The 288,358-nt window shown below is 46.2% G+C and overlaps 1 protein-coding gene across 26 annotated transcripts; it reads right to left on the bottom strand.

The window, feature by feature from the left end:
* Positions 1–19,966: 19,966 nt before the first annotated feature.
* Positions 19,967–242,791, bottom strand: LOC138736376 (sorbin and SH3 domain-containing protein 1). 26 transcript variants are annotated; one of them, XM_069885797.1, is made up of 34 exons: positions 242,252–242,791; positions 157,264–157,319; positions 145,496–145,564; positions 140,075–140,203; positions 137,645–137,868; positions 132,502–132,840; positions 129,809–129,953; positions 124,057–124,086; positions 122,281–122,441; positions 122,120–122,183; positions 120,756–120,830; positions 118,871–118,960; positions 115,896–115,958; positions 114,568–114,615; positions 105,474–105,603; positions 102,516–102,630; positions 99,669–99,797; positions 92,891–92,974; positions 90,535–90,600; positions 88,441–88,542; positions 86,959–87,008; positions 72,619–72,797; positions 66,005–66,090; positions 61,797–61,964; positions 57,973–58,019; positions 52,666–52,780; positions 52,456–52,581; positions 46,866–47,060; positions 43,000–43,611; positions 37,359–37,457; positions 33,564–33,620; positions 32,902–32,951; positions 28,022–28,128; positions 19,967–21,314 (listed from the first exon to the last, which is right to left on the bottom strand). In XM_069885797.1, exons 2-34 carry the CDS (start codon positions 157,271–157,273, stop codon positions 21,247–21,249), a joined length of 4,032 nt encoding a protein of 1,343 aa, XP_069741898.1. In that variant the 5' UTR covers positions 157,274–157,319; positions 242,252–242,791; the 3' UTR covers positions 19,967–21,246. The 26 variants fall into 26 exon arrangements, with proteins under 26 accessions (XP_069741898.1, XP_069741894.1, XP_069741902.1 ...); XM_069885793.1 differs by lacking the exon at positions 242,252–242,791 and adding an exon at positions 169,160–169,287 and having other exon boundaries at positions 140,075–140,200; XM_069885801.1 differs by lacking the exon at positions 242,252–242,791 and adding an exon at positions 169,160–169,287 and having other exon boundaries at positions 137,645–137,766.
* Positions 242,792–288,358: the final 45,567 nt, after the last annotated feature.

Raw genomic sequence — 288,358 nt, forward strand, 5'->3', positions numbered from 1 at the left:
AACAGCTTTTAACAGCCTTCGTCCAGTCTGCGGGCTGAGTTCTGTGGAAGCTCAACTTTCAAGGAAGAGATTGATAGATTTCTGGTGACATGGGAATCGATGGATGTGTGGTCAGTGGAGGAAAGCTGCACTGAGATAAGAGATCAGACAGGATTAAATGGCAGGCCAGCATAAGGGAGACTAAAGGGTCATCCAAAAATTGCTCTGAAAATATTCACAGGCTCCACTTACGTTGCCCTTCGAGGAAGAGAGATGGAATATGATACTGTTGTCATTACAGAGAGAGAAAGGTAGGGCAAGCAGATCAACATTCCAGAGTGTAGAATCTTCAATCACGTTCGGGCATTGGGGGGATGGGAGGGAGGGGAGGTTGATGTAAAAGAGATGGTAGGTCAACATTGATTAGGGAGTCTCTCGTGGCAATTCTAAGAGAGGAATGAGGGTTCAAGGGGAGAGATTAGGAACTAAGAGTGGGAGAATAGGTGGGGATGGGGGGGTAGGAGAGGCCCTTCAGCCCACAATGTTGTGCTGACCTATGTAAACCTATTCATCTAAACCAATGGTTCTCAACCTTTTTCTTTCGACTCACACCCCTCCTTAAATAATCCCTATGCCATCGGTGCTCTGTGATTAGTAAGGGATTGCTTAAGGTGGGATGTGGGTGGGAAGAGAAAGTTTGAAAACCACTGTTTTAATCGTACCTCATTGACTCGTTATGTGCAGGGTTTCAGAACTCCAAAGGAAATGGACAGTTTTTCTCAAGCAAAATATTTCAGTAACAATTGGGTCGAGAGCAGTGATTCTCAACCTTCCCTTCTCACTCACATCCCATCTTAAGCAATCCCTTACTAATCACAGAGCACTGTGCAGTGAACCAGGATTTATGGGTAGGGTGTTGTGACCCCGCCTTCTTGCTCCGCCCCCATATGCTCATATAAATCACCTTGGTTTCCCACCTAAACTTTGAACCCTTCCAAAGATGACTGTGAGACCCTACCCTTAATTATGCTAATAAAAGCGTTTCTTCTCCCTCCAGTCGTGAGAGCTTTTATTCAAGCTACAATTTTATTAGCTTATTCCCTAAATGATGGAAGTGCTACTCAAGCCAGGTTTGCTGCTGTCCCCCGAAGTGGCTGAGGAGTTCACATACTGGCTAGACTGCTTCCAGGCCTACCTGAGCGCGACCAGAGATGTCTTCCACACTGATGAACTCAGGAGGTCCGCACTTGTTTCAAGGGTAGGAACAAAAGGGTATTCAGTCATCAGGGACTGCACTACACATGATGCTGCCATTTTTGAGGCATAGAAGGCTCGGTATCTGAAGTTGCAAATCGATGTCCTAGCGAGGCACCGACTTGCTCTACGTTGCCAACAGCCAGGAGAGACCATCGAGGACTACCTGCTGGATCTGTGGACACTCGCCAAGAAGTGCAGGTACGGGCCGCGTTCATAAGGAAGAACAGATCCAGGACACTCTAGTCGCGGGGGTCCGCTAGAGGTACATGAGGCAGCGACTACTCGAGTCGGGTAAGAAGGACTTGGCTAGTCACATTGAACTGGCCAAAGAGTTGTAACAGACCAAGCTCAAGAATGACAATCTCGAAGCCAGCAAACTCGCTCACCCAGGTGACCCCATCCAAGGACCGGCTGCTCCCGCTACCCCAGCCCTAATGGCTGCCGCTTCCCGTGCTAGGGAGTGCGTTTTCTGCGACAAGAGCCAGCATCCCCAACCTCGTTGCCCGGCAAAAGACTCAGTGTGTTCCAGCTGTGGCAAGAAATGGCTTTGGCAAGGGTTTGCCACATGAGGGGAAGCCCGGGGAAGTCCACAGCCTGCACCATTCCCAGATCAGATTCCATCCCCAAGCCATCTGCCCCGAATTTACCCGAACCCACTTGCGCTACACGCTGATGAAGGGTGGCAGTGGCAGTGAGTAAATGGCATGAAAATACTTGATGGCCATCTTGCTATAACCCAAATTCAAACAGCGCTATCATCGTCAGAAGAGGAAGGAGGGCGGCCATCTTGCCACACCACAAGGTCGACGTCATCTTACCAACATAGGGTAACCCAGGACGGTGGGGGCCACTCAAGTGAGGAGTATGGAGTTCCTGAGGTCCTAGCCTCAATGGTCCTAGATCAGGACAGACCTCATCAGCTCAGCAACTCCATAGTGACTGATCGACAAGGGCTCTACTGAAACCTAAAGATGTATCCTTCCAATTATCACGTATTCCTTGCATCTCATTCGCATTCTACGCGCATTCAACAACATTGTATAGTACATCTGTCATTTGAAGGGGGGATATTCTGTAAATTTCACCAGTATATACTTGATGAATCGTGTGCTCCGGTGATATTGGGTCTAGACTTCCTGTGTCACCTGAAAAGCGTGACCTCTGAGTATTCTAGTCCCCTTCCCCCTGTAATGGTTCAGAATGGAGGGCCCCTAAAATCAGAATTCACATGCACCCTCTCCACACTAAATATCGACCCCCCCAACTCTCCTCCTGAATCTGTCCTCAGACTGCAAACCCATTGCTACCAAGAGCAGGAAGTACAGCACTGCAGATCAAGATTTTATCAAGTCTGAGACAACATCTGCTCGACAAACCAAGCACCAGCCCGTGGAGAGCGCATGGTAGTGGTAAAAGGGGGAAACAAGTCCAGGCTAGTAATTGACTATAGCCAAACTATTAATTGGTACACACGCCTGGACACATACCCACTCCCTTGAATTTCAGACATGGTTAATGATATTGCACTGTATCAGGTCTATTCGACCATCGATCTGAAAGCTGCTTATCCCCAGCTGCCAATCCGTTCTGAGGACCGTCCATATACGGCTTTTGAGGCAAACGGTCGTCTCTATCAATTCTGGAGGCACCTTTTGGTATCGCTAATGGGGTTTCTATCTTCCAGAGGCAGATGAACAGAATTGTGGATGAGTATAGGTTGAAGGCTACTTCCCCTACCTTGGAAAGATCATGACGCCAACCTCCAGTTTTCTCCACGTGGCAAAAGCCCTGAACCTCATTTATAACTCTAACAAGTGTGTGTTCAGGACTAAACGTCTGGCTATCCTTGGCTACAGGGTGAAGAATGGCATCATAACCATATAACCATATAACCACTTACAGCACAGAACAGGCCAGTTCGGCCCTACTAGTCCATGCCGTAACAAATTCCCACCCTCCTAGTCCCACTGACCAGCACCCGGTCCATACCCCTCCGGTCCTCTCCTCTCCATGTAATTATCCACTCTATCCTTAAATATAACCAATGATCCCGCCTCAACTACGTCTGCCGAAAGCTCATTCCACATCCCTACCACCCTTTGCGTAAAGACATTTCCCCTCATTTTCCCCCTTCAATCTTAAACCATGCCCTCTAGTTTGAACCTCCCCCACTCTTAATTGAAAAAGCCTATCCACATTTACTCTGTCTGTCCCTTTTAAAATCAAGTCCCCCCTCAATCTTCTACGCTCCAGAGAAAAAAGCCCTAGTCTGCACAACCTTTCCCTGTAACTCAAACCTTGAAATCCTGTCAACATTCTTGTGAACCTTCTCTGTACTCTCTCTATTTTGTTTATATCTTTCCTATAATTTGGTGACCAAAACTATATACAGTACTCCAAATTTGGCCTCACCAATGCCTTGTACAATTTCATCATAACCTCCCTACTCTTGAATTCAATACTCCGATTTATGAAGGCCAACATTCCAAATGCCTTCTTCACCACACCATCTACCTGAGTATCAGCCTTGAGGGTACTATTTACCATAACTCCTAAATCCCTTTGTTGCTCTGCACATCTCAATAGCCTACCATTTAATGCATATGACCTATTTAGATTTGCCTTTCCAAAATGTAAAACCTCACACTTACCTGTATTAAATTCCATCAGCCATTTCTCAGCCCACACCTTCAGCCTTCCTAAATCACCTTTTAATCTACAGTAATCTTCCTCACTGTCCACAACACCACCAATCTTTGTATATTCCGCAAACTTGCTTATCCAATTTTCCACCCCTACTTCCAGATCGTTAATATATATAACAAACAATAATGGACCCAGGACCGATCCCTGAGGAACTCCACTAGTCACCGGCCTCCAACTGGACAAACAATTTTCCACCACTACTCTCTGACACCTCCCATCCAACCATTGCTTGAATCCATTTCACTACCTCCTTATTTATACCTAATGCCTCCACCTTTTTTCCTAACCTCCTGTGGGGAACTTTGTCAAAAGTTTTACTAAAGTCTAAATAGACAACATCCAAAGCCTTCCCTTCATCAACCTTTTTTGTAACCCCCTCGAAAAACTCAATCAGGTTTGTCAAGCATGATCTACCCCTGACAAAACCATGCTGATTACACCTTATCAATCCCTGTACCTCCAAATATTTGTAAATACCATCATCAGAAAACTTTCCATCAACTTACCCACCACAGACGTCAGACTTACGGGCCTATAATTCCCAGGTTTAGATTTGGACCCTTTCTTAAACAGCGGAACCACATGCTCCACCCTCCATTCCTTTGCCACTACCCCCGTGGCCAGTGACATCCTAAATATCTCTGTTAATGGCCCCACTATCTGTCCACAAACCTCCCTGAGTGTCCTTGGGAATATTTTGTCCGGTCCCGGAGATTTATCCACCTTTATCTTTTTAAACACAGCCATCACTACCTCCTCAGTTATCCTTATATGCTTCATGACCTCCTCACTATTTTTCTTTACTTCAACTGGTTCAATATTTTTTTCCCTAGTGAATACCGAGGCAAAGAAATCATTCAAAATTTCCCCCATCTCCTCTGACTTCTCACTCAGCCTACCCTCGCTATCTACAAGGGGTCCAATTTTATCTCTCACTAATCTTTTACTTTTAATGTACCTATAGAAACCCCTTGGATTTATTTTTACTCTGTCTGCCAAAGCCTCTTCGTGCCTTTTTTTGGCTTTTCTAATTTCTTTCTTAAGATTCCTTCTACACTCCTTGTAGTCCTCCTACAAACTCTCAGCTCCCTGCTCTTTATACCTCTTGTACACCTCCCTTTTTCTCCTAACCAAATTTCCAATATTCCTCGAACACCAAGCCTCCCTATGACTTCCAGCCTTTCATTTGATCCTCACTGGGACATATCTATTCTGTACCCGCAAAATTTCTTTTTTGAATATCCTCCATTTTTCATTTACATCCTTACCTGAAAATATCCTGTCCCACTCAATACTCCCCAAATCCCTTCTTATTCCTTCGAAATTTGCTCATCTCCAATCCAACTTTAGACCCCTCCTTGCTCTTCCCTAAAACTACCCGAAAACTAACAGAGTTATGATCACTAGACCCAATTTGTTCTCCAACATTAATGTCTGATACCTGACCTAGCTCATTCCCTAACAGGAGATCTAGTATTACACCGTCCCGAGTCGGTTCTTCTACTAATTGATTTAGAAAACAATCTTGAACACATTTAACGAACTCTAGCCCATCCAGCCCTCTAACTGTATGGGTATCCCAATCAATGTGAGGGATGTTAAAATCTCCCATGATCTTTATGATTCTCACACATATACGTTATCTCCCTACAAATTTGTTCCTCTAATTTTCTTGGCCCATTGGTGGTCTGTAATACACCCCTATTAGCACCCTCATTCCTCCTTCACCCCTCAATTCCACCCAAACAGCCTCACTGGACGATCCCTCCAGACCATCCTGCCCCCTCACGGCAATAATGCCCTCCTTAACAAGCAGAGCAACTCCTCCCCCTTTTTTTACCCCCTGCTCTATCACATCTAAAACTAATGTATCCTGGAATATTAAGTTGCCAATCTTGCCCCTCCTGTAGCCAGGTCTCACTAATTGCCACAATATCATAACCCCAAGTATCTGTCCATGCTCTAAGGTAATCTACCTTCTTCACTATGCTTCTTGCATTAAAATATATGCATTTCAGAGAATGACCCTCATATATATTCTCTTTTCTACCTTTTACCCTAATCTCCATCCTACCTTTGTTATCGTTATTATTCCTATCTAGGTGGCCATGCTCCCTTGACACTGCACTCACACTCTGTTCCCCACCCCCCTGCCAAACTAGTTTAAACCTTCCCCCACAGCTCTAGCAAATCTGCTTGCCAGCACATTGGTCCCCCTCCAGTTCAAGTAGAGTCCGTCCCTTTTGTACAGGTCCGACCTTCCCCAGAAGAGATCCCAATGATCCAGAAATCTTATCCCTTGCCCCCTGCACCATCTCTTTAGCCACGCATTCATCCTCCACATCCTCCTATTTCTACCCTCACTAGCGCGTGGCACCGGCAGCAATCCAGAGATTACTACCTTGGAGGTCCTGTTTTTTAACTTCCTACCATTTCCAGATAATCCTATTTCAGGACCTCATCCCCAGTTCTAACTAAGTCATTGGTCCCCACATGGACCACGACTTCTGGCTGTTCTCCTTCCCCTTGCAGAATGCTATGAACTCGATCAGAGATATCCCTGACCAGGGAGGCAACAGACCAACCTGGATCCCCGATCTCGTCCCACAAACCTTCTATCTGTCACTCTGACTAATGAGTCCCCAACTACGTATCCTTTTCTTATCTCTCCTTCTGAACCTCAGGGGCAGCCCCTGTGCCAGAGACCTGACCCCCACGACTCATCCCTGGTAGGCTGTTCCCTCCAGCAGTATTCAATGCCGAATACATGTTGCTGATTGGAACTTCCACAGGGGTACTCTGCACAGGCACTCTCTCTCCTTTCCTTACAGTCACCCAATTCCCTGACTCCTGCCTTCTAGGGGTGACTGTCTCCCTGTAACTCTTCTCTATCACTGCCTCTGCTTCCCTTATGATCCTCAGTTCATCCAATTGCAGCTCAAGCTCCCTAACAAGGTCACTCATTATATGCAATTGGATTTAACTCCAATCCTGATAGAATGCGCCCCCTGTTAGAGTTCCTCTTTCCCAGGACCACAAAGACTTTGAGGAGATGCCTGGGGTTTTTCTCATATTATGCCCAGTGGGTCCCTCAATACAATGATAAGGTTCATCCCCTCTTAAAAGCCACTAAATCCCCCCTCTCGGCTGAAGCCCAAACGGCTTTTAACTCCCTCCAGAACCACATATGAGAATCTACCTTTCCAAGTGAAAAGCGACACTTCTGACGTAGCCCTGGCCGCTGCCCTCAACCAGGCAGGCAGGCCGGTTGCATTTTTTTCTCAGACATTACAAGGCCATAAGCTCTGGAACCCATCTGTGGAAAAGGAGGCTCAAGCCATTGTAGAAACTGTGAGGAACTGGACACACTACCTGGCTGGTAGGAAATTTATGCTCCTCACTGACCAGCGCTCGGTCGCATTCATGTTTAACAATGTCAAGGGGGAAAAATCAAGAATGGTACGATTGCTGGGTGGAGGATCGAGCTCTTAACCCACAATTATGACATTGCCTATCAGCCAGGAGCCCTTATGACCCTCCAGATGCCTTATCCAGAGGAAGCTGTGCCTCTGCACACACCGGCCAACTGTGGTCTCTGCATAATGAGCTCTGCCATCCAGGGGTTACCCACATGGCTCATTTTGTCAAGGCACGCAATCTGCCCTACTCCACGGAAGATGTCAGAGAAATGACCAGGTCTTGCCAGGTCTACGTGGAGTGCAAGCTGCAATTCTACCGCCCCACAAAGCTGCCCCTGATCAAGTCATCCAGGCCCTTCTAACAGCTCAGAGTCTATTTTAAGGGACCTCTCCCCTCCACGAATGGGAACAATTTCTTCCTCTCTATCATTGATGAGGACTCCCGCTTCCTGTTAGCCATCCCATGTCCAGACACGTCCACTTTGTCAGTCATAAAGGCCCTAGACTCCATTTCCGTCCTGTTTGGGTATGCCAGCTTTATTCATAGCAACTGGGACTCATCCTTAATGAGTGATGAGCTACGTCAGTACCTGCTGGTGAAGGGCATCACGCCCAGCAGGACGACTAGCTACAACCCCCAGGGGAACGGGCAGGTTGAAAAAGAGAACACCTAGGAGAAGGAGAAGTCAAAATGCCTTCCAGATTCACGCTGGCAGGAAGTCCTCTCCCTATGGCACTCCATTCCATCGGGTCGCTACGATGTACCGCGACCAATGCTACTCCTCATAAGCTCCTATTCACTTTCGAAAGAAGGTCGGCATCGGAAACTACACCCCCAACCTGGCTCACCACTCCTGGTCCAGTCCTTCTCAGGAAGCACGTGAGGCGAAGCAAGACTGACCCCCGGTGGAAAGGGTGAAACTGCTCCACGCCAACCCCACATATGTCTACGTGGAGTAACCGGATAGCAGGGAGGACACTGTCTCCATCAAGGACCTGGCACCCGCCGGAACAGAGGGTCTGTTGCCTCAGCTGCCCTTCGAGCCATGGAGCTCACCACCCCCAGTCAGGGCCTCGGGGGATCCAGTTCAGGGGGAAAGTGCACCCCCCTCCACTGTTGAGCCGAAGACCCAGCCCACCTCTCCTCCCTCACAAGGGGACCAGGAGACCCAAAGAGTCCAAAGCCCCCTGGTGCTAAAGCACTCCACCAGGATCTCCAGACCCCTGGAACACTTAAATATGTAAATTTGTAAATAACAGTATATTTTTCAACCATTTGTTTCTGAACCCATGTCTTCATTCACAGACCCTAAATTCTGCAGGAAGGTGTGAATGCTGTGAACTGGGATTCATTGGTAGGGGTGGTGCTGTTGGCTGGCCCGGCCTCCTGCCTCCACCATAACCCTGGTTTCCCGCCTAAACCCAGAACCCTTCTGAAGATGACTGGGAAACCCTACCCATAGTTATAAGCTAATAAGCATTTGTTCTCCCTCCAGTCGTGAGAGCTTTTATTCACACTACACACCGATGGCATCAGGATTACTTAAAGTGGTATGTGAGTGGAAAGTAAAAGGTTGAGATCCACTGGTATAACCTTTCCCTACCTTCACACCCATAACCCTCCATTTTTTTTAGACTTGTGTCTATTTTAAACTCTTTTGTATGTACCTATTGTACCAGTCTCCCCCAGCAATGTATTCCAGGCACACTAGAACTTTCACTGTAAAATCTTACCTCTGACGCTTTCCCTAAACATCCCTCCACTCACTTTAAACAGATGTCTGATTTTTGCTGCTGTCGTCCCAGGAGGAGAGTGCTGGCTGCCCACCCTATCTATGCCCCTCATAATCTTATCTTAAATCTTAATTCTAAGTCACACTCTCGAGGTCATGTCTGTCCACGGCCTTTCACTCTACCCCACCCAGACCACCCGCAGATTGGAGGAACAACTCCTCATTTTTTGTCTGGGCACTCTCCAACCCCAGGGCATGAATGTTGAGTTCGCTGCAATCCACTAATCAGCTTGCATTCCCCCCCCCCCCCACCCCTCCCCATCCTTAACTAGTTATTCCAGTTCCTACTTCCTTTCTCTCTCCACCCAGCCTAGACTCCCCCCCTCCAGCTATTCCCACCCTCACCACCCCCCTTTCCCCCTTTTGTTCAGACATGTTCCCCCACACCTTGATGAAGGGCTCAAGCCCGAAATGCTGGTGATGCATTTTCACCTTTGCTACATACAAGCACAGTTTGACCTGGTGAGTTTCTCCAGCATGTGTTTTTTTTAGCACTTAACCATGGTGTCAGCAGAATCCTGTGTTTTACCCCTCATTCTTCATCTCACTAAAGAGCCCCAGCTCTGTCAATCTTGCTTAATAAGGCATTACCTTTTTAAATTAAAGTTAAATTTAAATTTTAAAATTTAGACCAACACCACAGTAACAGGCTTTTTCAGCACATGAACCTGTACCGCCCAGTTACACCCAACCCCCGGTATGTTTTGGAGGGTGGAAGGAATCAAACTCCTTACAGACAGTACGGGATTCGAACCACAGTCCCAATTGTTGGCGCTGTAACAGAGTTGTGTTAACTGCCAGGCTAACGATGCTGCTGTGTTTCCAATCCAGTCAACATCCTGGTAAATCTCCTCTGCACCTCTCCAAAGCCTCTACATCCTTCCTGCAATGGGGCGACCAGAACTGAACATGATCGAACCAGAGTTTTATTGAGACTTGAATCGAGGTCAGCCACACACCTACGAACCGTCAGCTGGAGATGTAGATACTGTTGTGTGTGGAGGAAACGTGGCCTCCCTGCCTGTCTGGAATGTGTGTATTGTGGGTGGTCACGTGTTCCTCCCCATCTGAAACTTATTCAGAAGTCACATCACCTATCAATCAAGGTTGGATTTCAGCCGCCCATTAGTGCACACCTTACCGTCAGCTAATTTAAATCACCTTGGGCCATTATTGACCGGAACCACAGATTAGCACTGATGCACAGCACATTCTTTCTCTCTACCTTGTGGTTCAAGCCCCGGACTTCGCTCCACGCCAGGTTGCTAATGTGGACATCACTGGAAGTGTCGCGGGTAAGGTATGCACTACACTGAAGCTGAGCTGTAATATTGCAATAGATCAATATTTGCAGGTGGCCTCAACAGCCTCCAGTATATCGATGACTACATCAGGGCTGTCTCATGCACCTACAATGAACTTGTCAACTTCATCCACTTGGCAGCCAACTTCCACCCCTCTCTTAAACCCACCTGGTCCATCTCTGACAACATTCTCCCCATCCTGGATCTCTCTGTCTCCAAATCAGGAGACAAGCTTTCCACCGACATATATTACAAACTCACTAACACTCCCACAATTACCTGACTACACGTCCTCACACCCTGTCCCCGGAAGAATTCTATCCCCTTTTCTCAATCTCTCCGCCTCCACCGCATCTGTTCCCAAGATGAGGTCTTCTAGTCCAGATTTTCCGTAATGCCTGTCTTCTTCCACAAACGTGGCTTACCCTCCATCACCATCAACTCAGGCCTCACCCGCATCTCCCCCATGTCCTGCTCATCTGCCCCCAGATGAAACAAACATAGAATCCCCTTCATCCTCACCTACCACTCCACCAGGTTCTGAATCCAAATTCCTCTGGAATTTCTGGCATTTACAACAGGATCCCACTATGAGACATACCTTCCCCTCTCTGCCTTCCGTAGGGACCACTCCTTCCATGACTCCCTCAAGCACTCACCCTCCCCACCAATCACTCCCCCAACCCCCCCCCCCCAGCACTAACCCCTGTGCCAGCAGAAGGTGCCACACTTGCACCCACACCTCCTCTCTCACCACGGTCTGATTTGCTGCATCCAGTGCTCCCTTTGTGGCCTTTTCTGCATCGAAGAGACTGGTGCAGATTGGGAGATCACTTCGCTGAGCACCTTTGTTCCGTCCACACCAGAGACCTCCCAGTAGCCGACCATTTTGTTCTGTGTCACACTCCCACAATCACATGTCTGTCCATGGCCTCATGTACTATCCCACCCAGACCACCCACAAATTGGAGAAACAGCACCTGATTTTCGGCCTGGGCCCCCTCCAGCTGGATGGCACTAACGTCAACCTTTCTGGTTTCTGCTCTTCCTCTTCCCTCCCCTTTCCATCCTGTTACCAGTTCCCTCCCTTCCCCCTCTATTCAACCAGCCATCTCTCCTCCCCTTAATCACTGCTGACACCTCCCTCCCTTCTCCACCCATCACCTGCTGCCTTTGCAACCACAGCATCCCTGCCCCCCCCCCCCCACCCCCAGTCTTTTGTTTGGATGCCTCCCGACATTCTTCCAGACCTTGATGAAGGGCTGAAGCCTGAAACCTCGGTCTTTGCACTGTAAAGGACCGGCTGTGTGTAAGAGTTCTTGTTTTTAGTGTGTGTACTCAAGTATGTGAGCACATCGAGTATAGGTTCACTATTGTCAGAGTCAAACCTAGGTCTGAGGTCTACATTGTGCTTGAGTGAAGTAGTAATCGGGTACCATTTAATGTTCTCCTGTGTTAATTAAAGTTGCATGTGATTGTAACACTTGTGTCCAGACCAGTCTCTCTGTGAACCCACCGAACCTGATACTTCCCAAAGACGACAGATACCTCTCAGGGAAGTGTATGAATGTTATCTGTAGGAGCAGATAGAAAATTCCACTTGGGATTTATGTTCGAAATGAAGGGTGATTTATTAAAACTGATGCGCATCAGGAGACTAGTCAAAGCTGATGTACTTAGTTTCATTCTGGTTCAGATATTATACTCTCAATGGACATAATTACAGAAATCTGATTAACTTAGTTTTACAGATTTGGTTATAGAATGGGAATTACAAAGATCTATTTACTGGCAAGATAAAGGTTGAATACAGGATACTCATTTGTTTATAAGCTTAACAATGGGTCTAAGTTTCTGATGACAATAATGTATGTTCTGATTGTAACATATTTAACAATATATCCAAGTCCAGTGAAGGGTGCGTGCTACATAATTAAAGGGGTTCTTCAAACTGTGGGTCGTCACAGCTCCACTCTTCGGTGCCCCGTAACCATATTAGCTCCATCTTTATGGGTTAGGGTCCTCATTATTCCTTCCCCTACAACATTATCCAAGAGGATTTCAAATTCTGGATTCTTAACATAACATAACATAACAATTACAGCACAGAAACAGGCCATTAGGCCCTTCTAGTCCGCACCGAACCAAACACCCCTTTCTAGTCCCACCTCCCTGCACAATGCCCATAACCCTCCATCTTCTTCTCATCCATATACCTGTCCAACCTTTTCTTAAATAATACAATTGACTCCGCTGCCACTATTTCTCCCGGAAGCTCATTCCACACGGCTACCACTCTCTGAGTAAAGAAGTTCCCCCTCATGTTACCTCTAAACCTCTGCCCCTTAATTCTTAACTCATGTCCTCTTGTTTTAATCTTTCCTCCTCTTAATGGAAATAGTCTATCCACATCCACTCTGTCTATCCCTTTCATAATCTTAAATACTTCTATCAAATCCCCTCTCAACCTTCTACGCTCCAAAGAATAAAGACCTAATCTGTCCAATCTCTCTCTATACTCTAGATGCTTAAACCCAGGTAACATTCTGGTAAACCTTCTCTGCACTCTCTCCACTCTGTTTATATCCTTCCTATAATTAGGCGACCAGAACTGCACACAGAACTCCAAATTAGGCCGCACCAACGTCTTATACAATCTCAACATCACCTCCCAACTCCTATATTCCATGCAATGATTGATAAAGGCCAGCATACTAAAAGCCTTCTTTACCACCCTATTCACGTGAGTTTCTACCTTCAGGGAATGATGTACCGTTACTCTTAAATCTTTCTGCTCTTCTGTATTCATCGAACCAAGTTTGTGTGAAAGGCACAGAGTAGGTGAAATTTTTAAATTGCGTCCTGAGACAGTACTTTGAGGAGGTTTGGAAAGATTGTTAAAGCAGGTTGCACGCAAACATTTTAAAACACAGAATTTTTGCAGGACTTTTCAAAGGAGAAGATGAGCTGTCTGAAAGGTGACCTGAAAGAAAGAGGATTATCTGGAGAACCTTGAAGGGGGCAAGTTTCGTCAGCAAGACTGATTGAGAAGGAATCAGTTGCGGATGTCCTGGAAAACCAGCCACAACGCCCCTGAGTGGTAACCATTTACCTGTTAAGCACCAAAGCCTGGTGAACTTTATTAATCCTAACTTCTCTGCACAGTACAAGAATTGCCTGCAACCTGTGAGATTGGTCTGTGATCCAAAGAACATTACACACAACCTGCACTTAGTATTAGAGGGGGGATTAAGTAGGTTAAGTAAGTTGATAGTAATAAGTTTAATTCTGTTTTCATGTTCAAATATAATTAAAAATTACTTTTGTTTAAGTACCCCTTTGTGTTGTGGTGCATATCTTTTGCTGCTGGTTTTTGGGGTCCTCAGGACTCTGTAACAGTCCTTTGAGCCCCCATCGATGTAGGTTGCAGCATTTCGTTAACTGCAAGAGACAATGGGTGGTGCTGCTACCGCACAGCTGCAGATACCCAGTTCAACGCCAATCTCTGCCTGTTCATACAGAGTGTGCACATTCTCTCAGTGACTGTCAGAATCATCGAGCTACACAGCACAGCCACAAGGTCTTTGGTCTAATTCATCCATATCCAACCCAACACTCTGTATCCAATCAAACAAGAAATTCTGCAGATGGTGTGATGGTAGTTTAGACAAACCTGCTGGAGAAACTTAGTGTTTGTCATGTAGCAAAGCCTGAGCCCTTCGTCAAGCTGTGAGCAAAAACCAGGCAGGAGCCTGAATAAAATGGTGGGGGAGGGGCAGGGGAGGAGCCCAGGGTCACAGGCAGGTATGGGTGGGACAGTACAAGATGAGAAGGGACAAGAGGAGGGAATAGGTCTCTGAATAGAGAGGGAAGAGATGGAGTGCTAGAGGATAGGAGAGAGAGGGATGAGGAGAGAGGAAGATGATGTTAATGCCTCCATATTCATGAACCCATCCAAAGCCGCCACAGCTTCCTCCAGCAGCGATTTCCACATACTAACCATCCAGTGTGAAAACGTTGCCACTCAGTTCCCTCTTAAATCAAATTAAAGGAGTAGCCATGGGTGCCCGTATGGGTCCCAGCAATGCCTGCCTGTTTGTGGGCTTTGTGGAGCAATCCATGCTGTAAGCCTACACAGGCAAGACCCCTCACCCTCCAGTATATCGACGACTACATCAGGACTGCCTCATGCACCTACAATTAATTTGTCAACTTCATCCACTTGGCAGCCAACTTCTACCCCGCTCTCAAACCCATCTGGTCCACATATGACAACACTCTCCCCATCCTGGATCTGTCTCCAAATCAGGAGACAAGCTTTCTTCCACCGACATATATTACAAACTCACTAACCCCCCACAACTACCTGACTACACGTCCTCACACCCTGTCCCCGGAAGAAATCGATCCCCTTTTCTCAATCTCTGTCTCCACCACATCTGTTCCCAAGATGAGGTCTTCCAGTCCAGATCTTCCGTAATGTCTGTCTTCCACAAACGTGGTTTCTACCACGATCAATTCAGGCCTCACCTGCATTTCCCCCATATCCTGCTCATCTACCCCCAGATGAAACATAGAATCCCCTTCATCCTCACCTACCACTCCACCAGCCTCTGAATCCAAATTCCTCTGGAATTTCTGGCATTTACAACAGGATCCCACTATGAGACATACCTTCCCCTCTCTGCCTTCCGTAGGGACCACTCCTTCCATGACTCCCTCAAGCACTCACCCTCCCCACCAATCATTCCCCCAACCCCCCCCTCCCAGCACTATCCCCTGTGCCAGCAGAAGGTGGCACCCACACCTCCTCTCTCACCACGGTCTGATTTGCTGCATCCAGTGCTCCCTTTGTGGCCTTTTCTGCATCGAAGAGACTGGTGCAGATTGGGAGATCACTTCGCTGAGCACCTTTGTTCCGTCCGCACCAGAGACCTCCCAGTAGCCGACCATTTTGTTCTGTGTCACACTCCCACAATCACATGTCTATCCATGGCCTCAAGTACTATCCCACCCAGACCACCTGCAAATTGGAGGAACAGCACCTGATTTTCGGCCTGGGCTCCCTCCAGCTGGATGGCACTAATGTCAACCTTTCTGGTTTCTGCTAACCTGCTCTCCTCTTCCCTCCCTCCCCTTTCCATCCTGTTACCAGTTCCCTCTATTCCCCTCTATTCAACCAACCATCTCTCCTCCCCTTGATCACTGCTGACCCCTCCTTCCCTTCTCCACCCATCACCTCTTGCCTTTGCGACCAAAGCAACTCTGCGCCACCACCCCCCCTTTTGTTTGGACGCCTCCCGATATTCTTCCAGACCTTGATGAAAGGCTGAAGCCAGAAACCTCAGTCTTTGCTCTGTAAAGGACACTGTTTGACCAAAGTTTCTCCAGCCTTATGTTTATACTATAAACAATTGCTTGTTGAGCAGCAAGCTGTTAAGTGGTAGAATACACAGCTTTCAAATGAGTGGACAGTGATTTTCAAATGGGAGTTTGATAAATATGGACTTGGGGAAAAGGAAAGGGTTTACAAGATCACAAAATACAGGATAAGGTGTAGGCCCATTGGCTCATCGAGTCGGCTCCGCCATTCTAATCATGAGCTGATCCATCCTCCCACTCAGCCCCACTCTCCATCTTTCTCCCCGTAACCTTCGATGCCCTGACTAATCAAATACTTGTCGATCTCTGCCTTAAATACCCAACAGCCTCGCTTCCACAGCCCACTGCGGTAACATATTCTACTAACTAACAACCCTCTACCAAAGGAAATTTCTCGGCTTCTTTGTTTTAAATTGATGCTCTTTTATCCCGAAGTTGTGCCCTCTTGTCCATATAACCGTATAACCACTTACAGCACAGAACAGGCCAATTCGGCCCTACTAGTCCATGCCGTAACAAATCCCCACCCTCCTAGTCCCACTGACCAGCACCCGGTCCATACCCCTCTAGTCCTCTCCTCTCGATGTAACTATCCAGTCTTTCCTTAAATGTAACCATTGATCCTGCCAGAAGCTCATTCCACATCCCTACCACCCTTTGCGTAGACATTTCCCCTCATTTTCCCCCTTCAATCTTAAACCATGCCCTCTCGTTTGAACCTCCCCCACTCTTAATTGAAAAAGCCTATCCACATTTACCCTGTCTGTCCCTTTTATAATCTTAAACACCTCTATCAAGTCCCCCCTCAATCTTCTACGCTCCAGATAAAAAAGCCCCAGTCTGCACAACCTTTCCCTGTAACTCAAACCTTGAAATCCTGTCAACATTCTTGTGAACCTTCTCTGTACTCTTTCTATTTTGTTTATATCTTTCCTATAATTTGGTGACCAAAACTATACACAGTACTCCAAATTTGGCCTCACCAATGCCTTGTACAATTTCATCATAACCTCCCTACTCTTGAATTCAATACTCCGATTTATGAAGACCAACATTCCAAATGCCTTCTTCACCACACCATCTACCTGAGTATCAGCCTTGAGGGTACTATTTACCATAACTCCTAAATCCCTTTGTTGCTCTGCACATCTCAATAGCCTACCATTTAATGCATATGACCTACTTTCCAAAATTTAACACCTCATACTTATCTGTATTAAATTCCATCAGCCATTTCTCAGCCCACACCTCCAGCCTTCCTAAATCACCTTTTAATCTACAGTAATCTTCCTCACTGTCCACAACACCATCAATCTTTGTATCATCCACAAACTTGCTTATCCAATTCTCCACCCCTACTTCCAGATAGTTAATATATATAACAAACAATAGTGGACCTAGGACCGATCCCTGAGGAACTCCACTAGTCACTGGCCTCCAATTGGACAAACAATTTTTTACCACTACTCTCTGACACCTCCCATCCAACCATTGCTGAATCCATTTCACTACCTCCTTATTTATACCTAATGCCTCCACCTTTTTTCCTAACCTCCTGTGGGGAACTTTGTCAAAAGCTTTACTAACATCTAAATAGACAACATCCAGAGCTTTCCCTTCATCAACCTTTTCTGTAATCCTCTCGAAAAATTCAATCAGGTTTGTCAAGCATGATCTACACCTGACAAAACCATGCTGATTACTCCCTATCAATCCCTGTACCTCCAAATATTTGTAAATATCATCCCTCAGAACACTTTCCATCAACTTGCCCACCATAGACGTCAGACTCACGGGCCTATAATTCCCAGGTTTACATTTGGACCCTTTCTTAAAACAGCGGAACCACATGCGCCACCCTCCAATCCTTTGCCATTACCCCCGTGGCCAGTGACATCCTAAATATCTCTGTTAATGGCCCCACTATCGGTCCACAAGCCTCCCTGAGTGTCCTTGGGAATATTTTGTCCGGTCCCAGAGATTTATCAACTTTTATCTTTTTCAACACAGCCATCACCACCTCCTCGGTTATCCTTATATGCTTCATGACCTCCCCACTATTTTTCTTTACTTCAACTGGTTCAATATATTTTTCCCTAGTGAATACCAAGGCAAAGAAATCATTCAAAATTTCCACATTTCCTCTGACTTCTCACTCAGCCTACCCTCGCTATCTACAAGTGGTCCAATTTTATCTCTCACTAATCTTTTACTTTTAATGTACCTATAGAAACCCTTTGGATTTATTTTTACTCTGTCTGCCAAAGCCTCTTCGTGCCTTTTTTTGGCTTTTCTAATTTCTTTCTTAAGATTCCTTCTACACTCCTTGTAGTCCTCCTTCAAACTCTAAGCTCCCTGCTCTTTATACCTCTTGTACACCTCCCTTTTTCTCCTAACCAAATTTCCAATATTCCTCAAAAACCAAGCCTCCCTATGACTTCCAGCCTTTCATTTGATCCTCACTGGGACATATCTATTCTGTACCCGCAAAATTTCTTTTTTGAATATCCTCCATTTTTCATTTACATCCTTACCTGAAAATATCCTTTCCCACTCAATACTCCACAAATCCCTTCTTATTCCTTCGAAATTTGCTCATCTCCAATCCAGAACCTCAACTTTAGGCCCCTCCTTGCTCTTCCCTAAAACTACCCGAAAACTAACAGAGTTATGATCACTAGACCCAATTTGTTCTCCAACATTAATGTCCGATACCTGACCTAGCTCATTCCCTAACAGGAGATCTAGTATTACACCGTCCCGAGTCGGTTCTTCTACTAATTGATTTAGGAAACAATCTTGAACACATTTAACGAACTCTAGCCCATCCAGCCCTCTAACTGTATGGGTATCCCAATCAATGTGATTGATTAACAAAAGAAATCTTTCACTTTCACTTTCAGGTGCTCGGACGCAGCTGGTGGAGTGCAGCTGGGACATTCAGGTGGCTGCAGACAAGATGCCTTTCTGTCACCTAAATGTGCCGGCTGAAGGAGAGCCGCGTCCGAGCGAATGCTGGCTCCTGTGGACTGTGGCCGTCGTCCCACTGCTGCTTTCAGATGCAACGGGGGATTCTTAGAGCCGGAGAATATACCTACAGGAGGAAGGTTAGGTAAGTGCTGGCTGGGTTCTCCACTATCAGGTGGCCACCCAATAGCCACTTTGTGGTACAATAGGCAGCTTTACAGTTGGGTATTCTGGTTGCCTGAAAGAGGCTCTAGACTCCCTTATCATGGGAAACATCCTTGCCACATCTACTGTGTCTAGGCCTTTCAGCATGTGAGAGATGGGAAAATTGACCTAAAATTATGAACATGGAAGAAACTAAAGTTCATCAGTAAAATGGCTGAAACCAGTTCAAACAGGATAAGTTTGGGGCTTAGGATGCAGGAAAGCAGAGTCAGCACGATTAACATAAGAATCTTCTATCCTTTGTGACAAGACCATAGGACTAAGATAAGGAATGGTAAGGTACAATAGAATGTAGGAAGTTGAGGTAGTCTGGATCAGATAAGGGTCTCCTAGCCCTGGACAGAAGTACCAAGTCATACATTTCTAATTAGCTAACCATACACAGATTTATACATATGAAATTAGCCAACCCTAGATAGAATGAGTCAACTCTGCATATTAAGAGACTGTAGCCCAGAGAATCAGGAAGGTGTGAATAAGGACAATGACATGATGGGGCACCCACAGGATACCCCCTGGTCCTCCAAGTGTACTGAAACTGCACGTAGGCAGGAAGAATTACCTATGCCAAACCCATCCAGGGGGCAGAAGAATGTAAGGGGGAGGGCATTCTGATACTGAAATTGACTGTATAAAAGTTGGGTGAGCCCCAGTATGTGTGTGTATTCCCAGGGTAAGGGGAAGCACCCAACTTTGCATTGTTGTAGTAATAAATGTTCTTTGTTCTCAATTTTTGTCTCGAGCAATTTCTTTAAAGGTACTTTAATTCCTAACAAGCATTTGAAATGCCTCCATGAGGTCCTTTGGTGCTCCAATGTCCCTGAGTTGGCATTTAATAAATGGCTGCGCCCCAGCTATCCCGCACACTGCCCCTAGAAATGTCATCACACTTTAGAGAGAGAGAGAGAGACAGACAGAAATTAAGGTAAACAAGTGGTTTGAATAAAGTTTATTAAATTTATGCATCTACAGCAGTAAATAAAAGCATGAAGCACTTCAAAAAGAAAATAGCTCAACACAAGATGTCTGGTTATAAAGACCAATTGCTCACTAAAGAATAGTAAGTAAAAAGCATGATCGTGTTTGATTACAGACTGTCCAGGCTATTGCAATCCCAACGACTTATCACTGTGTTTCAGGATTTGAAACAAAACAAAACACAAAGAGAGTTTGAACTTCCTGAACACAGACTCGGTGGGGGGGGGGAATTTCCCCAGTGACCATTGTTGTTTTAAACTTATAATTCTCATGGGCTGTGTCTTGCCAAGTCTTCACTTGAGCTCTTTGAATTGACATCTTTCACTTTCAGAAAAAAAACTGCAAAATTAAAGGGCTCTGCAGAATGTTCCAATTCGCCATGTAGATTTCTTTTGTTAAATTATTCTCTATACAGGATAAGTTTTTTTTTTATACAAAAGTCAATGTACATATTTACACAAAGCTTTATCCCAGCAATGGGTTAATTCCCTTTGACGAGGACAGAAGTGTGCTTTTTTTTAAAAAATATATATATTTATATATTTATATTTATAGATTGTGAAGCTGACAATATTAGGAAGTGTTGTTGCTCAAAGGAAATGTCAGCAACTGAACAAATATGTTAAAATCCAAGCATCAGGCCAAAAATATAGATGCGGTCATTTTAGAGCAAGGGGCCAGGGGTGACATATAACCAAGCTGGGAAATGGGGGTGAGTCATGTGTGTGTTAGGTTCCTCAGTAAAGCATATGGACTGAGTGGAGAGGGGTAGGTTATAGATGGTGATCAGAGGATAAAGTGAATCAGGCAATAAATGCTTGTAAACTGTTCTGGTTTGCGTTGCCATCATTATTGAAGTCAGAGACCGGTGAACATCGGACTCACTTCTAACCACACCCTTCCCCATCAGTCTTTTGGCTGCTCACCTTTGCTCGCCTCCACTAAACCTCTGATCATTAACGGTAGCTGCAGTGCTTTTAATGTGTAGGCGGGGGATCATTCCCTTTGAACAGAGAGTGCCTGACCCGCCCTGCCCACACAGCCAGCGGACATTCCCATTCAGCGACCTCACACCCTACTCACATGCTGCTCACTTCTTCTCCCTTGCTTAGTGCCTCTCAGATCTGTCCAGTGAACTAATGACACTTTACATTACGTCAGGCTGCGGACTCTGATGCATTGCTCAGTCCTTTCACCCCCACCAGGGTTGTCAAAAGTTCACTGTGAAGCCCAGCTTTACAAATTCAACGGCTTTACGTAGTTGCCTGGAAACGTCCCAAACTGCCTGGATCTTCTGGATGTTCCTGTTTGGAAAGGAAAAGAAAAGCAGAGGATGAAGATTCTGAGACCCAGACTTGAATCTGCCACTGTCTGGAAGGAGTGTGCGCGTTCTCCCCATGTCTGCATGGGTTTCCTCTGGGTACTCCAGCTTTCTCCCGCATTTCAAAGACAGATGCGATTAGTAGATTTAATTAGTCACTTGGGTGAATTTAAGGCAAGGCCTATTTCAACATGATTAGGCAGGACTTAGCAATATTAGAGAATAAAAAGCATGACTAGCAAATAGGAGGGGATTTAAGACTGATGAGGAAGGTTTCCAGTTGGGTAAAGGGCAGGAATAGGAAGGTAAAATAACACTGGTCAACAAGCGATACAGAGGCACAGTTCAGAAAGGAGACGGCGACTTTGATCAGATACAAATTTGAGGGATTCCCTTGAGGAGTTAAAAAAAAAAGGTAGGAACACAGTGAAGAAGGAAACAAGGAGGACTGCAAAGTCAGGAGTTGGCAGAGGTTTGGTACGACACCAGAAACCTTGGCAAATTTCTAGAGGTGTGGTAGAAAGTGTGCTGACTGGCTGCATCACAGTCTAGTATGGGGACACCAATACCCCATGTGCATAAAGCCCCACAAAGGATCCACAGCCCAGAGCATCACAGGCAAAACCCTCCCCACTACTGAGCACATCTAGTGGGAGAGCAGCAGCAATCATCAAAGACCCACACCACCCAGCACACGCTCTGTTCTCACTGCTGCCATTAGGAAAGAGGTGTAGGTGCCACAAGACTCACATTATCAGGTTCGGGAACAGCTGCCACCCCTCCACCACCAGACTCCTCAACAACAAACTCAATCAGAGACTCAGTTAAGGACCCTTACTTGTGCACTTTATTGACTTTGTTTTTGTTCTCTCTGTATTGCACAGTTTGTTTAGAGTTCTTTATTTGTTGACATGTTTTATGTGGTGTACAGTTCATTTGTTGCACTACAATTAGTGGCAATTCTGCCGCGTCCACAGGAAGAAGGAATCTCAGGGTTGTATGTGATGTCATTTATGTTCGCTGACAATAAATCTGAAATCTATTGACTAAAGTTAACTTCAGTGTAAGGGAGAATCAAAAATATTTTATTGGTATATTAAGAACAAAACGTCACAAGGAAAAGGTCCTCATAAGATTCAGAAGAGGCATTAATGGGTGGAGCCAGAGGAGGTGGGCAAGATTATTAATGAATTCATTGCGAATATGGAGTGAGATAAGCAGGAGTGGAAGGTGAGGGAGGTAACTAAAGCATGTCTGTTACAGTGGTGGACACATGCCAGCAGTCTCACATTGTATCAAGGTGGATAAATCTCCAGGTCCAGGTCAGGTACGTCCTAGAATACGGTGGGAAGGCAGGAAGGAAATTGTTGGGGCTATGATGGACATTGCTGAGGATAGGAGAAGTTCCAGAGGGCTGGAAGATGGTAAATGTGGTGATTAAGGTAAAGAGAGGCCAAGAGCCCCACCTGCTAGTTAATTCACCGGAACCGGGACTGGCCATGCAACGCCGCGGGTTCCTGATTTATAATCAAGGATCGCAACAAGTGTGGGCAGAAGGCAAATGGCAAGTCGCCCTCCCGATTACGATCTACCACCCGGACCTCGTGGACGGGTTGCTGCCCTTGAGACACCCCCAACCCTGAACCCCTAGAGGGCGCACACACTTCCCCAGGACCGAGTGGCCACGTGGGGAAGGGTATGCGCCCCCCAGCCACTGAATCAGAGGCTTAGGTTCAGCCTCAGGCTGAAAATGGACCCCAGAACCCCCGGAGCAAGCAGGCACTTCGGCCTATGGCAGAGGTGCTTTTTAAATTATGTGGGGGGTGATGGGGCGTTAGAGGAAGAGATGTTAATGTTACTGCTAGCGCAGCTGGGGGAAATCACCTGTACTCCCTTATACAGGATGCTAAGTCCTACCAAGAGGCTAAGAGCACCTTACAGAGACATTATAATAAAGGGCACTGCGAGCTCCACTCCAGACACAGGCTAACAGCAAGTGGGAGAGTCTGTTAGATATTTCATTCTCCCTGAAAGACCTAGCAAGGGCGTGTACTTTTAAAGTCCAAAAGTATGCAGATGACGTCGTAAGGGACAAGATTGTAGCGGGCATTAGATCTACCAAGATCAGACAAAGGCTGCTGGAAAAAGGGGATAGTCAGGCTGGAAGAGGCAGAGACTATTGCGGAGGCTCTGAAGGACTCGAGGAGAGAACTGGAAGAGTATACACTGCTGGACTCGTTAACACCTCACAAGGAGAGGAATACGAGTGCTCAAGGCAGCACATAACAGCAGCAGCCCCACTGGAGCACTCCAAGTACCTTCTTTGTGGGCAGCGCAAGCACCCCAGAGCTCTCTGCCCCGGCTAAAGAAAAGGAATGTTCAAAATGTGGTGATATGCCATTACAGCACTAGGCCACCAGGGGCCACCACCTGTCAACCTTGTATATAAAGCCGACTGGAGCAAGGCTCCTCCATTCTGACCTAGGCTTGCACAGACGCAAGACCTAGCTGTATCTATTAGACTATTAAAACTAGCGTTTAATGTACTCTGTCTCTTGTAGTTGATGTTAGTCACAATACAGTTATATTTAAACAGGATAATCCGGGTAACTATAAACTTGTTAGTCTGACGTCAGGGGTTGGGAAACTGCTGGAGAGGATTCAAGTCTATCAACAGGGGAAAATTAGGGATTTGTATGTGATAAATTATAGCTCATGAACTTGATGGAATATTTTAAAGCAGTGACGAAGTGGAATTTGATTAATATGGATATTAATCAAATGTTCAATAAGTTCCCACATGGTATAGAAGGTTAGAATACATAGGACAGGAGGCCAAGAAGCCAATTAGATTAAAAAATGGGCTCAGAGAGTGAATATAGAGGGCAGTTTTACAGACTAGAGGACTGTGTTGTGTGGAGTGCCTCAGTGTTCAATTCTGGGAGCCCTGCTTTTTATAATATACATAAACAATTTGGACAAGGATGTTTGTGTCAAGGTGACTACATTTTCTGGTGACATGAAAACATGTGCTACAGTGGTCAGTGAGGAAGATTTACCGGGGTGGGGGGGGGGGCCTTGCAACAGGATCTAGATCAGCTGTGGAATTGGGCTTAGGAACGGCAGGATGCAGTTCAACTCAGACAAACGCAAAGTGTTGCGTTCGGGTAAATCGAACCAGGGCAGGACTTATTCTGCCAAAAGCAGTGCCCTAAAGAGTGTAGGGGGACCTTGGGATGCAGGTACAGTGCTCATTAAAGATGGCAGCAATGGTGGATGAAGTGGGGAAGACAGCATTTGGGATACTGGACTTCATCAGTCAAGGCACTGAATACAAGCGTTGGGACCTCTTTATACTGAAGCTGCACTTGGAATATTGTTAAACAGGAACATCTGCAGCTGCTGTGATTGTAGTACAATACACAAAAGTACTGGAGAAACTCAGTTTTGTGTATTGCCCTTGAAATATTGTGTGCGGTTTGGTCACCTAGCTATAAGAATGATATTATGACATTGGAAAGGGCACAGGAGAAGTTTACAAAGTTGCTGCCAGGATTAGGGAAGTTGAGATATTTGTGAGAGAGTGGAAATGTAATGCCTGTTTTCCTTTTAACATAGAAGGTCGAGACAGGATCTTTTGAGGTCCATGAAATCTTGAGGGACATTGGTGAATAGGGACAGTATGTCTCCTAGCGTGGGAGAATTTAAGACAAGAGCAAAACTGGAAGTGGGATTTAGAAGGGAGGTGAGAGAACAGTTCTTCACTTTAACAGGGAATGAGCTGCCAGACAAAAAGGTACATCAGCTTTCTTTCAGAAACACTTGGATAACCCCATAGATGGGTGTGCAAATGGGCCCAAAGCAGGAGGGAACATTGTTCGGCATGGTCAAACTGTGCCAGTTTCCATACTGTAGGGATCTAGCTCTATCTCAAGCTTAAGCAGTGACGCTGCCTCTATAACAATGGGGAAACAGTTCTGGAAAAGAAACGGGCAAGCCTTCATTCTCACTCCATTTTCCCTGGTTTTTGATGGCCCTGGAGGGGAATTGTCCTCTCTGCATCTATCATGTCCTTATATCATACAGTAATCTTTATGATTTCAGTGATTGGAAATCCAGATTCACCACATCCATTGGTTGCCCTTTTTCATCCTACATATGACTTAATTAAAGAATCCCAGAAAATTTGTCAACCATTTCTAACAATCAACGGTGGGTTTCTGTGGAGTGTAGGAGAGCAGAGAGATCCATGAGTCCAGGTACATTGTACTTTGAATGTGGTGTCATAGCCCTTTGGCCCATGATGTTAGGTCGACCAATGTAAACCTACTCCCCAACTGTATAATCCTTCACTCCCCTCACACCCTCTTTTTTTCTTACCTCCATGTCCCTATTTAAGAGACCTTTAACTGTCCCTATTGCACCAGCCTCAACTAACACCCCTGGAAATGCACTCCAAGTTGACAGACTGGTCAAGCAGACTTTTAGCACATTGGCCTCCATAAGAATCGATATAGAAATTGGGAGATCATGTTGTTGGCGAGACTCCATTTGGAGTATTGTCTTCAGGTTTGGTCAGGAAAGACACGGTCAATCAGAAAGTGCAGAAAAGATTTACGAGGCTGTTGCCAGGACTCAGGGAAAGGTTGAGCAGATTGGGGCTTTATTCCTTGGAGTGCAGGAGGGTGAGAGATGATCTCATAGAGATGACAAACAGAGATACTAGGGTAGGGGAATCAGTAATCAGAGAACTAGGTTTAAGGTGAGGGAGGAGAGATTTAACAGGAGCCTGAGGGGTAACTTTTTCATACAGGGGCCAGTGAGTGTATGGAACGGGGTGCTAGAGGAGGTGGTTGAGGCAGATTCTATTGCAATGTTTAAAAAAAATTGAGAGGGATACCTGGATAAGATGGATTTAGAGGGATGTGGGCAGGTGGGACTAGTGTCAGTGGGGCATTTTGGTCGGCATGGGCAAAGTGGACTGAAGGGTCCACAATCCACAACTCTATAATTTCCCTTTTATAAAATCTTCTTGAATTTGTTCGATATTCTTCTGATTTTCTAAACATCATGTTCAGATCTCCATCATTTAGATTCCATCATTTTTCCCAATGACAGTGTTTCCACAACATGGGTTTAGTAGGGACAGGAACTGGATGTGGAGGGAAAGGGCCTGGTTCTGAATTCAGCAGGGCCAAGCAGCATTCAGGGAAAGCAATAAGCACTCGATGTTTCCAGCCAGAATCCTTCTTCGGGGAGGGGGGGGGGGGCGGGTGAAGAGAGCACAGGTTAGCAGGTGAAAAGTGGATGTAGGTGGGAGGGAGACAGGAGGTGAGAGGTAATGGGGAGAGATAAAGGGCTGAGAAAGGGGAAGGAAATGGGGAGGGAGGGAGCACAGGTTAGCAGTCATGAGGTGATACAGGTGGGAGAGGGACAAGAGCTAAGAGGTGATGGGGAGGGGCAGAGGGCCGAGAAAGGTGCTCTCCGAATGGAAGGCAGGAAGGTTGAGGGAAAGGGAGTTTACAGAATTTTAAAATTTAGACATACAGCACAGTAACAGGCCCTTTTGGCCCACGAGCCTGTGCCGCCCAATTGCATTCAATTGGCCTACAACCCCCAGTACATATTTGAATGGTGGGAGAAAACCCATGCAGACTCGGGGAGAATGTACCAACTCCTTACAGACAGAGCTGGCTCGAACCCCAGTCACTGACGCTGGAACAGCGTGGCGCTAATCGCTAGGTTAACCTGTTAGGATATTAGGCAAAACTGCTTATGGGGTTGCAGCTTCCTTCCTTTCTCAAAGAGTGGTATTATATTTCTGATTTCAAATCCTTAGGGACCTCTCCAGTATCCAGGACTGGACAGAGGACTGAGCACTGCCAGAGATACAATTTTTGCACAAGATGCTCTGTGTCTGCCCTCGTGGGTTAGCCTATGAGGAGAGATCGAGTCGTCTGCACTGGATTCCCTTGAATTTAGAATGGGAGGAATCTTATAGAAAAATATAAAATTATGTAAGGCATTCATAAGATAGAGGTATGTAAGTTGAATCCATTGGTGTAGGAGACCCGAACATGGGGACATAGCCTCAAGATTCATGGGAGTAGATTTAGGATGGAGATGAGGAGGAACTGCTTTTCCCAGAGGGTGGCAAACCTGTGGAATTTGCTACCCATTGAAGCAGTGGAGTTGACTTCAGTAAATATATTTAAGGTTGGATAGATATTTACATAGTAGGGGAGTTACGGGATATGGGGAAAAGGCAGATAGGTGGAGATGAGCCCATCATCAGATCCGCCATGATCACATTGAATGGGGGAATAGGCTTGACAGGCCAGATGGCCAACTCCTGCTCTTATATGCCGTGGTACATCTCCAGCCAACACCACTGACATGGGGCTCATCTGTGCAATCACTGGCTACTGTCTCTCCATTGTACAACAGTCACCACACTTCAGGAATGCACAGTAACTGTGAAAGGCTTTGCAACAGAGGGACTGGCCCCTTCATCCTCTACAATACACAACAAACGCGTCGTAGAAATTTACCAAGTCACACAGCGTCCATGGGAAGTAATGGGGGAAACCAGCATTTCAGGCCTGAGCCCTTCATCAGGAATTCATCCCTGACCACATGTTCTGGAGGTCTCCAGTGTGAATCTCTATTCCTTGTCAGTCCTGTGCTTACCAACAAACCAGCCATCATCACACTTCTCCATCACGTCGACAACATCGCCTTCTCGCAGTTCCAGCTCATCTTCGTTCTGGGGGATGTAGCTGTAGAGCGCTTGGAATCTTGGGTTGGGGGGGGGGAACATTCCAAAGAAGTGTTAAAATCAGGTATTTATCATCTCCACTGAGGACGACACGCTGGATTACATGATAACCGTGGTTTCAGTTGTCTGCCGTGGGACACCACCAAGAATTGGGAGGGTTGCGCCTCCAACATCCTAGCTCCCCATGGGGCTGCACTATCTGACATTCTGTCCCACCTGGAGCTACCCCACCACTCCACATTTTTCAGCCCCCAAAATCCCTTCTGATAATTAGGTGAGTTTCCTGAAAGAAATCCCCTCCCCGCCCCCATCATCCCACAATTAGACAGCTCCTAACTTTGATTTCCAGCGGTCGGAATTATTTGCCTTACTCATGGCAAGTCGACAGCTTCACTGTGTCACAAACGGCATCACAGAGAATGGGTGGTGGAGGCGGAGAGGGGATGGGGAAGGGAGGGGGTAGAGGAGGGAGTTAAGGAGAAGGGGGTGGAGAGAAAGTGGGGAGGAGAAGGAGGAAGAAGGGGCAGGGAGGGGGAGGAGAGACAGCGGTTAGCAGGGTGCTGTTAAAGCACCAGTGACTGGCGCTGTCTGTAAGGAGTTTGTGTAGGTTTCCTCCCACCTGTCTAAATATACAGGGGTTATAGGTCAATTAGGTGGCACTGACGTGGGCCGAAACGGCCTGTTACTGTGCTGTATGCCTTAATTTAAAATTAAAATCTCAGAAATCTGGGATTGAGGCCTCAGTCTGTCATGGGACGTATGGCGCTGGGGTGCATGTTTATGGAAGTCTGACATGATTCAAGATTAATTTATTATCATGTAATAGTACAGAACATAAAATTACACAAAACTGCCTTCTGCCTGCCATGGCAGACAAAAAGTCATCATTTGTGTCACTTGACGCCCTTTACATAAGAAAGAAAGAGAAGCAGGAGAGCCTCTTCAGAGTCCGTGTCCGTGGATTCACCTTCAGCCCTCCCGCAGCCTCTGCAGCCACTCAGACACCATCAGCAACCCAGGTTCCAGATCCCAACCTTCGATATGATCAGGAAGCCTTCAGCGCCCGAGGGCCTTTGTGTGCCCTTCATGCCCTCAGCATCCTTTGGAATCTGGTTCCGATACTTGGTTCCCATGAGCCAGTCTCCAGCAACCCAAGGGGCAAATCGCCCGCAGTGTGGGTCCCTCAGATGCCAAACCCCTTTCTGGTCATCATCCTGTAGGGTCATCTCCGCTTCTCCTCAACTGGGGAGAGTTCTTCTAGCTTCTAGTTTCCTGCGCCAGTCGACTGCTCCCTCAGGGTCTGCAACACCTCGCGGCTGCTCTGCCATCTTGGTCACACACCTCCATGGTTACCACAGGCCTCCTCAGCATTTTATTTACAAACAGCAGCAGCTCCTTTAATAGGCCATTTGAAGCCTGCGAGGAGCCGCCATCATTAGGGCCGGGGAATTGAAGCCTTTGGAGCAGCGCTGTGTCTCCGCTCTCCCGGGTCCGCCTCAGCGGCAGTGCTACCGTCACAGCTGCACCAATTTTTTGTTGCTCACTGAACAAACTGGACCGTTGCCTTTTAACAACACACAAAGTGCTGGGGGGAACTCAGTGAGTCTCGCAGCATCCATGGAAGGCAATAGACAATTTATGTTTTGAGGTGGTGCCCCTCATCAAGAATACTTTGTTTTTGTTTTCCATGGACCATTTATTTGTACTTGCCTTCTCCATGAATTTCCTCCCACCATTTTAACCCACTGACATGACCCTCAACTCATTCTTCCTCTGAGTTTCCCAGTTTCATCCTACAGCCCACATTCAAGTTTGCCACCGCTGCCCAGAGCTGCTCCCTGGATGTACCACAGGTGAGGATTTAGGATTGACCTCCCCCTTCTTCTCCTTCCCATCCGCTCCTCTCCCCCTCCCCCACTTTGCCAAGGGTTTGAAGGGGTAAAGGCCCCTGAGGACCATCACCTTCCTGCAAAAAGCTGCACAATTATGAAATAAAGTTTCTTCTTGTAGAGTCCTGGAGTGTGGAACCGTTCCTTCGACCCAACTTGCTGATGCTGATCAAGTTGGCATTCTGGGCTCGTCCCATTTGCTTGCATTTGGCCCATAGTCATCGAAACATTTCCTACCCATAAATCTGTCCAAATATCCTGGGAGTGCTGTACCCACTTCTACAGCAGGTTCCGCATACAGATTACCCTTGGAGAGAAACAAGTTAGAACATAGCGCAGTCCAGGTCCTTTGACCACAGAGTTGTGGTGACCTAATAATCTACTCAAAGAACTGCCGAGAATTTCCCTGCTGCATAACTTGCCATTTTTCTCTAGTCCATGTATTTATTGAATAGCTTTAAATTATCCTCACAGTTCCCAGGGTCCTTTTCTCGAGTAAATACGAAAGCAAAGTATTTCCATTAAGGATCTCCACTACCTCCTCTGACTCCACGCTCACATTTCTTCTATCTCCCTAATATCCTTATATCCTCAGGTTCCTCTTCAATTCACAATGTATGGGGTTGGGAGATTGATTGGGTCTAACTTGGCGGTGTGGGTTTCATAGCCTCCTCCTACCATGCTGTATCATTAAAATCTCTCACCTCTCACTTTGAACCCATGCCCTCTAGTTCTTGAGTTATGTACCTTGGGGAAAAAAAAACAGTGAGCATTCACTTGATCCATGTGTATGATGTTATAAACCTGGATAAGATTATCCCTCATCCTTCTACATTCCAGGGAATGATGTCCTAATCTAGCCAACCTATCCCTCTAACCAAAACTCACCAGTCCCCGCAACATTCTGGCAAATCTGCATCTTTTCTAACTTAACGACATCTTTTCACAATGGTGTTTTATTTCCCCTGCCTAATTTCCCATTGTCCTTAATCTTACCTTCTCTCACAGACATAACCCCTCAATTTACTTTACTTCCATGTGCCTATTTAAGATTCTTTTGAATTTTGTACCAGCCTCCACCACCACCCCTGGCAATTCATTCCAGGCCCCCACAACTCTCTGTGTGCAAAAAATTGCCTTGACCTCCCCTAGACTTTGCTCCACTCCCTTAAACCGATGCCCTCTGATATTTGTTATTGTCTCCCCATAAAAATATTGGGAGCTGTCCACCCTATCTACATCCCTTATAATTTAATAAATCTGCATTAAGTCTCCTCTATCACTCCAAAGAGAAAAGCCCTATCTCTGTCAACCTTGATACTTTGTTCAACTCAAGCCACATCCTGGTAAATCTCCCCTGCAATCTCTCCAAAGCATCTACATCCTTTTCCTGTAATGATGTGACCAGAACTGAATGTAATCATTTAGTGTAGAAGAATAAAGAGGTGTTGATGAGACTCTATGGGACACTGGTGAGACCCCATTTGGAGTACTGTGTGCAGTTTTGGGCCCCCTATCTTAGAAAGGATGTGATGTTGTAGGAGAGGGTGCAGAGGAGATTTACTAGGATGATTCCCGGAATGCAAGGGCTAACGTACGAGGAGCATTTGGCAGCTCTTGGGTTGTATTCATTGGAGTATAGGAATATGAGAGGAGATCTCATAGAGGTTTTTTGTATTTTGAAAGGTGGATGTGGGTAAGATGTTTCCCTTGGTGGGTGAATCGAGGACAAGGGGTCATCGTCTGAAAATTAGAGGTTATCCATATCAAACAGAGATGAGGAAGAACTTCTTTAGCCAGAGGATCGGCAGAAGGATGGGTCAATAAGTTTGTCAATTACAAGAAAGTTGGAGGAGTTGTGGATGGAGTCAAAAGGTTGTCGAAGGTTACAAAGTGGCCGATGTTGTTCAATCTGGATAAGTGTGAGGTGATGCATTTGGGAAGGACAAACCAGAAGTGTGAGTACAAGGTTAATGGTCGGCTGCTTAAGAGTGTGAATGAACAGAGGGATCTTGGGAGTCCAAATCCATACATCCCTCAAGGTCACCGCAAAGATTGATAGGATAGTTAAGTAGGATGCTGGGCTCCATTAATAGGGGAATTGAATCCAAGAGAAAAGAGGTCATGTTGCAACTCTACAAATCTCTGGAGAGACCACACTTAGAGTTTTATGTTCACCTCATTACAGGAAGGATGTTGAAGCTATGGAGATGGTGCAGAAATTTACCAGGATGTTGGAAAATAAGATTCATGAGCCAAAGTTAGCAGAGCTGGGACTTTTTTCTTTGGAATGTAGAAGGATGAGAGGAGACTTGATTGAGGTCTACAAGATTATGAGAGGCTAGGGTAGGGTGGACAGCCAGCACCTGTATCCCACGGCAAGAGCAGCAAACACCAGAGGAAAAGTGAAGGGAGGGAAGTTTAGAGGCAAGTTTTTTTTTATACACAGAGATTTGTGGGTGCCTGGAATAACTTGCCAGGGATGTTGATAGAAGCTGAAATATTGAGGGCATTTAAGAGGCTCCCAGACAGGCTCATGGATGGAAGAAAAATAGAGGGTTACAGGGTACGGAGGGTTTAGTACTTTTTTTAAGGAATATACAAGTCGGCACAACATTGACGGCTAAAAAGCCTGTACTGAGCTTCAGTATTCTATGTTGTTCTGAGACCATCGGATCATCATCTAATCTCACATCTGCATACTTCACTTTCCACTGAGAATCATAATCTGGATTAAGCCCATTACCATAGTTTATTCTCCCACCTGGCCAAATCTCCAGTAGCCCATCACATCACCCCAGCCTGAAGTAGCAATTAAAGATGTGCACAATGGATGGCCTTGCGGTGGCTTGCTTTGTTATGGGAGAGAATATGGGTTGAAACCTCGGTGTGAGGATACTTACAGGGTAGTTGGAGTGTGGCTCTGCTCAAGGCTGTTTCCTCGCTGCTGCCCCTGAGGTTGGTGAGAAATGATGAAAGACTGTTTACTGTCATGGGAAGAAACCTTGTGCCAAGTGTGAAGTGGGTGAGAAAGGTTACTGCAGTAATGGACAGACTTCTCTGCGATGTTCATGATCTCATTGCATACCGTCTCCTGTCAGTTGGGTCGTCCGAGAGCATCAAGAGTCAAGTGAACAAGAGGAAAGAGACAGGAAGGGTGGGGGAGCATTCCAAACACATCGTGGGATCCCAGCGAGTTACAGGAGGTCAGAGATCCGGGAGATCACAGTGGTAATCCAGAAGTAAGCATGAAAAAAACAGGCAAGACATCAAAGAAGCACGGAATTAATTCCAGGATTAAAAAGTACAGCCCCAAGATGCAGTCGTTAGTTAAAACAAAAACTATTAATAACCATGCATGCTATCAGTCAAATATTTACTTTTAAGCCAAATCCATGCTCTCGTTAAACACAAATCAATAATTCAGTCAGCATCTCAACACAAACATCTTCCATTGAACGCCCATCGCCATTGTCCAGATACAGTCTTTATGCAATTACTGGTGTTAGTTCAGTACAGTGGCTTGGAAGCCTTGAAAAGCTCTGCCATGTGATTTGGATCTTACCACGTAGCTCTTTTCAGACTCGGTGAGATCCGGCCCTCGCAGTGAATGGTGGGAAGGCTGAGGTCGTCAGGCAAATGAGAAGGGAAAAATTGCAGCAGGTGTTATTGGCTTCACACAGGCGATATGAAGGCGAGCAGCATTACGCAACACAGTGGCATATATCACCAGCTCAACAGCAGTGGGGGGGTAGGGGAGGAGTTGGAGGTAGAGATGGCACAGGGAGGGATTAACAGCAAATCTTAGCACTCAATAACCTGACAATACTAGACACAAATTAAGACGACAAGCCAAGTGACAAGATGGCGTGAAAATGAAGAGCTTGGAAGAAAGTGATGAGCACTTTGTGGAAGACTCAATTCCTTTCAGAAATATTTCAGAAACTTCAATGCAAAACATTTCACACTCATTATCGGTCTGATGTTCGTTCACTTTCATTCCCTGCATTCTAGACCTTACCTTCCCCCCAGACTCTAACTGAAGGACACAAGCTTGCTTCCCGTTACCCATTCTCTCCTTATATTGGCTTGGAAGCAGAAGGAAGTGCTGTGGAATCTATTGGAATATTGTTCTGAGTTTTGGGCACCCCATTACAGTAAAGGCATTAGAGAGAGACCAAGAAAGATCGTGGGATGGGGAGCCACTGTTATAAAACTGGATTAGAGAGGATGAGACTTGTAGAGAAGGCTGAAGTTATGTTGGCCGATTGTGGCCACTGACAAGGGCAAAAGGTCACAGCATTAAACTAAAAGGGATATGAATCAAGTGCAAGGTGAGGACGTCATTTTGAGATTTACTGTGATGATCCAGATCAACCCACAACCAGGAGGCAGGTTCTGATATGGGAAACTGGACGAGTATCTAGTGAGGGGAAGTGCGCAAGGCTGTAGGAGAAAGGGCAGATGGGTTGGCATGGTGGAGCAGCTCTGGTACAGTGCTGCCATGGACAAGATGGGCAGAATGGCCATTCGCTGAGCTGTACGTATTCTTCTACTGCGCCACCACCACTCCATCTAATATTGTTGAGAACAATTCCCAGGGTTCCACATTTAGCTTTTAACTGATTTACCTGACGAACAGATAATCTGCTCTTGATCGCATTGCTGTTTGTGGGATCTGCCTGTGCACAAATTGGGGGAGATTATTTTCTCCATTACAATGCTGCAAGTGTGTTTTAGTATTTATAAAACCCTTTGGGACATGTTTAGCCATTTCCCATTTAACCATTCTGGAACCACAGAACACTACAGAGAAGAAACAGGCCCTTTGGTCCATCTATACTGTCCTGCTTAGTCCCAATGGCCTTTTCCGAGACCATTTTCCCTCATACCCTTCCCTATCCATGTACCTGTCCAAATTTTACTTCTACTTTACTTAGGACGGTTAGCATAGGGTTTAGAGCAACGCTGTTACTGTGCCTGGGTTCAAATCCGGTGCTGTCTGTAAGGAGTTTGTATGTTCTCACTACAACCAGGTGCCTCAGTTTCCTCCCACCCTTTATAATATACAGGGGCTAACTGGGTATCTGGGTGGCACAGGCTCTTGGGCCGGAAGGGCCTGTTACCGTGCTGTATGTCTACATTTTAAAAAAATGAAATGTCAAAATCGAATCCGCATTCAGCTGGCAGCTCATTCCACACTCATCATTCTTTAGGTGAGGACATTATCCCCAGTATTCTCTTGAAACGTTTCCCTTTCACCCTTAACCCACGTCCTCTAGTTCTTGTCTCTGTGGAAAAATCCTGCTTGCATTTGTTCCATCTATCCAGGTACACGATCCTTTATCCGGACATCTAAAATCCGGAAAGCTCCAAAATCCGGCAAGTGGGGACCGACGGTCGGGGCAGGCAGCCAAGGAACTGGTGGTCTGGGGAGACTGCTGGGCGGCTGGAGGTTGGGGGAGACTGACAAGCGGCCGGCAGCTGAGGGACTGGTGGTCGGGGAGGCAGCTGGGGGATTCTGCCGGGTGGCCGAGGGAAACTGCCGTGCGGCCGGGGGACCAGCTGTCAGGGGAGGCAGCCGAGGGACCGCGGTTGGGGGAGACATCCGGGCTGCCGAGGGACTGGTGGTTGGGGGAGATGGCCGAGCGACTGGAAGAGGGTGGGGGGTGGATCCGGCAGCACAATTCGGGTGGGCTTTCCGAAATCCAGAAAAATCCGAAATTCAGAACACACTGTCCCCCAAGGGTTTTGGATAAAAGATTGTGTACCTGTACCAGGAGTTCTCAACCTTTTTATTACAAGCACATATCAGCTTAAGTAATGCTTTACTAACTACAGATTACCTATGGCACAAGGAAAAAAAGGTTGAGAACCAGTGATCCTTACCCTTCATAATTTTGTAAACCTCCATCAAACTCCCCTCATTCTTCTACGCTCCAGGGAATAAAGTCTTAACCTTTCCCTGTAACTCTGTTCCTCAAGTCTCAGAAACATCCTAGTATATCTTCTCTGCACTCTTTCAATCTTATTGATATCTTTTCTTTTCTGTAGGTCGGCAACCAAAACTGCACACAATATTCCAAATTTGGACTTATACAACATCACCATTAACATCCCAACTCCTGTCCTCAAAATTTAAACCTGTTGTAAACCACATTAATTCTTGCCGGTGCTTCTAGCTGAGGTCACCAGGGGAATAGGGGTGATCATGATTCAGAACCTCCCTGAGGAAGGCATTAGCACCGTCCTGTCGTTGCCTGGGCTTTGCTGAAGACAGTTGGGATCATGAGTTGAACGATGGATGAATGAATGAATGAATGAAGGGCTAGTTGTTATTTACGTAAGTACAATGGACAGATGCAATTAAATTCTTTTTCTTGTTGCAGTACCCAAAAATGCAGGAAGAACTTTGCAGATGGTGTAGCGTTCATGGGAAGCAATAGATCGCCGATATTTTTGGTCTGTATTATCCAAAGGAGGGCTCAGACCCAATACATTGATGGCCTTATTGCTTTCTATGAATGCTTTGTGACCTGCTGAGTTCCCTTGGCCCTTTTGTGCACTACCTCTAGTTCTCTAGACTTCCTGTTTATCTCTTACTTGCTGTAGCTTACCAGGTACGTAAAACACACTAACAATTTAAAAAAATATAATTAACACAAAAGAGGAGAAAAAATATAAATAATAAATACATCCAATTGGACCATAGTACAAAAATGTTCTGTCTCAGTATAGACTGGTGATTTTGGAGTGGTTTGGGTTACACAGGGAGGTTCAAGAGCCTGATGGCTGTCGGGGGCTGGGGTTGAGGTGGGGGGGGGGGGTAAATAAAACTGTTCGTGAGGTGCTGGTCTTCAGGTTTCAAAACCTTCTGCCCAAAGGTTGCCAATCTACCAAACCTCAAGGGAAGTTTGACTGGAGTTGCTGAGTGGTTTATTTGTAGCTCGGGGAAATCTGCCAACTTCCTCGCTCTCCTCTCCTAAACTGTGACCACACTTAGAATCAGAATCAGGTTGAATCTCGCAAACATGAGTCATGAAATTTGTTGTTTTGCAGCAATGGTATTACGAGTGCACAATTGCTATAAATCACAGTTCCATGAATACAATATTTACAGAAAAAAGTGGAGTCATGTCTATAGGTTAATTGTCCATTCATTCATTCAGAAATCAGATGGCAGAGGGAAGAAGCTGTTTTTGTATTGTTGGGAGTAGGACTTGATGAAGCTGGGATGTCCCAAGGCAGAACTGAAATGCAGGAGATAACAGTGAAGTCTCCGACACCAGACACTCTCCCTACTGAGGGACTGTACCATTCACAACCCATGCAACAACTGGATGATGTAACAGGGACTCACCGATGTGGCAGAATTCAGAGTGCTAACCGGAGAATCGGAAAAGACAATCGGACTCCTGGCAAATCTTCCTCCAACTCCACTATCACTTCTTGAGTTTGGCTAATGACATAAAAGACACAAAGTCATTCAGTATTTCTCAAGAGAGGGGCAGTGCAAGCTTGAGAGAGTGAGTGAGTGTGGGGGGGAGTTAACAAAAACATGAGGAAAAAAGGCAAGTGAGAGAAGGTGCAGAGTCAACAATGTAAAACCGGGAGAGGGACTTGGGGAAGATGAGGGAGGCAAGCGGAGCAGAGGCAAGAGGGTGCCAAGTCAGCGATAGTAAGAGACATGCAAGGAGGAAGCAAGGAGTGAACATAAACTGAGAGTGCTGGAGAGTTGATGACACATGGAGACAGGAACCAGAGGTGGAAGCATCTGAAGAGTGAAAACATGAGGGTGAGTAGAGTTAGGTTGTGGCGGTAACTACCTCAGAACAGAAACCACTCGTGCCAAGTGATTATTTCTAATCCATTGAATTTTTTTTTGGGGGGTGGCTTTTTTTAAATTCAATTTGGCATTCTACTGTAATTGTTTCTCTTAATTTTTAAAATTTAGATATACAGCTCAGTAACAGGCCTTTACAGTCTATGAGCCTGTGCCACCTCCACAGGGAAAAGGTACAAACTCCTTACAGACAGAGCGGGATTCAAACTTTCATCCTGATCACTGGGGTTGTAACAGCGTTGCACTGACCATCAGTGGTTTTTATAGATGCTTTATTTTTAACTATGTACCTGTTCAGCTGCAGCAAGAATTTGGGTACAATATGTACCTTGTACAACATACAGGACAATAAACTTACTATCAATGTCTGTATGGGGACTCCATTTTGCTTCTCTCTCTCTGACTGTAAGAGGCGCTTAGGCTGGTAGCGAATCTGTCTGCCTTGCTGCAGGCAAAAAGAAATTTCATGCAATATGACAATAAATTGAATCTCGAATCTAGAAGCCACCTTCGGGTAGCACAGGTAGCGTAGCGGTCAGTGCAATGCTGTTACGGCACCAGCGATCAGGACCGGGGTTCAAATCCTGTGCTGTCTGTATGGAGATTGCACATTTTCCCCGTGTCTGCATGGGCTTTCCTGGGGGGAGGGGGTCTGGTTGCCTCCCACCCTTCAAAACGTACCAGGGTTTATGTTAATTGGTGTATGATCAGCATCTCCAGATTCAAGAACAGTTTTGCATCAGGCTCTTGAACCTCCCCATCAGGGACGGCTCCATAATCACAAAACAACTGTCTGCACTGTTGCAAGTTACTTTTTGTAGAAGAATTACTGTGAATATTTATCATCTCTTTGAATTTAATTCAATTATTTTCTGATTATAGTATTTCTTCGTAAGGTACCTTCTCAGCTACAGAAAGCAAGAATTTCAGTGGTTAAGTACATGTGTATGACAATAAACCCATTATCATTAAGTTTTCCAGACACCAGCTCTAGAACAGGCTCCAGAGCCCGGGAGCATTCCTGCAGACATCTCCAGGAGAGTGGGAATCCTCAATGACTGGAGAATAAGTCAGGACAGAGGGCAGCAAGCAATGTAGACATGAGAAGCTGTAAAAAGGCAGCCTTCTCTGCACAGGCCCATTCTCTCATTCATTCGTCATTTATTCGTATATGCATCGCTCCAGTACTGCACACGGTGGGTCACAAATATTCCAACATTACCCTGCAGATTCAGAGGCTGTCTGGGCAACTCCAGCAAATCAAGTTGAATCCATGGGAATTAAATTGTTCTGGTTGAAAACAATTTTTTTCAATGGTATAGGTATTGGTGGAGCACTATTAAAAGGTAAAGTTGGTTCAGAGGGGCAGATGGAGGCCACAAGATGCCTCCACTGTGTGAAAATCCAACGCAATGGCAGTCTTAGCAGAAGAATCAATGGTAAACGAGTTGGGAAAGGGAACAGACAGAAAGGAGGAGTGGGATGGGGGGGAGAAAGGGATGTTAAAGGAGTGGTTAGAGGGTGGAGGGGGAAAGGAGGGGGAAGAACAGGGAGGAAGGAGGGAGAGGAACGAGGGTGGATGTGAGGGGGAATGAGACAGGGAGGGGGAGAAGGGGGGAGGAAGGAAGGAGTGAAAGGGGTGAAGAGGGGGAAGGGGAAGTAGAGGAGGGGAAGGAAAGGGACAGGAGGGGGAAGGGGGAAGATGGGAGGGCAAGGAGTGGGGGAAGAAAGGGGAAGAGGGGGAAGGTGCGGGAAAGAGGGAGAGGTTGAAAAGAGAGGAGGGGAGGAGGAAGGAGTGGAAGGGAAATGAGGGGAAGGAGAGGGGAAAGAGAGGGCAAGAGGAGGAGGAAAGGGAGGAGGGAGAAGGAGGGGGAAGGGGAAAGGGGAAAAAAGGGGGAAGAGGAGGAAGGTGGGGTAGGAGAAGGAGGGGAAGGAGGGAGAGGGGGAAGGAGGGCAAATGAGGGGGAAGGAGGGCAAATGAGGGGGAAGGAGGGCAAATGAGGGGGAAAGAGGGGAAGGCAGAGGGAAGGAGAGGGGAGGGAAGGAGAGAAGGAGGGGGATCTGATCAGGTGTTGAGGGGAAGGAGGGTTGGAGGGAGTAGGGGGAGATGGAATAACCATAAAAAAAACAATGTCTCTGTAACATTGCCAGTGTCACTGATACTGGGCCACCAATGGTTGTGGTGCCAAAGGTGGGCCAGCATTTATTTCCCATCCAGAACACTTCAGAGGGCAGAAAGGAGTCAGCCACTCTGCTGGGTCTGCACTCACACACCAGAACAGAGAACAGGATAGCACAGTAACAGACCCTTCTGCTGCCTGGTTGGACTGGACAGCAGATTCCTTCCCTGTCAGGGAATCCCTGAACTCGAGGGTGCAAATGGTCTTCATGCAAGTTCCACAGCTGCAGTAGTGGGATCCAAAATTCCCATTGACCACAGCTTCAGAAATCTTTTCCTGTCAAAGAAGCAAAGTTTCCTTGGCGTTAAACAGGAAAGTTTGCAGCTGCTGCGGTCAAGTCCAAACACACAAAAGCACTGGAGAAACACAGCAGGCCACACAGCATCCTGTGGAAGCAAAGGGTAACCAATGTTTCAGGCCTGAGCCCTTCGCCTGAATAAACAGGTGAGGGGATGGGGGAAGAGGAGGGAGGAAGGGCAGGGGTGGAGTACTGGCTAACAGGTAGGAGGTCATAGGTGGATGTGAGTGGGAGTGTTTGAGGTAAAACTTTGAGATGTGATGGGTGAGGGGGTAGCTCTCTGCAAATGGAGAGGGGGTTTAAAGGAAACTAGTGAAGTCAATGTTAATGCTATCTGGTGCGAAAGCTCTCAGATGGAATATTTACAGGCAGCATCAGTTTGGCAGTGCATGGGTCAAAGGATAGACATGTCGATGAGGGAATGGGATGTGGAATTAAAATATTTGGGAACTGGGAGTGTGGTGGAACACTGCATTGCAGTCATGGACCACCCTCAATACTGTAACTCCTCCCACCAGGATCTCTAATGAAGGCGGTATCGCCCAATCCCCCTCCCTTGGAATAAGGCCAACTGTAAGTTTATAGTGATTAAAACCTATTAATCTTGACTTCTGGTCTGTCGGGTCTAATTGATAGCGCTACAATACAACTGGTGCCGATGGTGGGGCCAGATCCTCGGCCATGTCTCTGCTAGTCACGGGGAAGGGGAGGGGTGCTGGACGATCGACCATGGTTGGTTCAGTGAACACCTCAGTTTTAAGGGTCCCTACAAAAGCCAGGTCCCGGACAGAGACAGTGTCTCTCCACCCATCCTGGGACTGCACATAGACATACTGAAGGTTCACACGGAGGAGGTGGACCTTCTTGACCAGGGGGTCTGCTTTGTGGGTTCTGGTGTGTCTCTGAAGTAGCACAGGTCTTGGGGTCACCAGCCAGACAGGTAACGCTTTTCCCAATATCGACCTCCTGGGGAAGGAGAATTTTTCATGTGGGGTTGCATTTGTCACCGAACAGGGGAAGGTCCTGGTGGCATGGAGTGCCTCTGGTAGGACCTCTTGCCACTGGAAGATGGGCAGCCCTTTTTGACTTGAGTGCCAGGAGGACTGCCCTCCAAATGGTGCTGTTCTCCCTTTTCACCTGGCCATTCCCTCGGGGTGGGGGGGGGGGGCTAAAGCTGATGGTCCTACTTGTGGCTATGCCTTTGGCCAGCAGGTACTGGCGCAACTCCTCGCTCCTAATGAAAACCTCCCAGTCACTGTGAATGAAACTAGGGTATCTGAAGAGTGTGAAGAGGTTATGCAGGGACTTAATGACAGTGACCATAGTCATATCTGGGCAGGGGATGGGAAACGGGAATCGTGAGTATTTGTCAACAATGTTGAGGAACAATGAGAGGGGGGCCTTGAAGTCCATACTTAGACATTTGAAGGGCCAGGTAGCCTTAATTAGGTGAGCATTTTCCAGCCGGTAGAAGAGCAGCTTGCACTCCACGCAGACTGGGCAGCTGTGGGTCAGCTCCCTGACCTCCTCAACCAAGTACGGGAGATTGCGGGCTCTCATAGAGTGATAGAGCCTAGTGACCCCGCGGTGGCAGAGGCTGTTGTGTAGGGTTTGAAGGTGATCTGCTTGTGTGTTGGTGCAGGTACCCCAGGACAGGGCATTGAAAGGCTTGTTGAGCTTCCTGGGCTGGTACAAGATCTTGTAGTTGGAGGTGGACAGTTCAATTCTCCACCTCAGGATCTTCTCATCAGGAATTTTTCCCCGCTGTTTGTCGTTAAACATAAATGCTGCTGCACATTGGTCAATCTGCAGGGTGAACAGTTTGCTGGCTAGGTAATGCCTCCAGTGGTGCACATTAAGGCCTGGGCCTTTTTATCAATGGTTGAGTGTTGGAGTTCGGGGCCCTGGAGGGTATGGGAGAAAAATGTCACCAGCCTGTCCACCTAGTTCAGCATGGCAGTCAGAGCGGTCAGATGCATCGCTCTCCACGTTGGGTCTAATTGATAGCGCTACCGTGAGGTCCCCACTATTGCAGAAGACAGAGTGAAGGTGCTCAACGACTTGATGTCCCAGTCTCCCCGATGTAGAGGAGACTGTAAAGGGAGCACCAGATGCATTAGATGCACAAGAGAAGTGTTGCTCCACTTGGAAGGACTGTTTGTGGAGATGTGGGTGCAAACATCATATTTCCTGTGGTCACAGGGATAGGTACCCAGGGAGTGATTGGTAAGAAGGAAGAGGGAGTGGTCTGTGCTGAGAACATTGGTGATGGGATCACATTGTAGATGGCAGAAATTGCAGAGGAGAATATGTTAAATGCGGAGGCTGGTTGAGTGGTAGGTGAGGACCTTGTCCTTGTGGCATCTCAGGCCGGAGGGGGAAATGTGCTGGAGATAATACACCTTACCTGTTATTCTGTGCTCCTCCCAGCACCCATTCCTCCCTCTTCTCTACCATTTAAGGCATTTTACTCAGACCTCAACAAAGGGCACAGGCTGAAACGTTAGTTCCCCTTTACTTCTACTGATGCTGTGTAACCTGCTGACTTTCTCCAGCACTTTGGTGTATGGAAAGGTCTCCTTCGGACTAGGTGAAGTTGTTGGGTGTTGCCACGTGCTGGGGTCACTCCCAGGATTAAAGGGGAGATGTGGTCCACCACACACCAGCATGCTGCATGTACCTTCTCTGTCAGATCGTGTGGCTGGCTGCTTGCACCCTGCACAATCCTCAGGAGTTCTTCGTTCAGCACGCACTCTTCAGTCGCTGAGGCAGGGAGCTTTGCCCCTCTTGCCTTCCCGTGCCTGGATAGGTGAGGACCTCCAGGACTTCTCTCCCTGATCATCAGAGGATCCTCTGCCTCTCGCCCACATCTCTTGCCCTTTGCGGGCATGGTAGTATTGATTAATCTCGAGCCAGAGAGAGGAAGTGAGGTCAGTGGAGGGGATGAGGTGGGACAGGGGACCTTCCCAAACTGCTCCTGAGCTCTTGGAGCAGATTGCCAGGATCGGGGCGGGGGCTGGGGCCTGGTGTCTCCAGCAGGGCTGCCCAGGAGCATGGGGTTTTCCCCCTGCGAGGTGCCAAGGTGGTTTCCATCAGTGGAGAAGCCTTGGGGAAGAGGAGGGGGCAGAGGAGGGTTGAGAGGGGTGGGGCTGGGCGACACCCCCACGGTTAGTGAAATCCAGTCAGAAGTGACAGCCTGCAAGTCTGGAGAGATCATTCTCCAGTGGTGGGATGGAGGAGGAGGAGGAGGAGGAGGAGGAGATGGGGTGGGGTGAGCAGAGTTACCAGAGAACTTCAAACAAAAGAGAAAAGACAGGAATCATTAAAGAGGAAATAGCAACAAAAGTTCAATAAAAAAGACACAAACAGGTAAAGTAAAGCAAACAGAAAAATGGAACTTGAGAGGCTGGAAATTCATTCCTGAGGTATTGACTTAAGCTCGGACAGAGGGAAACTAAATGACCTCCATTTCCTTTTAAGTCTCTCTAGAAACTTGACCAGGCATTTCACGAGGGCTAAAGGAACATAAACCACCCCTCTCCTCTCCCCACCCTGCTGACTGCTAGTTTGAGGGAGATTCCCCCAAACCCACCATAGAACTATGAAACACTACAGCAAAGGAACAGGCCCTTCAGCCCATCTAGTTTGTCCCAACCTATTACTCTGCTGAGACCCACTGACCTGTACCCAGACAATAGCCCTCTGAACCTATCTGAATTTTTCATCAATATCAAAATTGGGCCATATTCACAACTTCAGCTGGCAGCTCATTCCACACACTCTCTGTGGGGTGAAGTTCCCCCTCAGGTTTTCTTTAAACATTCCACCTGTCATCCTTAATCCATGTCCTTTAGTTCCTGTCTCACCCAGCCTTACTGGAAACAGCCTGCTTGTGTTTATCTATACCCCTCAAAATTTTTTATACCTCTAGCAAATCCTCCCTCATTCTTCTCTGCTCTAGGGAATAGAGTTCATTTTGGTAGGTCAAATGCGATGGCAGAATATAGTATTAATGGTAAGACACTTGGCCATGTGGAGGATCAGAGGGATCTTGGGGTTCGAGTCAAGGGCGCTCAAAACAGCTGCGCAGGTTAATCCCATGGTTAAGAAGGCCTACAGTGGATTGGCCTTCATTAATGGTGGAATTGAGTTTAGGAGCCGAGGGGTCATGTGGCAGCTCTATAGGACCCTGATCAGTTCTGGTCACCTCTGGTACCGGAAGGATGTGAAGCCATAGAAAGGGTGCAGAGGAGATTTACAAGGATGCTGCCTGGTTTACGGAGCATGTCTTATGAAAACAGGTTGAGTGAACTCGGCCTTTTCTCTTTGGAGCGACAGAGGTAACCTGATAGAGGTGTATGAGATGATGAGAGACATTGATCATGTGGTTAGTCAGATGCTTTTTCCCAGGGCTGAAATGGTTGCCAAAGGAGGACACGGGTTTAAGGTGCTGGGGAGTAGGTACAGAGGAAATGTCAGGGGTAGGATTTTTATGCAAAGCGTGGAATGGCTGCTGGTAGCGGCAGTGGAAACGATAGGGTCTTTTAAGAAACTTTTGGATAGGTACATGGAAATTTAAAAAATAGGTGGAATGTTTAAAGAAAACATTAGGGGAAACTTCACCATGCAGAGAGTGTTGAGAGTGTGGAATGAGTTATGAGTAGGCCTAGTAATTTCTAAGGTAGGGATATGTTTGGCACAACTGAAGGGCCTGTATTGTGCTGTAGGTTTTTCTATGTTTAACCTTTCCCTGTAACTCAGTTCCAGCAACATCCTTATAACTCCAACATGAAGAGTTGAATTTTTTGGATGCCAGTCCCTACCCTGGCAGATTGAGTTGGATCTCATTGGTGGCCACAACTAACCCCTGACACACATAGGGAGAAATCCAACTCTTACCCTCCAGCATCCTGCCCACCGTTCATTGCCATAAGGAAATTATCACCCTCTGATTTCCCTGACCTGGCCTCACCAAAACCCACACCTCTCCAACACCCTGGCTCTCTGATGAAGAGCCCTGCTGTACTCAGTCCAGATCCCCTTCCTGCCCCCAGAGACCATCAGGTCGGTCTTCCATCCCTAGTCTTACACCCACACCCTGAGTCCCTGACCCCCAGCCATCTCCCTCCCAGTGGCCTGCCTTTGGTTCCTGACCATACACTGCCCTCTGCACACACGGGTCAGGCTGAGTTTGGGAGAAGGATTTGGTGAGCTCCGTGCTCCCCATGCACTGCATGGCTGTGGTGGATCGACCAATGCTCCCTCCAGCAGAGACACAGGCCCTGCATACCTCAAGCACCAATTGATTCCAATCCTCCACTCATCCCATTTGATTCCTCACCAACTCTAACCCCGCTCCCACACCCTCCCCCCCATCTCCCAAAAAACCATCAATGTTTTTAGGATGTGGGAATAAGCTGGTGCATCCAGAAGAAACAAAATCAGTCAAATCCCACACAGACAGCATCCAAAGTGAAGAATGAACCCAGGACTCTGGTGCTATAATGCATCAGCTCTGCTTGCTGCCCAGTGCTCCAGGTGAGATATTTGTTTCAAAGTATGATTTCTCTTCCATTGCAAAGAGAATAATGAGCTCTCACTGTTTCAAGAGCATCCACATTGTCAATTGGGTTAAATCTCTCCTCTCCTGAGAGGGCTGGTCATTGCTCTGTATGCAGGCAGCAACTGGCCATTCTTATTAGGTCAGCCCAGACAGGTAATGATATCAGAATGCTTGACCACAAAGGCATCATGGAGAATCGCCAGATGGTATGGCAATAATCCTCCAGCCTTTACTCAGAGGCCGCAGTTGCTTTCAGTTAACCTGTTAATGGACATTTCAACAATCCAGCACATCCCAGAATACACAGAGAAGGATTGTATGTGCAGGAACCAGGGCTCAGGGCCTAATTTTCTGCTCAAAAGCCGACTTTAAGCTTCACAGTGGTGACCAGAGCCTGGTCCCCTCACTGTCTTTCACCATTATATTGGCCAACCCCTGCTGTCAATAAACCATTTCTCTGGTTCTTGCTGCACTGGCACTGGGCAAAGAGCACAGAAGCAGGCTGAGCTGAGCATGGACTATGTGCGATCATCAGATGATTCCACTCTCTGTTCAAGTACCAGTTAAAACACTTTAGAAGCATCATATTGTCTCCACCCTGTGTGCAGCAAGCTTATTCCTTTAGATTTCTTCCCTCTCATTTGTGTCCTCCAGTTCTACGTTCTTCTGCCTTGAGCTAACGATTCTATCTACCCCATCTATTCCCCTCATAAATCCCCTGTCAATGAGAAGAAACTAATCTCAGTGCTACATCTCTTTCACATAGGCGGTGGGAGGGGGGAGTGATCAAAAGCATAACCTGGGGTTGATAACAGAGAGGGTGGGGGTGTCAGTGACTTGGTCCTGTGTACAGAAACTGAGGTACGGAAGGTCAAGGGACAGACAGTTCAGAACCAGTGTCTTGGCCACATACTTTACACTGGGTGCAATACACATATCGAACAACAGGTGGTGCCGAGAGCTCGGGGAAAGGGGAGGGCTACCTGTGGGGAGCTGGTTGAGCTGTGGCCGGATGAGAACGATCCTGGAGCGTCTGGGTAGTCGACGGCGTTCTTCACACGGGGTCTTCGGATCACCTCCACATACGAGACAGGGAAGATACCTTGCCGGTTTGTGCCTGAAATTCTGCCCTCGAACCAGTTTTCATCAACTCTTCTCACAAGTGTGATTCGCTCTCCCTGTGAATAATGATGATGACTTCACTGTTATACACATTTAGAACAATCCAACACAGTCTAACAACCCCCTGCTGTCCAATTACACACAATTAACCTACAACCACTGTACATTTTGAAGGATGGGAAGGAAACCAAAGCACCTGGAGGAAACCCATGCCTTTCTATCTATCAAAGGGTCTTTTGAATGACTCTATTGTACCAGCTTCCACCACCACACCCAACAATGCATTCCAGGCACCCACACTCTCTGTGTTCAAAACAGTCTCCCCTAAACTTTCCTTCCACTCACCTCATACAGATATCCTCTGGTATTTGCTATTGTCGTCCCAGTAAAAAGGTGCTGGCTGTCCACCCTATCTAAGCCCCGCATAATCTTGCAGATCTTAATTAAGTCACCTCTCATCCTTCACTCCAAAGCGGAAAGCCATAGCTTTTACCTGCTGCAGCCAAACAGGTACTTGTGAAGAAAAACTCTTCATAGTAATAAAAAAAATTTTTTAGACATACAGTACAGTAACAGGCCATTTCGGCCAATGAGTCTCTGCCACCCAATTTACACCCAATTAATCTGCACCCCTGGTACATTTTGAACAGTGTTAGGACACCGGAACCCCCAGCGAAAACCCATGCAGAATGTACCAACTCCTTACAGACAGTGTAGGATTCAAACCTTGGTCTCGAACACTGGTGCTGTCAAGGCGTTGTGCTAACTGTTATTAAAGGGACAGTAAATACAGAAGATCAATGGACTTGTGGGCCGAAAAGGCCTGTATGTCTAAATTTAATTTAACATTTTTTTTGGGGGGGGGGTGAATCTCATCCCCTGTAGCTTTATAAAAAGGTACAGTCGAGGTTTACCACACAGAGACAGGCCCTTTGGTCCAACTTGTTCATGCCGACCAAGTTGTCTAACTGAGCCAGTCCACTCACCTGTATTCAGTCCATATCCCCTCCAAACGTTTTTTTACCCACATGCCTGTCCAAAAGTATTTTAAATGTTACATTTATCCCCACCTCTTCCACATTCTCCGGCAGCTCATCCCATCTCCTCTCCTCTCCTCTCAAATTTATCCCATCACCTTAAACATATGCCCTCTAGATTTAGACTTAACTATCCTGGGGAAAGGCTATAATTACCTCTGCCCATCATGATATTTTGCACCGTTTACATCTGAATGATAGCTTTCCTAGATTTGAGGCACGACAGAAGAAATCCAGTGGAATGTTTGTGAAATGCTCTGAGCTTTGGACATGAATGAAAAAGGGAACTTTCTCTACCTTGGGACACAGACAGAGCAGGAGCCAATTTTTCACCTCAGTCAAATCCATCCTGAGCTCTCAACATTGCACCAGCAGGATTTCTCTCTCGTACAGTGCACAGAGGTGCTGGAGAAACTCAACAGGTCACGCGGTACCCACAGGAAAAAAAGCCGTTGACGTTTCAGGCCTGAGCATTTCTTCAGGAGTGCTGAGAATGAGTGGGGGCAGAGGAGTCGGGATGTAGCAGGAGACTTTTACATCCTATGAATGCTGTGTGACCTGCTGAGTTTCTCTGGCACGTTCGTGTACTTGACCCCAGCTCCTGCCGATTTCTTGTTTAACTCCATTCAGTGGCTCAATTGTGAAGTTTCTCCAAGGGATGCCTACCCTGAACAAGCTCCTCTCCTGTCTTCGAAGGGAGTTTCGTGAGGGTGGTCCCTCGCTGCTGATCTCCACAGGTCTCAGTGTGATCAACCAGACTGTCCCCTCCCCTATCAGTTCCCTTCTTTTCTACCCCCTCCCCCCAATCAGCTCCCTTCTTTTCCACCCCCCCCCCCCAACCAATCACCTGCCAGCCTGTCTTCCTCCCCTTCACCATTTTTGTTCGGGCATCTGCAGATTTTCATTGCTCCTGAACAAGGGCTCAGGCCCAAATCATCGACAACATTTTACTTCCCGTGGATGCTGCATGACCTGCTGAGTTTCTCAGCATGGTTGCATTCTGTAGAAGGCCCCAATCATTTGCAGATCTCATGCCAACCTGTAACCTGCCTGACCGAGATTGGCAAAGAACACTTCCAAGCCTCTAGACTTAATAGAAAACATTGGGGAGTGAATCAGTTGGTTCCTGGATCAGGATTAAGGATGACTGCGTTCCACTCCAATCTAGTTTCTGAGGCCAATGTGAGAACCAAAGGCTCTTCCTCAGATGGGTCAGGAGGTACCTGAGGGGAGGGGTGGATGGGGAGTATGGGAGATGCTGTCCTCCTTTGGAACCACAGCTTCCAATGGGACCCAGTCAGAGGTCAGAGCTGTTAAAGGAGGTTTTGAGAACATCCTTGAATCTGATCTGCTGCTATACCCATGGATTTTTTTCTCATGATCGAGTCTACCTTGGGAGTATGGATCACACCCTATGGTATGGATGCCTGTGACATCCCCTTGTATGGATGGGTGGTGGATCTGGGCTCCTGAAACCCACAGCCTGCTGGTGAGTGGAATGAGAGCCCCATCCTGCCAGCTGGGTGGTGGGTCAGGGGGACGACATGTTAGGTGACACGTTAGCCAGTATGGGGCCTTGGTTTAACACCCAAACTGCGAGAGTCAACTCTGAAGGTGAAGTGTGCTCTCAGCACTGCCCGTGCCGTGAAGCAATGACTGGTTGTCACTTCCAAGTTCAGAGTGAACTGCCTGACCCTGCAGGAGACCTGGATGTACCCTCCTCTGCTCGTCCCCCTGACCCACCACCCAGCTGGCAGGATGGGGCTCTCATTCCACTCACCACCAGGCTGTGGGATTCAGGAGCCCAGACACGCAAACCAGTTGGTGTCATAGAGTTCCATACAAAGGGGTGTCACAGGCATCTGTACCATAGGGTGTGATCCATACTCCCAAAGTAGACTTGATCATGAGAAAAAATCCATGGGTGTAGCAGCAGATCAGATTCAAGGATGTTCTCAAAACCTCCTTTAACAGCTCTGACCTCCGACTGGGTCCCACTGGAAGCGGGAGTTCCATCCCAAGCAGCAGAGTTTATACAGGTCAAGAACCCCTTATCTGAAGATCCAAAAAGATCCAAAAGCTGAAATTCTTTTAGTGCCACATGATGCCACAAGTAGAAAAAGAATTCAACACCTGACTTGTCTGTGTAGGGCTCTGACTCTCTGTTGGCACCAGTTTGATTACAATAACAGTTTTTAAAAAATGAAATCTTTGCTTCTGGCCGGGAATATGCCAAACAGAGCTGGGTCCAATTCTTCAGCGTCAGCTGCAGCTTCAGTGGGTGATGGCAACTCCATTCTGGATGTGGTACCATATGTCTCGCAAAAGTCACCTCCAGTCCCAGGCAGGAGTGGGGACCTCAGGCTCCTGGGCAGTACGGGGACCAAAGTCATGGACCATGGCAGCAGTAGGGAGGTGTTGGGAACTGGCAGTGGCTGCAGTGGGGAGGTGGTCAGGGACCAGCGGCAGCAGTGGGTTGGTGTCGGGACCAGCAGTGGCTGTGGGTAGGTGTCGGGGACCGGCAGTGGGGAGGAGGTCGGGGACCGGCAGCAGTGATGGGGAGGTGTCGGGGACCGGCGGTGGTGGTGGGGAGGTGTTTGGGTCAGGCAGCAGAGGTGGGGAGGTGTCAGGGATCGGCGGTGATGGTGAGGAGGTATCGGGGACTGGTTCAGTGGAAGAGGTGGGGTGGTGGTTGGGGATTGGCAGTGATGGTGGGGAGGTGGTCTTCTTTTGCAAGCAGTTATTGTTTTTTTTTTGGTAAGTACTAAACAACTTCATTTGAATTTTCCACTTGTGGCCCACGTCGGCGCTCAAAAAGCCGGCTGCTGTTAGTTGATGCTGTTTAACTGTTGATACGGGCCTTCTGCTGATGCTTAGTTCCATCGTTCAGAAAACCCAAAAACGTTTGGTCCCCAGCATTTTGGATAAGGGGCACTCGACCTATATTGAAAAGGTGCTGCAAACACTTAGCAGGTGAAGGCAGTGTCTGTGGAGAGAGAACCAGCAGTGACATTTCAAGTGAATGCAAGTTGAGAGAAGTTCCCAGCATTCTGGTTTTTATTCTGATTTCCACCCTCTGCAGCCTTACGATTTTCCATTTCTGTGTGAGGAGACTATCTGGTCATTATGACAACTGGGACAGGTTAGCTGCTTCTTTTACCCCTGTTGCTCCAGTGCCTATATAGTCAAAACCCCTGCATTTCTCCTGATCCATGAGCTGACTACATTCAGGGACATAAAACACAAAAGTCTCTAGACACTGTGGTTGAAGTAAAATCACAATGCTGGAGAAACTCAGCAGGTCAGTGTACTTTATATAGGAAAGATACATAACCAACGCTTCGGCCTTGAGCCCTTAATGGGGCGCCTGCTGACATTTTTCCATACCTTGATGAAGGGCTCAAGCCCGAAATGTTGGTTACGTATCTTTGCTACATAAAGTACACTATTTGATCTGCTGAGTGTCTCCTGTGACAGAGTATTTGGAGGTGGTTTGGAAGGAAATATTACAGCAGGTTGCCCACGAACATTTTAAAACACAGGACTTTTGCATTTTTGCAAACAGAGCAACAAAGTTGCAGCTTGCAACTTGCCTGGGAGAGCATGTGATTTTTGCAGGCAGACAGAACAGTTTTGCTCTCAGAGAGGGAGGGTACAAAACAGAGAGAGAGGAAACAGAAATCAATTCCTGAAGGACAAAGTAGGCAAACCTTTGGAAAACTGACTGGTCATAGAAGAAGACGGACTGTCTGAAAAGTGACCTGAAAGAAGGAGGATCATCTGGAGAACCCTGAAGGGGGCGAGTTTCGTCAGCAAGACTGATTAAACAGGAATCGGGTGCGGATGTCCTGAAACAAAAAGGAATCTCTCTCTGAAGGCCAACAAGAACCCTTCTGAGTGGTAACCATTTGCCTGTTAAGCACCAAAGCCTGGTGAACTTTGTTAATGCTAACTTCTGTGCACAGTACAAGAATTGCCTGCAACCAGTGAGATCGGACTGTGATCCGAAGAACTTTTCTAAGCTTATATACACATGACACACACCTGCGCTTAGTATTAGAGGGGGGATTGAATAAGTTAAAGTTTAATTCTATTTTCTTGTTCAAATATAATTAAAAACAACTTTTGTTTAAGTACCCCTGTGCTTGTGGTGCATATCTATTGCTGCTGGTTTTTGGGGTCCTCTGGACTCCGTAACACTCCAGAATTGTGTTTTCACATTCTGGGGAGGATTACTATGACAGTTCCACATCTATTGCTAGTATTGGTGACTTTCACATTTGCTTTAATGGGATCCTAACAACCGGAGGAGCCCACTCGGGCCATTGAGCCATGCCAGCTCTCTCAGAGAAAACCCATAAAGCATTTTGTCCACTGACATAACCCAAAGGGACTGGACTGCATCTTTTCCTACCTTTCTAAATGACATCTCCACGTGCGTGTCACCGGTGAAATTGAAGCGGCCCACAGCTTCTCCGTACTCCAGCACCTGAAGGGGCGGGGACTTTTTTGGCTGAGCGCGCTCCGTAGGAGGAAGCAACTGCAAGGAGGAGATGAGAGATCAACGTGGGCCGACAGAGACTCAGGCAGCAATGGGTTCCAATGCCAGCAGAAGCCGCTTTACCTCAATGTATGACCTGGGGAAGATGCCAACTCGCCCGTGGTGCTCGCCTTCGTCCCAGTTCTGATCTATTTGCCTGTAGATGTAGACAATGTCACCCTTCTGGAATGGTAGCTCCCTGCCGGCAAACAAGGCTGCAGTTAGTGTGGAGGATGACTACACTAAGAGCCAAAGTCTGAAAGGGAAAACCTCCAGTAATAGACCTGCACTGATGAGTGTGTGGCTCAGTGTAACAACACCGTCTACAAATTCGCTGACGATACCACGGTAGTGTGTTGCATAAAAAGGGCCATACAGGAGGGAGATTGAAAACTTGGTCGAATGGTGCACCAACAACAACCTCAATATCATCAAAACCAAGGAGCTGATTGTTGACCAGGAAGGGAAAACCAGAGGTCCAGTGATCATTGGGAGATCAGAGGTGGAGAGGGTGAGCAAATTTAAGTTCTTGGGAGTCACTACCTCAGAGGATCTTTTCTGGACCCAACACACTAATGGCATTGGGAAGAATGCATTTCACCACCTCTACTTTTCTCACGAGTGTGCGGAGGCTTGGTATGACGTCAGAAACCCTGGCAAATTTCTATAGAGGTGTGTGGGAAAGGGTGCTGACCGGCTGCATCACAGTCTGGTATGGGGACACCAATACCCCTGAGTGTAAAACCCTGCCAAAGATAGTGAAGGGAGCAAAACCCTCTCCACCAACGAGAACATCTACAGAGAAGGCTGCCGTCGGAGGGCAGCAGCAATCCTCAAGGATCCACACCACCCAGTACACTGTTCTCTCTGCTGCCATCAGGAAAGAAGTATAGGTGCCTCAAGACTCACACCACCAGGTTCAGGAACAGCTGCTCCTCCTCCACCATCAGACTCCTCACCAACAAACTCAACCGGGGCTCATTTAAGCACTTTTTCACTTTATTGCTTTTTTTCTCTATGTGTTGTGCAGTCAGTCGGTTTACATTTCTTTGTTTATATGTGTTGAGTACATTGTTTTTGCACTACCCATAAGTGGTGGTTCTGCCTTGCTTACAGGAAGAGGGTTGTATGTGCTCTGATAATAAATCTGAAATCTGCACCTGGGAAAGGTTCCCTGTTGGGTGATGCACTGCCTGGTGGAACAGGAAAGCCTCCCAGACTCATGGCTGGTGCAAAAAAGGGCTGGGAGGACACCCTAACTTCCCTTCATGTGAACAGAGAGCTCCAGTCTCTGCTCTGAGAACAGAGCCATCCAACAATGCACAAGGAGACCTGGCTGGTTAAAACGGCAGCTGGCGTAAAAGCTTTCATATCATTCCAATTTAATGAGGAGCAGTGAAACATGGGACTGTGTGCTGACAGCAGGCCAGCAACAAAGGAGGATGTGGTTGGTGTGAGTGGGTTGAGACACGGCTGATGAACACATGGGCTGTCATTCATAACTGGGTTGAATCAGCCAAGAGGTTTTGAGCAGAGGCATTAATAAACCACATATTTTGTGGCTGGAGGCAGCGCAGCAAGGAGGTGAGCAAAGAAAGGGTAAGATGCTGTGACAGACGAGGAGATAGGACAGTGCTCAGAGTCTCAGTAGGCAGGGTTTTCAAACTGACAAAAAAGTTCATGGATCTGATCGTAAAACAGCTAGAATCTGGTGCAGACTGTCCGGCAAAATTTTTAAATTTAAGCTTAGATATACATCCAGCACAGTAACAGGCCCTTCTGGTCCACTAGCCCGTGCTCCCCCTTACAACCCCTGCAGGATTTGAAAGGTGGGAGGAAACCAGAGCATCTGGAGACATGGAGGGTGGGGGGAGAAATCGAACAAACTCTTTACAGTGCAGGATTTGAAGCCCAGTCCCTGGTGCTATAAAAGCTTTGCATTAACCACCTTGCTGACCGGGCTGCCCATGATGCAGATTTTGGAAGAAAGAGAACGCCGGAGTGATCCAATTAAAGATATAGGCATCGTTACATCAATTGACAGTGAGAGAGAGATCATGAGGGAAGAGAGAAAATACGAGAATGGAAGACAAATTATGTGTAAGAGAGAATACTAGACAGAGAACAAGAATGATGGAGCTTTCCAGAGAGAGAGAATAAAAGAGAAAGCATGAGAATGGGAGAAATAAAAATGAGAGGCAGATAATGAGAGAGGAGTTAGAGAGAAAGAGAGCACGAGCAAGTGAAAGACTGGTGGATGAAGGGCGAAGGTTTATGTCCACAAGAGTTGCAGGTCAGAATGTCAGAGCTTGGATGAGTTGCAGTGGGAGACAGAGAGGAGGACCAACCCTGGTCCTCGTGCCCCATCCACATTGGTGCTAGACACAGTCCAAGACCAACTGGTGGACCAGATCAGCACACTGGTTCAATCAGCAGCTTTCACTCCCCTCCCCCACCAATCCATTATACCACTGACCTGTGGGAGCATCACCAAGCTTTCTGAGCATGAGCAGAGAATGACGTCATTGGCAAACTCTCAGAAGGTCATGTGAGAGGGATATTCCTGCAATAAATGTGGTCCTGACCTCTGCCCTCTCAGGGAATAATGCAGGGCACTCATTGATGGCAAACGTGAGCTGTGTTCTGTCTTAATTAGGTTGAGTGTGTTATCCAGGAAATAGCTCTGACTGTGAGGCCTGAGAGGTTTGCTTCAACAGCACATTGTTTGGAAACTATTTTTAGGCTTGGCACGTTAGGTAACAAAGGAGTCTGCTGAGGATGGAAAAACAAAACGTTGGACAAACACAGCAGGTCAGGCAGCATCCATGAAAAAAATTTTAAAAAGCACCTTATATTCCATTGTAAGACCACAAGACATAGGAGCAGAAATAGTCTATTCAGCTCATCGAGTCTGTCTTGATATTCGATCATGAACTAATCCATTTTCCCACTCAGCCCCACTACCTCGCCCTCTCCCCATAACTTTTAATGTCCTGGCTAATCAAGAACCTATTAATCTCTTCCATAAATGTACCCATTGACCTGACCTCCACATCCGTCTGTGGCAAAAAATTCCACAGATTCACCACCCTCTGGCTGAAAAAATTCCTACACATCTATGTTCTAAGCAGATGCCCTTCAATCTTGAAATTGTGCATTTTTATCCTATACTTTCCCACCATGGGAAACAACCTTTCAACATCTACTCTGTCCACACCTTTCAACATTCATCATGTTTCAATAAGATCAGATTTCAGATTTATTGTCAAAGCATCACATACCACCCTGAGATTCCTTTTTCTGCAAGTGTGGCAGAATTACCACTTATTGGTAGTGCAAAATTAAACAAATAAAGAACTATAAACAGATAATGAATGTAAACAATCTGACTGTGCAATACAGAGAGAATAAAAAAATTAAATAAAATGCATAAGAGTCTTTAAATGAGTCTCCTGATTGAGTTTGTTGTTGAGGAGTCTGATGGTGAAGGGGTAGCAGCTGTTCCTGAACCTGGTGGGGTGAGTCTTGTGGCATCTGTACCTCTTTCCTGATGGCAGCAGCGAGAACAGAGCGTGTGCTGGGTGGTGATGTTTGCTGCTGCTCTCCAACCCCAGAGTTCCCTGTATATGTACTCAATAGCGTAGAAGGTTTTGCCTGTGATGTCCTGGGCGGTGTCCACTACTTTTTGCAGGGCTTTGCGCTCAGGGGCATTGGGGTTTCCATACCAGACCGTGATGCAGCAAGTCAGCACACTTTCCACCTCACCTCTGTGGAAACTTGCCAGGGTTTCTATTTTCACATCACAGCTCCAAAAACTCCAAGTCAAGCTGCTGATGTGCTTCTTCATGATGCTTTTAGTGTGTTCGGTCCAGGAAAGATCCACCGAGAGAATGACTCCCAAGAACTTAAAATGTGCTCACCCTCTCCACCTGATTCCCCCAATGATCACTGGATTGAACACCTCAGGCTTTCCCTTCCTGAAATCAAGAATTAGCCCCTAGTTTTGATGATATTGAGTGCGAGGTTGTTGTTGGTGACCATTCACCCAAGTTTTCAGTCTCCCTCCTATACGCTGACTCATCCCCTTTCTTTATACAACCCACCACCGTGGGATCATCAGCAAGTCTGTAGATGGGGTTATTGTCGAACCGACCCACACAGTCGTAGGTGTAATGTGAGTAGAGAAATGGGCTAAGAACGCAGCCCTGTGGTGCTCCGGCACTGACGGAGGTTGTGGAGGAGATGTTCTTGCCAATCCTCACAGATTGTGGTCTGCAGGTGAGGAAATCCAGCATCGCAGTGGGGTGTTGAGTCCCTGATCTTAGAGTTTGCTGATCAGTTTTATGGCGAAGATGGTGTTAAATGCCGAACTGCAGTCGATAAAGAGCACCCTGATGAACGCGACTTTTCTGCCCAGGTGTTCCAGGGCTTTGTGTGGGGCCAGTGAGATGACCTGTTGCTACGATAGGCTCCTAAATTCACTCATTTTCCTAAATTCCAACAAATGCAGGCCAAGAGCTTTCAGCCCCGGAATCATCCTCGTGCACTTCCTTTGAACCATCTACATTCTTTTCTTGAACCTGGAGCCCAAATCTGCTCACAATATTCCAAGTGGGGTCTCTCCTGGCCCTTCTAAAGCCTCAACACCATATCTCTGCTCTTATACTCTTATCCTCTTGAAATGAATGCCAATATTGCATTTGCCTTCTTAACCACCATCTCACATGCAAGTTTACCTTCAGGCTATCCTGCACGAGGTTTTCCGGGTCCCTTTGTGTCTGGGTAATTTCATTTTTCTCCCCATGGCACTCTTCAACCAGACTTCTGCTTCAATTTTTAGTAATCTTCCCCACACCCCCCACTCCCCTTGTTCTCTCAATCAACCACTTTATCTACTTGCCCATCCCCCCCACCTGCCTCCAGCTCCCCACTTTATTTCGCCTATCGGAGTGCATCTTCCTCAGCCCTCTGCCTCTTCTTCCAATCATCTCTCAGCTTCTTGTTCCTTTTCTATTTCTTGCCCCCACCCTCCTTCCCACCCATCACCTGCCAGCCCCTATATTCAGGCATCTGCTCTTCCCAATGAAGGGGATTTGACCCGATCCGTCAATGGTCTCTTGCATTCCATGGAAGTTGCCTGACCTGCTGAGTTCTTCCAGAACTTTGTGTGTTGCTTAAGCTGAGTACTGTGTTGAATACTGTACACAGACTCCATTTGTAATATGTACATAACCATAATATAGTGATCCAAGAAGAGTGAGTTCCAACCCTTCCTGATCTCTGATCCATGCATGCAAGTGTACACATATGCATACATCTGGCTCTACAATCCTCTGGCAGAGCATTTGCTGGAGGTGCACGGTTAATCAAAGGTAAAACTTTGGAACTCACTTCAGAGTCTGGGCCTTGAAGTCGAACTTGGCTCTGGCTGGTACCATCTGGATGGGAGCAACATGACACAGATTAACCTCAGAACCACGGCACAGCTGGATAGTTCAACCTTGCTCACCCTTTGAGTGACACGGTTAATGAAATGGTTAGTGCAATGGGTTTCAAAACAATTGCAAAAAAATAAGGAAGCTGGCAGCATTTCACAGGCCAAAGCCACAGTCTCGAGCACTGTCCTTGTCACAGCAAGCAGGTGGACGATAATCTTAATTAGTTCAAGCCCGCAATGGGACACCTAATCTCAAACTTCATCGATTTGTTCCTTTAGGTGCTCGAGATGTGGGGACTTTGAATCCAGGTTTAGCTTGCATAGATCCTGCGAGGTCTGAAGTTAGAGCAAGGTGGTTGACTTGTCAATGGGTCTGGTCACCTGCCTTGGCTCCACTTGCATTTGCCCTCGGGGCTTCAATCTCCATGATGATTCACCTCTAGGTAGACCTGGGTAGGCAAGTCTGAAGACTCGCATGCTTGAGTGAAGACACTTCTCTCTCCCCCACATCTAACTACTCTGGACGAGACCTCTTGGTCCTGGAATCTCCAAGCTGCACAAGCAACTACTTTATCCACATCAATCCTTCTCCAACCCGTTCTGTGGGTCAAAACCTTACTGAGGCATGCTGCAGGCAGGCGAACGGAAGCTGGGAATTGAGCTCAGCGAGACGGGATTGGGGAAAGAGATGGCTGGGGAAATCACAAGATTGGTCAGAGGAGGAAGAACGTTGCTTTTCACACACCTACTATGAAACGGAAGCTGCTGTAAGAATCCCCAGCTATCAACCGTGCACAGGGGATGGAGCTCACAGTGTCATCCCTGTGTCCATCGTGGAATGCCCTGGCACTAGTCCAAGAGGGATGAGTTCCAACCATTCTTAACCTCTGGTCCATGCATGCAAATGTACACGTGCATACAACACACATGTGCATGCCACGCCACCCATGAATACCCCTGAAATGTCAACTTGGATCCTCTCTCCACAGATGCTTCCTGTCCTGCTGAGTATCTCCAGCATTTTTGCTTGTTTAAATGCACACTTCATATGCACAAATGCTGCTTTATTTCCACACTTGGGTACTTCAGAGATCCAGTTTCCATGCTGATCTGTGGAGTATGTGTGCACTCTCCGTGGCCACGGGCATTGCTGTAGGTGTTCTGCTTTCTTCCAGTGTCCCCGAGACGTGTGCATTGATGTTAGTTACCCCTAATGTGTCCAGGAATGGGAGCATCTGTGGGGAGCTGATGGAAATATTGGGATTAGTACAGGATTGATGCAAGTGGGTGCCTGAATGCTGGCATAGACTGGATGGGCCATAGGGCCTGCTTCTCTGCTGTACAGCAGTGATACACATGCGGAGATTCATGCATTCCTGGTCACACTTGCTGTCTCAAGGGAATGACCAGAGGAGTTCTGATGAAGGACCCATCCCCTGTATGTAACCCGACTGCAGTGTAACAACTGCTGCCCTGGCTGAGATCAAGGTGGAAATCCAACAGAGCTCCAGAAACCTCATCTTGCCATCACTTCACTGGGCAGAGAAGCTATAGACTGAACAAATATCAGCGGTGCTCTTCTCCTTCTGTCTGTGAAAGGTAACAGCTGTCTCGCAGAATCAAACCCCCCCCCACCACAGGTTGTAAAATTGTGACATTTTGGGGAAATTCAGTTCAGGTTTATTCGTCAATAAAACATCTTTCACGATGAGAAAGGTTCTGAATTGACAGATTTCCCTGTGAAAACTCAGGGCAACCCCCTGTACTTTGTGTCATTGCTTTTCTCGCTCATATACCATTTTATAGGCTGCAGCTGGCACTTGTAGTCACAGACAAATGTGCTGGAGAATCGCAGCACATCACAAAGGATCTACAGGAAATAAAGGGCAACCGATGTTTCAGGCCTGGGCCCTTCATCGGGAAACCCGGAATTTACATTTTTTTAGATATACAGACCACTTCAGTCTACGAGTCCGTGCCACCCAATTTACCTACACCCCCAGTACGTTTCGAATGGTAGGAGGAAACCGGAGCCCCTGTGGGAAACCCACGCAGGACACGGGGAGAATGTACAAACACCTTACAGACAGTGCCAGATTCAAACCCCAGTCCCAAACGCTGGCACTGTAAAGGCGTTGCGCTGACCGCTATTCCAATCGTGCTGTCCTGATGAAATGATGGTCACCCTTTACTTCCTGCTGAGGCTGCACGACCTGCAGAGTTTCTCCAGCATGTTTGTATATTGCACTCAGCCCCAGTGTCTGCAGACTTTATTGATCAACTCCAGCTGGCACTTGTAAACTTTCAAATTATTGGGATTGATTCTGTCTAAACAACTGGAAAACATTAGTAAGTATAAATCCAAACCATGCAGCAGCTTAAACAAGAAGCAAATGTACAAAATGTAGTAAATATCACAAATGAATGGATTTTAGTGAATGCCTTGTTGTCAACAATTGAGATTTCAGCTGAGCTGGTGGGTATTAAGTGAGATTATCTCCAAATCCAATTCTAGAATTGGAGTTTGAAGCACCAAGACTATTTCAACCTGAGTTCAGGGTTTCGAGCAGAGGAAGGAATTCAATCCTGGAGAGTCTTGCAGCCACGTCATGTGGTAGTACACGTGATGAAGAGTGACTGACACCCAGACCCCAGCACCTCTCCCAGTGACAGACACCAGATCCCAGCCCCTCTCACAGTGACAGACTCTGGATCCCAGTCCCTCTCCCAGTGACAGACCCCCGACCCTGGCTCCATTAGGGGTGATAGATTCCTGACCTAAGCACCTCAGTGGGTGACAATAAACTGACTGGCAAAGAGACCACCAGTAATGGCCCCCTGACCTCTATCAGTCTGGGAGCTCAGGGAGTGGAGGAGGGGAGGCAGTGGGGCACACCATTCTCTGGTCCCACTTTCCTTTCAGTGGCCGTACTGATCAATGAGCGTCTCATTTTGCTTCTCACAGACGAAGATCCTCAGCTCCATCACCACCCTGTATTGTCCAATTCCACTGGGGTTGGCTGATCCAAAGGGCCTTGGCACTGACCGTCCAGGTCGAATGCAAGAGGGGAAGACTCTTGTCCCTCTCTCGTCAGGCCCGCACTCTGATTAGACGTCTTGGGGGTTACCCAGTTAAATGAAACAAACAGCACTGGCCCAGAATACCAACCCGAACAGCATGGATGAGTTGGGCTGAAGGGCTTGTGCTATTGCAAATCTCTAACCCAAATCCCCAGCCTACCCAAGGTTTCAGGGTGAGCTCAGAAAAGGGAAAAATGCAAGAGGGCAAGATAGTCGACCGTCATCGGGGGGGGGGGGGGGGGGGGGAGAGAGACGTTGCTGTTTTTTGCATGATTTCTAAACCAGTCACTCAAATCCTTTGACTTTATAAAACCTGGTGACAGCACATTCCTCCTCCAACCCATTTTCCCATGCACAGACCGCTGAGCAAGTCAATGCAACTGGCAAGGTGGACAGATAAATCTGCAGACCAACCAATCAAGAGCACGAAAGGGTGTGCCAGCATGGGAGCGGGGGATTGCAAAGTTCACACGGCGTATACACACACACACACCATTCAGCCACAAGGGTGAACTGCAAGGCAATTTTAATCATGCTGGTCTCCCAACTACAAAGCGCAAGCCATCACAGCAAGGCTATTATTGCAGGGTTAGTTCTCATATGCCATAGAGAAGCAAGACATTGAATAGCACAGCAGAGAGAAGGCGGAAGATGCTGCTTTTGGGTCAAGTCGAGCACTAAGGGAAGTGGAACCGACCTCTGACCCTGATCTCCTTCTTGCTGCCTCGTCTATGTCAAGGAGGTCCCCAAAACGCTCATTAGTGATAAACTGATGATGTGTGAGAGCGATCTCCGTGTGCCTCCTTGCTGCAATATCCGCTTCCTCCTGTTCTCGTTTAAGCCGCCTCTGCTCTTCTAACAGTCTCTGGTAGAAAATTGCACAAAATGGGATCATAAAAAAATCTGCTTCTGCTGATTTGAAAGAGAGGAAAAAAAATACACCAAATGTTCTTGTCAAAATGTTCAAACACATTTAAAATGTTGGGACGGTGCAGCTGTGCAGACGCTGGCTTCAATAATGGATATGAAATGTTCCATTGAGACCCATGAACTGTTGTAATGTTCTGGTTGATTGGAGGTTTGTGAGAAACAGAAGTAATGAACCTCTTTAACGAGAGCATAATCTGGCATAACAGACATTTATATTGGAGCAGAGGACAGACTGGACAACTCTCCCATAGAGCCTAGGGCCTGATCTTAAAGCACAGCCACCAGCTTCAACCTCAGAAAGCAGGAACCCCAAGAAATATCAGTGACAAGGTCTTCTAAAGGTGAAAGAGTCAGCTTGACATGGCCAATTCCAGAACATTTAACATACGGCTAAGGGCAATGGCATGCAGTTATGGTGGCAGTGAGGTGAGTGTGCAGAACGACAGTGTGATACAATGCAAGCCCATTCATATTATTTTGAAGTTTCCTGTTGACCAAAAATGGTCACTGTGTAGTTCACAGATTCTGGTTGACAAAGACCTCTCCTGTCCTGGTGGACACACAATAATTCAAAATGGAGTGAATCAAATTTCTTGACACATGTTCATGACAGTAAACCTGATTCTGATCGCAATCACTCCATAACACAAGAATAACACAAGGTCATCGGATCTGAGTGCATAGCTTGCCTGAAATTATTCGCTCCAGTCTGCTTTTGAATGACTTGGAGTGAACATCTTGGGCAAAAGATCCTGAACAAAGAGCTTGGCCAGGCAAAACCTGGTGCTGTTGGAGAGACCTCAGGAGCTTTGGCTGGCACTGATGGTTTCAGATAACAAGGACTTAGGATGGGAAGCACAAGTGCCTGGAGACAAGGAGCAAAAATCGGACAGGTCAATCCGCCGAGACTGGAGCTGTACAGGGATTTGTGCAGCACGGAAACAGGGCTTTCAGCCCACCAACTCACGCTAACCCTTTTGCCTGCTCTTCCATTTCTTGCCTGATGAAATGTCTTTTAAACATTGTGATTTTGTCTGACTCCCCAACCTACTCTGGCAGCAAATTCCAGATATCAACCACTCTGTGTGTTTTTTTAAAAAAAACCCTTCCTTTCAAATTCCTCATAACCCCTTCCTCTCACCTTCAACTTGCTATAAGGGAGGCACAGTTAGCGTAGCAATTAGTGCAATGCCATAACAGATTCAGTGACCTTGGTTCGAATCTGGCGCTGCCCGTAAGGAGTTTGTACATCTTTCCCGTGTCTGTGTGGATTTCCTCCAGTTTTTGCCATCCCGCCAAAACGTATGGGGGTTGCAAGTTAATTGGAATATTTGGGTGGCACGGCTTTGAGGGCCAGGAGGGGCTATTACCATGCTGTATGCCTAAATATTTTTTTAATTAAAGATGCTACATGGCCTACCAAATTTCTCCAGCAATGCATTCAACCAATGCCCACATGGTTTTGATAAATCTACAAAAGGAACAAGACACTCCATCTCCACTTTATTCAAAGGGCCTTGGCACTGATGGTCCAGGTCGAATGCAAGAGGGGAAGACTCTTGTCCCTGTCTTGTCAGACTTGCACTCTGACTGGACGTCTTGGGGCTTGTCAGGAAACCCCTCAACCTCCTTTTCTCAAGGAAAAACACATCCAGCCTTGCCATAACCAAAGTCCTCCAATCCAGGCAATGTTCTGTTGTCAGTAAAACATGAAAGCCTGCAGACACCGTGGTTGAAGTAAAACACAATGCTGGAGAAACTCAGCAGATCAAACAGTGTACTTTATATAGCAAAGATAAAGATATCTAACCGATGATTTGTGGTTTAGCCCTTTGCTCAGGTATGAGGAAAATGAAAGGGGAGGGGCAGGGGGTGGAGCACAGTCCCACAGGCGGGAGGTGGATAAAGGAGGGAGGGCACAAGTAAACAGGGGAGGGAGGAGAGGTGGCTCAGTGAACAGAGAGTTGGAAGAAAGACAGAGGGTTGGGGGAAGAGAGGGAGAATGGGGAGTAGTCTAACGTAAACCGGAGATGTCAACGTTAATGCCATTTGGCTGGGAAAATCAGGTGTGGGTCCTCCAATTTATGAATGGTCTGGTTTTGACAGTACACGAGGCCATTGACGAGTATGTCAGTGTGGGCACAGAATTGAAAAGGTGGGGGGCCATTGGGAGATCCCTGTCATTGATGCAGACAGAGCGAAGGTGCTCAGTGAAGAGATCGCCCATTCTGCGTCTAGTCTCTCTGATGTAGAGGAGGCTACAGCAGGAACACTGGATGCAGGTGAATCCAGCAGATTCACAAGTGAAATGTTGCTTCACTTGGAAGAACTGTTTGGGGCCCTGATCGAAGGTGAGTGAGGAGGTGTGGGTGCAAGTATGGTTCTTCTTGCAGCTGCAGGGGAAGGTGCCAAGAGGGTGATTAATCAGAAGAGATGAGTGAATGAGGGAATCATGAAGAGAGTGGTCTCTATGGAATGCGGAGAGGGGAAGATGTGGGATCATGTTGTAGGTGATTAAAATTATGGAGTCAGAAGTAGATGGAGTGGTGGGTGAGGACAAGAGAAATCCTATTTTTGGGGCAGAGGGGCCAGGACAGACGAGCGGGAAATGAAGGAGGGGCGGGTGAGAGCTGAGATGATGATGGTGGAATGGAAGCTTTTGGAAGAAGGAAGACATTTCAGATGATCTGGTCTGAGAAACCTTATCATGGGGACAGAGCACGTGGGTGAATTTGCAGAAGTTCGCCCATCAAATCAATCAATCTGGAACATTACAAAGAGCTTCAAGAAAAGGTGCAATGTGACCGGGGTGGAGCCTGTCATGTTACAACGGTGGAATTCAGAAACTTCAGTGAGAAACAAAAGCTGAGTTCCATATCATGTGTAGGAGCTGCCCAGCTCAGTTCGTTTCCCTCCAGCAAAATAGGACCAGAGAACTGAACCTGGGTTCCCTTACCATGACTGAGAAGCAAGACATTTCTGCACAACTAACACTGGGAACTGCTAGTGACAAGTAAACCAAGAAGTAACCTCAGGTAGCAGGGTGATCCAGAAGGTGTTTGAGAAATAGCATCTATCTGAGAAACCTAATGCATCTGAAGAAATTCCCGAAGAGTAATGGAAGTGGGTCAAGGAGAGTCTCTAGGAATAAATCCCTGGACAATTCCACAAAGATGACCATGTTGGACTGAATATGTTCCCCAAGTTCTAATGAGATAAAGCTCGGAATCAGGCATAGAGATGACGAAGGGGGCAAATGTTGGCAAAGTTAAAATTGAGAACACTCTAAGCCCCTCATGTCTGTTAAGTCACCTCTCAACCTTCATTGCTCCACAGAGAAAAGCCCTAGCAACTAAAAGCCAACCTTGCTTCACGTGACGTGACCTCCAAACCAGGCCAACATCCTGGTTAATCTCCTCTGCCCTCTTTCCAAACCACCGGCATCCTTCCTGATTAAAGATTAATTCAGATTAATGAACTGAATTCTGAAAGACTTAGGCATTAAAAGATTTTGAGTGGATCCCAGGATTAAAGAGAGAGCCTTTACTCCTAGCTGACACATTAACAGCAGTCGGCACTCATTGAGGAATAGATTGAACAAACATTCTGTCATCACAAGGATCTGCAGCAGGGAACCAGGTGCCTTTGGAACACTCAGGACAGATTCAATGTCACATGACTCTGTAAACATGTACAAGTGCCATCACACATGACCAATAACATGTGGCCAACCTGTCTTACTATGTTCATAAACATGATATGGAACCATTCTAATCAGTTAACAGACAGGTGAAACAGAGGAATGGCTTACCCACAAGTTGAGCTGAAATGAAAGAAACATCCTCCCTTTTCAAACACATCACGACAAGATCACTTTCACGAAGAACACACATTCGTAATGATTCTTACGACTCATTATTTCTTGGCCACACTCACTTGATCTCACACCAGAAAATTCCGTGATCGGGGACCCACCTCCTTATCCTCGTGACGGCGACGGCAGATTTCTTCAGGGGTCTCCATGCGCTCGATCGGTGTGGACAGTCTCAGAGAGTCTGACTCTACTCGAAGACAACACAAAGCACAGTTAATCCACTCACGTCACAAACTTTACGGCAGCTTAAGTTTCAGAGACAGGAAATTTCAAAAGTGCAGTCACAAACTTCATCCTGCTGTGAGCAGATTGAAAAGGCGAAGTGGTTTTAGGAGTCTACCAAACAGAATGAAATATTAATATTTGAGAAGGCAGATGCTGGAAATTATTAGGCTCATGCTGGCTTGAAAAGTGCACCTATTTGAAAACTGTCAAAGGCCAATGTAATTCCTCTCTGATTTGCACAAATATTAGGCTCACTGGCAATGTCAGCCATCAACACAAGCCTTGGGAACTCTCAGCCCCAATCTGCCTACCCAGAAGTGGTGGCTTTTGCTGACAGGTCTCGAACTGTGACAATGTGTTCTCACAGGACCCGTGCCTTTGACCAGTGGGAGATCAGAGGGAAATGGGGGTGCTGAAGCCCCACCCTGGAAGACTGCTTTGGACACCTACATCACCCCTCCCCCACACCTGTATTGCTCACCTACACCATCCCACGAGCATCCCACAAGCTACATTCAGGGATCAGATTAAAACTGGGTTAACTGGAAAATGTGGCAAAAAGGCAATAACCAGGAACTGCAACTTCTCTGAGCTCTTCTTATTCCCCTGTAGTCTCGTTCTCCTTTCTGATGCAATGATCTCCAACTTCCTGGATCTGTGCTCCTCCAATCCTGGACTCTGGATATTCCCAGGTTCCTTTTGACAACTTTCTGCAGGTATGGATTCAACCACCTATGTCCAACCTGGAATTCCTTCCTTAAGCTTTTTCTGCATCTCTACTGCTCTTAAGACGGCTGTTCAGTGAAACTCTGCTTTGGACCAAGCGTTTAAAACGCCAAACCTAATTTGTGGCTTAGTGGCAACCTTCCAACCGCCAATAATTACTGGCTGACTTTGGGAAGACAAGCTACTAAATGGTGAACCCCAATAATCTTTGTGGCTGTTCATTGTGTCAGTGTGAAAGTCTACATCAGCTGGCCTGCATTGTGTTTGCGTGCCACAGCACAGATAGATGACCAATGAGAATGTGAAGGTGCAATTCATGACTTCCAATAACTTCAGCATGAACTGACAAGAGGGAGGGAGAGATTCAGTCTGCAGAGGTGTGTGAGAGACAGTAAGATTTTAACTGAAACCCTTCTATGACTATAGGCCCCTGCTAAGCAATTCTGAATCAACAGTTTCATAACAACACACTAGTTCCACTAAGTTTTCAACCTTGAGATAGTATCCTTCTTGGAAAAACTGGCCACAGGCAGTCAAAAACCAATGTTCTGGGGCTAACAGTGAAATGCAAAATGAGGAAGGAAAGCACAGACGGCGGGGAGGACTATCGCCACTGACTATAGAAATTAAGAGCACAGGTGGGGAAGGGGAGGGTGTTGGAGTGGAAACATAGTGAGAGAGTGCAACAGACAAAGTGTTGGCGAATTACTGGAAAGTCCACCTTTCGGATACATCCCAAGTTCACTGTGCCGACTGTTGTTTGGATCAACCCCCTCGAGTAGACACAAATATTCCCGGCTCCCAGCAGCAGATCCCTTTGAGAGATCATGCTGTGAGTTGCCATTATCTTGGCATAGTCCAGTTATAGCCGAGTGTCTCAGCATTTCCACGATGTGAAAGGAAGTTGTGCGTGTGGGATGTGATGGTTTGGGACTGGGCAACACCCCCTGTGCGAGTGGGTTATCGAGCAAGCTTCTTGTCTTGTCTTCTACCTCGGTCTGGATAGACGAGACCACGGATGCTAAAGGGTTCCTGAGTCTGTGCCCAGAGGGTTTTTTCAGTCCAAATGGCCTCGGGCTCAGGAGGTAGAGGTTTCTGGAGAGAGGGGCTGAGCGATGCTGTGTGGCTGGTGGGGGTTCTGCAGGAACGTGGAGGGCAGTGGAGCTGGAGGCAGTGACAAGGCAGGCTCCTTTGCACTGGTGGGCTGTGTGGTTGCTCCACCCGTCTGCTGATTGGGTCGAAAGGCAGTCACGGGGAGACGGGGTCTCGGTGACCACTTCACTCAGCTCTGATGCCACTTCCTCCACCTCGCTGCCAGAGGCTGAAGGTCTATGGATGGTAATCTGTACGTCAGCTTCGGGGTTCTTGAACTGGAAAGGCGGGAGATCCAAGAGGGATTCGACCGATTGTGCCAACTGGGTGAATGGCGTGGAGAGGGATGGCACCGGGCTCTTGCACAACGTGGAGCCGCTGCTCATATCCAGTGAAGGCATTGACCTGGACCTCTGGATGATCTGCTCAAAATGACTGACTCTGGAGGACACGGAACATCTCGAGAAACTGTCCAACTCCTCGTGGCTTATGTTCCACTCATCCTGGGCTGTCTTACTGCACCCCAATGGAAACACTGTCCCTCTCACAGAAGAGCTGGCATCAGCTGCCTGGGGTCTCGACTGATTGCCGTGGTGTGTTTTGATAAAGCGGGCCGCATTGTCAACAAACTCAATTGGAACCGGGCATCTCCTGGCAACGGAAGCTGGCATATGCGGTATTCTGTCACTACTCAAAGGAAGATCAGGCTCTTGCATCTCCTTGAGCAGGAGAGACTCCACGCTTCCCCCAGTCTCCTTCACCACCACTGCTCTGTTGGTGAGCAGCCCATTCTCACTCAGTAGGCTCTCACAACTCTGGGCCTTCTGTGGAGAGGTACCCCCTCTCTCCCAAGTGGCACTGCAGTTTACAAGTTGCTTGGGTTTGAATTTTGAGGGCAGGATCTCAGAAATGTAGACTTTTGCTGCTGATAGGGGCTTCTTGGATTTATACTTACAGCCTAGCAAGTTACTAGAGTTAACTGCGGAACTATTAATTGAAGTAGTTGAAATGCTTTGGCCATTCGCACCTTTAAAATCCACTGGCAGGCATGCAGAGCAACAGAACAGACACAAGTGTTAGAACAAAACATGTTAGTAAACCACTTCATACACATCCACACCATGCCATCATCTGCAACAGAGCAAGGTCAGCAGAACGAGTTCATGCTTTGACTGTTGGTCATTGACGCTGAAGGTGGTCTGTTTCCAATGCCCCGTGTACACACTGGGTGGCCACCCTGACACTGGCGTTTGGTGCGACAATCAACGTCGTCTCTCAGGATTCACCTCCTGCTGCCTCTGACCTCAGACTCCACCATCTCACCGAAACAGCAGCTGTTGACTGCAGGCCAAGCCAACATCAGCAGATTAGTTAACGGGATTGTCTAAGGAACAAAAGCCTTTCCACCCTACTTAACCTAGCACCAATCTACAATGGGCCAATAACACTGCTGGCTAGAATCACTTCTAAGCTCAGTCCCAACCCCACTGGACTTTGTTCAATAATCCAATGAAGACCATCAGACATAGGAGTAAAAATAGGCCAATCAGCCCATCAAGTCTGCTCCACCATTTCATCATGAGCTAATCCATTTCCCCACTCAGCTCCACTGCCCAGCCTTCACCCCCCTAACCTCTGATGTCCTAGCTCATCAATAACCTATTAATCTCTGTCTTAAATACACCCAATGACCTGGCCTCCACAACCACCTGTGGCGATAAATTCCACAAATTTACCACCCTCTGGCTGAAGAGATTTCAACGCACTTCTGTTCTAAATGGACCCCGCTGTGTCCTCTTGCACTGGAATCTCCCGCAATGGGAATCAGCCTTTGCAACCTAACAGTGCAACTTAGCAGTAGGACAATGGTAATTTGGAATGGCCAGGATGGTGGATGCGTCCAGAGTTGTACAGCACAGAAACTGATCCTTCAGTACCACCAAATCGACGCCAATCCCAAGTCCCAATTGATTGCTTTAGATCTTTCTGCACCTGCCAGGTCAAATGTTAGTCTCAGGTTGCTTTCATAGAGTGGTACAACACAGAAACAGGCCCTTCAGCCCATCTACACTGATCCTCCATCGCCTGCATTAGCTCCTTTTCAAATGTCTGTCCAATACCTTGTAGATGCAGTGACTAAATCTGATTCCAGCACCTCCTCTGGTAGCAAGCTCCAGGTATCAACCACTCTGCGTTACAAAAAAAAACTTTCAAGTCTTCTTTCAAACTCCTTCCTCTCACCTTAAACCTTTCCCCTCTTGTTTTGATACCCGGATCCAAAAGATTCCATCATTCTTATCTATGCATTTAATAATTTTATCTACCTCTATCAGGTCACCCCCACAGCTTCCTGAGCTCAAAAGCAAGTCTAGCTGATCTGAAATCTCCCATTCATTAAAGTCGTCCAATCCAGGCAAAAACCTGCACTCTCTCCAGTGCAGTCACATCCTCCCTACACTGTTGCAGCCAGGAACTGCACACAATACTCCAAATGCTGTCTCACCACTGAGGCTGTGAAGTCGCAAAGTTGTACAATAGCACCCTGACCGTTGTATTCCCTGTGCTAAGTTCGCAGGTCAAGCTCGGCATGTGCTTTTCCCAACCTATCCAGCCACTTCCATGCAACTGTGGTCTTGAACTTCAGTTCTACTCGAGATTCCTCCCATTTACTGTACATGACCTTCCCTTGAATAGTTTTCTGAGATTCATCATCTCACAATTTTAGGGATTAAATTACATTTTCTGCTTCCCTTACTGTAAAGGGGACCAGGTGATACTAATGACAACTCTTTGCCTGCCTTCTGGCAGACTAAAGGACTTGTGGTGCAATATTACTTTTTCTGTTTTATTACCTGACAATAAAGAATCTTGAATTTGCCAAAATGCCACCAAACTTTCTCTGATCTATATCCTCAAATAATGTTCCTAACTATCCACAACACCATTATTGTTGTCTACCAACTCACTCATCACATCTCATGCATACAAATCATCGACTTGTATCACAAACAACCAAGGTCCCAACACCCATCCTTGCAGAGCACTCGTGGTCACAGGCTTGTAGTTAGAAACCTTTTCACCATTCCCCTTTGCCTTCTATCAGCAAGCTTGATTTGGATCTAGTTTGGCTGCTCACATTGGATCCCATGAGCTTTGGGTTCAGCCATGTGGTACCTCGTCAAAAGCCTTCATAAGGTACATTGAAACAACGGTATCTGCTCTGCCTTCATTATTCTCAAAACACTCGATCAAATTAGTGAGGAAGGACTCTTCCCTCACAAACCTGTGCTGTTATCCTCAATCAGCTCCTGCCTTCCGAAATGTACTGAAATCCGATGCCTTATGGTTTTCCTCAATATTTCCCTTATCACTGACGGAAGGCTCAACAGCCTGCAGTTACCTAATTTATCCCTGCTGCCTTTCCAAAGAAACACCATCTTCAGAATATGGATAATGCTTGAAATGACAATAGTTAGTATCTGCACAAGAGCCTCAGTGGCCGGATGAAGTTCATGTGTCCAGTGCAGTATTTAGTCAGTGGGTAGTTATTATCAACAGGGGGGGGGGGGAAATAACCTGCACTCTGTTGCAGCCACATTTGAAGCATTGTCCTCATGGGAGAAGGTAGACCTGCACATCTTGGCCTGTCCGCAACTTTTCAGTCAGGTCCGTTGAGGACATGGGCGATTGCTGGATCATGAAGAAAACTTGTCTAGCTGTGATGTCAAACCCCAATTTTTGGCCCTGCATTAGTGCCCAGACCAGGGAAGGAAAATTCGCCTTTGCTCTGCCCGCTGAGACAGCAAGAATTTTCCCCATGGCCAATCATTTTAATTCCACACCATTGCCACAGCAACGTATCTGTCCATGACCTCATGCACTGCCAAACCAAGGCTATTGCAAATTGGACGAACACCAGATCTCCAACCAGATTTCAATAACATTGACTTCTCCGGTATTCATTAACCCCCCCCTCCCTGAGCCCCGCTATTTCCCTATCCTTCTGTCCCCTTTCCTCCAGCACCCCGCCCCCTTCCCCTCCCTCTCCATTCAAAGAGCTTCTCCCTCCTCTCATCACTTCTCAGCATTTTTTCTTCGATCCTCCCATCCTCATCCAAATGACCTCTTGCCGGTACTCCTCCCCTGCCCTTTCCTCCCTCCTCCTCCCCCCCCCCCCCACTACCTGCATTTTCATTCATGCACCTGCCTGAGTTTGCTTATACCTTGACAAAGGGCCCAAAAATGTTGATGACCCATTTACTGCGTGACCTGCTGCATTTTCCAAGCACATTTGTGGCCCATTTTCAACAACCCAGACGTGGCCTATCCCAAGCTTTTACACCATTGGGGTTGCATACAAAATCTTAACATGGAGAGTCTGCTAGCTCTGTGAGGTTTTATCCAAACCAAAAGAGAGCCCAAGCTGGAAATGTGACCTCCAATGAGCACCCACACTAGTGGTTCTCAACCTTTTTTAAAATTTCCACTCACATACCAACTTAAGTAATCCCTGATGAACACAAAGCACCTATGGCATGTCACTGATCTACACGGTTGTCCTTGCAGAAATTGAGAGTGCCCTTGGGTCAGAGGATTTGACTTTAGTTTCTCCCTCTGTCAGAAGAGGGTGCTTCGGGAATCCCGAAGAATTGGGTGCTTTGACCATGGTCACCTTTGCTTGAAGAGGTGCTGGATGTTCTCTTGTTCAAGCCGCTCAATCCCTGGAAGGGTATATCTCCACCTTCCAGGACTGTCTTGTAGATCTGCCTTTCGTTCTCCTGGGTGATATGCTCTCCCGCCCCCAGCTCCGACAGTCGGCTCACTGGATGGTAGCTGGGTGAAAATGCCGAACTGGAAAATAAAACGGAAGTTCCAGTCATTGTCCATTTCCTGTCCAAATGGCAAAAAACAGAATGAATTTATGCACTGCACAATGTTCAAGGTCATTGCCATTGACTGCATATAATCATCACAGATATACATACAGATATGATTTAAAATAAATACAGTATTTGGAATAATTTATTCGGTTATAGGATATCATTCATCAATCTCACAGCCTGTGGGAAGAAATTATTTCCCAGCCTGGCAGTCCTGATTTTGATGCCTCCTTTCCAATGTTAGTGGGTCAAAGATTCTATATGCTGCTTGGTAGGGATCCTCAATGATTCTTTGAGGGCTATTTAAGCAATGCTTCCAGAGAAAGGTCAATACGGGAGATCCCAGTGATCTTCTTCCTTTTTTAATTAACCTCTGCATTGAATTCTGGTCCGATGCTTTACAGCTACCGTCCCTCACAATGACGCGGCCAGACAGGACTCTCGCAACTGAGCTCCTGTAAAAGGTCATCAAGGTGGGGACTGGTAGCCTTACCCTCCTGAACGTCCTTTGGAAGCGTAGGCCCTTCTGACTAATGAGAAGATGTTATGGGTGCATTACAGGTTGGTCATTAAATGAACACCAAGGAATTCCGTGTTCCCCACTCTCTCCACAATGGAGCTATTGATGTGTAATGTACAAATACAGTATTGTTACAAACCCAAAGGACCCCAAAACCCAGCAGCAATAGATATTCACCACAACAAGTAGTTACTTAAACAAAAAGTTAGTTTTAATTATCTTTAAACATGAAAACAGAAACAAATGTTAAATTATCACTATTAACTTAACGAACCCAACTTAACCCCCTTCTAAATCTAAGCACACGTGTATGTGATGTGTGTGTAAATGTTAGAAAAGATCTTAGGTTCACAGTTCAATCTCACTTCTCATTCTTCCAAGTTCTCTGGTTGCAGGCAATTCTTGTACTGTCCACTCAGGAAGGTTCTTGTAGGTTTGCAGAGAGAGATGTGTTGTTCTAGGATTTCCACAACTGAGGTACCACCATTAGTCACCTCAATGTCTCACTGATGAAACTTTCCCCATCAGGGTTATCCAGATGATAACCTCTTTCTTTCAGGCTACAACAGAATTCCTTTTTGTTCCGCTTATCCCAAGAGAAACTGATATTAGACAGATTGCACTTCCAGCCATTCGCCACTCTGGAGCTTCAGTTTCAGTACCAACAAGCTTCTCCTGGCTTGTTATAGCTTTGTGTCACACACACAGTCCAAGACTCCCTTCTGTCTCTCTCTCTGTCTGAGATTTAAACTCCCAGCAGCATGTCCTTTTCTCTCTCACTGGAAAACCCCCACCTTCTCCAGCAAATAATAGGAGTTAGTCTTCTGCTCTCATCTGTTGTTTTAGGTAAACAAGAACCTCTCAATGACCTTTGAGTGAGCACTTTGCAGAGAGGTCAAAAACCTTGCAAAAAGATCCAAAACAGACAACTTGACTCCAGTTGTGCTTCCAAGACAATAGTCTATTCATTTCATGACATCATTTCAATTAGCACCTACTTGTGAAATGTGCATAGAATTCTCCATAGTTTCTGTAAAGTCACTGAATATGAATTCTTCAGTATTTCAAATAAGATTGGTTTTAAAGTGTGTGTAGTAACCTACTCTAATTATACCAATTTATCTCCCAAAAACATTTCCAAATATTCCATCATAGTATAACCCCTGGTATCAGGTACCTACAAGGGGGATTGGTAGATGCCGAATAAGTGTAGTTTTCGGTTGTTGAAACTTACTCTTACAAAGTCTAACTAATACACCTGCATTAAGAATAAATAGCTTAAAAGAAAAAAAGAGATAGAAATATTATACTATATATAATGGAACAAACTTCACTTGCATGAATATATAAAGTTGAATGTATTTTACTTTATTTTCATTCTTTTTAAACATTGAACCATTGCTGCATCTGCAGGTTCCTCCCCCTCCACGGAGCCGTCTGAAAGGTGAATAATAACGCCTGCAAGCTCACACCAAGACACAAGAGAAACTTGTCCGTGAACTACTCTTTGCAGATGATGCCGCTTTAGTTGCCCATTCAGAGCCAGCTCTTCAGCGCTTGACGTCCTGCTTTGCGGAAACTGCCAAAATGTTTGGCCTGGAAGTCAGCCTGAAGAAAACTGAGGTCCTCCATCAGCCAGCTCCCCACCATGACTACCAGCCCCCCCACATTTCCATCGGGCACACAAAACTCAAAACGGTCAACCAGTTTACCTATCTCGGCTGCACCATTTCATCAGATGCAAGGATCGACAATGAGATAGACAACAGACTCGCCAAGGCAAATAGCGCCTTTGGAAGACAACACAAAAGAGTCTGGAAAAACAACCAACTGAAAAACCTCACAAAGATAAGCGTATACAGAGCCGTTGTCATACCCACACTCCTGTTCGGCTCCGAATCATGGGTCCTCTACCGGCACCACCTACGGCTCCTAGAACGCTTCCACCAGCGTTGTCTCCGCTCCATCCTCAACATCCATTGGAGCGCTCACACCCCTAACGTCGAGGTACTCGAGATGGCAGAGGTCGACAGCATCGAGTCCACGCTGCTGAAGATCCAGCTGCGCTGGATGGGTCACGTCTCCAGAATGGAGGACCATCGCCTTCCCAAGATCGTATTATATGGCGAGCTCTCCACTGGCCACCGTGACAGAGGTGCACCAAAGAAAAGGTACAAGGACTGCCTAAAGAAATCTCTTGGTGCCTGCCACATTGACCACCGCCAGTGGGCTGATAACGCCTCAAACCGTGCATCTTGGCGCCTCACAGTTTGGCGGGCAGCAGCCTCCTTTGAAGAAGACCGCAGAGCCCACCTCACTGACAAAAGGCAAAGGAGGAAAAACCCAACACCCAACCCCAACCAACCAATTTTCCCTTGCAACCGCTGCAATCGTGTCTGCCTGTCCCGCATCGGACTGGTCAGCCACAAACGAGCCTGCAGCTGACGTGGACTTTTTACCCCCTCCATAAATCTTCGTCCGCGAAGCCAAGCCAAAGAAGAAAAAAAAAGAAAGAAAGAAGATAATTAACTCACCTCCCCCAAGTTTCCAGATAAAACCTCTGACCGGGGAAAATCTTACTAAGCAGGGATAAGGAGACACTTGAAGGGAGTCACCCCATTGGCGAGCAGTATCAACCAGCTCTTCGTCCTGGGTGACGCCATTGCTGTTTCACACAACTTTATTCAAAAGTTACTACGAGCAAAACCCGGCCAAGGCTGAATATATGGGCTCACCAAAACATGTGTTTACTTTTACAATTTGAAACTTACAGATTTTTTTTTAACCTACTCTTATTTATTTTAATTTTTAAAATTATTTTCCTCAATATTTTTTTGCCGGTTATTTGAGGCTGCCAGATGCTTGAATTATGGATACCGGGGTTTTACTGTACACTGAAATTCTGACTTGCAACCACAAGTAATTGTTAAAAAAAACCTATTAGAGAACATTTAATTGAATCAAAGCCAATAAATAATTAAGATAAATAATAAATATTCACAGTAAACCCAGTGATTTGCAATTGTGCAGAGTGGTGTTAAATGTCCCTGATTAGTGTAAGAAGGGGCAGATCAAGAGAGCGACACACACACACACACACACACACACACACACACACACACACACACACACACACTCAAAGACTTAGCAGGAATGCTAATGGCCTTTGTCAGTCAGTGGTCTCATTGTGCAGCTCTGCTAAGGGCACGCTGACTCATTGGATAAACTGCTAATTATTTTGAAGATTAAGTTCAGCTCATGGGAGGTGCAGCAACTCATGCTGAAACATTGCATTCCACACAGCATGGACGTTGACCTTTCAGCTTGGAAGAGCTGCAAGATCTTCCCTATCCAACTTGGTGATGCAACGTGACCTTCAGAATCCTTTCTCCTCCGTGCTTACATTTAATAGAACTGTGCCTGTTTCATCAGAAGACTGAAATTATTCCCGAAGGGTGATTTTACCCACGGACGGTTCTCAAGTTCAAGCAGAAAAGAGCGTGTCTCATGTGAAGCTTCACGAAGTGGAACATAATCCCAGTGTGCACCACATTTGAGGAGAGACTGAAGTTAAACACGAAAATCTGCAGATGTTGGGGCTATGTAATATACAAACACGGTGGAGAAATTCAGCAAGTCCCATGGGAAATAAAGGGTAACTAACATTTCGGGACGAGGTCCCAGAACTAATGGTTTCCCTTTACTTCCTATAGATGCTGCAGAACCTGCTGAATTTCTCTAGCACCTTCACATATTGAGACCAGTGACCAGGAGGATTCAAGATGCCTTTTGCTGTCATGTACATAAACAAACAAAATATTTTCTTCTTTAAGCCTGCTGTAAAGCCTCACAAAGAGGTACCACTAGCCCATCCCTCCATCAATAAGAGAAAGAGAAGTAAATAAGAGTCCCTTCAGACACTCAGAGTCCGTAGCCTCCTGCTTTCCCACTGCCTCTTCAGCAGCCATGCTAGTGGTGACTCCGAGCTCCCAGTTCCAAACCCTCAATACGATTAGGAAGCTGTCAGCGCCCAAGGCTCGTTGGGAGCCCCTGCTCAATGTCGACACCCTCACGAGCCAGTCTACAGCAGTCCCAGCCTGGTGTGACTCCTTCAGCCCTCTGAGCCCCTCACTGGTCCAAGGGCTTGTTTCTATGCCATCTGACTCTACGAGTGTAGGTTGTGCCCCATCCAGATCAGGCATCAATAAAATTAAATATCACTCCCACCAAAACAGATGCAGGTGCCTTTGCTCTGGTTCTGAGGTCACAGCCAATGACAAAGATCAGGGGACGCGAAGTGTGGATGCAGAAATCCGGTTTGTCCATGAGGATTTACAACTAAGGGCTCACATTTGTGGCGAGAGAAATCATGCAACCTAACTGCCGTTCAATGATCGCCCTGCCTCGCACATGGCTGAAGGACGGAAGGGCCGGTGTTTAACACCTACCGGAAGCTGGTGCAGGACAGTCTCGCTGCAGCCCAGAGCAACGGAGACTTCCAGATGACTTTAACAAAGCTCCTCTCTCCCTGCAGCAAGTGGCTCAAACTGGAGCAGTGAATCCTTCCGCGCAACCCTCAGCCCCAGCCAACCCCGTAAAATTGAATCTTGCTGTGCTCACGTACTGCATTGGAATTTCGGAAAGTCCGGAATCCGTGTTGAGAGCATGTCTACTTCCTTTGTAACACTGTCAGATGCCTGCTCTTTCTCAGCATTCAAGGGTGATGGCTCAAATGACAGGAACAATTTAAAAGAGCTTCTGTTCCAGGGTCCAAAGAGACCAGAGCTTATTTTGGAAAGGATGTGTAATCAGCACAAAGATTAGTGCAGCAATTAGTCAGCAAACGAGCGAGGGGGCGGCGTTTACTGCCGATGAAACTGGCCACTCTCAGCAGCTCAAGGACAGACTCTGGTTTCAAAGCCGAGCTACTGATGTGTTGAAACAGATGGGGTCCCAATTACAGAGGACATCAGCATCACACGACTTAAATCACGGATACCAGTTCAAGCTCATCCATTTCAATGAGTTGCACTTTCAAGCAAAAATTAACGTTTTGACTCCCAGCTTCGAAATATGGCCCATTGAGTCTGTGCCAAACTATTATTCTGCCTAGTCCCAGTGAAGTCCACCCAAATCTTAGTCCTCCATACCACTCCCATCCATGTACCTGTCCAAATTTTTCTTAAATGTCAAAATTGAGCCTGCCTTCGCCACTCAAGCTGGCACTCTCACCATTCTCTGTATGAAGAAGGTCTTCCTCATGTTCCCTTTAAACGTCTTATCTTTCATCATTAACCTATGTCCTTCAGTTCTTCTCTCACCTAACCTCAGTGGGAAAAGCCTACTTTCATTTACCCTCATAATTTTGTATACCTCTATCAAATCTCTCCTCATTGCCCAACACTCTAGGGAATAAAATTTTAACCTTTCTTTGTATCTCAGTTACTCAAGTCCTGGCATCATCCTTATAAATCTTCTCTGTACTCTTTCAATCTTATTCAATATCTTTCCAGTAGTTATGTGAATAAAACTGTACACAATACTCCAAATTTGGCCTCACAAATGCCTTATACAACCTCACCGATAACACCCCAACTGCGATACTCAAAGCTTTGATTTATGAAAGGGAATGTGCCAAAAGCTCTCCATCTACCTGTCATGCACTTTCAGGGAATTATGTATCTCCATGCTCAGATCCCTCTGTTCTACTGCACTCCTCAGTGCTCTACCATTTACCATACCTTGATTAGTCCTTCCAAAGTGCAACAGCTCACATTTGTCTGCATTAAATTCCATCTGACATTTTGCAGCCCTTTTTTCCAGCTGATCCCAGATCATCAAGCTTAATGTGAATATAATCAAGTTTGATTTTCACTGACTGATAAAACAAAATAATTTATTATGGATAAATATCCCAATGCTCTTTTGTTGGGGACTCCGCTGTCTCAGTTTCCTGACTCCAACATCCCAGATCCTGCAGACTTCATCAGTCTCCCGAGGCAGAAGCCTGCTTCACAGTTTGATCCCAGATGAAAAATAATCGAATCTTGCATCATTCCCCAACCATCTGATGCCATATTGTGTTTCGTGTTTGTTCAATTGAGAACCTTGAATATCTCCAGATTCCTTACAGCCTTGGAACCTCATAAATTAATCATTATCACTTACGCCATGTTCTGTGCAAAGTCCAAATATATAGCTTAGCTGAAAATATAGGTACCAGGTAGTCTATTTCATAAGTCTCAGACAACATAAAAATTGCAGAGTTGTGAATAATTATTTTTTAAAAATTTAGAGATACAACACAGTAACAGGACCTTGAGCTCGAGCCACTCATGTGACCAATTACTTTACTTTGGAATGCAGGAAGAAACTGGAGCACCCGGAGGAAACCCACATAGATACGGGGAGAACGTCCAAACTCCTTACATAGAGCAACGTATTTGATCTGGGTCGCTGGCTTTGTAACAGTATTGCACTAACTGCCCCGCTAACCACGCTGCCCTTAAGTAGTGTGAAGCTTTATCAAAAGATAGAGCAGAATACAGACAAGTTGGAAAGTTTGGCAGGGATAGGATAATCCATACAAGTGGAAGGCATTGCACAGTGAGGTGTTGGAAGAACAGTGGGTCAGGCAGCTTCCATGAAACGGTCAGTTGACATTTTCAGGACAGGACTCTTCAACAAGAGATTGCAATTTGGGAGATTAAATGCCAAAGGGATGCATTCTCTAAATAGCAGGACCCAAGTAGCATTGATGTACAGAGGGGTCTTGGGGTGCGAATCCCTAGTTCCTTGAAAGTGGCAACACAAGAGGGAATGAAGGCTCATCGATTGGAGCATGAAAGTCAGAAAGTCATGTTGCAGCCATATAAAACTTTGGTTAATTTGCACTTGCCATCTGGCCACCACTTTACAAGAAGGATGTGGAGGCTTTGGAGAGGGGCCAGAAGAGGTTCACCAGATGTTGCCTTGACTGGAATGTAAGGAGAGGTTGGACAAAGTTGGATTGTTTTCTCTAGAACATCAGTGGCTGATAGAAGTTTAAGAATTTATGAAAGGCTTGAATAAGATACCTTTTTTTTAGACATATAGCACACTGGCCCACAAGCACCCCCCCCCCCCCATACACCCTGTGACCAATTAACCTATTCACGTGGGAGGAAACTGGAGCACCCGGAAGAAGCCCACGCAGACACAAGGTGAACATACAAATTTCTTACAGACAGTGGCGGATTCGAATCTGGGTCGTTGGCGCCATAACAACAGTCTTTGCCCCAGAACGGAAATGTCAAATACGCACTTAAGATGAAAGGGGGTGAATTTAAAGGAGATTCATGAGGCAAGAATTTTTTTTAACGCAACAGTTGTTTGGTGGCTGGAACCTGCCAGGGGAAGTGAGAGAATCAGATATGATAACAATATTTAAGGAGTATTTCATAGACATGTGAATAGGCAGGGAGAATGGGGGATATGAACATCGTGCTGAGAAATGGAATTGTTGACAATGTCAGGACACACTTGACAGGCAGAGCACCTGTTCCTGTACTATACTATCTTCTTTCTACCCAGACACCATTCAACCTAACTCACAGAGGAAGTTCTCAATAGATCTGCCCTGCATCCAATGGACTCTAGCTTTGACTGTGCCTTTTTTAAAGTACATTTTTTGTACAACAAAATACCCTGAAGTAAATCTGCTGAAGCAATTCAAAAGAAATCTCATCTCAAAGGAACTGAGTGCATCCGCCCAGTCTAATTGGCATCCCCGAAAGTCACAAAACAAACACTCCTTAGCACCACAGGAAGAGTCCTGGGGTGCATCAGTAAAAAATAATCCTAAGATCTGACAACAGATCTGTTCTCTTAAGGAAATGACTGTAGTCAGAGTCTGGATGAATGAGGAGGAGGAACTTTGATCACCACTTTCTCCAGGTCATTGACGCCCAGAGTTCACCTTAGACTGACCTGCATGTCAATGGCCTCGTGCACTGCCAAATTACGGCCACATGCAAATTGGCAGAACAACATCTAATAGTCAGACAGGGGGCGCTCTCCAACCAGACTGCATTAACAGCAACTTTTCTAGTTTCTGTTGAACCCCTCTCCTGAGTCTCTCTCTTTCCCTATCCCTTTCCTTCAGCTCCCCATCTCCTTTCCCTCGCCACTCAGAGAGCTACCCCCTCCCCATTACCTGCTTTCTCTTCTACATTCCCCATGAGCTCTTGCATGTTAGCCTGCACTCTTCCACCATGCCCCTTTCTCCTCTCATTTCCCCACCTTCTAACTCCGATGCTTGCCTGCTTTTTGTTCCTTTCTTGATGACGGGTTCATGCCCAAAATATTCATTAATTCCTGAAGATGCTGCTGAGTTTCTCCAGCATTTTTATGTTTTGCACGAGTTCACCCACTGATGCTCATGGAACTCAAAGACTTTGCACAACAAAAACCTTCTGCTAACTGAAGAATTTGCCATCTATATTTTTGGAATGTACTCAGGAATCCTTCCAGATTTTTCTTATACTTCCAAGAATTCTTTGCAACATGAACCAGCTTAAAACTCTCTCCAATTAAGCTCATAGCATTTAAGTCCAGGGATCAAGAACACTACAAAAGTGCAGGTGTAACTTTAAAAACCATCTCCTGGGTGAATCCAGACTAAAATGGCATCAACAAAGGATATACCTGACACCAGTGGCAAGGTTTAAATGACAAAACCTAGTTAAGTCCCCTGACATAGGCAGCAGCAAAGCTTTACTCCCAGATGAGCCCAATGCCTTCCAAGCCTGATCTAACCACCAGACCGGGCAGGAATTATCGTACACCTCCATGCCTCCTGATGATGCTTTATGGTCAGTGTTTAAAGATGACCTTCGGGAGTGAATCCAACAAAAGCATCTGGTGTGGATGAAGTGTGTGGTCATGAACTCAAAACCTGTGGCAACCAACCAGCTCGTGTATTCACAGAAATTCACAGACCAGGACGACATCAAGAGAACACAATCCAGAACTCATCGAGGGGTCAGTGGTGGAGAAGTTCAAGAACTTCAAATTCCGGGATGTCAACATCTCCGAGGATCTGTCCTGGAGCCTCTATGACAGTGCAATCACAAAGAAGCAGCTATACTTTGTGAAGTGTTTGAGGAGATTCAGTATGTCACTGAAGACACTTGAAAACTTCCACAGGTGTACCGTGAAGACTTGATTGCATCCCTGCCTGATACAGAGATGCCAATGCTCAAGACAAGAATAAACTCCAGAGGGTTGTTAACTCGGCCTGCAACATCACAGACATTAGACTTCACTCCATCGAGGACATCGACACGAGGCGGTGTCTTAAGAAAGCAGCCTCTATCCTCAAGAACCCCCACCACCCAGGCCATGCCCTCTTCACTCTGCTATCATCAGGGAAAAGGTAAAGGGGCCTAAAAACGAGCACTCAGCAGCACAAGGACAGCTTCCCCGCTGCCATCAGATTCTTGAATGACCAGTAATCCAAAGACACTGCCTTACTTTGACTTTTCGTGCATTATTTTTATTTATTTTTGTAAGGTGGTTTATATGAATGTTTGCAATGTGATGTTGTCACAAAACAATGTATTTCGATACTTGTTCATGACAATAAATTCTGATTATGGTACCTTCAACCTCTCTCTGACTGGGTGTGGCTCCCACCTGTTTCAAACACGTCGCAATGGTACTGGTGTCCGAGAAGAGTGTGGTAACCTGCCAATATGACTATTGACCAGTGGCACTTACATCCACAGTACAGGCAGTCCGTGGGTTTAAAACATCCGATTTACAAACAACTCGCTTACGAACCGACAAGATGGCCGGAGGTAGAATGCCATCAACCTCCAATTCGAGCATTGTTGAGGCAGCATAATGAGAGAGTAGTGTACCACACATCGCAAATGTGGGAACAGATTGAAAAGTACGGGTTGGAACGTCGGACCTGTACAATACTGTATACTTTTATTTCATCTGGTTTACAAGGGACTCGTGAACCAACAGTCTTTACTGCCTCCTTGGGTTAAAGGCAGCCGGAAATGAACGGACACTTCTTTGCCACTGATTCCACCTCCCAAGTTTCACGTGGCAAAAATACTAATACACCTGCACTTATTTGTATTGTACCAAATCTACCAGGGGATTTAAGGCCACTTATGACAAGAAACAAAAAGCTCTCTATACACCTCTCTTGATGCCCACTTCAAGAAATTGACTTCAGTAGTAACTCCCCCCCCCCCCCCCTCTCCAGCAGCAGAATCAAACCCTGACTCTCCAGCAACAATTCCATCCTCCCCACCTCTCCATCATCCCCTACATCAGGGGTGTCAAACTCAAATTCACGGAGGGCCAAAATTAAAAACTTGGACTAAGTCGAGGGCCGAACTAAATATTTATTGAAAATTTTCAACAACATCTGCATGTTTTCTCTTCTTTCAACATATGTAATGTTAAACTTTTTCTTATTAAAATAAATGTTTAATAATAGTTTTGGATAAACTCTTTCCAGAAGCATTAACAATTGAGAAATAAAATATTCAATAAATAATATTTCTCTATAGAGGATTTGTCAAATGTTGCTAGTGTGCTGTCGAATAGTAAAATCTGAGGGCTATTGAGAATGTGGGAGAATAACATGATTCCTGAAACAATCAAATGGGTGACTGATTGTGGGCATGAACTCTAGCAGGGTTATTTGCCATGCCCTTTTTCCATTGGTACAGATATCCTTTGATTTACACACTTTTCAAGTTTTATGCCTAATGAACTTGTATCCAGGTGCAGGACCATTTTTAACCAGGAATATATTTATCACTGTGACATGAAACTATTGGAAGATTGTTTTATCCTGAGATTAAAGTTCATAATACTTACTCAGGCCTGTGTGCGGGAGGGCGGGGTTTGTGGGCGATCGGGTTGGACAACGACAGTGCGGGGGCATTGGCTCTCGCTGCAGGGTGGCATCTCGGCGGATCAGCGGCCCCGTCACCGTGAGTCGCGGATCGGCCTGCGGCAGGGAGGGGGAGTGGGCAATGGTCCTGGCGAGGACAGGCCCGAGGCCTTCGGTTCCGGGTGCTGGGAAGTGGCCTTGGCTTCCCCTAACACCGGCCAGGCCCAAAAACCAGAGTCCACGGTGAGACCCTGCAACGTAAAGAGAGGAGGTGGGGGCGATTAGCAGGCTGACGCCAATGCATTCTGGGATGTGTTGTATTACTGTGCATGCGCTATACTGGCGCAGCGGCCAGCAGGCCATCTCTAATACATTTTTGAAATGATCTTGCGGGCCAAATATAATTATATCGCAAGCCAAATTTGGCCTGCGGGCCAGAGTTTGACATGTGTGCCCTACATCATCCAATATTATTACGTTTAAGATATTGTAGTGTATTTAGAAGTGTTTTTTTAAGTGTTTTACATGCATAGAAAGGTAAGATATATATTATATATTAAGATAAACATTTGACTAACTGACACTAAATAAGAACCGCATTAACTTGTTCTGACTTAAATACAAATTCTAGGTAATGGAACTAATTTTAATGGGTTAGGTCAGGTCACTCGTCTGAGTGCCTCTGGTACCTTGTAACTCAGTCTACCTGTTGCATGGTCAGATGGTCAGTGACTAATCTGGCTCCCCCACTGGACTTGCCTGGTGCGGAGAATGGCTAGACACCCTGCAGGTGGAAAAACAAGACCTGTCAAAGGGCGGGTAGGGTCGTAGGGTCTAGCAAATACGTGCCACGTAACACGGAAAGGGCATCCCCTGGATCGAAGCTTGGTCTGGCCATTCACTGCAACAGAACTTCCCCCAGCTGTCTTGGACCTCACCATGCCGCTGGATCCAGGAGGGGATGTCGAGAGGGTGGGTCTGGACCTGTGCTAACCCCCTCCTCACCTAAATCCATTCATGCACACACTGTTCCTTTCTGAGGAGTGGGGTATCCTCATATCAAACCCCACAAACTGACTGAAAGGAAGCATCATCATCTTATGGGATGGATGGCCCGAGAGCCTGTAATAAAGTGCTTTGAGAGGCTGGTGTTGAAGCATATCAGCTCCTGTCTCAACGGTGACATGAATATGTTCCAATTTTCCTACCATAGCAACAGGTCCAAGGCAGATGCCATCTAATTGGCTCTTCACAAAACCTTGGCACATCTGGATAGCAAAGATGCATACATCAGGATGTTCTTTATTGATTACAGCTTGACATTCAATACCATCATCCCCTCAAAAGTGATTGGTAATCTGGACCTCAATATCCCTCTGTCAAAATGGATCCTGGATTTTCTCACCTCTAAACTTCAGCCAGTTCAGATTGGCAAGAATATCTCCTACACAATCTCCATCAGCACCAGAGCACTGCAGGTGTGCGTACTCAGGCTCCCCCACTCCCACTCCGATCTGCTCGCTTTATACCTATGACTGTGTGGCTAAGAGCAACAACAGCACCATATACAAGTAAAAACACGAGACTGGAGAAAATCATCAGGTCAAACAATGTACTTTATACAGCAAAGATAAAGATACATAACCAACGTTTCGAACTTGAGCCCTTCATCAAGGTAAGAGAAAAATATAGACAGGCACGCAAATAAAATGGTGTAGGGATGGGGAAGCAGCACAGGCCCACAGCAAGGGGTAACAGGTAAACAAGTTTGCTGACGACACCACAGTAGAGGGCTGCATAAAAGCGGGTGAAGAGTCAGCATATAGGAGGGTGTTTGAAATCTTAACAACATTGTCACCAAAACCAAGGAGTTGATTCTGTGCTTTAGAAAGGGAAGACCAGAAGTGTATGATCCAGTTAGAAGTGGAGAGGGTCAGTGACTTTAAATTCCTGGGTTGTCTAGGACCCAACATACAAATATTACTGTAAAGGAAGCAAGACAGCATTTTCTCCAGACCTGCAGAGGTTTGGTATGCCATGGGAAATCTTGGTGAACGTCTACCGAAATGTGGTGGAAGGTGTGCTGACCGGCTGCATTAAGGCCTGGTAGGGGAACACCAACACCTCTGGCCAAAACGCCCTGCAAAGGATGGTGAGCTCAGCCCAGCACATCATACGCATAACTCTCCCCACCGTCGAGAACATCTGCAGAGAACGCTGGCGTCGGAGAGCAGCAGCGATCATCAAGGATCCACACCACTGCTCTGTTCTCGCTGATGCCATCAGGAAAGAGGTTTAGACTCGCACCACCAGGTTCAGGAATAGCTGCTACCCCTCAACTATCAGACCATTCAGAGACTCATTTAAAGACACATATTTCTGTATATTTAGACCTTCATCTGCATTTGCACAGCCAGATTGTTTGCAGTCCCTGATGAGTACAATTTACAGTTACCGGTATAGAAATAACAAAGCCCGGCCCATAGTAAAAAGAACCTCAAGGTTGTATGTGATGTCATATACGTATTTTGACAATAAATTTGCATTTGAGCACTAATCAACAAGGAATTGCCTAATACAAACAAAAGATTTTAGGGTGAAAGGATTTGGTGCAATTAAAACAACACATTCAGCAGAATTTTGGAGGTTATCAGAGATAAACTGATATTTCAGACACAAGCGTTACAAGTTCCGAACACAGAGGGTACTTACTAAGTCGAACGCTCAGATGGGGTCTCTGAGGGAGAACTCAACGTTGGACTCTGAAGGAAGGAAGACAAAGAGGGTCATTGATAAATCTGAAAGAACCCACGCAAGAAAAGAAGGGCAAAAGATGAGAGTGGCAGCCCTAACGGAGTAAAGGGCGTAGACTAGCACCATCCCAAGATCTGGTCCTCAGTTTCAATTCCCACGCTACACTTACATTGCAGGACAGAATTCTTGCTTTATTGATTAAAGCTGGTGTTTTGAGAAGTTCCCTGAGGGCGGAGTTGGGTGGAGGGAATGTGCGCGCTTGTGTGGTTTTGTGTGTGTGTGTGTGTGTGTGTGTGTGTGTGTGTGTGTGTGTGTGTGTGTGTGTGTGTGTGTGTGTGTGTGTGTGTGTGTGTGAGTGAGTGAGTGAGTGAGAGAGAGAGACAGATTGTACCAGGAGATTAAAGAGAGCCAGTGTGCTGGTCCTTTTGTTTGTGAATGAGCCATTGTGTATTAAACCAGACACACAGAATATTTCCAGCTGCTTTTGGAGAGCTCACACATTTCTGACTTAATTACTGATTTTCAGAGATTTATCCCTTCCCTAATAATGGCATCCAATTTTGCTTTGCTTTAAAAACAAGTTGTGATGCTACTAATTTAGGAAAGATTTTATGAAACTGCCGTATTGCTTTCTCAACTTTCACCATCCCGTGCCGTTTCACAGAACTCACCAGATTTGGCCCTTTGTTCAAAAGCGTTTAAATTTGACAGCCAAAGCTTTGGAAAGCAAAGTGCGAACAGCTCTGTCCGCAGCCAGCCGGGGGTTCTACTGAGCGCACACTTGATTCAGGATCCATCAGGCTCACTAAACTGAACACAGTAATTAAAGGTGACTGGGACAGAAGGGAGCAGGAGAAAATTACCATCTGCTGCTCCATTTTGACAACCTCTCAATCTGAGGCTCCTTGCCTGGATTGCAAGCCACAGGAGACTCGAGTTATGATTGGGGCAATGATTTGACTGGGACTGGCTCACAAAATGTACAAAAACAGGAAGCAGTTTGAAACAAAAGCAAACAAACACATGCGATCACAAACGTACAAAACGGCAGCAGGTTGCAGGCAGGTTCTGGAAACTGAATCTTGCCCTGATGCATTACTAACAAGGGCCTTGGAGCAGATCTCTGAGGCAAGGCAACGCAGAGAAAGCAGTTTCAATACAAGAGGTGCAGGGCCAGAAAAGTCTCTAAAATAACAAACAACTAACAAGGTATAATTTTCTTCAAAACAAACATAGAGGGGTCTTCCAGCCCAGGTTCGGACGACCCAGCTGTCGTCATTCACATATTAAGCACTAATTGATTGCAAACATATTAGCTTTCATGATGGTCAGTGTCTGCAATGCTGCACTGATTAGTTGTATGTTGAGATGACATGTTTCTAGCAGTGAAGAAGTTAATGCATGCAGCGAACGATTTACACTGGAGAAAGTGAATTGTACCTTCCATGGTCGTGAGTCTTGGCTTCTAAAAAGCTTCTCCATATTTTCTAAATCTGTGTCTAGCTCAGCCTGGTAGAGAGAAAGGTCTTTCTCTAGCTGATCCTGATCAAAAAGGAGAAGAAACAGAAGAACAGAGATGGGCAGTTCGGTTAGAGCGAGTGGAAGCCCAGCAGGTTATAGAAGGCACACAAAGGAAAGGGGAAGCGCAGTGAGGCCGACTCAGGAGTTGCACGGAAACCCGAGGGCCCACTGTCAGGTAGGGGTTGGCCGACAGCTCTCCGCAAATCCGCTGCTGGTTAAGCCAAGCACCTTTAATTTTTAAGTAAGCTTGAATTAAAAGATGAAAGCCAACACCTTACCAGCACTCCCTCACATCACTCTCTCGACCCATGTATTGGAGATGAAAGTAACACCGTTAAGGTTGGAGGGGACATATCTGAGATAAAGTAATTCTCATGATGTCACACTCATTTTAGTTCAAGTTCATGATCACTTATCTGTACATGTACAGACGACCATAGTGCACGCACACACACACACACACACACACACTGTACGTACACACAATACACGGCACATATATATATCTGGGCTTCCCTTTTACCGATTATCAGTACTATCCATTCCCTCCCCTTCCAGTGTCAGTCATTTCCCAGGCTTCACCAGAGACCACTTCGGAATCTCTTGGATGGAAGATTTTTTGGGGAGTTGCGAGCTCTTTAGGCATTGAGCCGCTCCTTGGGTTCCAGCAACATTCACAAGGCCACCTCTCCTCATGTGGTAGAATGGAGATAGGAGATCAGAAGGGTAGTCCGATCCCTTCTCCCGGAAGCATACTTTAGAAAGGCATAGTTACCCCAAAGGCTTCCTCCTAATTCGAGTTTGAGAACTGGGGTGGGAACCTCACTCTCCTACCCTCCCTCACCTCACCCCACACAAACAGGAAGCTTCTATCCAGTGGTAGCACTTACTTAGCGCGCTGTCGGGTCCAAGTTAACCCCACGTCTCCACTCCTCCCCACCTGTAATTCTATTGCTGCCGGAACGCTCCCACGATCTCATCCTCACTTCCCATTATTCAGCTCCTCTCACCCACCACCCAGCCACAGCCACTGGCAGATCCTTCCCTCTCCCCTTCTCTTTTTCCCCTGCTTCCCAGCCACCTGACCTTCAGTAGATCCTTCACCCCCTCCCCCTCCCCAATCCACCTGGCCTGCTGACACCCAGTGAACCACTGGCCGACCACCTGGAAATTAAAGTCCCAATCCCTGATTTGCCCTGGGATTCTCCTGAGGCTTTGTGATGAAACACAAATTCCTGACGAATAATTTAGCTTGAATTCAGCTGGTTGTAAATGTGCAGTCAGATGATAATAAACTTGAACTTCATGAGAAGTGTAACAGTGCCTGCTACAGGAATCACTGAAAGTCTGATATAAAAAGGAAGCTGGGTCAGACCATTTCCATGGGCCCTCTCAAACTCAGCGATGTGGAGACATTATCGCTGTCTAAATCTGTTCTTGCGATTTAGGGCTAAATCCCTCAATTCCCACCCTCATAAAATCCTCAGGTAAACATGTGCCTGAGGAGACACCAAGTGGGTCTGCTATCTGGTGAGAGCTGGGAGAGGAGAGACCAATCAGTTGGTTCGCCCCTGGTTGGAGGCCACCTCAAGGGAACCGTCTCAGGGGGAGGTCAGCCGGATGTAACGCACCACAGGGAATAGGCCCTCTCCTGTGCAAGGCAGAGCTGGGCAAATGCTCAAGCGCTGCCGGTGCCTTTCGTGAGGACTGCTTTCTCCATGCACCATGATAGTCACACATCCACAGCATTCAATAATTCTCCAATGGTCTTGAAAGCATGGGGGGGGGGGGGGGTCAATGCTGAATGCAAATGTTAAAATAGGAATAAAACAAAATTTTGAAATGTAAACAGAAAAGCCTGGCAAATCAGCCTCTGAAAGAGAGGAATCCACCCCAACATGGGGCCTATATCTCCCTCTTCCCGAAACTGATGGGTTGCTGCATCTGAAGGGTTAATGCTCTCGGACAAGGGATGGCCACACAGCACATCAAGGAAACAGGTGCATAAGTTACCTTCCTGTCCTCTAAAGAAAGGATAGAGCACTCTCCCGGCGTATAATCCCAAATCTTTTTTGGAGGCTGATGAAGAGCAGAGGAGGAAATCAACAGAACAAGTCATCACAAGGAACAAGGAGGGCTGGGGGGTGAGGGAGGAGTTTGAAAATCCCAATGGCGCGCAGGATCTGCTTCCAGGATCACAGTCAGGAAAGCAGCGGAGTCCGAGCTCAGGAGGCCGCCAAGTAAATGGTTCCTCACTCACTCACTGATGTCAGGCAAAGCGGGCTACAGGTGTGTTGACCCAGATAACGCAGAGTGCAGGACCTATTATATACGGCCTCTTCTCCAGCCATCGGCCCCTGACTCTTGTCGGGGTGCCAGGCAAGGGCCAGAACTCATAAGGGCCCTGCTCGGCTAAAGGACTCCCTGATATTTAAGTGGATACCCATTCTTCACTAGAGATGGAAGATTTTCTGGGAGCTGAGAACACTTTAGGCATTAAACCACTCCTTGGGTTCCAGCAAGTGGAGAATTTTGCCTTGACTTTAGATCCCAGTATGGGATCAGGGGAGGTGGAGATGAGGGGGGCAGAGCTGGAGGTCCCATCATGGCCACTGGCAATGCACTGTTACCTCATCCCAGTCCACCCACCATATCTAGTGGCACAGTTAGCACCATGCTATTACAATGCCAGCAACCCAGGTTCAAACCCGCCATTCTATGTTCTCCTCATGTCCGCATAGGTTTCCTCCGGGTGCTCTGGTTTCCACCCACATTCCAACGATCTGCAGGGTTAGTTGATTAATTGGACACAGGGGTGTTTAAGGATGGTGTGGGCTCTTGGGCTGGAAGGTTCTTGTTACTGGGGTGTATCTCTAATAAATCCATGTAATTCAATTTCAGCTCTAGCATTTAGCCTGGGTAGCATGCACTATGAACAGGGAACAAGGCTAGATTGGTTAGCAGGCCACAGCCAGGACTTATGAAGGCACTGCACTATGATTTTTGACTCCCTGGTCAATTGCGAACGGACAGAAGGAAACATTATAGTGGTGTCCAGGAGTGATGGCAGAGAGGATCAAGGTTCTTGTTAAGACAGCCAAGACAAAAGTTCCCTCCTGACCAATTCCTTTTGCAATAATCTCCTTTATTGCTATCTCCCGAAGCCGGTTTGCCTGAAGGGAAGATGCTTTTTGTGGGATTTGACAAAGAGCAGATTGGCTCCAGCATGTATCACGTTGATCTCTTGATTACAAAAAGGACAGAAGAATTAACTGTGATTTACCCTGGAAGTTCAATCACATTGACTTCAACTTTAAATACAGTACCTCTTCGAGGCTTCAAAAACACACTGGGTGCAGTCCCACAGCCATCAAATATCCACAGGATCCTGTCAATCCAAAGCTGTTAACTGTCCCTCACCCAAAGCCCACCCCACTCTCAGACCCAGGTATGAGCATACCCTCCTCCCAGCTCAGTCCACACAGACAGCCCAGGGCAGGATGACTTAGAACTTCACCATCGATCTGCAACTCCACAAAATCTCCAGGCTCAAGACGCTGCCCCTCACACTTACTGACCATCTATTGCCCAGTAATGCAGGACTGAGACAAGCCCAGTGTATGAACCCCTCACTTCTCCACTCAACAAAGACCCATTCATCCCTCCACTGACCCGCTGCCTTCAGTGCTACTCTGTTTCCATCCATAACGCTGGCTTGTTATTCAGGGACCTTGAAGCCAATGTTCCACCACTTCTACAGTCACATACTCTTGGTGTTCTAGCTGCAGAGGCAGTTATCAATGCCTTCAGTGGGAAGTTAGTGCACAATGTTGTTGTGGGAACACTCTCAGACCCATTGTCTCATCCCTTCAGATACAAGAAAACTTTCCCATTTTACAAGACACTCTTTCTGCATCAGACTCACTTTCTATTACATACCTCCTGGCCAAAAGACCTTGACTCTTTCTATTCCACCCCCCCCTACTCGCCCCCTGCTTTTCTTTGGGACATTGAGACTTAATTAGATGGGGTGGGGGGGGGCAGGAAGAAGACACAGTCGAGGAGGGTTAAGGCCTGGGGGTAAAGCAGGGATGGGGAGCGGACAAAAGGGAACAGTCATGGAAGAGAGGAAGGAGTGAGGAGGGCAATAGAAGTAAGGGGCAAGATGGTTGCTGTCAATGCCGGGCACCATGTTTGAGACTGGTACACCACAGGCTGCGAGAACAACACAGCTCCGCTATATTTGTTTGTGATATGGGTAAACAATTTAAACCATTTCAGAACACACCTTCAGCTCTGGAAAGATCACTCATCACTTCTCACTAAGGATAATTCCCCCAACCGATGCTCAGGTCAGCTACTGACTTACCGGTTTTCCGAATTCCAGTTCCGAAAAGAATTTATACCAAGGTTCATTCTTTAAATCTATTTCTTCTGGACTTATGTCCCGATTCTGAAGAAGTAACAGCATGGGAGTGGAGGAGAAAGGAGATGATTGAGTACAAGACGCAGAGCAGCACGCAGTAAACTATAGGAGACAGGAGCTGTGATATGCATGGAGAACCCACTGATCTTGTATCCACATCTGAACACACACAAAGCAGAACTGGGTAAAGTATCCCCAGAGAGGCTGGCCAATCTGAGCAGGGCATTGGAGGAAAGGCATGGGGGGCAAGATATAGGGGGAGAGGTACTGGGGGCAAGGCAATAGGGGCAAGAAAGGGCAATGGGCAAGATGTTGGGAGAAAGGCTGGCCAACCTGGGCAAGGTGTTCAGGCCAAGGTATTGGAGGCAAGGTTGGCCAAGCTAGGCAAGGCATTGGAGGGCAAGGTAACCCAGAGCTGGGCTAGACATTTAGGGCAAGGGTTCACCAGGGTTGGGCAAGGCATTTGAGGCAACATTAGCCAGGCATTGGGGGCAGTTTTTTGGCCAAGCTGGGCAAGGCAACCTGGAACTGGGCATGATACAATTATTTCTTACATGTGCATTTTGACCAAGGCTGGTTTTAACTGCACAAATGCTATTCCAACTGACCTCATGCGGTTGGCAAGGTGATGGGCAAAATTCCCCTTTCTGAGCTGGCCCTCAGAGCTCGTGGCCAGTGGAGTGGAAGCTTAACTCTCCATCTAATCCTTGCTTGTGGACATGAGGGGAGGAATTGATTATAATTCCATTCTCTCTCTAATGTCCATTACAAGCAAGTGTTAGGTTCACAGAGTAAATCCCACCTGCCTCCTGACCAATCGTTTTCAACATACTCAATATTCACAAAACCTAATTGGTGCAAACTAAATTTGAAAAATGCTGCCTTCATTAGTGGTGTGTTCAGTGAAGTCAGGTACAAGGTTCAGGATTGACTCCATACATATCATTAAAACAGACTCATAGAAAAAGGATTAACATACAAAGATTAAAGTTCAGAATGCAGACACAGACATTCTAGAAAACAAGAGGTTTGAAAGCACAAAAGTCTGCAGATGCTATGATTGTAGTAAAAAAATGTTGGATGGAGGTAAAGGTATATTACCGACGTTTTAAGCTTGAGTCCTTCTTCAAGAGGTTTTGAACGAGTTGAATCTGAGAAACTGTGAGCAATGGGTCAATGGGTCAGGGAGGGAACCTGGAACTCCATGGAGCTGAGTGTGTGTTTCCCTGACTTGCAGGGACTGCAACCTTTCACTGAAAACATGGAGGGAGAAATGGAGTTCCACTGAAGGTCCTGCAGCTATTAGCACTTTCACGGTGAGATGGAAAAGCCTTGAACTCAGGTGTTGGAACGTCTACTCTGCCAGGGCTTGTTCAAGTCACATCGCCTCTGAGTAAAATTCAACCACAACCGTCTCCTTGCATTATTTTAAATTTAGAGATACAGCACGGGTAACAGGTCCTTCCAGCCCATGAGCACGTGGTGCCCAAAATACACCAAAAGCTTTGGAAAGATGGGAGGAAACCGGAGCGCCCAGAGAAAACCCACGCGGTCATGGGAAGAACATATAAACACTACCAGATTCGAGAGATGGTGCTGCAGTAGCATTGTGCTAATTGAGATACTCTTTAGTTTTAATGAATCCACAGGAGGTCATAATAATACAGCCCCTGCATTCAACTGGACACCAAGAAATGTCTCTGCGAGGTACATTGCAAACAGATCTCCTGGTTGTAAATTACCATCCATTCCTGTTCACAGACACTAATATACTGTTTGTTGTCCCCGAAAGGCACCTTTGCTCTGCACTCAGCCCATCGCAGTATCTCATTTGAATTGGGGCACCATGATTAGGGCAATACTATTGCAGTGCCTGCAACACGGGTTGGAATCCCATGCTTCTCATGTTGCCTATGGGTGCTCCGATTTCCTCCCAATCTCCAAAAATATAGGGTTGATAGGTTAATTGGTCCCATTTGGGCAGAGTGGATCATGGGCTGGAAGGGCTGTAGTTCTATTAATCTATGTATAGGGTGTTGATCTCAGAGTTAAAGCTAAGCCCAGCCCATGCTGCTTCATAGAAAGATAATGACTCTTTCCTTTCAGTTGGTCGACCCAATTTTTGTCTGAGCTTTGGTTGTGACACAGCTCTTGGACCAGAAGAGTATTCAAGCACCATGACCTCAATGAATAGTTCAGCACAGACTAGACAGACTGAAGGTTGGAGACCAGAAGTAAATCACATAAATCTGAAGACACCATGAAGGTTAGAAATTCTGAAATCCTTGCATTTTTTATTATTTGATAATTTTAAAGGTCAAATTCCTTCAACCACAGTGTCTACAGACTTTTCGTGATTTATTTCACGACTTGATAGACTGAAGGGCCTGTTTCCATGCTCTGGTGTTCTACGGTTCTACGAAATGACAATGCAATGACAGCTCACACTCTACATCAGAGGCTAATACTGCTCACCACCTCTTGAAAGGGAGCTAGATGCAGAACAGCCAAACAAGGTATATGTAAAACCTGTGAGGTACATGATGGGATATTAGATGCACCAGGGCAAATCATCCAAAAATGATTCAGATTCAACCTCCAGAGTCATATAAAAAATCTGCCAAAACTACAGGTTGAATGCAACCTACAGCACTGACCAGAGTGGTCCTTAGGTGGGAGAACACTTCAGGCAGTGAAATACTCATGGGTATCAAGGTTCTTAACTCCTGGTCACAGTCTTGGAGCAGTAACTTCACCCACCCACCCAACCCCGACCAACCCCACTTAAATAATCCCATACCACACCGTGAGTCTGAAACTGAGGTTTTAAATCCCAGCCTTCGTTCAGGTGATGCTCTGGCCCTGAGCTCCAATTTATCCAAGGTCAGAAGTGGGTCATGGCCTGAAACGATTGCCCTGTTTTTCTCTCTGCTCAGATGCTGCCTGACCTGCTGAGCATTTCCAGTACTTTCTGCTTTATTTCATATTTCCAGATCCCTGCTTCATCCTGAACGCCATCAGATGGAACATTTTCCATTCTGAGGTCTCAGTCCGGGGGTTTGCTGAATCCTGGAGGTCAGTAGTGATGACAGTAAAACAGTCTGTAGACTCTGTGGTTGAAGTAAAAACACAACGCTGGAGAAACTCAGCAGGTCAAACCATGTACTTTAAATAGCAAAGATAAAGATATGCAAGCAACATTTCAGGCTTGAGCCCCTCAGCAAGCTATCTCATACCTGGTGAAGGGCTCAAGCCTGGAACCTATCTTTGCTACTGTTTGACCTGCTGAGTTTCTCCAACGTTGTGTTTTTAGGTCAGTGACAATGTCTGCTTCTTTAATGCTTTGGCAACAGCTGTACACAACCCATCCGAGCCCTGGATTCATTACCCTTGGTGTAAAAATGATCGATGATGAATTATAAGCAATGAAGTTCCAAGTCTTCTCTTTCCTTCTGAGTCCAGGCCTAGTTGCTAAGATAGCTCACCTCTCACTCCTCTCATTGGTGGCAGATAAGTCAAGTACGTCAGCCTCTCCCTCCAGATATATTCTCTCATCCCGCCATCCATGCATCTGGATGCTTCGTTAGCTCTAAAGCACATTAAAAGGTCCATCCTGTCTCTACAATGCATGATGTCATCAAGCCAGCAATCAGCAAGGAGGGGGCTTCAATGAAGCTTCCCACTGCCTGGTTCTCCAACCACACTTCACTACGACCGTGGTAATGTCATGAAATTTGTCTTCACATTAATCGTCAGATAACTGGAGCTATGCCATAAATGAGGCGAGAGAAGAATGGGGAAGCAGCTGCAAGTCAGAGAGCTCTACGACCAGGGTACATGTTAAACTGGTTCTCAGTTACAATTGGAAGATAAAGATACGATGAGAGGTGCCGCTATACAAGTTACCACAAATAGTGACTTCAAGCTAAATATCACAACCACTAGCATGGATAGAAACATAGAAGATAGGAGCAGGAGTAGGTCATTCGACCCTTCAAGCCTGCTCCACCATTCAACGAGATCATGGCTGATCTTAAAGTTCAGTACCCCATCCACGCCTTCTCTCCGTAACCTTTAATACCCTTATACTGAAGAAATAGATCTAATTCCCTCTTAAATAGATTTAATGAACTTGCCTCTACTGCCCTCTGTGGCAATGAATTCCACAGATTCACCACCCTCTGGGTAAAGAAATTCCTCCTCATCTCGGTCCTAAATGGTTTGCCTATTATCCTCAAACCATGGCCCCGGGTTCTGGATTTTCCCATCATTGGAAACATCCCATCTGCATCCATTCTGTCCAGTCCTGCCAGAATTTTATATGTCTCTATGAGATCCCCTCTCAATCTTCTAAACTCCAGCGAGTACAATCCCAATTTGCGCAATCTTTCCTCATAAGTCATTCCTGCCATTCCAGGTATCAGCCTGGTGAATCGCCTCTGCACTCCCTCCATTGCAAGAACATCCTTCCTTAGATAAGGTGACCAAAACTGCACACAATACTCCAGGTGTGGTCTCACCAAGGCCCTGTACAGCTGCAGTAAGGTATCCTTGTTCCTATACTCAAACCCTCTTGATATGAAGGCCAACATACCATTTGCCTTTTTAACCGCCTGCTGTACCTGCATGCTAGCCTTCAGAGACTGATGTACAAGTACCCCTAGGTCTCTCTGCACTTCCCCATCTCTTAATCTATTGCCATTCAAATAGTAATCTGCCCTCCGGTTTGTATTACCAAAGTGGATAACCTCACATTTATCCACATTGTAGTGCATTTGCCATGTATCTGCCCAGTCCCTCAATTTATCGAAATCACACTGGAGCTTCCTGACCCCCTCTTCCGTGCACACAACCCCTCCTAGCTTAGTGTCATCTGCAAATTTGGAGATATTACATCCAATCCCCTCATCCAGATCATTAATGTAAATTGTGAACAGCTGGGGTCCCAGTACAGATCCCTGTGGCACCCCACTGGTCACCGCCTGCCACTCAGAAAACGAGCCATTTATCCCAACTCTCTGTCTTCTACCTGCCAGCCAGTTCTCAATCCACATCAATACTTTGCCCCCAATCCCATGAGGCTTGATTTTGGAAGCCAGTCGTTTATGCGGGACCTTATCGAAGGCCTTTTGGAAGTCCAGGTATACCACATCCACTGGCTCTCCCCCATCTATTTTACCTGTCACCATCTCAAAGAATTCCAATAGATTTGTCAAGCACGATTTACCTTTTGTAAATCCATGTTGACTCTGACCGATCCCTTCTCTGCTAGTCATATGCTCCGCTATTATATCCTTAATAATGGATTCCATCATTTTGCCCACTACTGATGTAAGGCTCACCGGCCGATAATTCCCTGCTTTTTCTCTACCCCCCTTTTTAAATAGTGGGGTAACATTAGCTACCCTCCAATCCATGGGTACTGATCCTGAGTCTATCGAGTTCTGGAAAATAATTCTTAAAGCATCTGCTATCTGAATGGCCACTTCCTTGAGTACCCTAGGATGTAGATTATCAGGCCCTTGGGATTTATCTGCCTTCAATCCCATCAATTTCCCCAAGACCACGTCCTTAGAGATACTGATTTCTTTCAGTTCCTCCCTTGCATTAGTCTCTATGTTTCCCAACATCCTTGGGAGGTTATTTGCATCCTCTCTTGTAAAAACAGAACTAAAGTAAGAATTTAATTGGTCTGCCATTTCCTTATTCCCCATTATATATTCCCCTGATTCCGACTGCAAAGGACCTACTCTGGATTTCACCAATCTTTTCCTCTTGACATATTTATAAAAGCTTTTGCAGTCGGTTTTTATATTTGCCGCATGCTTACTTTCGTAATTTATTTTTGCTCTCTTGATTAATCCTTTTGTCCTCCTTTGCTGCATCTTGAACTGCTCCCAGTCTTCGGTTGCGGTACTTTTTTTTGGACCTAATACTGTCTCTAATTTCCCTTGTTATCCACGGTTGAGTCACCTTTTTTGGTTTATTTTTATGCCAAACCAGTATAAACGATTTTTGCAATTTCTCCATTAGATTTGTGAATGCTTTCCATTGTCTATCCACAGTCAACACCCCCATAAACACCACCCAATCAATCTTACTCAACTCCCATCTCATACTATCATAATTCCCTTTATTTAAATTCAGGACCTTAGTCTCGGTTTTAATTTCATCACTCTCCATGTCGAGTGAGAATTCGATCATATTGCGATCGCTCCTACCCAAAGGGCCTCGCACAACAAGATTGCTGATTAGCCCCTTATCATTGCATAATACCCAATCTAAAATGGCCTGCTCCCGAGTTGGTTTCTCGACATATTGGTCTAGATAACTGTCCTGTAAACATTCAAGGAATTCCTCCTCCTCTGTATTTTTACCAATTTGACTAGTCCAATCTATATGCAAATTAAAGTCTCCCATGCTGACAGCTGTTCCCTTATTGCACGCTTTTCTAATTTCTCTTTTAATGCCTTCCCTCACCTCTACACTACTATTTGGAGGCCTATATACCACCCCCACTAACGTTTTCCGCCCCTTGCTATTCCTCAGTTCTACCCATATAGATTCCGCATCTTCTGAGTTAATATCCTTCCTGTCAATCGTGTTGGTCCCTTCTCTCACCATCAATACTACCCCACCCCCTTTTCTTTCTTGCCGATCCCTGAAGAGCTGTTGACCGTTATGTGTACCCAAACACCACACGAGCTTCAATGACACTTACGTCTCTGCCCAAGTCCTCCCTGCGATGGAGTGAATGGTTTAACGGCTGCACCTGATCACACTTGCTGCTCAAGATGTTGTTCTTTGCGTGCGGCTGGGCCAGACATCTCTCGGCACCTTCTTCAGAATTCTGATGTGAAAAGCTCAGTGAGATATACCATTAACCCTTCAGACTTTCTAGTGCCATGCATCTGGAGTGAAAGTACATCACCAAAGAGGACATCCCAGCTTGTGGCAGCACAAAACAAACACCGTGCAGGGAGATGCAAGGCGACAGCAGTCTGGTTGGCAATCTGTCCCACTGTCAATTCTCACAGCAACCGGCCATTCTCCCTTTCAGTTCATAAATGCCCTTGTCTACCAGAGAGTAACACAAATATAATGCCGATGAAACTTTACCCCAGTGAGGGTCATTGTGTGGGACCCCTCCCCCAGTGAGAATCAGTGTGTGTGGAATCATCACCCAGTGAGGATCAATGTGTGTGGGACCCCTTCCCCAGTTAGGGTCAGTGTATGTGGGACCCCTTCCCCAGTGAAGGTCAGTGTATGTGGGATGGTTTCAAATGAGGGTCAGTGTGTGTGAAACAGTATTCCAGTGAGGGTAAGTGTGTGTGGGACCATTCTCCAGCCAGGATCAGTGCGTGTGGAACTGTCCCCCAGTGAGGGTCAGTGTGTGAATTCTATCCCCCAGTAGGGTCAGTGTATGTGGGACTGTGTCCTAATGAGGGTCAGTGTTTGCAGAACTAACTCTCAGTGAAGGTCAATGTGTGTGGGAGTCTGTACCCTAGTAAGGGTCAGAGGTGTGGGAGTCTGTACCCCAGTGAGGGTCAGTGTGTATGCGAGTCTGTACCCTAGTGAGGGTCAGTGTGTGTGCGAGTCTGTACCCCAGTGAGGGTCAGTGTGTGTGGGACTGTATCCCAAGGAGGGTCAGTGGGAGTGGAACCTTCCCCAGTGAGGGTCAGTTCTGGGCTGAACTCTAAATGAGGGTCTGTGTGTGTGGAAATGTCCCCCAGTGAGGGTCAATATGTGGGACTGCCCCCCACCATTGAGTGTCTTTGTGTGTGGGTATGTCTCCCAGTTACTGAATTATGGAATGGAATGCTGCTGAGATCCATACCACAATGAAGTGTAACCCGCACAAGACCCTGCCACTGAGTGCGTTACGTGCAGGACCTGCACTGTGAATACAGCCACTGTACGCAGAAAACCAATGGGTCTCATCTAGAATGAAAATCCCACCAACATCCAGCAAATGGTGATGCAAGCTCTAAACTTTCTAAGTCCCAAACCACTATCAACTCATTCATGAAAAGAGCAGCTCCAAATTTCTCGACCCAGTGGAACATGCGAGTCTCAGCTGTGAATCTCAAGTGGAATACAGAAGCATGCTGGAGAAACTCAGCAGGTCATGCAGCATCCACGGGGTCACCCACGTTTCAGGCCTGGTCAGGCAGTGGCCTGAATAACTGTTTAACTTGTCTATCTTCTTCTCAGATCGGACAGAGCCAAATTCATTAATTGTTTCGGGGGACACATTAGGGATTCAAAGTTAAGTTGGCAGAAATCTGCTGATTCGTTCCAAGCAACATTGACTCATTCAATATTAGGATCTGTGTTTGCTTATTTAAAAATGGAAATACCAAATGTGCTGAAATGTACTATCCATCTAGAATTATCATAAAGTATTTTTTATTGCATCTGGAAGTTTTTGAGTTTTCATTTCCCAGCCATTAAAGAGTGTAATTTGCTTCGAATATAAATTTAATGAAGTGCCAAGATGGCAAGGACATTGATAGCTCAAAGCCACCACAGCAAAAAATGAGGCTTTGGAAGCAGTGGCTTGGAGGTGGGTGAAGGGGGAATCTATTCAGTAGAGCATAATCACAATGAGTACGTCCAGCTCATTTGGTCTGGAATCCTTATAGAACTGTTTCTGAACACTTGCCCCATTCATATTTACACACACAATTCAGCTCTGTGAGAGTAAAATGACTGAGGGTGTGAAATCTGTCGGGGATGGAAGCTGCAAGTATGACAAAGAGAGGGGGCAAGTCCAAAATATTTGATAGGTTCTTGATTAACTGGGGCATCAAAGATTATGGGATTAAAGCCAGGCAGTGGGGCTGATCAGCTCATGATTAAATTGTGGGGTGCACTTGATGGGATGAATGGCCTAATTCTGCTCCTATATCTTATAGTCTAACTAGTGGGCAATTGTTCACAGGGGAAAGTTGCTTCAGAAATTCCAAGAGTGCTTGACATGCTTTGACTTTTTCCTCCCAGATTATTACATTTTAAACATAAAGTATTAAATTTAGTAAAATATTAAACCATTACAGAAAGGATATATTTTGTTCTCAGTTGATTGGCTGTTTTGAGAGAGCCAGCCATTCACTGTTAAGCCAAGAAACATTGAGATCTCTTGTAAATAAATCAGCCTCATTCTCTTTAAAGGTGGTGGGCTGTGTTTGGGATTAAAAGATAAACTTGCTGGAAATGTTTAGCAGGACGGGCAGTATCTGACAGAGTGCAAAATAAAGTCAGCATTTCATTTGATGAAAGATCATCAACCTGAAATGTTAACTCTTGCTTCTTCACTGACATTGCTCAACCTCCTCGACATTTTCAGCATTTTGCTTTGCATTCAGTTCAGAATTTCAGCATTTAATGAGTCGTGATTGGTTGTTTTCTTTTCAGATTTGGGAATTTGAACCCAGTCTGGATTTTATTCCCAGAGCCCTTCTTTCTTTGATTCTGCAGATATGCACAAAGTGAGTTAATTGGACAAAGGGAGATAAGTTAAAAAGCCAGCCACAGAAGCAAGGATCAGCCAAGCCCACCCCATTACCGTTTTCTCATGTGCCAACACTGAAGATTTTCCTGGTTCATAATCAAAAATGCTCTTTGGCTCAGCTCGATACCTCCGTGTGTCCACTTTCTTGTCCAGAGGACCCCAGTTGTTCCTGGAAGATGCAAAATATATTCATGGAATCAGAAAACCTCCTCAAAAGGTGGCCTGCCTAACCAAATCCCCTTCAGGGATGGAGGCCTTCGACCCCTCTCCCCCTTGTCATGGCAGCTTTTTTCTCCTCTACCCTCCCATTTGGCCTGTCCTCCCCTTTCCTCCCCCCTCCCCCCAATTCTTTTCTTCAGGTGCCAGGCCCAAAACATTGGTAACCCTTTACTTCCTGCAGATCCTGCATGACCTGCTGAATTTCTCTGCCACCTTTGTGTACCGCAGCTGTCATTGCGCTGTAATATCTTTAAACTGAAAGTAGTCAATATCTGGAACACACTGCCAGAAGAGGCAGAGGGATCAGATACAATCACTACATTTAAGAGGTATTTAGGCAGACATTTAAATAAGCAACGCATGAAAAGATATGTTCTATTGGGACTAACGTGGATAGGCAAAATGACCAGCACGTGTGTGATAACTGAAGGGACTATATGCATCAGCACCACTCCCTCCCCACCCCCCCCCCCTCCAATCTCTGGTGAGCTGTCTGTTCTACTCCCAAATCCATTACTCTGTGAAAATGTGAAAGTGGATTGCAGCTTTCGTGTTTGTAAACTGTCAAAGGAACATAATAATCGGTTGAATACCCCTTATCCGAAATGCATGGAGCCAGAAGAGTTTCGGATTTGCTTGGATTTTGGAATAATGTGTTTAATAAAGTGAATAATGCCCGCATCGGACTTGTCAGCCACAAACGAGCCTGCAGCTGACGTGGACTTTTACCCCCTCCATAAATCTTCGTCCGCGAAGCCAAGCCAAAGAAAAGAAAAAATGCTTTGTACTTAACAAACAAAAAACTTGATCTCTGCTTACAAAAGAAAATAAATACAGCACCAAATACTAGAAATTCTGATGGATGGCAAAAAAAAGCACTGTGAGTAATGAATGTAGGTCTGGCTGTGGCAATGGTTGGTAACAAATTGGTGCCCACTTGTACCATCATGTCAGCACTCAAAAAGTTTTGGATTTTGGATAAGTGGTACTCGACCTGTAATAGGTTAACAATGAGACCAACTCAACTCAGAGTTTGGACAGGACTCCCCTCCAGCATCAGGTTTCTGGAGCAGACACAATCTCACTTTTTCTGCACGAGTTATATTTTTTAAATCTTGTATTTATGGAATTGTAATTTATAGTTATTTTGCACTTTGTTCTGCACTTTACTGCTGCTGCAAAACAACAAATTTCAACACGCAATAGATCTAATTTTGATTCTGAAATTAGTACTCAGAAGTTACGCTGCAGAGACGGGCAACTCTGCACAGCTGATCTGATACGTTTAAAAAAATCGCAGCACAGGTCGAGAGAATTGGGGCTGCAGACCAAGTCAACTTTGAATTAAATGGTAAGAACAACGAGAATTTTTAAATCATGTAAACATTCGCACTTGGCACATGGCCAAGACCAGCGCCTATTGTAGATCCTGGATTCCCCTGTCAATAGAAAATGCAAGTTGGTGAGGTGAAGTTGGCGAACTCCAGGATTTAGATCATTGATCAAGGAATAGCAGGATGGTAAATAGCACATACCACAGCCGCTCTGAGCTGGGGTTTGTGGTAGAGGAAGGAAATATTCAGATTGGGGATACTGAACCTACTGTCATCCTGGCAAATCATCGAATTAAACAGAGAGGTCTGCAGATGCTTTAGAAGTTCTCTCCAGATTGGAAGAATGAGCAGATTTGTTAGAGGTATATCAAGTACGAGAGGTTATAGATAGAGTAAATCCAAGCAGGCTTTGGTTGAGACAAGAACTAGGACATGGATTAAGGGTGAAATGGGTTTAGGGGGAACTTCTTCACACAGAGAATGGTGGGAGTTTGGAACGAGCTGCCGGCCAAAGAGGTGAATGCAGGCTCAATGTTGACATGCAAGAAAAATTTGGACTGGTACGTGGATGGGAAGGGTACAGGGGGCTATGGTCTGGTGGCAGGTCAGTGTGACCAAGCACAGGCTAGATGGGCCAAACAATCAGTTGCTTGGGCCGAACAGTCAGTTACTGTGCTGCTGTGTTCTACGGTAGTAAGCCAGAGAAGAGTGCGGGTGGCAAATCATTGAACAGCTATGATGCAGAAGAAGGCTATTCAGCTCATCATCTTCTCACTGGTTGTCCCCGAGACCAAGCCTCCAGTCCCACCCATAGCCCTGCCTCTGTCGGTTCACAAACTTTTCCCAATGATGTATTCATCCAATTTCCTCTTGCAGCTCTTAACAAAACTGGCCTTTAACATATTAGCAGGCTGCACGTTCAACTTTCCCTCATGAATCCTTCTCCTTTTAATTATCCTAGAGACCACTAGGCCTCAAACCTTCCACCAACCATTCAGTACAAACCCCTCATTATTTTACATAAAATTGGCCAAAAAAAATCACAGAAAATAAATAGGTAAAAAATACGAACATTTAATATTGGAACCCCCACCCCCAGCGATTTGCCCATTAAGCAACACCAATCTCAAGCAACCAGAAAATCCACTTATCCAGCATCCTCCAATCCCCAGAGGTGCTGGATACTGGGTTTTACTGTACCTTTATCTAATCTCCCCAAAACCTTTGCCAAAGAGAATGCCTCTCTGATCTGCACAATAGTTCATGATGTATCAATCTGAGCCTTACAGATGGAGGACAAGGTTTGGAGTGCTTGGAGATGAGTCTCCTTCTGCAGGATTCCTGGCATCCAGCCTGTTTCTATGTGACTGGTCCTTAAGTTCCCTGTTGAAGGAGTTGGGTTATTGGTTCTGAGATATCGCGGAGAGAGTCACATTTGAAAGGAAAGCTGAAACTCAACCTCTCGGAAAGCGGTCTCAGTGAGGATGAACGGGTCGGTAGAGGCAGGGTAGCTGATCTGCACTCAATGCTCCCAGAGTTGATACTGTCCATCGCACTCTTGGAACGAGGCACAATAGTTTGGCTTTTCCCTGCAGGAAGTAGAAGGAACCAGTTAGTGGAAGTGCTACCCAACAACCCCAACTCTACTGAAGTCGACACACCAGGGTCATTCGAGGGTTTGTTTAAGGCAAGTTTATTGTCATCTGATTGTATAAGTACAACCCAACAAAACAGCATTCTCCAGTCCTCGGTGCAAAACATACAGACATATAACCAGACATAACACGCATACAAACATAAAAATAAATTTTAAAAAATTGCTTCTTAAATATGAGAGTCTCGGATGGTTAGTGTGTGGAGTACCTTTGGTCGTTCAGCATTGATACTGCCCGTGTGTGCAGGGTGGAAGGGGTCCTAAACAATTTTGCAGCAACTCCAGAACCTAACCTCAATGCTTTGCATTTCTGAAAACAAACCACAAAGCCTGGATTGGACATGTCTTATGAGGCAAGGTTGACAGAACTAGGGCATTTCTCTTTGGGGCAAAGAAGGATGAGTGGAAAGGGGTGATGGAAATAAGATAATGAGGTGCTTAGATAGATAGGATGGACAGCCAGTACCTTTATCCCAGGGTGACAGTAGCAAACATCTATAGAAAGTGAGGGGAGGAAAGTTTAAGGAACAAGTCTGGGATAAGTTTTTTTTAAACACCCAGATTAATGGGCACCTGGAAAGTAATCCCAGGGATGGTGATGGAGGCTGGAACAATAGGGACATTTAAAAGACACCATGTAAGAAAAAGAGTGTTCTGGGTGGGAGATAGGAAAGGTTTATATTGCGTGTGGCGGATGATGTTTGTTCTCATGTTGAAATGTTAGGAATACTTAGACCACACCTGAAGTTGTCAGCCACCGAAGAGTAGAAGCGTTTATAACGTGCTGTCAGCTTAATATAGACACACAACGTGTGACCTGGTGACATGACATCTGAAGTACAAATGACCTCATGAGTAGGCCAAGGCTTGTCAATAGACCTGCGGGTTCTATGCCTTTTGGCTGTAGTAACTGCCAGCAGATAGATGCTGTTGTGTCGAGCTGTCACAAGACAGGAGCTGTTAGCGTTGGTTCGGCCCACTCCCTCCAAGCCTACCGCTCCATGCAGATTATATTAGATTGTTGAGTATTGGCAGATTGGCACCACGTGGTGGCTGAAGGACCTGAAGTGTGCTATAATGTTCTTCCATATGACACAGGACTCTAATACTGAAGAACAATGCCATCATACTGGATAGTGGATTTCCGAATCTCGCCTCCCTGACAATATTTGTAGTGTTTTTCTGCACTATTCCAGCTGCCAACTGCCACATTTCACAGCGAGATTCATTCCCGTGGCTGCTTCATTGAACAAGATCCTCTCACAGCTATCTCGGTGTCGCTGGCATCAGCAGACTCTGTGCTCCGAGGTCAATGCTGCAACCCAGTCCCCGATGGAAACAGTGCAGGGTGGGGAATGTTCTCTGCCTGAGCTGCTCCCCTGACTAGGTTGATGAAATATTATCCAAAAACTATCTGATACAGCGGAGTTGGTCAGAAGGCCAAGCACACAGAGAAAGAGAGAAAACTTAGCCAAGTCCATCACAGGCTCTGGCCTCCCATCCATTGAAGGTGCTGCCTCAAGAAGGCAATCAACATCAGAAAGGACCCCCATCACACAGGTCACAACTTCGTCTCACTGCTGCGTCCAGGCAGAAGGTACTGAAGCCTAAAGAAGTAGCATCTCTCGTTTTCTATCGAGCAGCTATCAAGATGTTTGAACCTCCAGTAAAAAGCTAATTTTAAAAATGGCAGCATTGCCAGAAAGAGTGGGGAATGGGAGGAACAGTTCTCCCCGAAGGATCCTACTGCCTATCGCTCTGCACAGGCCTGTTAAAATTCTGCAACCACGGGGCCTTGGGCCTAGATGGCATTTCCTGCATACGACAGCAGCCATGAGGGGTTGCAGACTGCAGGGAAGCAGCAGACTGGCACAGGGCAGGAGTAAAGGAGGAAGAAGCCGATTATCACTATAAAAATGAAGGACTGTGCAGTGGGGCGGTCATTGTCGGAGTGGTAAGGCCTTGGTTCAACAGGCTTCAGGGAGGGATAAAAGTTAAAGACAGAAAGGAACAAAAAGGATTCAGCAGGTAGGCACAGGTCAGGGCAGGTTCTAGAGAGCATATATTTTATTACTCCAGTTATAAACAGTGGGAATGGCAGCCAAGGCAGGGGAATGCTCCTCTTGCAGAATACGGTACATCCAGCTGCAGCTCCTGACAATTTGAGTTAAGGAATTGGAACTGGTGTTGGATGATTCGGGAGGAAGGGGGAGGGGTGATAGACAGGAGTTACAGAGACACTAACACATCTAGGAGGCAGGAGGAGGAGAGGGAACGGGAACAGGATGCCCCTGTGGGCATTCTCAATAACAAGTATACCATTTTAGATACTGTTGGTGGAGGACGATTTACCAGGGACAAGCCACGGCAATCAGGACTCTGGCACGGAGTCTGGTTCTGTGGCTAAGAAGAGAAGGAAGAAAGGAAAAGAGATGAGCTGTACTGATGGAGTATTTCATAGTTAGGGGGACAGGTGAGTGGTTCTGTGGAAGAGATCAAGTATCCCGGGTGGAATGTTGCCTCCCTGGTGCCAGAGTCAGAGATATCTTAGATCAAGTTCACGGCATTCTCAGGAGGGAGGGGGAGCGGTCAGATGTCATCATCCATGTAGGGACCAATGACGTGGGTAGGAAGGGTGAGGAATTTCTACAAGGAGTGTTTAGGGAGATAGGCAGTAGCTTGAAGGACAGGACTCTCCAGCCTCCAGGGTTGTGATCTCAGGATTGCCACATACTGATGAGGTTAGAAACAGGAGGATAATGCTAAAGACTTGGTGCAAGAGGGAGGGCTTCAGGTTTCTAGATCATTGGGCTCTCTTCCGCTGAAGGAGGGACATGTTCCAACAGGACGGATGCAGCTGCACTGGAGGGAGACTAATATCCTTGCGGGAAGGTTCTCCAGTGGGTTTAAACTGGATTTGCAGGGGGATGGGAATCAGAATGCCAGAGAAGATAAAGGAGTGGAGAAGGAAAAAGATTATGTGAAAATCGCATGCTTCATTAGAAGTCAACGGGTTGTATGTGGTTCAAAAGTGCATCTATTTCAATGCAATTTTGGGAAAGGCAGATGAGCTTAGAGCATGGAATGGCACGTGAAATTATGATATTGTGACCATTATTTATACTTGGTTGGAGGAGGGGCAGGACTGGAGGCTTAATGTTCCAGGCTTTAGAATGGGGGGGGTGGGGAGTGGTATTGCTCATCAAGGAAAATATGAAAGCTGTGCTGAGGCAAGCCAACCAGAGGACTTGTCAACTGAGGTTGAGTGGAGCTGAGGAACGGGAAAGGTATGACTACACTCATGGGGCTGTGTTACAGACTGCTCAATAGTCAATGAGAATTGGAGGATCAAATCTGTCGAGACAGCAGACAGCTGCAGGAAACATAAGATTGTGATTTTCCACATATTGACTGGGACTCCTATACTGTAAAAAGGCTGGTTGGCTTGGAGTTTGTCAAATGTGTTCAGGAAAGTTTTGTAAATCAATATATCGAGGTACAATACTGGAGAGAGTGCAATACTGGACCTCCTCTTAGGGAATGAGACAGACAGAACAGGGGACAGAAATATGTGTAGAGGAACATAATGACATTAATTTCAAGTTAATTATGGAGAAGGATAGGTCTGGGCCTCGGACTGAGGTTCTAAATTGGAGAAAGGCCAATTTTAAGGAAATGAGAAAGGATCTAGAATGTGTGGATTGGGATGTTGTTTTCAGGCAAGGTAAGTGGAGGACCTTCAAAGATGAAATTTTGAGAGTAGAGAGTTTGTACATTCCTGTCAGAATTAAAGGCAAGCTTAGCAGGCAGAGGGAACCTTGGTTTTCCAAGGGATATTGGGGATCTATTTCAGAAGAAGAGAGAGGTGTATAGTAGAAATAGGCAACATGGAAAATCCTAAGGGTCTCTACAGGTATATTAAGAGCAAAAGGACAGTAAGGGACAAACTTGGTCCCCTTGAGAATCAGAGTGGTCGCCTTTGTATGGAGTGAAAAGAAATGGGGGAGACCTTAAATGTTATTTTTTCCATCAGTATTCACTCAAGAAAAGGGGACAGAGTCGTGGGAAGTCAGGAAAATAAGCAATGATGTCAGGGAACATACAGTTTAAAGAGGAGGAAGTGCTTGCTGCCTTAAAGCATATAAGGGTGGATAAATCCCCAGGGTCTATTCCCTCGCACCTTGAGGGAGGCTAGTGTAGAAATAACAGGGGCTCTGGCAGAAATATTTAAAATGTCCTTAACCACTGGTGAGGTGCTGGAGGATTGGAGGGTAGCTCATGTTGTTCTATTGTTTTAAAAAAGACTCCAAAAGTAACCCTCAAAGTTACATGATGTCAGTAGTAGGTAAATTATTGGAAGGTGTTCTAAGAGATTGGATATATAATTATTTGAATAGCCAGAAACTAACTAGCAGAAGTCAGCATGGCTTTGTGTGTGGTAGGCCGTGTTTAACCAATCCTATAATTTTTCAAGGAGGTTACCAGGAAAGTTGACGAAGGCTGAGGATGTTGTCAACATGGACTTTAGTAAGGCTTTACTGGAGGGTTAGTCAGGAAGATTTAGACACTAGGTATTTATGGTGAAGTAGTGAACTGGATTCGACAATGACTAGACAGGAGAAGCCAGAGAGTAGTGGTGGATGATTGCTTCTCAGTCCGGAGGTCTGTGACGAGTGGTGTGCCTTAGGGATTGGTTCTGGGACCATTATTGTTGGATTTGGATGATCATGTGGTAAATTGGATCAGCAAATTTGCAGATGACACTAAGATTGGAGGCGCTGTGGACACGAAGAAGGTTTTCAAAGCTTGCAGAGGGATCTGGACCAGCTGGAAAAATGGTAGATGGAATTTCATGCAGACAAGTGTGACATGTTTGCATTTTGGAAAGATAAACCAAGAAAGGACGAACACGGTAAATGGTCGGGCACTGAGGAGTGCGATAGAACAGAGGGATCTGGGAATAAAGATACATAATTCCCTTGAAAGTGGCATCACAGGTGGATAGGGTTGTAAAGAACTTTTGGCATATTGGCCTTCAAAAATCAAAATGTTGGGTATAAGAGTTGGGATGTTATGGTAAAGATGTAGGTGAAGCCACATTTGGAGGATTGCATTCAGTTTTGGTGTCCTAACTACAGGAAAGATATCAATAAGATAGAAAGAGTGCAGTGAAAATTTACTAAGATGTTGCCCAGGCTTCAGGAAATGAGTTAACAGGGAACGGTTAAACAGGTTAGGACTTTATTCCCTGGAGCATCGAAGAATATGAGAGGAAGTTTGATAGGTTTTTAAAATTATGAGGGGGATAGACAGAGTAAATTAGATGGGCTTTTTTTTCCACTGAGGGTAGGTGAGACAAACCAGAGGACATGGGTTGAGAATGAAAGGGGGAAAGTTTAGGGGGAACTTCTTCACAGAGAGTGGTGGGAGTGTGGAATGTGCTGCCAGCTAGGTGGTTAATGTGGGTTCAATTTTAATATTTAAGAAGAATTTAGACAGGAACATGGATGGGGGAGATATGGACTATCTAAGTAGGTCTGTGGGACCAGGCAAAATACATGGTTTAGTACAGTACTGAAGGGGCCTGTTTCTGCTATGGTGCTCTATGGTTCTAACACCCTACCACCCCCCACCCCGAGAAGGAGAAGCAGAGGAGATAACCCGAAGAACAGCAACCACAGTGTAAGATCAGCAAGGAGCTCTGTGACTGAAGGACACACATAAGCAGCGAGCTGCTGGTGACCTGTGAGCAGGAAACCTGCACAGGCTGTGAGCTGCTGATGACTTGAGGTCAAAGGAAGGACTCACACTAGACTACGGGCTGCTGGAGACAGGCTCACGAGAACCAGGGACTGGAACTGGGATTCAAGAGGGTGCTGTGGGCAAGAAGGGCCTCCAGGCACTGAAGGGTTTCCTCATCGTGTCAGAGGTTTGGATCTGGGTTGCCAATGGTTTGAACTGCGGCCGCAGAGGCTGCAGGAACGATGGAGGAAAAACCACATAGACTCAGTGTCTCTTTTGCATCTTTCTCTGATTGTAAGGGGCTCTGGATGATGCCAATGGCTAAACTTTAATTTATGTCAGACTAAAGGCTATTTCATATAATATTACATTTCTGTTTTATTACATGACAATAAATAGTATCTGATCTGATAACCAAGTCTGGGACCATCAAAAGATTGGTCTGCACCAGTGAAACATTTTTTTTGCACTAAGGACAAATGTGAATATATATCTCTCTTCTTAAATCTTTATTTATTTTTTCTGTCTTCGCATATTGCGGTAATTTAATGTATGCTTTTGTGCCTTGCAAAACTGTTTGACTGCAGCAAGAATTTCACTGTGCATCTGAACATTGTCATGAACTCTAATTACACAGACTGGAGCTCAGGTGGCCGATGGCTTGAATTGAACTGGAGTTTGCTTGGCTGCGGAGGCTGGAGGTGAATCCATGTAGACTCGGTGACTTTGGTGGGGGGGGCGAGGTGAGTAGGGGGAGGAAATGACTCTCTTTTGTTCCTCTTTCTCTGATGGTGAGACGCGTCGGGCAAGTTCTGCACATGACGAATCTGTCTGCCTTCTGGCAGACTAAAGCAAATTTCAAGTAATATTACATGACAATGAAGGAATCGTGAATCATTACATTACCCTGGGTCGGTGGCAATCCAACCGTGTTCATGTTTGAAGCAGATCTCAGCTCACACTACACCTCATTTAAGACTTTCATAAAGCAACTCTTTGTCTAAAACTCCTCAAATAATTCTGCAGAACTGACATCTTTTGTGATTTCTGCTGCTCATTTTTACCTGGACAAATGGTAAAACCTGAGTCTTAATGATCAGTAGAGGCAGGGCCGAAGGTGTCTTATTCTATGACAGAAAATGTGAGAGTAGTCTGTCATTCACCACTACCATTCAAATTTGCCCAGACTGCCTCCATTCCTGTATCTCCCAATGGAATGGATTTCCAGGAGTGGCCTGAAACACCATCTCTCAAGATACATCTCCTTTACCCACAGAAATCTATCTGCAAACTCTAAAAGAAACACTGGAACTATCAGGCAGGAGCGATTCAGAACCCCATTATCCAACATGAGGGCAAGTTGTTCTTCAGAATCAGTGTCTGGCGTCATTAAGTTTTTCCTTTGTGGTTTGAGTTCATTGACATTCGATTCTGGAGTTGAATCTTATTTGCAGAAGTTTTGTGATGTTTCAAAGTTTGTGGCTGTCACCAGGAAGGGTAGCCACGGAAACCACAGAGCGAGTGGAGGCAGCGATTGGAAGGTTTGGTGATGTTAGTTTGTCCGACCCCCCACACTTCTCCCCTTCTTTATCTGTGCCACAAACACAAGATGGGGCTGGAACCTTCAGATGAATTGACAGCAGTGAACAGATCAAACTGCGGTGTGGCTGGTTATGGCAATGAAAATCTTGACATAAGATTATTTTAAGTGAAACAAGAAAGCCTACAGATGCTGTGATTATAGTGAAAGCACACAAATGCTGGAGGACCTCAGCTGGTCTCGCAGCGTCCAATAGGAGGTAAGGATATATCACTGATGTTCTGGGCCCTGGGGAGAAGGAAAGAAAGGACACGAGGAGGAGCAGAGACCAACAGACGTAAGGTGTTAATTGGACAGGGATAGGACAAGTGAGGAAAGATGAGAATTGATCGGGGTCACCTCTCTTCTCTCTTGTCTGATCATTATCCAATTATTTCCTTTTTCACCTGTTGGTCCATTCCCCATCCCCCTGTACTTTCTTTTCCTCTCCCAGCCTTTTAATTTAGGCACCCGTCTGCTTTTCACTCGTACCTTGAAGAAGGGCTCAGGGTCAAAACATTGGTTATGTATCCTTACCTATGGACAGCACGAGGCCTGCTGAGTTCCCCAGCACTTCTGTGTTTTCACAAGACTTGATTTGAAAATTCAGAAAAATTTCAAAACAGTTCTTACAAAGTGTCATCAATCTGAAAGAGCAACAGTTTCTCTTTCCAAAGATACTGCCGAGTGTTTCCAGCATTTTCTGTTTTAAACTTGTTTATTTTCACCTTTCACTCATACCACTCAAACACAGGTCTTCTCACTTTTCTGGACGTGATGGGAATTCATTGCCCTGAAATATTAAGGTATTTCTCCAAAGATTCTGCTTTTCCTGATGAGTATACCAGCATTTTCTGTTTTTACCTCAGAGGTCCAGCACCTGTTACAACCTAACTTTGTTACAACCTGCTCATCCTTAATTCCACTGAGAGTAAAACCAGGTGAAGTGTGAAAGCAGCACTGGGTCTAACGTCATCGGTTGGAATGATTTTCATTCCCCGTACTGTGGCGATCTTCCACGGGGATGGTTAAGGAAGCATTGTTGCCATTATATAGCACTTGAAGTACTGATACAGTCTCGATCCACCAAAGAAAGAAATAGAGGAAATGCAACAGAGACTGGTTCCACGGTTGGTAAGTTTACTGTGCAAGAGATTAATTAACCTAGGCACATGTTCTCCAGAGTTTAGTAGGAGAGATCGCATCAAAACTGATGAAATTCTTGAAAGACTGGCTTCAAGGGAGGAGGGATCTCGGATCTGGTGATGTTGTCTGACACCAAGGGGTCAGCCATTTAAGACTGAGATAAAAAGATTTTTTTCTCTCTTGAGAATGGAGGTGGACTTTTAAAATCCCCCACTCTGGACAGTTGCGGCAGCTTTGTCACCGCACGCAATTAAATCAGAGCTGAATGGACATTAAGGGAATCAAGGGATGGTGGATCATTCGGGGAAGCAAGATCCACCGTGGAGTATAATCAGGGAGTCATGGAGCATAGATATTGTGAGAAGCAGGCGAGGGAGGTCAACGCCCAACTGCAAGGATGTTTCCATTTTATCACAAGGAAGCTGTACTCACCGTCCTCTGAATAACAGTATCGTTGGGGATAGTAATCCAGTTCGTCATCTGGAAGGAAAGGAAGCGATGAGTAAACCACCCTGAGTTTGTACCAGAATTCCATTTCACTGTGAGGATACACATATGGACCATTCCCGTTCTCCCATTTTATGGAGTCTGTGTAAAGTATCCTAACGCATAGCCAGGTGTACAAAAAGGCGTCTTCTCTGTGAATGAACATAATGCACACAATTCCAATTTGAACAGCTTTGGACTGTCCAGTATTGGGATACTGGTTAATTTTCGCATGGAGTTTCCAGAAAAGTGAAAATAGACCCGGATGGCATTAACCCCGGCTTCTCCAGTTTCTATTAGAGCTTTCAACCCCCCACCCACCCCCCCCCCCCAACATCTCTCTTTGTCTTCCATCCTCTAGCTCTGTCTCTCCCTCTTTCAGGTACTCGGACACAGATAATGCACTGGCAGACGTGGCTGGAGGAGTGTAGCTGGGATATTCAGGTGGCCGGGGAGAGGACACCTTTCGGTCACCTAAACCTGCCAGCTGAAGGAGAGCCGCATCCCATTAGTGCTTTCAGGTGCAACGGGGGATTCTCTGAGCCGGAGATTATACCTAAAGGAGGAGGGTTAGGTAAGTGCTCCTCCTGGCCGGGTTCTCCACTTTCAGGTGGCCACCCAACAGCTGCATTGGGGTAGAATAGGCGGCTTTACAGTCGAGTATTCTGGCCACCTGAAAACGGCTTCTCTCTCTCTCTCTCTCTCTCTCTCTCTCTCTCCCCTTTTCTCTCTATCTCCTTTCACAGAGCCAAAAACAGTCTCTCTCACCTTTCCTCTTTCCTGTCTTCTCATCAGATCCAATTAACACCTTTTGTCTGCTGGTCTATACTCTTCCCCCTCCCATTCTTCCTGTTTTCAGGCAGCCTTTGAATGCAGACGCTTGGCTCTCTATTTATGACTTATATGCTGTTGAAGGGCTCAGATCCGAAATGTCTTTACCACTGGACATTGTCAGACTGGATGAATTCCTACAGCATTTCTATGTGTTTAATAAAATAGCAACTCCTTATTAGGACTCTATCCTCGAGGAATACTCTTGCAAAATAGTTATTTTTATCTTTCATTGCTTCCTTCACTTTAGACCATCTCCTTTCGGGTTCTTAGCCCTTTTACAGAGCTACTGAATTCTGAGTTGCGCGGAAACAAACCTCTCACTGTCACCTCCGCTCCTCTGTGAAGGATCTGTTTACATTGCCACTACAGTTTCTGGTCACAGAGCAAAGGAAATTCTGCGTTAGAAATGCCAGAGTAGGCAGTTGAAAAACAAAGAGTACCTTCCAGAGTCTCTCTCTTAGCAACTTCTGAGAAGACATAGGTTGGGGTGTAAGTCTCACTTTCTAGAAAGAAATGGAAAGAAGCTAAAGTGGATGCAACTTGAAGAGGAAAGCAATTAGCCGGATAGGTCACACAGGAAAGCAGAAATAAATTGCTTTGAAGGGACTGGAGGTGGTTCAATACCAAGGCTGGAATGTTTCTCCCGGCCCTCTTCTGAATTCCAAAGATTTATCTGGAAACTGTCCCGAACAACATTCTTAACCCAAACCTTAGATGATTAATAGAAGACCCATCATCCAAGAGCAGCCATGCCCTCACCAATCACCCATCTGCACAGATCCAATCAAGGGACAGTTTTGGAATCCAGACAGTTTCCTTTCTCAGTCCATCAACAGAGCCCATGTGTGGGACATGTCCAGTAAAGCAGCCATGGACCAAGGGCCTGTACCACACAGGATGCTTCAAACTCTTAATCTACCTACCAATAAAATTATTGTAAGCCTCAGCCTTCACATACATGGTGGAATCTCATTTTATTTTAGTTTTAATTTCCAATGGACAAAAACTATTGCCATGAAAAGAAACACGAGTGATTTGACAACTCAAGCAGGGAATTCATATTTGGTGCCAGAGAAAATGGGCGAGGTACTAAATATCTACTATGCCAAGGAGAAGAAGAGTGACAGGGAGGATAATGTGGAAAATTCACGTTAGGGCATGTTGACATAAAAAATGAGGTGGTACCAGGTCATCGGAGGAACATTAAAGTAGATAAGCCCTCAGGCCCTCATGGGAAATATCTGTGGTTATTGAAAGAGGCAAGGGCTGGGGCCTTGACAAACACCTCTGCATCGTCACTAGCGACAGAGAGGTCCCAGAAGACCGTAGAGTTGTACCTTGGTTCAAGTAGGGAAGAATGGGAGGAAATTATGGACCGGTGACACTCACATCAGAAACAATTGGAAAGAATACCAAGGAATAGGATTTCTGCATATTCAGAAAGTCAGGGCCCGATTAGGGACAGTGAGGTGCATGTCTTCTTACCAATTTGCTTTGAGTTTATTTGGGGAGGTGACCAAAGGTGGTGACAAGGGTAGGACGGTGGCTGTTGTCTACATTAGTAAGACATTTGACAAGGTCCTTCATGGTAGGCTGAAACAGAAAATGGGGTCCACAGTGGGTTGATAGTTTGGATACAAAATTGGATGGTCATCTAAAACAGAGGTAGGTGGTGGAAGGGTGTTATTTAGGCTGGAGGCCTGTGAGCAGTGGTGTTCTGCAGGGATTGATGTGGTCACCCCTGTTGCTTGTGATAAAGCATGATACAAAGATACAAAGATCGGTGGAGTTGTGCACAGTGTAGAGGACAATCAATGGATATCAATTTGCTAAAGATATGGGCAGAGAACTAGCAGTTGGAGTTTTATGGGAATAAGTGTCAGTTGTTGCACTTTGGGAGGTCAAATATAAAGGGACTGTGTATAGATAATGGCAAGCTGTAAAGCATTGATGTGCAGATGGATTCAGCTCCACAGCTCCTGGAAAGTGGCCATGCAGGGTAGTAAAGAAGGGGTAGGTTGGCTTGGCTTCATTGGGCAGAACACTGAGTGTAAAAGTAAAGAGATCATGTTGCAGCAATGTAAAACTTTGGTGAGGCTGCACTTGGAGTACTGTGTTGCCCCCATTAAAGGAAGAATGTCGAGGCTTTGGAAAAGGTTCAGAAGAGGTTTAACAGGATGTTGTCTGGTTTAGAAGGTAAGACTTCAAGACAGAAGTCAGACAAACTTGGGTTATTTTCTCTGAAGTATCAGAGGCTGATGGAGGTTTATAAAATTATGATAGGCATTGATAGGGTGGACATTTAGAATCTTTTTCCCAGAGTGAAAGGGTCATATATTAGATAATGTGTTTTAAGTTGAGGGAAGGAAGTTTAAAGGGGATGCGTGTGCCAAATATTTTACACAGAGAAGGTGGGTGCCAGTAGTGATGGAAGCAGATGCAACAGTAGTGTTTGAGTACATGAATATGAAGGGGATATCTATCGGGTGCAGGCAAGAATTTTTAGTTTAATTTCTGAATAGCATTTTATGCAATGTGCAATTCATCAGATCAGAATTACCTCAAGTATTAGGAGGTTATGGGTAGAGGTCAAGTGTACCCCGACTTACAGCTACATCTTTGCAGAGTCCCTGGTGTCGAAGGGATGTGTTAAATCCTTCTTTTATCTATTTAGCAGTGATCATGTGAGGAAGATGCATAGGAGAGGAATGATGGGAGTTGGAAGGGAATTAAAATAAAACAAAAGAAAATGCCAAAATCTGCTGAAGAAGCCAAATCCCTTTGCCTCTGCTCCAAAGAGGCTCTGTACACTTCCAGGTCATTGTGGAATGGACATCCCCATGAAGGGGGTAAACTCTTCTCATTCCTTCACTTGAAATGACTGATGCACCAAGAAGTTCAGCAGGGCAAATAGTGCCTCCATGGAACAAAAGTGAAGATACATCGCCAATGAGTTGCCCACTGACATAAACAATTCTGAGTGGATCGCATATCTTTTGGTCGCCATCAGAGAGCAGAGTTCCAAACATATGGAGGGTAGTTGGTGAGTCGAGGTGAGGAACCCACGCATACTGCAGACTCCTGGCGACTACGCTCAGAGGACTCACACCTTGCTGCAGATGACTGGGGACTGGCTGAAGGGGTACCAGGTATCGGAACCGGGATGCGAGAGCATGCCGCAGGCGCTGAAGGCTTCCTGATCATGTCAGAGGTTTGGATCTGGTTGCCGATGGTTTGGACTGTAGCCTGTGTTCTTGCAAAGGCTGTGGGAGCACTGGACACTCAGTGAGTCTGGTGGTGGGGACGGGGAGGACTCTACTTTGCATCTTTTTCTCTGACTGTAAGAGGCACTGGGCAATTTCTGCTCATGTGAATCTTTGCCTTATGACAAAGTCAATTTCATGTAATACTACACCTGTTTTATCTTGAATCTCTTGAGATCTTGAGATCAGAGCAGAATCTGTTTTTCTTGTTTGAATATTTTGAAGCCAGTGGTCAAGGGACTCTTGATAGACAGAAGATGAGGGTGACAGGAGAGAGGCAAGAATATTTGAGGTGACAATCAGATCACCCAGCAGTGACTTCCAAACAATCCTAATTGGTGTTTACTGCACAGATCTGTTTCCTGGATTTCTGACCTCCTGTCAACCATTCCTGCAGGATTCACACACCACAGCCATGATCATCTTCACATCCAACCCTACTTATCAAGCTGAGCAAAACAAAGCAAATTAGTCCAACAGTGGACTTCCCCAAATATTTTTATATGTGGACGCAGTGTATTCAAATGTTGGGGGGGTGGGTGGGGGGCGTACTGAAATTAATTCCACTCGGATAGTAACTGCCCAGATTAAGAACTTCCTCTAAAATTAAATTGAATGCTTTTGAAGAAGGTTGGAGATTGTCAGCATAATTACCACTGTTTTAATGTGCATCCTGCCTACCTTTGGATATTCAAAATCAAACCTGCAGAGACAAGAACTGGCCATCAAGTTGGTGTGACTAGATGGAGCACTTCAAGGATGAGTAGTCAGGTGGCCAATAGTATATGTTTGGGACAGAGGTCAGTAACAACTGATGCATCATCCCACCAAGGTCTAACGTATCATCCCACTAATGACTGATGCATCATACCGCCAATTGTGTGTATCTGGGGGATGGAACAATTGAAGGCAAAAAAACCTGTGACCAAGTCTCCAAGCCCGTATCCATTCAGAATTGACATCGCAAACCACAATTGACTCATCTTGGTAATTTTGTTGGCTGAGAAGGGTATTGGATACGTCCAGACCAGTGGGGTAGGCGTGCTCACTGTTGTGAGCTGTGCTGTGAGAAAGTGACATTTTAGAATGCCGGAATCTCATTCCCAGTCAGGCACAAAGATCCACAACATCTAATAAAGGGGTTCCTGACTATAATGTGTACAGGTGCCCTGGAGAGAGAAAAGGCAGATTTGTTTTGCAACTATCTTCATGTTAGTGCCACACCACCACTGTTAGATGCAAGCACAGCAAAGCTTCTACCTCTCTGCTAAAGGCCAGGGCATATGCAACGTAATGAAACCCATGGGATGGCAGAGACAATTTTTGGAAGCAGAAAGGAATCTGTGTGGTGGATGGTAGATTCCATTCCCTGCGTTACCTTCCAATTTAGGACTAGGTGTCGTCTCAGGGAACACGTAGCTGGGAGTATAAGGATTTTCCTCTGCGGCAGAAAAGAAAAAGGAGATTGCAACTCCAAAAACCATCTCACCCACATCTAATTCCCACTGATCCAACGGGCTGGAGATCCACACCTTAGCAGGCAACACAAACACCAACCCTTGCTTCCCTTTCCCCTATCTAACAGACATCCCTTGACATGCTTGCCTCATATCAATAGCCCTCCCAAGTTGAAGCCCCTAAATCTGCCAAACCCAGGCTCAACCCTGATTGGGTCCAGGATCTTGCCGCGGCAAATGGCTGAGATTCTCTGAACGGTGTTCATTTCTGGGTGGCAGAAGTAAATGCAAATCACCATGAGAGTCTCACCAGTCCTCACAAGCAAGCCCCCTGCTCCCAGATTCCCATATCCCTTCATTCACCAATTGCATAGATTGACACATTTCAATCACGACACATACTGGGAGCCTGCTTGGTGTTTGGAGAGAAATCCTCATCACCACCATTTCAACCCTCTGCAATGGAACATCAGACATTTCCATGCAGAGAGCTATCAGCTACCAAGCTAAACCACATTAAATAAACTTGGGGACTGGGGACACGGCAGCGCCATAGCCCGACGCTCGTAGCCGCTGGTACCTTCTCCTTTGCGCTGCCATTCAAGGATCTCAGGGAAGCTGTAGGTAGGGCGGTAGAGGTTTTCTTCATGCAAGTCTGAGCGGAAAGGAAGGGCAATGAGAGACAAAAACTTGGAGGCTCAACAGAAAGAAGACGAAATCACACAGAAAGGTCATGGAAGTCACCCATTCCATCTGAGTCTTGAGGAAGGGTGCAGATGCTAAAGGGAGTGGCATGGTTAGTGCAGCGGATAGCGCAACACGATTACGGTGCCAGCAACTTGGGTTCAAATCCAGTATCTGAATGGGTTTCCTCTGGGTGTCAGGTTTCCTCCCACCATTCACAAAATGAAAATGGTGACCGACCACTTCTACCCATCCCATGAATGGTGTCTGGCCTAAGTAGTTCTGTCTGGATATTTACGTTATTAGTATTTACAGCCCCTTCAGTCCAGTTAGTCCTACAGACACCTTCTCCCAGCCACATTCTTCTCTTTCTCCCCATACATAGCCTCCCCTGACAGACGTTGAGCACCTTTGCTTTGATTGCTGCAATAGCAAGGACCTCCTAGTGGCCAACCATTTCAATTCCATGCACTATTTCTACACTGACGTCCATGCCTTCAAACACTGCCAAACCTGCAAACTGGAGGAACAATATTCCATCTGGGCACTCTCCAACCAGACAACATTAACATCAACTTCTGCAATCTCCATTAACATCCTCCCCAGAGTCTCTCTCTTTCTTTATCCCTCTGTCTCCTTTTCTCTTGCTCCTCATCCCCTTCCGTCTCCATTCAAAGATCTTCCCTATCAGAATGTTTCCCTTCAATCTCCCACTTGCACTCACCTGCTAGCCTGTACTCACCCCCCCCCCCCCCACCCTGCTTCCTCCTCCCTCCTTCCCACACCTTTGTATTTAGGTGCGCCTGGCTGTTTTTGTTTATGTCAGGCCCTTTACTTCCTCTGGGTGCTGCGTGCCCTACTGTTTGAATGTTGCGTAAGTGTCTGCTGTTTACTTCAGCTGCACAGAGAGTCCCACACACCACTCACAGTCTGACCATAGGTTCCTCTCAGATACCCCAGTAGGTTTCTTAATCACTTCCTACCTTTTTTACCTCCCATCAAATGGAGACCTTCCTGGGCCTAATTTAGCAAGGCCGTTCTATCGCTGCTGCAACCTTCCTTGGAAGTCACAGTCCCAAACAATGGAACGGGAAGGGCAAAGGTCTCCCCTGCCTCAACGCAGCTCTTGATTAATCACAGCGATGTAGCATGGGAAAGCAGCCACCACTGCTTTAAACTGTTCAAGGAGGATCAAGGAATTCAGCTCATGGGCTGGAGAACTTGCCGAGTTAAATGCTACAACTTGGAGAATCAAGTTACCTTTGCTAAGTTTGTGGATCTGTTTGAACATCGTCTTGTACCAATCTTTCGGCCGCTCCACATTCTGCAGATCCAAGAGGAAAGAGATGTTAGAACCAGTCTCGACGGAGCGGAAGGCGAACAGTCTCATTGCAGCACAGTGTCAGCTGACACCTCCTCACCTTGATCCCTAGATCCTCGGGGGCAATGAAGGAAGAGTTGGTGACCCGGGTAGACTTTGGGTGTCTGCTGTCCATCATTCCTCCTGCGTTGACAGCAGTGCAGGCTCCTTCTGCAGCTGGGATAGCTGTGTTCTGATCAAGTAATCTATCTGGCACAAAGTCTGGTAAAAAAAATATAAGGAACACAAATATGTGCAGAAACAAAAATACACCAACTTTGCAGCAATGTTTAAATCATTAGGTTGCACAGTGCCTAATAAGGAAGCAAGTGGAATCACTATTTACCTCTAGGGTTAACCATAGTTTGAATTCAAGGGAACATATTTAGCAGCCAACAGCTTTTACTCTCAAGTGACCAGAGCAACTTGGATCAGATAATATTCAGAATTTTTTTCATTCTGATACTTGTTGAAGTCACGTCATGTGGATTGTCGCCAGATGCTGTCAGAGTGTGTGCTGGTTACAAATGTCATCAAATAGATGATATGACTGGGGGCAAGTCGAATCCAATGAGTTGCTCTCATGCTCTCTCACTTGCAAACAGTCTAAACAAACTGGGTAGAGCTAATACACCAGGATACACTGGACAGGGCACCCCACCAAACTGACATGTGAATTGTCCACAAGTATCCATGGCCAAAGCCAGGTTTGGTCCTACTTCTATGGGTGGTTGAAACCCACCACTTAAAGTAGACATTATTTCATGAACCCCACTCAATTCCCCATATTCTGCATCTTTTTCCAAATATTTATACAGATATGAACACTTCTTCATTAAGCATTACTTTAAACACCTACTCTGAGTCAATCCCACTTCTCCAGTCTCTTTAATATCACTGGAGTGATTCTTATCATATCTCCTGACCTCTTGCTGCATTCTGCGAGATGATGTCGAGACACACTATAACCCAAACTCACAAACACTTTCTTCAGGGTAATTAGGGATGGGCTATAAATATGAGTCTTGTCCTCCTTTGAAAATTTGAATTGCAAATAAAAAAATCAATCAAAACAGAAAATACTCAGGCCAACATCTGCATTATTTGCCATTTACAAAATCGATTATCCATTTTACTTTAAAAGGTGTAAATGTTTTCATGAACTTAGTTGTAATTTTCACTTCTAAAGTGTAAATGTTTTCATGATTAGAACCTACAGCACAGAACAGGCCCTTTGGCCCACAGTGTTGTGCTGTCTAGAATTTCCCTACTGCATACCTCTGTTCCATGTATCTGACTAACATCTCTTAAAAGATCCTATTGCATCTGCCTTCACCACCGTGGCGGTGGCGCATTCCATGCACCCACCCCTCTCTGTGCGAAAAACTTACCTCTTGCAATCCCCTGTACATTATTCCCACCTTATAATTCTGGCCCCTCGTGTAAGCCATTTCAGCCCTTGGGGGCAGGGGGGGGGGGGGGAAACCTCTCACCATCCACATGATCAAATACTATTATATCATATAATTACAAATTCTATCTTGTAGCAAACCAAATGCACGTTTCAGGGGAGCATCAGGACAACAGCAACCCAAATGCAGATTTAATGGGGAGCTTGGTAGATTGTCAGCCGACAGCCTGGTACAACCATGGGTTGGGTGTAGAGAGCAGCAGTGCCAGGGTCACACAGACATCCCGAGAAGGATCTAAAGCGATCAGCAGTGCCATTTCCACATTAGGGCCTGGTTTACCTGCTCTCACCCAAGCTGCAGGACCTGCTGGGAGTGGCTCTTTGCAGAAGATTTTGAAAAGGAGGAATAACGGGATTCTCACTTACCTGACTGGCTGTTCAAGCGCTTCTGTTGTTCTGGTGAGAGAACAGAAACATGCCTTTAGATGCATTGTCCACTAAGGAAGAGGGCCTGTTATTTTCGAACCCACTCCATTTGGGTGTGCAAGTCCAAATGCCATCTCACTCTTTTCAGCAATAACAATACACTTTATGTATCAAATAAGTCCTTGATAGTGAATGTAAACCAACTAGTCCATTTCCTGTTCACTAGTCGGCATAACCAGGCTGCTCGTCAACAAATGGGAGACATCGTCAGCTCTCTTTACCTAGGACATGATAACAACTGAGTGGGCCAGGCTGCAAGTTGGAGAGAAATGGACAGTCAACATCTCAGCTTAGAACCCTGCTTCAGGACTGAGGGTAGTGTTAGAGAAAGGGGTAGAAAGGATGTGATAATGAGAGGAGATCTCATAGAGGCTTTTCATATTTTGAAAGGTTTATATAGGGTGGATGTGGGTAAGATGTTTCTCTTGGTGGGTGAATCGAGGACAAGGGGTCATAGTCCGAAAATTAGAGATTATCCATATAAAACAAAGATTAGGAAGAACTTCTTTAGCCAGAGGGTCGTGGATCTGTGGAACTCACTGCCGCATACAGCAGTGGAAGCCAGATCACTGGGAGTTCTTTTCTTCTTTGGCTTGGCTTCGCGGACGAAGATTGATGGAGGGGGTAAAAAGTCCACGTCAGCTGCAGGATCGTTTGTGGCTGACAAGTCCGATGCGGGACAGGCAGACATGGTTGCAGCGGTTGCAGGGGAAAATTGGTTGGTTGGGGTTGGGTGTTGGGTTTTTCCTCCTTTGCCTTTTGTCAGTGAGGTGGGCTCTGCGGTCTTCTTCAAAGGAGGTTGCTGCCCGCCAAACTGTGAGGCGCCAAGATGCACGGTTTGAGGAGTTATCAGCCCACTGGCGGTGGTCAATGTGGCAGGCACCAAGAGATTTCTTTAGGCAGTCCTTGTACCTTTTCTTTGGTGCACCTCTGTCACGGTGGCCAGTGGAGAGCTCGCCATATAACACGATCTTGGGAAGGCGATGGTCCTCCATTCTGGAGACGTGACCCATCCAGCGCAGCTGGATCTTCAGCAGCGTGGACTCGATGCTGTCGACCTCTGCCATCTCGAGTACTTCGACGTTAGGGATGAAAGCGCTCCAATGGATGTTGAGGATGGAGTGGAGACAACGCTGGTGGAAGCGTTCTAGGAGCCGTAGGTGGTGCCGGTAGAGGACCCATGATTCGGAGCCGAACAGGAGTGTGGGTATGACAACGGCTCTGTATACGCTTATCTTTGTGAGGTTTTTCAGTTGGTTGTTTTTCCAGACTCTTTTGTGTAGTCTTCCAAAGGCGCTATTTGCCTTGGCGAGTCTGTTGTCTATCTCGTTGTCGATCCTTGCATCCGATGAAATGGTGCAGCCGAGATAGGTAAACTGGTTGACCGTTTTGAGTTTTGTGTGCCCGATGGAGATGTGGGGGGGCTGGTAGTCATGGTGGGGAGCTGGCTGATGGAGGACCTCAGTTTTCTTCAGGCTTCAGGGAGTATTTAAACAAGAAATAGACAAGTATCTTATTAGTGAGAGCATCAAGGGATATGGGGGAAATGCCAGAAATTGGAACTAGTGTAGAGTAGCTTAGTGTAGATTTACGGAACAGACTCGATGGGCCTAGTGGCCTGCTTCTTTCCTTTTGTCTTATGATCTTGTGAAATAAGGTTGCATGGGAAAGCCAAGGTGGATGAGAAGGAAAGAGAAAGGGACCAAGGAGATTGGGTTGCTTGAAATTGAAGAATTCAATGTTGGTGGGGTTCTGTTCTCACCCCCCCCCCCATACCTAGTCCCTGGATAACCAGTTCCTTCTCCACCCATTCACTAACCACAAACCAGTCCCATCATATCCCTTCACTTACTGCTCATGACATACAAAGTAGGATTGGCCATTTGGCCTGACATGCCTGCTCACGGCTGATCTGGCCGTGGACTGTGCTTCAGGATTAACTTAGTCTCAAAAGCAAAGACCCCGCCCTAAATGCTTGCAAACTATCAATTCCGATTCCGCACGTTCTATTACTATAGTACTACACTGCCTTCAACTTTTAAACGAAAATGGAAACATGCCTTAGCTGAATAGTAAAAACACGCCTCAGGCCCTCAGTCAGCTGGCTGGTTTGTTTCGATGTCGGCGAGACGCTATGAACGTCATTAATAGCATGATACGATAAATAATGTCATTCAAATTTAACTTTACTGAGTTAGTTAAGTATCTGTCTAGACTGATGAAAGTTTTGGATCAGTGTGGTGTGATGTGAGAGAGAGTGGGGCGGGCGTGCTTAGTAATGAGAGGATATGGTGGACGTTTCAACAGTTTTAGGTGGCACAACCCAGTTCACGACATTTTCATTTCCTCATTTTGTTTCCCTGAAAATTTAAATTGTAGTTTTGTTATTTTTGACATTGAAATTGATACCTCGATGAAGGTAATTGTATTACTGAAATGTCAGACATATTATCTAGCTCTATAGTAAATGAATACCTTTTATTACTTTGCTATGCAAGTAAAAAATTTGTGTTTTAATATTTATGTGTATTTTTTTTTAAATTTAGGGCCCCTTTATAACATTTGCGACAGGCCCCGCACCAGCTTTATCTGGCCCTGGCTTCATAACCACCCACACCTGCACCTCCCTCCTTGGTTATCTCTATCCATAATTCCTCTTTATTCTTCAAAAAACCATCTATCTGTGACTTAAATACATTCCATGAGATGCTTCAGCTGTTTCCTTTGGCAGAGAATACCACCAATTCATATCAGGAGAAGCAGTTCTTCCTCACCTCTGTCTTAAATCAACTCCTCTTAATCTTGTGGCCACGTTATATCATTTTAGTTTCAGCGGCCAGTGGAAACAACCTCCTAGCGTCTACCTTGTCTGTTGCTTTCAGGTTATTACGTCTCTGTAAGAACTGCCTCCTCATCTTTCTCCACTCCAATGAGTACAATCTGAGGCTACTTAATCTCTCCTCATAAGCTAACCCCTCATGTCCGGAATGAAGTTGGTGAAACCCCTCTGCACTGTCACCAAAGACAGTATTTGGGAGAGTTGGTGGCCGACTGTTTCCACCTGACCACCAGCTCTGCCTGAAATGGTTCCACCAATCTATTCCTTTCACCAGCTGTCTTCACCTTCACCCTCCCCTAAATCCACTCATCACTCCCCAGCGTCTGTGTCTTGACAAGGCTCAGTCACTCCATCATCCTTCACCCATCAAACACCAGCACGCTGAACAGTGGCGCACTGGCTCAGCCCCCTCTGGTTCAAGCTGCTGATCCACGACTGCATGGCCTGATCCAGCTCCAACAGGGTCACCACGTTTTTCATACGACTCAACAGTCGTCGGCCTCATCTTCAACAATGATGAGTCACACAATGAGAGGAGAGGTGGAAAATCTCATGAAATGGTGCAAGAAGAACAACCCAAGTCTCAACGTGAAGGAGATGACCGTGGACTTCCTGAGGACCAGGAACGACCACTCTCTACTACACATCAATAACTCTGTAGAACAGAGAGTTGAGAGCACCAAGTTCCTTGGAGTTCACTTAACTAGTGACCTATTGTAGACACACATCTCCTTGTTTGTTGGGAAGGCGCAATAGCGATTGCACTTCTTGGGAAGACCAAAGTGGGCAAGGCTACCGGCCACCATCATGTCAACCTTCTACAGGAGCTCCATCGAGAGCGTCCTGGCCAGCTGCATCACAGGGTGAAGAGAAATGGATCGGAGGTCAATCCACAGGACCATAAAAGTGACAGAAAGGATCACTGGGGTCTCCCTCCCTCTCCTACACCCCCAAATCCTCATCGACATGATCCATCAGGATTGATGTCTGAAGAGGGTGCAAAATCATCCAAGACTCTCATATATACAAAATAATATTTATTGACTTGTTTATATGGTTACTTGTCCTTCATATATATTATTGCCTTTTGAGAGTTATGTCTGGTTGTGCGCCTGGTCCGAGGATGCAATTGATGCAATTGAATGACTTTTGACTAGTTGATCCACTTATCACCTCTTGAATCCTCCAACTCTCTTTAATACAGCCCACCTTCCCCAGGGCAGGAGCAGAATCTTGACCTCCCTCCACAGATGCTGCCTGACCTGCCGTTCCTCCAGAAGCCTGCTTTGCGCCTCAGGTTCTTGCATCTACAGCCTCTTATGTCCCTTTAACCGGGCTTCCCTGGAAAACCAACAAGGTAGACTCTAGACGCTGGACAACGGGAGTCTGTAGACGCTGGAACATGGGAGCCTGTAGACGCTGGAACACAGGAGACTGTAGACACTGGAAAACGGGAGCAAGACACAAAGTACTGGAGGAAAAATCATTTCACAAAAATAACTCGACATGGTAACCATCACTTGCAGTATTGCAATGAGTGGTCTTAAGAGGACATTTATCTCCAAACCACCTAGATACATGGGCTATTTCTGTGGGAGAAGCTTTTGCTAAGTCATGGGCAGACATTGGGCAGGTGAAGTACTGCCATTCTCGAACTCAACCCAAGCCTGCCTGTCAGAGGTAACGGGCCATCTTCAACTGACCATTGGCACAAAACATCCGACTGGCACTCTCAAGTACCATCATTGCACCGGTAAAAGCCCATTCCATCCCTGGAATGAAGTCCCTATCCGATGCACCCCAGTTTTTCAGCGCTCCTGGAAAAATCTTGGGACATTTTACCTTGAAAAATGCACTTTGGAAATTTAGCATGGTGGGGTGGTTTTGCTCCTCGTGCTCTGTGATCTTGCAACGGATTAAAAACAAAACCATAGGAAATCTTGTCAGAGATTCCCTAGCTCAGTCCTTGCAGTGACTCTCCAAGCCAGAGCACAGGGGTTGCCAGTGATGGTGTGAATGCACCGTGGACTGTTCAAACCGCAAGATCCTACACCCTTCTAGTATTCCTGTCACTAGTTGCTGTCTGAAGGTCAGCAATCAGAAAGTCCACTAATTCTCTCACATGATTAGATGCTGTTTGAATGGACCAATAACATTCTAGTACCCAGTAAATTAAATCTTCAAAAAGGTTTGTTTGTCACTTTTCTCCTAATGTTGCAGGAATTAATCTTCTATTTTGGATACTCCAAACCGATAGCTCATTTAGCTACAGGGCCAATGACCAGTTGAATCCACTGCGGTCCTGAAAGGAGTTTGGACCTTCTCCCTGTGGCCTGTGTAGGTTTTTGCCTTGTGCTATGATTTCCTCCCACCCTCCAAAAACACACGGGTGGGTGGGATCATTGGGTGTAACTGGGCACCATGGTTTCAATGGCTGGAATCGGCTTTTACTGTGTTGTAAATTTAATTTTTTAAATTTAGACACAGCACCATAAGAGTGGCAGAAAGGATCACTGGGGTCTCCCTCCCTCTCCTCCACCCCCTGTCATCGACAGGACAGTAAAAAGCACTTCTGGCCCATGAGCACGTGACACCCAAATGCAGTACTTCAATTAACCAACAAGCTGGTCACAGAAGGTGACACATAGCGCCAGATTCGAACCTGGGGCACTGGTACAGTAATAGCGTTATGCTAACAACTACACAAACTATGTCTCCGCGCGGCAACCCGACAACCCAGGTTAGGTTATGCACCAAAAGTTCAGGTTAAATGTTTCATGTAGTGATTGCAGTTCACACCCCAAAGGCCATGGTTACAAGTACTTGGAATGGCAAGCTGAGACCCCTCCTTACCTCGATTGTGCTGGAGCAGGACTATCGTTGGATTCACAGAGGTGGTTGATGGGTAGGCTGACGATCTGTTGGATGAGGTGAGAACTGGGTGCAATCCCACACTCTCGATGGACGATACTCCTTCGCCCACCCTGGGCTCAGCATCCTTCCAGACAGGAGAATGGAGTCAGAGATGTCCATTGTGCCAGCATTCCAAAGCACCTCCCCAGACCCAAAGCTCCCAAGTCACCTCACTGGTCCCACCTGCCTGAAACTCCAAACGCTTTGCAACAATAGTCTCACCCCTTTCCCAGGCGGGAAGCTGTGTCAGGAGAAGCACAGGCAGGGTAGGGACCATCCTCAGTACATGAAGTCCAAGGTCCTCATGCACATCTCCAGATTTGGCACATATGTCCTACTGGAAAGATCTTCCATACATACTACTGTCATTCCCTGAAAATTCTCCAAGCATTAAGCATTGCATTCAGTTTGGTCGCCTCATTACAGAAAGGATGTAGATGCTTTGGAGATGGTGCAGAGGAGATTTATCAGGACGTTGCCTGGATTGGAGAACATGTCATGTGAAGCAAGGTTTATCAGAGCTCTGGAGCAATGAAGGATGAGAGGTGACTACATAGAGAAGCATTTAAGAATTTGAGGGGCACAGATAGGGTGGACAGCCAACACTTTTTATTCGCCCCCACCCCCACCGAGGTGCCAAGAGCAAACACCAGAGGACACATGTTTAAGGTGAGTGGGGAGATATCAAAGGTAAGTTTTTTGTTGCACAGAGTGATGGATGCCTGGAATACATTGACAGAGGTAGTGGTGGAGGCTAGTACAATAGGGACATTCAATAGTCTCATAGATAGGATCATGGACATAAGCAAAATAGAGGGTTGCAGATGTGAGGTAGGGAAAGATTGTGGAGTAGGTTTATATAGGTCAGCCCACATCATGGGGTGATGTGACTATGTTCACTGACCCTGCTGGAGGTTGCTGCTGGAACTGTTCAATCTCTATCTTTCGGATGGATATGAACAAACACCTTAAACATTCCTCTGCTAACAGACTCTCCTGCTCCTGAAAGGAATTCTCTCTTCAACAAAGTGCTGAATTCCCACACCACGATTTAATCTTTCCTTCGCCTCGAGGGAAGAATGTCAGTGTCTCTTGTCTCCTCTGTGGGCTCCTCCCTGCCCTTGACCATAGGGTCTCAGGCATAGAGGAAGGAATGGCAAGGCATCCCTGGGTTATTTGACTGCGGGATGAGAGGAGTGGGGCTCATCCTGGTCAATGGCAAGGACCACCTCAGTAGCCAAGTTTCTTCACCATCGAGTTCCAACAAGAGGCCCATATTTAACTTTCAATCAACACATCTCAACAGATAACAAGCTTCCAAAACACATCTTCACATAATTCCCTCTGGGACTTGACAGCTCAGCTGAATGGGAGGAGTTTGGCATTGGTGGGTCCAACCCATTCAGGAACTTTATTACATGCTGCCAAGTGCATATTAATCAAACATCAGGCAGGACATGCACAACATGCTTGCACTCAGTGTCCCAGTATCTAACCCTGGGGTCTGTTCACAGTGAGCTGGCACCGCAAGGCTCATCACAGTCCGATTGCACACACCCCCAACGTAGTTATCTCATGCAGTGACCATGCGAGGCAGCAAAGCTGATGCAGCAGCAACTCCAGGAACGCCTGCCGTGGGGACAGCTCTGACTGCCGAGAGTGAGCAGGAGCCTAGAGCAGCTTGTGTCAGGAGGAGTTGGAGAAACCCAGCAGGTCACGCAACATCCACAGGAAGTTCAAGGCAGTGCCCAACCAGACGCAACCTTGCATACCGATAAACCGACTCAGCCCGCCAACTAGGCGACATTGATTGGCTTCTCCAATTTGTGTTAACCCCACCTCCAGCGGTCTTCCTCTTTCCCTACTCATATCATCCTTCAGCTCCCCTCCCTTTCTCCTCCCATCCACTTCTTAGCCCTTTTCCTTTATCATTTCTCAGCTTCCTTATCTTCAACCTTCCATCTAGGACCTCTTAATGCTTCCCCCCCGCCCCCCCCCTTCCCCTTCCTACTGCTCCTCCCTCATCTTTTATTCAGGCCTACGCTAAATTTTGGCACTGCTGACAAATTGCTAAGACCCAAAAGATTAAATTAAATTGGGACATATAGTACAGCAACGGGCCCTTCCAGCCCATGAGCCTGTGCCAACCAAATACACCAATTAACCTACAAACCCTGTATGTATGGAGGGAGGGATGAAACCAGAGCACCCAGGGGAAACCCGCACGGTCATACGGAGAACGTACCAACATCTTACAGACAGCAGTGGATTAGAACATGGGCTGTGCTAAGATCTGTGCTAACTGTTTGGCTACCCTTTACTTCCTGTGGATGCTGCATGACCTGCTGAGTTTCTCCAGCACTTCGGTGTATTGACCCCAGCATCTGCAGATCTTCTTGTTTGCGACCAGAGATGTTTGATCAAGCTTGGTTAATGAAGCATAGGAACCCCTCCTGATAGAAACCTGCCCCTAGCACTAATCCACAGCAGACTACAATACCCAGGTGAGCAGTGCATGAGAGTAATGGTCCAGTCAGTGCCACAGACACGCTCAGCAACGGTTCAGGTGGTGACTGTCGAAGCAGGATTACAGCCGAGAGGGGAGGAAAGCAAGTTCAGAACCTGGCCCTTACTGTGCGTGGGGCAAATTCACCAAGCTCGGAGTCCGTGGCACTGTGTGGGTTGGCAGCTGGCAGTGGCAGCGTGGGCACTGGTGGATTAATGGGGGAGGAGGTGGAGCATGGAGAGTGGGGGACCCCTTTCTGCAGGTGCGGGGGGATGAAGTCGTCGAGTGTTGGCAGGGTCAGTTGTGCAAAGACGGGATGAGATGGTGAGGACGACGAGGCTTGCTCGGCTGATACCAGGGATGGAAGAAGCGTGTACGGACTCTCCTCGCTTTCACAGGTTGTGCCAGCAGGAGCTCTGCTTGACCAGGAGATCCCGTCAGACTGGGCTAAGGCAGCAGAGAGGTCCTGCAGGGAAAGAGCTTGCATTACTAAGTGAGGCTGCAGGAGAGCAACACCCAGCTGAACACCCCTTCCCTCTCATTGTGTGAGAGTGAACGCTCTCCTTTGCAGGCTACATGGAGGCAAAATCCAAACTGTGACAGGTAACTATGCACAGGTTTTAATCAGGGAGCAGCAGGTGAACCTCCAGGAAAGAAAGGACCCCACAAGCTGTCCCCTCCAACTCTAGGGCAGAGGGAGTCTCCACAACCTGTCTCCTCCCATTCAGGGATAGAAGGGACCCCACAACCTGTTCCCTCCCACTCTAGGACAGAGGGAGTCTCCACAACCTGTCTCCTCCCAATCAGGGATAGAAGGGACCCCACAACCTGTCCCCTCCCTCTCTAGGACAGAAAATTCCTCATTCCTGTCCCCTCCCATTCTGGAATAGAATGGTCCACAAAAGCTGTCCCCTCCTCCCCAAGGGCAGAGAGAGTCCCCACAATCTGTCCCCTCCCAATCTGGAATACAAGGGTCCCCACAACCTGTACACCCTCCCCTAGGGCAGAGGGAGTCACCACAACCTGTCTCCTTCCAATCAGGGATAGAAGGGACCCCACAACCTGTCCCCTCCCACTCTAGGACAGAAGATTCCCCACTCCTGTCCCCCCCATTTCTGAAATAGAATGGTACACAAAAGCTGTCCCCTCCTCCCCAAGGGCAGAGAGAGTCTCCACAACCTGTCCCCTCCCATTCACGGATAGAGGGTCCCTACAATCTTTCCACTCCCACTCTAGGGAAGAGGGAGTCTCCACAACCTGTCTCCTCCCATTCAGGGATAGAAGGGTCCCCACAACCTGTCCCCTCCCAATTTGGAATACAAGGGTCCCCACAACCTGTACACCCTCCCCTAGGGCAGAGGGAGTCACCACAAACTGTCCCCTCCCACTCTAGGACAGAAGATTTCCCATATCTGTCCGCTCCCATTCAGGAATAGAAAGGTCCCCACAACCTGTCCCCTCCTCCCCTCGGGAAGAGGGAGTCTCCACAACCTGTCCCCTCCCATTCACAGATAGAAGGGACCCCACAACCTGTCCCTCCCACTCCACGAAAGAGGGACTCTCCACAAACTGTCTCCTCCAATTCTAGGATAGAAGGGTCCCCACAACCTGTCCCCTCCCACTCCAGGACAGAAGATTCCCACAACTGTCCCCTCCTTCTATGGGGCAGTGAGAGTCTACACATCCTTTCCTCTCCCATTCTGGAATAGAAGGGTTCCCACAACCTGTCCCCTCCAACTCTAGGGCAGAGGGAGTCTGCACAACCTGTCTCCTCCCATTCAGGGATAGAAGGGACCCCACAACCTGTTCCCTCCAACTCTAGGACAGAGGGAGTCTCCACAACCTGTCTCCTCCCAATCAGGGATAGAAGGGACCCCACAACCTGTCCCCTCCAACTCTAGGACAGAAGATTCCCACAACTGTCCCATCATTCTGCGGGGCAGTGAGAGTCTACACATCCTTTCCACTCCCATTCTGGAATAGAAGGGTCCCCACAACCTGTCCCCTCCTCCCCTCGGGAAGAGGGAGTCTCCACAACCTGTCTCCTCCCACTCAGGGATAGAAGGGACCCCACAACCTGTTCCCTCCAACTCTAGGACAGAGGGAGTCTCCACAACCTGTCTCCTCCCAATCAGGGATAGAAGGGACCCCACAACCTGTCCCCTCCTCCCCTCGGGCAGATGGAATCTCCAAAACCTGTCCCCTCCCATTAAGGGATAGAATGTTCCCCTCAACTTGTCCCCTCCTCCTCTATGGCAGAGGGAGACTCCACTACCTGACCCCTCCCATTCAGGGATAGAAGGATCCCCACAACCTGTCCTCTCCCACTCTAGGACAGAATATTTCCCATACCTGTCATTTCCCATTCTGGAATAGAAGGGTCCCCACAAGCTGTCCCCTCCTCCCCAGGGCAGAGAGAGTCTCCACAACCTGTCCCTTCCCATTCACGGATAGAAGGATCCCCACAATCTTTGCCCTCCCACTGAAGGGAAGAGAGAGTCTCCACAACCTGTCTCCTCCCATTCAGGGATAGAAGGGTCTCCACAAACTGTCCCCTCCCACTCTAGGACAGAAGATTCGCCATACCTGTCCCCTCCCATTCTGGAATAGAAGGGTTACCACAACCTGTCCCCTCCCACTCTAGGACAGAAGATTCGCCATACCTGTCCCCTCCCATTCTGGAATAGAAGGGTTACCACAACCTGTCCCCTCGCATTCTAGGACAGAGGGAGTCTCCACAACCTGTTCCTCCTATTCAGGGATAGAAGGGTCCCCACAATCTGTCCCCTCCCACTCCAGGACAGAAGATTCCACATACCTGTCCCTTCATTCTGCGGGGCACTGAAAGTCTACACATCCTGTCCCCTCCCATTCTGGAATAGAAGGGTCCCCACAACCTGTCCCCTCCTCCTCTAGGGCAGAGGGAGTCTCCACAACCTGTCTCCTCCCACTCAGGGATAGAAGGGTCCCCACAAGCTGTCCCCTCCCACTCTAGGACAGGAGATTCCCCATACCTGTTCCCTGCCATTCTGGAATAGAAGGGTCCCCACAACCTGTGCCTTCCTCCTCTAGGGCAAGGGAGTCTCCACAACCTGTCCCCTCCCACTCAGGGATAGAAGGGTCCCCACAACCTGTCCCCTTCCACTCCAGGACAGAAGATACCCCATACATGTCCCCTCCTTCTGCAGGGCACTGAGAGTCTACACTTCCTGTCCCCTCCCATTCTGGAAAAGAAGGGTCCCCACCACCTGTGCCCTCCTCCTCTAGGGCAAGGGAATCTCTACAACTTGTCCATTTCCACTCAGGGTTAGAAGGGTCCCCATGGCCTGTTCTCTCCCAAATGCAGGACAGAAGATTTCCCATAACTGGTCCTCTCCTACTCTAAGATGGAGAGATTCCTCAGAACTAGTCCCTTCCTCTCTGGGACATCAGGCTCCCCAATGTCCATCCTGTCCCTGTAAGAGACCCTTCACTAATGTTATTTTCCTGGTCTTGCCCCAGTTGAAGCTGATTTACCGGGTGTGCCTCATGTCTCTCGTGCTACGACTCATCCAGTCCTGCTGCCTGCTACAATACTGGGCATTGCAACTAAACCTGGTCATACTCTCCCCCAACTAGAAAGAATGAAGCATTTAGGGCAGGGCACTCGGTCACATCTTCCACTTTCTAACCTGCACGATGCCAGAACTTAAACCCTAATCAACACAAGCAGTGACCAGGAGCTCAGCGCAGAGCTGGAGACCTCCTTGCAAATTATTCTGCACAAGGAGAGCGTGTGGTTATTCATCAATTTCAACAAAGCCTCAGGCACAACAGTGATTCTAATCTCCAGACGCTGCTGTGTAACGGCCTGTGTTTGTTACTGAGTGAAGGGTGTTACTATGTCCTAGGCAGTCACCTTTCAATGCCATTCCAAACCCAAGGCAGTGAACAAAAACAGGACAGGCGCTTTCAAAGAAAAGGTGTACATGCACTTTGATGGAATATTCTCATTACAGAAGAGGGGTGAGGAAGTGCCTTCCAGGGAGTGGGCAGACATCATCAAATGCCGTGTGGAAAATGATGGGAGGATGACACACACAGAGTGAAAGTTCAATAGATACCCCACTGCTTCTGTCTGCCCATTGAGGGGGAGTCCCTCGAGCGGTGGGAAGAACCTCGGCTGGTTTCTGACCAATCACAGGCGACGTCTCCCGATCCAGCGCTGACCTTCGGCCGTGTGATCCTGGGGGTGGGTTTCCCTGTGGGAGGCTGGACACCACGCCGATGCACCCAGCCCTGAGCGGGGAGACCGGAGGCACGGCGGCATGGGGGATGGGTAGAGGAGAGCTGGCGACAGGCAAGGGGATCACCGGGGCTGAAGCTCCCACGTCCTGGGATGGTGGGTAGGCCAAGCCTCCGGGTGCGGGGGAAGCAATTCTCCTGGACAATGTAATGTACAGATTGCTGACCTTTCTCGCTGGGGCAGGCACTTTGGCTGGGACACCAAGCCAGCCAACAGTCTCTGGCTTGGCAGCTGGTGCAGGAACCCAACCCTGTGCTGAGGCACTGTGGTGGTGAATGGTTTGGGAAGGCAGCAGAACTTTATCATCACCCAGGCTGGACTTCCTGGTGTAACTGGATACAGGTTCCTCGTGATACAGGCTGGGCTCAGGTCTAATGTACACATAATCCAGAATAGGGACAGGAGTGAAGTATGACAACTTAACCCGGTTGGAGGGGCGCCAGGCAAAGCTCTCTTCCCTGGGAGGTAGAGGGACACGAGGAGGCTTCTCGATTTGAAGAAAAATAGAATGCAATAAACAAAACAAAAGTTAAAGAAAGCAGACAAAAATTAAATCAGAGGAAAATAAATCCTTAATTAACAGCTGTTGAATTACAAACAAAATGATAGCGTCCAAACAGGCTCCTCCAGAAGAAATGATTCTTTTTGCATGAAGAGGAACTTAGTCCTCTGCTTTACTTCAAACCCCCTTCTCAGCTTTGCTCTTTAATCTCTTCCAACCCTTTGCAGCTTCCTGACGCTCCCGACTTTATCTTTCTATTATTGCCCTGCTTGACCTCCACTTGTTCCCAATTCCTGGAAATATTCCCTCTGAACCTTTCTATTTCTCTTTCCACCTCAAAGCTCCTCAACGAGCGCCACCAAACTGTTCTATTTCAAGTGGCCTGATGTTGGGGTTCAGGCTAGCTGTTCTTGCCCACTGTTACATCCCCTGCAATAGATTATTCCTCAAAGCCGACCAGCCCAAGGATGCAAGACTTTGTACCTGAGGTTGTATCTTGTGGTCGCTTGGCAGATTAGGTCGCACGCTACGAAATCCTTTAACTGACAATGATAAGGGGGCGGCTTCCTCATGAGATTCGCCCGTTGACGGTGGCCTCCAAATATCTGAATGGGTCAATGGCACAAGGCATCCAGAGTCAGCGTCAAGAACCCCCAACGCAGGACCAGAATAGAGAAAAGTCTGCTCTCTCCTACCTGTCTCCGAACCTGTGTTTTAACAGTCAATGAGAGAGAAGGGAACACGAGAGAAAGAGAGAGAGAGAGTTTACTCACACAGTGACCAGCTTGGTGACAGATCCAAACATCATCAGACATTTCTCAACCGTGACAAAATCTTTTTTCATGGCTGCTGGCTTGTTCTGAGCTGTTTGTTGCCACAGCAACCCATTCTAAACATGATGCCCTTGCAATCTCTGACCCTGGATCGCACAATGTATCACTGATCCACTGACATGAAGGCAACCATTGTTCTCAGCTCTTTTATTCAGGAGTGGAGTTCAAAAAAATACAAAAGTCAAAATAATTCACATTATCTCAATTCAGAGCAAGATGGGAAATGTCACAAACAACCGAATTTCAATTTAAAAAAAAATCACTTCGTGTAGGCAGAGAGTGAACAAAGCAGCTCTTCAAAGTATTCAGCCAAAACAGAGAGCAAGACAGGAATCCTGGAAAATTAAAATTTCCTTTTGAAAACTGATCACAAAACTCTATACAACTCCAAAGATTTCCATTCCACTCAGAAAGGTGGAGCTTGTGAGGTGGAGATGGTGAGGCAGTTCGGTCCATCTACAAAGCCACTATTCTATCCCTGAGACAGCCCTGTCCTTGATGTGGCTCCAGACCCAACAACATATTCAAGTCATAAATGTCTCTGGAAAGGCCTGGCCTATGGGGTTTTGATTCGAGAGCACACACTATAATAATTACAGGAGTCACACAGGCAAAAGGGTGTGTAAAATCATGGAGGTTAAGGGAGGGTTGGTTGTTTGGGGGAAGGGGGTTGAGTGGTGGATTAAGAGGGGTATCGAAGGGGGTTTGGAGTTTGGGGAGGTGAGGGAGAGGTGACAGGGCTGGAGGGTCGGTTGAAAGGAGGGCTGATGGAAAAGGTGTCTGAGGAATGAAGTATTTAAGGGAGAAAGATTATCGGGGAGTTGGGATTTGAGGGAGGTCTGGGGATTTGAAGGAGGTTTGCAGAGTTTGAGGGAGGTTTGTGGTGGTTTGAAGGAGTTTTGTGGAGATTTGAGGAAGGTTTATGAAGTTTCATGGAGGCTTGTGGGTGTGAGGGAGGTACAGAGATTTGAGGGAAATCTGCAGGGATTTGACAGAGTTTTGGGCGTTTGAGGGAGGTTTGGGGCTGTGAGGGAAGCTTAATGGTTTGAGGAAAGTTTGGGGCATTTTGAGGAAGGTTGGAGCTTTGAGGGAGGTCTGTTGGGATTTGAGGGAGGTTTAGGAGTGTGAGGGAAGTTTAAGGGTTTGAAGGAGGGGACGGTGTGAAGGACAAACTACCCACGTCCTCTGTCGTGCACTTTTGGGGAGGAAGAATGGACAAGCAAACGGGAAGCTTCAGAACCAAACACAAGGTCTGGGGAGATAGCTGGTCAAATCCTCCGAGTCTATTGTGCCACTGACTGCAGGGTTCTCCACACCAGCTGCACTGGGACAGTTACACAAGATGATGGGACTCAGTCCCAAACAGAGCAAGGGGCTCCAAAGTTCCAGAAGGCTTCTCTCATAAGGAAAATTTCCACTAGGACCACGATCCCCTTGCAATTTTGGCGGTAGAGAAAAGGAAGAACATGCAAAGAAACCTCTGCAACCCATTCTCCTCATCACTTCCCCGTAGCCCTTGGGTGAGACTCAGGGGATATCAGCTCAGGAGTACTTTCCAGTGAGTTATAGACAATAGGAGCTGGAGTAGGGCCTTCGGCCCGTCGAGCCAGCACCACCATTTTACAGATCATGGCTGATCACTACCATCAGTACCCCTTTCCAGCCTTATCCCATGTCGAGGCTGCAGAGGTTATCACAAATCATGGGTAAACCATCGGGAACACCTACAGGGAACGCAGCCATCAGAGGGCAACAGCAATCATCAAGGATTCACACCACCCAGCACACACTTTTTTCACTGCTATCATCAGGAAAGAGGTGTAGGTACCACAAGACTCACACCAGCAGGTTTAGGATCAGCTGCTACCCCTCTGCTCTCAACAGTAATCAGGGACTCATTTAAGGACTCTTTAACTGACTTTTTTTTTCCCTCTCTGTATTGCACAGCTTGTTTACATTGAGTCCAGTAATTTTTTGCATGGCCATTAAGTGGTAATTCTGCTGCACCAGTAGGAAAAAGAATCTATGTGATGTCATGTGCATACTCTGACAATAAATCTGAAATCTGATAATGCCTTACCATCTCTACTGGGCAATGGGTGAGGATTCTGACTCGGTGAGGTGTCAGGGTCTGGAAATTCCGCATAGCCTGAAGTTGTCCTCATTGTCACCGATCCCTTCCCCACGCTGACTTTCAATGGGTTGCCTTCTGGAAGGAAAAGGGATGACAAGTTATGCTGGTCACATTCACTGACATGCATGGAAAATAGAATGTTGTGGGAATTGGATGGGAAACAGCACTCCAGACCCACATAGTACACTACAGCACAGAAGCAAGACCTTGGGCCCATCTAGTCCACGCCAAACTATTTATTCCCCCTAGTCCCATTGACCTGCAGTCAGACCATAGCCTTCCATACCCCTCCCATCCATGTACCTATCCAATCTTTGAAATTGAACTCGTATCCACCACTTTAGAGGCACTGGGCAATGCTTATAGTCACTCTTTGTTTGCCCTATGACAGACATAATTTGAAGTATATCTTGTATATCATATTTTTACTTTATTATTAAACTTCAGCTGGCAGGTTGTTCCACATTCTTACCTCCCTCTGAGTGAAGTTCCCCGAATGTTCCCCTTAAACAATAGTCAGTAGGTGCTGGAGTCGGCCAATTGGCCTGTCAAGCCAGCACTGCCATTTATTGGATCATGGCTGATCATTCTCCGTCAGTACCCATTTCCAGCCTTATCCCCATCACCCTTAACTCCCCAGCCCACAAGAGCCTTATCTAACTCCCTCTTGAGCATATCCAGTGAATCGCCCCTACCACCCTCTGCGGCAAAGCATTCCACAGATCTCTCCTCATCTCCATCCTAAAGGGCCTTCCCTGTATTCTTAAACTATGCCCTCTAGTCCTAGTCTCTCTCAGCATTGGGAACATAGAATCTGATTTCACCCTGTCTAGCCCCTTAATAATCTTATACACCTCAACCATGTCTCCCCTCATCCATCTAAACTCCATCGCATATAAGCCCAGTCTTTCTAACCTTTCAGCATATGTCAATCCTGCCAACCCGGGAACTAACCTTATAAATCTGCGCTGCACTCCCTCCAAGAGAGTGTGTCCTTCCTCAAATTTGGGGACCTGTACTCCCTAGTTCTTGTCTTACCTAACCTCAGTGAAAAGCCTGCTTTCATTAAGGCTATCTATACCCCTCATAATTAGGAATACCATCATCAAATCTCCCCTCATTCTCCGATGCTCTAGGAATCTAGGAAGTAAATTCCTAATCGACTCAACATTTTCCTACAACTCAGCTGCTTAAGAACGTAAATGTTCTCTTCCTTGGTGACAATCCACACCACCCACTTCTCAGGGACTAGGAGGATGGGTCAGGAGCTCTCATTGGAACCTTGTATTGCATGTAGGCTCTACATCGTGCATACCAGGCATCATCCATCAATGGCTACAGTGCGAGACTGCAGGCAAATTCCAACAGTCTGAAAATAAATTGTCTGGAGCAAGGTCTTCAGCTCCAGGTCCTGGCTTTCTGATACTTCCATTCTGAATCACTGCTTCCCACAGCTCTTGAATTGCACTCCTCAGACCACAGGTTCAATGCCTCTTTCTCCCAAATCCTCACAGATCCATCAGCTCATTACCTGATTCATTGCCCAATCCTTCACTACGCTTGTAAAAAGTTCACTCTCTTCCCATTCCTAGTGTGCTTACAAATATTCACCGTGCCTTGAAGCAGAATTTATCAACCATCAATCCTTCTTGTCAATGAGGTTTCTGCAATTACAAGCAAGGCCTAACAGCCACAGAGCTCACTGGGGTAAGAGAACAGAGCCAATTTGTGGACCTGAATTTTAAACTAAAAATGACATGGTGCAGACCAGGGTTCGAATCCAGCGTTGTCTAAGGAGTTGTGTTTTCCCCATGACTCCCACATAAAAGGTTTGTGGATAAATTGGTCATGAGTGTTTTTGGTCGGCGCAGGCTCATGCTGCATCACTGAATTTTTAAAAAAGTGACCACAAAATGGTCAGATTTTATTAGAAACTAACTTCTCGTAAAATATAAAATATAAAATTTCAACCTAGCTTGGTCTGCATCGGATATGCATCTTTCACAACAATGGGCAATATATCACCCAAACCTTCTGCCTGAATACAAATCCCATGTCTTCATGGAAGTTCAGCTCTATAAATCTCTGGTGGGACCACACTTAGAATATTGTGTTCATTTCTGGTCACCTCATAACAGAAAGGATGTGGAAGCTATGGAGAAGGTGAATCAGAAATTTATCAGGGCGTTGCGTGGATTGGAAAATATGGCACGAGGCAAGTTTAGCAGGATGAGGGCTTTTCTCTTTGGAAGAGGGGTGACTTAATAGAGGTGAACAAGTTAAGAGACATAGATAAGGGAGATAGTGAGCATCTTTTTTTCAGACTGTGAGGTCATCTGCTGAGGCCAAATTTGGAGTGTGCAGTTATGGTGGCCTAAATGCAGGAAGGATATCAGTAGGATCGAAAGAGTGCAGATTTACTGGGATGTTGCCGGGTCTTCAGGAGTTGAGTTACAGGGAAAGGTTAAACAGGTTAGGACTTTATTCCTTGGAGCGAAGAAGAATGAGGGGAGATTTGATAGAGGTTCACAAAATTATGAGGGGGTATAAACAGAGTTAAAGTGAGTAGGCTCTTTCCACTTAGACTGGGAGAGATAAATACGAGAGGGCATGGCTTTAGGGTGAAAGGGGAAAGGTTTAGGAGAAATATTAGAGGGAACTTCATTCAGAGAGCTACCATTTGATGTGGTAAAAGCGGGCTCACTCTTAAGTTTTAAGAATAAATTGGATAAATACACAGATGCGAGAGGTCTGGAGGGTTATTGACTGGACTAGAAAGTCTGAATGGCCTGTTTTCTGAACTGCAATGTTCTATGGTTCTACGAGGGGAGGAGAGTTTAAGAGAGACACCAGGGGTATTTTTTTTATATACAGAGAGTTGTGAGTCCCTGGGGTGGTGGTGGAGGCAAGAACAATAGGGGCCTTTAAGAGGCACACACAGGCAGAGGGATGAAAGAAAAATAGAGGGTTACAAGGGAGTTTCATTTTTATATGGTAGCACAACATTGTGGGCAAAAGGGCCTGTTCTGTGCTGTCATTTCTAGATTCTAGGAAGAGAGCAGCAGAAAAGAGGGACTGAGCGTAGCGTTCTCTCCACAAACCTCTCCCTCTGACATAGTCTGGTTTCCAATGTGAAACCAGAACTGTGTTTTTCCTTCCACAGACACCTGCTCAATCTGCTGCTTCTGGAGTTTTCTGTTTTCACTCCTCAAAGTGCACTTTTTGGACCTTTGGTGGGTCTGGTGTCAAACTTGGAAGCGCTGCCATGAGATTCCTTGGATCTGCAGTTTGACCAAAATGGGACGCAGTGGCACTGCACCATGTCCTTGATGCCCGATCAGTGGGACATGGAGCGGGTTTTGAACCAGCCATCTCCTCGACAGAATGAGGGACAGTTTCCCAATAAATCTAAAGATGTTACAATTACCCAAATTGCGGGAAATTGAGTTGAAACTGTCAAAATGTCCAGGAAGCAATGCTACAACAACAAACAGCGGAGTTCTTTGCCTTGTTTTGTAGAGAACTGCACTGGTACGATGGAAGCTGAGGATAGGGAAAGATTATTGTGGAGAGAGCTTACATAAGTCAGCACAAGCGTGGACAGTACTTCCATTCTGGGTAGAAAGGCCAGAACTGTGCTTTAATGTTCTATGTATAAAGATGACCAGTATTTAGAAGGTGGGGCATAATCTTAGTGAGAATGTGAAAACAGCTGGTGGCAGGTGGGTGAGAGGAGAAGCTGCTGAAAGGGGGACGGGTGATATCGGAGCAAGAGCCAATTACCAAATATACCTGTCACCTGCCGTGTATTGGGAAAACCACAGAGTCTTGCTGTGGGGTCAACTCTTGACGGTCAGGATCGTGAGCCCAGGGAGGACTGGACTGCCACACATAGAAAACACGCTGCTGCTCAACAAAAAAGGCACTGCTGGACATCGAGGACCCTTTGCTGGACATCAAGGAACACCACCAGACCCTCAGCCCACAGGAACAGGGACGGAAAGAGCAGCACAACTCAATCGGCTCACAAACCCAAAAGGAGCTGTTCCGAGAAATTTTTAGTGGGCAATTAACCAACCGCCACACGATGTGAGAATGTAGGGGTGGAAGGCGGGGGAGGTGGGGGTGGTGGGAACCTATGCAGTCACAGGGAGAATGCGCAAACTCCACACAGACTGGGCCCATGGTCAGGATTGAACTCTGGAGTCATTGGCACTATGAGGCAGGATCACTGCGCTGTTTGCTTCACCTCTCAGCAGCGGCAGAAGCCTAAAGGAATCTGCTAGAGGAACTCTGCAGCAGGAGCATACAAAGAATTGCTGTTTTAGGTCAAGACCTTCCAACTGAGGGTGAAGAGGGAAGGTATGACAAGGAGAGGAGTGAGGAAGGAGACGGGGGGGTGGTCTTGATCTGGGTCTTCATCCAAAACATGGGGCAGAATGAGACAGGGGCTGGTCCTGATCTGGTGTTCATCATAAACACAGGGAGGAATGAGATAGGGCTGGTCCTGATCTGGATCTTAATCAGAAACATGGGGCAGAATGCGACAGGGACTGATCCTGATTCAGGTCTTCATCAGAAACATCAACAATTCCTTTCCTCCCACGGAAGATGCTCAGGATTCTGAATCCCTCTGGTAATTTGTTCGGCTCCACATTCCTGCATCTCCCTTGGCTCCAGCTCAGCTGAACGTTGATGACCCAATCATGGAGTTAATCAATCAAGTCTACAAATGCTGGAGTCAAGTGTAATGCACAGACATGCTGGAGAAACTCAGCAGGTCACACACCATCCATAGAACGTACAGGGTAACCAATGTTTCGGGCCTGCTGAATGACTCTATCGCCTTTTAATCCACCCGCTTGACCACTCCATCCCTGTCATTACAACCAGGAGCCTCCCCTCACCCCCAATCCCTGGTAATTCATCTCCAACCCCATGGACGGCTGTTAGCCCTGGCCATCTTGACCCTACTTTTCCTTGAGTATCTCAGGGACAATCATTTTTTGAGATCAGTTATTCAGAGTCAGAAGCGACACAACAAGGCAAAGAAACAGCTGATTCCTTGCGGGGCTTCGAGTTTTGGGGCTCTCCACCACTCCTCCCAATATCTCTCCCCATGCCCCAAATGTTCCTTCACAGCCTCGGGTGTCAGGGAGAGGCTGGTATGCAGGCTATAGTTCCAACAGTAGTCTAAAAATGCTGGTCTCGCAGCACCCATTGAAGGTAAAGATATATTACCCTTCTTCAAAGTATAAGCAAAAAGCAGGCAGACAGGCGTCTAGTTCTGGGGAGTGGAGGAGAGAGGAGAAAAGCACAGGCCGACTGTGTGTCCGACATGGAGCATTCCTTTGACATGACCTGTACCTTGATCGGGCTGCTTTTGGCTGACAGGAAGTCCATTCACCACTGTCCCGGTGTTGGGAATTTCGTGTTCTGGAAGGAAGAGAAACAGCAGCAGTGAGATGAAGAACTTCAATGGGGATCCAGTGAATTCTGAAGTTAAAGAAGAAGGACTGCAGATGCTGAGGTCTGAGTGCAATACACAAGCATGCTGGAGAAACCCAGCAGGTTACTCTGCATCCATAGGAAGTAAAGGGCGACCAGCATGTCACTGGTTACCCTTTATGTTGGTTGACGAAGGGGGCGAGGCCAGAAATGCTGGTTACCTTTTACTTTCTATGGTTGGTGCAAGAGCCCTGCATAGGGGGGAGGGGAGGCGAACAGGTGGGAGGGTAGAAGAGCAAAAAGCTGAGAAGTGAGAGGGGGAGATGGCAGAGGGTAGCTCTCCAAGAGGAGAAAGGAAGGGGTGGGGAGCTTGACAAAAGAAGACAGAGGGATATGGAGAGAGAATTCTGGAAATGGGTTGTCAGCCAGATGATGTCCTGCATGTACCAAGGGCCTGTTCCACCATTAACCCCTCTTCAGTAACCCCCTCCCCCCACATCCATTCAGCACAGATACACACTCCTCAGCCCACGATACCTGTGCTCGCCATTGGGTACCTGTCGGTACTAATTCCATTTACCCATAATTGACGCAGTGCCCCTGCCTTTGTCAGTCAAGTGCTCATAAACTGTGAGCCCCACCCTCCGCCATTTTCTCAGACACCATTCCAAACCCAAACATCCTCTGGGTGAAAAAAGTTGCCCTTTAAATCTTAAATCAATGCCCTCAAAGCTTCGATGCCTCTGCTTTTTTTTGCTTTCTACACTCTCCATGTCTTGTGCACCTCAACCAGATTTTCTGTATACATCCTGCTCCTCCTGCTGGGATTCATGGGACATAAACCCAACCTATCCCTTCCTTCCGCCCTTTCCAGACTCGTTATGTGCAGGATTTCATAACTCCAAAGGAAATGGGCGAATGACAATTTTTCTCAAGCAAAATATTTCAGTAACAATTGGGTCTAGAGCAGTGATTCTCAACCTTCCCTTCCCACTCACATCCCACCTTAAAGCAACCCCTTACTAATCACAGAGCACCGACGGCATAGGGATTACTTAAAGTGGGATGTGAGTGGAACGAAAAAGGTTGAGAACCACTGGATTAGATTGTTGAGAAGGTCAGTACAAGATCGTGGGCCGACGGGCCTGTACTGTGCTGTAATGTTGCTAATGAATGCAGGCATCCCATATATCCTCCTACTACCTCCTCTTTGAACGTATACCAAGGTCCATGTGTTCCACAATACTCTCAAGGGCCCACCGTTGGTGTTTGACTCTGAATGGGCCTTCTGAAATGCATCACCTTGTATCAGCACTAACTTCAAAGGTTCATGGCCCACCCTGACCACCTGCAGATTAGAGAAACAACACTTTATTTTCTGCCTGGGCATCCTCAGCCAGATGGCATGAACTGCTTTCCATTACCCCTGCTGATCTTTTCTTCCCCCTTCCCCCATTTCCTACCTTTCCAGTTCTTTCACCTGCACAAAAGCCCTGCCGATCCCCCTCCTCTCCCTCAGTGCTGCTCTCCCCTCTCTCCCTTCTCCACCTATCATCTCCTCCTCCCCCCACCCCCCTCTCTTTCATTCTGTCACTCACCGGCATTTTCTCATTCTTTGATGAAGGGCTCAACCCCGAAGCGTCCATTCTGTATCTCTGTCTTTCCTACATATAGGGCACTGTTTGACCTGAGCATTGTGTGTTTTTATCTATGGCGTGCGGATTACTTCAGGTGGTATGTGAATGGAAAGACAAAGTTTGAAAACCGCTGCTCTAAATGGAATGGCCAGCAGAGGGGTCCGCTGAGCCGACTGGGAGAAAGTAAGCAGTGTAAGCAATAAAGAAGACTAACTCTCACTCCATCCATTCACATACCAAGCAGAAGCAACACAGGGAGGGGGAAAATCCTGCTATTGGACACTGAGAACCACAGAGCACTACATCACAGAAACAGACCCTTTGGCCCACCTAATCTGTACCAACCTACTACCAAAGGGTGAGACTAGCAAATTCAGCGACAACTTTCAAAAGAAATTGGATAAATTGCTGCAGGTTTAATTAATTTAGGTGACAGCATGAGAGGAGATACGAGGTAGCCCTATCCAAGGCCAATGCTGACATAGAAGGTACAGTTTTATTCTACTCAAGGTAGGAGGACAGGAATAGATCATCAACATCGCCATCCAATTAACCGGAGAAAAAACAGGAAAACAAAAGTCTCCTTCGTTCTTGCTGAAAAGTCAGCTTCGCCGTTTCTGGCATCAGGTGGCATCTTGCTCTCTACTGTGAGAGTAGGTAGGCCCTCATAGGTGGTTTCGTTTGCATTAGTTTTTCTCTTTATTTTTGCTCGTTTTTTTTCCTCCTGAGATTCAAGATTCCTTTATTGTCATGTAACATATGAAATTGCCTTCTCCCTGCTGTAAGGTGGTCAAAACTGTAGCCCTGCACCCCTCAGAGAAAGAGAAGCAAAAGAGAGTCCCTTCAGAGTCACTGTCCTTGGATTCACCTTCCAGCACCCCCACAGCCTCTGTGGCCACAGAGACACCTGTTCAATGCATCAGCAACCCAGGTCAAAAGCTCTGAGGCAATCAGCGCCAGAGGACCCTACGGGAGCCTCTCTTGCCCTCAGCGCCCTCTTGAATCCCAGCGCGCATGTGTGTGAGTGTGTGTGTGTGTGTGTGTGTGTGTGTGTGTGTGTATGTGTGTGTGTGTGTGTGTGTGTGTGTGTGTGTGAGCATGCGCCTAAGCACTGAGCCTCTTGCTGGTCCTCCGCTGCAGTTTCCTGCCTCTAGGCCCGGCTCCCCTGCTTCTCCTTTTAAATGGGGGGGGGGGGGGGTGCTCTCCCATTCACTGGTTCCCTGCACCAGTCCACTGTTCCCTGGAGTCTGCAACCCCTTGTGGCGGCTGCCCAGTACAGGAGCCACCAGCTTGGCCACAAGTTTCTATGGTTGGAGGATTTCACTTAAAAATTCCATCAGCTCCTTTAACAGGGCATTTGAAGCCTTTATGGAGCCTTCTGCATTAGAACTGGGAGGGTGGGGGGGTTTAGAACCATGGACATTCTTCTTTCTTCTTCTTTGGCTTGGCTTCGCGGACGAAGATTTATGGAGGGGGTAAAAGTCCACGTCAGCTGCAGGCTCGTTTGTGGCTGACAAGTCCGATGCGGTACAGGCAGACACGGTTGCAGCGGCTGCAGGGGAAAATTGGTTGGTTGGGGTTGGGTGTTGGGTTTTTCCTCCTTTGCCTTTTGTCAGTGAGGTGAGCTCTGCGGTCTTCTTCAAAGGAGGCTGCTGCCCGCCAAACTGTGAGGTGCCAAGATGCACGGTTTGAGGCGATAACAGCCCACTGGCGGTGGTCAATGTGGCAGGCACCAAGAGATTTCTTTAGGCAGTCCTTGTACCTTTTCTTTGGTGCACCTCTGTCACGGTGGCCAGTGGAGAGCTCGCCATATAACACGATCTTGGGAAGGCGATGGTCCTCCATTCTGGAGACGTGACCCACCCAGCGCAGCTGGATCTTCAGCAGTGTGGACTCGATGCTGTCGACCTCTGCCATCTCGAGTACTTCGACGTTAGGGATGAAAGCGCTCCAATGGATGTTGAGGATGGAGCGGAGACAACGCTGGTGGAAGCGTTCTAGGAGCCGTAGGTGATGCCGGTAGAGGACCCATGATTCGGAGCCGAACAGGAGTGTGGGTATGACAACGGCTCTGTATACACTTATCTTTGTGAGGTTTTTCAGTTGGTTGTTTTTCCAGACTCTTGTGTAGTCTTCCAAAGGCGCTATTTGCCTTGGCGAGTCTGTTGTCTATCTCATTGTCGATCCTTGCATCTGATGAAATGGTGCAGCCGAGATAGGTAAACTGGTTGACCGTTTTGAGTTTTGTGTGCCCGATGGAGATGTGGGGGGGCTGGTAGTCATGGTGGGGAGCTGGCTTATGGACATTACAGCACAGAAAAAGACCCATTTGACCCTTCTAGTCTGTGCTGAATTATTTTTTTTGCCTAGTGCTCCAATGACCTGCACCCAGACAATAGCTCTCCATACCTCTCCCATCCACGTGCCTGTCCAAATTCTTAAATGTTAAAATGCCCGCATTCACCACCCAGCTGAAATCTCATTTCACACTCCCACCACTCACTCTGTGAAGAGGTTCCCCCTAAACCTTTCCCCTTTCACCCTTAACCCATATCTTCTAGTTTGTATCTTACCTACCATCAGTGGAAAAAGCCTATCTACATTTATTCTGTCCATTCCCCTCATAATTTTAAAAACCTATCAAATCTCCCCTCATTCTTCTATGCTCCAGGGAATAGACTTTAACTTTTCCCTGTAACTCAGTTCCTGAATTCCTGGCAACATTGTAGAAAATCTTTGCTGCACTCTTTCAATCTTATTGATATTTTTCCTGTAGTTAGGTGATCAAAACTGTACACAATCTTCCAAATTTGGCCTCACCTACAACTTTACCATAACATCCCTACTCCTATACCCAATATTTTGATTTATGAAGGCCAATATGCCAAAAGTTCTTTACAACCCTATCCACCTATGATGCCACTTTCAAGGGAATTATGTATCTGTATTTACAGATCCCTCTGTTCTACTGCACACCTCAGTGCCTGACCATTTACCGTGTATGTCCCTTCTTGGTTTGTCCTTTCAAAGTGCAACATCTCACACTTGTCTGCAGGAAATTCCATCTTCCATTTTTCCAGCTGGTCCAGATCCCTCTGCAAGCTTTGAAAAATCTTTCTCGTTGTCCTCAATGCCTCCAATCTTAGTGTCATCTGCAAACTTGCTGATTCAATTTACCACATTATCATCCAGATCATTCATATAGATGACAAACGACAATGGTCCCAGCACCGATCCCTGAGGCACACCACTCGTCACAGACCTCCAGTCTGAGAAGCAATCATTCACCACTACTCTCTGGCTTCTACCGTACAGCCATTGTCAAATCCAGATCACTACATCACAATGAATACCTGGCATCTGAACCTTCCTGACTAACCCCCCCATGTGGGACCTTGTCAAAGGCCGTACTAACTTCCATGTTGGAGCACCCTTTCCTTCATCAACTTTCCTGGTAACTTCCTCGAAAAATTTTAATTGTCAGATTGGTTAATCAAGATCTACCACGCACAAAGCCATGTTGAATATCCTTAATCATTTTATGGATATCCAAATAATTGTATGTCTGATTTCTTAGAACACCTTCCAATAATTTACCTACTGCTGATGTCAGAGTCACCAGCCTATAATTTCCAGGGCTACTTTTGGAGCCTCTTTTTTAAAACAGAAAAATGTGAGCTACCCTCCAATCCTTATGGCAAAGTTTATTTTAAATATTTCTGCAAGAGTCCCTGTTATTTCTACACTAGCCTCCCTCAAGGTACGAGGGAACACCTTGTCAGGCCCTGGGGATTTATCCACCCTTATTTTCCTTTAATACAGCAAGCATTTCCTCCTCTTTAATCTGTATAGGTTCCATGACCTCACTGCTTACTTCCCACACTCTGTGCTAGTTTCCTGAGTGTATATGGATGAAAATAAAAATATTCAAGGTCTCCCCCATCTCTTTTCGCTCCACATTATCTGCCAAAGCAACCTCCTTTTAGCTTTCCAGAATTGTTTCATGAGGTTCTTCTTGTATTTTTTATACTCCTCAAATACTTCATTTGCCGCAGGTTGCCTACACTTGCTCTACTCCTCTCTCTTCTTCCGAATCAGATCCCTAACATCCCTCTAAAACCCAAGGTTCCCTCTGCCTGCTAACTGTGCCTTAAATCCTGACAGGAACATACAAACTCTATACTCAAAATTTCACCTTTGAAAGTCCTCAGTTGCGGAGTCCAGAGGACCCCAAAAACCAGCAGCAATAGATATGCACCACAACACAGGGTTACTTAAACTAAAGTAGTTTTTAATTATAATTGAATGAAAAAAAGAGAATTAAATTTTAACTTATTACTTAACCTACCTAACCTACTTAATCCCCCCTTTAATACTAAGCGCAGGTGTGTGTAATGTATATTTAAGATTAGAAAAGTTCTTTGGATCACAGTCCAATCTCACTGGTTGCAGAGAATTCTTGTACTGTGCACACAAGTTAACATTAACAAAGTTCACCAGTCTTTGGTGCTTAAGAGGCAAATGGTTACCACTCAGGAGGGTTCTTGCTGGTTTTCAGAGAGAGATTCCTTTTCCAGGACATCCTCAACTGATTCCTTCTCAATCAGTCTTGTTGATGAAATTTGCCCCCTTCAGGGTTCTCCAGATGATCCTCTTTCTTTCAGGTCACCTTTCACACCGCCAGTCTTTTCCTTTGATCAGGCAGCCTTCCAAAGTTTGCCAGCTTTGTCCTTCTGGAAATAATTTCTGTGACTCCTCTCTCTATTTCACACCCTCCCTTCTGAGAGCAAAACTCTTCTCCTCTGCCTGCAAAGGACTGAAATCTCTCCTCCCTCCCACCCCCGCATCGACATGATCTACCGGGATCATTATCTGAAGAGGGTGCGCAAAATTATTGAGAACCCCGCACACAGCATCCTTCAGCTGCTTCCAGAGGGGAAGAGACACAGGAGGATCAGAGGATCAGCTTCAGTGAGAAGGCTGAATGACCAAAGGAACTGTTCACACTGACCATCTGGGACTCTCATATTCATGAAACAATATTTATTTGCACAGATGAAATACCTGTCCTACATATGTACAGTTTGTCTGTGTGTGTGTGCTATGTCCAGTTGTGTGTCTGCGAGTTTTGCACCGAGGACCGGAAAACGTTGCATCATCGAGTTGTACTTGTACAATCAGATGACAATAAACTTGACTTGATAGCAGCATCAGGGACAGTGGTGTAACCGCATGTAACTCCCTGGGATAATAAATTTAGAGTATAAAGCCAATTTGAATTCAATTTTTTTTAAAATTTTTTATTTTTCACACCATAAATCACATTAGCCATGATATACACTATTTCTTTTTCACACATATACAGTGACTTTTTCTCCCCCCCACCCCTCCCTCCTCCCAAGCCACCCCACCCACACCCCCCCTCTCATCCATTTTAGGTATACAATCTAGTTTGCATTAAGCCAGTCAGACAATGTTGTCATTCAACAAAAATACACCAGAAATTCTACTGAGTCCATTCTTTTCTTTCCTTCTCCTTCCATCAACTTAGGTAATGTTTGTCCCCGGTAGGTTTTCGCTATTGTATTTAATGTAAGGCTCCCATACTTGTTCGAATATTTCAATATTATTTCTTAACCTATATGTTATTTTTTCTAATGGAATACATTTATTCATTTAAATTTAGTAGTTTCTTCCTTTTAATTTGGTTATGTATTCCATTAATATTTAAAGTCATATAGTTCAGCGTAGCTCTTTTATATTTTGTTTATCTTCTCTTTCCGTTTTTCCATCATTACCTTTCCTCCTTTTCCATTTCCGTTTTCTTATTTTCAACTCTTTATAAGTCAACATTCCTACAACATCCAACATTTTCCTTATTCTCCTATTTCTATCTTATTTATCCCCAATCTCCCCTTCCCCTCCTGAGTTGTCCTTTATCCCTTGTCGGACAACCACATCTCCCCTCTCCATTTGGATTTGCGAATCCACTCGCAAGCGTCAACTGATTTTGCAGTGACCGCTATTTCCCCCCACCCCGCCCCCCCCAGAAAAGATTTCACTTTTCATATGTCACAAAGGTCACTCTTTTAATTCCCTCCTTATTCTCTCTATTCCATTACCTTCCCTTATTAATTCTTGTCTATACTATCTATATTTTCCTCTAAGTACAGATACATTCACGTGTGCACATTGTCTCTATTCACTCTTATACCTCTTTACCCGCATACATATCAATCGTGATCATTTTTACTCTCATTACCCGTCTTCATCCCTCAGTCTATTTTTGTCTTTACCCACATACATATCAATCGTGATCATTTTTACTCTCATTACCCGTCTTCCTCCCTCAGTCTATTTTTGTAATTGTTCTGCAAATTTTCGTGCTTCTTCTGGATCCGAGAATAGTCTGTTTTGTTGTCCTGGAATAAATATTTTCAATACCGCTGGATGCTTTAGTATAAATTTATACCCTTTCTTCCATAAAATCGCCTTTGCTGTATTGAACTCTTTTCTCTTCTTTAGGAGTTCAAAACTTATATCTGGATAAATGAAGATTTTTTGCCCTTTATACTCCAGTGGTTTGTTGCCCTCTCTTACTTTTTCCATTGTCTTCTCCAGTACCTTTTCTCTTGTCGTATATCTTAGGAATTTTACTACAATAGATCTTGGTTTTTGTTGTGGTTGTGGTTTAGAGGCCAATACTCTATGTGCCCTTTCTATTTCCATTTCTTGCTGTAGTTCTGGACATCCTAGGGTCTTAGGGATCCAATCTTTTATAAACTCCCTCATATTCTTGCCTTCTTCATCTTCCTTAAGGCCCACTATCTTTATGTTATTTCTTCTGTTATAGTTTTCCATTGTATCTATTTTTTGAGCTAGTAGTTCTTGTGTCTCTTTAGTTTTTTTATTAGATTCCTCCAATTTCTTTTTTAAGTCTTCTACCTCCATTTCTGCTGCTACTGCCCGCTCTTCCATCTTGTCCATTTTCTTTCCCATTTCTGTTAAGGTCATCTCTATTTTATTCATTTTCTCTTCTGTGTTGTTTATTCTTTTTCTTAAATCATTAAATTCCTGTGTTTGCCATTCTTTAAATGACTCCATGTATCCTTTAATAAGAGAAAGTACCTCCTTTATCTTGCCTTCTATTTCACTGTACTCTTCCTCTTCCTCTTCTTCTTCCTCTGGGTTGGCCATCTGTTGTTTCTTTGTTGCCCTTTCCTTCTCTTCTTTCTTGTTTCTATTGTCTTTTGTGGTCTCTTCTTGCTGCAGGTGTTCTGCAGCTGTCGTTGCCGGCTGTGGAGATCGACTCTCCAGCTGGTCCCCCCTCCCGTCGGTGTGTTTTTTTTCATGCGCATCGCGCACTTCTACTCGGCTCAGCGAGCCATTTTTGTAGTCCATTATTTACCGACCTGAGGGAGCGGGTTTCTCTCTCTGCAGCGGGCCTCTTCGGACAGGTAAGGCCTTCACCTTTTTCCTCCTTTGTCTTCTCTTCCTCTCTTCTTACCATTGCTTTCGATTTTTCTTTTTTTGTCGCCATCTTCTTTCCACCTTTATACTCACTTTTCTGTAACTTTTATTTCTGTGCCTTTGTGTTTTCCTTTGTTTTTCCCGACTTTTCTGGAGAGGGCTGGAGTTCACCGTCCGGCCACTACTCCATCACGTGACTCCCCCGAATTCAATTTTTACATGTGGAAATTATTTTTAAACTACAAATGGCACAGTGGCATAGTTGTTAGCTACAACAGGGCCAGTGACTTGGGTTGGATCCGCCAGTCTGTAAGGAGTTTGTATGCTCCAGTTCTCAATGTGCAGGTTCAGGGGTGTATATGCACTGCCAGTCCAACAATAAGAAACACGCACAAATCTGGCCCATCGAGCCTGCTCTGCCATTCAATAAGATCACGGCTGTTCTGACAACGAACTCATTTCCATCACCCTACCTTTTCCCCATGACCCTTAATTCCCCTACAATGCAAACATCTTGTCTTAAATATATTTAATTTATGATTCAAGATTCCTTTATTGTCATGTAATGGTACAGAGCATGTAATATTACATGAAGCTGCCTCTGCCTGACGTAAGACAAAGAGTCACCATTAGCACTATCTGCGCCTGAGGTCGCCACCATTGCTTCCTTGGGCAGAAAATTCCACATATTCGCCACTCTCAAGGAAAAGCAGTTCTTCCTCATCTCCGTCCTCAGTCTATTCCCCTGAATTTTGAGACCGTATGCCTAGTTCTGGTCTCACCTACCAATGAAAACGACTTTCCTCCCTCTATTGATCTCTTTCAGAATTCTATATATATTTTATGTTCCTTTCTCAGTTTTCTAAGTTTTGAGGTGACTTAATCTCTATTCATTAATTAACATGCTTGAGTATTAAAAGTAAGTTTACTGTTTGATTTAATGTTATTTTTATAAGGGGATATTAAGTCGATTATTTTAGAGTTGAGATTGACTATCTACCAAACTGAATTTTTACGTTTGGCTTTGGCTGTTTCTAAAAAAAAATGTTTGGCTATTATTTAAAAATCCGATTTGGTTTTAGGAATGCAAAGATGGCACGCTGAAATGACATCCCGTATTCCTTTAGAAAAGGTAACGTATAATTTGAGGGTAAATATCATTTTTTTGTAAAAGTATGGAGCCAATATTTAAAAACTCTTTAATCTCCCAATCCACTCCGGTGGATGTCTCGGTTTCCACAGCTAAAAAGTAGATTTTAGTTGTTCTTAGTGATGATCTCCTTTCTTTCTTTGTAGGTAGGTAGGGGAGGTGGGAGGGTGTTAGTGGGGTGGATGAAGGAGGTTGGGGGTGTGTTATTCAATTATTTAATGTCTGTATTGATATATTATAACTATGATTTAAAATTGTAAATAAAATGTTTTTAAAAATTAACTAACATGCTCATCTCCAGAATCAATCTGGTTAACTGCCTCTAAAGCCAGTGTATCTTTTCTCAAGTGTGGAGACTGGAACTGCACGCAGTATTACAAACAAGAAAGTTTGTCGACACTGTGATTGTAGTTTACACTAAAATACTGGAGAAACTCAGCAAGCGACGTAGCAAAGATAAAAATAGCTAGCCAACCTTTTGGGGCCTGAGCCCTTCGTCCAGGTGCAGCCTCACCAGAACCGTGTATAGTTGCAGCAGGCCTTCCTGCTCGTAACTTCTGGGGAGTGACAATTGCAAATTCCAGAGGGCAACCGTTTAAGGTGAGGGAAGGAAAGTGTAGGGGAGATGTCAGAGGTAAGTTGTTTGTTTTTACACACAGTGAGTGGTGAATGCCTGGAGTGGTGGAGACTGGTACAATGGGACATGTAAAATCCTCTTAGAGGAACACATGGATCTAAGAAAAATAGAGGATTATGGGTTTGAGGGAGGGAAGGGTTGGATTATTGTGGAGTAGGTTGGCATGACATTGCAGGCTGAAGGGCTTGCAGTAATGTTCTGTTCTGGATTCAGTCCCTCCAGTGATGAAGGCCAACATTCCATTTGACTTCTCAAGGGCAGTATGGCATTCTGACTGATTGCTTCATTGTCTGTTATGGAGGTTCCAATGCACAGGACAGGAAAAGAACATCTTTAAGAGCTGGTTACCTAAGAAAGCGTCCTCTACCATCAAGGAGTTACGCACTCTTATAACACCAGCAATCCGAGTTTGAATTCAATGCTATCTGTAAGAGTTTGTACATTCTCCCAGGATCTGCATGGTTTCCTCCAGGTGCTCCAGTTTCCTCCCATCAGGGTCAGAGGTTAATTGAGATATTTGGGAAGAATGGGCTCATGGGCTGTACCACATTAAACACTGTGCTAACAATATGATATTGGTCCCTAGCTCCTTGATGAATGAACTCAAGGCCAATCAGTTCACTCCAGATTCCAGTGATTGTTGGTGCATTTCAAACAGACTAGGCAATGAATGAAGAGGGGATGAAGACCAACTCTGCTGTCCCTGTCAGTTCAACAGCTGGCAGCCCTTGGGATGCCTTCCATCCAAAGGATGAGGGCAGTTCTTCGTATTAGTTGTGAGTTGTGCACATACCTGAATTCATTGCGACGCTTGCACTTGCTTTGTGAACTTCAAGACTCTCGTTGTCTCTGCAATACAAAGCAACCACAGTCAATGCCACCCACCACCTTTGGCATTTGACCCAACAGAGAACAGCCAGAAACCCTCTCCATGTTTCAATTGTGAACAAATAACAATGCAATATTTGGGCTTTAACCCAGAGGCTTCTCAACCTTTTCACAGTCAATGAATCAATCACACATCAGAGATAATGTCAGGCACGGTTCTAAGTTCAATTGAGCAGGTCACGTAACATCTGTAAGGAAATAAAGGGTAACCAATGTTTTGAGCCTGGGCCTTTCATCAGGTACATGAAAAAATAAGCCAAAGGCTGAATAAAAAGGTGGGGAGACGGGCAGGGGGAGAGGGAGGAAGGGGAATGGGGAGGAATACAGGCCAACAGGTAAGAGGTAATACAGTGGAAGGGTAAAAGAAAAAAAAAACTTCCCCTCCTTCAAAGAACCAAATTCCTGTGAGTCAACATCTCTGAAGATTTATCCTGGGGCCATCATGTCATGAAGAAGGAGTTTGAGGAGGTTTGTCACCAAAGACTCTTGTAAATTTCTATAGGTGGAGAGCATTCTGACTGATTGCTTCATTGTCTGTTATGGAGGCTCCAATGCACAGGACAGGAAAAGGACATCTTTAAGAGCCGGTGACCTAAGAAAGCGTCCTCTACCATCAAGGACCCTCCCAGGCCATGTCCTCTCCTTTCTGCTACCATCAGGAAGGAGGTACAAGAGCCTGAAGACAAACACCCAATGGTACAAAAACAGCTTCTTCCCCTCCGCCATCAGATTTCTCAAAATAAACCACAGACACCACCTCACTTTTTTCTCTTCTTTTCCACAAATTATTTATTTTTAAATAGTGTATTAATGGAAATGTAATTTATTGCAAATTTTACACCTGTAATGCACAATACCGCTGTCGCAAAACAACAAATTTTTTGACACATGTTAATGACAATAACCTCATTCTGATTCCATTTACAGCATTCCAGGTACACAATATTCTGAGTAAAACTTACCTCTGACATCTAACCTAAATTTTCTTCTTAAACATTCACCTTAAACAGATGTCCTCTGTGTGGTGATACACCACTAGCCGACTGCAGGGTGCAACCTGTGTACGTGCAGGAAGAGCACTGGAGGACAAGGCCACACCTGGCCGGCTGTCAATCAGCCGACCTGAATGGACCAAGCCCCATCTGGTCGACTGCCAATTATCTGCTGGGATATAAACTAGATCTGGCCCCTCGAGGTCGATCTCAGGGCCAGCAGAGCCACACTCACAGCCAGCTCTGTGGAAGTTTGTGTGGAATAAAGCCTGTTGAACAGACTTTGTATTTTAGAGTCTGCTTTTCTGCTCGATAGCACATCACACTCTGGTATTTGTTATTGTTGCTCCAGGAAAAAATGTGCTGGCTGTCCACCCTATCTAAGCCCCTCTATTAAGTCACCTCTCACTCTTGGTCGCTTCAAAGAGAAGAGCCCTAGCTCCGTCAACCTTGTTTCATACATGTTCTCCATTCCAGGTAACATCCTGGTAAATCTCCTCTGCACCCACTTCAAAGCTTCCATGGCCTTCCTGTAATGAGGTGACCAGAACTCATACTGAATGCAATACCCTACGGGTGGACTTGGCCACACTATTTAAGCATCTACCTGCCATTCACTCAACATGATGCTGAAGAACGCCAATTATATGCACCGTCTATTTATTTATAAAGAAGGATAAACTGGGCAATGCAGCATTTCTACCGTGTACCGGTCCGCAACTCTGTTCTAGATCTAGACTATCACTAGGATTTCTTCCCCAGAATAGCTGGTCATGTGGTTCAACTCTGCAAGGCTCTTGCACCATTATTGGGTAAGCCAGATGTTTCACATACAAACAAGCAGACGTGTCAAATTAGCGCAACAATCACTTCTACCAGCACAGTAATTCATTAAAAAGCCAGTCTGACATTGGAACTTCAGCACATGATCTTTGCCACCAAGGCAATACTGTAAACCCATAAGACATCAGAAGTAGGCTATTCGTCCTGTCAAGCCTGCCCTGTCATTCGATCATGAGCTGATCATTTTCCCCCTCAGCCCGGCCTTCTCCCCATAACCTTTGATTTCCTGGCTAATCAAGAACTCTGTCTTATTGTCCTGGTCTCCACAACAGCCTGCAACAGCAAATTCCACAGATTTACCCCCCCCCCCCACCCCAGCTGAAGAAATACCTACACATCTCTGTTCTAAGCAGACGTCCTTTCAACCCTGAAGTTGGGCCCTCTTGTCCTTGACTCTCTCACCATGGGAAATAACCTTTCTACATTTACACTATCCATGCCTTTCAACATTCAATGAGATCCCCTCTCATTTTCCTAAATTCCAATGAGCACAGGCCAAGAGCTGTCAATCGCTCCTCACAAAGTATCCCTTTCATTCCCGAAATGATTTTGTGAACCTCATCTGAACCCTCTCCAACATCAGCATATCTTTTCTTAAAGAGGAGCCCAAAACTGCACACAATGCTCCACATGAGGTCTCACCAGTGCCTTATAAATACCTCAACAGCACAAGGGCCTGATTGGAAATGGAGTTGGGAGTAGAATGTTCTGCAGCTTTGGAGAAAGGATGGGAGAGCATACTTAAAAAGGAATACAGGGCAAGCACAGGAAGGGGATAAATTTTCCATCAGAGAGAATTTCCATCAGTGCAGTGATCTCTCGTACAATATTCCACCTGACCAACTTATAATGCAGTATCATCATCAGAAAATGTATGGCTCCATATCATCCTGGATCTATTTGAAAGTGAATTAGAACCAGAATCAGAATTTATGGTCTTGAACAGATCACAAAATTTCTTGTTTTGTGGCTGGGTCATGGTGCAAATGTTGCTGTAAATTACATTTAAGAATAAATGCCAAAGGAAGAGAAGGCAAGGCAGTGTCTGTAGTTCGTTAGAAATCTCTGAAGGGTGACTGTTCCTGGCATTACATCAGGTGCACAGTGCAAAGCTCCAGCCACGAAACCAGACCCAAGTGTTTCTTCCCCACACTCTGCTTCCTGTATATTGAACTCGGCTGTCAAGCACAGGCCTAGCTTAATTGGAACAATAGTCCAAAGCCAAGCAATGTCTGAATGGCTTTAATATCTTTACAGATTAAATGCCTCGAGACTTCTTTTGGGAATGAGACCAGGGGTTGAAGCAGGCCAGAACGAATGGGTGAGGCTTTCAATAGCAAAAGGAGGCAGCCCCTGGGCTTGCTCCACTCTTCAGCTGGGATGCCGCTGATTGCCTTCCCATTCCCTGCAGTCCTTGGTCCAGATCCACTGCTGACTTCAGCCCAAACAAAAATCCAACTCTCCCAGTGTGGAAATTTTCAACTTGATTCCCAGAGACAGCAGCTTCTTAGGGAACAGGGTTCCAGAATGACACCGTTCTTTTAGAAATAACAGCACAGAAAACAGGTCCTTTATCCTTTCTATTCTGTCCCAAACTCTTATTCTGCCAACACCCACTGGCCTGCACCAGTCTATAATCCTCCATACCCCTCCCATCCTTGCACCTGTCAAAATTTTCCTTAAATGTTAAAATCGAGCTCACATTCACCACTTCATCTGGAAACCCATTCCACACTCCCACTCTCCCTGTGTAAAGAAGTTCCCCCTAAACTTTTCTCCTTTCAGCCTTTCCCTGTTTAGCCTTAACTCGTGTCCTCTGGTTTGGATCTCATCTAATCCTACTTGCGTTTACCCTATCTACACCCCTCATAACTTTGTATACCTCTATTAATCTCCCCTCATTCTTCTTTGCTCCAGGGAATAAAATCCAAACCTGTTTAACCTTTCTCTGTATCTCAGTTCGTGAAGTTACGGCAACATCCTAGTAAATCTTCTCTGCTCTCTTTCAATCTTATTGATAGCAGTTCTGGCCTCACCAATGCTTGATACAACTTTATCATAATATCCCAACTCCCGTACTCAATACTTTGATTTATGAAGGCCAAGATCCCAAAAGCTTTCTTCATGGCCCTATCTACCTGTGACACCACATTCCAGGAATTACGTATCTGTATTCTTACCATTCTATTCTATTCTACTATACTCCTCAGTGCCCTACCAATTTACTATGATACCTAACAGAGCATTGTAGTTTGAAAACAAACCATGGGCAATATGGGCAGGCTGTTACAGTTCCATTTCTTTGCCCCTCTGCTCTCCTTGAATGACATTAATCACCTGAATTGGATCTTTTTTTGGGATTGCTTCAATCCGCAATCCAAAGATGTGCACCCTTGCATTACTTAACGATTGGCGATGAGCTTGCACAGCATCGAACCTTCCTACCTCCCTTCTTGAAGCACTGTTCTTGACCCAAACACAGGCACAAGTTGAGTCTCCGCTGGTGTAAAAACGCACAGAGATGCTGGAGGATCTCAGCCGGTCTCACAGCATCCGTAGGAGGTAAAGATATATCACCGGCGCTTTGGTTCTGAGCCCTTCTTCAAGCAAAGAACAGGAAGGCATCTGACACCTTCCTGTTCTTTATTTATTGCTTGAAGAAGGGCTCGGGCCCAAAACGTCAGTAATATATCTTTACCTCCTTTGGACTCTTTGAGTTCCTCCAGCATTTTTGTGTGTTTTTACTACAATCTACAGACTTCAGTATTTTATTACACTGGCGTATCACAGCTCTCATGGGAAGGGTACAGTTTGTATTGAACTACTGTTCTTCAATTAACTCTCGTGCTCAGAACCCAAAACATTCTGGTCCTTCCCAGCTCCGAGGTTTTCCACAATGCCTCTTTTGCAGGGTATAAGGGGAAGGAGCGCAGACATGACCTAACTGGCAGAAGTCACAAAGACTGAAAATCCCTGACATAAACGACACGTGGATTTTATCTTTTATAAAGTGAGTGGTTGGAGTCTGGAGCTTCCTAAGATTAAAGAGGGCAAGGCCCCATCTTGACCACATTTTACAGGAGCACCACGGTGGGTGTCTTGTCTGGCTAAATCATCGTGTGGTTTGGTAGCTGCAAACCATAAATCAATATTAAGAACCATCAAAACGGCCGAATAGATTATTGGGGTCTCCCTTTTCTCTAGTGATGACATTCACCCAGAGCATTGCTTAAGTAGGGTTCAAAGAATTATTGAGGACCTTTTCCATCCAGCACACAGTATCTTTGACCCAGTACCATCAGGAAGGAGGTACAGGAGCATCAAAATCAGGACTGTCAGGGTGGGAAATAGCTTTTTCCTGCAGGGTGTGAAATGGATGAACAGTATCCATAACAATAATTCATTATTCATATATATATTTATTTAAAATAATATCTTTATTTATATATGTGATTATAATGTGCTGTGATTTGTGTCTGTATGTATCCAAAGAAATACTGTTTCATCAGGTTGTATAGATACAGTCAGATGATAATGAACTTGAACTCAAACGAGAATTGGATATGTTCCATAGAAAAATAGGTTCAAGAGGAAGCCATTTGTCCCTTGAAGCCTGATCCAAAAATTCCTCAGTCCAGAATCATGAGACTGAGACCTTGGTTCTAATCCCACACAGCCAGGGAAAAGGGCTGTAGGGAAAGGGTGGAGCAGTAGGACAAGCTGGATTGTTCTTGCATGAAGTCAGTACGAACTTGATGTCTCAAATAGCCTCCTTCCTTGGAGGAACTCAGTGTTTCGGTCATGGCCAGGTCTCGGGCAGGACAAGAGCAAGCAACTCAGCTTCTGGCAGCAGTGGCTGTTTGCCCCATTCTGGGTCTTGGGAGCTGTTTAGGAGGAACCTCAACAAAGATTTCCAGACCTCTGGGAAAACACACGCTGCTAGAAGGAGATGCACTGTGGTCTCATTCACCCCACAACCCCTCAAGGGCATCATGTGGTGGGGAATTGAGACAGAGCTTGAACAGGGAGGGTCTTCTCACCACTGCCCAAGCAAGATTGAGAGCTGGGACAACAAAGCCTTGTGTGAAACCATCCAACAGAACTACTCGTCTCCTTTGTCCCACAGGTCATGGAACATGCCTTGAAAATGAATACCTGAGTGATGCAGTCATCCTCAACTATATGTCAGAGCTGAGGTACAACAGGAGGACTCTTCCAATGCAATGCAGAGAACGTGGACCCCAAATTGCACAGAGCAAGTGGCCACAAACAGCAAGGTGTATTCACAAAATCAGATCATTCCGATCTGATGGTGTGGGAATCATCTCCAAATCCCTGGATATTGAGATCTGCGGGAACGTTGGAACAAACTCAGTTGGAATAGAAACAAACTTAATTCAACATTTCTCCACATTCCAATGGATTTACCAAGTGGCAGCACACACCCTGACAGCACTGTGGGCGTGGTCACAACCCAACAGGACCAAACCATGGCCTGATCTGGAAAGTAGACAACAACTACATCCACACACACCCATCCTCCAGCAATGGTCAGTGCATGGGACTATCCCCCAGTGAGGGTCAGTGTGCATGAGGTCATCCCCCATTGAGAATCAGTGTGTGTGGGACTTGTTCACCTCTGAGGGTCAATGGGTGCAGGACTGTCCTTCAGTAAAGGTCAGGGCGTTCCCCCAGAGTGAGTCAGAATTTGTGGAACCACCCCCAGTGAGGGTAAATGCATGTGTGACTGTTCCACAGTGATGGTCAACGTATGTAGAACTGAACCCTAGTGAGGGTCAACATGTGTGTGAGACCTGTCCCGCAGTGATGATCAATGAGTGTGGGACCTTCCTCCAGTGAGGGTCAGTGTGTGGGACCCATCCCCCAGAGAGGGTCACTGTGTGTAGGACTGCACCCAAGTGAGGGTCAGTGTGTGTAGGACTGCACCCGAGTGAGGGTCATTGTGTTTGTGATAAAACTTAACCCTAAATCTATATTGAATTGGAGAGTGTTTTGAATGATTGAGTGTTGAACTGATGTTATAATCAGCCTACAATCCAGTTGCTGAAGAATCATCTTTTCCAATACATCATGCAGCTGCTGTCAATTCCTTAAAAGGTGCGGAAAAGTGGCCTCAGATTTAAAATGGATGAACAAGTAAAGGATTCTGTGAGGAATGTAACTATGTTGGCTTTGCACACTATAACATTGTCATGAGACATTGCAAGCCTTCAGGGATTTTGTGGAATGATAGTGAGTCTCACGTATGACGTCATGTCATCAAAATACTCGAACTGAGCACCCTTTTGGACTCCGAGGATTGTAGCAACAAAGGAGAGAGAGAGAGAGAGATTCAGCAGAAGGGTGCCAAGTATCTCTGATTTTTTAAAACTTTAGACACAGCACAGTGACAGGTCCTTCCAGCCCACAAGTCCGTCCTGCCCCAATGCACCAAAGTGACCAATTAACCTGTTAACCCCGTACATCTTTGCAAAGTAGGAGGAAACCGCAGCACCCAGAGGAAACTCATGGGAGACACTGGGAGAAGGTACAGACAACGGCGATTTGAAATCCAGGTATTTCAAATAACAGTATTGTTATTGCTGCCCCTAAACATGTAAAATCAAGGCAGGGTTCACTTCGCACGAAAAGAGTGCTGTTTATCGGAGTACCTTAAACATAATTTGTTTCCCAGGCTCCAATCCCATCAACCCTCACCTCCTACTAAGGCTATTACCTTCCATTTGCTTAAACTGTAAGAAACTCTTCAGGAAACTAGGAAATGTTTAAAGAGAGTAAATAAAACTCCAATTATGATGTGATCATTTTGTAGGCTGATACAAGCCAAGGTTCTAGCTTTCTGGGTGGATCTTTCATCTTTTAGCCTTAGGGGTCTTTGCCGAAGCTGCAACTCGGAACTGAAGGAGGTTCTTATCCTGTTATTCATCAAGGATATATTTCTATGCTTGATGGTAAACAGAAAAAACTTCATCAAATTCACCCCATTTGCAAGAAAAAATTAATACATTAATGCAAACTTTGATGAAATGTCTTAGATGAAGAGAATTCACTGCCACTGTCCAGGATTCACTGCCCATATTTTACAAACCTACCCTGGTGGAAGCTGCATGACGATCTGAAAAGGGAACACCAAAACCTCCGAGCGTAAAGCCCTGCAAAAGATAGTGGATGCGACCCAGGACATCACTGGCAAATGACTTTCCCACCATCAAGGACACCTATGGGGAACGCTGCCATCGGAGAGCAGCAGCAATCACGAACACCCACTCTGTTCTCGCTGCTGCCAATAGGAAAGAGGTGTAGCTGCCACAAGACTCGCCCCACTTGGTCCGGGAACAACTGCTACCCCTCCACCATCAGGCTCCTCACTGGCAAACCCAATCAGGGACTCATTTAAGACTTTAGTTTGCTTTTTTTTCCTCTTTGTATTGCTCAGTCATTAGTCTACATTTATTTATTTGTTCTCATGTGTAATTGTGACGAGGTTTTTTTGAACTACTAATAAGTGATGATTTTGCCTCACCTGCAGGAAAAAGAATCTCAGGGTTATATGTGATGTCATGCATGTACTCTGACCATAAATCTGAAATCTACAATGATCCTGCTGCAAAACCATAATCCTCTCCCATTCCCATCGTCTTCCACCAAACACAGGTCCCAGAATCCACTGGAAAGAGGAAACAATCATCAACATCAGAGAAAAGGTCGTCAAGATTAGTAATCACTTCCAAAAGAGAAGAGGTTAGTGCATCGCTATAATGGCAACAGCGACCCGGGTTCGTATCCCGTGCTGTCTGTAAGGAGTTTGCACGTTCTCCCCATGTCTGCATGGGTTTCCTCCGGGTGCACCAGTTTCCTCCCATCGTTCAAACGTACAAGGGTTATAGATTAATTAGGGTATTTGGAGGGGGGCACAGGCTCATGGGCCAAAAGGGCCTGTTAAGGTGCTGTATGTCTAAATTTAAAATCACTTTGCAAGGAGAGTTGGGGTGGTGGGGTGGGTGGGTGGTTGGTGTGCAGTTGAGGGGAGGGTGGTGTGTGGTTGAGGGGTTCAAACTGCATGTTCAGATATGACTCGCTGGGTCCTGGCACAGTTCTCAAGACCTGTGTTTCTCCACATTTGCAGGAAAGAGAACAAGCTCTTGAGTTATGAACCTTGCATTCTCAGTGGAGTATGTATGTCTCAGATACCTCCTACCCAGTCAACTACCTGCCTTCCATTCTACACTCACTGTCCTGACAGAACGTTCCAGTCACGCCTCCATCCCTGAACACTGAGAAAGGTCTGTTTACCTCCTACTTTTTAGCGGACCCTGGTTTATTGGTCTCTGTGACCAGTACCTCTCCCTGCCAGTTCAGCCCCCACACTGCTGGTACCCTGGTACACCTTGCCTTGGCACCAGCTATAGATACCAACTAACGTTACGGCAGTGCTGCCGCTGGCGCTCTCACGGGGCCCAACCTCCCAGTCCATTCTGCCAATGGCTCCATACAGCCTTTAAATGTACTTGAAATAGAGCCAATGATGGCTGCACTTATATCGGCAGCAGCCAGGAGAGGTAATAGACTCGAGGGAAGCAGAGGACTCCTCCCCCACAGTTTCTTTAATTAGGATCCTCGTCCCGTCAGGCTCTCCACTCCCTCACCGGGCTCCAAGAGTACAAATTCCCGAGGTATCTCAAGTGTTTCACTGCATATTTTTAGATGAACAAGGGATGGTGATCTCAGGCTCTGTCAGTTCTGACGAGGGCCAGGCGCTGCTGGCAGTAGCTCCTGCTGGCGAGGCGCAGAAGGTGACTTTCTGGAGTCCACACTGAGGGAAGTCAGGCAAAAGCGGCGACCAGTGCAGCGATACTGCACCAGTGCCACAGGCAGCCCATGATCACATTGCAATGGAGTAGGGCACCAGAAAACAAGGAGGCTACCTCCTGCCCCTCCCCCCACCGGTTGAGGAGGAGAAGCAGAGGAGACGACCCACGGGACGGTGACCATGGCAGCGGAGGGCTCTGAGGCTGAAGAACACGCAAGCGGTGGGGCTGTTGGCAACTCGAGGTGAGGAAGCCATGCTGGCTGGTAGGCTGCTGCCAACTGCGGGTCGAGGGATTCATACCAGGCTGTAGACTGCTGGAGACAGGCTCAAGATGGGCTGAAGGGGGTAGCAGGTATCAAAACTGGGATGCGAGAGGGGCTCTGAAGCGTTCCTGATCATGTCAGAGGTATGGATTTGGAGCTCGGGTTGATGGAGGAGAATCCATGGACTCTATTTTGCTTCTCTTTCTCTGACTTCAGGCAATTTTGCCTTATAACAGACAAAAACGAATGTTGTGTAATATTGCCACTTTTAATTTTTTTTTATACTTGTCGAGATACAGCGCAGTAACAGGTCCCTCTGGCCCACGATTTCACGCTGCCCATAAACACCCATGTGACCCATTTACCTACTAACCCGTACACCTTTGGAAAATGGGAGGAAAGCAGAGCGCCTGGAGGAAACACTTGGACATTGGAGAATCTACAACTCCTTATGTCAGAATCGAATTTAGATCACTGATGCTGTAATAGTGTCTTGCTAAATGTGACATCCTTCTGCGTCTATATTCCAGCCCCATTATCAGGGTCATCTGAAACCATATACCTTTAGCCTCATCCAAAACACTTGCCACCCCAATCACCCTCACCTGCTACACTGGCTCCAGGTGAAGTGGCATGAAGTGTAATATCTCATCTGAAGCTTTCACTGTTGTTAAACTGCCTGCCTCTCGAACCTCCTCTGCCCTCACAATCCTTATCCCTCCCATTCTGCCCTTTCAGGTAGCAGGGCTCTTGGCCTCCATCCCTCTTTCTTCCTTTTAAGGCATTCCGCAAGATCTACTTCTTTAGCCAAAAATCTTTTTTGTCCCACCTCTTGATGTCGCAGTAAAAGGAGCAGTTCAATTGCAAGGCGGTTGCCGTTGTTGTTCCAGCAACCCACGCGGCTTGCGGAAATAGTAAACAACGCACACTTTCCCAGACCCTGGCAATGTTTCACTGTCAGGCCATAGTTATTTTAATACTTCAAAGACAGAATGACTGCATGACTCCTTCCACAAGATGAGAGGAATGTCAGCTAGCTCTCTGTTGCAGAGCATGACGCCAACAACACAATTCCTCTGCCAAATTTGGAAGCTTGAGCTCAGGGTGACAGCATGCCACTGTCAATGCTGCCATTCAGGAAACCGGTCAGTGCCAGGCATTCCCCACCTTCCTCCAATGGCTCAATCTTTAACGTGTCAGCCTCTCGGTTGGGAGAGCCAGCAGAAGAGGCAGCAGGGCTCAAATCCAACCAGACCAACACATCATGCCCAATGACTGCTCCAGTTTACACTGGGCCTCTGCCCCATCTCTCTCTTTCCCTCTCTCCCTCTCTCCCTCTCTCTCTCTCTCTGTCTCCTGTCCTCCAGCTCCCCACCCCCTTCCCTCTCCATCCAGATACCAATCCCCTCCCCTTATCTATTCTTTTCTGCCCTCCCACCCACATCCACCTTGGCCTATGCTCCTCCCCCTGGCCCTTCTTCCCTCCTCTCCACCCTTTTCTTCAGGTGCCTGTCTGTTTTATGCTTGCATTTTGGCAAAGGGCCTGGGATATTGGTTACCCGTTGCTTCATATGGATCTTGTGTGATCTGCCTGCTGAGTTTCTTTAGTATATTGCACTACAATCTTCAGCAGATGTTCTTGCTCAACGCCCAATTATTGGTTTTTGTACACACGTCAAATAATGGAAAACCGCAAAACCCACAAATGGCTGATGTTACGTCTTACGTTTCTGAAATAAAATCAAACTGCTCTCCTCTCTCCAAAAAACCAGATGCAACAACCATGTTTTGTATGAGGATTTTCATTTTAAAGAGAATAATTTAAGCTTTTTAATATAAAAGTATTTAAAAATGACCAAAGACACATTTTACCTTGGTTCTAGTTTTTCAGTTAAAGGAGACATTTCCTCAGTTTTCCAGAATCCTTCACCGATTTGATTTTGCAGTACAGTTCCCAACTCTTAAAACGATGTGGCCTGCACACAATCTCTATGGTTTCAATCAGGTGGCGGCTTTGAGAGTGACAGCCTGGCTGTCTGCTTTAAATACCTGAACTCCTCCCCCACAGTTTCTTTAATTAGGATCCTCGTCCCGTCAGGCTCTCCACTCCCTCACTGGGCTCCAAGAGTACAAATTCCCGAGGTATCTCAAGTGTTTCACTGCATATTTTTAGATGAACGAGGGATGGTGATCTCAGGCTCTGTCAGTTCTGACAAGGGCCAGGCGCTGCTGGCAGTAGCTCCTGCTGGCGAGGCACAGAAGGTGACTTTCTGGAGTCCACACTGAGGGAAGTCAGGCAAAAGCGACGACCAATGCAGCGATACTGCACCAGTGCCACAGGCAGCCCATGATCACATTGCAATGGAGAATCCCAGAAGCTTTGAGCTGGGTGGGAGTGCCTCACTTTCTATCCAGTGACCCCCATATCATTCAGTGTCCGCACACAGTCCGTGCTTGGGACGCATGAGAGGCAGGGGTGAACCTATCGTCTCATGGAACATGACTCGCCTTCTGATGCAGGCAATGCATTATAGGTTGCCTGAGAGGCAGGGATGAATCTCTCGTCCCATAGAAAATGGCCCACATTCTGATGCAAGGCAATGCATTGTGGGATCCCTGGGAGGCAGGGGTGAACTTTTAGTCCCATAGAACATGATGCACAACATGGGCAGTACGGTTAGCACAATGTTATTACACACCAATGACCTGGGTTCGAATCCAGCAGTATCTGTAAAGAGTTTGTACATTCTCCCTGGGTCTGTGTGGTCTCCACCGTGTGCTCCAGTTTCGTCCCATGTTCCAAATACGTACAGGGCTAGTGAGTTAATTTGGTCACATGGGTGTAATTAGGTGGCATGGGCTCATGGACTGGAAGGGTCTGTTACCATTCTATGTTTTTAAATTGAACATTTTAAGTGGTCACAGACCATGCCTCCCACAGTCAGTTCCAGATTACTGATGTGTGGAGAACAGCTAAAGTCCCAGTGCCTCTCCCCATGCTACACCACTGGTCACAGGTTTCCAAATGAATTTCTGGAATGGGACAGAAAGCACTCTCCTCCTACACAGAGAGCGGTGGATTCCTGAACAACCCCCTTGATGTTGATTTGCAACAATACTCAGGGGATTTATTAGCCAAAATGACTGAGTATAAAGCAAATGCCAACAAGTGGAGAAACGGGTCAGTGTAAATAAATGTGAAGGTCCATCCCTGTTCCCATGACCCTGAAAAGGATGTATGGAGTTGTTTCTGAGTTAGCTCTCTTCACCACAGCTGGTGTGCCTATCAGCATAGCCAGGATTCAAAGGAGGGCGGCAGCTCTGTTTCCTCCATTCCCAGGCTCTCAGTGCCCCCATGCTCGGGGACTGAAAGTCGAAACAAAGGCCTGCATTGATTGAGGTACTGGTCCAGGAGGCTTAGACGGCAGCCGCGAGAAAAACACCCGAGCAAAATGGGAAAGTGAATCGAAAACCTACTAACCATCCAGAAACAGAAATGGCTCAATCTCTCCTCCCTCCACAGATACAACACAACCACACCAGGACCTGGGTTCAATATAACAGGCAATCCAAAATGAAAATAGATTTTTTTATTTTTGCAAGGTTCGAAAAAGACACAAACGTGTGCCCTATAGCAGAGCTTGGAGATTATTGGTGGTGGGAGTAAGTATCCACAGGGCAGATATTACATCTTAATGGACTAGAGAAAATGAAGTCATGCAGCATCCATAGAAAGTAAAAGCTCAGCAACATTTCGGGCCTGAGCCTTTCGTCAGGTAGAAGCAAAAAATAGGCAGGTGACCAGAGGGGCGGCGGAGGGGGGGGGGGGGGGGCAGGGGGAGCAGCACAAGCTAACAGGTAAGAAAGAGGTCACGTGAGAATTACAGAGGAAGAAACTGAGAAGTGAGGGGGAGAGGGCAGAGGATAGGAGAAGGAAAAGGGGTAGGGAGCTGGAAGAAAGAAGACAAAGGGATAGGCAAAAAAAAATGGGGGGTGAGGTTTAGAAACTGGAGAATTATGACTAACACACGTGTTACCCTGTATTCCTCCCCCTGCTCCTTCTTCTCTCCTCTGCCTCCCACTTTCTCCCCCCCCACCCCTTCACCTTTTCATTCAGGCTCCTGACTGTTTTCACTTACACCTGACCAAGGCCCTAAACCCAAAACGTTGATTGCCCTTTACTTGTCATGGATGACGCACGACCTGCTGAGTCTCCAGCTCATTTGTGCATTGCACTAGAGCACAGCATCTGCAGACTTTCTTGTGTAACTTGGGCATTAGTTGGTAGTGTGGGTTTAGACTTGGACTTCAAGGACTTCCTTTGATACCACTTCCATGCTAATTCCCTTCTAATTCTGTCAGACTATCAAGCACAATGGATTTTTTAACCAAGCTGATCAAGGAATATGAATAGAATGCCAATAAGTAGTGAAGAAACAGAGTGCCTAACATGATAAGTAATCGCAATGATCAAAACATATCCTCGCCATGCTCAGTGCTGTCATTACCAGATACATCCTGCCAACTAATCCCAGTTGATACAACATTCGATACTCTGCAAATTGTCAGAGAGAACAGTCCAAGACACTAAGAGAATAATGGAAGCTGATCCAATATCTTTCAAGAGAAGAAATGAATATACAGGACTATAGGATAGAGCAGAGCGATGGGATTGATTGTATCGACCTCTTCAAAGCCACAGCACAGGGTCGATGGGTGGCATCAAGATCAATAAACTTGAGTCATCTCTCCCCTTATCCCAACAACCTCCAACCTCGCAGTTATGAAGTACACAAATTACTAAGGGTGCAGTGATTTAACTAAAAGGCAGAAACCTATTTTTGAACATATATAGTCTTGATAAAGGACCGCCAGAATCAGAATTTTATTGTCATGAACAAGTCATGAAATTTGGTCTTTTGCGGCAGCGTCACTGAGTAAACATTCATATTTTATGAACTATCTTACAAGAATAACATATAAAAAATTTAAAGTAACAGTGCACGTGTGGCGGCCCACCGCTGTGGCGATCAAAAGCCAGCAGACTGCGCAGTGGCACTGGCCCTAGAAAACAAACCAGCGGACGAACGGCAAGGATAGGGTAAGGTCCAGCGACCCCAAAATGGTGCTGGCCCTGCTGCCCAGCCAATAGACAGGGACATAGCACAGGGAAGAAGATGTTGTCATGCAAGAAGGTACCTGCATGGGGGATCCTGCTTTTGTTATGTGGGCTGTTATGTCAGCAATTGGGCCAAACGGCAGTAACGCGAGAGGTATAAAAGTCAGGCTTGAGCCCCAATAAAACACAGAGCTTAACCTAACCACACTTGTGAGTGTGTTGTTCTTTCGAGGAGCGCGCGGCTACGCACGAAAAGTAAGGCAGTGTCTTTGATGCATTGATTATTCAGGAATCTGATGGCAGTGGGGAAAAAGCTGTTCTTGTGCCGCTGAGTGCTCATCTCTAGGTTCCTGTACCTTTCTCCCTGGTGGTAGGCGAGTGAAGAGGGCATGGCCTGGGTAGTGAAGGTCTTTGAGGATAGAGGTTGCTTTTTTAAGACTGCTTCATGTCGATGTCCTCAATGGAGTGAAGCCTGGTGCCTATGATGTCACAGGCGGAGTTAACAACTCTCATCTTGTCTTGAGAGTTGGTGCCTCCGTACCAGGAAGTGATGCAACCAGCCAGAATGCTCTCCATGGTACACCTGTAGATGTTTATGAGAGTCTTGGTGACACACTGAATCTCCTCAATCACTTCACAAAGTATAGCCGCTGGCGAGCCTTCTTGTTGATTGCATCAACATGAAGGCTCCAGGAAAGATCCTTAGAGATGTCGACACCCAGGAATTTGAAGTTCCTGACCCTCTCTACTACTGAGACCTCAATGAGGATTGGGTCGTGTTTCCCTGACTTCGTCCTTGGTATTTCTGATGTTGAGTGCAAGGTTGTTGTCATTACCTGATCTATCTCCCTTCTGTACACTTCCTCATTGCCGTTTTTGTTTCTGCCGACAAATGTGGTGTCATCTGGAAATATAGATAGCAGTCATTGGTGTAATAATGAGTAGAGCAGTGGGCTAAGCACACATCCTTGAGTACGCCTGTGTTGATGATCGGTGAGGAGGAGTCGTTGTTTCCAATTCGTACTGACTGTGGTCTTCTGATGAGAAAACCAAGGATCCAGTTGTAGAGGGGGGTACAAAGGCCTAGAGTTTGTAGCTTCTTAACCAGCACTGAGGGAATAATGGGATTGAAGGCCAAGCTGTGGTCGATGAAGAGCAGCCTTATTTATGAGTTACAGTTTTCGAGGCGATCCAGAGCTGAGTGGAGAACCAGCGATATCTGCCGTGGAGCGATTGTGACGATAGGCAAATTGCAGCGGGTCCAGATCTTTGCTTAGGTACGTGTTAATTCTGGCCATGACCAGCCTCTCAAAGCATTTCATCACAGCAGAAGTTAGTGTTACTGGACAGTAGTCATTGATGCAGGTCACACTACTCTTCTTGGGTACCGGGATGACTGATGCCCTTTTTAAAGCAGGTGGCAACCTCTGACTGCAGCAATGAGAGATTAAAAATGTCCATGAATGCTCCAGATAGTTGGCTGGCGCAAATGTTCAGTACCCTGCCAGGTATGCAGTCATTAAACAAGATGCCTTCTTGAATGAGGTTCTGATGTCACCCTCCAAGACAGACATCACAGGGTCCTCAGCCTTTTTTAGTAGGCACTGTTGGTTCTCCTTCTCAAAGCAGGCAGAGAAGGTGTTCAGCACATCGGGTAATGAAGTATCACACCCATCTATAGTGTTCACCCTCACTTTGTAGGCTGTAATGGCTTTCATGCCCTGCCATAACTGGCGTGCATCCTGATCCCCAGCCTTCCACGTCAAATTGTTCCACGCTTTTCATATGATCTTTTTCAGAAACTGAACAACAATTTTCTTGTGTTCTTGAAATCCTGTTTTCCCCAATGGGAGCCAAATTAGATTTGCATTAGAGGGAATCCATTTGGGAAAAGCGAGGAGGAACAAGACTCAGGGAAATGTTCTATGTATCCATTCTCAAAGGGGCCATACAGCCCCCTGAGGACAACAGCACATTTAAAGGGGGACCGGGGACTGAAATCATAAAGTCTTTTTTTATTTAGTCGGTAGGAGAGAAATACAGGGTGACGGGTAGCAAAACGATTAGGCCAGCACTGTTACAGCGTCAGCATCTGGTGTTTGAATCCAGCGCTCTGTTCTCCCCATGTCCGCATGGGTTTCTTCCAGTTTCTTCCCACCCTTTAAAACGTACTGGGTTGTCAGCCAGTTGGCTGTAACTGGGCAGCACGGGCTAGATGTTTAGGTCTTAATTTAAACAACTGCTTCCCAGGGAAGGGGTCCCATAAGCTTTGAGCAGAGGGGGCCATTGCTGAAAAAAGGTTGAGAATGGCTGCTCCAGTGTGAGACAACATTAATGAGATGGGCCAAATTATTCCCATCTCTGCCGCAAGACTCCTATGATTCTTAAAGACAAAAGTTTCTGTTGAAATGTTGACCTTTCATAATGTCCCCACTGCAATCTTTGTAACCCATTGAAGAAGATATTTCATTAAACAAGAACATCTGTAGATGGTGGGGGTTTGGTGTAGTGCATTAAAGTGCTGGAAAAATCAGCAGGTCACACAGCATCCAATAGGAAGTTACAAGTTGTCTCCAATCAGAAAGTGCCAATATCAGCCTCCAATATCTGTTAACCCCCTCCCCCAGTCACTCGCTCTTTCCCTACCCGTCTCTCCTTCTCCAGCTCCCCAGTCCCTTCCTCCTCCTATCAGCGAGCTACCCTGCTTAGTCTTCTGCCCTCTCTCCATATCACCTCAGCTTCTTTCCCTCCTACACTCCTGCCCGTAATCTCTCACCTGTTAGCCCATGCTCCTCCTCCCCATCCTCTCGCCTCAGAACCCCCTCCCCCACCTTACAATTTTCATCCCCCTGATTTTCATCACTCACGAAGAAGGGCTCAGGCCCGAAACACCGACTGCCTTTTATTTCGTATGGATAACTGCTTTTCCCAACCCCTTCCAAAAAGATTCTCTCTCCATTGTCTCTCAATCTCCCTTTCCTTCTGTCATCTACACCTGGACCCCTCCCTCAGCTTTGTTCCCCATTGTATACGTGTGGTGAAACCATTATTGTGTATATTTGTCAAGTGTAAATGTCAGGACCTTTCCGGGTTGACCCTGCTCTCACTGGCTGGCTCGTGATTCCTCCCCCCTTTTTTCCCCATAAAGGCTGTCCTGCCCCCAGTTGGAGTTCGGGTCAGTGTGAGCGGCCAATACAGGGTCGCTGTCCACCTCTTGTAAATAAAAGCCTTCAGTCTCGGCATCTTGATGTAATTGATCGTGTTTCAATATGTAACTTCACGATCTCTATTCTGACAAAGGGTCCCAATCTGAAACGGTGATTGGCTATTTCTATCCATGAACACCTGCTGGGTCCTCCAGCAATTCTTTGCCCACTGTATCATTTTATAGAGGCTGGTATCACATTTCCTTCAATAAAGTGGTGAAAATTTCAGGGTTTGGAATGTGATGTGCAAACTGAGGCAAGATAAGCTTAAAGAAATTGAAGGGCCAGGAGAAAAATGAATGGTTATGAAGAATATCACCATTAGCTACCAAGCCAAACACATTGTTTAATGCAAGACCATTTATTCCAAAGTTCTTTAAATGTTCTCCATACGCACCCTTGTTCAATTTCATGTGAAAGAAGGAGGTCCAACATTCATTCATTTTGCCTGCAGGAATGATCTATCTTTGACAACGTTTTGATTTCACAGTGCTCAGTGAAACTCAATGATACTTCCGAGGGTAAACACCCAGCCATGCTGAATAATACCTTGCAGTGAATGAACATATACACTTTAAGTACAGCTGCACCATCACAAAGCAGTCACTCATCATACATGGATGGAAAAAATGGTCTCACTCTGCATTTCTAATAAAACGTTCATTTCACATTCACAAACAGATCCCCTCAGGTTGCGTGATGGAACACACCTTGGGCGTTGTAAACCTCGAGAATGGTGATGAGTCAGTGATGAGTAACAGTGTGGGCTTCATATGGCTTCTGCACACAAGCAGGACCTTGGTAGAGTTGATGGAACTGTCATGAGGCTTGGAAGGAGAAAGAGGTACCGGTAAATCAGCCCAGAACTTTACTGAGTTACCTCATGGGTACTGCACACGAGGCTGTCAAGTACATATTGATACCTGCTATGCAGGACTATGCAAGGAATAGTTCCAACACCACATGCCCACCAGTGTCAAAATTTAAGGTCTGTGCTGGGAAACAGCCCCAGAGGTTGCAGCCTCTGGGCAGAAGACCCTTCCCCTCATTGAGAAGGAGAAGCAGAGGAGACATACGCATAGGACGGTGACCATGGCAATGAACCAGAGAGGGACTCAGCAGCTGAGGGCCACAGGCACCTTGCAGCTGAAAGACTCCGAAAGGCCGCAGGCTGCCGCAGACTGGCTGATGGGACCCAGGTGTCTGAAGTGGGATTAGAGGGGGTGCTGAGGGCAAGAAGATTCCTGAAGGTCCTCAGGCTCTTAAGGTTTCCTGATCATGTTGGAGGGATGGATCTGGAGCTCGGGTCGCTAATAAAATGAACAGGAGTCTACGCAGCTACAGAAGGTGTGGGAGACAGCATCTCTGAGGAACTCTCTTTTGCTTCTCTTTCTTTTATTGAAACTGGCATCAGGTGACACTAATAGCGATTCTTTATCTGCCTTACAGCATAAAGGAAATTCCACGTAATATTATATTTTCTGTTTTATTACATGCGAATGAAAGAATCTTGAATCAGGATCATCCTCCCCAGATTCAAGAGTTCATTCATTATTGGATGAGTTATACTGATGAAGGCCCCAAGCCTGGTTACCCTTTGCTTCCTCTGGAAGCTGCATGGCTGGCTGAGTTTCTCCAGCACATTTTTATTGTACTGTCCACTACAAAGGTCAACATTCTGTTGACTTCAGAAACATAAACACTCCCAATGGTGGAATCTTGGGCAAACAATGAGGAGTTGGAGGGTCAGGCAGCATCTGTGGAGAAAAGCGGTCAGTCAACGGCTTGGATAAAGGTCATTTATCCAGAGTCAAGTAAAACAGGATGTCAGAAAGTATATGAAGGGGGACAGAAAATGGGGAGAGGCATTAGACAGCAGATAGGAGAACTGGAAAGACAACTAGAGGGAGATGTGGTGGTGTGGGGAGGAGGGAAAGAAGAGATGGAACCAGAGAGAAGTAAAGATTTCCAAAAATGAGAAAGATCCATTTGCTTTCCTGCAGGTTATATACAAATATGCTCAGCTATCTCTAATATGGTCTCATCCCCTAGGTTCCTGCGCTCTCTCTTCACTGTTCTCTTTCTTTACCAGCTTACTCTCGGTGCTAATTAAATCTAACCGGCTCCAGACTCCATTGAAAAAGAAAAGTGCTCTGCCACGTTTCAGCAGGTGGAGAGGGTCAGCCTTCCCATTCTGGCAGCACAGAGGACTTGGCAAAAGCAAAACCTGCTCGCACTTTGCTCTGTGGACATGTTTATTGAGTCAGGGAGGCGGGAATGCATGGGTCCTGAGAGTCGGATACAGCAATTGGAAGTGTTATCATCCAACACTTGAGATGTGGTCTCAATCACTGCCTGGTGACTCACACACACATGCCCGCTATGTGATCCTCAGATGTATTTACTACAGCCTGATGTAAACATTTAAGTGTGTAAATCACAGCGTGCGTTGAAAGGTCACAAACACCAGCCTGCTGTCTTCTGCTCAATACATCATGTTCTATTTTCCTTTTAGCTGGTTGCACAAAGGCAGCCAACATCATAGAGGACCCCCTCCATCCTGGTCACAAGATCACAAGACAAAGGGACAGATGCAGGCCACTAGGCCCATCGAGTCTGTTCCATAAATCTACACTAAGCTACTCTACACTAGTTCCAATTTCCGGCCTTTCCCCCATATCCCTTGATGACTTCACTAATAAGATACTTGTCTATTTCTTATTTAAATACTCCCAGTGATCTGGCTTCCACTGCTGTATGTGGCAGAGAGTTCCACAGATCCATGACCCTCTGGCTAAAGATGGTCTTACTAATCTCTGTTTTATATGGAAAACCTCTAATTTTCAGATGATGACCCCTTGTCCTCGATTCACCCACCAAGGGAAACATCTTTCCCGCATCCACCCTATCAAAATACGAAAAGCCTCTATGAGATCTCCTCTCATTCTCCTACATGCCAATGAATACAACTTCTTCTCACTACAACCTTTGGCCTAAAGACTAGCACCTCTGGGATCAAGAACAGTTTCTTCCCAACGGCCATCAGGTTCTTGATCCTCATCTTTCCACAATTATCACAGACGCACTCCAATTCCACAAAAAGGACTCTCTGCACAATAGTAATGCTACATTTTTCTTGCACAGTCGTAACTGTGAACAATATTATCTATCTTTTGTATTTATTATCTCTTTTAATTTAATATATGACATTATAATATTTTCTTTTTACAAAGTACCTGTTCAGCTGCAACTAGTAAGAATTTCAGTCCCTATTTCAGTGGTGTGGTTAGCATAGTGGTTAGTGCAACACAGTTATAGCACCAGAGATCTGGGTTTGAATCTGGTGCTGTCTGTAAGGAGTTTGTACGTCTCCCCTCCCCTTTTCTGGATGGGTTTCCTCTGGATGCACCAGTTCCAAAAGCATACAGGGTTGGCAGGGTGTAGTAAAAACACAACGCTGGAGAAACTTAGCAGGTCAAACAGTTCTCCTTGTGTAGGAAAGATAAAGATAGATAACCAACATTTCGGGCTTGAGCCCTTCATTAAGGTATGGAAAAATGGTGGCAGGCGTTGGAATAAAATGGTGGGGTGGAGGGAGGGGTCGGGGAAGGAGCATGGTCCCAAAGGCAGGAGGGAGGGCACAACACCAAGCAGGGGGAGGAGATGTGGTTCAGGGAATAGAGAGGGAAAGGGGTGGAGAGCTAAGAGAAAGAAGGGGAAAGGGAAGGGAGGGTTGGTTAGAAGAAACTAGAGAAATCGATGTTAATGCCATCCAGTTGGAGAGTGTCTATGACAGTAAACTGATTATGTCACTACTACTCGGGTTCCAAACTGTCCTTCCAAGTGAAGCAACACCCATGAATCTGCAGGGGTCGTCTACTGCTCCTGTTGAAGCTGCCTCTATACCAGGGCGACATGATGCCAACTGGGAGATTGTTTCTGTCCATTGCAACAGCACCGAGGCCAACCACATGCCATTCCCGCACCGACATGCCAAGCCTAGGCTAACCAAAAATTGGAGGACCAACATCTTGTATTTCATCTGGGCACTCTCCAAACAGAAGGAATTAACATAGACCTCAAATCTCCATTCACCATCTTCCCCCATGACTCCCTCTTTCTCTGTCTTCTTTCCTCTAGTTCTCCACCCCCCTTTCACCCATCCTTTCTTAGCCCTCTTTCCCATCACTTCTAAGCTTTTACTCTCTTCTACCCTCCCACCTGTGAACTCTTACCGGTCAGCCTGTGCTCCTTCCCATGTCCCTTCCTCCTCCCCCCCCTCCCTCTACTCCAACCTTTTTAGTCAGATGCCTACCTCATTCTGCTTATTCCTGATGAAGGGCCCAGGCCCGAAAGGTGGATGACCCTTTACTTTCTATGAATGCTGCGTGACCCGCTGAGTTTCTCCAGCATGTTTGTGTGTGGTTTAGTTTTCTAAACATTATCTCATGATGTTTCCTTTTTGCAAAGCAAGTCTTAAAATGTTTCCAAGTCATTCCTATGCAAATTCTTCTAATGAATGCACAGTTGGGTTTTTTTATTAGCTTTTTCATTTAAAATAACCTTATAATTTTTGAGAGATGTAATTGCTTTTATTTGATGCTTCTCAGAAGGAGACTGAATAAATATTGTCACTATTGGGATGCTTTCAAGCAGTTCAAAGGTATTTAATAAGATCTCTACCTCTTTCTCCACACAAAAAAAAAATTATTCTTGAGCAGTACAACCTCAAACTCAGCACAGACACCATCGAATTACAGAGTCCTTCCATCACACAGATGGTTAGTGATTCGAACCAGGTTTACATGCAAGGAACGGCTTCTGGACTATTTTGCCTTGCTTTGAAAGCCACCTTCCCCGTTCGGAGCCTTGTATTCCTGTCCATATATATTCTATTCCATAACTACTAGTACCTTGAAGCCTATAGGGTAATGGACACTTTCTTTCAGATGCTCCCCTACTCTTTAAGGGCAGCGTGGTTGACGTAGCAGTTGTCACCACACCTTTACAGCGTCAGCATTCAGGGCCAGACTTGGGTTTGAATCCTGTGCTGCCTGTAAGGTGTTTGTACGTTCTCTCTGTGTCTACATGGGTTTTCTCTGGGAGCTCCGGTTTCCTCCCACCCTGCGAAAACATACCGGAGTGCATGTTAATGGGATGCAATTTGGACAGCACGGACTCGTAGGGCCGAATTGGCCTGCTGCGGTGCTGTATGTCTAATTTAAAAAAGAATATTTTAGAAAGTTAACCCTGAACTTAAGTTTAGGTCAACTACTGTCCCATCTAATATAATCACGGAACATTACAGCTCAGGAACAGACCCTTTGGCCCATCTAGTTAGTTCCAAACTGGTATTCTGCCTAGTCCCATTGATCTGCACCCAGACCATAGCCCTCCATAACACTCCCATCCATGTATTTATCCAATCTTCTCTTAAATATCAAAATTGAGCTTGCATTCACCACTTCAGCTGGAAGCTCATTTTACACTTCCACCACTCTCTGCCTGAAGAGGTTTCCCCAAATGTTCCCCACCTTTTTTTTTGAAGGTGGAAAGTTGCTGGGGAGGGGTCAAGGTGATAAGCTATTTGACAAAAGGTGGGAGGGGAGTGAGATAGGAAGAGGGAAGGGATAGTTCGAGGTTTACTATTCCACTCATAAATGACTGAGGGACAAATCTATCTCAGCATTCCTCAATTTGGAATGCAGCATGTCCACACCACTCATTAATTAATGCAGATGGTGTCCAAGAAACAGTTGTACCTCAGACACTGGCATATGAAGCCTGCACTTCCCATCGGCTGTCCTTCCACGAGCCACGCTCTCAGACTGGGAATCTCCCAGGTTATAGAGAAACTAGAAGGCTACTTCAGCTAATCGTAAAGACACTCTTGCAACAGCTGCCGGTGCTCAGACTTGCAGTGGGAATTTATGACCAGATATGGTGATGTCATTTGTTCGATTCTTCTCCGGGACTAGGAACGTCTGTGTCCCAAGTTAAAGTTCAAGATTTGTTTAGTAATAAATCAGATCGAAGCCAGCAAAGAATGCTTCATTTCAAAGTGAACATTATCAGCTAACACACGCATATTGACGTCAGGGATCTGAAGGATTCATGAGTTTAGACATCTAATTTATCTATCGTCCAAAATTCAAATCACCCAATTCAAAGGAATGAAAATTTAATTCTGTGCTTATCATCACAGCCAGTGCACAATGTGCAAGCAAGATTTCCAGTGTACATCTTACAAAGATTCATAAATAGCCCCTTAAAAAGCAGCTGTGGTTTCCAGATCTGGGGTTCATTTAAAGTATTCATTTTCCAGGACTGGGCTTCTTGTATTTATTACCATCACTAATTCCCCTTGAATCCAATGATGTGCTTGGCCATTGAGAGTATCAAATAACCTACCCTGCAGATGGTATTGGGAGTCACACACAGCACATTCCCTTCCCTGATGACTGTTAGTGGATCCCAGATGGGCTCTTGTGACAATTCAGTCATTTTGTGATTCCTGTCTTTAATTGTCACTATTTTATTTATATTCCAGAGTATTAATGTAATTCGGGATTTGAACTTGGGTCTCTCGATCATTAATCCTGGCTCCAGGGTTTCCAGTCTAGTAATTTAACCAGTGCATTGCCAGCAAACCCTCATGGAGGGTCGAAACTCTCGTCCACGTTTGCTCAAACACACATAACTAACAGGCAAGACAGAATTACTGGTTCATCTTGCCTCCCACCACAACCACAGCAGGGAGAGTTTATAGAAGGCTTCTTCAGGTAGATTCTCCACTAAGAATGCGCTGAAGAAGAAGAAGCGGCCCTTTGTCTTGTCGTTCAGGTGGGAGCACTAAAAGTGGAGCGCTGGCCACCTGAAGGGACAGCTGCACTGGGATGCGCATCTGAACGCACTCCGGCTCCTGTCCCTTGAACTGTCAAGTTAGGATGGCTGGCTGTCAGCTGGGACAGATGGATCAGATGGCCAACTCCTTCTCCTGTTTCTTATGTTCTTATGCCATACTCCCTTGGAGATGCAGTGAGGTCATTTCTAATGCTAATTTTACCGAGACAACATGGTAGAAGGCCCATGAAATCCTTGCTGCCCAATTACACCCAGCAACCTTTGGAGGGTGGGAGCAAACCAGTGCACCCAGAGGAAACCCATTCAGGTCACGGGGAGAAAGTCCATACTCCTTATAAACAGCGCTGGTTTCTGGCACTGTAATAGAGAGTTACGCTCACTTTCTGCACCATGCTGCAATCAACGCACCTGAACTAAATGGCTGGACCCCAAGACTGCATTGAAAAGCAACATTGTTTTAGCTTGTAAACCAGTTCTATTCCTAAAGCAAGCCTGATTCTATCAGAACCAGAGGTGACGCGGTCCCCTAGGCAGGTAGATCATTCAATTATTTCATTTCAGACGTTACAAACACCCTCATAGACTGAGTGCCTGCTTCATCTTTCAGCTCTGGCCCTTTTGCCTGACATCTGCTGCCAAATCTATAGATCAGTTGAGTTTGAGAACCTGCCATCAGCTGGAAGTTTACACAAAGGGGGAGGGGAGATGGGGAGGGAGGGGTAAATCTGCACAGCCGTTGGAGAAAAGACCAACCCAATCCATTGCAAAAAGAAGGAATTTGAAGTTTTGGATATCAGATAAAGTCGACATTTATCACCCATCACTATTCACCTGCAAAGTGGATGCGAAGGTTTGAAGTTGATCTGGTAAGATAGCTACAGAGGGCTGGAGGCATCCATGGTGAAGAGAGATGCAAGTCCACATCAGCAGGATACAGAGAGATTTCTGATTTCAGGGGAGCTGTAAAAGACCCATGAGCACAAATCTTGGTGCAGTTTGAAGATCCTCTCTCACTGAATGAATGTCCTCAACTCAGTGGCAAAGCACAGAAACTGGCTCTTCAGCCCACTTGTCCATTCTTACCTGGATGCCTATTAACATCAATCACACTTTCCTGTATTTGGCCCATACCTGTCTATTCTTTTCCGATCCATATAATTATCCAAATGCTTTTTAAATCCCATGGTCATACTTAGCTTTACCACCTCCTCTGGCAACTTATTCCACATACCCATTCCCTTCTGTTTAAAAAAAAACCTACCTTCAGATCTCCTTTCAATTTTTCCCCACTCATCTTGAACCTTTTCCCTCCATTTTACACTCCCCTCCATTTGGAATATGTACCGTGTCCATGCCCCTCGTCATTTCGATAAACCTCTGCAAGGTCACCCCTCAGCCTCCTGAGGTCCAGTGGGAACAATCCCAGCTTTTCCAATCTCTCCTTGTACTGCAAGTCTCCATTGCAGGTGACACATCCTGGTGAATCACTTCCTCCAGCTCAACAAAAGTTATTGCATGAAGTGCGATGGACAACACCCATAAGTATCGCACCCTTCACTTGTGCATCGGGATCATTGGGAACTGCAAAATCAATGCTCTGAGACTCCATTATTTATTAATAATATTTATTTTTCATTTCAATGTATTGTATGTGTGTTATGTCTGTTTGCGTGTTGGCACTGTTTTGCACCGTGGACCGAAGAATGCTGTTTCGTCAGGTTGTACTGGGACAATCAGATGATAAATAAACTTGAATTTGAGGACCGATCCTGGAACCAACACCTCCTCATTTTTTAGGAAGGTGCAGTAGCACCTACACTATCCAAGGAGGTTGTGGATGGCAAGGCTACCAGCCCTGGTCTCGACAACTTTTTACAGGAACACAACTGAGAGTTTCCTGTCTGGCTGCATCATTGTGTGGGACGGTAGCTGTAAAGTAACAGACTGGAAGCCAATAGAGAGGATCATCAAAAAAGTTGAGAAAAATCACGGGGTCTTCCTTTCTGCTATTTGCAATACATTGTATTTAGTAAAAGCGTTGAATGAATAGGGGTCAAAGAATTATAGACGACCCTTTCCAACCAGTACCTATGGCCATTAAGAAGGTGGTACAGGAGTATACTGTTTCATTGGGGTGTATGCGTACAGTCAGATAATAAACAAACTTGACAGATGGGGCCCTGTTTAATGCCTTATCCTACCAGCACCAATGTCACTGCAGGACACCCTCCAATGAAACAGTACTGGGGGATCAAAATTCAAACTGGCATCTTGATCTCCCAAGTTTAAACCATGTACGAAGCATAATTTACCAAATGAATTCAGAGGTAAACTTAGAATCAATGTGCAATAAAGTGTACACAGGGTATATTAATTTGGTACTTCTCAATGGAAACTTTGAAGAACAAAACTCATTTTGACATCTCTCTCTCTCTCTCTCTCTCTCTCTCTCTCTGTCTCCCCCTTTCTTTTGAAAGAATCATTGAATCCTTTCCTCCGTCTGTCTGTTCCAGGAGACTGCCATTAGGCATTGTAACCTGGTGAATAGGGTAGCATTGATCTACGAGAGGTCACTGGTAAGGCCAATGGAACATTTTGTAGAGATCTCTCCACTCCTTTGAAGCACTTGTTCTCAGTAATCGATGAGTCAGACTCAAAAATTTATGGAGGGGAAAATACCAGGAGGAAGCGATCATTCGTTGAATCCAAGATCCACAAAATTAACAGGAATACGAGCATTAAACTCTGAACATCATCAAACAGTAGAGAAAGTGTTTCTTCTTTCAACCTCTCCAGAGACTGGAAACACTTTGCATCAGTAAACCTCCCATCACCAAAAGGAGATTGTGAGCTCCTATCGATTTTTTTAATATTTAAAACATAATCAGCTTACTGGTGCATTTATGTAGGGTTATGAAAATCAATTCCTTCTCTGTACCAAGTTTCCTCAGCTCAACCTGCAGCTGGAAGATTTTAAGGTTTAAATTATAATCAGCTGAGATATTTTTTTTTAAATTTAGAGATATACCAGGGTAACAGGCCCTTCTAGTCCATAAGCCTGTGTCGCCCAACACAGGTGACCAATTAACCTACAACCCCCCCCCTCATATTTCAGAGGATGAGAGGAAACCGAAGCACCCGGAGGAAACTCACACAGACGCAGGGCAAACGTACAAACTCCTTTTAGGCAGCGCCAGATTCAAACCTGGGTCACTGCGTAGTGATGTAATGTATTCTGCGCACTGCTTCCTATTGGTTATGACTGTAGATTGGCTCCACCTTACTGGTATAACAGATGGTGCAACTTATCCCACTGGTCAGTAGAGGTGGCTTCTTCTGTTAATAAAAGCCTATAGAATGATATAAATCGGGCCCTTGCTTATGGCATATCAATTACCACTGGCTCCAGGGTTTTGAAGCGTACGTGCGAAAGAACAATGTCATGCAAGACGCCGAGAAAATGGACCATCTCATGGCTCTCCTCAGAGACGTCCCCTGCTCTGTGGTCAGAGAGGTAGTTGGCTCTCAGAATGCAGTGAATCTCCATAGAGCCTATTATGATAGGCCTCAGAACACCCTGTTCGGAAGCAACAAGCAGGTGAGAGCGTAGATGTTTTCACACTCGCCCTGAAGGGGCGATCTAGAGACTGTGCCTGCGCTGCCATCACGGCTGAAGCCCACCGTGAGTCCCTGATATTAGACGTGTTCATAAGCAGTCTGGAATCCAGATACCTTAGACAGCGTCTACTGGAGACCCTTTTAATGCGGCTCTGCAACAAGCGAAGATGCTACATGCTACTGCCACAAGGAGATCCAATCCTGGCTTCCATGAAGGTAAATCAGGATAAATCCGATGATCTGCAGCCGTTCTCGATGAAAGTGGATGTAAATGGGCAGCCTATTAACTGCTTATTTTATTTGGGCAGTACGGACAGTTATATTCACCCTTTGACCGCTTGAGCACTAAATCTTGTGTTATACCTGTCTAAGCGCACAATCACGATGGCTTGCTCGGGACTAGAACAAGATACAACAAGTTATTGCAAAATTAATTGAAAAATACATGACAATGAATATACTGACTTCAAGATTTCTGTACTCCCTGGCCTATGTGCTCCAATGCTTCTGGGTCTAGACTTCCAATGCCAAATGAAAAGTATCATCTTGGCATTTAATGGCCCTTTGCCATCCATTACCATCTCGCCAAAGAGGTTTTGCGGTTTGTCCACACTAAAAATTAAACCCCCTCGCCTCTTCACTAATTTGCCCTCGGATTGTAAGCCTATAGCTACAAAAAGTAGGTGCTACAGTAAAGAAGACAGACTCTTTATTAAAGACGAGGTTAAGAACTTGTTAAAGGAAAACATCATTGTGCCCAGCGTAAGTCCTTGGCGCGCTCAAGTAGTAGTGGTCAGAAATGGTGCAAAACCTAGAATGGTCATGGATTATAGCCAAACTATAAACAGGTACAACTCAACTAGATGTTTACCTCCGCCTCGCATTTCAGACATGGTTACTCAAATTGCCCTATTGATCTGAAATCAGCTTACCACCAAGTTCCCATCCATAAGGACGAAAGGCAGTTTACCTCTTTTGAGGCAGATGGCAAACTCTTCCAGTTTAAGGGAATTCCTTTTGGCGTCGCTCAGAGGGTATCCGTTTTTCAAAGAGAGAGAGATAGGTTAGTGGAAACATATAAGTTGCAGGCCACTTTTCCTTATCTGGATAATGTTACCATCTGTGCTGAATACAAACCACGTTATTACAAGTCCTCACCTTCCTCATTGATCAAAGCTTCTAGACCCTTTGAACGCCTCAGTGTAGATTTTAAAGGGAGACTGCCTTCGAATAATAGAAACGTTTATTTTCTTCGTGTTATTGATGACTTTTCCCATTTCCCTTTCGCTATCCCTTGTACTGAGGTTTCTGCTGGTCCTGTAATTAGATATCTTGATTCCATTTGTAGTATTTTTGGTTATCCGAATTCGACAGAGGTTCAGCCTTTATGAGCTCGGAGCTTCGGCAATATCTTCTTGACACTACCAGTTACAACCCTCGGGGGAATGGGCAAGTTGAACGCAGCAATGGTACAATCTGGAAAGCTGTTACCATGGCACTCAAATCTAAGGGTCTCCCCACCAGCCGCTGGCAAGAAGTGTTGCCCGAAGCTTTGAACTCTATCCGTACCTTACTCTGCACGTCAACTAATGAAACACCTCATCAGTGTTTGTTTTCTTTTCCCAGAAAGTCGAAGACTGGATCGACCTTGCCGGTCTGGCTCTCTAGACCTGGAGAAGTTTTACTGTTAGACAGAGCAAGGTGGATGCATTAGTTGAGCGTGTACAACTGCTTTATGCTAACCTGCAATATGCTCAAATTGCTTTTCTTGATGGGAGACAGGACACAGTTTCCCTTAGGGATCTTGCTTTGCCAGGGGGTTCTGCCTGCAGCTTCTAACCTTTTTCCCACTACTACTAATCTGCTTTTACCCTCCCTAAAACAGCATGTCTCTGTCCCTGAAATTCAGTCTGTAGCACAGAGAGACTTACCCCAAATAACACCTGCTACCAAACATTTCTTATCTGCCGAAAAAGCAGCTTCTCCTGTTAACTTACGGAAGTCCTCACCAGTTGTTTTGCGTCGGTCTCAAAGGGTCTCAAGGCCACCCTAACGGCTTAGTTATGATATATTTTAATTGGTGCATTTCTCACAGATTTTTTTTTCAAACCTGCTGCTGTTTATCTCTCTTCTTCTGTAGTGCGTTTAACCCTTTTGCTTCCCTGGTTTTTTTTCTTATATTACTTAAAATTGGTTAATTTTGAGGGGGGTGAATGTAGTGATGTAATGTATTCTGCGGACTGCTTGCTATTGGTTATGACTGTAGATTGGCTCCACCCTACAGGTATAACTTATCCCACTGGTCAGTAGAGGAATCTTCTTCTGTTAATAAAAGCCTATAGAATGATACAAGTCTGGTCCTTGCTTATGGCATATCACACTGGTACTGTAATAGCATGGCATTGACCACTATGCTGACCATTACTTGCCCAGGCGACTCTACCAATAGCCCTTAAACCAGCGGACTCCATCACAAAGAAGTGAATGCCACCGGCTGCAGATCCCCTCTGGGTCACACATAGTTTTAGTAGACGGATTGCCCTGCCCCTTCACCATTCCTGGGTTTAAATCCTGAAATACCACTGCTGCAATATCTTCACCTCAGCGTTGAGTCTGCAGTGGTCTAAGACTGTTGCTCTCCACCACCTTTTACCAAGGTAAAATCACTGGTCTCTCCAGAAATAATCACACTGTAAATTAATAATATAGAAAGGAACATTGTTGTGCATTTCTGCAAACTCTGGTGATGATAAAGACAGAAAGAATTTCCAGTCTCCATCCAACAGCTTCCACTGAATCATGGCCTCATGGACTGTATGGCCTGCCAGCTTCCCCAATCACAAATGACCAGCTGATTTAGATGCCGCAGGTCTGACAACTGCCTGTGTAACAAGCCCTGGCAGAAAGAGAGCTTACAGAAGGAAAATATAAACATGCACACAGAAAGAAAAAGAGAACATTTAGTCAATGACTCACATCATTTTAAGTGACTGAAGGTGGAATAATCAATGTGACTATTGTTGATGGATAGGCGGACATCAGCATGAGTTGTGACCTCATGGTCAGGAGAAAGATTACACAGGGAGATTAGAGCCTCGCCGACGGTTGGCAGGGGGGACTCGTGGGCTGAGAGTTCATTTCTATGCTGTATCACTCAATGACTTCAAACAGTTAGCGTGGGAAAGTGGTCACAGGATAGTGAGAGTCACTGGATCAGCACAGGTGACAAAAAGACACACTTGGCCACCACTCACTGGAAAACATTTCAGAGATTCAGCAGAATGAGTCATACACACAAGTACAATGTACAGATTAATTAAAATTCTCACTTGCTGTAACTGTACAAGCACACAAGATACACCAACTACAACAGTATAAATTAAATTGCCTCAATGAGCCGTGACACAGAAAACAAGAAATATAAAAGAACAGATATTCACAGTTGCAGTCTATACAAAAGAAAGTTAATTATGAATAGTACAAACATATCTTTTGGGGATTATGACTAGTGCTAGGGAAGTACAGGGAGGTCCAAGAGCCAAATAGCCTTTGGATGAAAACTGTTCTTGAATCCAGAGGTATTCAGGCTTCTGTACTTTCTTCCCGAAATTAGCAGTGAGAAGAGGTTGTGACCTGTGGGATGGGGGACCTTTACGACGTTGGTGCCTTCTCGAGGCAGTGAACACACCACATGGAGGCAAAGAAGAAATACTGGACAAGTTACAATGAAGCTCCTGTTACGTGCAGCCATTGTAATATTTCAGAACACCAGAATCTCACTGTTCTCACTGGCCAGTTAAATTCTTTCTGCCAGTTATTTAGATATGTGAGTGATACCAGATGGTGGGTCTTAATTGATGCCAGGGTTTTGGGGAGAGATGGAAGCCACACACAGACCAGACAGGTAGATAAGGTCATAGTCAAAAAAGTGTGGACTCTTCAGCCCAACTTGCCCATATTGACCAAAAACACTCCACTCACACGTCCCACGCGGCCCATATCCTCGAGAATCTGAAATGTGTACTTTAATCATGTGAATTATTTGATTATAAATGTAAAACTGGAGGACAGGGGGAAATAATGTCTTTTTGTCCCAAACATTATAGGGGGCACCGTAGATTTCCCACAGCCCAGTAAAAGAATTGGAGAAGGTCGTAGGATCCATGGGCGTTCGATGCCTTGGAGGTCACTTTTGCCTCTCTTTCTCCCATAGGTGGGGCCACTGGACTACTGGGGTGCCTTTATGGGCAAACTAAAGTTAACAAATGTTCTGCTTTTGTATACCTGACAACTAAGGATTCACCACTTCAGACCCATTCTCTTCCCCTTCATCCCGCCAGGAAGAAGATTCCTGAGTGTGATATCACGCACCATCAGACTCAAGGATAGCTCCTTTCTTCCTAATATCAGGCTCCTAAATGAACCTCAGACAAATGAAGTTAAATTGTCTTTGCTCTGCAACCCTGCTTCTGCACTGCTGTGCTATGCATAGAAAGTCGAGATGGATTGCTCAGAAAACAACATCTTGGCACTCATGACAATCCACATGAATCTGAACTATCTTAAGATACCTTCCAAACAGATCAAGCCAAACATGACAAGATCTTATTGCAAAAGGGTTTGTAAGGAACAAGGATAAGCTTCAGAGATAGCTCAAGAACTTGTGCACTTGGCAGCAGAAGGCACTAATATCCAATGATAAATCAATTACAAGCATGGATGAGCTTGAAGAAGAATTGGATTGGGATTGAACCTTTGCAAGACTGGATTCAGTCACTCATAAAAGGCACCAGGGTAGAACTATTGAAGAGGAAGAAGTGTCCAAAAGACACTGTCAACCGCCCTCAGCGTAAATGGGTAGCAGGAGAATCAGTCTGAGGACGAGTGTGCGAGCGAGATCAGTGGAGGAATGGGACCAGAGGGATTGCTCTAAGATCTGGTATAAACTTGCTGGGCTGAATGGTCTCCTGTGTTGGATGGAAAGCGCAAATTATGAAAGATAAATCTTCAGAAAGGCAGGAGATGACTCCTCCTGTAACCCCTCTCTCATCACAGACTGGGAACTGGCTCAACAAGACCCCATAAATGTTTCTGAAATGGCAGGCTAGTAATACAGGGTACTGGAGAAACTGGGGCTGCTCTCCTGGGAGAAGGGATAGTTAAGGGGAGAATTAATAGCATTTAAAAATCAAGGAGGGTTTGATCAATCAGACACAAGAGTAACTGATAATTCTGTGTGAACAGATCCTCTGCATGGTGTTGCGATCAGGAATTCACTCTGGAAAAGGGCAAAGCAAACACATGCCGAAACTTCACATGCGAGCGAGGGGCTGGAAAAAGGAGACCTGTGGGGTTAACCCAAAGAACTAGCACCAGTAAATGGGTCAAATGGTCTTACAAAATGCACAGTTTTCATTAGCTTCATCTGGAGTGTCCGTGTGTCACAGGGTCAGGAGAGGGGGATGAGATAGTGGGAGGGACCACAGGAGATGCTGCTCTTGAACGTCGACAACAGCTGGTCCTAGTTCAGTGGCCTGGGTCAGGGCCTCAGAATAGCCATTACTGCCAAGGGAGCCGGGAGGTAGCAGGGAGGGGTTCTCCTCTTCCCAGTGACTAAATAAATGTTCCTCATGGATTCCATTAACCCCTCTCGTGTGAGGAAAATGCATTTAAAAAATTCTCCAACTACAGTACAAGTCCAAAAATCCAGATGACAGAAATCCAGACCACCCGAGAATCCGGACTTTTCGACAACATTCCAACTTTTTAAATTTAGAGGGCTTTGTGTGCATGCGTAAGCGCCACAGATGCACACCGGCCACAAGCGACCATCCTCGTTGACTTTATTTTTATTTAAAACTGAAGCATGCTGTATTAAACTATCAAAATTTACCTGTTCATCTCGTATTTGTTCCTCCTTATATTTTAATTTTAAAGGTACTGCCCGAGAATCCAGAAAATCCAAATTGACCCAATCCCCGAACAGTCTGGATTTTAGGTCTCCTACTGTGACAGCAAAAAAAAACTGCCGGAAATTCTCTGGGGAGGGGGCGAAGAAAGAGGAATCATTGAAGAGAATGGGAGGTAATGCAAGGGCTATAATGTATGTAAAAGGCACTGTGGTAACCCACTGTTGCATATAATTGTCTGGTCAGGCACACCTGTTGGCCGATTATACCTGTGGTCCCTCCCGAGCCCCCTCCTCAGAGTAGGACAGTCGGACAGTATGGATGTGCCATTGTTCTTCAGTGAATAAAAGCCTATTGGTTTCACAACAACAGTCTTTCGAGTAATTGATGAGACATCAATTTTATTCCCTTAGGTATTTTTTTTACAATGGAGCAGATCCTGAAGTCAGTAAAGCTGGAAATCACCCCTCAATCGCCCAAGGCATCCATCAACTTTGAAGGATTCCTGCAGGCTTCCTCTATCATTGTGCCATTAGAGATCGATAAGCTATAATTGCTGTACTTCCAGGATGGCACCCTGGCGTATTCCATGATCAGGAATGCTACATCATACCAGGAAGCCATGGACATACTCTAAGGACAGTACCTCCATAAGATAAATGTCATCTACGTCAGACACCTTCTAGTTACCCGGTGAGTCCAATGCCGAATATCTTTGGACCCTGCGAGCACTCAGCAGGGCCTGTAAATGCAAGGCCATGTTCACCGCGGAGTACACAGAGGACCTGATCCGGGATCAGGTCAAACTACATCTGACAGAGACACTTGGAGCAAGGGGAGTTCAGTCTGCAGAGAGCAATCGAGCTGGCAGGTATGCTGGAGGTGGCTCTCCAGAACATGGAGGCCGACTCAACCGATAATGCCGCTGCCTCAAGGTTAACCCAGGTGCTGCCATCTTGGGACACCCCATCGCTCCGCTAATGACTCAACCACAGCAGCAGCACTCCACGACCACCTCCCGTCACTTTTGTTCGGTTCCAGTGGCAACCTGACCTCCGCTGTGGTGCTATTGGGAGAACCAAAAGTACTACTTCTGTGCCTGGGCAAGCATCAGAGGTAACGATGGCCCAAGAAGGGTTCAATGTGTTCCAGCTGCAGGGAGAAAGGTCCCTATGCCAAAGTGTGTAAGTTGAAATCTCTTCCTAGCAGCACCGTGTGCAAATTGTGGGGCCACCATCTTGGCCATTATCTTTGGGACCCAGCAGTACTGCGTGCGTGCTGTGGAGGCTGCCATCATGGGCACCATCTTTGGGATCCAACAGCGCCATGTGCGGGCCCTGGGGCCCGCCATCTTGGATACCACCATCTTCCACAGCAATGATGCACTGCAACCCAACAATGACCTCCATTACACTTGACCAGGACACCCCCCACATCAACTCGAGAGGTTGATGATGGATATTCAGGTAAATGGCCATATGACGAGTTGCTTATTCGATACAGAGACCTTCCTTTCCCTTACAGTATTTCCAGTGAACCAGAAGGTCTCCTTGGCATCCAAGTTGCACACAACAGATGTCTGGGGCCTCTGCGTAGTGATTCTATCAGTGCGCCGGTACTGAATATAAAGACTTTAGACTGATGGTAATGCTGTGCTATTGGGACAGGATTTTCAGTGTCACCTTAAGGGCACGATGATGGAGTTCGAGGAGCCCCATCTACCCCTCACTGTGTTTAACCGCCAATTTTCGAACCAACCACAGCACACCTCCCGGCCAAAACCCAACCACTCACTAAGCCCAACCTGTGGGCTCTCCATACTTAAAATTACCCCTCCCCCCCATCGTTATTCATCAACCTCACTCTCAACTGTAAACCAGTTGCTACTAAAAGTAGGCGGTACAGCACTGGGGACAGGGCCTTCATTCAGGCAGAGGTACAGCGTTTACTCAAGGATAATTGAAGCCAACATTAGCCCTTGGAGAGTGCATGTTGTGGTAGTCCAGAATGGGGAATAGAACAGGATGGTCATTGACTACAGTCAGACCATCAACAGATACACGCAATTAGTTTTGTACCCCCTCCCACGCATTGCCCAGTATTCAGTCTTTTTGACCATTGACCTGAAGTCAGCATAGCACCCGCTTCCTATCTGCCCAGAGGACTGCCAGTATATGGCGTTCGAGGCGGATGGCCACTTCCTGCAGGGATACGAACAACGTTTCAGTCTTCCAGCAGGATGGACCATGTGGTGGATCAGTATGAGTTACGGGTCACTTTCCCGAACCTCAATAATGTCACCATCTGCGGCCACAACCTGCAGGACGATGATGCCAATCTCCAGAAATTTGTCGAAACAGCCAAGCTCATTAACCTTACATATAATAAGGCCAAGTGCATGTTTCGCACAACCCATCTGGTCATCCTTGGCTGTGTCATGGAGAATGGAGTAATGGGCCTCGACCCTGACTGCATGCAGCCACTTCTGGAGCTTCCCCTTCCATGTAGCCGCAAGGCCCTGAAGAGGTACCTTGGGTTCTTTTCTTATTATGCCAAATGAGTCCCCAATTATGCAGACAAGTCCCGCCCTCTCATCAAATCCAACCTTCAATCGCATTAAGGCAGGTATTACCAAGGCAACAATGCATGCGATGGACGAATCCACACCATTTCAGGTGGAAAGCCCTGCCACCCTTAACCAGGAAGACAGACCAGTTGCATTTATTTCACGTACCCTGCAGGGCCCCGAGGTTGAACACTCCTCGGTCAAAAGAGTGGCCCAAGCTGTAAAGGTTAAAACCTTGTGCTTTGATTCTTAGTTAATTTGTGCCTGTCTCTTTAAGAGACTATTGTTTGTCGTGTTACTAGTAACTATGATGTAATATGTTATAATATCCGCCCAGCCATTAACGACTCACTCATTATTCTTCAGGATGTGAAGGAAGCGTGAGCATGAGAAATTTTTCTTTGAATTTTGTCTTTTTAAGTACTGTTGTGTATCTCTTTAAACAACCATATGTATCTCTTTAAAATTTCAGTATCTCTATATATCTTTGTATCTCTATCATACAGTAAATGGTTTGTAATTCATTAGCTCCCCACCATGACTACCAGCCCCCCACATCTCCATCGGGCACACAAAACTCAAAACGGTCAACCAGTTTACCTATCTCGGCTGCACCATTTCATCGGATGCAAGGATCGACAACAAGATAGACAACAGACTCGCCAAGGCAAATAGCGCCTTTGGAAGACTACACAAAAGAGTCTGGAAAAACAACCAACTGAAAAACCTCACAAAGATTAGTGTATACAGAGCCATTGTCATACCCACACTCCTGTTCGGCTCCGAATCATGGGTCCTCTACCAACATCACCTACAGCTCCAAGAACGCTTCCACCAGCGTTGTCTCCGCTCCATCCTCAACAAACATTGGAGTGACTTCATCTCCAAGATCGAAGTACTCAAGATGGCAGAGGCCGACAGCATCGAATCCACGCTGCTGAAGATCAAACTGCGCTGGGTAGGTCACATCTCCAGAATGGAGGACCATCGCCTTCCCAAGATCGTGTTATATGGCGAGCTCTCCACTGGCCACCGAGACAGAGGTGCACCAAAGAAGAGGTACAAGGACTGCCTAAAGAAATCTCTTGGTGCCTGCCACATTGACCACCGCCAGTGGGCTGGTATCGCCTCAAACCGTGCATCTTGGCGCCTCACAGTTCAGCGGGCAGCATCCTCCTTTGAAGAAGACCGCAGAGCCCACCTCACTGACAAAAGACAAATGAGGAAAAACCTAACACCCAACCCCAACCAACCAATTTTCCCTTGCAACCACTGCAACCATGTCTGCCTGTCCCGCATCGGACTTGTCAGCCACAAACGAGCCTGCAGCTGACGTGGACATTACCCCTCCATAAATCTTCGTCCGCGAAGCCAAGCCAAAGAAGATGAAAGTCTTAATGTGAAGCTATGCAAAAGTTTATCTATTTTATCAACAAATTAAAACTACATAGAGGAACAGTCACAGAGTTGGATTTATTGGATTAAAGAGATCTAAATTCAGAATATCGCAGCTCACACTTTAGAAGATGATACTTTGAAATTAGGATATATTAGAATACGGAAAGTGTCATCTATACAAGCCATTGTCGAGGCAGTGCAGCACTGGCGCCATTACCTGGCTGGTAAGAGATTCACCCTGCTGACTGTTAAACAGGAAGCAATCAGCAGTGGGGTAAAATCAAAAATGACAGAATATTGAGGTGGAGGATTGTCCACCTACAATTACAATATCTTGTACAGGCAGGGGAAACTTAATGAGCCGCCAGATGCCCTGTGCCAGCGCGGAGATCGACTGGCTGCAAAACCTGCACAACTATCTGTGTCACCAGGGAGTTGCCAGGTTTTTAAAATTTTCTCAAAGCACACAACCTGCCGTACTCCATCAACGAGATCAGGTCCATGACAAAGAACTGCCGGGTCTGCGCTGAATGCAAGCTGCACTTCTACTGACCAGACAGGGCACAATTAATTAAAGGCACCCGTCCCTTGAGCAACTCAGTGTTAATTTTAAAGGACCCCCGCCCTCTGCTGACCGCCTCATTGAAGAATACTCCCGTTTTCCATTTGCCGGCCCTGCACAGCCACTTCACTATGTCTAGCTTCCCTAGTTATATCCACAGTGACAGGTGTCTTCCTTTATGAGTGACAAGCTGTGCCAGTCCCTGTTGGCTGGCATTGTCATGAGCAGGACCACTAGTTACAAGCCCTGGAGTAATGGGAGAAGGAGAATGCTAAGGTTTGGAAAGCAGTCCTCCAAGCCTTGTGGTCTAAGGGCCTCCTAGTCTCCTGCTGGCAAGAGACCCACCACTCTATCAGTCCCTGCTATATATGACCACAAATGCCACCCCGCATGAACGTATGTTTTCCTTCCCCAGGAAATCTGCACACCACTGGCATGGCTAACATCCCCAGGGCCTGTCCTACTTTGGAAGCATGTGAGGAGCCATAAGTCTGACCCCCTGGTCAAAAGGGTCCACCTCCTCCATGCCAATTCTCCATATGCCTCCATGGCATACCCATGGCATACCAAGTTGCTGTCTCTGTCAGGGGCTGGGCTCCCACGGGGGCCCTGGAGACCACCGCTGATCACCCCACACCCCTCTCTCCGTTAAACGCACATGATGCCCATGACCCTTGGTATGCTACCTCTGTCCCGAGGGAGGTTACACCGGACTCATCGGCGCCTACCCACCAACACAACACTGATGACTACATACAGGCGCCCAGGACCATCCAGGGCCTCGCTGCTGGACCGAGGTCCCAGCGAACCACCAGACTGCCTGAAAAGACTTAATTTGTGACTTGTATTCGTAACCTTGTAAGCTCCATTTCTGGACTCTTTTTAATTGGATTAGTAAATTTGCAGATGATACAAAGGTTGGTGGTGTTGTGGTCCGTGAAGATGATTATCAAAGTTTACAGGGTGATATAGGACAGTTAGAAGAGTGGGCTGAAAGATGGCAGATGGAGTTTAATACTGATAAATGTGAGTGCTACATTTTGGTAGGAATAATCAAAACCGGCCATACATGTTAAATGGTGGACAATTGAGGAGTGCAGTGGAACAAAGAGATTTGGGTATCATGGTACATAATTCCCTGAAAGTTGAATCACATGTAGATAGGGTGGTGAAGAAGGCATTTATAAATCAGAATATAGAACACAGGAGTTGGGATGTTATGTTGAAATTGTATAAGGCATTGATGAGGCCAAATTTGGAATATTGTGTGCAGTGTTGGTCACCGAATTGCAGGAAGGATATAAACAGAACAGAGAAGAGGTTTACAAGAATGTTGCCAGCGTTTCAGGGTTTGAGTTACAGGGAAAGGTTGAGCAGGCTGGGGCTTTATTCCCTGGAGCATGGAAGGTTGAGGGGTGATTTGATAGAGGTATTCAAAAGTATAAGGGGAAAAAGTGAGATCAATGGTAATATTCAAGGAAATGTTGGATAGATAAATGGACAGGATAAGTATGGAGGGTTATGGACTGAATGCAGGTTAGTGGGACTGGGTGGGAGAAAATGTTCAGCATGGACTAGTAGGGCCGAACTGGCCTGTTTCTGTGCTGTAAATGGTTATATGGTTACTGCATTCCCCTATCTAGCCTGCTTGTCACATCATCAAAAGCAATGTAGTAACCCAGTGTTGTATTTAATTGTCTGGTCAAGCACACCTATTGGTCGATTATACCTGTGGCCCCTCCCCACAGGCTCTGTAGTTAGGTGACTGTTCCACAGCCCCTCCTCTGTGCAGGACAGTCGAGCAGTATGGATGTACCGTTGTCCTTAGTGAATAAAAGCCTATTAGTTTCTCAACAACGGTGTTTCGGTAATTGATGATACATCGGGCACTCTCCTTTGCTTCTTGGTGGCAAAAATTTGGGCAGCAAATAACCACCCATTGCCCCTTCAGAGCTAGCCCCCTCCACCAGTTCTAATTCATCCCTCCATCCAAACCACTTTGGATTCTTTTGCTCCCCATTCAGTCCTCCTAACCCTTCCAATCCTACTCTTCCCCCCCCGCACCCACCCTCCAACTCCTAACTTCATTTCTGATCCACTGTGCCACTGCCACTCTCTCTCCCAAAAACGCTGCCTGCACCTCTCCCCCACACTCTTGATTTTTAAATGAACTCTCCCCTTAACTTTCCCAACTCCCAGGACAGCAGCCCCAGTTTCTCTGCTCCCCTGTCGTTCCAGAAACATTTATTAATGACTTAGAGGTCTTGGTGATCCAGTTCCCAGCCTGTGGTGATGGAGGGAGGGGGGTGTGGGGAGGTCACAGGAGATGACTCAATAATTTGTGCTTTCCATCCAATGCAGTAGGCCATTCAGCCCATCAAGTTTATGCCCTTTATCAGAGTAATCCCTCTGGTCCCATTCCTCCGCTGATCTCGCTCCAACTATTCTCTCGTGAACACCTCACATTGAACCTCCTGCTTCCCATTTACACTGGGGAGCAGTCGACATTCTGCTACCAACCCGAGAGAATGTCAAGCACCATCACGCTGAGCACTGGCGCACCTCAAGGATGTGTGATCAGCCCACTCCTGTTCAAGCTACTCACCCACGACTGCATGGCCAGATCCAGTGTCATCAAGTTTGCAGATGACACAACAGTTGTCGGCCTCATCAGCAACAACGTTGAGTCACACCACAGAGAAGAGGTGGAAAATCTCGTGATGTGGTGTGAGAGGAACAGCCCGTATCTCAACATAGACAAGACGAAGGAGATGATCGTGGACTTCAGGAGGACCAGGAATGACCACGCTCCACTACACATCAATAACTTTGCAGTAGAGAGAAGGGAGAGCACCAAGTTCCTTGGAGTTCACTTGACTAGTGGCCTATGGTGGACATTCAACAACTCCTCACTTGTCAGGAAGGTGCAACAGTGACTGCACTTCCTGAGAAGACTGAAGTGGGCAAGGCAACCGGCCCCCATCATGTCAACCTTCTCCAAGAGCTCTATCGAGAGCCACCTGGCCGGCTTCATCACAGGGTAGTTGATGCAGCAACGTGGATCGCAGGTCAATCCACAGGATCATAAGGAGTAGCAGAGATGATCAGTGGAGTCGCCCTCCCCCACAGCGACGTGATCGACTGGGATCGCAGTCTGAAGAGGGCGCACAAAATTATTGAGGACCCCTTCCACCCTGCACGCAGCATCTTTCAGTTGCTCCTGTTGGGGAAGAGATACAGGAGGATCAGAGCCAGCGCCACCAGGCCAAGGACTTGTACAATCAGATGACAATAAATGTGACTTGACAGTAGCCAGTTTTCCACTGGTATATCCTTGGGGATGTGGAAAGAAAAGGGAGCCCCCAGTCACAGGGAAACTCGGGAAACTCGGTCACAGGGAAACTCGGAAGTATTGAATATGGGGTTATAGCAGCACTACCTGCTGCATGGAGTGCTGGCTTGCATCCACACTGGCCTTGAAGGTATTGTTGTGCCCAGTGGGATGGGAAACCACAGGGATTATGACCTCCCCAATTTATGGAGATGTCAACTTCACGCTTTGCACTTTCTTTGCAATGCAGGAGGCCAGCTTTCAATGCACTCTCATCAGTCCCACATCCTCACTTGACACCCATGACACTCTCTCTTTTACACCACTGACCTCAGCCTGACTCTTCAACAACCTCTCAAACCACACACTTGGGGGAAAAAAACTACTGTCTCCACTTCAGCCTATGTAGCATGAAGCTAGAGCACCCAAAGGAAACAGGAGAAGCGTGAAAACTCCACGCAACCACTGCAGTGGTCAACCCTGAATAGAGGCTTCTGAAGCCAAGAGGCAGCCCTTGTTGTCTGCAGTTGGAGATAGTCCATTGAAAAGATGGGTACAGAGATCATAGCACCTCATAGCTAACAGTAATAAAGATACAGTCATTTCAATTTTTTTTCAATCTCATCCTCACTTGTGAATCTCAACTACCTCGGTGACCCCGTCACCTCATATTTTCATGACTGTTAACCCAGTCATTTGTGACCTGCTCCTCCACTTTCTGAATCTGTCCGGTGATCAGTTAATATCCATCATCCTATCCCCGCCCCATCTCTCTTGCCAAGTACCGTGCTGGATTTTTTTCCCATGGACTTTTTTTTATAGACGTACAGCTCGGTAACAGGCCCTTCCATACCACAAGCCTGAGCCCCCCCAAATACACCAATTAACCTCCAAACTCCATATGTTTTTGAAGGTGGGAGGAAGACAGGCCACCCAGAGGAAACACATGGAGACATAGGAAGAACTTACAAACTCCTTATATCAGTGGTAGATTTCAACCCAAGTTGCTGGCACTGTATAGCATTATGCTAACTGCTACACTTGCTTAGAAAAGGTGAATTTGAAATGTTTCACTCCCTCTGACATTTTTCAGGAAACATAATCGGTCGCTGGGATAAGAGCACATGCATTGCAAGTTAACAAGCTTTCCATTGTCTCAGATTTTCCCTTCCCCGCGTCTGCTTTGTTAGCCACACACATTCCTGGGAATCCAGGTTCATTTCCAAGCCCTTGCAGAGTTTTCCAATCTCAGCCAATTCTGTGGCTGAGAGGTGACCAAGGCCAGGGAGTACGTGGTCTAAGGAGGGCTGAAGATCCAATTAGTCTGCGTTCACTGTGCCGAAAGCTTTACAACAGACCTCAGCAAGACCTCAAAAGGGATGAGATGCAATTCGACGGAGTTGTTCACCCAGAGTACACAGCGATACTTCGCTTGCCGTTTGCAGCAGACAACCACTTCTATTCCACTCACCACTGCCACACTAACTGACATCTATTCGAAACAGCCAAGCTGAGGCCCCGCATCTTATATCCCATCTCAGCAGTCTCCAACCAGTGTGCACCAATATTACTTCTCCAATTTCCATGAACCCTCCTCCCTCGGTCTCTTCCCTTGCCTCCAGCTCCCCATCCATTCCCTTTGTTCTTCTACCTTGCTTTTTCTTTTCTTTTTGCTCTATTTTATATCTTGTATTTATGGAATTGTAATTTTTAGTAAATTTGCATCTGTAATGCACAATACTACTGCCGTAAAACAAATTTTGTGACGCATGTTCATGACACTAAGTCTGATTTGGATTCCTGTCAGAGAGCATCTTCCTCAGTTCTCTGCCCACACTCCTTTTCACTCCTCACCTATCACCTCTTAATTGTTAGCCTGCGCCCCTCTCCTTCACCCCCACCTTTTTCTTCATGCTTTGCCTGATTTTCACATTCCTGACGAAGGGAGGGCCCAGGCCCAAAACGTTGGTTATTTTTACTTCTTGTGGATGCTGCATGACCTGCTGAACCCTTCCATTGCTTCTGTGTACTACTCTCAACCCCAGCATCTGTAGATTTCCTGGTTCACCTCACTCTTCACTTAACTAGTGACCTATCATGAACACTCAACAACTCCTCACTTGTCAGTAAGGTGCAACAGCGACTGCAATTCATGAGAAGACTGCCAACCACCATTACGTCAACCTTCTACAGGAGCTCTATTGAGAGCATCCTGGCCAGCTACAGTCTGGCACGGTTGCTGCAGAGAACTGGATCGGAGGTCAATCCACAGGACTATAAGAGTGGCAGAGAGGATCACTAGAATCTCGCACCACCGCACCCAAATCAACGTGATCTACTGGGATCGTTGTCTGAAGAGGGAAAGCAAATTCATTGAGGTCCCCTTCCACCTACTCCCGTTGGGAGAGAGATACAGGAGTACTAAACATCCAAGACTATCATTTGCACAAAGCAACATTTATTTATTTATTTATTTTTATTGATATAATATTTGTCATGTATATGTATTCCCAACCAACCAATTTTCCCCTACAGCCGCTGCAACCGTGTCTGCCTGTCCCGCATCGGACTTGTCAGCCACAAACGAGCCTGCAGCTGACGTGGACTTTTACCCCCTCCATAAATCTTCGTCCGCGAAGCCAAGCCAAAGAAATATGTATTGTTTGCCTGTGTGTGTGTTATGCCTGGTTGTGTGTCTGCATGGCTTTGCAACGAGGACCGGAGAATGCTGTTTCATCGGGTTGTACTTGTACATTCAGATGACAATAAAATTGACTTGACTCTAACATGTCAGAGAAGGACCAGCCTGGAAAAATAGCAAGAGACAGCCACTTCACAAAACCAGGGAAGAGCGAATGAAAAATCGCAAGGATGGGTTAGCACTAAACTGAGAAATCCCACCAATAACAATGCTTACAGGTGGAAAATTTCTTCAAGGTTAGCATTCCAATGGGTTTCTATTGGCTTAAAATTAGGAACCAAAACAGACAGCTGGGTTGCTGCCTCACTCAACGTGCATATGTAGCAGTGAACTCCCAGCCTCAAGTGGTGGTGATGGGGATGGTTAACAAGGTATCTGTGCGGGGTTGGGGTAATAACTGATGTTGTTCAGGGCTCTCTTTAAATTCAGATCGACTGTACCCATCACCACTAGTACGGCAAGGTTAGCGTAATGCTGTTACTGCCCCAGGTTCAAATCTGGCGCTCTCTGTTAGGAGTTTGCATGCTCTCCCCGTGTCCACAAGGGTGCTCTGGCTGGCTCCTCTCATTTTTCAAAACATATAGGGTTGGTAGGTTAATTGGGTGGCATGTATTTCAATGGCTAGAATCAGCTTCTATTGTGTGGCATTGCCAAAAATGTAGAACCAGAGAACACGACAGCACAGAAAGAAGCCCTTCAATTCTTCTGGTTTGAGCCAAATTATTATTCAGCCTGGCCCCACTGACCTACACACACCCAGACGAAAGCCCTTAATATACCGATCTATATTTTTCTTAAAAATATCAAAAATGAGCCTGCGTTTACCAATTCAGCAGCAGGAAGCTCGTTCCACACTCCTCATGAAGAAATTTCCCCTTATGTTCCCTTTAAATTTTTCCCTTATCATGTCACCCATTCCTCTAGTTTTTAATCATCTCAGAGGAAAAACCATTTACTCATCATGATTTTATTTACAGGGTACCTTTATTAAATCTCCCCTCATTCTTCAGCATTCTAGGGAGTAGTCCTAACCTGTTGAACCTTTGTTTCACACAGACCAGTAGCAATAGAAATTCACCAAGACAATGGTATTTTAAAAACAATAAGAGAGTGTGTGTGTGTCTGTGTCTGTCTGTGTGTGCGCGCGCATGCAGTTTAGCACAATTGTGAAAAGTCCATTTTTAAAGTTCAGTCTCAGAAATCTTTGGTGCTGAAACTCAAAATTCTTACTGTTTTTCAAAAGAGATTATGGAGTATGTGCGAGGCATCAGACTTCTCAAAAATCATGAAATTCTTGTAGATTTGCTTTCAGAGAAATGTTTCTTTATGCAAATGATTTTTTATAACCTCTCTTTTGCATGGAGGTTACAGAACTTGTTTACACTTTGATTTCACATCCAGGCAGAGACAATGAAGTGGCTCTTTCTCTTCAAAACCACTGATTCTGTGTACCTCCCACGACAAGGAGAATACAAGACAATGGTACCTCTCTCACTGAAGGCTACTGCAATTCTGACTTCAGTTGATAACTGGTGCAATATTAATGATGCCTTCTTGGAGGCGTAATCACATGACATGACATCACTCTTGGTTCCATTTGAAGTCTCTTCTCTTCCAAAAGTAGGAGTTGATGGTCCCAGTTTGTCTGCTCAGGTAATAAGCAGATGCATTTGTGCGTACACAGATCAATGAAGCAAAAGCTAGCTTGTTTGAACAGATGCCATTTCTCAGCAAACACAATCGTCTTTAGTTTTAATGAAGAATCACTTCTGACTTTTATGTTTGTTTATACAGCTTCTACTGAATAATGAACTAGCAGATACTTTGTCTACGAAAAACCTGCCATCTTATGTGTGTCTTTACCAGTGTCCAGTCTACAAAGACCCTTTACTAAAAATGTATACATTTTAACTCAAGATTAATAGCAGAACAATTTTGTCACACCTTTCCCTGTAACTCAGTTCAATCCTTGGAAATTTCCTCGGCACTCTTTCAAATTCATATTGTCAGAGTGCATACATGACATCACATACAACCCTGAGATTCTTGATCTTGTGGGTGAAGCAGAATCACCACTTATTGGTAGCGTTAAAAAAAAACTATTCAACGTACACGTAAACAAAATGACTATGCATAACAGAGAGAGAAAAAAAACAATAGAGTTCAAAAGTAAGAGTCCTTAAATGAGTTTGTTGTTGAGAAATCTGATGGTGGTTAGATACAGGAAGGTTATCAATCTTATTGATATCTTTCCTGTGGTTCGGTGACCAAAACTGCACACAATGCTCCAAATTTGGACTCATCAATGTCTTGTACAACTTCACCATAACATCCAAACTTCAATACTTAGTAATATTTTATTGTATTTAGCTTCTATTCCAACTTGTATTGTTATATCTATGTAAATATGTTCCGTAGTCCTGGAGAAATGCCCTCTTATCTTTACCGTGCGAGCATGGGATGAACAATAAATACAGGTGATGACAATGTGCCAAAAAACTCCCCAACTCTACCCACCTGTGATGCCACTTTCAGTGAACGATGTATCTGTACTCTCAGATTGCTTTGATCTACCACATTCCTCAGTGCCCTACCATTTACGATGTATGCTGTATCTTGGTCTGTCCTTCCAAAGTGCAGCACCTCACATTTGTCTGCATTAAGTTCTATCTTTCATTTTTCCAGCTGGACCAGATCCCTCTGCAAGCTTTGAAAACCTTCTTTGCTGTCCCCGACTCCTCCAAATTTGTGTCACCTGCAAACTTGCTGATGAAATTTATCATCTTGTATCCTATGTCCCTTAACCACCTGGATCATCGTACCAAGAAGGGCCTTGTCAAATACCTTACTCAAGTCCATGTAGGCAACATCTATCCTCCTACCTTTATCAATTTTTTTTGTTACCTCCTCAAAGACAATCAAATTAGTGAGTCAAGTTTTCTCCCCACACAAAGCCATGCTGACTATCCCAGTCTTTCCATATGTCCAACCCGACAAAACAGTGTTCTCTGGTCCCTGGTGGAAAACTTGCAGACACACAACCATACAGAAAAACAATACACATGAAGGACAAGTATTTCAATAATACAAATTATAATTGTACATATGAGAGTCTCAGATGTTTTAGTGTGAGCAGTTCCTTTGGTCATTCATAAATTCAAACCCTTAGGATTTCCTCCAATAGGTTTACTATCACTGACCAAGGCCTGTTGTCAATTGCTTTATCCCTGCTCCCTTTCCTAAATAATGGGTCAAGATAATGGGTCAAGGTTTGTGCATCAATGATAATCACAGTGTCTTCAGACTTTCCTGATTCACTATCTGATCCCAATTCATTTTCACAAGGTCCTCTGTATGCTATAGAAATCAGCTTTCCCCAGTTCAAGAACTTATCCCTTTCCATATCTACCTTGAACCTTGCATAATTTAGATCACTCTTCCCTGTGTGTTCCCCCACCTGCCCAGTTTCATTTCCAGAGATGTTGAGTACTGGCCAATCTCTACCAGGTCTCTCTACATCAGTCTGTACCAGTGAAACATTTTATTTTGCATTGTGCAACTGTGAGTATTGATCTACCCTTTTATATTTAATATCATTTTTTCTACCTCAGTGTGAATTATGATATTTGAATTTATACTATTGTTTTGGTGCATCATACCTACTTACATGGCGGGAGCAAGAATCTATCGAGGACATCTACAAGAGGCAATGTTTTAAGCAAACAACCTCTATCCTCAAGGACTCCCACAACCCAGGCCGTGCCCTCTTCGCTCTGCTACTATCAGGGAAAAGCTACAGAAGCCTGAAGACGAGCACTTAACAGTACAAGGAGTGCTCATTTCCCCACTGCCATCAGGTTCCTGAATGAACAGTGAACCACTGACACTGCCTCAATTTGACTTTTTCTTCCACTATTTTTCATTTACCCCCATGATCACCCTCTTCGCTTGTTTATTGATTCCTGGGCTTTGCTAATGGACTAGAGGTATGGATGTCTGATTGGCAAAAGAACGACTGGTTGATACATGACCGTCCAGTATGGGGAAAACTGTGGCAGCTGTTGTGGGATGTTTCCCATCATCGTGAGATAACCATATATCACGTTGATGCCCATACCAATGCGACGACGAACATGGGACAACATAATGCAGTAGCAGATCAACTTGCCACTATCAGCCGCATCGATACTGTCCCCCTGGTTCGATGGGCACACGAACAGAGTGGCCATTTGGGGGAGAAGGGATCAGCTATGTGGGCCCGTACACATGCCTTACCCGTCCATCAGGACGATGTTTATATGAATGTTTACACTATGAATCTGCTGCAAAACAAACGAATTTCATGACTTGTTCATGACAATAAATCTGATTCTGATTAAAAATTCTACCTACTTAAGCTCCTTGCACTAAAATAATTATTGTCATTATTGAGAAAGCTAAAATCCCCCTATTGACCCTGCACCTTTCTGAGATTTGCTTTCTGACCTAGTCCCTCCAAATCTCAGTAAATTGTTGGGATTTGTAGTAAGTAATCTTTGGCTTGGCTTCGCGGACGAAGATTTATGGAGGGGGTAAAAAGTCCACGTCAGCTGCAGGCTCGTTTGTGGCTGACAAGTCCGATGCGGGACAGGCAGACACGATTGCAGCGGTTGCAAGGGAAAATTGGTTGGTTGGGGTTGGGTGTTGGGTTTTTCCTCCTTTGCCTTTTGTCAGTGAGGTGGGCTCTGCGGTCTTCTTCAAAGGAGGTTGCTGCCCGCCAAACTGTGAGGCGCCAAGATGCACGGTTTGAGGCGTTATCAGCCCACTGGCGGTGGTCAATGTGGCAGGCACCAAGAGATTTCTTTAGGCAGTCCTTGTACTTTTTCTTTGGTGCACCTCTGTCACGGTGGCCAGTGGAGAGGTCGCCATATAATACGATCTTGGGAAGGCGATGGTCCTCCATTCTGGAGACGTGACCCATCCAGCGCAGCTGGATCTTCAGCAGCGTGGACTCGATGCTGTCGACCTCTGCCATCTCGAGTACCTCGACGTTAGGGGTGTGAGCGCTCCAATGGATGTTGAGGATGGAGCGGAGACAACGCTGGTGGAAGCGTTCTAGGAGCCGTAGGTGGTGCCGGTAGAGGACCCATGATTCGGAGCCGAACAGGAGTGTGGGCATGACAACGGCTCTGTATACGCTTATCTTTGTGAGGTTTTTCAGTTGGTTGTTTTTCCAGACTCTTTTGTGTAGTCTTCCAAAGGCACTATTTGCCTTGGCGAGTCTGTTGTCTATCTCATTGTCGATCCTTGCATCTGATGAAATGGTGCAGCCGAGATAGGTAAACTGGTTGACCGTTTTGTGTTTTGTGTGCCCGATGGAGATGTGGGGGGGGCTGGTAGTCATGGTGGGGAGCTGGCTGATGGAGGACCTCAGTTTTCTTCAGGCTGACTTCCAGGCCAAACATTTTGGCAGTTTCCGCAAAGCAGGACGTCAAGCGCTGAAGAGCTGGCTCTGAATGGGCAACTAAAGCGGCATCATCTGCAATCACAGCAATGTGATCTCCCCTCTACTCTTCATAAGTTCAACTCATGGAAACCTCTCTGGACAATCCCTCCAGGATATTCTCTACTAGTTAATCATCTCCATCGTCCACTTGGGGTATTGCATCCGGCTTTGGTGGCCTCATTAAAGGAAGGATGTAGATGCTTTGAAGAGGGTGCAGAGGGATTTATCAGGATGTTGCCCGGATTGAAGAACATGTCATAAGAAGCAAGGCTGACGGAGTTTGGGCTTTTCTCTTTGGAGCAACAGAGGATGAGAGGAAACTTATAAGATTATGAGGGTTATTGATAGTGTGGACAACCAGCACCTTTTCTCTTGGGGTGACAACAACAAATATCAGAGAACATCTGTTTAAGGTGAGCAGAGGAAAGTTTAGGGGAAATGTTACAGGCAAGTTGTCTTTTTTTTTAAAACATAGAGTGGTGGGTGCCTAGAATGCACTGCGAGGGGGTTTTGGTGGAGTCTGGTACAATATGGGCATTTAAAAGGCTCTAAGATAAGCAAATGAATGCAAGAAAAATGGAAGGTTATAGGTGCGAGGTAGGGAAGGGTTAAATTGTTGTCAGGTAGGTTTATGCAAGTTGGCACAATATCATGGGCCAAACTGCCTGTGTCCACCCAGAAAAGGTCACAGTAAGCTTGGCTGGTGCTAGTCTAATCAAATAACCAAGTGTTTAGGGCAGGGAATGGAAAGTCTGTAAACATGTACAACCTTTGTACACCAACAGTCTCAGCAAAGTATTGGGAGAAGTGAGTGAATGCATCTCAATGTTTGGAGGGCTGAATTATTGCATCCTTATTTCTGCAGGGCCAAGGGAGCAGAAGCTATCCCTCAATGAACTGCAGTTGTACAGATTTGCCTGATGTCTGGAGATTGTCTACAATAGTGGCTGTACTTTACAAATAGCTAATTGCCTACAAGACTTCTTCAAATATTGCAAAGTATTTATTTCCCATTGCCACATAAGCCTTGGAGACAATTCTTCTTTTCTTTGGCTTGGCTTCGCGGACGAAGATTTATGGAGGGGGTAAAAAGTCCACGTCAGCTGCAGGCTCGTTTGTGGCTGACCAGTCCGATGCGGGACAGGCAGACACGATTGCAGCGGTTGCAAGGGAAAATTGGTTGGTTGGGGTTGGGTGTTGGGTTTTTCCTCCTTTGCCTTTTGTCAGTGAGGTGGGCTCTGCGGTCTTCTTCAAAGGAGGCTGCTGCCCGCCAAACTGTGAGGCGCCAAGATGCACGGTTTGAGGCGTTATCAGCCCACTGGCGGTGGTCAATGTGGCAGGCACCAAGAGATTTCTTTAGGCAGTCCTTGTACCTTTTCTTTGGTGCACCTCTGTCACGGTGGCCAGTGGAGAGCTCGCCATATAATACGATCTTGGGAAGGCGATGGTCCTCCATTCTGGAGACGTGACCCATCCAGCGCAGCTGGATCTTCAGCAGCGTGGACTCGATGCTGTCGACCTCTGCCATCTCGAGTACCTCGACGTTAGGGGTGTGAGCGCTCCAATGGATGTTGAGGATGGAGCGGAGACAACGCTGGTGGAAGCGTTCTAGGAGCCGTAGGTGGTGCCGGTAGAGGACCCATGATTCGGAGCCGAACAGGAGTGTGGGTATGACAACGGCTCTGTATACGCTTATCTTTGTGAGGTTTTTCAGTTGGTTGTTTTTCCAGACTCTTTTGTGTAGTCTTCCAAAGGCGCTATTTGCCTTGGCGAGTCTGTTGTCTATCTCATTGTTGATCCTTGCATCTGATGAAATGGTGCAGCCGAGATAGGTAAACTGGTTGACCGTTTTGAGTTTTGTGTGCCCGATGGAGATGTGGGGGGGCTGGTAGTCATGGTGGGGAGCTGGCTGATGGAGGACCTCAGTTTTCTTCAGGCTGACTTCCAGGCCAAACATTTTGGCAGTTTCCGCAAAGCAGGACGTCAAGCGCTGAAGAGCTGGCTCTGAATGGGCAACTAAAGCGGCATCATCTGCAAAGAGTAGTTCACGGACAAGTTTCTCTTGTGTCTTGGTGTGAGCTTGCAGGCGCCTCAGATTGAAGAGACTGCCATCCGTGCGGTACCGGATGTAAACAGCGTCTTCATTGTTGGGGTCTTTCATGGCTTGGTTCAGCATCATGCTGAAGAAGATTGAAAAGAGGGTTGGTGCGAGAACACAGCCTTGCTTCACGCCATTGTTAATGGAGAAGGGTTCAGAGAGCTCATTGCTGTATCTGACCCGACCTTGTTGGTTTTCGTGCAGTTGGATAATCATGTTGAGGAACTTTGGGGGACATCCGATGCGCTCTAGTATTTGCCAAAGCCCTTTCCTGCTCACGGTGTCGAAGGCTTTGGTGAGGTCAACAAAGGTGATGTAGAGTCCTTTGTTTTGTTCTCTGCACTTTTCTTGGAGCTGTCTGAGGGCAAAGACCATGTCAGTGGTTCCTCTGTTTGCGCGAAAGCCGCACTGTGATTCTGGGAGAATATTCTCGGCGACACTAGGTATTATTCTATTTAGTAGAATCCTAGCGAAGATTTTGCCTGCAATGGAGAGCAACGTGATTCCCCTGTAGTTTGAGCAGTCTGATTTCTCGCCTTTGTTTTTGTACAGGGTGATGATGGTGGCATCACGAAGATCCTGAGGCAGTTTACCTTGGTCCCAACAAAGCTTGAAAAACTCATGCAGTTTGGCATGCAGAGTTTTGCCGCCAGCCTTCCAGACTTCTGGGGGGATTCCATCCATACCTGCTGCTTTGCCACTTTTCAGTTGTTCGATTGCCTTATATGTCTCATCCAGGGTGGGAACCTCATCCAGCTCTAGCCTTAGGGGCTGTTGAGGGAGCTGGAGCAGGGCGGAATCTTGGACTGAGCGGTTGGTACTGAAAAGAGATTGGAAGTGTTCTGACCATCGGTTGAGGATGGAGATCTTGTCGCTGAGGAGGACTTTGCCCTCTGAGCTGCGCAGCGGGCTTTGGACTTGGGGTGAGGGGCCGTACACAGCCTTTAGAGCCTCGTAGAAACCCCTGAAGTCGCCAATGTCCGCGCTGAGCTGTGTTCGTTTGGCGAGGCTAGTCCACCACTCATTTTGGATCTCCCGGAGTTTGCGCTGAAGATGGCTGCATGCGCGACGGAAGGCTTGTTTTTTCTCTGGACAGGACGGCTTTGTAAGGTGAGCCTGGTGGGCAGCTCGCTTCTTTGCCAGCAGCTCCTGGATTTCCTGGCTGTTTTCGTCAAACCAGTCCTTGTTTTTCCTGGAGGAGAAGCCCAGTACCTCTTCAGTGGATTGCAGTATGGTAGTCTTCAACTGATCCCAGAGGGTTTCAGGGGACGGGTCCGTGAGGCGGGTTGCAACGTCGAGCTTTGCTTTGAGGTTTGCCTGGAAGTTTCCTCTCGCTTCGTCTGACTGCAGTTTTCCAACATTGAACCTCTTTCTGGGGGCTTTATTGTTCCTGGGCTTTGGCTTGAAGTGAAGGTTGAGCTTGCAGTGAACCAGCCGGTGGTCAGTGTGGCATTCCGCGCTAGGCATGACCCTGGTGTGGAGCACATCTTGGAGACAATTAATTATTTGTAAAATACAGTCATTAATGTAACCAATCTATGCACATCACGAATTCCCCAGCTAATCTGTACAACTATGGTTCACTGAGGAACTGCTGTTTGTCCTTGACTCTGTTAAAACAAGGTCATCAGATCTTCTCCCAACACAACTTCAATTCATTGTTGGATCTGAAAGGGAACCCACGGTGACAATTCTCATCTCCACCATCACCAAGCTCCCCCAGCTTGCCTCCACTCACTAGATCATCCGATCACACTCATTCCAAATATGTACACAGTCTCCCCAGTCCCATCGAACGCTACAGCACAGAAACAGGCCCTTTGGCCCATCTAGTCTGTGCCAAACTATTACTCTGCCTCATCCCATTGATCTGCACTGTGACTGTAGCCCTCCATATCACTCCCATCCCATTTTCTTAAATATTGAAGTCGAGCCCACATTCACTTCACTCTGCATTTCACCCTTAACCCATGTCCTCTACCTCAGGTCTCACCCAACTTCAGTGGAAAAAGCCTGTTTGCATTATTCTATCTATGCCCCTCATCATTTTGTATCCCTCCAATCCTTTTGGTACGTAATCAGAGATTTGCTCATCTGTGTTAAATGTGCCATTGGTGAAAAAGATCACATCATCGCTGCTGTCTGTGGTATATAGCTATGTGATGATCAGCTACCCTACAATTGAAGCTCTTTCCCAGCTGAGAGTGACAGCTGCAAGTCCCAGCCTCCACCCGGATGTGGTGTGATGGCGCATCATTGTCAGTGGGGAGAACGCTGATGAGTTTTTCCTATTGGGGAACGTGGTCATCGTCCACTGAAGAGACAACAGAGGTTCAACATTGTCCCAGGCCCTCAAATCCTCACCTTCCTGCCACATGAACGAGGAACACAAAGAATGGGAAGCATCCAAGGCACAACCGTGGAACGAACGATCAGCAGAACCGAAGGAGTGTTTCAATCAGTTCTCCTGCTTCAGAGTATAGCTGCTCTTCATTCTGGTCGAGATTTAAACCAGTTCTCTCCCTTTGAACCATTGTTTGGACACATAGTTGAACACCACTGGAGGGAGCAGGAAAGCAGACCCTGGTAGTAATTGTAATGATAGAATGAAGCAGCAGAGATGGCCACTCACCCCCTTTGCTGGACCCCAGCTTTGGCAGGCAATAATCTCATTAGTCCCCCTCCCCTCTTCTTCTACATCCTGGTAACATCCCTTCAGCTTCCTGTCAAACCTGTACAAGGCAGTACATTCAACATTCAAGCCAAAAGAGCAAAGACAATTCTCTCCTGCACCTCTTCCTGAAATCATAAACCAGTGTTTTTTTTTAAAAAAAAAATTTATTTCAACACCAACAAAACAAACACAAACTGTACACACAACTACATCTAATAAACTACAGACATCTAATAAACTACAGACATTAAATCTACAATCGGTGGTAAATTAATATCACCCCTCCAATACTCGCACTTTACATTTCAAATTAAAATCCCATTATTACTATTTACGACACACTCGATCCCCTGCAGGCCCCACTGTTCCAGAAACTCAGCCACCATCCCCTCGGACACCGTGTGCTCCCATTCTAATGGCACATGGAGCCCTGAACATAACCCAAAAGAGGGGCAGGCAGTCTGCTTGCCCTTAAACCTCGTCTGCCTGCTCTATATCTGCTGAAATAATAATTATGGGCTCATCTTCCAAATTGTGGGGATAGAATGGGCCAAAATGTGGTAATTGGGAGGTGGGGGGGGGGCTTTTCGTTACATACCTAGTTGGTTCAATCCCATCCATCACCAAGAAATCGGCTGTTGAGTGACAATATTGATAATAGAATGGTTAGGGAAATGGACTGTTGGGAGCTCAGTGTGAAGAGTGTTGGAAGTGGTCATTGCAACAAAACCATCCAATCCATTCATAATTATAAATGCTTCGCCTCTCAGTTTATGCAGCCTGGCCTTGCCAATATTATTGTCTCTTCTCATCTGCATTTGGCATTGACGATGTCGTCTCCGCATTGGAGAGACCAGTCACAAATTGCACGATCACTTTGCAGAACTGCGTCCATTTCTCTCATACAAACATATTGGATCCGAGGCTTTATTTGCGTGGCCACTCTGGCCTTAAAGTGACATGATTTCAGTTTGCAGCAGACACTTTGGCTCAGATTCAGGTTCCTTTTACCTGCCTCATCTCAGAGGAGAGAACTTTCCCAGCCTGACCATCAGGCTCGTGTTCCTACTTTCCTTTGGCCACTCACTCACTGACCTGACAACCTTGCTCACGGTTTACCTCTGTGGTCATCCTGGTGTTAATCTAACCCTGCTCTCACTCACTTTACCCCCATGGTCACATGACCATATCCTGTCCATGATCATCCCAATATTACCCCTCATAGATGTGACCCTCCCCCACTATCCCTGCTTCCCCCGCTATCCCTGCTTCCCCCACCCAGGTCAATGTTAACCCCTCCCCTCCCCCACCACCCATGCACCTTTACAAACTCCCTATGTCCTTACTACTGAGCTGACGTCAGCTCTTTAATCCTAAACGTTGACACGTTTCTCTTCCCACGAATACAGGTTGAATACTAGTTGACCCCAATTTTTTGCATGCCCGAGTTGGCCTATTGACCAGCATATAAGTCAACCCCCAATGATCATGATGCCCGAGATGGGCTGTTGACTGGTGTATACGTCGACCCCCATAGATGGTGCTGATTGATCTGCTGGGCGTTGGCTGGAGGTGATTGCTATCATGGAGGGTCCATGGACACAATGCAACTCGTGACGAAAGTATTAAGCAAGTTTTCAATTGAGAGTGACAGAAATGGCCAAGAAAACTGACAACTGCCCTGCTGCGTTTATGAGAAGCTGGTACGAGATTGGAGGAAGAAAGAAGAGACTTTAAGAAAAATACCAAAACGACAATGTTCATTGAGAAATCACTTGTTGGCCAGAGTTGGAAAATCACGTTGCAGAATAGGTACGTTTACAGAGGCCAGATTGCTACATAGTCACTCGAAATAAAATAAGAACATTTGCGCTGCAGTGAGCCAAGTTGCACCCAGTCCTCAGTGATAATTTGGAGGCTACAGTCGGCTGGTGCAATCGTTTCATGTACAAGAAAAATCTGCTATTATAACAAACTGAAGCTACCAAAAGATCCTGATCATAAAGTTGCAAGTTTTCACCAGTTTATTATACGGAACCAGCAGAAACACTAGTTTGCATTGACAAATATCAGAAACATGGATGAAACCCATGATAGGCAATAGAACGATCAAATGGAAAGAGGTTAAAACGGTGCAAACCAGAAGTACAAGCCTCAAAAAGACCAGGTTTACCATGATGTTATCGTGCATGGCCGACAGGACAAAGTTAAAATCCATAGTAATCTTCAAACACAAAATTAAACTGAAAATGAAATTCCCTGCAGGTATTTTTGTATATTTTCATGAAAAAGGATGGATGGATGGATGAAAATGGTGGGATAGGCGGCCAGGCAGTTTATGCAAGGAATGGAGTTTGCTGGTCTGGGATAGGTTTCGTAGTCACTTAACTGAGAAGACTAAAAGTAGATTAGCGCTACATAATAATTACATGGTGGTTATCCCAGGGGGTTTCATGTTTATATTGCAACCTCTAGATGTCTGCTTGAACAAGCCATTCAAAGGTCACATGCTCAAGGAATGGAATACATGGATGTTGAGTGCAGAAAAGTGGTTTACAAAAGGTGGGGCAATGCGTACTGCATCACTTAATGTCTTGTGTAACTCTGTGCTCAAGGCATGGAACAAAGTTAGAGACTAGTTTGACCAGGCTGAGGCACAGTTCCAGATCTGGCAGATCATAGCAGGTAGACGACTGAGAGGGGACTTGATAGAGGTATTTAAAATTATGAAAGGAATAGATAGACTAGACATAAACAGACTCTTTCCCCTGAGGGCAGGGGAGGTTGGAACAAGAGGCCATGAGTTAAGGGTCAGGGGCAACACTTTAGGAGAAATATTAGAGGTGGCTTTTTCACTCAGCGAGTGGTGGCAGAATGGAATGAACTTCCAAATGAGATAGCTGCGTCAGGGTCCCTTCTGTCATTTAAGAGAAGGTTGGATGTGTACTTGGAGGTGAGGGGGTTGGAGGTTTATTGGCGGTGAGCGGGAGGTTTGAGCTAGTGGAGTTGTTCTAGTGAACCGGTGCGGACTTGAAAGGCCGACGTGGCCTGTTTCCGCTCCGTAAATGGTTATATGGTTACTGTGATAAAATAGTTTTAAAAATGCGGTATCTCTTGTGTAATTGATGGCATTGAAGATGATTTATTGTGGGACACTGACAACGAAGCTGAAACAGCCTCATCAGATACAGACTGGGAGAGCATGGATGTGCTTGCTGTCATCTTTGCTTCAGATGATGATACCAAGTGATTTGAAGGGTTTTAATTGTGTTGTTGTTTTCAATAAAATTCTCAATGAAAATCTCGCAGCCGGGTTTTTTTTCTGGTTTTTCAAGGGTCGACTTATGCACTTGAATCTACTTTCCACAGGTCGACATTCGCTGGATTGGTGCAGAGTGGATTTTAAGCTGAATTTAAAGTCTCAAAAGTATATTTTTTGAGAGATTTTTTGGGGTTTCACAACTTAACTTATTCATCGAAATATATGGCATTCATCATTCCTAGAACCATGGTAAATCTTCCTCCACTCCTTAATTCTCCATCTCAAGTGCCTATTCCGAATTGGATCCTACTAGGACTGATAACAGTTCACCGCAGTTCAGCGTAATTTCTGAGTTCCAAGCAAGTATTATCTTGTTTTACGCCTCAAGTGATTTTGAATATTGTGTTCAGTTCTTGTCACCTCATTATAGGAAGGATGTGGAAGATTTGGAGAGGAGATAATCCAGGATGTTGCCTGGATTGGAGAACATGTCATATGAAGCAAGGTTGACAGATTTTCTCTATGGAGCGACAAAAGATGAGAGGTGACTTACAAAATTATGATGGACTTAGATAGGGTGGTCGGCTAGCACCTTTTTACCAGGGCGACAAAGGCAAATATCAGAGGACATCTGTTCAAGGGATGTGGAGGAAAGTTTAGGGGAGCTATCAGAGTTAAGATTTCCCCCTCCCGCCCATTTCCACAGAGAGTGGTGGGTGCATTACACTGGTCGTGGTGGAGGCTTGTACCAAAGAAACATTAAAAAAACTTTTACATAGACACATGGTGAGGTAGGGAAGGGTCAATGTATTGTGGAGTAGGTTTGGGAAAAGATCATAGACCAAGGGGCCTGTACTTTGATGCATGATCTATGACTTAACCTTTTCATGGTTGTATTTTCAGGCAATTCAGCTCCGGATTGAGCAGTGGGTTTGCTGTTTACAAGCTCCAAGTATCAGTAAGATGGGTTTACTGACACCTCAGTTCCTGGAAGGGGTGGGGGGAGTGGGGCGATGGGGGAGAGAAGAGAGAGAGAGAGAGAGAGAGAGAGAGAGAGAGAGAGAGAGAGAGAGAGAGAGACAGGGGAAAAAAGGGTGATATCAAAAGTTCAATTGGCCCAAATATTTGCTGTCAAAGTGAATTTTATCTTTGGTGTAATTTTTCCAACAAGACCAGACCCTTTAATTGGGAACCACCATGTTACTGGACAACTCATGGTGGCCAGCTATTAACCACATGCCAAGGGAGCTCGCTCAAACATTTCATCTGCTTTATACTGCAAGCTCAAAATCAACTGTGTGACGAAAGGAAACAAGAAAGTCTGCAGTTTCTGGGGTCGAGTGATGCACACAGAAGCACTGGAGAAAGTGAGCAGGTCAATCAGCATCCACGGGAAGTGAGAGGCAGTTGGCGTTTTGGACCTGGAGGTTTCCTGAGGAAGGGATCAGACCAGAAAACCTGACTAGTTTTTACTTTCCAGGGTGACCTGCTGAGTTTCCCCACCACTTCACCATGAACCTTCAGAAAACAGATGCTGGCAACCTATGTCATGATGACAATGCAATTCAGGTCCTCCCACTGCCTGAGCTGAGGGAAGACATAGCTAATTTGGCCACATTGTTACTAGGGGTAGTAAGGGAAGCTTTTGCGCTTTCCCCTCTCATTTTATCACTGCCCAACCCCTTCTATCAGGCACAACCATATTTCAGCCCTGTCCTTCATTCAAGGACTGAGCATGACAAAAAAGAAATGAATGGCTGTTCCCATCGTTCACTGAGGCCCCTGGTGAAGCATCACCACCACAAAGTACGATTGATGAAGTCAAATCAACCGCGAACATCACAAGACGCCCCTCAATTCGGAAATTCTGGGCACTTGTGTCGCCGTCAGTTGGAAAACAAGCCCAAAATAAATCCTAATCCTATTATAACCTCAACAGCTGCAACTATGTTCTCAGTTTGTAAACAGCAATGGTGCAAAGTGCCAGCAGTTGAGCAGGGAACACTAAAGTTTGTTTAGCCATGAGATCAATATCATACAGAGAGCAAATCCTCTCCCTCGCTGGGAAGTGATAAACTGAACAAAGTATGGCCACAAAAATCTCACAGAACTAAAATACACTACAGAGCAGGCACAGACCCTTTGGGCCATCTAGTCTGTACCAAAATATTATTCTGCCTAGTCCTATATTGACCTGGACCATATCCCTCCACACCCCTCCATCCATGTACTCCATCCAAATTTTCTTACAATATCAAAATTGAACCTGCATTCACCACTTCAGCTTGTAGCGTGTTCCACACTCTCACCATTCTGTGTGAAGAAGTTTCTCCTAATGGCCGCTTTAAACATTCCCCTTTCATCCTTAATACATGCTTTCTAGTTCTTGACTTACCCAACCTCAGTGGAAACAGCCTGCTTGCATTTATTCTCTCTATACCCATCATCAGGATTTTGTATACCTCTATCAAATCTGTCCTCGCCTCAATTTCCCACTCACTAACTAAAAGCAGAAGCAGCAGGAAAACCTTCAGCAAGCAGGCAGTTCAGTCCAAATTTAAACTCGTGGTCCGGGTCTGATATCCTGAAGGTTTAGTGATGGAGGTGGGAGTGAGTAAAATGTTTATGATGTATATCCTCAACCAGGACTTGGTCACTGTGTCACCAGTTTAGTACACTTGCTTAACCTGCTGCCTCACAACCTCAGTGACCCATGATGAAACTTTACCTTAGGTGCTGTCTACGTGGGTGTGCATGTCCTCTTCATTCAAATACTCCAGTTTCTTCACTCATCACACAAATGCGTGGGCTCAAAGGTTGCAATGTACAAATAGGTTGATGAAGGGCCTAGGCCCGAATGGGTAAAGATTTCCCTTTAGTTCCTATGGGTGCTGCATGAATAGCCAAGTTTCTCCAGCACATTTGTGCACTGCACTCAGCTAAAGCATCTAACAGACTTTCTTGTTAAACTCTGTGCTCGTTGGTTGACTGCTGTAAATTCCCACTAATATGCAGATCGGGTGGGGGTCGGGGGGGCAGTAAGAAAGTTAATAGGAATGTGAGGAAAATAAAATGGGATTAGTAATCTATGGTTTGTATGGGCATGATGGACTTTTGTTCCTGGTTTCTACTCTGTGACTAAGTTGTAGTTTGAAATCAAACTGTTGTGTTTCAATCGGTTTAATTTTCACCCATTTGGTTAATGGCCCTGTTTGCTTGTTATACATGACCAGCACCTTGAAACAGGGAGATAAAATGGGATCTGAACAAAGCCACACACACAATTGAAGTCATGGTGCAGATGTTCAGAGAATTGGGTGAATGGTAACCGCAAGTGTGAAGGTAGCACCCCCCACTGGCAGAAAGCGGTGCCAGCCGCTGCCCCAGTGGGGAAACTCAGACCCTGCCACTGCTACAAAATGCCGCCTTGTCCTGGCTCACCCAGAGAAAAAAAAATGCCCTCAATGGGAGTATAAATCGGTGGACTGTACAGGCAAGTCATGTGGAGTTATTGGAAGCTCTGTGCTTGAAAGGGTTAAAAGCAGGAGCTCACGTGGTTTGGAATGACTGATGCAAAGGTCAAACTGATTAATAAATAACACTGTTCTTATCTTCCTTCTCTAATCATCACTGAGGTTAATGTTCAGAAAACCCAAAAATCTCCTTCAGGAAAAATAAAACTGTCTCCTGGCCTTCGGACACATCACTCAATGCCAGGGGAAAGCAAGAACTGCTGGTCACGAAATTAACTCACTAATTGGACAAATGTTGGCACAGAAACAAATGCAAAGCATGGGAAAAATTGCAATCGCGGCCCTCATCTGGCCTGCACTGCTAAATGTGAACAAATAGAGGGATGGAGGTGGCTGGTTTATGACTTGAGCAGGATTCTGTCTCATAAAACGCCCAACTTGTTCTCGTGAATCAGTGCTGGAGTCCAAAATACTCTCTGAAACTGGGCAAAAGAGGAATACAGAATGCACGAATACAAAAGGCTTAATCTGGCAGGGGTTACAGGGACGGCCATTATGTATTCCACAAAATGAACTCGGAAGGTCTTGCAGAGCCCTTCTTCAAGGAACTATACCTTGAAGAAAGGCTCAGGCCTGAAACTTCATTAATATATCTTTACCTCCTATGGTTGCTGTGAGACCAGCTGAGTTCCTCCAACATTTGTGCTGCCCGATAGCCTGAACACACCTGAAATTGTCTGATCTCAGAAGCTTAGGTCTGGTCAGTTCTTGAAGGGGAGAGCGCCTAGGAACACCAGGTACTGTAGCTTTCCGTGAGGGGTGCTGGACAAACTGGTGATTCTCAGTCTGCCTTACAGCAGACAAAAGTCAAAGTATTTCATATAGGCTACATTGTAAATGTAGTATTACATGGCAATAATGGAACCTTATATATAATCACAGTGTCTTCAGACTTTGGTGTTTTACAACATTGTTAACTAGGTCCATTGATCAACCAGAGGTTATGGCCATATCCGTCAACCTTCACCACCCTGGGAATCATTAGACTAATTATGCCTTCACCAAGAATGGAAGCTGCTTTAAACCAATGACCTCAGGTGATTTCTTACAGATACTGGCTACATTAAATGAAGCCAAAACACCATTGCCACACTGCCAAAAATTGGAGGAACAACACTGTCTGGGTGCTCTACAGCCAGATGGTATTAACACTGACTTCTTCAATTTCCCTTCACTTTTTCCTTTGTCCCTCTCTTTCCACGTCCCTCTGTGTCCTTTCTTACAGCTCCCCAACCTTCCCTTCCCTCTCCTATGAGAGAGCTACACCCTCCCTCCATCACCTCAGCTTTTTTCACTTCTACTCTCCCACCAGTATCCACGTCTTACCTGTTAGCCTGTGATCCTCCCTCTACAGTTCCCTCCCTTCCTCCTCCCCTCCCTTTATTCAGGTGTCTACCTGGTTTCAGATTTCCCTGATGAAGGGCTCAGGGCTGAAACAGCTTTCCCCTGACGCTGCCTGACCCAATCCGCTGGATTAGAGTGCTTTAGCGCCCTTTAGCTTATGGAGTCCATGTTGACCATCAAGCACCCATATACATATATCCCCGTTTACTCTCGCCACATTACATTCGACTCCTCACAGATTGTCGCCCTCACCAACTCACAGCAGCCAAATAGCCAACAAATGCAACGACTCGAGAGCGCGAGGGGAAATAGGTGCAACTGGAGGAAAACCACGTGGACACTGGGAGAACATACAGACTCCTTACAGTTAGTGCCAGATTCGAACCCGGATCGCTGGCGCTAACTACACCGCAAAAAAGATCAAGTAGAGTGGAGTGGAGATCGGTGTGGATCTAAGATTTCAAAAATGTAATAAGAGTTACTTCACTTTGAACAAATATTTTGATCATGAACCATGAGGTCAAGGGTCTGGAGCAGTGCCAAAATGTGGCCTCAATGGAAACCTCTGTATCCCACAGGATCGGAGAAAATCTAAGAGATACCGGCCTCTAAATGATAGACATCAATTGAATGAGCACACAGAATGTCCACAGCCACTTCAGTATATTAAAAGCATCGTCCCAATTGCGACAAAAGGAACTCCAGATATCCTGGCTCAGGTTCAGGAAATGGGAGTGATCAGAGACTGAACACGAGAGGAGTTAATGCCCTGGAATTTTACTCATTTATCTTTGGAAATAAGGGAAGTTTGCCATGCACGTTTAGTTTGGGTTGCTTGAGCAGACACTGACGTTAAGGTCCATAATAGGCAAGTTCTGCATGGAGAAGGGAGAAGAAAGATGCCCATCCCCTAAAGCTTTCTGCTCTTACGAAAGGCATACCAGCGTGACAAGAGCAATTTCATCTGTCGGTGGTCAACGTGAAGCAGTTGTAATTACTTGGAAAACTTCAGACAAAGTATTCATGGCTTTTCGCAGGAAGTAATGGAAACAGAATCTGGTGAGAAATTAAGGGCAGCCCTTTAAACCAAGTGAGCAATGGGAAGTATTCAAGTGCTTAGGTCCCCTTTGTAGAAGGTACAGCTCATAGCAAAGTGATTATAATTGGAGTATAAGCATGCCTATAATTGGAGAGAACACATGCAGGAGGTTCGCGGGGATGGAGGAAGTCCAGAAGGACAGGAGAGACAAGATTTTTTGTGGGGGGGTACGAGAGCACAGAGGGAGAGAGGAGAGGAGCATGTGGGGTGGAGGGGGAGGACGGTGGAGCATCAGGGGGCAATGGGGGAGTTCCAAGGGGGGGAAGCACGGGGTGGGATGCATGGGGGGGGAAGCCCGGGGGGGTGGGGAAGCCCGGGGGGGTGGGGAAGCCCGGGGGGGTGGGGAAGCCCGGGGGGGTGGGGAAGCCCGGGGGGGTGGGGAAGCCCGGGGGGGTGGGGAAGCCCGGGGGGGTGGGGAAGCACGGGGGGTGTGGAAGCACGGGGGGTGTGGAAGCACGGGGGGGGTGGAAGCACGGGGGGGGTGGAAGCACGGGGGGGGTGGAAGCACGGGGGGGGTGGTGGGGAAGCACGGGGGGGTGGTGGGGAAGCACGGGGGGGTGGTGGGGAAGCACGGGGGGGTGGTGGGGAAGCACGGGGGGGTGGTGGGGAAGCACGGGGGGGGTGGTGGGGAAGCACGGGGGGGTGGTGGGGAAGCACGGGGGGGTGGTGGGGAAGCACGGGGGGGTGGTGGGGAAGCACGGGGGGGTGGTGGGGAAGCACGGGGGGGTGGTGGGGAAGCACGGGGGGGTGGTGGGGAAGCACGGGGGGGTGGTGGGGAAGCACGGGGGGGTGGTGGGGAAGCACGGGGGGGTGGTGGGGAAGCACGGGGGGTGGTGGGGAAGCACGGGGGGGTGGTGGGGAAGCACGGGGGGGTGGTGGGGAAGCACGGGGGGGTGGTGGGGAAGCACGGGGGGGTGGTGGGGAAGCACGGGGGGGTGGTGGGGAAGCACGGGGGGGTGGTGGGGAAGCACGGGGGGGTGGTGGGGAAGCACGGGGGGGTGGTGGGGAAGCACGGGGGGGTGGTGGGGAAGCACGGGGGGGTGGTGGGGAAGCACGGGGGGGTGGTGGGGAAGCACGGGGGGGTGGTGGGGAAGCACGGGGGGGGGTGGGAAAGCACGGAGGGGGGGTTGGAAAGCACGGAGGGGGGGTGGAGAAGCACCGAGGGGGGTGGGGAAGCACCGAGGGGGGTGGGGAAGCACCGAGGGGGGTGGGGAAGCACCGAGGGGGGTGGGGAAGCACCGAGGGGGGTGGGGAAGCACCGAGGGGGGGGTGGGGAAGCACCGAGGGGGGGGGTGGGGAAGCACCGAGGGGGGGTGGGGAAGCACCGAGGGGGGGTGGGGAAGCACCGAGGGGGGGTGGGGAAGCACCGAGGGGGGGTGGGGAAGCACCGGGAGGGGTGGGGAAGCACCGGGAGGGGTGGGGAAGCACCGAGGTGGGGGTGGGGAAGCACCGAGGCCATACTTGAGGACTAACCCTGTGTTCTGTTAGCACTGGCAGATTCAAGCACAGTAGATCCATCTCCACAGCTTCCTCCATTACCTCATTAGATTAAAGGGGAGATTAAATTGGCATCAGAAGAAGATTAAGTCATTCTGTTTACACCCTGGGCACCAGATTGTGATTAGGAGTCAAAGGGTATGGTAAATATTTTAACCGACCATTCGCCTCTAAGATTTCTGCCAGTGAACACAGCCAAAATTGAACAGTTCTCTCAACCCATACTCCTACTCCCTCCTCCCTCTCTCTCGATGCTGTAACCATTGAAGGTTCTCCAGGAAACCTCAACTGGCATTGTGAAGCTCGCAGGAAACAACATTGAAATTGCATACTTTTTTAAAATTATAAACCAAATTCAGATTCTTGAATATGGTATAATTCCATTTGTCATCCTCTCTCTACATTACCATTTTAAGGTATTTCACCACATCACTGCACCCTAGGCACATCCAGTATTTGGAATCAGATCAGCAACTCGTGTACTTAAGAAGGAACCTGGTGTTCTGAAGTTGTGATGCAAGCATAAATTTCCATCCCTGAGTAAGGATTTTAAGACCTCATTGGAGATCGTGCTTTTCTTGCATGGGCTTCAGGAAAACAATCCGTTGTTGGAAAAATCATCAGACCTGGGGTGGTAATTTAAAATTAATGATGGAAATCTGCTCCAAAGTAGAGACAGCCTTCAACACAATGTTTGTTGGGGAACATAACCCCCCCCCCCCCCACCCCACTTCAAGTGCTGAAGTCTGTGTCATTGTTTTAACCTTTTTTTTAAAACTTTATTTATAACATGAATAAAATAGAAAGTTACAGTAAAAAGATTAAACGTAAGATAATAAAAATTACAGTACTACATCGGCAGACTAAATAAACTAAACCCCCCCCAATAATTCGTACACAACATTAATGACCTAGCTTAAAGTTAGTCTAACCCCCCCCAGATAAAGAGTGAGGAGTTAATAAAATGAACAATATTATATAAAAAAAGGCCCACTTACACAAAAAAAAGATAAAACATAACAAATAAAGATACTAACAAAAAAAAGTTATCAATACTAAAATATCAGACTTAAAAACATATTTAAATCAAACTTAAATGCATATATTTAGCAAACGGAGTCCACTTCAACCTATAAAAAGACATCCTATCCTGAATTGAAAAAGATATCCTTTCCATAGTCAAACAAAATTTCATCTCCAAATACCACCTATCTAAAGTTTATATATTTCTATCTTTCCAAGTAAGAGCTATACATTTCTTGGCCACAGCTAAAGCTAAATAGATAAAGGAAATCTGATAATCCTGTAAACCTAAATCAATTAATGATTGCATATTCCCTAATAAAAATATACCAGGATCTAATACAAGACAGATATTATATAAACTATTAAGTATAGATTGAATACCCTTCCAAAACTGTTGCAATCGATCACAAAGCCAAACAGTGTGCAAAAAAGTATTAGCCGTCTGGTCACAGTGAAAACAGCAATCCGACATACTAAGGCCAAACTTTTTTAATTTCTCTGGTGTTAAATATAACTGATGTATAAAATTATAATTAATCATCGCTAATCTAGCATTAACCAATTTCCGAATACTATTCTGGCAAATTTCCATCCAGGCTTCTTCAGCTATTGTAAAACCTAAATCTTTTTCCCATTTCAACTTATCTTTATCCCAATCTTTTTTACTATCAGTTTCTTGTAAAATACAATACAAATCAGATATATATCCCTTTTGTGGCATTGAAAGTACGTATTCCTCAAAATTAGAATCAGGCAATAAAATTATATGTCGACCACATATCTGTTTTACAAAAGATCTTAATTGATAATACACAAATACAGAGTTTCCACTAATACCAAATTTCCTTTGTAATTCATCAAAAGAACAAAAACATCCCTCAGAAAAACAATCGGATAATTTTTTTATTCCCTTCCTTTCCCATTGTTTCAAAGTGATATTGGAGACTGTAAAAGGAACAAGTTGATTGTTATATAATGGCAATCGTCCAGACAATTTATTTTTGAGCCCCAATTTATTAAGTTTACTTGTCCATAAATGTAATATATGCTTTAATATTGGGACATCGTAAGTCCGTAATAAATTTTTATTCCATCGAAACAAAAACTCATGAGAAAATTTTTCTGAAATAACCGCCATTTCTATCTTTGCCCAACTGGGCGGATCATCCATATTCATTAATGCACTAAGAAATTTAAATTGAGCTGCTTCATAATAATGTTGAAAATTCGGTAATCTTAAACCTCTAAATTGAAAATCCCACATCAGCTTTCTCATCGCTACCCTCGGAAATTTTCCCTTCCATAAAAAGTCTCTAATTGCTTTATATAGATCCTTAAAAAAACTTTTATTTAAAAAATAAGGAATTGATTGAAACAAATATTGTATTCGAGGAAAGATATTCATTTTTATAGTGTTAATCCTCCCTAATAAACCCAAAGGCAAATCCTTCCACCTAATCAAATCTAATTTAATCCTTTTTATTAAAGGAAGATAATTAATTGAATATAAATCTTGAAATTCTGTATTAACATTAATTCCTAAATATTTAATTTGTGTGGTCCACTTCAAATTTGTAATACTTTTATACATTGAATAATCATTTTTACAAATTGATAAAATTTCACTTTTGGTCCAATTTACTTTATAACCAGATAATTGACCATAAGTTTCTAAACATTCTTGAATTACTGGTAAAGAAATACCCGGATCCACCAAATATAATAAAACATCATCAGCAAATAAATTAATCTTATATTCCTCATTCAAAACTCTCATACCTTTAACATTTTCATTTTGACATATTAATTGTGCCAAAGGCTCAATGACTATAGCGAATAAAGCAGGTGACAATGGGCATCCTTGTCTAGTAGACCTTGTTAAATTAAAAGATTCTGAAATCTGCCCATTGACAGCAATTCTGGCCTTCGGGCTATTATATAAAGCTTTTATCAATCCAATAAATGAAGAACCAAAACAAAATTTCTCAAGTACTTTAAACAAAAACTTCCATTCCACTCATCAAAAGCTTTTTCTGCATCCAGCGAAACCACTATTGGATAATTCATCTGAGATTTAGATTTATTTATCAAAGTTATTAAACGCAAAATATTATCTGACGCATATCTATTTTTTATAAATCCCGTTTGATCACTATGTATTATTTTAGGCAAGTATTGAGCTAATCGATTAGCCATAGCTTTTGCTACAATTTTGTAATCTACATTTAACAGCGATATTGGTCTATAAGAAGAAACCTGTAAAGGATCTTTATTTATTTTGGTATAACTATAATTATTGCATTGGAACAAGACTCGGGTAATCGAAAAGTGTCAAAAATTTGTTGTAAAATATCCTTATAAATAGGAAATATATCAGCATAAAAAGTTTTGTAAAACTCTATAGAAAACCCATCTTCACCAGGTGCCTTTCCATTTGGCATATCTCTTATCGACATTTCTATTTCATTTTCTGTAAAGGATTTATCTAACTCCTGTCTATCTTCTTGATTCAAATGTGGCAATTTAATATTTTTCAAAAAAGAATCTAAAGCATCTTCAGTTACATCTTTACATTCTGAAGTATATAATATTTTATAGAAATTACAAAATTCCTCATTAATTTCCTTTTGATTAAAAGTAATACCCGATTTCTTTCTAATTACTGGTATAATTCTAGATAATTGTTCCTTTTTTAACTGCCATGACAGAACTTTATGAGCTTTCTCACCCCATTCATAAAACTTATGTTTAGTTCGGTTCATTAAACATTCAAACCGATAAGTTTGTAATTTATTATATTTAAATTTTAAATTAGTTAACTGGTTCTTTTGCATTTCAGTAGCATTTTTTTGAAATTCTTTTTCAGTAACAGTTATCTTTCTCTCTAAATCTACATTGTTTTAACCTTGTTAGCAATTCACATTTTAAGTAACAAGAGGGCATATTCCTCCATATATTCAACTCAAAACTCATGAGCACAGAATTTTCTTGCCAGGAACCTGCTGGGAAGCTACTTCAAGTTATGTCAACCTCTGCTCTACCCTGGAGTTTGCTGAAAGAATATTAATGGAAATAAGTACAGGTTAACTGTTGCAGCTTATGGGAGCTTCCTGTGTGCATTAACTACATTACAAACATTGATGATATTACATTTCACAGGTAATTCAAGGCTGTGAACCATTTGGGGATTGGGAGGTCATTATATTGGGCCAATCCTCAGATTGGATCTGCCCATGGCTTTAGAAAGCAGGGACAATAAACTAAACAACTAAACCAGTGACTGTAAGTTGTCGTTAGAGTCTTTCTGAGTGATGGGGACATGGTGAGAATCAGAGTGGGATTAGCACAGGATCAGTGCAAATGGTCAACATACATCTAGAGGGCCAATGGGCCTATGCCCATGCTGTATCTCTGTGGGAATGCTCCCTGCTTGCTGCTCAATGACAAGCCGACCAAGTTCCCAATGGAGATTGAGCATTTCTGACTTCAACAACAGCATCTGCACACGTTCATGTTTCACTCCATTTATTTGCTCCACTGCAAAATCTCTTCAAGGGATGCCTACCCTGAAGAAATTTGCCTCTCTTCCCATTTTCCCACAGCCTTTAATTCAGAAGCTTGTCTATTTTCACACAACTTTAGGAAGGGCCCAGTTTAGCAACGCCAGGAATATATCTTTACCATCCATGGATGCTGTGAGGATTGCTGAGTTCCTCCAGCATTGACTACAACCACAAACTGGAGTTTCAATCCAGTCTCCGCCTACTGAGTGCTGCACATCATACATGGAGTTCATACATCTAGCCCTTGGACATATGGCAGAACTTTAGTCAGTTCACATTGACATGGAGATCTTTCTGATCTTGCCCTTACCTTCACTGACCAACAGTCACAAACCCATCAGCACAGAGAACAGACATGGCCACAGCCCACTTCAATCCAGGAACAGAGTTGGAAATAAATATATATTTATTTTTACAAACTTTAAAATGCATCAACTCCATCTTTGCTGGATTTAAATTGTTTATCCCAAATAAGATCAAAATGTTCAATTTGGAATGACAGAATGAGAGATGACTTCACAAAGGTGCATAAGATTATGTGAGAGAGAGAGAGAGAGAGAGAGAGAGAGAGAGAGAACAGCCAGGCACAGAGAAGAAGTCCAGTCCTGGTGCAAAACACGCAGACACACAACCAGACATAACACACATACAGACAAGCAATTCATGTCAAGAATTCATATATACTAATAAATAAATATTGCTTCGTACATATGAGAGTCTCAGATGGTTCGTGAGAGCAGTTCCAGCATTCTCACTGATTCTCCTTACATTTGTATGGCCTTGATGTCAACTGAATGTTCCAGACTCAAAGTTTGAGAGGGAACATCTGCTCCCCAACTGAATCTTAGCAAAAACACACAGCGAGAAAGCAGCAGGTTCCAATCAATGGCTAATGATACGTTAGACTCCTGATCCCAGTCTAATCTTACTTACATCAAAGTTGGTTTTATAAACTAACCACAATTCAGCATCTTAGCCTGGTGACTGACTTCCTGGAGTTGAACAGGAAAGTCTGCAGATACTGGGGTTAAGGCAGAATACACAAAAGTGCTGGAGAAATTCAGCAGATCCCAAGTATCTATAGGAAGCAAAGGGTAACCAACATTTTGGCCCTGAGCCCTTCTTCAGGGTGAGCCTGGACAAGCTTCCAAACCTCAGACCTAGTGATGCAAGACATCAGCTCAAATCTCACCATAGCAGACGGGGATTGGAATTCAAGTGCCTATGTCCATTTGGAATTGAAACGCCCAACTCAGTTACAGAGTCTCCGCATCCTCCAGGCTGTTGTGAAAGAAAATTAGTTTCATTCACGTTTATCAGTAGAAAAAAGCCGCTGTCATTCCCTGGCCTCTAGGTAACTCCAGGGTCAAGATGGTTAACACTTAACTCTCAACAATACAGGTGGTTAGGCAAGTGGCATAAAATAGAAAATTCAAGTGAGGAAGTTTCTCCTGAATTCTTCAGTAGAATATATGCTTCTGTAGCAGGTTGTGCGCGAAAAGACTGAAACAACAAGTTGAGCTTGAGTAACACAACTGCTTTACTTTGAATTCTGCGCTGCAACCTTTAAGGCTGTGTCGGGTCCCATCCCCTGCGTTCCGGCACTTGCTTTATGCTAGCGCAAGCGCACATGTGCCCTTCCGGTCTGGACCAGAAGAGATGGTCCTGCAACGCCATCTTTTCCGCAGCTGCCCCACGGACAGTGCGTGCCAAGCGGGGCTGGTTCGCCACTACAACTATGTGCGTCGCCACACAACACTCCCCCAGAACCGGCACCAATGGTCTCACAATGCATCGAGGGTGAAGTCTGCTGACTCGGCAGCTGGTTTCAAACTGTCCAGTGTGAATAATTCCTCCTTGCCCCCAATGTCACCTTGCTGGGCGCGAGCCAGATTGTGGTAGTCGATACCTTGCGCTAATGTGTTGACTGCTGGTCTGGAGAATTGTGTTTTCCAGAGAGACGTAGGATAAGTGTCTCTGCTGGCAATCTGTGTACAGAGTGAATGACCGCCCCTCCAGGGAGCAGCAGAAATGGCAGATGGCCAGGTAAAGGGCCAGCAGCTCTCTGTCGAATGCGCTGTACTTCATTTGGGCGGTCACAAAGTGGCGACTGAAAAAGGCGAGAGGTCTCCATGAGTTGTTGACAGGACAGCACCTGCTGTGTTTGGCGCGCCAACTGTGAGGGCCATCGGTACGTCCATTCGTGGGTAGACGAGCATCGTTGTATGAGCCAGGACCTCTTTGGTCTCCTTGAAAGCATTGTGAGCTTCGTCCATCCACACGAGGTCCTTCGTCTAACTCGACATCAGAGCGAAAAGAGGGGGAATAATCTTGGCTGTCACAGGGATGAACCTTATGTAAAAATTCACCATGCCCATGAACTCTTGTAGACCCTTCAGTGTCATTGGTCTGGCAAAATGTCGTATGGCCACCACGTTGTTGGGTAGGGGCTGGCGTCATCTTTGGTAATTTTGTGGCCCGGAAAGTCCATTTCCACAAGGCCAAACTGGCACTTCTCTGCATTAATGATGAGGCCCCGAACTGTGCAAGGTGGTTGAAAAGCTGACATGGCTGCGTCATGTGGCTCCTCGAGAGTGCTGCTGGCTACCAGGATGTTGGCGAGGTAGATGAAAAGGAAAGGCAAGTCTCTGACGACTATGTCCACGTGCCGCATTTTCCAAGCCGAAGGGCATGCGAATGAACATGAAAAGGCTGAAATGAGTGATGACAGCAGTCTTCTGGACAGCATCTGGGTGCACAGGGATCTGATGGTATCCCTGGATCAAGTTGACTTTAGAGAAAAGCTTTGTGCCATGGAGGTTCGCTGCGACATCCTGGATATGGGGAATTGGGTCGCAGTCGGGCATTGAGGCATCTGTAGACCCTACAGGGTCTCCAGCTTCCGTGGAACTTTGGTACCATGGAGGGGTGAGGCCCACGGGCTGTCAGAATGGCAAACAATGCCTAGTTCTTCCATACATTTAAACTCTTCCTTAGCGAGGTTGAGTTTATCCAGGGCTATGCGGCGGGCCCGTGAATTCAATGGTGAGACAGTGGTCGTGATGTGGTGCTGGACGCCATACTTCGGCATGGAGACAGTGAAATGGGGGTGCAGAATAGAGGGAAAACTAGGGAAGAGGGGGCTGTATTGGCCATGTGAAGTCTTCACGGAAGTGAGCTTAGTGGACAGCCCATTGGACGTGCCGAGGAGTACCGTCCAGAAAGTCTCAATTTGGACTGGTTGTCTGCCCTGGAGGTCTACTAATAGGGAGTGTGTCCGCAGGAAATCTGCACCATATAGATGTTTGTCCACCGAAGCTAGCGTGAAGGACCAATTGAAGGTGATCTCACCGAAAAAGAATTTGCCTCTTCCCAAAAGTTTTAATGGCAGTGTTGTTGGCTATGCCTAGGGAGGAGCCATGAGGTCTCGTGCGCGTCTAGAGTGATGTAGGGGGGGAAATGATGCTTATCTCTGCCCCTGTGTCCACGAGGAGCCTGCAGCCCGAGATCCTGTCCCAGATGGTTGGCCCCATCATTTCCCGGAAATGACACGACTGGTGCCACCTGCATGCTGATGCCCCCCAACGCTGATGGTAGGTTCGGGCTTTCTGTTGTCTGGCGGGGCAGGGCCTATTTACTTGGTGGATTGGACTTGGGCGTTGTCCTCGATGGCGGCCGTGTAACACGGTTGACTGAGTCTATGATCTGGTGCTTGGAATGGTAGAGAATGTCTGCTCATGCCACAACCTTACGCCAGTCGCTGAAATTTGTATCGGGCAATAGGAATCTGATGTCTTCAGGCATTTCCTCGAGGAAAGCCTGCTCGAACATGAGGGAGAGCTTGTGCCCTTCTGCATGTGTGAGCATTTCATCCACGAGTGCAGATAGTGCCCTGTCACTTAGGCCCTCCAAGTGAAGGAGCCTGGTGGCCCTCATGTGTCGTGAAAGGCCATATGTGCCAATGAGGAGGTTTTTATTTTCCTCTGGTTGCACCTGGATGAGGTAATCAACCCATGAGGTGGCTTCCTGGGTCACCAGTGTAGCGGGTTGTACACAAGGGCAGCGAAAAGACTGAGACAACAGGCTCGAGTAACCCAACTGCTTTGCTTTGAATTCCACACTGCAGCCTTTAAGGGTGTGTCGGGTCACGCCCCAACCCCCACCCCCTTCCCATCCCCCACATTCTGGAACTTGCATCACGCTGATGCAAGCGCGCATGCACCCTTCCGGTCTGGACCAGCAACACCATCTTTGCTGCTGACTGCACTTGACAAGGTGGGGGGGGGGGGGGGGTACAGGTCGCTGCTACAACTATTTTGATTGCTCCCATATAGAATTCTTCTGGACATATAAACTTTCACCTGATCAACAGCTCTGTAGGTCCACACACACTTCTGACCCAGCCCAGAAATCAAAGGGAATTCCTCCCAGCTCATCCCTTGTTTGTACAGGGTCAACTGTGGCCCTGGTCAGGGTGAATCCGAAATGGTCATCTCTGACCTGGATGGATGATAAGGTAGCTGCAGCAGGATCTGCAGCCACCCCCTCCTCAATCCACACCCACCACACTGCAGTGATGTGGCCATAAGTTAGAACTATAGATCCATAGAACACTACAGCACAGAAATAGGCCCCTCAGCTCATCCTGTCTGTGCCAAATTAGTCCCAATGGCCTGCACCTGGACTATAGCCATCCATACCCCTTCCATCCATGCACCAATATAAATTTTTCTTGTATGTCAAAACTGAGCCCACATTCACCTCTTCACTGGCAGCTCATTCCATCAAGTGGGCGGCCCTGTCGGCGAAGTGGTTAGTGCAACACCTTTAAAGTTCGAATCCCACGCTGTCTGCAAGTAGTTTGTATGTTCTTCAGTGTTTCTGTGGGCTTTCTCTGAGGGCTCCGGTTTTCCTCCCATCATTTGAAATGTGCCAGGGATGTAGTTTAATTGATGTTGCAGTTTGTATTGGTGCATGGATGGGAAAGGTATGGAGGGCTATGGTCCAGGTGCAGGTCATTGGGACTAATTCGGCACAGACTAGATGAGCCGAGGGGTGTAAATTGGGCAGCACAGAATTGTGGGCTGAAATGGCCTATTAGCGTGCTGTATGTCTAAATTAGAGTCTGGAAAAACAATCACCTGAAGAAACACACAAAGATCAGCATGTACAGAGCCTTTGTCATACCCACGCTCCTGTTCGGCTCCGAATCATGGGTCCTCTACCGGCATCACCTACGGCTCCTAGAACGCTTCCATCAGCGCTGTCTCCGATCCATCCTCAACATTCATTGGAATGACTTCATCACCAACGTTGAAGTACTCAAGCTGGCAGAGTCCGCAAGCATCGAATCCACGCTGCTGAAGACCCAACTGCGCTGGGTGGGTCACGTCTCCAGAATGGAGGACCATCGCCTTCCCAAGATCGTGTTCTATGGCGAGCTCTCCACTGGCCACCGAGACAGAGAAATCTCTTGGTGCCTGCCACATTGACCACCGCCAGTGGGCTGATATCACCTCCAACCGTGCATCTTGGCGCCTCACAGTTCGGCGGGCTGCAACCTCCTTTGAAGAAGACCTCAGAGCCCACCTCACTGACAAAAGACAAAGGAGGAAAAACCCAACACCCAACCCCAACCAACTAATTTTCCCTTGCAACCGCTGCAACCGTGCCTGCCTGTCCCGCATCGGACTTGTCAGTCACCAACGAGCCTGCAGCAGACGTGGACATACCCCTCCATAAATCTTCATCCGCGAAGCCAAGCCAAAGAAAAAAAAAAGATGACATCTGTATAAAGTGAAGGGGGGGAAATTCAGGGGTGGGTTTTTACACAGAGCAGTGGATGCCGAAAATATATTGGTAGGGATAGTCGTGGAGGCTGAAACAAATTGGGCCATTGAATGTCTCTTAGAAATTATGTCAGAATAAATAGGGGGTTCTGGGTGTGAGGGAGAGAAGAGCTAGATTGTTGAGAAGGTTTAAAAAAAAACATGGTGGACCAAGGGGCCTGAGCTGTTCTGCATTTTTTTTCCACTGAGGTTGGTAAGATACAAACCAGAAGACATGGGTTAAGGGTGAAAGGGGAAAAGTTTAGCAGAATACTAAAGAAGTCATTCAGTATCCGTGGTAGAGCAGAACAGGTCACTTTGGACACACTCTTAACAGCTGGGGTAGGTCAGAAACAAGTATGGTAGGACATAACAGCCACTTCTTGCCCTAGCTGAGTTCCATCAAAACATTCTAAAGTCACAGAAATCCATGGATGTTATGAGACCTACCAGGTTCCTTCAGCATTTCTTATAATCAAGTGTCAGCAGATTTTCGTGTTTCAATCAAACCAAAACACTGGCCCAGACGGTTATCAAAAGAAATTGGAGGTAAACAATGTTTCCTACCATGTTGACACACAGCAGGTGAGTGGCAAGTGCACAGGTAAAAAATGGCATCGTTGGAGAGACAGCCTTACAAGGGTGGCCGATCGCCAACGGTCTCATCACTGGAATGCACTGAATCCTGTCAAATAGACAGGAACTAAATACATCTTATCAAAGAGCCTTATCCACTTCAAAGTGCACTTAACAATGTAATGCATGCTGAATATTACCATACTTCCAGTCCCTCTGGCACTGAAAATTAACCATATCAAAAGTTGAGTCTTTCAAATTTTAATCAAATACAGAAGTTAATTACAAAATATATTTTCATTCCTTTCTTTTTTTTTGTTAATCCAATCCAACTGCAGTCAATTTGGCATTGAATTGGAAATTAGTGGGTGAAATCATTTTCAGTCTTGGACTTTGAACACAAAGCGCCTAGGCTTCTAAAAAGTGAACTCTCTGGGGATCACAGGGGTGGGCAGGATTACGTTCAGTCATGAATTATCAGGCCAATGCTCCAGTGAATAGGTGGTAACTGTGGCTCAGTGGATTGCATTTTTGTCAAAGAGTCAAAAGATTTAAAATTCACATTGTGCTCAAGAACTGGAGTTCAATCCACATTGAGGGAGTTTAGCATCAAAAGTGCTAGCTATAAAAATGTTAACCTTGGCTTAGTCTACCCAGTACAGGGTTCCATAAAATTAGTCTGAAGAGCCAGAATTATTTGTCCTGATGCCTTGGTGAATATTTACTCAATCGCAGAAACAGATGTCCTGACCATGATCCTCATTGCTATTTGTGGGAACTTGTGCAAATTGGCTGCCGCATTTCCTACATTATTAGTTCAGAAAATACTTTATTGACTTGGGGACATCCCAAGATGAAGAAAGGCAGCACATAAATGTCTTTCCTCATGAAGAATGACCATTCCAACAAAAGAAAGATCCCAGTGGGCCAAAGTTAACCAGCCAAGTCTGGAACAATCCTAAGCTCTTAACTATGTATTCCACCCCCCCCCCCCCACCACCCCCCCCCACCACCCCCCCCCACCACACACATAATAGCAGGAGCTGGCTGAGAGCTCATTCACACATCCAGGAAAGTCCTGAGTTCCAGCACATGGACATGGCCAGGATTTCTCCTTCTGACTTTGAACAAATACAAACTCATCTGTGCTGTGAGCAACAATGCCTCAGTTCTTATCAAATTGCCAACTCATCAAGAACTAGCCCAAACTGATGCTTGATACACCAATTGATTGATTGATTTTAGGAGATAGTTTCCACATGCCCTGGGGACCATCAGTTCCAAATTAACCTGCCCACAAAGCAACATTCCAAAGGGAAAGACTGAGAAACATGATCAAGGAGCCATCGGGCCTTCCACACACATACGCACACAGAATGCTGAAAGACACGGACAGAGTAGATGTAGAAAGCTGTTATCAAAACATGGAGAAGCTGGAGGAACTCAGAGGGCTTCACAGCTGCCATAGGAGCTAAAGATTTATTACCGATGTTTCGGGCCTGAGCTTTTGCCTCAAGGTGATATTATTACCTCCGATGGACACTGCATTTCTGAGCTTTGACCACAATCACAATGTTGGCAGACTTACGTGTTTCACTCTATAGAAAAGTTGTTTCCCATGATGTCAGAGTCTAGGAAAAGAGGACACAACTTCAGGGTCGAAGGACAACTGCTTAGAATGGAGGAATCTCTTTAACCAGTGAGTGGTTGTGGAGGCCATGTCACTGGGTGCATTTAAGGCAGAGATTAATAGATTCTGGATTTGCTGGGGATTCGGTTATGGGGAGAAGGCCAGTCAGTGGGGCTGAGTGGGAAATTGGATCAGCTCATGATTGAATGATGGGGCAGACTTGATGGGCTGAATGGCCTATTTCTGCTCCTTATGGACTGTCCTGCTACATCACAGTGCAGAACGGTTGTTGCAAAGAAATGGATTGGAGGTCATTCCACAGTACCACAAAAGTGGAAGAGATGATAATTGGAGTCTCCCTTCCCTCCACCTCCCCCCACCTCACCCTGCCCATTGATGTGATCTACCGCGATCATTGAGGACCCTTTCCATTGAGGACCCAGCACACAGCATCTTTCACCTGCTCCCGTCAGAGAATTGATACAGGAGTACCCGAGCCAGCACCACCAGGCAGTGAGAATGCTGAACGACCAAAGGAACTGCTCACACTAACCCTCTGAGACTCTCATATTCATGAACCAATATTTATTTATTTGTATAGATAAAATACTGGTCTCTGTATGTATGTTATATATGATTTTATGTCTGCATGTTTTGCATCGAGGACTGGAGAAAGCTGTTTCGTCGGGCTGTACTTGTACCATCAGATGACAATAAACTTGACCTGTCTTGACTATATTCCTGTGAGGATCTAGCCATCTCATTAATATCTGTCTCCCAGACATCATCCATGGGAATAAGCCAAGTGAGAGCCCCAGAAAATGAACATCTGGAGTGTTGCTCTCACTGAAACCTACTTCCAATCTTTCTGTTCATCCAGACTGATCTTCCTCCTCCCATGCCACAGACTTCGTGCATGTGTAGGGCAGGGGACTGACTGACTGAATGCTCGAGGCACAGAAAAACATCAGGCCAAAGGGAGAAAATGAGCTAGTTTTCATATTCCACCACAGCACCAGCACTAACCCAATGGGCCAAAAGTCCTCCATCAACATCTCCTGCTCTAAATCTACATTTAAGGTTGCTTCAGTGGGTTTAAGCACAGACCAGAAATCAAGCCAAAAACCTTTGTGTCCTTCACTGGCAGGCCAATGCATGGCATTCTTCAGCATCAGCTAGATTTTTAAAAGCACGGGAGTACAGAGAACAGGACGTTACATCATGTCCCTGAGAGAAACCTTCACTTAAAAGCAGGACTACGAGTCTAATACTTGAAACGCATGCAAAAACTGGAAGGGAGGGATTTTCTCCTTGTCTTTTGTTAAGTGTCGGAGAGCTGGAAGATGTATTAATGTCATTGAAAGTGCACTGATGGTGTTTTTTTCATCACCAAGCAATTTCCTTCAAAGATCCTGTACCAACGCTCTTGGCAATCAGCCCAACTTTACCATTTATGGGTCCGCAGGGAACTATTCAGCTCACCAGCCATTTACAAAGACAAAAGTGCTGGAGAAACACAGCAGGTCACGCAGCATCCTGAGGAAATAAAAGCATTTTGGGCCTGAGCCCTTCATCAGGTATTACCCTTCATTTCCCACGGATGCTGCATGACCTGCTGAGTTTCTTCAGCATGTTGGTATGTTGCACTCGACCCCAGCATCAGCAGATTTTCTTGCTTAACTCCAATCTAGTTTGCAGGACATGGATGTTAGTGAATAATTTCAGTCTTTTAACCTGTAACCGTAGTGGGAAGTTCAAGGCCTCAGTTACTAGCCACACGTGTGACAGCAAGGTTGTGAGCCTCGTCAAATTAACTCTTTAAAGCATCGATCCCAATGTTTAAAAACCCCCTGTGGGCATACTTTTGCAGCCAGCTCATTACGCGCTTTGCACAGCCTTTAGCTAGAGAGCCCAGCTGTCCAGTGACTGATGAATAATTGTCTGCAGACGCGCTCCTCACATAACATATTACATGGTTTCTCCACTGGCAGCAGAGGTGCAGGGTGTGTTGGGTGGTGGAGAAAGGAGAGATGGAGTTTGAATATTGAAGGCAGGACCAAAGATTTTCACACTGCCACAGAAACAGAACAAAGCAGACCAGCATTGTGAGACCACAGCAGACAGCTGCTCAGAAGTATGTCCTTAGCTTTGCCTGCACTTGGCCAACAGTTCACAGCACTCCTCAATGCAGAAGATTTAAAGGGATGGCTACACCAATGGATAGTTGGAGTAAGAGATCATCATCTCAACAAACTTCTTGGGGACTGACTTAACAATAGTGCTTGAATTTAGCTCGAGGGGAGATAGCAAAGGGGATGCATTTACAAAATACCTTCACTATTCTAAAACAGACCCAGTGATCTCATGAATGGACACTGGGACAGAGGAGGAATTACAACAGCTAACCACATTCTGAGATGAGCATTCAACAGCAGAACTGAGAAACATTGACCCAAGGCATTCAAGCCCACTCTGCATCTTTGCTAAATCAGAGACCACAGCTGGAATGGCACTGGGAATTTCTCAAAAATTCTCAAAAACATTGCGACTCAGCAGAAGTTCTGGAGGGCATTCAGTTAAGACGTCTTCTCTGCTATCATTCAGCAAACATCAAAAGATCCCACTTATGGTGTAGAGCTGAAGATTTACTCCGACACTGTGGCCACACACACACACACACACAGCTCAACAACATAGCCCCCAAAACAGACTTCTCCACAAGCCTCCTCACCCCAGTCCATTTATTAAAGGAGCACTGGTAATGCAGAGATATCAAACAGCAAATGCTGAAAATCTGAAACAAAATTGCATTTTGAAGGATTTGGAGTCTGAAAAGTTCCTCTCTCCATAGATGCTGCCTGACCGCTTGAGTATTTCTGGCTTTTCTTTTGTTTTAATGTCAGAGTAGACTCCCACTAAAGGCAGTTTAGTTTTGAAAGACAAGAACAGGGACAGTGAGGACTCAGCATGCTATCTTTCAGTTCCCTGTCCCATTCCCTTGCTGACATGTCTGTCCATGGTCTCACGCACTGCCAGACTGAGACCACCTGTAAATTGGAGAAACAACACCTCATCTTCTGACTGGGCACCCTCCAACCAAAAGGGTGATCTCTGGTTTTCATTAAGCCCCACCCCCTCCTCCTTCCCCATCCCTTTTCCCCAGCTCTGCCTCTCTCCCTTTCCCTCCCGTCTCCTTTCACAGATCTAAAAATCAATTCTCACCCCTCCTCTTATCATATCCTGTTGTTCACCTGAACTCTTCCCCCAGCCAGCACTTTCTCTACTCTGACCTTTCCTGTCCTTTCCTTGAAGAAGGGCTCAAGTCCGAAATGTGGGCAATATATCTTTATCTCCCATGGGTGCTGCAAAACCAGTCGAGTTTCTCCAGTATTTCGGCGGGTTTTACTTCAATTACAGTCTGCAAACTTTCATGATTCACTCATGCTTCTGAAACTGAACACATACAATGATCATATTAAGAATTCCTTGAAGAAGGGATCAGGCCTGAAACATCAGCAATATATCTTTGACTCCTATAGACTGTGTTTTCAGTTACATTTCGTGAAACACGAAAATCTATCAGAAGAGGTGAGAACGCTGGGGCATTCATTCAACCGTGACACAAAAGACAAAGAAACCTGATAAAAGGCCTTTGAAATCTTTTGATAAGGTGCCGAAACTACTTGTATTTCTTGTCGTGCTCAGATGTAATGAAGTGATGAGAAGGTTTGAGTCAAAGTTCTGTGGACTTCCTAAGCAGGGAGGGAGCTATGATGTATTGAAGAGATACACTGAAGGAATAGGAGGTGGGAAGGATTCATTGTGATGGGGAAAAGGATGTGTGCAACAGAAACCAACAGGGAGAGGGAGGGCCGAATAGACTGCCTGAGTGCAGCAGATTTTCAGCACTGAACCAAGGCACAAACAGAAGCCGCTGGATGGGTCCAATGGAGTGCGTTTTGCAAATTCTCCAGAGATCTTCCCACGCTGCGGCTCATCCCCCACCCAGGCATCACATCCCCATCACAGCAAGATCCCAGCGGTCAATCCGTCTTGGCCCGACAGTGACTGTTCAGCCACTGCAAATTTGGGCATCTGGAAAGTGATTAGTCTGCCTTTAGGAGAGAGCTGCCAGCTGGATCTGGTCTGAGTAAGGAAAATGTGAGAGTATTCGGGGGGTGGGGTGGAGAGAGGATTGGGGGGTGGAGAGAGGATTGGGGGGTGGAGAGAGGATTGGGGGGTGGAGAGAGGATTGGGGGGTGGAGAGAGGATTGGGGGGTGGAGAGAGGATTGGGGGGTGGAGAGAGGATTGGGGGGTGGAGAGAGGATTGGGGGGTGGAGAGAGGATTGGGGGGTGGAGAGAGGATTGGGGGGTGGAGAGAGGATTGGGGGGTGGAGAGAGGATTGGGGGGTGGAGAGAGGATTGGGGGGTGGAGAGAGGATTGGGGGGTGGAGAGAGGATTGGGGGTGGAGAGAGGATTGGGGGGTGGAGAGAAGATTGGGGGGTGGAGAGAGGATTGGGGGGGTGGAGAGAGGATTGGGGGGTGGAGAGAGGATTGGGGGGTGGAGAGAGGATTGGGGGGTGGAGAGAGGATTGGGGGGTGGAGAGAGGATTGGGGGGTGGAGAGAGGATTGGGGGGTGGAGAGAGGATTGGGGGGTGGAGAGAGGATTGGGGGGTGGAGAGAGGATTGGGGGGTGGAGAGAGGATTGGGGGGTGGAGAGAGGATTGGGGGGTGGAGAGAGGATTGGGGGGTGGAGAGAGGATTGGGGGGTGGAGAGAGGATTGGGGGGTGGAGAGAGGATTGGGGGGTGGAGAGAGGATGGGGGGTGGAGAGAGGATTGGGGGGTGGAGAGAGGATTGGGGGGTGGAGAGAGGATTGGGGGGGTGGAGAGAGGATTGGGGGGTGGAGAGAGGATTGGGGGGTGGAGAGAGGATTGGGGGGTGGAGAGAGGATTGGGGGGTGGAGAGAGGATTGGGGGGTGGAGAGAGGATTGGGGGGTGGAGAGAGGATTGGGGGGTGGAGAGAGGATTGGGGGGTGGAGAGAGGATTGGGGGGTGGAGAGAGGATTGGGGGGTGGAGAGAGGATTGGGGGGTGGAGAGAGGATTGGGGGGTGGAGAGAGGATTGGGGGGTGGAGAGAGGATGGGGGGTGGAGAGAGGATCCGGGGGGGTGGGTGGAGAGAGGATCTGGGGGGGTGGAGAGAGGATCCGGGGGGTGGGTGGAGAGAGGATCGGGGGGGGGGGGGGGGGGTGGAGAGAGGATCCGGGGGGGGGGGTGGAGAGAGGATCCGGGGGGGGGGGTGGAGAGAGGATCCGGGGGGGGTGGGTGGAGAGAGGATCCGGGGGGGGGGGGGGTGGAGAGAGGATCCAGGGGGGCTGGAGAAAGCAAGTGAAGGGAGCAAGTGTGTGTGTGTGTGTGTGTGTGTGTGTGTCGGCATGGAGGATCCCGGGCAGGAGGAGTTAGCAGTGCTCCGCTGTCCGGACGACCACTGGCTGGTCTTTGCAACCACTCTGGGACATGATTAACTACATGGAGATTTCACTCCGGGTTCCCGTGGCCCAAATCTAAGTTGTGAAGAATTGTGGAGTTTTTTTTAAAAGAAAACTTGAGTCTTATTACACACTATTCAACATGACACTGTAAAAACAGAACTTGTCACATAAAACCCTTCAGTGAACAAGCTTGTTTTTATTTCACTCTTGGCCTCTTTCCAGAATCCATCTGGGGAAATAACTATTTAAAGAAACTTTCAATCCATTGAAGGAGCATTGCAAAAAACACCACAGCTGCCCTCCAATTTTGTGGGGGTTTCTTTTGTCTTGGAAATCTCAACAATACGTTTCCTCAAAATCTTACAAAGTTGCGCCAGTAACTGAAGTTGGGGCTGCATCTAAATGACGCCGGGCTCGTCCAATAGGCTCGCCCTTCGGAGAGGGTTGACTGCCAGGGGCTAAAAAAGTTGCATTCTGCAGTATCAGTCTGGTAGCAATTAGAGTGTGCAGCAGAGCAAAGGCAGCGCCGGTGCAGGAGTCTCCGAGCCCGCACTCCACGCCGCATCCTCCAGCCACTAACCTGAACACAGTCCTCGCTTGCTCCAGTCAAGGATTTCAACCAGCCTGGAATTCCGCGTCCGCTCTTCTCCGCGCCAGAGCGGGACAGGTCACCTCCCTCCCGGCAGCTGTACGCCCAGCCTCCTGCTTTAAAAGCTCATCCCTGTTCCCCCGTCCTCCCTTCACGCTGGGCTGAGGGCTCGCTGGTCCCGGGAGCAGCAGGCAGTGACAGAAGCAAGGCTCATTCTTGGGGCACCGAAGGGGAGAGTCCCTCCGAGGGGGTGGGGAGAGGCTGGACGCACCTCCTAGTTCGACAGCAATACTTCTTCCAAGCTCCGGAGTGAGGGAGCCGTTGGTGGAAATGTTTGGGAAAAAAAAGGTCAGGCTTTCTACAAATAACGTCAAACATACGCGACCCAGCACTTTGCAATTGCGATGCAATTGTTGAGAGGCAAGGCATGAATTCCTTGCATTAACACGGTGATGTGGAGTCCACACCTTGGCGCGCAGCCCAAACCTTTCCATCTGCCAGCAGGGAACTTGCTGCCCAGAATGATCCAACCATTCCTTCGCCCAAAATGCTTTGCTTCAATCAGCCGAGTTTGCGGGATGTGTTGGCAGCAAACGGGCGCTCAATCAGCCTGGGAGTTCTTGCCCTTTGGGGTACTTGGTCCCATAAATGACTCCAAGACCCAGGATCTAGAGGAGGATGGACTATTGGAGACTGAGGAGTCACTCCATGGGACGTCAAGGTTATTTTGTTGTCATGTAGTAAAACAGAAAATGTTATATCTCTTGAAATTTCCTTTAGTCTACTTAAGGCAGGCTATCAGCAAAAATTGCCCTGCGCCCCTGACAGCCAGAGAAAGAGAAGCAAAAGATAGTCGCTGAGTGTCCATGATTCACCTCGAGTGCTCCGCAGTCTGTGCAGCCATTTAATTCTGAACCAAGATCCAAATCTCTGAAGCCTCCAACCCCCTCATGCATCTCGGTTCCAATGCCTGATGGCCCTTGAGCTAGTCTGCAGCCTGGAGTGAGTCCTTTGACTGCAGTCGCTAGCAGCCTGTGTGAGCTCCTCACCTTGTGTCACCAACAGCCCACCTTCAGTCTCAGAACACCTCACTGAGCATCGTCCTGTAGGTCATCTCCTCTCTTGCTCAAACGGAGGATGGTCTCCCTATTTCCTGGTGCCCTTTTTGGCCAAATGTGACTTTTTATTCTCATTGCAGTGCACATATGAGCTGGAGAAACCCAGCAGGTCATGCAGCATATACAGGAAGTAAAGCATTTCGAGCCTGGGCTTTTCATCACAAGACAGGTGCTTCTAGTCTGTGGTGAAACATTGTTCCTCTAGTCCCACTCAGCTGCACCCTTTCCATTACCTTCCAGACCTCCCCCATCTATCCAATTTATTCTTAAAACTTAAGTGAGCCGCTGTTTACCACTTCAGATGACAGCTCCCACCACTCTTTGAGTGAAGATGTTCCCCCTCAACCTTTCTCATTTTCCCAGCCCTTGCAATCCCCCTCCTTAACCTTCATTCCTCCCCAAATTCCTCAACCTGCCTATCCATTCAACCCTCTTCTGCAACCCCCAAACTGGACTGCCAGCCTCCAATTCCCTTAACACCTGCTCTCCTCTGTTCAGTAAAGACCAATAGTTCAACCTTGCTGTCTCCTTTATTAAGTCATCACTAGAAATGATATCAAGATCCTCATTAATTAATAAATCTTTCAAATGCTCTCTCAAGAAGCAGGCTTCCCCTCCCCACCAGCAGCCAATCTTCCATCCACAGGGCTTGCTGATTAAATCCTTCCTCTAGAGTGCTGTCAAATCTACTCACAACCGGTCTGCAAACCTTCACCTAGACTTCAGAAGATAAGTATTGACAGATTGATTAAATGGAGCGAGATGGTCACTGATAAACCCGATTATTTCCTGTTCCTTTTAACCCAACACAGACTTTCCCAGGACATTCGCCAGTATCTTTCTCTGCCAGCAAGTTGACAAAGATACCACTCCAACTGAACAGCCCAGATATGAATCCTCCTTCCAGCATAAAATCTATACTGACATAGATTCTGAGAATGTGCTTCCCTATTACAAGTACTGAAACAGCTCTCTCAGATGATGTGGATATATTTGGCACTATTTCAGAGAGTTTTGCCCTGCATCCTGGACCTAGAATAGCACGGTTAACAGAGCGGTTAGCACAATGCTATTACAGCACCAGCGGCCCGTGCTTGAATCTGCCGCTATCTGCAAGGAGTTTGTGCGTTCTCCCAAGGTCAGCATGGGTTTCCTCCGGGTTCTCCGGTTTCCTCCCATATTTCAAAGATGTACATGTTTGTAGGTTAATCGGTCGCACGGGTGTATTTGGGTGGCACAAAATCATGGGCTGGTAGGACCTGATACTGTGGTGCATCACTGAATTACAGAAACAGTGAATAAGAGACTTCAGTGGAAAAAAGGAAAAGCTGCAAATTTATCAAGCCAAGTCATGTCAAGTTTATTGTGACCTGACGAAACATCGTTCTCTGTTCCTCAGTGAAAAACACGCAGACATATACCAGACAGAGTACACAGACAGACAAACAGTACATATTCAGAACAAGTATTCATCTATGCAATAAATAAATAAATATTGTTTCATTAATATGACAGCCCCAGGTGGTCAGTGTGAGCAGTTCCTTTGGTCATTCAGCATTCTCTCTGCCCATCTACAACTCTCTGAAGCAAGAAATTGCAAAGATAAAGTCTGTAGAGAGTTTAAAAAATTCATTCTCATCTCATGCTCGTCTTATTTTAAAACCATGGCCCCCTGTCTGAGTTAACGACGCCAGGGGAACTATTCTCTCAGCAGCCTCTGTCACCCCCTCTGAGGGGGGTCTTAATAATATTACCTCCCATTCTCCTTAAACTTGAGTATTGGTTCAACCCACTCAACATCTCCGAGGATTTGACTAATTTCAGAATTAACCAAAGGAAAGCAGAAACTGAAAAGGAGAAGGGTAATCGTGGAAAACATGGAACATTTCAATCTATACATAAAAATGAAAGTAGCAGCAAAATTTGAAATTGTTACTTGCTGGTTAAGACAAAATATATTGAGGAATAAGGGGCTGGAAACCGAATTTAATAGATGAATATGCAAAATCCCTCTGGAAGTAGTAGGTCAAGTCCATTGTCACATACATCAAGGTACAGTAAGAGAAATTTTGTTTTACAAGCAGTCAAGCTGGACATAGAACTGCAAGTAAGAAGACAGTAAAGTTTCAGACAGTGATCACAGAGAAATGAGAAAGACAAGAATTAGCATTAGTTAAAAAAAAATTGGTCTGGAGAGATGGAATCCTGTGGACACCATGGTTGAAGTGAAAACACACAATGCTGGAGAGACTCAGCGAGTCAAATTTTCATATACTTTGATGAAGGGCTCAAGCCTGAAACGTCAGTTCTGTACCTCTGCTTTTGCTACATAAAGGGCACTGTTTGACCCACTGTATCTCTCCAGCATTGTGTGTTTTTAGGTCTGGAGAGATAAGTAGGTTTTGATGACAGTGTGGGTGACAGCCCTTCTGCCCAACCTGCCCACGCCAACCAAAGTATCCCACCCACACTTGTCCAACCTTGGTCCATATCCCTCTAAACCCATCCTATCCAAGAATCCTTGATGAAGGGCTCAGGCACAAAACATTGGTTACCCTTTACTTCCTATAGATGCCATGTGACCTGCTGAGTTTCTCCAGCATGTTGTGTATTGCAATCCATGTATCATTCCAAATGTTTCTGACATGTTGCACTGACCCACCTCAACTACTTCCTCCAGCAGCCCACTCTGTAAAAAATGTTATGCCCCAGGATGCTGTTAAATCTTTCCTCCCTCAACTTAAACCAATGTCCTCTAGTTACCTACTGTAGGCAAAAAGCTTTGTATATTCACCCAATCTATTCCTCTCACAATTTTGTACAGCACCTGCAACTCCAAGGAATAAAGCCCCAGCCTGCTCAGCTCCCTATAACTCAGGCCCCTGATTCCTGGCAACATCCTCATAAATCTCTAGGCACCCCCCTCCAGCTTCACAACATCTTTTCTGTAGCATGCTGACCAAAACTGGATCGAATCCTCCAAATGGGGCCTGAAGGGAAGCACACTGGTTGTCATCTCTCAAAATTCTGTATGCTCAAAATTGATTTCCAAAGATTGGGAAGTAGAAAGCGTAACCTCACAATTTGAGAAAGCAGGGAATGAGAAAGAGAGAGCCACAGACTGAAGAAATCTGCCATTAGTGGGGTGGGGGGGGGGGGGGGAATGCTGGAATCAATTTGCGTAGCGGTTACTAACAGTGCCTTCAAACTGTTCTTTGTAACATTCTTTCTCAGCAGACAGTCTAGAGAGGAGCTACATAAATTATGGAAAGAGACAGAAAACAAAACAAGAATGAGCAAATTTAATGTATATTTATGGAGAGGAAATCACATCTGACAAATTTGTAAAAATTCTTTTGAGGTTGTCAGTTACAGAACTGGATGTTGCATATTTGGACTTTGATAAAATATTGAACAAGAGGTTATTAAATGAAGTTAGTGTACATGAGTTTGAGAGCATTCACCTGGGATTGGAAACAGACAGAAAGCATAAAATAGGAATAAATGCCTCATCCATGTTAGGACTCTGTCCAGTCAGGAGCCTCAGGGATTGGGGTTGCATCAAATGCACATCAATGATCTGAAAGTTTAAAATTTCCAAGTTCTCTGACAACACAAAACAGTGTGCAGTGGAACTTATGAAAAGGATGGATAGAAACCATTAGGAAACGGATCCGCGATTTGATTGGATGAGGACCAGACAGATTATGGGAAGTCATTAATTTTGGTAGAAAATGCCAAAATCAATATATTGTAAAACCCCTGTTATCCGGAATACCAGCAAACTCAAGCAACTGGCAAAAAAAAGGCAGAAAATAAATGGGTAAAAAAAAAATACAGGTTTAAAACTGGCTTGTAACACGCAATCTCAAGCCCTATAGGTGACAGGTACCTGGAGTTTTGCTGTATTTATTTTAAATGGTGAATATTTTTGGTTCAGAAGGGCCTGGGTATCCTTGTACACAAATCACTGAAAGTCAACATGCAAGAAATAGGAGTGACAGAAGATTTTAGTACAGAGGGAAAGATATCTTTCTGCAATTACATGGATTCCTGGTAAATTTGCACTTGGAGCATTCATGTGCAGATCTCCACTCCTGATCTAAGAAAGGATTTACCAACAATAGAGAAAGTGCAACAAAGATTCTCCGAATAGATTCCTGGGGGAAGCATGGGGAGAGATTAAACTCTGTTGAATTGAGAAGAATAAGAAATGATCTCATTCAAACATATAAAACACTTGACAGATTAGATGCCCAGCTATTATTTCCCAGAGCAAGAGTGTCTCAAAACAGGGGCCACAGACTCTAAAAAAAATGCCCTCACTCAGGGCAGAGAAAATTTGGAATTCTCTGTACGAGAGGACTGTGGAGGCTCAGTCACCTAATGTATTCAGGAGAAGGATCAACAGATAGAGAAGTTGGAAGGAGTCAGAAGGTCAGGCAGGATCTGTGGAGAGAAATGGACAAGAGTTTTGGGGTGGGACCTTTTTTGAGACCAAGGTGGGAATCAGAATCAGATTGTCATGAATACGTCACAAAATTTGTTGTTTTGCGGCAGGATTACAGTGCAAATACTGCTATAAATTACATTTCAAAATAAATAAATAGTGCAAAAGAAAATAGAGAAAGTGAGGTAGTGTCAGCAGTGGGGAAGAGGCTGTTGGGTCCTCATCTTCAGGATCCTGTACCTCCTTTCTGATGGTAGCAGAGTGAAGAAGGCATGGCCTGGGGTGGCGGGGATCATGCTTTCTTAAGACGCCACCTCTTGTAGATGTCCTGGATAGAGTGAAGACTGATGCCCTTGATGTCACTGGCTGTTAACAACTCACTGGGGATTTTTCCTGTCCTGTGCACTGGCACCTCCATATCAGACAGTGATGCAACCAGTCAGAATGCTTTCCACAGAGAAACTTTTGAGTGGTTTTGATGATAAAAACCAAATCACCTCAAACTCCCCACAAAGTAGAGCCGCTGGTGAGTCTTCTTCGTGATTGCGTCGACATGGAGGTCCCAGGACAAATCCTCGGAGAAGGGCAGATATTAAGCAAAAAAAGGTGATAGGAGACTGGACAAATGAAGATGGGAGAGGTGGAGAGAGAGAGGTAGGGGAGGAGACCATAGGGCAGGATATGGTTTTGAAAAAAGGAATGCAGGAGCTGGGCAGAAAGGGTTGCCAGAAATGGAAAAATTCAATGTTCGAGTTGGGGTACCAAGCAGAAGGTTACCCAAGATTCTGCGTTTCTCTGGAGATCAACAGATCTTGATGTTACGGGAATCAAGTGATATTGGATTGGTACAGAAACATTGTGCTAAATTGCAAGAACCAGGATCGTATTCATAGCAGAACAGGCATGCAGGGACAAAATGGCCTATCTATTTTTCCTGACATATAAATAACATGATGCAAATATCAGACGTCATGATCATGCCAAGCCCACCACTGTTCACGCTGATAACTCACGACTGTAGTGCCAGCCTCCGCACCAACAGAATCAATCATCATTTGCAGATGACCCAACGGTAGTTGGCCTTATCAGCAACAACAATGAGTCGGTTTATAGATAGGAAGTTGAAAGGCTCCTGAGTGTCAGTACAAGACAAAGCAGATGATTGTGGGCTTCAGAAGGACAAAGGACCACGCCCCACTACATATCAAGGGCTTCGTCATAGAGAGAGAGGGGAGTACAAAGTTCCCTGGCATCCATTTAAAGGATGACCTATCATGGACCCTACACCTCCTCATTAGTCAAGAAGGCATAGCACCACCTACACTTCTTACAAAGGTAGATGAAGGCAAGGCTACCAGCCACCATTTTAACAATGTTCTACAGCAACACAACAGAGAGTGTCCTGGCTGGCTGCACCAAAGCGTGGTATGGTCGTTGCAAAGTGTCAGAGCAGAGGTAGTACGGAAGATGATTAAAACTGCTGAGATGACTGGGGTCTACCTTCCCTCTAGTGATGATAGCTACAGAAAGCAGTGCTTAAAGGGAGTTCAGAGAATCTTTGGTCTTTGGTCTTTTTGGTGCTGATAGTGAGACCGAAGTTGTCGCCAGCTTGTGAGAAGCAGTCCATTTCACGCTGCATCTTCTGCTCTGTGCTGGCATTGAGTGCGCAGTCATCACCAAACAAGAAGTCTCTGATGACAGTCTCTTGCACCTTTGTAACTGCCTGCAGGCTCCTGAGGTTAAACAACCAGCTGACCTTTACCATCAAGCCCACTGTATCTTTGAGACACTACCTTCAAGGAAGAGGTACAGGAGCATATCAGCCAAGACTGCCAGGCTGGGAAACAGCTTCTTACTGCAGGCGGTGAGACTGTTAACAATCCAAGAAACCCATGTTATTTTTATAAATATTTATTTTGGATTGCTAATTATATATGTCGTTTGTGTGTCAGGTGTACTCTGTGTGTGTGTGTGTGTGTGTGTGTGTGTGTGTGTGTGTGTGCATAATCAGATGACAATAAACTTCGACTTGAATCAGGAACTTTCAAAGATTTGGGTTTAATGCAAGCCTTTTTGTTTTCCTGATTTTCAGTTTTTAATTAAAAAAAAGACATACAGCACAGTAACAGGCCTTTCTGGCCCACAAGCCCGTGCCACCCCTAAATAACCTACAACTCCCCCCCCCCGTATGTTTTGAACGGTGGGAGAAAACCAGAGCGCCCAGGGAAAACCCACGCAGACACGGGGAGAGCGTATAGACAGCACCAGACTTGAACTTGGACCTCTGGCACTGCAATAACGTTGCGCTAACCGCTACGCTAACCCTTTTCGCCTGCGCTGAGGGACACTAACGGCCGCTCATGATGCAATTCCTTCTCAGATGACCCAGCCTGGAGAGGAGCTGAACTCATTACAACAGGCTGGATATTCTTTGCTGGCAACTTTATCCTGAATTTCCTGCAGAAATGCCAACAATTCCCAGCTGATAACGAAACATTCCACACACACTTTCCATGTTTTCTTTTACAAGCTGCAAGCCTCTGTGACATGTCTGAAAATGAAACTCTGGGTGAGGTCCATGTGATGGTTTTTTTCCACCCCTTCCCCCCCCCCACCCGTTCTTTTCCTTTCTCACACGTGGTTCATGCATGTTGTAGCTACAATACCAGAAGGAGCAGCAGGTAAATACACAGACACAGCTGCCGAGCCGGGGAAGCATGGGGACTGATGCAAACAAGCTGACAAAGTATAAATCCTTCGTCTTCATCTACTGAGCAGCAGAGTGGTTCAAGTGAAAATGAAACAAAAGTAACCGCGAGCCACACATGGCACTGTTAGCCACAAAGCAAAGATCCTTCTCCTCTGGCTCAATGCTCGGGATGTACAGTACTACAGAATCCGAGTCACCTTGTTCCCCTTGACAGTTCTCTTTCCAAGGGCAGTCAGCAAGTCAAGCAGCATCCAGAGGAAGTAAAAGGCAGTCGACGATTCAGGTCTGAGCCCTTCGCCAGAAACCCTTCCAACCCTTGTGGCTGAGATTGGCAGCTTATTGTTTTCACTGATCCATCTCTTAAAAATCTTGTGAAACACCACGAGCCAACTACAGGGGGCGATCTCTGCACCTGCAGGAAGACCACCAGAGGACAGACCACACCTGGCCGGCTGTCAATCAGCTGACCTGAATAGACCTAACTCCACCCAGCCAGCTGTCAATCAACTGCCTGGGATATAATCCTGAGCCGACCCCTCCCAAGCCAGTCACTCAGGAGTCACCAGTACAGCTACCACTGTAGCAGAGACTTTTAACTGAATAAAGCCTGTTGTACAGTCTTTCTTGAGTGTTGTGTCTGCTTACTGCTGCTGCAAGGCATCAGTGATACACAAGAGAATGAAGACCAAGGAGCTTCTTATTGACTTTAGGAAGAAGGTGGGATATACATCGATGGGATGTGGGCGGAGAAGCTTGGAACCTTCAAGTTCATATGTCAAAAGACCTTTCCTCTAAACCAGGGGTGTCAAACTCAAATTCACGGAGGGCCAAAATTAAAAACTTGGACTAAGTCGAGGGCCGAACTCAATATTTATTGAAAATTTTCAACAACATCTGCATGTTTTCTCTTCTTTCAACATATGTAATGTTAAACTTTTTCTTATTAAAATAAATGTTTAATAATAGTTTTGGATAAACTCTTTCCAGAAGCATTAACAAATGAGAAATAAAATATTCAATAAATAATATTTCTCTATAGAGGATTTGTCAAATGTTGCTAGTGTGCTGTCGAATAGTAAAATCTGAGGGCTATTGAGAATGTGGGAGAATAACATGATTCCTGAAACAATCAAATGGGTGACTGATTGTGGGCATGAACTCTAGCAGGGTTATTTGCCATGCCCTTTTTCCATTGGTACAGATATCCTTTGATTTACACACTTTTCAAGTTTTATGCCTAATGAACTTGTATCCAGGTGCAGGACCATTTTTAATCAGGAATATATTTATCACTGTGACATGAAACTATTGGAAGATCGTTTTATCCTGAGATTAAAGTTCATAATCCTTACTCAGGCCTTTGTGCGGGAGGGCGGGGTTTGCGGGCGATCGGGTTGGACAACGACAGTGAGGGGGCATCGGATCTCGGCAGATCAGCGGCCCCGTCACCGTGAGTCGCGGATCGGCCTGCGGCAGGGAGGGGGAGTGGGCAACGGTCCTGGCGCGGTCAGGCCCGAGGCCTCCGGTTCCAGGCGCTGGGAAGCGGCCTTGGCTTCCCCTGACACCGGCCAGGCCCCAAAACCAGAGTCCACGGTGAGACCCTGCAACGTAAACAGAGGAGGTGGGGGCAATTAGCAGGCTAACCCCAATGCATTCTGGGATTTGTTGTATTACTGTGCATGCGCTATACTGGCGCGGCGGCCAGCGGGCCACCTCTAATACATTTTGAAATGATCTTGCGGGCCAAATATAAATATATCTGCGGGCCAGAGTTTGACATGTGTGCTCTAAACCAACGACACTGGTAAGAGTGTGGAATGAAGTGGAAGTGGTGAATGCAGGCTCAATTTTGATATTTAAGAAAAATTTGGACATGGATGGGAAGGGTTTGGGTGCAGAATAAGAGTTCAGCATGGACTAGATTGGCCGAAGGCCTGTTTCTGTGCTGCAATGTTCATTGGTTTTATAGTTTCTCTATAATCTTTTAAAACCAGATCACAGTGACCGAGTGCTGACATCAAATTAAATGTAAATATAGACATACAGCACAGTTCCGGGCCCTTCTGGCGCATGACCCCATGTTGCCCAAATACCTCAATTAACCTACAATCCATGTATGTTTTAAAGAGTGGGGGCAACCAGAGCACCCAGAGGAAACCCATGCAGGCATGGGGAGAACGCACAAACTCCTCAGAGTCAGCGCCAGATTTGAAACCAGGTCACTGGTGCTGTAACAGCCTGGCACTAACCACGCCACCTACCTACACTAACTGATCTTTACATCCATCCTTAATCCTTTGCTTATTGGTATCCTTGCTACTGGAAACAGCTCCCTTTATTTACCCTTGATGATCTTGAAGAGCTTTATCAGATCTCCTATTCACCTTCTCTAAGTGGAATATGCCCTCCTTCTCCATATTGTCCAAGTGTCACCTTAGGTTAGGAAAAAAGTCAGCACAGTTGGCGTAGCAGTTAGCACAGCGCCTTTACAGCGCCAAGCAATCAGGACCAGGGTTCAAATCCTGTGTTGTCTGTAAGAAGTTTGTCCGTTCTCCCTTGTGTCGGTGTTCCCTGTGTCTGTGTGGGTTTTCCCTGGGGGCTCCAGCTTCCTCCCACCATTCAAAACGTACCAGGGGTGTAGGTCAATTGGGCAGCACAGACTTGTGGCCGAAATGGTCTGTAACCATGTTGTATGTCTAAATTTTTTTTTAATGGTAATTTAATCACTGCTGTGACTTACACAGACTGATCTTACCAGCAATAAAAAGGAAAATGAACAGATCAGCTCTTGTTTGTGATGCCAGTTCATCTTTATTCGGGCATCCTGCTCTTCGTTAAGTAGCATCACATGTCTGCCCGAGATATGGGTGGGATCCTCTTTTAGGATTACATTCATCTAGAGCTCACACAGTTCAGCACTGCTCAAAGTCTCGAGTGACCCATTATCTGTCTCAGTCATGCCATGAAATGAATCACACTGGACGCTCACTGACCAACTGATGGTATATAATAGCAGAAAACGGATCAACATGTTTGCTTGGGTATTAGGATTATTGCAGCAACTAAACAAATAAGACAGTAAAAACACAAAATGCTGGAGAAGCTCAGCAGGTCAAACAGTAGCAAAAGGCAAGATACAGAACCGATCTTTTGCGCTTGAGCTTAAGACAGACAATCAGAAAAAAAATACAGAAAATGCTGACAAGCTGAAGGGTTTGGCTACAAGACCAGTGTTCCTCAAGTACGTTCAAGTAGATTGGAGTGGTAACAGTGATAGCTTGGGGAAAGACGAAAAGAGATTGGAATGTAAGATTGAAATGCTTGGATAGGCAAGGGTGACAGAAGGACGATTGGGGAGTCACAGGCCCCAGGAAAAAGATGATGCATTGGTTCAGAATAAATCCCGACATGAGCTGGAGAGAGTAAATAGCGTGTCTCAGTGAAAACATCAATCTGAGCAGGATTCAGGGAAAGAGGATCAACCCTTGGCATTTCTATGGTTTCCTGGCTCTAGCTTTTCAGTCGGATATTCCTCAGTACAAACCTCACTCCCAACACTTCAACAGATAACCAGAGCCATCAGTTATGTGGCAAGGTGACTGGTTCGAATCCGCCGCTGTCTATCAGGCGTTCGTACCTTGACCTGTGTGGATTTCTTCCAGGTGCTCTGGTTTCCTCCCACATTCCAAAGATATATCTGGGCAGCTTGGGATCGTGGGTCCAAGGGCTTGTGGCAGTGTTGTATCTCTAAATTAAACTAAAAATTAAAATCAGTATTTTTCCCCATACCAACATCACTTGGTCATTTGGCCATCACTCTCATTTCTGTTTCAGGAACTTTCTCTGAATAGACATGCTGACGTGACATTGGTTGTAAAAGCCATTGGGATATTCTGAAGTTTTGAAAGGCACTACGTAAATGTAGAGTTGGATGTGGTCTGTTCAGCTGTGATGTCGTCTGGTATGGATGCATGATCAATTACGCAAAGACTGAAGTTAATGGAACTGAAGACTTTTATTAGCAAGAAATGGACAGCATCCCTTGTGTTGCTGGCTCTCCTCGACCCGGACTCAAACTGGGGGCAGGGGTTGTGGCATGACAGCCTTTATGGGGGATAAAGGGGAGGAGTCATGAGCCGGCCAGTGAGAGCAGGGTCAAACATAAAAGGTCACATTATTTACATTTACAATAGTGGTTTCAACACAGGTATCAGGGTGAGTTTTGTTAGCACCATGTGGATTTACTCAAGACTGATTGGGGGTTTGAGGCGGAAAGAAGCTGTCTTTATTTTTACATCCACAGAACAGTTCCCACATAGCACACCACTCCCAACTCCCCCGCCCCCCCACCCATGGTTTGGTGACACTTAACCCCTTGACTTTCTGACTCAGATGTGCCACCGTCAATCCAAACAGACACCTGCCACAACTCTGCAGACCCTCCACCCCATATCTCCCTCCTCCTCCTCCCCCACGACCACCTCCCACAGTTAAATTGAATTATAAATTATTTACAGGGCAGTAGAAGGCTATTCTGGAGCATGAATCCCTCACCGGATAATTAAGCTACCAAAATGGCGGCGCTGGCGGAGCTGCTGCTGGCGTGGACCCACGGAGAGCGAGGAGTGGAGATACAGTGCTCCCGTGGGGTCCAACTACTCAGTCAACTGCCAACAGCTCCGCATAGGCTTTGAACAGCCCGCTAAAGGAGCCAACAGTAGTGTTATTTAAAATCCAGTGCCCAAGATGGCAGAGCCTATGAACGGCAGCAGCCCAAGCAGAGGACTGGGCCAGGGTTCCAGAAAACGGGAAGAAGTGGAGGAGATGACCCACAGGAAGGTGACCACAGTGGGCCTGGTGGCTGAAAGACCAACGTTTGCAGCGGGCAGGTGGCGACTTGAAACGAGGAGCTGTTGGAGACAGCTGTTGGGGATTCGCACCAGGCTCTGAACTGTTAGAGACTGGTTGGAATCTGGCTGAAGGGGTACCAGATATCGGAACCGGGATGCGAGGGGATCCCGTTGGAGGTTCGGATCTGGAGCTCGGGTTACCAATGATTTGGACTGTGGGGCTGCAGGGGCCGCAGAAGCGTTGGTGGTGAACCTACAGACACTCGGTGACACTGGGGGAACTCTCTTTCTCTGAATGAAAGAGAGGCTTCAGGCAATTTCTGCCAATGGCGAATCTGTCCGCCTTACAGCAGACAAAAGCAATTTTGTGTAATATGACACTGTTTTATTACACGACAATAAATTGAATCGTGAATCCCATACAATTTTGGAGGGTGGGAGCCCACATAGGTCACGGGGAGAATGTGCAAATTCCTTACAGACATCAGCGGATTCAAACCGGGTTGCTGCGCTGTAATAGCATTGCAATCTCCCATGGTTCATGATCTGATTGGCTGCAGACGAGCCCACCCCTTGTACACTCTGACCCTCCTGCCTTCCAGTCTGAAGCTGGGAACTGCGGAGATAAGACCCCAGACCAGGGATCGTAGGAAAGAGGCCAAAAGGGGAAGAATGCAAGTGGGGAATGTGGGACAGGAAATGAGGTCGAACAGTGGAATTAACCATAATGTAACTTCCATGGCTGCACTGTGTAACACCAGTTTGAGAATGCCTGAAAACAATAATCGTAAAGACTGTCGTCATTCAAGATTGCCAATCAGGGTTTTGGAAGAAAGTGCAGTGTAATGATTTCAACTGTGTGTGAAGTTTTCATAAGAATTTCTGCAATTATTACCTTAGCCATGAATAACTACAGAGCTGGTGTGTAACTCTGAGGCAGTGAGAATATTTGCCAGCTTATTCATTGTGCAGCAGATTGTGATTTGAAGACACATTTCACAGCTGAAACTACATGGAGATCAGAATCAGAACTTATTATCGAGAAACGTGTTGTTTTGTGGCAGAATCACAGTGCAAATACTTATATAAATCACATTACAATAGAAATTGTGGAAAGAAAAAAGACAAAATATGATGTGTTTATGGTTCATTGTTCATTCAGAAATCTCTTAGCAAAGGGGAAGAAGCTGTCTTCGTGCTGCTGTGTGCTTGTCTTCAGGCTCCTTTGCCTTTTTCACGATGGTAGCAGTGTGAAGAGAGCATGGCCTGGGTGGTTGAAGGTCCTTGAGGATGGAGGCTGCTTTCTTCAGACACCACTTCTTGCAGATGTCCTCAATGGAGTGAAGACTGGTGCCTTTCATGTTGCAGGCTGAGTTCACAGCTTCTGGAGTTTTTTTTTTACCTGAGCACAGGCACCTCTATACCAGACAGAACGGATCAATGGAAAAACGCAAAGTCTGCAGATGCTAGAATCTTGAGGGCAACAATGAGCTGTTGGAGGGACTCAATATCCATGGGTAGAATTGATCAGTCAACGTTTCAGGCTGTGACCAAATGGGGTCAGCCCTCAATGCTGCAAGAATGCCATGAGCTTCCGTGACAGGTTCCACAGAGTGAGGAAGGTGAGGAAGTTGGTACCCAAACTTGAGAAGTGAGGGAAGACTTGTTCCAAGAGGCTGAAAAGGGATTCAATGAGTATGGACTGACCTGGAGATAAATAGAGCAATGGAAGAGATCCGGGGTAGACCAAGACAAGTGGGTTATCTCCTGGGATGACAAAGTGCAGATAAGACAAGGTAAAGCGAAGTTGAGAAGCAGTCACCAAATACCAAACTCCAGGTCAGAAAGCATCCACGGAAAGTGGAACAGCAGACAAATCTTGTGCCACCCTTCTCTCTCCCCATCGTCTCTCCGACTAAAAGCTAACTTTTTTTTCTCTCTTTCCCAGTTCTGAGGAAGGAACTCGGATTTGAAACAATGACAGCGTCTTTTCCCATAAATGCTTCAGAGTGTTTAGAGTGTTTTCGGTTTTTATTTCCGATTTTCAACATCAACAGCTTTTCGTTTAGATTCTGAGTTTTACAGTGCAGAGTCAGACCCTGTGGCTCAATGTCCATTCTGACCAAGTTGACTCCCAATGCCAGTCCAAATTGCCTGCATTCAGCCCATATCCTTCTCAACACTTCCTACCCACGAATTTGTCTAACTATATTTTCAATGTTACAATTGTCCCTATTTCTCTAACTTCCTCTGGCAACTCATTCTATATAACCACCACCCTCTGTGTGAAAAAAGGTGCCCTTTAGATTTCTTTCAAATAATTTCCTCTCACCTTAAATAAATGCTCTCTAGTTTAAGACTCCCCTACCCATATAACCATATAACAATTACAGCACAGGAACAGGCCAGTTCAGCCCTTCTAGTCCATGCCAAACATTTTCTCCCATCTAGTTCAAATGACCCAAACCCACCCCATACCTTCTGTACCCCTCTCGTCCACAGACCTATCCAACTTTTCCTTAAATATTAAAATCAAGCCTGCAACTATCACTTTGGCCAGAAGCTCATTCCACACTCCCACCACCTTCTGAATGAAGAAATTCCCCCTCCCGTTTCCCCTATACTTTGCTCTCTTCAATCTCAATCCATGTCCTCTTGTTTGAATCTCCCCCACTCTCAATGGAAAAAGCCTGTCCACATTTACTCTATCTGTCCCCCTCATAATTTTAAATACCTCTATCAAATCACCCCTCAATCTTCTACCCTTCAGGGAGTAAAGACTTAGCCTGTTTAACATTTCCCTATAACTCAAACCCTGAAACCCAGACAACATTCTTGTAAATCTTCACTGCACTCTCTCTATTTTGTTGACGTCCTTCCTATAATCTGGCGACCAAATCTGCACACAATTTGGCCTTACAACTCTATACAACTTCACCATGACATCCCAACTCCTGTACTCAATATTCTGATTTATGAAGGCCAACAATCTAAAAGCTTTTTTCACCACCCTATCTACATGTGATTCCACTTTTAGGAAATTATGTTCCAGAATTCCTAAATCCATTTGTTCTATTGCACTCCTCAATTGTCTACCATTTAACATATATGATCTTTGTCAATTATTCCTACCAAAATGTAGCACCTCACATTTATCAGTATTAAACTCCATCTGCCATCCCACTCTTCTAACTGGCCTATATCCCACTGTAAGCTTTGAAAATCTTCCTCACTGTCTAAAAACAGCACCAATCTTAGTATCATCTGCATACTTACTAATCCAATTTACCACCCTATCATCCAAATCATTAATATATGACAAACAACCAAGAAAAAGAGTCTAAAACTCTATTTAATCAATATCTGTATGGCCGTCCCCCTCCTATCTAACATGATTAAACCCCTCCAACCCATATCAATGTTCTCTGTACCACTTTCAAGTTAATGATATCTTTCTGATAGCTGGGAGCTGGGTGACCAGAACTGCATGCAATATTCCATGTGGTCTTACCAATGCCTCAAACAGATTTACATGAATGGAGGTCGCAGATATGGGTAAGAATGTGAATAAATTATTTGCATTTGAGTTGCTGAGGTTGTGGTTAAGGAGCTCAAGTGAATACTGGCTAGGATAAATGCAGCAAGAGTTGAAACTCTAAGGCAGGGGTGTCAAACTCAAATTCACAGAGGGCCAAAATTAAAAACTTGGACTAACTCGAGGGCCGAACTAAATATTTATTGAAAATTTTCAACAACATCTGCATGTTTTCTCTTCTTTCAACATATGTAGTGTTAAACTTTTTCTTATTAAAATAAATGTTTAATAATAGTTTTGGATAAACTCTTTCCAGAAGCATTAACAAATGAGAAATAAAATATTCAATAAATAATATTTCTCTATAGAGGATTTGTCAAATGTTGCTAGTGTGCTGTCGAATAGTAAAATCTGAGGGCTATTGAGAATGTGGGAGAATAACATGATTCCTGAAACAATCAAATGGGTGACTGATGTGGGCATGAACTCTAGCAGGGTTATTTGCCATGCCCTTTTTCCATTGGTACAGATATCCTTTGATTTACACACTTTTCAAGTTTTATGCCTAATGAGCTTGTATCCAGGTGCAGGACCATTTTTAACCAGGAATATATTTATCACTGTGACATGAAACTATTGGAAGATCGTTTTATCCTGAGATTAAAGTTCATAATACTTACTCAGGCCTGTGTGCGGGAGGGCGGGGTTTGCTGGCGATCGGGTTGGACAACGACAGTGCGGGGGCATCAGCTCTCGCTGCAGGGCGGCATCTCGGCGGATCAGCGGCCCCGTCACCATGAGTCGCAGATCGGCCTGCGGCAGGGAGGGGGAGTGGGCAACGGTCCTGGCGAGGTCAGGCCCGAGGCCTCCGGTTCAGGGCGCTGGGAAGCGGCCTTGGCTTCCCCTGACACCGGCCAGGCCCCAAAACCAGAGTCCACGGTGAGACCCTGCAACGTAAACAGAGGAGGTGGGGGCGATTAGCGGGCTGACGCCAATGCATTCTGGGATTTATAGTATTAGCTGTGCATGCGCTATACTGGCGCGGCGGCCAGCGGGCCACCTCTAATACATTTTTGAAATGATCTTGCGGGCCAAATATAAATATATCCGCGGGCCAGAGTTTGACATGTGTGCTCTAAGGGGTTTAATATATTTGAAAGGTGATAATTTATCAATTTCTATTTTAAAAACAAGGGATGCCTCATGAAGGGTTGATAGAGCTAGGATTTTTCTCTGGAGCGATGTAGAATGAGCGGTGACTTAATCGAGGTACGGTAAAAAAAACCTTAATATCCAGAATTCAAGAAACCAGCAGTCTCAAGGGTCCAGCAAGCAAATCGCGTAAAATGAATAGTTAAAAAATACAGGTTTAAAATTGACACACCTCGCTGTTAGTTCACCAATCTCGCAACATGCAATCTCAAGCAATGGGAAAATTCACTTATCCGGCATCTACCAATCCCCATAGATACCAGATACCAGGGGCTTTACTGTATATAAGATTATGAGGGTCTTTGATAGGGTGGACAGGCAGCATTTTTTTCCCCCAGGGCAATAATAGCAAATAACAAAGAATATCTGTTGAAGGTTAGTGGAGGAAAGTTTAGGGGAGATGTTAAAGGTATGTTTTTCTCTCAGAGAGTGGTGGGTGCCGATAATACATTGCCAGGGTGGTGGTGGTGGAGGCTAGTACAATAGGGACATTCAAAGATCTCTTAGGTAGGTACATGGATGTAAAAAAAATAGAGGGCTATGCGTGTGAGGTCAGGAAGGTGAGATTGTGGAGTAGGTTTACATAGGTCAACCCAACATTGTAGGCTGATGGGCCTATGCTGTTCAAACTTCAGATTTACTGTCAGGGAATCTGCATGGCATACAACCCTGAGATTCTTGTTCCTGCAGGCCAGGGGAATTTCTACTTACCTTTAGTACAAAAAAAAACTATATTTAAAAAAAGTATACAAAAGACAGAAATGTAAACAAAGAATGAAAATAAACAAACTGGCTGTGCAATACGGAAAATAAATATTCAACAATAACTAATGAGCAAAGTTAAAAGTTCTTAAAGGAGTTTCTGATTGAATTTGTTGTTTGGGAATCTGATGATGCATGGGCAGCAATTGTTCCTGAACCTGTTGTTATGAGTCTTGTGGCATCCATACCTCTTTCTTGATGGTAGCAACGAGAACAGAGAGTGGAGTGTGCTGGGTGGTGCGGCTCCTTGATAATTCCTACTGCTCTCCAACGGCAGCGTTCCATATGGATTTTCTTGATGATGAGGAGAGTTTTTCCTGTTCCTTTTCCACAGGGCTTTCTGATCAGACGTATTGGTATTCCCCCATAAGTAGGCCATGATGCAGCCTGTCAGTACCTTCCACGTCATCAGTAGAAGTTTGCCAAGGTTTCTGTGCTGTAATGTTCCATGTTCAAAGAGAGGAAATTAAGTGCCTCTGATCATTATTTTCCAGTTCTCACTGGAGATGGGAATGTTGCCAGGGAATAGCAGATTCCTGATGTTGTAGCGTTATTTAACAAGGTTGGAAGGGATGAGTAAATGCAGCCCACTTTGTTTAACCCTGGTTCTGTTGTTTTCTTTGGAGCAGAGGAGATTGAGAGGGGATTTAATAGAGATAAATAAATTCTGGGGAGCCAAATTAGAATAAGTAGGAAGTGCCTATTTTCCTTAGCAGAGGGTCAAAATCCAGGGGAAAAAGATTTAAAGTATTTAGCAGTAAGGAAAAGGAGTGTTAGAGGCTGAGAAACGACTTGATAGAAGTACAGTATAAATACTAACGATAAGAGGCATAGATGGAGTAGTTGTTTTTTTCTCGTGTGGAAGTATTAGATACAGGAAAGTCAAGTTTTAAGGTGAAGTGGAAAAGCTCAAAGGAGATTTACAGGGCAAGATTTTTTTTTCCCCACAAAGGGTGTCTGGAACGTGTTGTCTGGGGGATGGTGGTAGCAGATATGATATCATCGTTACAGAGGCATTCAGAAAATGTTTGGATTAAAACCATGTATAGGCACATGCGTAATTAAATTTGGCATCATGGATGGCACAGACAACGTGAGCCACAGAGCCTATCCTGTGCTATTCTCCTTTGTTCTGTGGAATCAGTATAAGATTTCGAGGAAGGTCAAGGAAAGCAAGGCAGAGTCAGATATTTGTACATATTTATAATGCTCCTACATGTGCAATGAAGACATGTTGCTAAAACACTACAGTCTAGGAGTAGCTGGGGACTTCTCCTTTGACCGGCATGCATATAATGGGCTGAATGGCCTAATTATGTGTTGTAAATTTGCTCTGACATTCCCCTGAGTGCCAGTTCAAAATTGTGATCTGGGGTTCCACCCTCTCGGAGGATCAGAGATGGAGTTCAAACCCTCTGCCCCTCTGCCGGACATTGACTTCAGTGCATAGCAGTGGCCAATTCCATTGGTTTGTTTCGCATCGATTCTGAGCTGTTATGTAAACATGGGACAACAATTTTTTTCAAAAAGTTTACATTCTGAAACAAAATTGGGGATTATGACAGACAACTTCAAGCTGAACACAACAATAACTTCAGATTTGCTGTATCTCGTAGGAAGTGGGAGACACATTAAATAACTTTTTCTTGAATTTAGTTACATAATTTGTCTCTGAGCCAAGCTCTCAGGTTGACTATACGTGTTGCACGACAAATGTGAGGAGGCCAGGGTTTGTCTTGGTCACCAATTTTACAACCGCAATAGAGCTCACAGACTTCCTTAATAAGTGCAGTCTTTGAGCCTTCAGCATACACACGCCACAAATGTAACAGAATGTATCGCAGCTGTTGCAACATTGACAAGACATTTCTGCTCTATTGAATCTTTCTGAAGACAATGCTATTGTTAAGTACACTCACTATGTTATTACATGTATCAGCATGCGTTCAATCTATATCATCGTAATGCACAGTACCTATATGTTTAAGCTGCTTTTATAGCCTGTCTGCAACTATCCTGATTAAGCATGTCCAGGCCTAAAATAACATTTGGATAGCATCTGCACTGAGTGCATGCCCAGACATGCTTGGACTGACCGAAACAGCTTGCTTTATAGACTTAAAATATAACAGGAAATCACAAAAATAGGTTATATCTAAAAATGGTATATGATAGGAAAACTTTAAGGTGATTTTCGTGATCAGCAGCCCAAAATCCATAAAATACACCCAAAAATGTTCAGGAAGCAAAATCTTCGTTGTCCAGTGTAAATTTATTAAATTCTACACATAATGACTGTAATGTGTGTAGATAATTGTGGCTAGGATAGGTTTTTTCCACTTTTATTTTGAGGGAAAATAGTTCAATGTATCTGGATGTTAGCCCTCAAGAATTGTGTATACCCTACATTGCAATTTGCCATGTTCTCTTCCATCATTGCCATTTAAATTGAGTGTTGTTTAATTTTAGACAAATCTGAAAGCCCCATTGTGCAACTGAACAGTCCATAGCAGAGCCTGGAAGATCAACACTGAGTGTAGTCACCCACTCCCCCACATTTGCAGAGAATGGAGATTGTGCACAAAGTGATCTGGATGTATGTAAAGAGAGTAGTAGGTAGAAATAATTGGAGGTAAGACAGGAGGAAGATTGCAATCACTCCTGGAGAAGATTGGTGGGAATTGATTTAATTCAGAGTGGGGCGGGGGAGAAGTCTGAGGACATGGCTGAGATCCTGAGAGGGGAACTGGGCCCATCAGGAAAACCGAAGGAAACCACTCCGGAGGTTCCCTGTCAGATGTTCAGGTAAGGTTGAGGAGCCATACTGAGGTAGACATTAATAATTCTGTGGATGTGTCATTGAAACAGGCATTGCATATTATTTAATGTGACAGTATATGTTTAGCAGATCCTGTGTCTCTGCTATTTATTTTTAAATTTAATTTGGTAGAAAGCCCTTCCAGCCCACAAAACCTGTGCCACCCAAATAACCTACACACCCCTTAAGTTTTGGAGTGTGGAAGGAAACCGGAGCACCTGAAGAAAACCCACACAGGTCACGGAGAGAATCCTTATAGAGTGGAGGATACAAACCCAGGGTCGTTGGCGCTGTAATTGTGTTGCGCTACCTGTGTGAACAGAAGACATGATTCTAATCCTACAAAGTGCATCTTCAGTGCTGCAGTCAGATTTTATAAAAATACCATTGTGCAGTACACTAGATATACTGTCTTGGCTGATATCAGCAAGATCTGGACTACTTTCCATCCTGGGGTAAAGGGTCAAGCCACATTCAAGGCATGCTATTGGGTCATCCTGTGAAAAACCTTTGTCTGAACTGAAAGATGGCATTCAATATTCTGCACAGATATGATTGGTGCAGTGAAACAATGTTAAAACCACAGGAAATAACTATGTTTTATGACTACTGAGCTGTAACAGTTGAAGATAGAGATGGCAAGGTGATGATAGATCGGCTATTTCGAGTTCAACTAGCCCAAAGGTTAGGGCGATTGATGGCAGCACTGTGATGGATTTTAAATTTTATTTTCAGCATGGTAGAAGTTGATTCTGACTCTGCTTCCAAATTAAACCCAATTTAATCTACAACCCCGTACATTTTGGAGGGTTTTTTGAAACCAGAGCACACACTTTTTTAGATATTTACAAATCAGATGTTTTGTTTAGTCTAAGCTTTTAGATTTTCTACGAATTTCCAATACTAATATTCTTCATTTTTTTTTAATTTACAGCTTATTTTCATGGTGGATTAATATCATATATTTATAATAATTTATTGGATTTAAATTCAGCTCCCATGGCAGGGAGTAAGAGCAATTGGGAACAAGATTCAAATTTAACATTTTCAGATGAAGATTGGTTCACTACTCTCAGTTTGACTAATGATTCCTCATTTTGTGCAAGACATTAAAGTGGTACTCATATGTCTAAATTTAAACTATCTTGTTTTTATGCAGATATTGATCCATTGGGTGAGAAGTATAACATTTTTGAAGCCTCCCTGATCCATGTGTTTTGGGAATGCCCAAATTTAGAGAGATTCGGGAAGAAATCTTCAAAACTTTATCAACGATTCTTAAGATTAATTTGGAACTTTGCCCATTAATTGCTTGGTTTTTCTCGTGATTCAGATAAACTTATATCGGCATCTCAAGAAAAAGTTTTAGCTTTTACCACGTTGATAGCCAGACGAGCAATTTTATTGAAATGGAAGAATGATTCATCCCCTACTCATACACAGTGGTTTATTGGCGTAATGTCCTATTTAAGTTTAGAGAAAATTAGATATAGTATTAAAGATAGAAAGTTTCAATTTATGAAATTGTGGGGCCCGTTCATAGATTTCTTTTTATAACTGGAAGAATTAATAATTATTGCATGTCCCAGTGGTTCTTTGCCTGTTCTCTGGGGGTTGCCAGTAGTTCCACATTATTGATTTTTGTTTCATTAATTCAAAAGAGGGAGAGGTTAGATTAGTCCTTAGTTTTAAAAAAAATTTTATACAAGTTATTTCAATAAGTAGGTTTACCATGGTTGCATGGAGATCAATTCAATCAATTGTTTTCAATGTATTCATAAGCAATTATTGATGTAGTTTTAGTTACTTTTTATCATTGGGTTTTTTCCTGTTTATTTCTACACAAATGAATTATGTAATTGTTAATTTTATATTCATGTTATATGTTAAACTCAGTAAAAAAAAATTTTTAAAAAGAAAGGGAAAACCCATGCAATCACGTGGAGAACGTATAAACTCCTTACAGATAGCTCCGGATTGGAACTCGGATCATTGGTGCTGAGATAGCATCGCACTAACCACAACACGAACTGGGACTTTCAACCTTATTCATATTTCTGCTTATGTTCTCAACCCTTAGTCTGCATCTGGGCAGGAAAGAATCTTTTCAAAATGCTCATCTCGGCTCATTCCTAAAAGCAAACCAGAGGTGGAACAAGCCAATTCAAAAACCAGACAGTTTTGGTTCAGATCTATGTCTGAATGTCCAGTCTTCATCAGTTCCAGAGAGATTATAAGTTCCTCCAACACTTTTGGGTATTCAACTACAAGCCCAGCATCTATTTAACTCCAGAGAGATTCAAGTGTTCTTCTCCCAACCTTATGTTTTCTCGACAAGATCAGCTGGATAGAATTGATTTATCAGAGCTATCAGAGAGAACAGGAGGTAAACAAGAAGGGTGTAGACACTGGGGTTGAGTGAAGTACACAAAAGTGCTGAAAAGACTCAGCAGGTCACGCAGCATCCATGGAAAGCAAACGGCAGCCAATGTTTTGAGTCTGAGCCCTTATTCCAGTTTAATTGCACCACTTAACCTACCAACCCCATACATTTTGAAGGGTAAAGGAAATGAGAGCACCTGGGGAAACCCACACTGGCCAAACTCCTGGCTCGATTATAGTGTTGAGCTAACCACTACACTGACCTTGCCGCTATTGACAGTTTATTATTTATTTTTGCCTAATGAAGCAAAGTTGACAAAGCTGGGGCTCTTCTGTTTAAAATAACGAAAGATAAAAAGGTGATTCAATAGAAGTAAGAATTTTACTCAGAGAGTGGTGGGTGCCTGGAATGCATTGACAGGGGCGGTGGTGGAGGCTGGTATAATAGGGACATTCAAAAGACTCTTTGCACATGTATGTAAGAAAAATAGAGGGTTATGGGTGTGAGGTGGGGAAAATTAGATTGTTGTAGAGTGGGTTAATTTAGGTCAGCATAGCATCATGGGTCGAAGGGCCTGCAGTGTGCTGTAATGTTCTATTTTGTATATCCATTAACCTGCTAGTTAGTTTACAACCAAAGGTCACCTGCATTTACCCCATCACACACTGATGTTCCCAGGGTTCCAATCACAATAGCAACCTTCCACCAATCCCCTCGGTCTCCTATTATATTAAGCCAATGTAGATCCAATTTGTCAACTTGCCATAAATTCCATGCGTTCAAACCTCCTGAACTTTGACTGATGTTAAATCATTTCAACCTTCTCAATATATTTAGTGATCTCAAAAAACTCAAATGAAATTAGTCAGACGGGATCTGATCCCAACAAATCCATGCTGATTATCCGTATTCAGTCCCTGTCAAAAATGTAATGTCACATTAACTTTGAGTCTGGAAAGTGTTGCTGAATGAGACACTCATGCTGTGGAGTTGCAAATGCCAAGATAATTCTGGAAAATTTCATTCTTGAAACTTGTTCTGGACTCCCTCCCATACTGCTCCCCCTCACACAATATCCCGATCCGTGTGATTGAGTACCTGTTCATTTTCTTCCTTCTTCCGAGGCTAAGATTGAAATATTGTGAAGCAGCCACGCAACAGTGCTTCTGTATGTTCCCAGTCACTTTTAACAAATCTAAGTGGATGTTTACGGCCTGCACTCTGCTCCAACTATTTGTCTGAATTACCTCTATCAAGGCTGTCAAAGCAGGCAGATCACTGAGAGGTGAGTGATATAACCATCCAGAACACATGTCCGAGCAGTGACAGCACACTGGAACAATGACCTACACTGGGGCAGTGATGTTAGTCGAGAAAGTGGAGATACTGGGATTGAGAGCAATACAAAAAAGTGCTGAGAAACTCCCCAGCATGGAAAGTAAAAGGTAACTAACGCTTTGAGCCCGAGCCTAGCATCAAGTGATCTGCTGAGCTTCTTCAGCATATTTGCGCTTGCACTGGGACGGTAATGGTCACCCATAAAATTGTCTGGATTAGAAAGTGAGAAATATGACACACTACAGCTCTTGCATTAGTCAAGTTGAGATTCACAAGCAGAAAATTATTCGATTGTGCAAATCCCTTCCTGCCTTGTTAACCCCTGCCTTGCCCAGGAGCTCATTGCTTGTTGGTCTCCTTACCCACCAGCAGCTTGGGTTGGTGCCCAAGGTGCAGCTCCACACTGGCCAGGAAGACAGCACATTCATTTTTTTTCCCCTCAGGTCTCAGATTTATTGTCAGAGTACATCATTCTCTTTCCTGCCTGGAGTCACAATTACCACTTTATTGGCAAAAAAAAACTGCACAATATTACATGTAAACAAAGAAATGTAAACAAACTGACTGTACAGAGAAAAAAAACGATAAAGTGCAAAAGCAAGAGTCCTTAAATGAGTCCCTGATTAAGTTTGTTGGTGGAGGGGCCACAGCTGCTCCTGAGCCTGGTGGGGCGAGTCTTGTGACACCGATACCTCTTCCCTGATAGTAGCTGTGAAAACAGAGCGTGTGTTGGATGGTGTGGATCCTTGATAATTGCTGCTGCTCTCCGACGGCAGCATTCCCTGTAGATGTTCTTGATGGTGGGGAGGGTTTTGCCTGTGATGTCCTTGACTGTGCCACTATCGTTTGCAGGGCTTTATGGTCAGGGGTATTGGTGTCCCCATAAAAGACCATGATGCAACCAGTTAGCACACTTTCCATCACACCTCTGTAGAAATTTGCCATGTCTGTATCTTCAGATCTTCACATGCACCCTCAAATCTTCACCAGGTCCCTCAGATCTGAACATGCATCCTCAGATATTCACCAACACTGCGTCTGCACACTCAGATCTTCACATACATTCTTAGATCTTGCCTCGCGCCCGCGCATCTTGCCTCGCGCCCTCGCATCTTGCCTCGCGCCCGCGCATCTTGCCTCGCGCCCTCGCATCTTGCCTCGCGCCCTCGCATCTTGCCTCGCGCCCTCGCATCTTGCCTCGCGCCCTCGCATCTTGCCTCGCGCCCTCGCATCTTGCCTCGCGCCCTCGCATCTTGCCTCGCGCCCTCGCATCTTGCCTCGCGCCCTCGCATCTTGCCTCGCGCCCTCGCATCTTGCCTCGCGCCCTCGCATCTTGCCTCGCGCCCTCGCATCTTGCCTCGCGCCCTCGCATCTTGCCTCGCGCCCTCGCATCTTGCCTCGCGCCCTCGCATCTTCCCTCGCGCCCTCGCATCTTCCCTCGCGCCCTCGCATCTTCCCTCGCGCCCTCGCATCTTCCCTCGCGCCCTCGCATCTTCCCTCGCGCCCTCGCATCTTCCCTCGCGCCCTCGCATCTTCCCTCGCGCCCTCGCATCTTCCCTCGCGCCCTCGCATCTTCCCTCGCGCCCTCGCATCTTCCCTCGCGCCCTCGCATCTTCCCTCGCGCCCTCGCATCTTCCCTCGCGCCCTCGCATCTTCCCTCGCGCCCTCGCATCTTCCCTCGCGCCCTCGCATCTTCCCTCGCGCCCTCGCATCTTCCCTCGCGCCCTCGCATCTTCCCTCGCGCCCTCGCATCTTCCCTCGCGCCCTCGCATCTTCCCTCGCGCCCTCGCATCTTCCCTCGCGCCCTCGCATCTTCCCTCGCGCCCTCGCATCTTCCCTCGCGCCCTCGCATCTTCCCTCGCGCCCTCGCATCTTCCCTCGCGCCCTCGCATCTTCCCTCGCGCCCTCGCATCTTCCCTCGCGCCCTCGCATCTTCCCTCGCGCCCTCGCATCTTCCCTCGCGCCCTCGCATCTTCCCTCGCGCCCTCGCATCTTCCCTCGCGCCCTCGCATCTTCCCTCGCGCCCTCGCATCTTCCCTCGCGCCCTCGCATCTTCCCTCGCATCTTCCCTCGCGCCCTCGCAACTTCCCTCGCGCCCTCAGATCTTCACTCGCGCCCTCAGATCTTCACTCGCGCCCTCACATCTTCACTCGCGCTCTCATATCTTCACCTGCACTCAGACTTTCACCTGCATTCTCAGATCTTCACCCACATTGAAATTTTCACCTGCACTTTCAAATCTTCATCAACACTCTCAAATCTTCACCAGCACCCTCAGATCTCCTGCTGTCCTCTCAGTAGTCCCGGGATTCAGGCAAACCTAAGAAAATTCATTACCTCATCTGAAAATCCAATGTCAGCAGTGTTCAACATCTGGCCCACATCTGTCCAGCTGGATGATGATGTTTCAGTGTCATCTGTTGTTGCTCTTGGTAAATGCCCTATATTAAAGGGGGATTCTCATCTTCAGCAGACACTGGGTCTAGACTCTGAGATCTCTCCTGTCCAAGCTGACCTGGTTACCCCATTCACCCAGCAATGTCTCCTGCCCTCCCTTGCCCTTTCTCCTCATGTATTTTAAATTTAAATTTAGACAAACAGCACAGCAACAGACCAAAATCCCGTGCCGCCCAGTTGACCTACAACCCCTGGAACGTTTTGAAGGATGGGAAGACCCGGAGGAAACCCGCACTGACACAGGGAGAATGTACAGACTGTATCGGATTTGAACCCAAAAAGCAGGCGCTGTAAGAGCGTTGCACTAACTGCTATGCTAACTGAGCATCCTTCACAATCTTTATTCTCCTTTTAGGGCAGACAAAAGTTGAAGCATATCATGTGTATTATATTTTTGTATTATTACATAACAATAAAAGGAATCTTGAACCTTTTAACTCCAAGACTATTCCTTGACTTTGCTTGCTTGAGAGATCTACTTCCACCAGATATTTGATTTATTTCTGACTATCTGAGAGTAATGTTCTTCCCACAGATGGAAACATTTCCCCATTGCCTCTTGCTCTGACTCGAGAAATACCTCTCAATAGAGGCACTGACTGTTTATGCTCTGCAATGTTCCGAGGTGCAACACCTACAAACTTGAACCTGTGCTTCAAAGACCACACTGCAATTGATGAAAGAGGAGTAAAGACTCCATATGTGCATGGTTAAAAATTTGAAGCAGACTTCAGTTTCATTACTTGTTATTTCAAAGAAACATGCAAGACAAGTATGTGGAAAAATAAAGAAAGCTTTATAAAAAGTTCAAAGATTGTGTCCATGACTGTCACTCATTCAGCTGCAGCAAGTTGGGTTTTGTGTTATAGCTTGGACGTCTGATCCATTGCTCTTACGCCTCTATAATTATATGAGAGTTCTTCCCCCCATCCCGCCCCCATTGTAAGAATAGTTATGAAGACTGCCTGAGGCTTTTAAGGACCACAGCTGGCTTCAAGATTCTTCACACTGAACCTCATGAAAGGAGAAGCAGCAAAGCACGCAGAGAGAGACGTCACAGCAGAGCACCCCTCCATGATAGATCACTGAGGTGTGGGGGAAAAAATGGAGAGCAAACAAGAGCAGCGGGAAAAAGTGTCCAAGAGTGTAGGATGCGACATTCTGGGAATACGAAGCAGGCAGGTGTCTCTATGGGGTCTTTCATTTTAATATGGAGATACAGCAAGGTAACAGACCCTTCCGGCCCACGAACCTGTGCCGCCTAAATACACGCATGTGACCGATTAACCTGACATTCCCGTACCTCTTTGGAATGAGGAAGGAAACCAAAGTACCCACAGGAAACCCACACAGACAGCACCAGATTCGAACCCATGTCGCCGGCACTGCCATAGCTTTGGGCTAACTGTACCTTCATATACTTACTGTGGGCACATAATCCTTATGTACATAGCACAGAGAAATCTACAGCATGCCCACATACAGCCCAGTATGTTACGTTGACATAATCACATACTCTTAACAAATTAATTTCCCAATTGCTTAACCATTTTTCTCAGTTGCATGTATGTATCTAATAGTCTTTTGATAGATCCTATAAAAAAAAATTCAAAACTTGCCACAGGCTTGCCCATAATTTAAACATTTCTCAGAACAATAAAACCATAGAACAGGAAGTGGGTCATCCCCTTAAAGCAGCGCGAAAGATTCAAATGAAGTTCAGTTACTGGTTCTCCCTTGTGCTGTGTCGACGTGCTTCATTTCAGTAGTGCTCCTGTGAGCAACCGCTACAGAGGTGACCCCTACGGTTCCAATGTCTTTGGTACCCACCTTGAACGTGACAAAATGGAGGATGCTGATACTGCTAGTCGCAACGGCTGCGACCAATGCTGTGGGCGTGCATTTGCCGCCCTTCCCAGGAACTGGTTACAACTGGTCGAGTCACAGTCCTAGATAGATACCCCATCCCACACGTCCAGGACTTTGCTGCAAGGCTCAAGGGTTGCTGGATTTTTTCAAAGGTGGACCTCATCAAGGGGTACCATCACATTCTGGTGCATCCTAACAGCGTCCCGAAAACAGCCACTATTACACCTTTCAGCTTTTTGAGTTCCTCTGGATGCCCTTTCAGACTAAAGATAATGCAGCACAGACATGTCAGCATCTCATGAACAAGGTTGGCAGGGACCTCAATTTCATCTTCATCTATCTGGATGACACTCTCATCGCCAGCCCCGACGACAGCACACACTGGAAGCACCTGACTCACCTTTTCGACAGGTTGTAGGAATTCGGTGAACCCAGTTAAGTGCCAATTCCGCCCAGAAACAATTGAGGTGGGGGGGGGGGCACACCGCTGCCAAATAAGGAATTCCTAGGAATGGTGAACTTTTATTATTGTTTCCTCCCGAGAGCAGGCACCCTCATGCAAACCCCTTTTCAACCTCATCAAACTCAGTAACAAGGCGCTCCAGTGAACACACAGAACCATTGAAGCATTCCAAGCAACAAAAGCAACACTAGCGGAGGCCACATCTTTGGCTCATCCTGATTCTTCCTCCTCCCTGGCCCTTGCAACAGACGCATCGGTCAGTGCGGTTGTCGCGGTTCTGGAGCAGTGAGTCAATGAACAGTGGCACCCCCTGGCCTTCTTCAGCAAATATCTCTGGATACCAGAACTCAAATAAAGCGCATTCGACCGTGAGCTGTTGGCCCTGTACCTGCCAATACAACATTTCCTGTACATGCTAGAAGGAAAGGTTTTCGTCACCTACGTAGACCACAAACCACTCACTCATGCACTCAGCAAGGTCAGCGAGGCATCAATGACAGCTCTCCTACATTTCAGAGTATACAACGGACATTTGCCACATCACAGACAAATCCAACATTGTGGCCAACACACTGTCCAGACGGTCCATCTCTGCTCCTCAGGAAGACTCGGTTGCTCAGCTGGCCAAAGACCAGGTGGAGGATGTAGACGTCCAGGCCTACTGGATTGCCATCCCTGTCCTTCACCAGGGAGCCCGACTTTACTGTGTGACATGTCCACAGGTTTCCCCAGACCCATCCTACCTGTGACCTGGTGACAGTGGGTTTTCGACCAAATTCACAGCCTGTCACATCCTTCCATAAGGTCCACGGTTCGCCTGCTGTCTGACCAGTTTGTGTGGCATGACCTCCACCATGACGTAACTCTATGGGCTAAGATTTGCTTGGACTGCACCAAAGTGAAGACATACCAAGGCCCCACTCCAGAGTTTCAACCCAGCACAATGCCAATTTGACCACATGCACGTGGACATTGTTGGCCCACTCCGCGTGAGCCAAGGTATGCAGTATTTATTCACAATAATCGACCATTTTACCCATTGGCTGGAAGTGATATTCCTGCCCACATGCAACACAGAGACTTATGCCAGAGCTTTCTTGTCCACCTGGGTCGCGCGCTTTGGTGTCCTGTCCCACATCACCTCAGACCGAGGGGCATAGTTCACATCCTTGCTCTGGTCCAACCTAGCCAAGTTACACCACACCATGGCCTACCATCCTCAGGCAAACAGACTTGTCAAACGTTTTCACCGCCATCTGAAAGAAATCCTTAAAGCTCGACTACAAGGCCTGAATTGTACGAACAAACTCCCATGGGTGCTGTTCGGAATTCGCACACTAACAAAAGAAGGCTTACCAGCGTCGTCTGCCAAGATACTGTACGGCTCCCCGCTTACCATCCCAGAGACATTCACTTCAATGCTGCCACCCACAACCCAGTGCTTTACATGTCCTCCAGAGCTTGAGGGAACAAATGAGTAAGCTGAAACTTCCTCCACCTTCCTGACACGGCTCTCTGCCCTGCTATGTCCCTGCGAATATGCAGTCCACCGACTTCATTTTCATTCAGCAAAGAACACCTCTGCAATGCTCCAACGAAGGCCCATTCAAGGCGTTACAGCGCGACGATGTCGTTTTCACCCTGGACATTGGCAGATACCAGGACATGTTTACCATTGACCACCTCAAGGCAGCGCATTTGGACTCAGGCCAGCCTGCCATGGATCCCCAGGTCAGACACAGGGGCCACCCACCTAAAGACAGTATTGTGACTTGCTCAAAGGGTGGCGGCAGCGATTCTGGCGGGCGGGGTGGGTTGGTGGGTTTGCAGGGAGTGGTGTACCTTCATAACGAATCAAAGATTATAAAAGTAATTCAAAAAGGATCCCCACAGTGTTTCAAAATTCACATTCAAATCGGAAATTGAGCATCTAATCTTCTCTAAGTTTAAACATGACACAACGTCAAGTAGCCACTGAGCAATGATGAGGCAGGGTAATATCCCTCCATCTGAGCAACAGCACCCGCCCGGCCAGAAGAGAAATAAAAGCTAATACAGGCAGCTCAGATGTCGTTAATGTTATGTCACTCTCTCCAACAATACCAAATAGAGCAGTTAAGGGATTTGGTTTAAAATTAACTTTAAAACGTGCAGAGAAAGACTGAAATACTTTGATCCAAACTTTCTCCTTTCCCATGTTCTCTGGCTCGTACCTCACCTACTGTCAGTGGAAAAAGCCCACTTGCATTTACTCATCCATACCCATCATAATTTTGTTTGAAATCCTCCCTCACCTTCTACCTCAAGGGAATAAAGTCCAAACCTGTTTAACCTTCCCCTGTAACTCAGTTCCTCGAGTTTCAGCAACATCCTAGTGAATCTCATCCATACTCTTTCAACCTTATTGATATCCTTCCTGTAGTTTGCCAACTAGAACTGCACACAATACTCATAATTTAACCTCACCAATGTCTTGTACAATTTTACCATAACATCCCAACTCCTATACCCAATGCTTTGATTTATTGGGCCAATGTGCCAAAAGCTCTCTTTACAAACCTATCTACCTGTGATGCTATTTTCAAAGATTTATGAATCCATACTCCGAGTTCCCTCTGTTCTCCACAGTCCTCAAAGCCCAACTATTTACCATGTATATCCTATCTTGGTTTGTCCTTCCAAAAGCTTATCACCTCACTCTTGTCTGCATTAAATTCTATCTGCCATTTTGTAAGCCATTTTTACAGCTGGTCCAGATCCCTCTGCAAGCTTTGAAGGCCTTCTTCAGTGTCCACTACTCCTCCAGTTTTTGTGTCATCTACAAATGTGCTGATCCAATTTACCACCAGGCCAAAGAGACCCTGCAACTCCACCCTGTGCCAGACTTACCCTGGTCAACTGTTGCCACAGACATTTTTGAGTGGAACAAGTTGCAGTACCTGGTGGTAGTCAACAAGATTGATCTACTCAAGGAAACTACTGCAACTACAGTTATAACGAAGCTTAAGCACCATTTTGTGGTGCATGGGGCCCCGTGTGTGATACTGTCGGACAATGGCACCCGATTTTCTAGCCAGAAATTCAGAGACTTTGCCGCCGAGTGGGACTTCCAGCACATAACCAGCAGCTTCGAGTATCCGCAGTCTAATGGCCTGGGTGAGAGAGCAGTCTGCAGCACCAAAGAATTATTGGAGGGTCGCGCACCAGGACAAAACAGATGTGTTCCTGAACCTCCCAACTTAAGAAACGTACCCCAAGAAAATACCCTGGGCTCGCCAGCACAACAGCTGATGTCATGGCAGACTCGCATGGCCATATAGGCGATCAGCACAAAAGAGGCATTATGATAAGTCCAGCTGCTCTCTCTCTCTCTCTCTACTCCACCAAGGCCAGGTTGTACGCATGCAGGGATATGACCGCCCTGCAGTGGTGGTGAAAACTTGCGCAGAGCCACAATCATACCTCGTCTCGTCCGAGGGGAAGGAGTACTGGACGAACCGACACCTCATCCTTCCAGTATGTGAGCCACCCCCACTACAATCCAACTCTACGCCACCACCTGTTAACCTGGAGAGTTGGCCATGGGACAGAACACCTCAGAGACCACAAAAATCTGCTGTAACCATTCCAGATGATCTGGAAAGGAACCTGTAAAGGAACTCCAGCTAAAGCTGTAGAAACTGAGGACACTTATCCTGAGACCGTAGCAGAATGTGGTGCCGCAACCTTCCACCTCATCCGATGGGCTGTATGGAACATGAGCTGGTCGGGTTTGCCGGCCTGAATGACGGGCCTCTCCACCAAGTATGTGTGGTGGTACACCACCGGCCTACTGCAGGGAGCAACCACTATACCTGCAAGAGTGTAAGGGTACAGGACAAAACCTGGCCAGCTGCCAATCAGTCGCCCTGAATGGATCAAACCCCACCTTGTCGGGTGTCAATCACCCTCTGGGATTATAAGCCTGCGCCAGCCTCCCGAGGCCTCACTCAGAGTTGCTGCAGCCACAGCCAGCCTGGCTCTGTGGAAGTCTTTGTGGATTAAAGCCTGTTGCACAGTCTTTACCTAGTGTGTGTTTGATTCTGTCCAACAGCACACCACAATTTAATCCACAAAATTTTCCCATGGCTGCCATGGAAAAACTTGTGTGCGCAGGGAGCCTCGAAGTCGGCCCATGGCATGCTTTGAGATCTGGCAGCACGCGGTCGAGGCAATCATCGAGGCACACGAGGGCAACATCCTGGACTCCAATCGGAAGAGGTTGATCCTACTTTGGGTCCCCACGCCTTCCAGGTAACCAAAGGCTGCTCCACGTTCAAGAGCGCAATGGACACTCTCGAGAATTTGTACAAGGCCCCCATGAATGTGGTCTGTGCAAGGTGCCTCCTCAACACCCAAGCCCAGCAACCCAGGGAGACAGCTGATTCTTACCTGGGACACTTGCGAGAGTTCGCCCGACTGTGTCTGGCTGAACCCGGGGTAGGCATAGAGGAGGTCGAGAGGCTGATCCGGAATGCCTTGGTCCGAGGGCTATGCTCGAGGGCCATCCGGCAGAAGCTGCTGGAAGACAACATCTATGCCCTAACCAGGTCTGTGGAAGTGGTCCTAACCCTGGGAGCAGCAGCCCTGCACATCGAAGCCTTCGATTCCAGGTTCCCCCAGGCTCCCTCATGGCCCTCTCACACTGCAGCTGCAGCCCCAGGCCAAGCTGGGGAGGAGAATGCCACTGCGACAGGCGCCCGGCATCCCTGTAAGTACTGTGGGTCCTGGTATGGGTCAGATCAACGATCACGCCAAAACTGCCCAGCTGGGATCCAGTATTGTTCCCGATGCGGCAAGAAAGGCCACTTTGCAAATGTGTGCCTCTCTAAACCTGCCAGCAGCTCAGCGTCCCTCTATGACTTCCTTACCTCCCCCGCGGGCCCCCCCCCCCCCAACACCATTGTCCCCGCGATGACTTCCGCCTTCCCCAACTTCGACCGCGTTACATCTGGCTCCGCCAGCAACCGTCGCACCCCAAGCATCTGGACCAGCCCTTGCTGAGAACTACAGCGACGTCACTTTCAGCTCACGACGTGACTTCCGGCTGACGTAACGACATCACTGCCACCGGCCGTGATGATGTCACTTCCCCCGGCACAGCGGACATGGCTGGGGAAGGAGGCCAGCCACACAGTGCCACCACCATCTTGGGCCAGGCAGCGCCCGACATGGAGGGCCTCTGACAACGTTGAGAACGACGTGGTCAACAAGGGCGATGACCAGGCCGCCGTACCGACGCCCCCCACGCCTCCGGGTCCCATCAGCTGCCGCACACCACACCCAGCAACCAACGGCAACGTGGTCAACATGGGCGATGACCAGGCTGCCCTACCGACGCTCCCCACGCCTCCAGAGGTCATCGGCTACCACATGCTGCACCTCACAACCAATGTCAACGTGGTCAACATAGGCAATGACCAGGCTGCCTTATCAACACTCCTCATCCCTCCAGATAGCGATGACTCTGACTCCGAGATGGTCCTGGCCGCCACCACGCTGACCAGAGACATTCCCCATGATCTCGGGCATCGATGATGGATGTGCGAGTCAACGGGCAGGTAACAAAGTGCCTGTTGGACAGTGCAGCACTGAGAGCTTCATTCACTCAAGCGTGGCCCACTCCCTAAGGTTAAAGGTCCACCCCACCACCTGCTCGATCGCCCTCGCCACCAAGGATAAGACTGTTGGTACCCTTGGGCGCTGCTCAGTCGATATAACAGTGGGAGGGGAGACTTACACAGGATTCAGGCTCCTGGTCATGCCCAAACACTGTGCACCACTCCTCCTGGGCCTGGATTTCCAGTGCCACCTGCAGAGTGTCACCCTTGCCTTCGGGGGTCCCCAACCTCCACTCACATTGACAGCACACTAACCTACCAGCCCCGGCCAACCTGCGGTCTCTCCACACTGCCGATCACCCCACCGGTGCTCTTTCCACATCTTGCGCTAGGCTGCAAGTCCATTGCCGCCAGAAGTAGGCGCTATTGTGCTGCAGACAGGGACTTCATCAAGGCGGAGGTGCGGCGACTCCTGGCGGAAGGCGTTATAGAGGCCAGTAACAGCCCTTGGAGAGCCCAAGTCCTAGTGGTCAAAGGGGGAAGTAAGCTGAGGATGGTCGTGGATTACAGCCAGACCATTAATCGGTAGACCCAGCTGGGTGCCTACCCCCCTGCCAAGGATTGCCAACATGGTCAATGAGATTGCCCGCTATCAGGTTTTCTCCATGATTGACCTGAAGTCGGCATATCACCAAATCCATATCCACCCGAAGGACAAGCCCTTCACCGCCTTTGAGGCGGACAGGCACCTGTACCAGTTCCACTGGGTTCCTTTTGGGGTCACGAACGGGGTCTCCGTCTTCCAGCGGGAGATGCATCGCACGGTAGACCAGCACAAGCTGAAGGCGACGTTACCCATATCTGGATAACGTCACTATCTGCAGCCGTGACCAGCAGGACCACGATGCTAACCTGGAAAAATACCTCCAAACGGCCACAGAGCTGAACCTCACTTACAACAAGGAGAAGTGTGTGTTCAGCACAATCCGCCTCGCCATCCTGGGGTACATCGTGACCCATGGAGTCATCGACCCAGATCCGGAAAGGATGCACCCATCAATGGAGTTATCCCTCCCCTCACACTAAAGGCCCTCTGCAGGTGCCTGGGCCTGTTCTCTTATTACTCGCAGTGGGTTCCTCACTTCTTGGACGAGGTCCATCCACTGGCCCAAGCCACAACTTTTCCCCTCCCACTTGAGGTGCAGGCAGCCTTCACTCACATCAGGCAAGACATCGCGGACGTCACGATGGAGGCTGTGGATGTGGACTTCTCCTTCCAGGTGAAGAGCGATGCCTCCGAGGTGACCCTCACTGCTACCCTCAACCAAGGTGGGGTGCCCCGTTGCCTTCTTCTCCAGGATCCTCCACAGCTCCGAGCTAGGGCACTCTGCCATTGAAAAGGAGGCACAGGTGATCGTGGAAGCAGTCCGCCACTGGCGCCACTACCTGGTCAGCAGGAGATTCACGCTCCTCATGGACCAGCGGGCCATGGTGTTCATGTTTAACACTACCCACAAGAGCAAGATAAAGAATGACAAGATCCTGCACTGGAGAGTTGAGCTGGCAACCTACAGGCATTGCATGAGTTCCTCTGCCATCTGGGCATCACCCGGTTGTACAATTTTGTTAAGTCCCAAAATCTGCCGTAGACCATTAGGGACATCAGGGACATGACCAAGGCCTGTCGGGTCTGTGCGGAGTGTAAACCCTGTTTCTTCCACCCCCACCCCCCCCAGACCCACATTGTAAAGGCTACTCGGCCTTTCAAGTGTCTCGGCATGGACTTCAAAGGGCCCCTGACTTCCATGAACTGAAATATCTTCTTCCTCACGGTAGTGGATGAGTACACAGGCTTCCCTTTCGCCATCCCTTGTCCGGACAGCTCAACGGCCACCGTCATCAGGGCTTGGGACAGATTTTCACCATGTTTGGCTACCCCACCTTCACCCACAGCAACTGGGGGATCTAGTTTCATGAGCGACGAGCTGCGCCAGTACCTGATGGCGAGAGGTATCGTGACCAGTCGCACGACAAGCTATAACCCAAGAGGCAACAGGCAAGTGGAACACGAGAATGGGGTGGTCTGGAAGGCAGTCCTCCTGGCTCTCAGGTCAAAAGGGTGGGCCATTGAGTTCTGGCAGGACGTCCTGCCCGAGGTGCTCCATGCCATTCAGTCATTGCTGTGCACGGCTACCAACGAGACCCCTCACGAACTTCTGTTCTCATTCCCCAGGAGGTCGGCAACTAGAATGTCACTCCCAGCATGGCTCACGTCCCCGGGACCGGTGATTCTGCGGAAGCATGCAAGGACACACAAAGCCGAAGCCCTGGTGGAGCAGGTTTTCCTCCTTCATGTAAACTATAACTACGCTTATTTTAGGTTCGACAGTGGCAGAAAGGACACCGTCTCAACCAGAGACCTAGCACCAGTAGGAGCACCGACCACACCACGCGCCACCCTCCAAACCAGGACCACACTGACCGGGCATACATCCCCGTCCCCAGGCAGCCATGGGGCTCGCAGGGCCTCCTTAACCACCAGGGGCCCGCTTCAGCCTTAGGAGACGAACCTACTCCTCCCCCACCCATCCAATATGACCCGCATACATCGATCCCGGCCCCTCCACGCGGCGCCATACACACCCCTGCCACCAGCCCCCCCACTTCCCCTCTGACCAGTGACCAGGAGCCAGTCCTATGGCGGTCACAGAGACCCCAGCAGCCGCCGAATCGTCTCAACCTGTAACTATTGTATGTACATAGTGGGTGCAATTCCTTGTTACTGCCCCCCGGGACAATTTTAAAGAAGGGGGTGAATGTGGTGGTACACCACTGGCCTACTGCAGGGGGCAACCTCTGTACCTGCACGATTGTAAGGGGACAGGACAACACCTGGCCAGCTGTCAATCAGTCGGCCTGAATGGATTAAGCCCCACCCGGTTGGGTGTCAATCACCCTCCGGGATATAGGCCTGCGCCAGCCTCCCGAGGCCTCACTCAGAGTTGCAGCAGCCACAGGCTCTGTGGAAGTCTTTGTGGATTAAAGCCTGTTGTACAGTCTTTACCTTCTGATTCTGTCTAACAGCGCACCACAGTATAAAAGGACTTTGGTGTCTGTGATATACCATTAATGGAATTGGTGTGTAAATAATCATTGCTACATGTTTTGAAACCTTTTACTGCTGTTTTACTGTGTTGAAATTTTTTACTGCTGTTCCAGGACGCGCGAGGGTCAACTAACGAAAGGGGATGTAGACAGTCGTTACAATCAGCTGTTCTTGCCCCGTTAGAATCGCGTTGGGGCCACCATACTCAGGCGTGGGACTGGCAGTGACGCATGTTAATTGAATCCAATGCTGGCTGGCAGTAGCTCTTCCAGACTCTCCCGCGGTATAGGGCGTTTGTAATTTTTTTAATAAAGTTCTTGTTTGTTTTTAAACTACTGGCTTCAAGTCCCTTCTTTGCAAAGCATCATTGCAAAAAGCTTAAAGAAGGGCTCAGGTCCGAAACGTAGGTAATAGATCTTAACCTCCTTGGACGCTGCGAGACCTACTGAGTTCCTCCAGCATTTCTGTGATTTTACTACAATCACAGCATCTTCAGCCATTCATGTTTCATTCTATTACATTCCATTCACCAATTTTGGGGGATGCTCGCACTTATTGTCTGCAGAGAACGGTCCCTGCTGTTCAGTTTCCAGCCACTGATGATGTTGGGCCGACTGAATGCTGAAGGTTGGATTGCATGCAATCAACTGTTCCTCATGTGACTCTGATCTCTCTTGACTCAAGGTTGCGAACTAAACCACATGCCACAAAATCTGACGTGGCAATCCTGGGCAGAACATATTGAAGTCTGCCCCAGCTCAAAATTTCACAGGGAAAACAGGAGATAAATCCGCAACTCCTCTGGGAGTTGGTTCAGGTGGTACAGGTGCAGTGCTTGGCCAGAGTAAAGCATGCAGCTTGTAACAGAACAAACAAAGGAAATAAAGTCAATAACTTGGAGCTGACTGCGGGAACCCAGGCAATAAAGCGAAAGCCTTTCAAAAGAAAGTTGAAATGGAAAGGTCAGAGGAGCGCTGACGGAGTTTATTGTTTGTAAGCATAATGCGATTGTTTAGGATGTCCCAGAACAGGATTTGGATCAGCCCCTATAATCAAGTGAGATCATTGGTGGGGCAGCTATTCAGATGCTGTGCTGGCACAGAGTGCATCTGCAGGACTCGTAAACAAGAGATCTGGTCTAATGCTTCTCTCTGCCTAGGTTACAGCAGCTCAATACAACTGCCACCTCAGAAGCAAGGGCTCCCACCTGCAAATACCAGCCACTATTTTATTCACTGTCCCACTGAATTGATATAGAATCATAGAGATTTGAAGCACACAGGCCCTTCATCCTTCCGGGTCCATGCTGTCCGTCAACCACCCAGAAAGAGGCGAGAAGGGGAGAAACATGTTCACTCAGAGTTGTGAACTTGTGCAACTCCCTGCCGCAGAAAGATGTTGAGGCCTCTTTGTTCGATGCATTGAAAAAGGAGTTGGATGCGGCTGGAACAGTTCAAGGGATCAAGGAGCATGGAGAGAAAGCAGATAAATGAGGCCAAAGTACAGAAATCTTGGAGAAATTCAGCTGGCCTCGCAGCAGGTGGATATATTATCAATGTTTGAGTCCTGAGCCCCTCCTCAAGGTATGAGAGAAACAAGACAAGGGAGAAGAATGGGAGGGGGAGGAGTACAGATCAACAGACACAAGGTGTGAATTAGATATAAGAGGAAGGTGAGATTTGATTTTGGCTCTGTGAAAGGAGACAGAGGGAAAAGGGAAGAGAGAGAGAGAGAAACAAGACCTTTTCATAGTCAGCCTCCGTATGGAAGATGGCTTAAAAACCAAATGAAAAGGTATTTCATACTTTTTCATGCAGGCCCACAAAAACCTGCTCCGATGTCCCCTTTCAGCTTGGAGGTAGCTGGGGTGTTGATGCAGCTTTTAGGAGGTGTGGCTACTGGTGCCATGCCACCATACATACATGCCAAGCAATGGCCCACTTTGTTACCCATAATCCCCCACATGGCTGGAATCGCTCTGCGTTTCCCAGCTGCTTGGGGGATTATGGGTATGGTAGATGACCATTCTCTGCCGTGTTTTGAGCTGCTGGTGCTGACGAACAGCGCTGATGAGTGGACGGATGGGCTGTCACAGCCCACCACGGGTGCCCCCTGACAGCCCAGCCCCCGCTGCCATGATGGCCCCCACTTGCCACTCCTACCAGCCTCCCCTGTTCTGAGGGGTTCATGGAGGGAGAGGGGTGAGTGAGGCGGCATTGCATTCATGCTAGGCGACAGAGTGCTATGCTCCACCATTGACCTTCCCCCGAGACGGATTGCAGTCATCGCCTTGGACCTGGCCAGGGCGCATTCATGGAGGTAAGTTTCCCGACGCAAGGGCAGAGAATCTCCACCTTTACACTCCGGTGTTTTTGACTGTATGAAAGAGCAGAGAAAGAGAGAGGGGAGAGTGGAAAGGAGACAGGAGGAAGAGGTTTCTAATGGAAACCACAGAAGTCAATGTTAATGCCATTCAGTGGGAGGGCACCCAGATGGAAGATGGGAAGATGAGATGTTGTTCCTCCAATTTGTGGGTGACCTCAGCCTGGCAGTGCAGACAGGTCAGAAAGAGAATGGGGCAGGGAATTGAAATCGGTGGCCACTGGATGCTTCAAATGAATATTCTATTGATGTAAATTTACACGTGTATTAAGGGAGATTAGAGGACCAGGAGAATTCATCAGACTGCCCTTTTTATGTTCATTTTTGAGATATTAGGGCCACTAAGAAAGCCAATGCTCATTTCAAATTTCCCATTTGAAGAGGTGGGAGCATTCTTCTTTAATGGTCTTTACGTGCTCCTATTTTCTGTTCTATATAGAACATAGAATATTACACCACAGTACAGGCCCTTCAGCCCACAATGTTGAGCCGACCCATATAAACCAACTCCACAATTCACACACCCACAACCCTTCATTTTTCTTTCATATGTGTGCCTATCTAAGAGTCCTCTTCTACCAGCTTTAAGATGTATTTTTGGGATACAGCATGACAGGCCCTTCCAGCCCATGAGTCCACATTGCTCAGTTACCCCCATGTGACCAATTAACCTTCTAACCTGTTTCCAGCTATCCTTATCCAACCGGTTGTCCCTCATTCCCATCAACTCCTACCACTCCTCTGCATTGTAAAGCAATCAATTAACCTTTCAACCAGTCTTTGGGACATAGGAGGAAAGCGAGTTCACCAGGTGAAATCTGCCCAGTAACAGGAAGAACAATGCAAACTCCACACCGCCAGCATTAGAGGTCAGGATATCGAGTCCATGTCCCTGGAGTTGCGAGGCTGTGGACTTCCTGTTCAGGCGACCTGGCCACCTTCAGTCAAATGCAGTGGCTGCGAAGTGAATCTTTCAATTTCACTCCTGCAGGTTGAAGAGGCAGGATTACAGCCGCAGTTGGACATGACAAGAAGTTTTAGCACACAGTCTTCTATCACATTCTTCTCTGCATCACCACTCATGTTAGAACTCATCATTTTCTTAATTCACTTCACGGGACATATTGCTGCCAAGACCAGTAGAAATTACCAATTAATTAGCAGTAGTGAACCATCTCCTTGAGTGCTGCAGGTCATTGGTAGTTGGTCATGACTAGCTTTCCTTGACATTGTTGAGGAGGAGCAGAATACCACATCACTGTGGGTCTGGGTCGGAGGAGAGATCAGACCACATAAAAATGGAAGACTTCCTTCCTTGAGGACATTGGTGAATCTAGATGGATCTTATGGCAATTATTGTTTTGGTGGTCACCTCTACTGAGACCAGGTTTAATTGTAAGATGTTTAAATGAAACACAGATCAGGTGGTTGCTTCATCATGCATCTATGCTCTGTCTGTGGGTCTAAGCTTGAGCTTCCTGTAGCCGACCATTTCCATCTCCCAACCATTCCTATAGTGATGTATCTGTCCTCAACATCATCAGGGTGAGGCTAAAGGGAAACTTGAGGAACATCACATCACATTTCTCCTGGATAGCTTTAAACCTAATAGCAGGAGCATAAATTTTTCCAATTTTAGAAAACCCTCATACCATCTGATTCCACTCTTTCCTTTTCCACTTCACCAACGGTCCTCTAACTTTTCTTCCCTTCCATTTCCTAGTGGTCTATTCTCTCTCAACCTGCATCTCCATTTCTTGCATCTTGTCCTGTGCCTTATCAACTCTTGACACCGCCCCAGCTTCTTTTCCCTTTAGATGTGCAATAGCTCCTCCTTCCTTAGTCTCGACAAAGGGGTCCCAACCCAAAATGTTGACCAATCACTTTTATCCATAGATGCTCACCAGACCACAATCAGTGAAGATTGGTAAGAACATCTCCTCCACAATCTCCAGAGGGCTGCATCCTCAGCACCTTGCTCTACTCACTACACATTTATGAATGTGTGGCTTGGTACAACAACACCACCATCTACAAATTCACTGACAATACCACGGTAGAGAGTTGTATATAAAGGGGCAATGAGTCAGCATATTGGAGGGAGATTGAAAACTTGGCTGAATGGTGCACCAACAATAACCTCGCACTCAATGTCACCAAAACTAAGGAACTGATTGTTGACTTCAGGAAGGGAAAACCAGAGATGTATGGTTTAGGGTTAGGGGATCAGAGATGGAGAGGGTGAGTAAATTTAAGTACTTGGGAGTCACTATCTCAGAGGATCTTTTCTGGACCCAACACACAAATTTCATCATGAAGAAAGCACGTCAACGCCTCTAGTCCCTCAAGAGTTTGTGGAGGTTAGATATGACAACAGAAACCCTGGCAAATTTCTGCAGATCTGTGGTGGAAAGTGGGCTGACCGGCCACATCACTGTCTAATATAGGGACACCAATACACCTGAGCATAAAGCCCTTCAAAGGATAACTGACACAGCTCAGGACATCACAAATAAAACCCTACCCACTATCAAGAACATCTACAGGAAGCGTTGTCATCAGAAAGCAGCAGCAATCATCAAGGATCCACACCACCCAGCACATGCTCTGTTCTCGCTGCTGCCATCAGGAAAGAGATATTGGTGCCACAAGTCTCACACCACCAGGCTCAGGAATGGCTGGTACCCCTCCACCACCAGATACCTCAACAACAAATTAAGGGCTCGTTTAAGGACTCTTATTTTTGCACTTCATTGATTTTTTTTTCTCTCTGTTTTGCTCAGTCAGCTTGTTTACATTTCTTTATCTGTTTATATATGTACATTTTGTACAGTTTATTTATACTACCAATAAGTGGTAATTCTGCCAAATTCGCAAGGAAAATCTCAGGGTTGTACGTGATGTCATGCATACACTCTGAAAATAAATCGAAAATCACTGATTAGTTCCAGCAGATAAAGGGTCTCAACCTGAAACCATTTCTTCCCTGGGACACTCACTGACTTGCTGAGTTGCTCCAACAGCTCATTGCCTGCTTTCTGCGTCATTTGTCCAGGTGCCTGGATTATTAGTTTTCAAGGAAAGGTAAAAGAGCGTCTTGTTGTTAAAAAGTCTCTAATTATTTTCCCCAGCAGCACTGAGATAAATGAGGCTGCAGGATGCTTCGAATGATGGCTATTCTACCAATCCAAAACTACACATGAATCTAAGGAGAACGGAGAACCAGGAGAATTTGTCAGACTGTTTATTCTATTAATTTCTGGGATACTGGGAAAACCAGCATTTATTGCCCATCCATAATTGCACATTTGAAGATGGTGGGGAGTAATCATCTTGAACTGCTGCAGTGCTTCCGGTGAAGCTGCTTCCATAGTACTGTGGGGGAGAAAGTTCCATAATATAGACCCACTGATGATGAAAGAACGGAAATATTTTTCCAACTCAGTACAAGTGACTTCCCCACAGATCCAAGTCGTGTTCTCAGGATAACATCCCCATCACAATATTCTGGAATACAAAGTCATGTCACCTTTACATGCATCAAGAAATACAAGCGTAGAAAATAAAATAAAAATTGACACAGGGATCTCTATGAGAGTTAAGGCTTATTCTGTATCTCAAATGGCTGGGTGCAGCACAAAAGCCGTGCTGGAGACACTCAGCAGGACAGGGTGACTGCCCTTTACCTACCATGGATGCTGTGACCTGCTGAATGTCTTCAGCACTTCTGTGTGTTGCACTTTACCCCAGGACCTGCAGATTTCCTTGCTTACCTCAGATTGTTTGGTCGTATTTTGTGAATTCCGGAAGGATGGATTTAAGTTACTGTAACGGCTTTTAATTGCATGTAACCAGTAGAGTGAGTGACTTGGAGGGGAACCTTTAGGTGCTGGTGGCCCTATGCAGCAGCTGTCCTTAGCTCTCTCGATGGTGGCGGTCACAGGTTTGGGAGGTGATCTCAGATTTTCCATGTGAATGGTTGAATGATATAGTTTGAAGCTAGAATGTGCTGGTATTGGAAGGACTGCTCGTTTGGGGTGACGGATGATCATAGAACATCAGAGCACAGTACAGGACTTTTAGCCTGCAATGTTGTACTGACCTATAGAAACCAACTCTGCAATCATCTCACCTTTCCCTTCCTCACTAAATGGCATTAATCTCTTCTCCAGTTTCCATTAGCCCCCTTCCCCATCTTTCCCCATGTCTCCTTTTCTCTACTCCTGTCTCACTCTCTAGCCTCTTTTCCACTGGACCCTGTCCCAGTAAATTCCCAGTTAATTTCTAGGACAGGGTCCAGTGGAAAAGGAACATTGTCTGAACTGTCATTTCACACCGGGGATTAACCGCCTCTACCCCTACTCATATCCCCGTTGTTTGTGGACGTACTGATAAAAAAGGGACAGCAGAAGTCACCCGCTTCCGTTGAAGGTAGAACACTCCGATCCCCAGGGATGAGTTGTGTTCAGTGGAAAAGGAATTAGTGTCCCAGTTAAAGGTGTCCCAGAGGAAATGGCACAAAGGGCATCCTATCCCGGCCAACGAACTGGGACACCAGTGGGAAATGGGCTTCTTCCTCTTTCCTTTTGTCAACTTTCACAGAGCCAAAAACTGCCTACTCCCCAATTAATTCTCACCTTTCCTCTCCTGTCTTTTTATCAGATCCAATTAACACCTTTTGCCTGTTGGTCTGTACTCCCCCCCCCTCCCTTTTGCAGGGGGTGATATTCCCAGGCACCCACTCACTGCCCTTTGCACCAGGCTTTTAAAATAGACACCTCGCCTACCTTTTGTTCATTCCTTGAGGAATGGCACAGGTTCAAAGTGCTGGATAAATATCTTTCCCCCCTATGGATGCTGTGGGACCTGCTGAATTCCTCCAAAATTTCTGTTTTCACTTCCTTACCTCACACCCATAACCCTCTGTGGATGAGTGTCAATCAAGCAGGTTGCTCTGCCTTGATTTTAACAAACTTCTTGAGAGTTGCTCGACCTGCTTTTATTCAAGCAACAGAAAAAATTTCCATCACACTCCTGACCTGTGC

Source organism: Narcine bancroftii, chromosome 6 (genome assembly GCF_036971445.1).
Source record: "Narcine bancroftii isolate sNarBan1 chromosome 6, sNarBan1.hap1, whole genome shotgun sequence".
Classification (NCBI taxonomy): Eukaryota; Metazoa; Chordata; class Chondrichthyes; order Torpediniformes; family Narcinidae; genus Narcine; species Narcine bancroftii.

What these genes read in the sequence shown, in the direction of transcription:
- LOC138736376 (XM_069885792.1), bottom strand. Translation starts at nt 169,191, where the DNA reads ATGTCTCCTTTAACTGAAAAACTAGAACCAAG. An exon ending in ACCACAAGATACAACCTCAG is followed by an intron (nt 132,841 to 137,644) that starts GTACAAAGTCTT and finishes CTTTCCCTGCAG; the next exon opens with GACCTCTCTGCTGCCTTAGC. An exon ending in GAAGGAGATCAGGGTCAGAG is followed by an intron (nt 58,020 to 61,796) that starts GTCGGTTCCACT and finishes GCTCCCATCCAG; the next exon opens with ATGGTACCAGCCAGAGCCAA.